This window comes from Epinephelus fuscoguttatus, linkage group LG15 (genome assembly GCF_011397635.1).
Source record: "Epinephelus fuscoguttatus linkage group LG15, E.fuscoguttatus.final_Chr_v1".
Taxonomy (NCBI): domain Eukaryota; kingdom Metazoa; phylum Chordata; class Actinopteri; order Perciformes; family Serranidae; genus Epinephelus; species Epinephelus fuscoguttatus.
Window position 1 is genome coordinate 24835134 of NC_064766.1, and position 287747 is coordinate 25122880.

Consider the following 287747-nt stretch of genomic DNA (forward strand, 5'->3'; position numbering starts at 1 on the left):
TGTTTATATTATATAAGCCTTTCTTCTTTAATGACTGGTTGTACGGTCCTGATGCCACTGAGACTCAAGGGGCAGCAAGGGGTGAGAGATCACTTCTTTTATTCTATTCTAACTTCATCTTGTTGGACAGAAGTGCAAAGCTCGACTAAGTTGAAAGATCCAAAAACATTCCCCGAGTCCTACCTACATTCAAGCCTAATACACTGAACAACAAGTCTTGTGTGTGACGGTTACTACAAGAAGTGAAAACACAATGAAAGGGAACTGAAGCTGGTCCCACAGTGCCACAGACTATATTTCATTGCATTGTTGTTTTGTCATTGAGTTTCATGTCAAACTAGCTGATAGTAGGTAGTAACCCTAATGCCCAAATCCCTAGCTACTGAATGGGTCTACTCGGCACATGAGCCCAGGGAACCAAAATCTCAAAGGCCCCTCTGGCCTTCAGCTGCAAAATGTCACTAAAATTAACACATACTGACCAAAAGAGACACAAAAAGACCACAAAATGATACAAAGAAGCTACACATAGATACAAAAAAAACTAGAAAATTGGGTAAAACAACCACAAGGAGACATAAAATGACTACAAAGTGACACAAAACAACCACATAAGACCCAAAATTATCTCAGAGACCCAAGATTACCTCAAAAAAAGACCCCAAACAACCACACTGAGACACAAAATAATTACAAAGTGACACAAAGCAACCAAAAAAGTCCCCAAATTACCTATAAGAAACCCAAGATTACCTCAAAAAGACACAACACAAATACAAAGAGACACAAAATGACTACAGAGTGGCACAAAACGACCTAAAAAGACACAAAATTACCTCAAAGAACCCCAAACGACTACAAAAAGACACAGAACAACCACAAGGATACACAAAATGATTACAAAGCGACACAAAATAACCAAAAAAGACACACAGTTACCTTTAAAAGACACAAAATTACCTCAAAAACACACAAAACAACACAGCAAACACAAAACAAACAAATAAGACCAAAAAATTACCTTACAGAGACCCAAACAACAACAAAAACACACAAAACAATTGCAAGGAGATATAAAATGACAACAAAGTGACACAAAACAACTAAAAAGGACAAAAAAATGACCTCAAAGAGACACAAAATGACTTCAGTAAGGAACATAATTACATGAAAGAGACCTACACAACTACAAAGAGACACAAAACAACCACAAGGAGACACAAAACGACCCAAAAAAAGCCACAGAGCACAGAGTCTGTATATTTTGCTCCTGTGTAGGAGAGGTGGTGGGGCCTATTTGCATATCTGTGCCCAGGGGCCCATTGTCTCATAATCTGCCCACGTATACATGCTGACACACTGATCTCAGAAACTGAGGCTCTATATGTACTGTTTGTTTTACAGCCAGCATTTATAGATAAGTGAAACCTGCATTGTTTTTCAGAGAACATTAGTTCACCTGAGTGTGTGTAGCCTGGACACACTGAGGCTGTTATCTGCTCAGACAGCCCCTCCACCATGCCTCCTTTCTGCGCTGTCACCAAGCAATGTCTTTGCATGCGGTTGCCATGGGCACCGCATCAAGGGCCAGATAAGAGGGGGACACACAATAACCTCCTGTTAGAAGCACTGCGGTGGGCTAGTGATCAAACGCTGCACTGTGTTCATCTCCTGCTTCACAATATGCTCGTAATTAGTGCTTCTGCTCCGCTGCTGGTTCCAAAGCAACTGGATGTTTGAAGGGCACTTGTGTGTCCATCAATCATCCTGGTCCCGTTCAGCCGCGCAGATGATCACAACACTTCTTTTAAATGGATGAAAAATGGTTGTAAAATATACTTCTGATCCTGTATTGGTAAATTACCGCAGTTCTATGTTCTCGTCAAGTAATTCCCCAAGTGCATTCACATGAGGGTACACAGTATGCTTCATATACTGCACTCAGTGATGGAGGCCAAGGCTGTACAGTGCATCACTGCTCTGTGGGGTTTTTATCAAAGGCCTATTGGTTATCAGCAGCACAGCCAAAAAATGGAAGCAACAGATCTTTGAGGATATTACAAAGTGTTTCAACCCCTTCAGAGGAATGTAAATTAACAAGAAAAGAAAAATCAGACAAATGGTGTGTTAAGTTCAACATCACAGATGGACCAAAAAACAGGTCTGTAAACAGTAAAAAGCAGCATGGAGGCCAGTGAATGGAGGTTATGTCTTTGTTTTAACTCTTACTTATTCAGTCTCTCTTTCAAACTTGGTGCTGACTACATTTTGTATGATGTTTGACTGCAGCTTGGACAGACATGAATGGTACTTTGTGGCGGCCTTTCATTGCATTGTGCCAGCAAAGGGGCTAAAATTAGCGCGTCCATCACAGTATTTCTATCACTGCTGATAGGAGCCGATTGGAGCTGGAGCCCATAAATACCTGTAAGTACAACGGAGTCATTTGACCTGAAAGTGAATGCCAACTGTAACCTTTGCCATTAAATACGAAAGCCAGATGTTAGCTGATGTTAGTGGAAAGGGACTACATATTCAACACATTCTCACTCTGGCCTCAAACCTCATCACATATCGTGTTTCCACATCCAGATACAACATGAAAGGTACCTTTGGTGCAGATATGACATTCTGGAGCAAGTTCTGCCTGTTACTTGTACTGTCTTCTTTCAAAATACACCTCAGTTTTCACAGGAAATTTAACATTTACATACAGTTTCTTTCAAAATAAACGCACTACATAGGTAAAACACTGCAAAGTGATGTTTTTTTTACTTCAACAACAAAAACACATGGCTAGGTTTTGTAAAAAAGAACAGGGTTTAGCTTTAGAATCTTACGGGACGAGAACAGTGGGTGAAAGTCAGTGTTTGTTGGACCCATCCACCACCACCCCCACTCCCACGTGCCCTACTTAGACTTTTGTCGCCTTTACTTTCGTTCGTGTCCTGCCTCGTTTCCCCCTGAAGCTGCTGAGCACCATTAAACTATAACGGCGACCAGCCGCGTATCTGACACCGTAAGTCACTGCCCAAACGCCAGATTTCGCTGATTTCAGAGTGAGACTGCTTTGACAAGTTTCTTTTGTTTTAATTGTGCATGTTTTGTTACCTTCTGACAGAGCCAGGCAAACTGTTTGCCCCTGTTTGCAGTCTTTACGTTAAAATATGCAAGCTGGCCTCTGAGGGTAGCTTCATATTTAAAGGTCTAGTGTGTAAGACTTAGTGGCATCTAATGGTGAGGTTGCAGATTGCAACCAAATGAAACTCCTGTGTGTCAAGCATGCTGGAGAACTGCAGTGGCTGACATAAATATGTGAATGGCCCTATCGAGAGCCAGTGTTTGGTTTGTCCATATGTTGCTACTGTAGAAACAACAGAGCGGACCCTGTAGAAGAAGACCCACTATAAAGAGCTCAGTGTAAGGAAACGAAACAATTCTTAGTTTCAGGTAATTACACCCATGAAATCATAATTATGAATATTATGTTCCATTGCTGCCCATATAGGCCTATTTCTCTAAATCCTACACACTGGACCTTTAACAGACAAACATGAGAGGGGTACCAGTCTTGATTATACATCTTGAATTGACCCTCGTGGCCGAAACGTTATAATCAAAATAAAAAAAATGCATATTGAGCCACAGTGTGCAACACTTGTTTTCTGTAATCAAGTCTACTCCCAGTGATCAGCACCTCATTATAATCCTGAGTGTGACTTACTTTTATATTTGAAAAAGTGGTACCAATCTTGTCATCTAACTCTCTACAAGAAAGTAAATAAGTGAATAATCCAAGCATGTTGAACTGTAAGTAGGCTGAATACATACATAAGGTATAAAGAAACATATTTTGTAAAGTCTTCAGTCTTCAGCAATACCTGAAGTAAATTCCCCCGAGAACATTCCCACTCAAAACGACTGCCTCTGACTGAAAGACACATGAGCTAAATGAGCTGTGGTGTGTTGTGTTGATAGATTTTCAGGAGAATTATAGCTGTTGTCTCTATTGATGACAGGGTGAGAGGAGGCTGAGTGGGATTGTCTCAGTGTGAGGTTGATTGGGTGCCAGGTCCAGACTTGTCTTGATGAGACAGGAACACAGTGGAGCCAGCGGGAGGAGTGCAGAGGGGAACAGGGTAATCCCTGTCCCTCACAGCAGGACATGACAGCAGCATTCTGTACTTTTACACACACAGAAAACACACACACACACACACACACACACACACACACACACACACACACACACACACAAATATATAGCACCACCACTTAATTTTGATTAGTTATTTAATACTGAACAGCTCTGATAAAGCTGTTGCATACAGTGGCGGTATGGTAAGTAGTTATGGAAACCCAAAATGTTCAGTATTAAATAAACACAAGAATAAATAATATGTGATGAAATGAATAATTATGTATATGTAAATACAAACAAAATAGCATTAATATTGAATTTTATTTTATTTTCATGCCTTTTATAGTAACAGGGATTATTGCAGGTGATTATTGCAGGTCTGCTCATTCAGGTCATAGCAATAATCAATTTAATCGGCCTTGCCTTCTTTGTCTTGACTGAAAAACACTTAAAAAATAAAATAAACAGCTAGAAAACAAAAATAATTAAAATAAATTAAAGCTTCATTATAATGGACTAGATGAATTAATGAATGATTGAATCAATTGTTAATTTTCGTGTCTGGCCGTTTCAACACGGCCCACCTCTTATAGGATTATCTGGACACATTTAAAGAAAATCATTATTCTAGTGCCATCGGGCTAGCAAATCCATTATTTGACCCTGTAATGCATTTTTATCCTATCCATGGCCCTTCAAGTGGACAAAAATGTCCACCTGTCATTTAGCCATTTGTTATTGTTGCTGGGATAAAAATGCATTACAGGGTCAAATAATGGATTTTCATGCTGAAAGTTGGGATTTTCAAATTTAACCCAAAATTACCCCCCTTGACAAAAATCACCCCCCTGTGACCTTTTGTTGGACACTTTCTAGAAAACTGGCATTTTTGTCCACTTGAAGGGTCATGGATAGGATAAAAATTGAGATTTGAGATTTGAGATTGAGATTTTGAAATTTCACCCAGAATGACACCCCCATGCAAAAAGTCACCCCCCTGTGACCTTTCATTTGTCTGTGACGGAGTTTTGAATTTTGGGAATGGACAAAAATGTCCAGGGGCAACACAAGGGTTAATACATCACCAATATATAATACAATATATATATATACTTTTAGATACATCCTTTACTGTTATTGTGTGTTACACAATGAAACTTTGTAACTTTGTCGCAAGCAGTTATGTATTTATGTACACATGCACACACTCACATAAGCTCATCACATCATTCTTACGACCACATACACATTCATATCTTTATTTTACTTCATATATATATATATATATATATGCCTTTAAAATTATTTCTATCTAAATAAATATATATAATTATAATAACATATATGAAAAATAATTTTGCACTTTTACTTGATTAAGATTTTGAATGCAGGACAATGTTGAGTCTGTGCCTTTAAGAATTCTCCCGCGCTGGTTTCCGAACCCGGAAAGCGACCGGAAAGGGCAGGAATATTTCGCGCCAAATTGAAACAACGGAGCAGTGAGTCTGAGCAGCAGCAGGAGACACGAGCTGAGACACAAACCAACAGGCTCTGCTTTTAACGTTTCACTCGGTATTTCTCTGTCAAGGTATGTAATGACTCAGCGTTAGACTCTGTGTTTATGTAAATAAAGTTAGCATTTAATAATATTTACGGGCTCAGCTGGGGCACGTGTTGGGCTTTAGCCTCATAAAGTCGAGTTGATAATTAATTGTCGTCGTGTCCAGTTTAGCTAACATGGAGGAGGCCAACAAGCTAATCGGCACCGGGAAGAAGCACCTGGTGATGGGGAAGGTGGTGGAGGCGGTGAGCGCCCTGCAGGAGGCCTGCGGCATGCTGTGAGTCAACTACCACACAATAGAGACCAATAAACACATATTATATTATTAAGTTAATAAGCCAGACAGCATCAGCGCGGCCACATGCTTAATTTTGAAGGTCTTGTTAAAGCTTTACAAACTTGAAAATGACCAGTGAAGGAAACATTAACGCAAGTATCACACACTGTGCAATATTTTCCAGTGTACGACTTTATCATGCACATAACTGCACATATTTCTTATGTTTACTTTATTCTATTGATGTGTTTATATTGTAGTTAAATTTCACACATACAGCCTCAGCATATTTTATTTTTAATATTTTAATATCTTAAGTACAAGTGTCAAACACTGTAGCACAATGCAAATTTTATTTTTTATTTTAATGCACATTTTCATTTCTATTATTTTATTGCTTTATATTTACATACTTATATTTCATTCTTTATTCTTTACATGGAGCGACTGTAACCAGTCAGTTTCCCCTTTTAGGGATCAATAAAGTATTTCTGATTCTGAATAATTTTGTTTTCATTTATCGCCATTTTTTCCTTTTTATTTCTTTGATTTAAAAAAAAAAAAAAAGAAGTAACAAAACTGATGACTTGTGTTAAAACCTGCAATAAAGATTTAATTAATAATTAATGAATTAAATTAAAATAAAGAAGAATAAGTGAAATAATCTGCTTGCTACCAAAAATACTGTATGAGGTATCAGGGCTGCAGCTAACAGTTATCTTCATTATTGATTAATCTGCCTATTTTCTCTATTAATCGTTTTGTCAATAAAAAATAAAAAAAAATTGTGTGTGTAACATCCCAGTACTCAAGGTGACATCTTGAGTACTCACTTTATCACTGCTAAAAAAAACCAACTGTTTTTCATGGTCATTTTAATGGCAGTTTAAGGTTTGTTATGCAAATAATAGTAACTGTGTGCAGCTGTCTTTTCCATACGTGCAAAAAACTGAGTGGTTTCCATTTGTGTTTGATTATAATTTGACTTTACAACTTAATTTTTCTGTCATTTTAGGGCTAAAAAGTACGGAGACACAGCAGACGAGTGTGGAGAGGCTTTCTTCTGGTGTGGCAAAGCGCTGCTGGATCTGGCACGGTAAACTCATAACTAAAACAGCAGGGATAGGTGAATGAAGCCGAAGGAAGCTTTGGGGCTTCATTTTATTTGTGCTGCTTCAAACGCAGCAAACACAGTGACATCTGGTGGTCTGAAACATGTATAGCAGCTCAGACTCAGAGCACCACAACACCTCTCTGATTTTAATAGTTTAATCTCGCTGTGTGCAATAAAAGTTCAACGAGCCTGTGTTTTATAATCAAATAATGCTTTTGATCATAAGTGCTGCATATAATGGAGATGTTACAGTAAAAATAATTAATGCATTATCCATATTGTGTCAACACAAAACCTTAAAGTTCCTGATTGGTGTAGTTTAGGCTCAGTGTCAGTGTGGGTTTATGTGTTTTAACCTCTTAATATATATATGGTTGCAGGATGGAGAACACAGTCCTGGGTAATGCTCTGGAAGGAGTACCAGAAGAGGAGGAAGAGGAAGAAGAAAAACCCAAAGATTCCAACGTTGACAGCACAGAAAACATAGATGGTGAGAGAATAATACAACATTGGAAAAAGTGACCTGTTTGGATGCATTTTGTAATGCCGCTCACCCTAACTGTCCTCTCTATCTTCAACAGAGAAGACCCGGGATGAGCTGAGGGTTCAGGTGTACGACGCCATGGCAGAGAAGAAAGGCGAAGACGCTGAGAAGGCCGAAGAGAAACAGAGCGATGATAAGGAGAAGAAGGGCGATGAAGAAAAGGCTGAGGCTGAGGATGAGCAACAGAAAGCAGCAGAGAAAGACGAGGAAAAGGACGACAAGGTCAACGGAAGCAAATCCGATGAAATTAAAGATGAGAAAGAAAATGGCGAGGAAGCCGAGAAAGAGTCAGGAGAAAAGGACGAGGAAGCGGAAGGTGACTTTTCCCTTTTTTCTCTCTCTGTTCTTTAACAACAGACCTTGATTGTAAATGGCTTTCTGATGGTTGTAATGATATGTTTCCAAACACATGTTATTTGTGCTTCAGATGGTGAGGAAGAGGAAGGGGAAGATGGTGATGATGCGGAGATGGAGTGTGATGCAGAGGAAAAAGGAGATGATGCTGCTGAGAAGGTACTCGACCAATCGGCTTAAGTACACATCAGAATAACTTGGCTGAAGGTGTGGTTTTTAAATCCTAAACCTGTGTTCCTGTGTGTTTCAGGACAGCGACGACGACGATGAGGAGGTGGGGAACCTGCAGCTGGCCTGGGAGATGCTGGAAGTCGCTAAAGTCATCTACAAAAGGTGATTGAAACACTGTCCGTGATTGTGAGGATGTGAATTTGATGGTCACTGAGCTCCAGCTTCATGTTAACTGATATTTATTTATTTATTTATTTATTTATTTATTTAAAAACAAGGAAAGAGCCTAAAGAGGATCAACTCATGGCTGCACAGGCTCACCTGAAACTGGGCGAAGTTTCTTCTGAATCAGGTAACAAGTCACTCAGTGAATCTTAGTTTTGCACACTTTATTTTTGTTGTAACTCGTAAATATGGAATACAGAAGCTGTCACAATAAAAATAAATGACTCAATAAGTAAGTAAACTTTATTTCTGTAACACTTTTTAGAGACATAAGTCACAAAGTGCTTTACAAGGTCATGATACAGCATACAAGAAGGAAATTATAGAGGATGAAGTGACCACCTGAGCTGCCTGTGTGGAAAGGCTAAACAAAAAGGAAAAAAATGAATGTGCCATTAAATTAATTTTTTAAAAAAAAAAAAAGATTAAAAAGCGTACTTAAAATTTTAAGTGTAAACAAATAAAGGGAAAATAAATAAATAGGGGAATTAATTCAGAGATGATGTATAAAGAGGCAAATTAAAACAATATTGATTTAATTTAGTTACATTTTAGCAATTATTCAGTGCCTTTTTAATATCATTATTTTTACATTTAATAAAATATTTATTTATTGAGTCATTTCCTTAATTTATTTTTAATGTCCGCAGCTTCCATCCTCCATAATGGTACAAAATTCCATGGGGTTGAGGGGCAGCTTGAGGTGTATTTAATTGATTTTTGAATGGCTCATATTAGGTGATGATTAATCATGACAGTTTTGATAATCATCAAAGTCATGTGTCAAAAAAAGGCAAACATTTGCTGGTTCCAGCTGTCACGTGAGGATTTGCAGCTATTCTGTGTAAAATAAGAATGTTTTATTAGTCCCACGGTGGGGACATTTGAAATTCAATAGCTGTTAGACACACAAAACGAGCAGTTTTTGTAGACGTCACCTGGTTTCTGAGAAGCTAACCGTTTTGTTTCATAGGCTAAACAATTAAAACGAATGAATTAATAATGAAAATAATTGGCAGTTTCAGCCCTGACCCCTTCAGTCTGTACTATAACTGATATTACAACACACGTGCCTCAAAGACTGAACCTGTTTTACTGCTTAAATTCACTTCCTTGTTGAGAAATGGGTCTTTAGTCGCTGACTTTCTCTTCCAGGAAATTACACCCAGGCGCTGGAGGATTTCCAGGAGTGTCTGAAGCTGCAGGTGAAGCACCTGGACTCAGACAGCCGCCTGCTTGCGGAGACTCACTACCAGCTGGGAGTGACCTACAGCTTAAACCTCCAGTACAGCGAGGCTGTCGAGGAGCTGAAGAGCTCCATCTCTGTCATAAAGAGCAGGCTGGGTACGCACAGGAAACATGGTCTCATGTTTTAAGTCATATTTCAGTCCCTTTAATCAGCCTTGTTTTCACTGTAGCAACAGGTGCCTGAGCCTTTGAAGCTTCGAGTATGATGCTAACATTCCCACTTTGCCTTGCAGACAAGCTGCAGGGGCTGCTCGACAAGGCCGAGGGCCCAGAGGCTCTACCGGACGAGAGGAAGGAGATGGAGGAGCTGAAGGCTCTGCTGCCAGAGATCCAGGAGAAGGTGGAGGACGCCACCGAGAGTCAGAAAATGATAAAAGCTGCTGCTGCTGAGGCTGCGAAGGCTCCACTGGTGAGTTGGGGATGGGGTCGTTTTTATTAAAATGTAAAGAGGCACAGAGGGCGTCTGCACTCTCTTAGGCTCTTAATAAAGAGTTTATTTCTCTCTGCAAGACTACGTTTCCATCTACCGATCTTCCTCAGGCCTGAGGAGCATTTTTTTTCCTCTTACACCTGACTATTTTTGTCCCTAGTTTTGTGATGTCACTAGGTTACCAACCAATAGTGAGGAGTAATGTGATTATATATTGGGGTTTTTCCACCAGTCATCCCTTTGTATATAGTAAATTCACGTAAGCAGTGTTGTACTGAATAGACTTTTGACCTCAGTTGAGACTTTCTGCAGGTGTAAATCAACAAGATGAACTGTATAGGAGCTTGAATCTAACTTAAGTTCATGTACCTGTCAGGATGGAGGCTCCACTTCCTCTGCGTTCCCCGGCACCACTGTGCAGAATGGAGACTCCTCATCCAGCTCAAAGGTGAGTCTCCTACTCTAATGACAGAAATGATTATTAAACAAAGTGGTGATGGGCATCAATAGGTTTGTTTGGCGTCTGCTTTCACAGCCTCACACTGAAAGACAAACAGTCTTAATAGCAGTGTTAAAATCTGCTGTAAGATCACAAGAGTGACACAACGGGACAGGTTTTAGCAGTCTGTTTGTGCAAAGCAAGCTGCTCTAACCAATTGGGATTAATAAAGTGATCTGAATCTGACTGAATCTTTAACTCTTGCCGAGCACTCATCTGTCATTGTTTGTCTCTGTACCCAGATTAACGGCACGTCAACCAACGGAGTCAGCTCGACCAACGGCCACGCCTCCAAAGCTCCAGTCTCTGACATCTCCCACCTGGTCAGGAAGAAGGTAAGAGAGCTTAGATATTTGGTTTCAGTTCAATCTGAAAATCTGTTGTTGCACATCTGTTGTCAATCTCATTTGAATGAACCTGTCTGTTTCAGAGGAAGCCAGAGGACAGTCCAGTGAAGGAGAGCGTGGTGAAGAAGGTGAAGCAGAACGATGGTCAGAGTAACGGCGTTCACGAAGCCAACGGAGACACGAACGGACACGCTAACAGTACGGAAGTCAAGAGGTGAGAGATGTCCACAGTACTGTTAATGAGCAACTATTGTGATCATCAAGTAATTGTTTTAGTAACTTTTGAACAATAATAAACTGAAAAGCTTTGGATTTTTTGACTTTTGGTAGGTTTGTTTTCTGCTGTCGAGTCTAACTCAAACTCCTTTTGTCTTCCAGTCAGTGAAGCTGGACTCCTGCTGCAAGTTTCCTTTCCAACTCTTGAAGAGATTCACCGACGTGCCGAGCTCTTACTGCCCCTACACTTGTTTGCCGACTGTAAATATGTGCATCGTTTTCTATGCCTGTTGTTTAGTGTTTGTTCACAAATGTAACCTATAAAGTTAAATAAAACAGTTGATAAAGTTGTTTCATCAAACTCTGGCTTTGAAGTTTTCCCAAATAAGATTCTCACAGTAGCTAAGGGGCCCAAAGTGTGCCAAGAAAATCTCCCCCACACCATCACACCACCAGCAGCAGCCTGAACCGCTGATACAAGGCAGGATGGATCCATGCTTTCATGTTGTTTACACCAAATTGTGACCCTACCATCTGAATGTGGCAGCAGAAATCCAGACTCATCAGACCAGGCAATGTTTTTCCAATCTTCTGTTGTCCAGTTTTGGTGAGGCTGTGTGAACTGTAGCCTCAGTTTCCTGTTGTTAGCTGACAGGAGTGGCACCTGGTGTGGTCTTCTGCTGCTGTAGCCCATCTGCTTCAAGGTTGGACGTGTTGTTGGTTCAGAGATGGTCTTCTGCAGACCTTGGTTGTAAGCAGTGGTTATTTGAGTTACTGTTGCCTTTCTATCATCTTGAACCAGTCTGGCCATTCTCCTCTGACCTCTGGCATCAACAAGGCATTTTCACCCAGAGAACTGCTGCTCACTGGATATTTCCTCTTTTTCAGACCATCCTCTGTAAACCCTAGAGATGGTTGTGTGTGAAAATCCCAGTAGACCAGACCAGCCTGTCTGGCACCAACAACTATGCCACGTTCAAAGTCACTTAAATCACCTTTCTTCCCCATTCTGATGCTCAGTTTGAACTTCAGAGATATGTTTTGCTGCTTCCCCCATCTATAGCAGTGCATTGCTTGGCTTCTGTGGTAGTACTCCTGGCTGCTTCTCCAAACTGGGGGAGTGCTGACTGACACCTACTCTATGTAATACATTGTCTGTGGATAAGCACCTCATACAACCCCTATGTAAAAAACACTGAACTAACCCTTTAAAACTACAGTCCCTTTTGGAGCAAGTCAAAATATAGGCACCAGTTACATTCAGCAATAATAAACTATCTTAGTGCAGCATTTGTTCTTGTCAGGTGAAAATTCACTACCTGTCAGAATCAAGAACTCGCTGCAGCGTGGGATCAACGTGGGATTTTAAAACGGGCCGACACAGTGAACTCCACATGGACTCAAACACCACAGTAGCCAGATTCATATTGAAACATATCAGCTTGTCAGGAACCAATTTTATTAATATCATTAATAATGTGTCATCAGCATCATCAATGAAATGAGTTAGTCTGTTTAAAGCAGAATCAAGTGTGCATTCATTGCCCTTCTTTTCTTGATGAACACGTCAGTTCCACAAAGCGAGGAAGAAAAAGGAAGAAGGGGAGGGGGGTAGGGGGATGGGGGGTTCAAAGAGGGCAGGGACTGCAGTGAAGGAGGAAACGCAGGGAAAACGACGTCTGGCGGAGCAGGAATCTCCCCCTTCACTGGGATATGATTGGTTTTTCCCTTGTGCAAGAATGACAACAAAAAAAATCAAAACGAAAGAAATTCAAAATGGTGCTCTAAAAACAAAGATGAGAGGAAGAGGGGGATTGCTTGCTGGGATGTTGTGTTGGCTGTTGTTGTGTTGTTGTTGTTGTTGTTGTTGGTGGTGGTTGTTTTTTTTGTTTTTTTTGTTCCGTAAAGCCACGTTAGGATTTGATGCAGTCGTCGTCGTCAGAGGTCTGGCTGCTGCTACTGGTTTCGGACTCGGAGCCCTCCTCGACATTCGCCTCCGCCACACTCCTCCAGGGGGTGAAGTGGAGGGTCACACCCCGCGCCCTCGGGAGAGCCCCATTCCTCTGCATGCCGTTCCTCTTCAGCTGGTCAAAGGACACGGACAATTAGTGTGTGAATAAAGCAGAGATTAAAGGGATAGTTCGGATTTTTTAAAGTGGGGTTGTGAGACACAAACATTTTGCTGCTGCCCCTGTTGATACCAGTGCGCTGCTTATCTTCCTGACTATATGACAGTTATTGGCTCCTCAATTTCAGCGGTGAGAGCAGCACATATGTCACCATGACCGCATGCCTCATACCAACACATACAAGTCAAGGAGAGAATGATAAGACAGACTTGATGAATTTTGCACCCTCAAATTAATTGTTTTCAATGTTGACTCATGGCAGGCGCACTCAAAACGCCAGAGCGCCCTCACAGCCCAAGATAAACCGAATTCAACTTTTGTAACGCAGCAGCACGCACCGTGTCATGAAAAAGGAACAACCAATCACAGCCAACAGATATCTTTCCCTTCTGTAAATATTCAGTCTGATAAATACAGAAAAGTATAAAAGATAAAATCATGTGTAGACCTTTTTTACTGCCTTTACTTTTAAGCTCATATCACAGTCATTATAAAGGCTACATACACATGCTGTATCTTATTTTTTAGGACAATCTGGGCTAACCAGATTTGCCACCATTACATGTCCTCCTATGTGCCTGTATTTTATATTAATTTCTATATCAATGAAAAAAACAAATCCGTGTGCCTAAATTCTTACATTTTTACATGTATCTCAGCACAGCAAGTTGGAAGTTGACATATTCTGCCATATATGAAGAGGGGAGACTCTCTGGAATCTGGCAATATAAGAACCATGATGGTGGGACATTCTGTCACTTCACAGCTGTCCAAAACATGTGGTTTGTGCCAGGTGGACATGATAGCCAGTATTTTTTCATTATTGCAAGGAATTCCATTGACTCATTCACAAGTCAAAAATGTGTTTTATCTGAAAGAAACATGCAATATTTACATCTGAGAGAAAAGAAAAATAGTAATATTATTCCTCTCTATATGAAGTGAAGATCTGTATAATCGTCAGGTTTTTATTTTGTAGACGCTTGATCTGTAGTTATAGCGTGATAGGATGACAGCACAATGATGTATTTGGTATCATTGGAAAGCTCCGGCCCTGCGCTTTCATGCGATATGCGTGGCATTTCTGTGTGACCCTGCATTCGCGAGTAATCCATCCAAGAGTAATGTGTGTGCAAAGCTGTATGAAAGCTTTGTTATACATAATACCGACAAGTGGTGGGTCTTGTCGGAAAGCTACGGTTCTGCTGTTTCACGTGATATGCGTGGCTTCTCGCTATGACGCACGGTTGCGGAGAAAATCAATAGAGAAGAACAGGTGTGAATTTGGACACACTTGGCATTGTTTGGGCCCATAGGCCCATCCCTCTCCCCTGGAAGAACCCTCATTCACCAAGCTGGACTCAGTGGTTGAGGGAAGTGATGCAACATCTCAAACTTGGGAAATGAAGATTCACATTAAATGGCTCTTCTGATAAATTTATGAGAATTTGAAGTCAATTTATGGAATATATAAAAGCTAGAATCTAAACTCCCACTTTATTGATAACTCTTTGTGAAGTAAGTCAGATTTACTTCTTATTTTACATCTTCTTGTAGCCGATCTTAATAGGAAAGGCCCTGATATTACAGTACACTAAAAAGTGTTTCTGAAAACACTGAAAAATAGGCAATGCAGTAACAGAATCTTGATTCATATTAGATCAGCGCTGCCTTGTTTGACAGTTTGACCGCAGTTCACAAGCAGTGATTGCATGATTGACAGCTCTGTTAGAGACTCTGCGGCCCTGACTGGTTGTTTTCGTTCTTGTGATGTAAGGCCATTAGAAATTCTTCAGGGCAATAGAGTAGGCAGGAGGGTTTTTTCAGATTATATCTCATTTAATGCTGTCAATATTATAAATAATATTATACAGTGACAGTTTCAGCAAATATGACAAGTTGTTTTTTTAATTAAAGTTACTAACTACAGCTTTAAGTACAGAAACAGACATAAGGCACTTCAGCTTTATTGCCTAAGTGTTCACCTGTTCAGTTTTAGTCTGAAACTCTCTCAGTTCATCCTCCGTCAGAGGCAGGAAGTTGTCATCATTTTCTGGATACTCCTGCCAGCCCATGGCCTTCAGCAACCTGGAAAAGTACAGCAATTTCCTGCTTAATTGATTGTTGTGAGAGAGAGAGTGTGTGTGTGTCTGTCAGTGTACAAGGCTGTTAGCAGCGTCCTACCTGTGCTCTGCCTCCAGGGAGCTGGACAGGTGTTCGGTGTCTGAATCACTGAGGGAGTAGGACAGACCGTTCTCGTGGCAGACTTCCTCGCTGTAGGCTTTGGGCTCTGGGGTGCTGCTTTCACCCTGAGAATATTCACACAGAAACACACTTGAAAAAACTCCTCCTACTGCCAACAGTCTGACACATAGTCAAAAGCAGAGCAAAGTAATAAAATAAAGCCAAAATGTCTGTGTATTTTTGGATTTTTAAAAATATATTTAGCTGTTTAATTTAGCACTTTATCGGAGTTTAATGTATGAACTGTCCTTTACATGCAGACAAAAAGTGTGGCCCTCTGTTTGGGACTGTGACATTATGGAAATCAAAAATTGGATTCCACTTGCAGAGAATTACCAGGTCACATTTTCTTAACTCTGTCATCACCTGTAACTACTGCGCTGTCCTGCGTGATGGTGTATGAAACTTAAACCAAACTGCTGCCTACCTCTCCCGACGTTCCCGGGCTGCTGCTTGTCGTCAGCTCTCCAGTGCCCTCGTCCTTCAGAGCTCGCAGGAACTCACTCTTGCGGTCCGGACCACGCCGCATCAGCTTCAGCCTCGACGGGGCAATGTCTATGGGAGGAGTCGTGCTGGAAGGGTGCTGCGGGTGTGACGGTGCCACAGGAGGGGAAAGAGGGAGCAGGAGAAGAAGAAAAGAAAAACAAGCACGTTAATGTAATTCTTTTTTTTTTTTTTTTTTAACTTAGACACTAGTTTATCAGCTATGACATCTATTTGAACAGTAAGATTTTCAGAGGAGGAAGTAGAGCCAAATCCCCCCCCCCCCCCCCCCTTTTTTTTTTTTTTAATATGCAGCTGCACAACAGTTACACATCCAAAACACCAGTATGCAGCGGGGTTTCTGTGAAGTGCCATAAGGTTTAGTTGATTTAAAACACACATTAAACATGGCTTAATAGCGACAGTTTCAAACACACACTTCACTATAACTCGCAGCATTCACACACAAAGCACTTGTCTTTATCTTGACACATTTTCCCCACAAATACAACATGCTAATGTTTTTAGCACAAGCCTATGGCATTTTACATTGTATAAATTAGCCTAGCAGCTGGCAGACTTTTCCTCTACTCATATGAAGCCATCCCACTGAGCAAGCAACGTCTGTGGACGTCCAAGTCTAGTTGATATCATGTCCACAGACGTGATATCAACTAGACTTGGACGTCCACAGACGTTGCTTGCTCAGTGGGCAGCAACAACAGCAACATTTAACAAAGGTAACGTTACAAAATTTTGGCTCCATTACAGCTCACAAAGTTCACTGACAAAACATCTGTCTTATACTAAACACATTTTCTAAACAAATATAACATGCTAACATTATTAGCGCAAGCCTATGGCATTTTACATTGTATAAATTAGCCTAGCGAATAGCGGGGATTTGCTCTACTCAAATGAAGCCAGGATAAATCACACACAAGACTTAAAATGCTATTTTTGTGGAGGCTTTATTGTCTTCACAATTTATTGTTTATCTGTGAAATTAAAGTAAATGAAGCTTTGTTTCCACTGAGGGAAATGGTTTCAGCTTACAAAAATAAACAGGAGGTCTGTATCGCTGCAAAGCGTAGTTGCATTTCTGGGGAGGTGCACGTCAAGCAACAGCTCTGAGCTGGAGAACTTGTGAGTGAGTGAGTGAGTGAGTGAGTGAGTGGGGTTGAGCTGTGTGGAGAGTGTGAGAGAGGAGAGATGCGCACTGGTATATGTGATGTAACACAACTTGACCCTATATTGATATAAACGGTTGCTTGAAAATATGTCGACATATCAGACATAGTCATGATATCGCCCAGCCCTATGCTGTAATAAGACATTTTGGACCAAACTGTAGTTGCAGACATGTTCAGTGTTGCTGTCTGTTCAGAGTTTATGACCACAGATAACATTTTACGACACTGGACAGAAGACAGCACTTTGACTGCTGCAAAGGAAAACTTCATGTGCACATATGAGAAAGCATCTCAGTCACAAACCACACTAACACATAATTACTATGGTTAGATAAAACCTGTCATTTACTCACACAGTCACGCATGCAGCCGTAAGAGCTACACTGGAGTTTTACGTGTCTGCTTGCTGTGCAGTTTTACATGTCAGCAGGGAGTCTGAGCACACTGCATCATGTTGGGGTTGGAAAATCCCTGAATGAGGTCATTTATCCGTCCTTTCCCTACTGTCTGTCCTCACCTCTTTCGGGGTGTTGTGCTGTGGTGCACTGACTGGGGTGCTGGGTTTGGCTGCAGAGACGGGGCTGGTGAAGACTGAATCTCGGCCTGGCATGTGGAGGCCAGACTTAGTGATCTCTCTACCACCGGATTTCCACTGGGTGCTCTGGAAGAGAGGACGAATCATGAGTCACAAACAGAGAAACGGTTTCCATCACAGTATAGCACCTACATAACTGGTACTGACATGAAGCATGCAAGACTCATCTATGTTAAAGGAAACCTTGGTAGTTTTTGTGTCTGATGGGAACGACATTTTTTGAAATTGGTCTAGTATCGAGCAGGAAGGCTGCAGCCGGCAGCTACGAAACAGTCTGGAATGTAATCTTTGGGGCATCTGGCACCGTCATGTAGGTCCACTGTTTGTTTTAGCCTCTGACAGGCTCTGATTGTTATCTTAAGTGTCTGAAATTATCACAGAAATGATCCCCACAGATAAATAAACTCATTCTCATTCTTAAGTCCTACAAGTTGAGTTGTTGCAGGAAGACAACAACAAAGAGACCTGATTAACAGAAAGGCAAGGTTTCTCACACATTCATTTATTTGTGGTGGCCAACCAAAATATCAGCATGTGCTGCCACATTTTGATTTACAATTTCTGGAGCTGGATCGTCATTCTGAGCGCTGCTGGAATACACATACAGTATGGTTATTTAAAGCCCTACACTCTCAGCGTGCATTGTGTACTCTGGGCACAGACGGAGCAGCAGAACGCAAGGTGAAGTAAAAGTAAAACTTAAACACTCATGAATTCATATAGAAATAGAGTGCTTTACTTCTTAGAACAACAGCACTTTCATTTTAGCACTAGCCATCGATTCTCCAATCTAATTTTGATGAAACCAGCTGCGTTCCTATGGAAACTGCTCACCCCGCAGTCCAGCACTACGGCAAAAAGTTTGCTCCTATAATCCATCAATCTGATCAGCTCTGATTGGCCCAATCATGAAGTGACTGAATGATGAATTCTCCAACCTGAGACTCTAACTCATCAAACTGCTGCTGAGGAAAAAAAAAACTTCACCAGAGTTGAAACTGTGTTGCCTTCACAAACGCAAAAAACCTTCAAATTCACAGAGGGGACACAGAATGATCACAGAGAGACACAATTACAAAAAACGTTATTCCCATTACATAGACACAAAAACCTGTGAAATATGGGTCCAGGCTGAGAAATACAGAAGGTTGACTTCGATAAAAAAATGCACAAAGCACAGCAAGACGTACTTTGGTGGGGGCCACGGCAGGCTTTGGGACCAGGTTCTTGTAGACGCTGGAGCCTGCGATGGGAGTTTTGCTGCCGTTGGTGGGCAAGGCGCCAGCAGTGGCAAACCCCGCAGAGAAGGCTGTGCTGGGGTCCTCCTTGGAAACCTTCTTGATAACCAGCATTTTGGACACCATCTGTTTGCCACTCGGGGGGTTTTCTGGAACATAGTCAGTGATGAAATGTTACAAAGCTGTAAATTTGAATTTCTACAGCCAGAATTCCACTGACTAAAGGCCTTTACACACCAAATACATATTTTTCATCCCAAATTGTTGAACGTTTAAGAATAAATATGACCTCAGGTTGCGTCAAACTCGTTTATACACTGACCCCGAAACTTCATTCATCATTTAAGTCGCAAACAAGTTCAATTTTCTGTATTATGTGAGAGCTTTTTGAAGTGGTGAAGAAAATGGGGCATAACCTGCAAGGCACATACATCTGCACCAAGAGAGGAACAGGGCAGAAGTGGACAGCAGGCCAGCAAGAAAAAGTCAATTCAAGTAAAGTTAATTCCATTTATATAGAGCCAAATCATAACAAGAGTGATCTCAGGACATTTTTCATACAGAGCACGTCTAGACCATTAAAAAAAGAAGTGGAAAAATATAAAAAGCAATGTCCATCCACCCATCCATTTTCACCCGCTTATCAAAGTTTGGGTCGTGGGGGCAGCAGGCCGAGCAAAGTACTTCCGACATCCCTCTTTCAAGCAACGCCTTCCAGCTCCTCCTGGGGGACCCCAAGGTGTTCCCAAGCCAGATGAGATATGTAATCCCTCCAGCAAGTTCAAGGTTTGCCCTGGGGCCTCCTACCAGTGGGACGTATTTAGAACACCTCCGGGGTTAGGTGCCCAGGAGGTGTTCTGATCAGATGCCCAAACCACCTCAACTGACCCCTTTTGACGCGAAGGAACAGCAGCTCTACTCTGAGCTCCCTCCGGATGTCCGAGCTCCTTACCCTATCTCTAAGGCTGAGTCCAGCCACCCCGACCCAAAAGCAATGTCCTTTTTGAAATCTTCTATGACAAAGAGAAGGTAACGTTCAGCAGAACAGCATTAATGACCCTTACAGCAGAGTGCAAATTATCAGCCACACAGTTTCGCTTTATAACTCAGGTAGTTGCAATACCAAATGCAAGACGCCAGCACAGAGTACTGACAACCAGGGAAGTAACTCTAGTGAAAAGAAGTGAGGTGGCAAATGTGTCTTAACATTTTGCCTCATGCTGTTAATTTTTACAACAAATAGAACAATAAAATGCAGGCGAAAATTACTGACTTGGTGTGCAACGGCCTTAAATCTCAACTAAAACAAAACAAAAATGTGACTTTAAAATCAACAACAATCTTCAGTAAGCAACAAACTGAATTTAAAAGTCTCGTCAAAACTAACACTGTTACAAAGTTGAGGATGAGAAACTATTAAACAGAGCCTAAACTTTTTAAACCATCTCTTGTATATTCAAGAATTTAAATCCAGTCCTGACTGGGAGCTCTTACCCCACACTCCAGCATGGGGAGCCACTGCTCGCATCTGAGTCCCAGGCTTTCCAGTTGTTTCAGGGTTGAGGGAAGGCTGAAGAGACAAAACACTTGCAATAAATACCTTGGCATTCAAATTTTGTATTTTCAGGTTGTGCTAACATCAAAGAATCTGAGTGTGTTGTTGCTGATGGGATGAAGTCTGATGTGTCAGTGACCGGAAAGTCTTGATGCATAAAACTCATGATAGATTTTGTATCAGGAGGTAAATATGGGGAGAAAATGTAAAATGAAAATGTGTGTCAATTGCTTTGCTTATCTTAGGTCAGGCGTGAACAACCACTGTTTCCCTAAAATCACAGCCTATATTCAGAGCTGACTGAACCCTCTTTATTAAACGATCCAAACCGCTTTGTCATTGAAGAACTATGTTGAGGTCAGCGGCGTGCTTTAGAAAAACCCAGTGAAGGTTATCTACTCACAAAGTCCTCTTCCACAAATTTCAGCTTGTCGTCCTTGCCGTCTTTGCGTTCCTCGTTGGGGAACTTGTCCTGGTACGAGGTGCCCTTGCGGGGATGAAAGTTGCCATTGCGCTGCCGGTGCCCCGCCTGCCTGTCCCTGTCGCCTCCTACCCGCTTGGGGTGGCGTCCCTGGTGGTGGTGGCCGTCCTGGGGACCCCGCGGCACTCCATGCCAGCTGGGTGTTTCCTTCCAACAGGAGCCCCCCGCCAGCCCACCGTGCCCTCCTTTGGCCACCCCAGAGTCCACAGAGTCATGCCTCAGAAGCAGAGAGGGCTGCTGCCATCCGTCACCTGGAGAGAGAACAAATGTAGAGGGTGTATAAGAACAATGTCATTATGCTTTAGTAAGTGCTGAATACCAGTGATGTGTGGCTTTGACAGAAAGACGATAAAGGTTTCTCTTCTGATATAACATCCAAACAACTTTAATCTTTGTCAGTGCTGAACGTTGATCACTAACTTGGACTATGAGCTGATGAAATCAAAGCAAATCAATAATTCTGTCATCAGTTAGTTACTAAATGCAATGCTCAACATTAGCAGCTGCCAGGTTGCAAGAGTTTTAAGAAATTGGCAACCACTTCTTGGCTTCAATGGCAACTACTTTTTGACATCTTAAAAAAATACAGATAGCACACTAAACGAGCAACCCCAAATACTTTCCAGCTCCTCCTGGGGGACTCCGAGGCGTTCCCAGGCCAGATGAGATATGTAATTCCTCCAGCATGGTCTGGGTCTGCCCCAGGGCCTCCTACCAGTGGGACGTGCCTGAAACACCTCTCACAGGAGGCATCCTGATCAGATGCCCAAACCACCTCAACTGACCCCTTTCGACAAGAAGGAGCAGCGGCTCTACTCTGAGCTCCCTCAGGATGTCCGAGCTCCTCACCCTATCTCTAAGGCTGAGCCCAGACACCCCACAGAGGAAACTCAATTCAGCCGCTTGTATCTGTGATCTCATTCTTTCGGTCACTACCCAGAGCTCATGACTCTGATGAATATGACCCTGTTTGTCACGCTTGACTAATTTTTTTTTTCTTGTCCATTTTATTGGCAGATAAGAAGATGATGTTGTTCCCAAGGACATCCCCTTATAAATGCACCTATCTAAAGACTTGCTCTGTGTATTTAATCATTGAAAATTAATGAGATTTAAAAGCTATCAAATACATCTTATTATCATTAAAAAAATGACAATTAAAATGATGAGTTATCATAGATTAGGGCAGCATTTTTATGGCTCTGTCCGTCAAAATTACTGTCTACAGGGTGCAGAGACAAATAATGAGTCAACAGATTGTCAACTTCCTGCAATAAAACACACCAGCAGTTACTGCTAGAAGATACTAGGATTGAGATCTTCACAGTAGTTACTGTCTCAGAAAATATCACGTTCTATGGTGTAATGGTACACAGTATTACACAGTCAGTTATCAGTCAAAATCACCCTTAAAGGAATGAAAGCAGAAGGGTTCTTTTGGTTAAACAAACACTTTGAGTGAAACGTGGCACCATTTTTTTTTAAAATCAAAGGACGTGTTAAAAGTCACACAGGAAGTCCAAGGGAAAAGGAGATGTGAGCACACAGATGAGGCTCTCTGTCCAGTTGCTTTTCTTTGTTTTCCCAATACTGATGGTATAATGACCGTCAATTTTCGTACCACAGTATACAGTTTCATAGCACACAGCTGCAACCCTAGAAGAGACCTTTCCAATTCAACATGTCTGACTGACACTGCACACCAAACGCAAGTAGAGACACATAAAGCTGCCTTTCTGCATGGCAATGGCAACGTGAGGTGAGGGACACAGTGAGACACCCCTGAGACTGTGGGACAAATCAGTGAAGAACCTGCCAAACAGGAAGTTTAACTAACTCAAGATTCCTCCTTGGACACGGGAGTGAATTTAGCCACTGCACCTGAACGCATCCTGGTGTTATAACTGTTTATCACCACAACAAAACCCTTCATGCAGAGCAACAACACTGCGGAAACTGAGACGCCACACAACTGAATGGAAACACGAGATTTCACCAAACACAGCAGCTCACTGGATCTCAGTTTCAGGAGGACATGAACAACAACAAACTGGCACCACATTTCTTAGCTCACACAATGGAGCATACACATCAGCAGAGCAACACTGTGTACGTGCAGTGTACAGACGCTGATTTGTACACCGGTGACGCCAAATAATCCAGAGAGAACGGACAGATGGTTGGAATAAGTGTGAGCACAGGAGGCGATACATGTCATGTAAACGGAAGCCTCAAAAGGAGACAGGGCTCCAACGCCACCTGTCTGCTGCTTGCAACTCTGCTGCAGCACCTCTGTCTTCGAAGCAGGTGGCCTCAATTATGTCCTTTTCCACTACAGGGACCCCAATTATATCCACTTTCAGCAGAGGTTTGCTGCTCGCCATCATCTTCAATTTCACACGATAAAAGTCCAGCATAAATATTTTAATAGAACGTCACATAACTCATTTTTTAGAGACATATCCAGCATTATCCTCATACTGAAAGCTTCATAAAAGGCTCCTTTTAGCAGATAAAAGCCATTTTATTATCTCCTAATTCTGCTTGTGTAATCACAACTAACTGTGACCAGCTCTGACAAAAAACTGAGTGTTCAACTCTGGCATTTGTCTTCATCATCAAACGCCTCAGGAGGTGGTTTAGATGCATTCTAGCCCAGGGGTGTCATTTTAGTTCACGGGCCACATACAGCCCGATCTGATCTCAAGTGGGCCGGACGAGTAAAACCATTGCATAATCACCTATAAATAACAACACCTCCAAACTTTTCCCTTTTCTTTTAGAGAAGATGAGTACAAGAAAACGTTCATCCATTTACAAAGCAGGAGATGAACAGGATGAAATGTATTTTGAGAAAAAGGAGTGCAATTTCAACAATATGTCTCAGTTTTTCCACATTCAGTCAGTCAACCACTCACTGTCATTACATGTGCATTTATCCATACATTTCCACTCTTGTATTATAATGCTGGCGTCACCACACCAAACTGAGGTGGAAGCTATTGAGGAAGCAGCTGAAGTCATCCCCTGTCTTACAAACCATTTACAGATCTTAAGTTTTGACAGTGCTTTAGTGACAGCGTTCCACCATTATTGTTTTAAAATACAAGTCAGATACAGACAGATTATATTTTGCACATTGTTCAATATCTTTAAAATATGACCACAATATGTATTCATTGTTTTTTGAGAGCTGTATCTTGGTCAGAGAGGAAGAGCCTATTAGGCAGGGTACTCGAAAAACTATCCAGATATACTCTGAGCGACATTAAGATTCAGGGAGCCTATTAAGCCACTCATCAAGCCGAAGGAAGGCTTGCTGTTGCTCTGAAAATAGGTCTGAGGTGCACAAAGTTTCACAAAAATAGAGCCTGGGTGAGCAGTTTTCCTGCAAGCAATGAGTCGATTAGCCTGTTTCCTGGCGGACGGGGCAGGTTATCTTCACTGGGAAAAACTGAGACAATCTGATGTTTGCTTTTTAATTGCTGTTAAGCCTAGTTCACATTACACAGTTTTCACCGCGATTTTGACGTGGCAGAGGATCTTGAGAGCCACCTTGGGTCGGAGGTGAGTCGGCAGATAGTCTGCCACAATGAGTCCTCATGTGTGAACAAGCCTACGAGCAAGCCCCCCCACCCCTCTGCGACTGGGACTGGATATCTGGCATGCTAGAAAACTGGAGAAGTCTGACACGACTGACACAGAACATCAGCCAATGAGAAGCAGGATACATCCAACGTCAGTACGCAGGAGGACGGAGGAAATGTGAGGAGAACAAGCTGCAGGGTTTTCACTTGCCAGATCATATTAGCCGCGACTTTGGGCTTGTTTTGAAAGTGGAGTTGCTTATTTGGGCTTGCTCTCTAAACATCACCTTCCTCTGTATATATCCATCTAGTAAGTTATTTAAACGCATGACAGTCGCTTCTTTTGGGCTTGTTTACATAGCCCTGGTTGCTTGTTTCTCTCCCAAGATCTGGCAAAACTGACAAGCCGGCAAGCGACAACAACAATGGCGGTGTCCACAGGATCACGGGGAGCGCGTTGTATTTGGACCCAGGCCCTGGAGGCAAATCTGATTCAACAATGGGAAGAATATCCATGCCTTTACTGTGTGTCGTCTCCAAGTTTGGTGACATGACCGCATTATCTGGGGCTCTGTCAGCAAGGGTTTGGTGGAGAAATCTTGTGGTGTGCACACACAGGTCGTAATGCAGTTGGTGAGACTCCCGATGACAGAGACACACGTCGCCAGGTATGAACACTCAAAAGATTACGGTAGTCTCCGCGACGCAAAATCAGGGTGAATGTGAACTAGCCTTTATTCGCATCTTGTCTAGTTAGGAAGAGGTGTTTGTCTTCACAAGTGCATTGATAATAGGTGTGTAAAGTCATTCGTTGGGAGCGGGAAAATGTCTGTCTAGCTCAATGGTACTCAGACGGTGTGCTGTGATGCTAATCCAGGTGTGCCGTGGGATTTTGTGATAACCACACAATATTAATACAATAGTCAACTGGGCCTACACAAAAAGTTATGCATTATTAACTGCCTGTATCAGTATGATGTGCGCACCTATTTCCTGATGAAGAGGCAAACTCTAGCTTTAATTAATTTAATTTAATTTAAAAAAACCTTCACGGGGAACCTATTTGTTGCTGTTTGTGCGTAGGAATTTTAAGTGTGTGAAACATCAAAAGCCCTGATTGGCAGCCGTGAGATGGACAATGGATCGCTTTATTGTACGTAGCAAATTACAACAAAGCACCAGTGAAGGCGACCTACCACTGAAAGCATGAGTAGCAGACAGTAGATAGTGTAACAGTATCTTATTTTTATTGTCTTATGTCGTGATAAGAGTGATAACACACACTGTAGAAGCTATTGTGCACAGATATAAATACAGGTGTGCCTTGAGATTTTGGCTTGACCATTGGCATGTCTCGGGCACAAAGAGATTGAAAACCTCTGCTCTGGCTGATAGTAGGGATGGGCATTTTTAGAACTTTCCATATTTGAGTACTCGCATCAAATTATCATCGAGGGACTCACCCCCCCAAAAATAAATATAAATATTTACAAACATCACTCTTATGTCATCATTCTGCCTGTAAGATCAAGTGGTCTGACTGAAAATGTGGATTGTTACCTGCAGCTGCACAGATATATCAGCTTTGCTAAATGGATCTGGACAGAAGTTACATTACTACATCCCACAAGATATTAAAGGTTGACCTGGAGGTGCATAAAGTTGCCAAGATGAACTGCAATCAATTTTTTGGTCTGGCCTTAAGAGTTAAATATGTGTACTTAGGTGTAAATTAAAGTGTCTTAAATCTCATCTGGATATTCTGGTTTGTGAATCAAAAGATAAACCTAAAGCCACGACACACCGGTTGTCCACCCCCACGGTGTTTCCAGTTGTTGTCTGATTAGACCTGAGGACTGTGTTGATATGTACTAACTTCACTTTACTGACATCTCCCTCATCTCTCTGTTGGTTTTGTTGCACATGACGGGTGGGACACCTTACACTGTTTTCATTCTTATTCGTCCATATAGTTTGGTGACATCGCACAACTCCCAACAAAGCTTTTAATATTTCTTTAGCGATGATTTCGTGACACTGCGCTGCACTAGAGTTAGAAGATTCAGCTACTAAAGTCATCATGGTTTTATCCTTTGTGCTCATACAGCTGCTGTCCTTTACACAGTTAAGCCCTGTAATAAGAGCGTCAGGGTGAACAATAAGAGGGCAGCTGTTCTGAGCGGTTACCTGCTGGAGCACGCAGCGAGCCGTTGTTAAAGAAGCCATCAGAGGAGTTGTGGCGGCGGCGGCTCACAGCAGTTCGGCCGTCTCTGTGGTGGTGGGGCTCACCTTGTTTCTCAAGGTTGGCAGCAGGGGACTGGAGGAGGACAGAAAGGGGACAAGGTCAGTCAAAGTGGGACTTATATTGAGATGGTGTGACGACACATAACAGATAACTACAGATGATTTTTCAGGACAATTTTTTTCTTTCCACTTTATCTTTGTCCTTGTGAGGAAACTGAAATTAGGAATCCTCTTCATAGTCCGAGTTCACCTCCGACTCCCTCAGAAAACTTAAATAACTCTGAGTGAAACTGTCAATGTAGGGATCTATTCTTAGGAGTAAGAATAGACATCACAGGAACTGAAAACAATCTTGGAATGCTTTATCATGAGAAATGTGCTGCTGAGGAAGCCAATAAGATCCTAAAGTCGCTGCACTGACACAGCTGTGTGTTTCATAACACAGACTGCAAACGCTCAGTTCCATCTGAATCACATCCTCGTCGTCAGCTGAGGTTCAAAGATCAAACAAGACTGTGTTCTTCAGCCTGGCCCAGTGAGCGTCATCCAAAGGAATTTTTATCACTTCTACAGACGACAGACAGCAGCATGATGTACAGAAAACCTACAGTGGGAGAATACACTGCAGCTCCAACACTGGCAAGCCTATCCAGACTAATCCCTGAAGGCAAATGACACTGAGGTGAAGTCATGTGTCAGCAGGAAAGTGATTGTGCACTTGTTTCTGTCTTGACTCTTGATTTCACAGACAGGCCACATAGCTGGACAACTTCCTGACTCACAGATTACACTGAGCTCTGGACAGGAGAGACACATTCGCAGTTTCAGACGGACAGTCAGACCGCTCAATACCTTTTTTTTTTAAAGACGGACACAAATCAATCCAATCATTCGTCTTCATGTCTTTCAAGAGGCAATTTTTTTCGGTTGTCTATTTATATTTTCATACAATATTCAATCCAAACTAAATGTGGCAGATACAGTTCGGTTCCAGACCCCGAAATTGCAACCACGTCCCAAAATATGCCCAGCAATTAAAATAACTCTGGTGCTGTTTCTGTGAATTGCTGGAGTCAATCCGAGACGTTGTGGGTGAGAATAAAGTTCGGACAGTCTGGGACAACTAAGACATACTGTCAACAGTCTAATCAGTGCTCATGGTATTTAGTTAAACGACCTTATGAGAAATAGAGCTTCCATTATTAGTCTATTAATTAGCAACTATTTTTATCATAAAATAATTGCTTGTCATGTTTGTAAAAGCAAAACAGCCAAACATTTTCTGGTTTCATGCTTCTTAAACATGAGGATTTGATGTCTTTCTTTGTCGTAAATGATAATAAACTCAACAGTTGTAGATTTTTTAAACAGTTGGTCAAATAAAACATAGCATTTGCAGACGTCAACTTGAACTACACAGGGTATGTTTCACTTTATTGACAAAACAATTCATCAAGGAAATAACGGGCAGACTGATCATTACTTGCAGCCATAGTGAGAAGCACTAACCAGAGGAAAAACTTGGCTCGCTAATTAATGTTATCCAGTCAGCTTTCCTTGTCTGTTAACAAACATCTGCTGAATGGATAACGCCAGAAAGACTGAGCAGTCAGTCTTCAATAAATCTTCTTTATAGGCTCAAACATTTCTCATAATTATGCACAGTCTCCCCCTTATTTCACTGGTTAGTGTCCATGTTATAATGCTTAACATACTTTGTGCTGTCTGCTTGTTATTTTCCTATATTAAGAAAACACCATAAATTATGTAAGATGTAATATCGATTGCAGAAACTTATTTAACTCGTTACAACTGTTAGACAGAGAACATAGCTTCAGTGTTAAGTTAATCTTGTTTTATTCCTTCTAAAATAAAGTATAAAGCAATAAACCCTCTTATCTTTTTGGTCTTGTCACTGTCTCACAGGAATTTCTCTGTCCATTTAAGAAGGTATTCTACAGTGTTAATGGCTGATCGCTTTGTGTTTATTTTTTATGTACATCTTTTGCACATTAGGCTACATTAATAAATGACTCTGGTGTGGTGAGTGTGGTTGTCGTAAGCTCAGCACTGCTGCCTGTCTCTCCTCCGAGCAGCGCAGTAAAACACCATGCACCACAGATGAAAGCAAAACGCAAGACACTCTAACACTGAGCTGAAATGAAACAAGTGCTCATAACTTATGAAAATTACATAAATAAACAGTCTAATAATGCGTCTTGGCAGCTGCAGTAGTGTGCAGTGAGGGGGAGAAACAGAGAGGTTGAGAGATAACTATGGCTTCACTTGTTGCGCTGCTCTGCATGAAAGCTTTGCCACTAAAATCACCTGTTTGACAGCTGACGTTAAACAAAGCAACGGTTAATGCTCTATGTAGCTCAATTTAGACTATTCCCATTAGTTAAAAAATATCTTGACTGGCCCCCGTACTAATCTTTGAGATCAGATTGGGAATCAAATCCTCTGCCACAAAAAATGGTTATAAACTGAATGAATAATGGAATAGTGACAAAAAAAATGCCACTCAGTCCAAGTATCATAATAATAAAAAGATAAATAACTGATAATGTTAATATAAAGGCCAAGCAGGTTGAGTGGGGACAGAGCCTTCTCAGTGGCGGCCCCAAAGCTGTGGAACAGCCTGCCTTTCCAGGTTAGAGCTGCACAGTCTGTTGAGCACTTTAAAACATTACTGAAAACCCATCTTTTCTCCTTTGCATTCAGTCCCAACTAGGCGAGAATCCTTGGCTTTTTCTCTTTTTACTCTTTTATTTCCTTTTTTATTCTAATTTTAGTTTTTTTAAATTGAGCTCTTACGATTTCCTTTGTTTACGATTTCCTTTGTTTTATTTATTATGATATTTGTGTATGATTATTTTATATTTCAATAACTGTACAGCACTTTGGTCACGTCAGCTTTTGGCAAGGCAGCGTTTATTTAACCCTTTGAAACCTGAGCAGATTGGCTTAATTTCTCTCAAAAACATGGTACGAAGGGCAGTGAGCAACGAAGGAAGAAATGACCCAAAACAAAAAAAATTTTTTTTAAAAATTATGAGAAATGAGTAAAAACAAATTAAAAACAATAAAATTAGTTGAGAAAGAAAGAAAGAAAGAAAGGTAAAAACAAAACAAGGCAATGACATGGAAAAAGTGCTTAAAATTTATTTTTAAAACATCTAAAAAATAAATAAAAATTATTGATGTCAGGGTGTCGGTGACTTAGTGGGTAGAGCAGGCGCCCCATATACAAGGCTGTTGCTGCAGCGGCCCAGGTTCGAGTCCAGCCTGTGGCCCTTTGCTGCATGTCATCCCCTTCTCTCTCTCTCCCCCTTTCAAACTTACCTGTCCTGTCCATTAAAGGCAAATGCCCAAAAAAAATATCTTTGAACAAAAAAAAAAAGTGATGTCGCTCCAGGTTTCAAAAGGGTTAAACATAGTCATATTAGAATAACCAAAACCACTAGTCACCCGTGATATAAAATTCATACAGATCTGTCTCCACTCTGAGCACCTAAAATCAGTCCTTCCAGGAATTCGATCTGTAATTTTTCCCTCTTAGAAACACCACTGTATATTGAGTGCTGCTGGGATGGGAAAAAAAAATAATAAAAAAAAATCACAAAACTCCTCCATAAAAAATCCTCTGCCAGAACACTGAGTTGTAATTTGATGTTATTAATATGTTTTCTTTTCTTCCATCAGTCAGTCTGTTTCATGAGCGTACACAATGTCTGGGTGACCCTCTGCTGAACCATGCACCGACTGCGCTGTCAGTGCCCAAGGGTGACTTGTCGCTGAGTACACGCAAACGCACACACTCAGGTGTACAGACACACATTTGCATCAGGTGCTGGAGAAGTGACACTGACAGTTATAATTTCAAGCTCTGTCTGTCTCAATCACCATTTTCTTCCTGTGATCAACTGGCACTCACTCAAATACATACAGCACACACATGCACACACATGCACACATACACATACACACCTTGGCAGGCTGGGGCGTGGAGAAGTTAAGCCAGGCAGGGACAAAGTCATGCTGCGCCATTTAGGTCCAGTGTTTCCGGTCAGTGGATCGAGGCATCAAACCTCATGGCCAGGATCTGACAGAAGAAACAGACAGCAGGAATGACATCTTTTCAAATTCAGCAGACACATAAATCAAATCCCCTCACACACCCATCCATCTTTGATTTCATGTCATTTCTCTCAGGTGTTTGCTCTACCAGCTATTTAGAAATTCACCGCATAAAGGTCTCCCTCAAGAGCCAAAAAGAGTCCTATTCTTAGCAGAAACAACAAAGCTCAACTTGCTGCAGCTGTGCCTGTGAAGCTGATAACTGGTTGACAGCCTGGATGGAAAATATCTTGTGCTGCATAATACAAGTATTATTTTTGCAATGTGTTAATGTGATAAATTTATAAATCTCTTCATGCTCAACTTTCTCATTTTAACTTTAAAACCATTATGTGTACAAGGTGGAAAATTAACACCTGCTCCCCACAAAGTGTTGACTTGTAGAGGACCACGCTACAGCAATTAATTTCACAGCTACTGAGTGCGTGCATGTTTGCAGCGGCCAAGTCGGCCAGGTGAAGCTTTATCATTACCCCAGAGTCTGTGGCTCTGAAGTCCTCTGCCTCCTCTCTCGGTCCGGCTGGGCTCGGTTCCTCAGGCCTGTTGGCACTGATCACAGAGTGTGTGCACTGACAGACGGGGAGTAGCGCGCCGACGACCTCCTCTCCACCTCCTCCAGGACAGCACAGCCCCTTTACGCAGAGGCAGATCCCTTCGTCCAGGGTGAAACACTTGGAGGTGGGTCAAAAGGTCGCAGGAATGATCTGGAATGGCGATCCAGAGAACTGGCTGAGCAGGAAGAAGATTTCAAAGCAGAAGCGCTATGACGGACTGAATCTCCTCTTTGAACCAGATTTCCAAACAGCTCCTGTGTAGGTCACGTCTCTGATGAATTCTGAGTGCTAACGTTTCCAATCCAGGTATTTTTTTTTCCAAGCAGAGTGAATCCTTCACCAATTCATTTGAGCCACCTGCTCTTATTATCAAGACTCAAAAGCTGATTGGACTTTGTGCTGAATGGCAAAAATGATTTGACAGGTGATGTGTCTGAGAGGAAGAGCCAGGTTGTCTTATTATTAATGTACGGAAGCAGTCTGTGAAGGTTGTCCGCCCTGTAACATGGACAGCAGTTTGTGCAGCAGTTCCACTTTGACACCAGATGAGGGGAGACAGACAGGCGATGTCCTGCCACACTGCGTGCCAGTATGTGTTTGCGGCGACTCACCTTTTACCGAATCATTTTAAGATCTACTGAAACGCATGCAGAAAAGAAAAGTTCAGAGACAGTCTTTTATTGGCAATGGAGGTCACTGCTCACCTCATTAAACTGATGAAAAAGACTGTCTGAGTTTGAAGAAAATAATGCTCAAAGGTTCAAAGTCACATGACAATGAAGGAAGTAAAACCCTATGTTACATCGCCGTCATTTTCAGTTTTGGTTAGTGAAATAGAGATGCTGCTGGATGATGCATTATAGTGCCGTTTTTATCTTTATACGTTTTAATATCACATTTGTAAGATGCCCATTTAATTATCTGCAGTTTCCTGATTGAAGCAGATAAAGGATAAAGCTCTGATTTCATAGATATGCAAGCTTAGACGCTAAACAAAAATCTTCCACCAAGTCAAAAGGGTCTTCGTGCCATATGATGCACAAGGGTCCATCAAAAACAATCACAATTGTCCCAAGAGGAAATCCGAAAGAGAGCTCAATCTACTTCTTTGTCTCAGCTGAAAAAAATAGCATGCGTCCAAAATTAGTCAAGCGGGTCTTTCCTTCCCTTCTTTAAGGAGTTTATTTTTTCTCACAGGTGAAGTTTCAGCGGTGCAGTGTTCTGTTTTCTTGCTGAGGGTTCGCTGGTATCTGCACAGGAACACACCGGACCTGCATCACACAAAAAAGAGCCTTGATTTAGGAAAAGCGTTGCAAATCTCCAGGTACAAAAATACATATTTACACTCAGTTGCCAGTTTATTCAGTACACCGAGCTGAACTTAAACAAATTAATACCCAAGTCATGGGGAAAAAAAAGGTTATGAAAATGATTACGTTCAGTTTTTGTTGACACTCAGTAAGTAAGTGTTTATTTGGCCATATGTGTATTTTGGAGGCTGCATTATGTTGTATTAAGTGTTTCTAATATTTAGATAACCCTAAAAATGGGATGGACAAGACTTAAATCAAAATTAGAGCCCCGACCTGACATGGGCCTGTCACAAATACATCAGTATCTGCATCAGTTTTTCAATATGCACCAATATGAAGATTTCTTAAAGGAACATTTAAAGCAGGAACTGATGCTCAGGGTGACTTAGACCACTGTTCACAACCTGGGGGGTCACTCAAGCTTAATGGGGAAGGGTTGTGAGGCCTTCTTGATTTTGAGGTGTGTCAGCAAAGTTTTTCAGACAATATACACTAAGCCTTTATTTCTGCATTTTACTCATTCTGTGCAGAACACTCAATCTAATTTTTATTTTTGAAGTTTAGATTATTATTCAAAATATGAGAGCACAGTGAAGACCTGAACACAAGCTATATTCACAGAGCCTTGGATCTCTGCTAAACAGTACACAGTTAAAACAGCAAAGGAGCTATTAGAACAATGGCCAAGGAAAGGGAGAGGCAACTGCTGTATTTCTCAAAAAAGGAGCTTTTTTGAAGGATGTATGACTGTCAAAATAAAAATAAAAAAATGGCATAATCCAGACACATGACTGTATAAAGATAAAAAGTTCTTAAAAATATTATGAAAACTCATCTCTGAAATATTCACAAGAAATAATCTGCTCAAAATTCATCCAAATAGCTCATTTTACACAAATGTACTCCAGTTATTGTGTTAAATATTTGAGTTAATCCTACAGGTTATCAGTTGTTCTGTACTGTTATTGTTATGCACTGAACATGATATTGAATATCCATAAAGTATGTCACTTAGTCAGGCTTGTCAGTTTACTCAAAGATAGAAAAGGAGTCGGGGACCCCTGATTTACACTTCTCGAAAAATGGTGTTATAGTTGTCTGAAATATCCTACCTGCAAAGCAAAGAGAGGTCATTTGTTCCTATCTAGAACTGGTTGACATTGTATAATGATGTTAAATGTTCTTTGATAAAGTTGTCATTAGGAAAGCAGCCTACTAGGTACCTTTGCTTTGTCATACTGGTGCAAAATTGGCACACAATCCGCATAGTGCAGTGCAAAAAGTCACATTGGTTATCATGAATTTACCCCCTCTAAAACTGGTATGAGTCTCAAAATCCCAAGTTGGTCAGGCACTAATCAAAATATTAGAAAACACTTCTAGTATAATTCCAACGTTGAATACTCAGAGGTAAGAAGGTAGTGCGCACACACAGCTCTGTAAGACAACGCGACAAAGTTGGCTCATCCCAATTTCACTTTATATTCTTGCCATGTCAAACAAATGTGCTCACATTTCGGCCTAATGGCCTTTATCAGAGCATCTGTGGGCATCCAGGGTTTGAACTGTATGAACTTTGGTTTAGCGGCACAAACAAACACTGGGAAGGCACATCCTCTCAAAGATCTAATCTCCAGTATAATACAACATAATGCAACAACACCAAAATAACCATTCAGTTAAACTGACACCTCTCTATAACAGATTTCTTGCAGGTCTGTTGTGTTTGATTTCATCAGCCTAGTAAACTGGTGATTAAGAATACAGAGAAATTCACCTTAAACTGACGTTTCCCTTCATCTCTCTCTACGTGTGTTGCAGCACATAACTGAGGGGGGTGTCAGACATTATGAAAGATGTTCTCCCTTCATTTAATATCATCATTAAACCTCAAAATAGCTTCAAATTCAAGAGACAACTCACGCCTCAAAAGAAGCTGCTTGTGACACTTCAAATACATTTTGAAAGGTATGAGAGAAAAATCATGACTCAGTGATCTCAGAGCCATTTCATGCTGAAAGCTGGCTCTTTTAAAAATTGTGTCGGCTTTGGTAAATGAAATATTTATAACTGTGTAAAAATAACTCGAACACTTTCCTCCTCGGTACTTCTCCCCCAGACTGCTGCGCATCTAAACAGGCCTGGTGGTGAGTGCACTGCTGGATGAAAGTGAGGTTTACAAACCCAGCAGCCATTCTTCAGTTAAGTCCCACACTTGATTCAACCATGCGATATAACAACACATCCTTAAACACCTGGGCAAAATGAAATCCCTGTATGCACCAACTCTGAGCTACCATGGACTCGTTAACGTATTCCCACTGAACTATTACGTAACAGCTCAACATCAATGAGTTTGCCACGGACACGGGCTACAATGTGCAGCACAGACATTTAACGTTGCTCCATTGTGAAACGATACTCAGATAAACAACGGCAACACCATCTTTATTTATGGGGAAGCACCCCGTTTAATAGTATCACACCGTGGAAAACCCACATGTCTACAAACGCTGCAGCAGACCAATTCAACATAGTAACGTTACATGCACGTTTCACCATGCTAACTAGCTGAGTAATGTTATGGATTAAAGTGCATCGGAATAAATTAAGACGCAACGCTGCCGCGGTATAGGCTCAATAGTTAATCGCTAACTAATAACGTTTTCAGATCTGCTCTAACTCTGCTACTAGCTAACTCTGCTTAGTTAACTAAGGTTAACGTTAGCATTTGTTAGCTACTAGCTGGCGTTACCTAGCCAGTTAAGTAACGTTAGCCAACGAATACTGCTAGGTAGTTGAAATGAATTAATGCAGTTAGGGGGCTTAGCAAAGTAAAAACGTATTCAATATGCTCACTGTGGCTTAAACTGTCTATTTAAACAGCTGTCACGTAGATACAATAGAGGTAAACAGACCTGGCTTCGCTGGAACAACACAGTTTCAAAATGGCTACCTTAGCAGCGGCAGCACACATTTATCAGCTTGCTAAGTGCTAGCGAGCTAACTTGCAGTGTTTCATGACGATACCGTGTACCTTCTGCTAAACAACACAGCCTCCGACACAGAATGATTCAAGTATATGCAAAAATCTGAATACATAAAGGAGACTGTACCTGTTTGCGACGATAAACTTCTTTAGAGATACGCTATTGATGTTTGTTTGGGTTTTCTTACCACTGGCGCTGCCACTGAGGGATTCGAACAGCCTCAATGATGCTACGTTCAAGATCTGCCGCGATTATAACTCAAAGGGGTCCCACAGTGTTTTTAAAGTCCACCGCCATTAAATGTCACCATGTATAAATACTTTAATATTCAAACAAAACAACGCGTCCATGCATGGAATTAAGACGTGATATATTTTTTAACATTTTCAAAATATCAGCAGATCACGTAGTTTATAGCACATATAGCGGGGTTTTGTCATCTTGAACATAACTTAATACCTCCCCCGCCACTCACAGCCAAACTAGTCGATACCAGAACCAGTCTCATCGTAAAGTTTGAGAATATTAGGAGACTTTTCCAAATTACTTACGGACTTTTTGTTATTTATGGTGGCTGCAAAAGGGGAGAGGCATGTTAAATTATTTTCTAAGCACAGGGGAAAGACTTGTGTTTTTTATTTTGGCTAAGGGAATGGATATAGAACTTTAAATGGCTGTAATTTGTATTGACTTAACTGCCATTTTCAAAGAAAAAAGATGTTTTGTTCTATATTATTGTTCGCTTTGGCATTTTTGTACTTTCCCATACTTAACAGATGTGAATGTCGTCATACTTAATAATAATTAAATAAAATAATAAAAAAAAGAAAAAAAGGAGAACACTGGGAGACAGGCATTTAATCGAGCACCGATAGAATGGCAGCCTTTAAACGACCTTTAGTTTAGCTACTTAACGCTAACTTTATCACTTCTAACTCCATGCTATTGTGCCTGCAGTAGCCGGGGCAATCTATTGGATGACAGGCAATTAAAGGGCAACATTTAGGTAACTGCAACGTCCCGGTTTTATGGGTTGTTACAGCAGGATAGCTCTGTATTGCATCAGGTGTAGATTATGTATGCTAGCTGGCTAGCTGCTAGCCTGAAGTGGTTATATCATGGATAAAACTCCAATGTTCTATGAGTGTGTTATCACTAATTAATTACGTGTCTTTTACAGATTGAAAATGATTACATTTGCATCTGGAAGACACATCATTTCTGGGGTAAGACAGAATTTGGCTGTTGATTTATACAGTTTGCTCTCTACATATACACAGAGGTATTATTGCAATATTATTATTTGAGTAAAAGTACAGATATCTTACCAGGAAATGACTTTGGTAGAAGTTAAAGTTCTCTTTTGGGATATTACTTGAGTAAAAGTCTTAAAGTATCTGATATTTACTGCACTTAATTGTCAAAAAATATTTGTATGATGTTAAACATACTTAAGTATTGAAAGTAAAAGTAAAGGAGTAACGGACTTTTGGTCATTTATAAGGGGGGAAGGGGGTGGTGCAAAAAGGAAAGGCGTGTTAAATAATTTTTTAAGCACTGGGAGGGATTTGTGTTTTTTTAATTTGGTTAAGGAGAGGGGCAAACAAATTTAAATAGTTGGATTTTATAGTTATTTTACTGCAGATTTTGCAAATTTTGTAAGAAAAAAATCACCAAAATTACATCATATATCATAGCTAGAAACTGTAAAAAGAGAAATTATCATTGGATTTTCAAATTCACAATGGGCTGTGGACACATCATGTCCAAGAATGCTTCTGTCAGAAAAAAAAACACAACCAAATCTGAGCTTAACATAGTGATGTTTCATTAAAATACCTTTTATTCTACGTCTCGTTTAAAATTTGGCCAAAAATAAAATGTTTGCGCTAACCAACCAGCATGCACGGCAAGAGTGAAAACCAAGGCTTTTTACAAGTCACTTTATTTCATTGATTTATTTATAAGGACAACGCACATTACAGACATACAAGCAACATGAAGCGGCAACACACAGCTTAGCATTACATGCAGACATGCAGAGCAGCAATAGAGAGAAAACAAATTAGCAGCAGGTTCCAGGATTTCGTCTTTAATTTTTAACGTTCAGACATCAAGGGGTAAGATTTAAAAATCTATTAACTAATTTATGGTGGGGGGAATGCTGCATTTTCCACCAGTCAGTTGCGAAGGCTCAAGGAAAACTATTTGTAGCTTCAGGGAGGGTCAAAATACATTAAAAAAATATTGAAGTCACACCCCAGCCACTCTCTCCGCTGATAAGTAAAGAACAGTCCCTAAATGCTGTTAAAAAAAAAAGAGAGTATGATGAAATTTATTTCTTTGTAACATGAACACCATCTTAAAAATGGAGTATATATTACATTTGATGAAAAACGGGGTCTACTCGTCTTAAAGGATTAAAAGAACAAAATCCAGTTTTCCCTCTCTCCTGTTCCTTCATTTGTCTGCCCTTCCCTTCCTCCATCCTTCTTTCCTTTCTTCCCTGTTTTGCAGTAAGTAACTAAGATGCTTAGGGGAAATGTAGTAGGGTAAAAGTGAAAGTTGAAAGAAATATAAAAGCTCAAGTAAAGTACAGATACTCTCAAAAAATAAATAAGCGTATCACACCACTGATTATATACACAAGTCTTGATCTTTATGCACTTCTATGATTATTATGTTCTCAGGTTCCAGTGTGGAGATGTCTTCAGCAGATACCCAGAGCACCAAACTACACAACAAAAGCTCAGCTGTTTCACTCTCACGCCTCCTCAGTGTTAAAGCCATCCAGACTCACTCCCACCAACAGGTTGCTGAGCATCAGGCCCGTGAGCTGGCCTGCTTCACGTCTCTGCCACAGGGATTCACAAGGCACCTCAGAGAGAGGCGACAGCAAGGAGGGTTTCAGTTTGAAGGCCCTCACCCAGGCTCCCAAACCAGCTCTCTACCTCGGCTTCTCTGGGCTCCTCCCGTTCCTGTCCGCCCCTCTGCTGATGGCTGCCACACAGTCCTTCTACCCTGAAGTGGCGTATGCTCAAGTGGTCTACGGAGCGTCTATAGTCTCCTTCCTCGGAGGTGCCCGCTGGGGGTTTGCCATCCCTGCTGGTAGTCCCGCTCAGCCTGACTGGATGAACTTGGGCAACAGTGTGATGCCTTCACTCATAGCCTGGCTGGCACTGCTCTGCAGGGACAACATTGCAGAGGGAGCTCTGGTAGTCATTATGGGACTAGGTCTCTCTCTGCACTACGACCTGACTCTGCTGCCCGGCTACCCGCCCTGGTTCAAAGCCATGAGAACTGTCCTCACTCTGGTCGCCACCTTCTCGCTGGTTGCTACCCTGGCAATTAAAAAATTCTGCACCGAGAAGAAGATCAAAGAGATTCAGAGCTGATTTATGAGGACAGTTTGTACTTTACTCCATGTGGACTCAATAAAAATGTAAAATTATGTGCAGATGTGCAGACAGTCTGTGTTTTATACTGTACACAAAGAATACTCAACTTGCTTTTCCTGGGGGCAACTTTTGCAAAATGACAGGGGGCTAATTAATAAATAAACAATGAAATTTATCATTAAATGCCTGTTTTCAATCTTTCAAAGTTTGCTGTCCTCACTCATCTCTTTCCAAAAGGTAAATCCAGTCACAGCAGCCCCGCAAAGGTTAGGTGTACACAGGGGTGTCTCTAGGATCCGAGAACATTGGGAGCCTGTCCCAGCTGACATTGGGTGAGAGGCAGGGTACACCCTGGACAGGTCACCAGACTATCACAGGGCTAACACATAGAGACAGACAACCATTCACAAACACATTCACACAAGTACCCAAGGTTCAAACCAGGAACCCTCTTGCCGTCAGGTGACAATGTTCAGAGTTACATACAGCACCATTAAGGCCAACTGTTCCCAAACATCCTCACCAATCTGTCTCCCTGCCTCTTTGATAATTTTTTTACATTCATCCTAAAGAGTCTCCAGTATATGATAAAGAGATATATTATCAGTTACGTAAAGATGTTATGTTTTCACACATCACAACCTCAAGGTCAGAATCTAGGGTTAGGGTTGTGCTTTTATCACCGTTCACTCTGTAGGCTTGAAGCATACTGGGTAGTCAACCCTTGGCTCTTGTCCCGTGATTATACACAAATGAAAACATGTTATATTTAATTTCTGCCAATAGGTGCCTTTAAATCCAACGCACTGAACCTTAAAAATATTATATTATAACAATCTTAAATGAAGAGACAGATAAGTCCATTTTAAACCCAGCACACACATAACTCCTTTATGAGTTTATTAAATCTGAAAAAGCAACCAGTAAAGACGTTATCACCGTTGTGTAATATTAATATTCTGCTGTTTGTAAAGGGTTAGCAGGAAGCACTGTTACTGTGCATTGGCTCCACTCAGCTGCAGATGTGACGAGCTCCAACATCAAAACAGCAAACATAAGACAACTTACTGTAAAGAAGGTAAAAACATTTCTATATTTGTGCATTGTCTTATAATAACTACACTGTGTCTCAACATCAGAGAGTTGAAATGTAAATGAAATGTAAGTTTTGGTAATGTCAGGCGCCACTGATGAGTGAAATGATAAAACACTTGGATTAGAGTGTGAGTCGTGACTAAGAGGCACTATTATATACAGTATCATATATACAAAAATAATCCAGTGAAAATTACTGAGCGATAACTGCACTGGTGTGACAACAGTGGTGCGTTGTTCAAGTTCATAATCATTTACAGGAATTATGGAACTCGGGTTCCATTATTAAATAGGCTCAAGTGGTTTGAAAAACCTTCCAAGTAGCAATGCACTCACCTCATACATTTTTTTAAAGGGACAGTTCACCCCAAAATCAAACATACATATTTCTTCCTCTTACCTAGTGCTATTTATCAGTCTAGATTGTTTTGGTGTGAGTTGCCGAATGTTGGCAATATCGACGATAGAGATGTCTGCCTTCTCTCTAATATAATGGAGTCACATGTCACTCAGCTTGTGGTGCTGATTACTCAAGATAATCCACAGACCTTGTTGTGAGCAGTTTCATGTAGGAACTACTTTCTTTCTACCAAACTACACTTGCCAGCCATATAACAAAGCAGAAGGAAGTGTGCATCTACTCACCTAGAACCACTGGTCTAGCTAACATTATAGCTCAACCAAGGAGGACGCCATTAATGTTTCCATCTCACACTGTCACGAGTGAGAGCCTTTCTTCCATGAGTAGATGCACGCTTCCTTCTGTGCAGTGATACAGTTGGTGGGTGTAGTTGGGTAGAAAGAAAACAGTTCCTACATGAAACTGCTCACACCTTATCACTGCGCAGAAGGAAGCGTGCATCTCCTCATGAACGAGATGGAACCAAGTCATTGTTTTGCAATTCACAAGTCTCAATTCTACGTACTCAAGTCCCAAGTCCAGGGTTCCCACAGTCATGGAAAACCAGGAAAAGTCATGGAATTTCACAATCACATTTCCAGGCCTAGAAAGGTCATGGAATTCATAAAAATCATTAAAAGTTTTGGGAAAGTCATGGAATTTTGTCATGGAAAGTCTTCCATGGATAACCTTCCATGTAATGTAACATAACAGCAAATTTATTTTCTGAAGCTGTCCACATACACGGCTCAAACATGCATCAGTGTGTCATGTTTTTTACCATCACTTATGTTTCGTTTTCTCCCTGCGTTCCATCTCTCCCTCCATGTTTGCCAGCTAGCTCAAATTATGTTTGAATATAGTTTCAATCTGATATGTTTGAAAAGTGCCAGGCAAGAAGGGCAAGAAAAAATAAAAGACATGGAAAAGTTTTCAAATTTTGTTCATAAAAATGTGTGGGAACCCTCTAAGTCCTAAACTTGGAGCTACAGGTCCTGAACAAGTCATATTACACTGTTCACCAAATGTAATGCCATTTTAACAACTGAGTAATAACACATTAAATTCTCAAAAATCATACATGCTTATGGGGCGCCCACTAGCCCACCTGGTAGAGCAGGTCTCCCATGTCAAAGGCTGTGTCCTTGCTGCAACAGCCGCAGACTCAATTCCAACGCACGGCCCCTTGCTGTGCGTCATACCCGCATTCTCTCCCCCTTTCAAACTGTATCTGTCCTATCAAATAAAGGCAAAACAGCCCCGAAAAATATCTTAAAAATGAGCTTATTTGTTGGAACAAGTTTGTTGGAAGTTGTTGCATCTCTGTCTGGAATTTTTAACCCTCACAGTTTGCTAACTGCAATTTGTTTTTGTTGACCAGCTGTAGTTTTCCCAACCAGCGAGTCTCTTCTAGTACCATTATATTGTAGAGAAGGCAGATGTCTCTTTGGCTGATATCTCCAACACACAGCAACTCACACCAAATTAATCTAGACTGATAAATAGCACCACAGTTAAAAGGAAAAATATGTATTTCTGATTTTGCGGTGAACTGTCCCTTTAACAAAAGAGAAAACAAACTTTAAAAAGTGCTTTCACATCTTGTCCAAGGACTGTTCGCACTGTGTTCCCTATAGGACTCTCACACTTGAAGAAAAAACCCTGGTCCATCCAAAATAGAACTCCTCAGCTGTGAAAAATATCCTCATCACAAGGATCGCTTTGTCTTGAAAAGTGTTTCCACGGATACTCTTGTAAAAGTATTTCATGATGATGAGTCGTGTAACAGTACAACCAGTTTTGGCAGTTTTCCAGTTTCAGTCTGTCATATGATCAAGGACTGTCAAATGTTCTGGACAAAAAAAAAAGAAAAACATGTCTTATCGATGTATAAATAACACATGATCGTGTGAAAGCCTACTTGAGACAGAAACACATTTCTGTGTTTCCTAAGGTGCAGCTTTTCTTCAGTTCATGTAGGTTTGGGATGATACGGACGTTCACAGTTTGGATGTCCCAGGTGATCAGAGCACAGCCAGTCCGCCGTCACAGCGGCTGGTGATCATGTTGCCCACTTCAGTCCAGGTGTCCAGGTGAGGGTCGTAGATCTCTACAGAGTCCACCGTCACCGGGGCAGAGAAGTCTCTGCTGGCGGCCCTGCCACCGACGGCATACAGCAGCCCGTTAACTGCTGAAACTGACACGCCTGCGCGAGCTGTCGACATCGAGGCCACCTCGATCCATTTCTCCTGTAGAAAGCAAGAACAGAGGTGAACAGAGCATTTGGACACACAGAAAAACTGACTGAAGACTAAACTGTTCCACTGTACCTCTTCTGGACAGTACTTCTCCACTGTCTCCAGTGCACCCAGCGCCTCATTCCAGCCACCCACTGCGTAAATGCAGTTATTGAGGCAGGCGACGCCCACATAGGCTCGACGTGTGACCATGACGGGCAGGGCGCTCCATCGGCGGGAGATGGGGTCGTACACCTCAGCTGAACGCAGCTCCATTCCTTCGTCACTGATTCCTCCGATTACATAGATAAATCCTAGCAGAGAAAACCAGGGTGGAGTTATCAAGGTAGGGAACACAGTTAGTACAGGCACTTAGTTTTTTAGACACCCCTACCCAAGGTAAGACAAAACATCATAATGACATGTCTTCATGAAATGGACAGTCATAACAGAAATATTTCATATAGCAGAATACAGCAAAGAGTCATGATAAAATATGCTATCAAAATATTGACTCACCCCACAGGCAAAAACGTTTTCACCTATTACTTGGATTTAGTTCAAACTTGCGCTAATTGTTTCTTGATATCTGCCCTACACCTCCAAGCAATATGAATATTAAAATGTGTATTTATTATAAAACTAGAGCCTCAGGAATTTTAAACACAAAGTTGTCATAGTCAGAAATTTCACTCACATCTTTAAAAGAGTTGACAAGAGAAATAATAAAACCAAAGAAGCTTCACGAGACATTGCAGAGAAGTACTAAATCAGAAGTCGTGGATGAGAAGGACTCCTGGACTGACAGGTCTGTTACTCAACATCAGTACATGATGCCCCTGTACTTCCCTGTCTGACTGCATTCTCAGCCTACGTTAGAAAATTGCCTGTTAATTAACTCAGCAGAACACAGTGAATTATGTGTTTAGTCATCAGGGCTGGGAATGTGTCACTGATTTACTGTACTTCTGTCATTTCATATCTAATATAAAAATGAATCCTGGAAGTTATTTGTTTTATTACTACTTTATGTTACTGAGGTCTGCTGATAAATTCGGCATTGTGTTTCACTCAGTAGAACTCTGATTTCAGAATTAGACATAAACACACACACATACTTGCTCCAAAAAGTCTGGTCACCATACTATGATGAAAAATTTAAATCCTTCTCTTAAGACATTAAACCTTTGTTGATGACCGAGTGCATGCAGTTATCCTGTTTTTTAATATAATGTTAGTTTTCAGAATGTAAAAAGTGAAGGGGTCCAAGTTATGCTCCTGGAGAAAACAGGATTTAGTCCAGTGCTTCTCTACCAAGTGTCAAAGTCATAACAGTGTGTTACAACACTTACAAGTTGCACTGCATTGTACACATATTTTTTCTCAAAAAAGAAGAGGAACCCACCTTGTAGCTCGCAGCAGCCAAAGTAGTAACGAGGAACTGCCATGCTGCCGATGACCTCCCACTTGTTCTCCTCTGGGTCGTATCGCTCCATGGTCTTCCCGATCTCAGAGCCAATCCAACCACCTACAGAAGCACAGCGCAATCATCAGTGTATGCTTTTAGTCTGATGTTTCCCGAGATGCTGCTTATTGACGGAGCTGCACTTAGTAAATATTAATATTCATTATCAGTTCACAAAATAATTTTGTTGGAGCTATGTAGCTTTTTGTTCTCCCATTTTCCACGTTGTTTTAATCCAATATTGATGAGATTCTATCACCCTATCCAGCTGTGTCATTGATTGTTATTTTCTGTTTCCTTCCTTTACAGTCTCCAAATATTACACGCCTACTTCTGAATACATTTCTGGTTATTTTCACAAGAAGAGCTTTACCTCATTTCAGCATTAGGTCTTCACAAAGTCATCATGTTTCATTTTTAGTAGTGTATGACAGATCATGTTTTCAATAACACTGCTTCTATGTTCATTCACTGTGCTTAAAGGAATACTTCATACGTCATACTGCCTGTACTCTGTGTTTTAGCCCATAAAGGTCTATGATCACGCCGGTGTAATCAGAACCAGTGATGCTTTCAAAGCACTGTAACAAACAAACTAGGTCACCTGTCGCACTACTGTCAACTTCACTCCAAAGCGCTGATTTGAAACTCTCTCCCAGTTTTTGTTTGACGTTGATAGACCATGTAAAACTGGAGATATCATAGTTTTAATTTGACAGTACAAAAATATTTATCCATGAGTAAAATGGGGATGTTAGTGGCGAGAGTGTTTTAGTAGGAAGAAGAAAGAGTGTTTCAAAGAGAAGAAGAAAACTGTGCCCCATTGTATATCGTTTGAAATATTTGTATATAGTTTGATTACATCTCAGTTTTACCTCTTACATTACATTTGCACTATTGGAACTCTGGGAAAACAAAGCACTGGTGTAGCTCTGTGTGTAATTTTGCGCACAGTTTGTATCGAAGAGTTGTATTAAGAGTTTTACTATATTTAATTTTTACATTTATATGTTCATATTTGCAACCTATGTTTACTTTTTCAAGTTCTAAAACAGTTCATTGAGCATGTTTGTGGATTTTATTGTAATAAATAGCATATTTTCTTAATTCGGATTTGATGATTTTGATGTATTTTTGGGCCCAATATGTTAATAAAGCAGGTTAAAGTGAAAAAATACTTGACAGATCATATAGGTGTTGTGCTGAAAAAAAGATACCAAACATGGGTATGGCAAACATTTTTTTATGTGGTATATAAAGGCAAAATCGTAAGTATTCAAAAACGGCCAAAATAGGCTCAGACCCAAAAGGGATAAATGAGGCTTGGATTATACTGCAAGAGTTGTGTGAGAGTTGTAAACGGTTGTTTGCATGTAGTTTTGTTGTTGTTAAACGCGGCCCCCTATGACTTCAATTAATCAAGAATTTTCTCCACTTTTGGATTCGTTGTTCATCATGGAGGCACGCCCGAAAAACAAGTTTTCTTACTGAAGTCAATGTGACACGGGGTGAGTAACTGACATACAAAAGATCATTTCAGGGGTGAAGTGTTCTTTTAAAGGAGCGCTCCAGAAAATTAGTGTTACACTTCCATGAAGTTGGAGGACTCTCAAAAGACAGATAGACAAGAAAACAATCTGTCAAAATTAAAGCAGCAAAGGCTGAGATATCCTGACTTATAGTTTATCATAGGGGATCCTACATTCCCCATAATGCAACACAATAGCATCTTTTATTAAACCTTCCCCAACTGGTTTATGTCACTGATATCATTTAACCTATTACATTACACATCTTCTTTCACAGACTGAGTAGCAATAAGGTATGATTATCAATGTGGTCGTCATGTGTGAAATCTGTAGACTGCCTCCTCAAAACTGAATCACCAGTCTGTGCTGTGTGTATTTAGGTTAAACATGCTGCTTATGTGGCATTTACCAAGTGCATACAGAGCTCCATGGCAGGGGCAGACGCCAACTCCACAGCGCGGAAAGTTCAGAGATGCCACAGCAGCCCACTGCTTGGTCACCGGGTCGTATCTCTCAGTGCAGTCAAAAATCATCGAGTCTTTCTCCCCTGGCGAAAAGAATCATTCCTTGTCAGACTGAGGATTGTTGACGTTCTTTTATTAAACACAAAACAGCCTCAGCTCTCTCACCTCCCACCACGTAGATCATGCCCTCTAGTACTGCGACCCCCAACCCACTGCGAGCCTGGTGCAGGGACGATACGGTGGTCCAGTACTGGTTAAAGGTGTCGAAGCGCTCAACACAACTCAACGCCCGGCTGTCACTCCAGCGGCCACCCTGCAGCCGAGTGTAGCCTCCTGCCAAAAGGGAACAAGAACACGTCCAAGATTAAGTATGATTTCTAACATTCTGTATTTGGAAACTCATTAGGTTACTTTAAGGTGGTATGAAACCAAACCTATGGCATAGAGGTATTTCCTGGCTTTTCGTCTGGGTCTCATCTTGGCTGGCTGTAGCTGACTGTACATCTTATTTTCTTTGGGAGACTTTGTGACTTCAGTGTATTCCTTCAGCAGAGTCTGCAGTGCCACCCGCAGGCTGAAGTCTGTAATACCTTATATAAATGTAAACATGGCAAACATTTCAAAATGTTTACAGTGTGTCACCTCGTCAATTTTACAGCAGTACTGTGAATATAACACAATAAATATATAAGGACAGTGCTAAATGTTACGTTTCCCTCACCCTCGATGTACTTGAACAGTCTCTGTGGGGACAGCAGAGGGAAGCGGACTGGTTCCAGCACCTCCACGACATGTTTTTTCCTCTTTGCCACATCTTGGAGAACCCAGTCCATGGCTGCAGTAAATACCTGGTACTCATCCTCGATTCTTAGCTCTTCACTTCTCAGCAGCCTCACAAGCTGATCCTTCCCTAGGCCTCTGAACTCATCTGTGACACACACCTAAAAGGAGTAAAGGCAATCTGTAAGCATAAAACTTGAAAATTCAGTCTGAGTTAAAGCACTTTTTGCAAAATACATGGTAAAACTACAATTCTGATAAAATGCAGATGGCATTTTACTGGGCTTGTTTTGAATAAAGAAAAAAAGGAACACTTTTTAATGTGCATCTAGCTTTATTTTAACAGGGAAACATTGGACAGAGTCTGACCGCAGCCCCAGAGTATTGGCAGAGAGATAAAATGACAGAGTGCCTCTTCTCATTTCATACCTCCAGAAAGTGAACGTGGATGTAGTTTTCAGTGAACTCCAGCATTTCCATACAAGCAATCTGCTCCAGGAACTGAAATATGCCCACACAGTTGGACGGGTCCATGTGGCCCTTGAGAAACTCTCCACAGACAGACACCACCTCGTTCAGCTGCAGCATGTCTGCTGCCACCATCAGCTCCTGGACGTTCTCCACTGTCACACTGATCACGCCTGATAGAAACGGGTACATATTTCCACTCAGAAAATGGCACCAAAATTATGCAGATCTTATGAAACACAACGATGAGAATATCAGGATAAATGCAGACCTGTGTATATGAAGTCCAGCAAAACCTCAAAGACTTCAGTCTCCACCCCGAGGATCTGCACCTCCTCTTTATCCGCCTCCCTCATCCCCCCAGAGAACAGAGCGGAGAAGTACGGGCTGCTAGCAGCAAGCACCAGTCGGTGGACCCTGAAGACCCGGCTGCCGACCTTCAGCCCCACGTCGCAGAAGTCGGTGCGGAGCCGCATCTTGTTCATCTGGGCCAGGATGAGCCTGGCGTAGCGGTCTGAGGCCAGCAGAGCCTGCTCGGATGCCTGGGTTGCCATGGCAGCTGCAGCATCACCACCACCACAACCAGTCGACACGGAGGTGGAGGACATAGCAGATGGGGCTGGGCTGTGTTAACATGGAGGCTGAACCCTCCTCTCTAGTGTGTCTCAGCATATAATAAACCTGAAAGACACAGCAGCTGATTGTATCAACACCTAAACACACACAGAGTCACTGAAATGCATTAAAGGGATAACTTGAGATATCTGAAGTGGTGTTGTATTGAGTACTTACACAGGCTGGAGTCTGACACAGAAGCTAAGCAATATACTGCTGTGGACAGGGGTCAGCAACAAAACATATTTTAGCCATCTGAAAAAAAATCAGTATCAGTTTAATTGTATGCTACATTGAGAGTATTTTCTGAAAGGCTTCAGTTCCTAACCTATGCTCTCGTAAGAGCCACCAGACTCCATTGAGAAAAACAGCAATTTTAGCATGCTGAACATGAGAGCTGCTAGTCTAGCCCTGATTCTGTCTGTTTGTTCATTTTGTTATTGTGTGACTTTAGTGAATCTGAACTAACCCTTTTAAACACCAGCATCACACAATAACACAAACAAAGTATATTTTCAAGACAATAGTTGAGCAGCAGCTCCTGTGTTTAGCGACGTTAAATCACTGTTTTTCTCAAAGGAGTCTGGCTTTGAAGAGACTGTCTAACAGCTTAATTTTCCCATTGGAAATCACTGTCTGGCATTACGGTAAAGCACTGACAATACTCTCAACATTGCATACAGTTAAACTGATGTTGTTGGTTTTTTTTAGATTGCTAAAATACATGTTGCTGACCCCTCCATGGCAGCACATTACTGAACTTCTGTGTCAGGACTTCAGCCTGCTTCTCCAAACTGGGGGCACGCTGTCTGACATCTACTGTATGTATTATACCATCTATGCATAAGTACTCCATACAAACCTCCTTCAAAATAACAGAACTATCCCTTTAATGTTGTGTAACAACACAAAACTGTGGCAATATCGGCAACAAAACACAATATATACGTATATAAATGGGCTTTCTGGACTGACTCATTGTAACCCACACTGGTGCAATCATAGTTAAGTTACTGTCAGCCACCATTTTTTTAGTAGCCATAAATAAGCTCCTACCACCGCCGTTAGCCAGACATGCTAGCCAATAGACATCACGCTAAGGGTGGATTCAACCATCATGTTCATCAGTACAATTCTCAACTGAAATGAGACAACTATACAGCTCAAATAATCCCTGCTTAAATTGTGTAACCCCACGGAGAGTTACAGACTCTTACGGCATAAAAATATATCTAAATTAATTTGGTTTAAGCCGCGACTTACCCATAAGTTTACTGATGAGGATGCAGGCAACTTCCCTCGCCCTGCAGACTGTCAACACAGCTTTCTGGATCGATTGCTCTGGTCTGGCAGTTGATGTTCAGTCGTCACTAATCGATCACCGAGAACGTAGCATTATTTGTATCGTTTATTTTTTTTTTTTTATCGTTGGTGACCCTCGTTTTCTGTTGTGCGAGACAGAGTTTTAAATTACACGAAGGTAAGTCTTATTAGTTAATGTTTATATATATATTTAAAATAATTTGTTTTTATTTTTGGTCAGTTTACCGACTTGTTTTTTGGCTAAGTTCGTCATAAAGGTTTGCTAGCACCCAACGCCAGATGGCAGTGTCGCCTTTCAACAAGCAGCCAAACAAATGTTAGCCCTTGACAACAAGCCACAGAAACCTTCCATGTAAATTATCATAGTATTCTTAGCATTTCAGCCCCCAGCATAATGGTAATTTTAGATGAAGCCATCCTCCACTGTGTTGGCTGTAACCTCTTCCACTTGGAGGCTTGACCAAGCCTACGAGCTAGCCTACTCTTAGCCAGTGGCAACGGGTAGTCCAGTTTGTTTTAATCAGTAGCTTGACATCAAATTGGTTTAAATATTATGTTGGAAACCTGTCATTACATACAGGACTGCAGCACTGCTTGGACCCATTAGACCTGTCTGGTGCACTGAGTTGAGGTGAAAACCGCCTGTGACAGTTACAGGAAAAAGTCCTGTAACTGTCACTTGACTTGTATTTCCTGCTATTTCAATGTGTCACCCAGAGTCTAACAGCCAGTGGTGTAGGTTACTGGAGAATATGTGGTGCCACTAACAGTTGGCTAATTAAAACTCAAAGGTAGATAGATGCGTGCCAATGGGAGCCCAATATCCTCTTAATATGACTCATTTAGGAGACCTTTCAAAGGGTTTTGTGTTCTCAGCAGTGTTTTCCCTCTGTCAGAATGCTCAATGTATGTTTCCCTGGGTATATATGCTGAAATCATCCACCTACGACAGCTTAAAACCTACTGATGTTACACTCCTGACAACCTACGCCCTCAAATTTGTGGGCAAGACAGTTTTCTTGATTTTAGACATTGATATCTTCACTGTGGCTGAACAAATTTTTGCCATTCAAACTGCATTTGTACCATCCATATCCCTTTACAGTACTTCATATCAAGAGACATGACAAGGCAAGGCAAATTTATTTATTTATGTAGCACATTTCATACCCAAAGGCAACCCCAAAGTGCTTTACAGACAGCGCAGGTAAAAGCACAAGAAACAAATGATGAAAACAAAACAATAAAAGCAAGCAATCACAATCATAGAATACAAAAAACAAACAGTAAAACAATAAAATAAAAGTATAAACAATCAATCGCACATAGAATGAAAAACTATAAAACAAAGATGTATTTAAAATAGAATTAATTAAAAACAGTGGTGATAAGATTTGTCTTTAGTTTGGATTTCAAAGTGCTCTGCATTTTTTCCAGTCTGGTAATTTGTTCCGCAATTCAACAGCATAGAAACTAAATGCAGCTTCACCATGTTTAGTTTTTATTCTGGGAGTAACCGGTAATCCAGACCCAGCCGACCTGAGAGGTCTGCAAGGTTCACACTGGGTCAGGAGATCTGAGATGTATCTTGGACCTAAACTGTTCACTGATTTATGGACAAGAGATAGAGCCCTGGTACGACCCCTGCGCCATCCTGGCCACCCTTTGCACTACACACGTAGCTGTGTTTCTTTCCTGCTATGCTATATGGTTAAATTTCCAGTGTGTCCTGTTTCCTGAAAGGACATTCACCATGACCATTGTCTCTGCTGAACAATTAGCTTATTGGATACAGCTTAAATGGACTCTTAGTAAGCCAATATAAGGCAAAGCTCGCCCTCTGAACTGAGTAGGCTTTGTAAAAAAACAAATGCACTCCCTCTTTGCAGCCAAATATCTTGTAAGGAATTTGAAAATCTAGTCTTGAAATGTTACTTGTCTGCCTTGACAGTCAGTTTGTAAACATGAAAGACATTGCAGGTTAGCCAAACAGGGTTGACAGTCCAAATGGTAACTATGTTCTGTCACATTTGGCATTTTTCACAGCTCACTTTCAGCATTAATCTTCCCATGAGCAAACTTGAACCTGCTCAACAGTGTTTTATCCTGTAATGTGATATCTTTTTAAAAATCACCCCATTTAAATCTGGCTCACTGGTAACACGTTAATCAGAGAACCCAAAAATATCAGCATTTGGAGAGAGAATGCATCTGTCATCCTCGAATAAGATTCATTGCTCTCGATGGTGTCACGAGCACTGTCACTGTCCACACAGGCCCGAGTTGTGTTGATCACATTACGTATTTTTAGCAGTCATGAAGTGATCGGTGCTGTTTTGCAATTCAAGAGCCTCATTTGGTGTTTCATTGAAGTTTGACAACAGCCTCCTTTCAATCAATGGAGGAGCGAGGGACATACGTGCTCTTTACACACAAATCCAGCATAATAATGTGTCTGTCAGAGGTTAAATAAGGGAGTGTTCTTTACTTATCAGAGGAGAGGGGTGGCTGGGGTGTGACTTTTTTAAAATTTCGACCCTCCCTGAAACCACCAATATTTTTCCACGAGCTTCCCTGAGTAACTGCCAAAAATGCATGACCCTGCCTCCACCATAAATTAGCTCTTAGATTTTTAAAACTTAGGCTTTGATGTTTTAAAGTTAAAGGATCAAGGCGAAATCCTGGAGTTTGAAATAGCCTTGTTTTTTCTGCTCATTGTGGATGCTGGTTAGTTCGTGTAAATGGTTTATTTTTGGCCAAATTTTCAATGAGAGGTTGAATAAAGTGATTTTGATAAAGTTTCGCTATGTTAAGCATGCTATTTTTTAATTTATTTTTTTTCTGATGTAAGCATTTGTCGCACATGATGTGTCCAAGGACTGTAAGAAATTTGAAAATCCAACAATAATTTCTACTTTTACAGTTTCTGCCTTTGATAAGTGGTGCTATTTTGGTGATTTATAAAGCCGCCATGTTTCCTTTTTAAATCTGTGGCAAAATAAATACAAAATATAACCATTCAAATTTCTATACCCCTCTCCTAAACCAAAATAAAAACATAGGTGCTCCAAAAAGTGCTTAAAGAATTATTTGACATGCCTGCCCTTTTTCGCACCACCTGAAAAATAGCTAACAGTCCCTAACTGAGACATTTGCTCTTGGTTGTTTGTAGCGTAGATTTCATTACTAGAGGCAGAAAACAGGCCTCAGCTAACTTCTGTAAAGTAATCTTAATGACTGTATTCCATTCATTGTCTCTAGTGTTTAGGCTTTATGCGCTCCGTTTGTAATACGAGCGTGTTTCTCTTTCTTTGCCTTTTGTTCTTTATGCTGCTGCCTGGGCAGGTGTCTCTTGTAAAACAGGTTTTAATAAGTAGGTGAGGTGCTAAAATGAATTTGAATGTAGTGACACAGACTTCTTTTGGTGAAAGTGGCTCTGTAAGTGTGAGCGTGCCTTTTTTGTATTGTTAGGCATGGCTCCAGTGTCTCATTTTTTTTTTCTCCTATAGGCAATGTTTTTGCTTGTCACTGGCATGATTATTTGCACTCTCTCGCCATTGTGGTGATGGGAAGCGGCGTGCTTCCCTTGCACCCAGAATCTCCCATGTAGTGGGAGAAAAAGTAAATAGTGTGAGGGTCATCCTATGGAAAGCGGTCACTGTAATTACCGTTCTGTTTTAAGTGCAGGGTATGTCTGAGTTTTTCGTCAGGGCTATGTCTTCTGGCTAGACGTTGCTTTCACCAGGAAAGAAAAACATGAATCTGACAGCTTGAGGGCTCTTATGGGAGTAGGTAGAGTTCAGCTTTTACTCAGTATTTATGATTGGCTTTAAATTGAACCAGATAATGCAAAGAAAGTAATTACAGCGCTCTGTGGTTGGAATTTTTATTATTATTTCCATAATATTACCCATAACTTAAACTGCAAAAATCCCTGTTTTATGATGAGAGTATTTTAGTTTTTGCTGTTATTAAATTTCCTTCTTATCTTGTCGACATGTTTGTTCTGATAATGCCAGTCAAGGTGTCTTTTCTCACCTGACAGGACTTGTGAACTGCATAACCCCTCTTTATCTTGGCTAAATTCGCCACCTACAATGTACATACAAGCTTTCAAACCAAGCTGGTTTCTGATGTGAACTCTAAAGCTTCTCAGTCATCTGCAGTCTGTCAGTCCTGTGCCACATTGGTTTGCTGGCCGTGTGCCCGCCGGTTCTTTTTTTAATCTATTTGAGAGCTGAACTCCCGCAATGAGATTGTCCTGAGAGCTTGAGGGACGTCGAGGTCCTTCATTTATTACAGCTGAAATCATTAGTGAGGATTTTTTTTTTTCCCCTTGAGAAACAGAAGTACAATGTAAAACATATGTCGTGCAAACTGTTGAGCATTTATCCAAAAGGAAAGTTTTTTATTTCAGAGTTGAGTCTACCTGTTTTGAGGAGGTGGGATCGTCTCCTGTCTCAGGTCTAAGCTGATGTCTGCAAATCTGATTTGGTTTTGGATCTGGATTGGCATTTCTCCTGAATGGTTTGTCAGCAAGCAGCATTGTGTTATGCCTTTATAAGAGTTGGCTCAGTGTCACCTCTCATCTCAGTGTGATCTGAGCCCCTTACTCCAATCTGTCCAATTTGTTTAGTAAATTGTTTAATGCAATTTCACTGTTTTTATCGAGTTAAAATACAATTGCAAGTGCATTTCAAACAATGATTGCACCTTATTCTAAACTGAGAACACAGATCAATAATTCAAGATAAATCGGGCAGGATTGGTCACCAGGAGGACATACAGGGATTAATACAGCGGCCATTTTATTACCATTAGATGCATTGTATTTTAGGAGCAATCCCTGACGATGGTGTCAAGACAGACTATTGAAAGTTGATCAATGGAAATAATAACTTTTTTTTATTATTTATTTATTTTTTGGAGAATCCTCTCTGTGGATTCACATGATGCCATGAACTGTATTTTTTATGTTTTTTCCACCTTTTTAAAAACCTCCAACAAAGAAGCTAAATGTACATAAGTATGGATAAACATTTTGTAAAAAAAAAAAAAAATTCCTGTGGCCTTAAGTAGTATCCTAAATATGTTGCTGAATATGTACAATATATGTACAATATTCACTGTAGCATTCAAGGTCTTGTGTAGTTCCTTACTGTACATTTGGGGCTCAGACATGTTGTTAATTGGGCTTTTATTATGAGGATACCCAGGATTTTAAAGAAAATAAGTGCCCTGAGAGAAATGAAAGCTCATGTGCAAACTTTCACAACATAACTTTCATTCTGAAACTTGTTAGATGTGCATCATTTACTATAATTCCTCCAGGCTTGGAAGGAATTTTAATTTTCTAGCTTTTCCATGACCTCAACGAGGGTGAGCAGCCTGTGAAGCTAAATTCTTACATAAACAGACACATTCACACACACAGAAACATACACAATATACAAACACGTTGTTTGGCTTTTTATTTGTGGTTGTATTAGAGGCTTCAAAGGAAATGTGGAGCTGGTATGTTTAATGGTTCAGCCCGTAGCCTACATGCTGCTTGGCAGGCAACAGGATCTCTTGCCTTCAGCCTATAAGCCAGCTATAATGTGAGCTAGTAAAAAAGAAAGGGAGGAGAAAAAATCCCTCTCTTATCGATTCTGCCTCCAACATAGCAACTGGCCGCTGATTGGCTGACGCGTGGCACGTTCCCGGCCTCCCATTGGCTGCTCGGGTAGCGTGAAAACGGTGTATTCGGACGGAGACAGAGGGGAGGAGAGACGCGATTGGCTGCGGCCAAACTGAAAGCGAAAACCTCTTTTTATGAGAGCCTGCGAGACAGTTGATGGTGTGTGTATTTTAGGCGTGACTCCAAAGGTAATTCGTCCTGGTGCCCCCCCAGCCGGGACTTATTTAACCCTTTCATGCATGAATTATGAATACCTCAGTCAAGACTTTGCTCCTAAGCGTTTATACTCCTCTTTAAGAATGAAAAACAGAAGTTAAAGTTCAGTTTTTAAAATGTATTTCTCAAGGAGTTTTTACCTGTCCTCTAAGATTCACAGCATGCATTGAATATTATGTTAAGCTATAAAAATGTACTTTTAATGCTGTTAAACTAGTGTGTTCACATATTTAACATATTCTTTACTGTCCAATGCAATGTAAAAGTGTTTGCTCCTGACTCCTCAGACTCTCTTCTCTTTATACCATTTTCCTTCTGTCCTCCCTTATTCCCTCCGACATTCAGTTCGTGGCTCTTGACCCCTCAGGGCCCTCCACACACCTCCCCCTGTTGAACTGCATATATTTTTCAACGAACATTTTCTGCAAAAATTCATTCATTTAAACTTTATTTAACCAGAGAAATCTCTTGAGATTAAAAATCTCTGTTTCAAGAGTGTCCTGGCCAAGACATAAGTTTAAGACAGACAACATAGAATGATAATACAAAATAAAGCTCAAAAACAGGCAATATAAAACACAAAATAAGATTACTACAAAGAAAAGCCAAAAAGTATGTTAATATATACCAGAAATGAACCGTAAAAAAGCAAAAAATAAAACAGCAACTACACATGATTACAAAGATTAGCTAAGTCACACAGTAAAATATTGTTTTTGTTACAAAAACTTCAAGTTATACTCTAATAAGAAAATTAAGTTAAAGCCCAAAGAGTTGCTGCAGATTAAGTATTTTTTAAGAACGACAAAGTTGCAGTAGTCATGTCAACTGTAGTTGAAATATAGCCAGTGATTATAGACTATATAAAGATGGACGATGTGTCTCCACTTACCCCTACTGTACAAAGTGAGGCTAAAATACCCCAGATGCGGCTGCTGCCATCTTGCTTTGGTGATGTCGTTTGGAGCCAGAGCCTGCGCAGTAGCGATCTGAATACTATTAAGTGTTCCGCCCATACACCCATCCGACCAATTGAGAGCAGCGTCACCGAGTTAGTTTGGCTCATGTCCCGTCCGCTAACGTGGAGAGGGCGGGCTTTATGACCTATACTGCAGCCAGCCACCAGGGGACAGTCGAGATGTTTCAGCTTCACTTTTGGGACCACTGCCATCTCGCTCTGGTGACGTTATTGGGAGGCCAGATTCTGCGCAGTAGTGATTTCTGCAGTATCAAGTTTCATCTGTCAAGCAGCACCACTGATTGGCTCACCTAATTGTCAATTATGTTGTAAAATCCCCATTTTGTAGCACTGAATAACTAATTAAAACCAAACTTATCAGAAAAACGAACACTTTAACAAACAGCAGCTTGATTAAAACTACTGTAAGTGACAGAAACCACATTTGGGAAAACTTTATTTGACATCGGCTTTGGGTTTTTAGTGTGGTCCATGTCCCATCCACTAACATCAAGGGGACAGGCTTTATGGCCTATACTGCAGCCAGCCACCAGGGGGCAATCAAGATGCTTCGGCTTCACTTTTGGGGAGCTGTCATGGCGTCCATCTTTACATGCAGTCCATGTTAGCTATCCATGATGAATAATTGAAATTTTAACAACTGTTTTACTGATTAGATGTGACTTGATGTTTCTGAATTTTATATACTTGCAAGGGTCTCCTGTTAGAGAAGGATTGGCAAAATATTCTTGAGCTGCACAACATTTCTTGCATTCCGTCGGCCATCTTAGTTTTGAAATATTTATGTTGCTGTTACAACACCTGGCCAGTGGGTGGCAGTATATGTCATGACGCACTAGCATCCACTGTAGTGGCTTATGTGCGATAATAGCATCAAAACCCACGCATATTCAAGAAAATAGGTTTTAAATGGCTTTCCACTGTAGTCACTACTATGCATGAAAGGGTTAAATTGAGAGCTATAAATCAGAATGACTGTGAATTTAAACGAGCGAGTTGTGTGACCGAGGTGTACCGACAAGGAAAGAGAAAAGGAGGAAAGCAGAGATGTACTGTGCATGTAAGACGTGGGGGCTGGGTTTTTACATAGATTAAACTCAGATTCAGGGAGCGAGGGAAAATAGGACCGGGCAGCGAAAGCTAAACTGCTGTGAAAGCAAATACCTCTGGGGTATGGCCAGGTGGGAGTGTGTTTCAGGTCAAAGGAAATGTAGCAGAGGCCTAACTTGACCTTTCCAGCCTTCATTTTTTTATACCATCCTGTACAGGAGTTAGAAAAATGCACTCTTTCCTGTCCCTCCTCTTTCCTTGTCTGTCCACCCCACACACTTTCTCTTCCCACTCTCTCCCTGTCTTTCGGACACTCACGCAGCCTGAGTGTGACTCAGCGCTGGTACAGTCTGTCCTATCCATTCATTTATCTATCCGTCTATCCATCTATCTCCCCTGCATCTGGTCCATGCTAGCAGAGCACGCATGCTTGCCTGTCCACCAGCTCTCTGTGCTGACACAGGTAAGAGGGAGTAATCCGTGGCCTGGAACTGAAGTTCACCCCCAGTACATCCCTGCCCTCTGCACCTCATTAATCCCTACCTAACACAGACCTTATGTGATGGTTGAAATAGGCCACCTGTTGCTCTGATCACGGAGGGCTGATGGTGGTGTCACCTGCGGTCATCATCATCACCATCCGTAGCTTTATCCTAAGATTCACACAAGTTTTTCTGTGTGGATGGTGTTAAAATTAATAAAAGGAAAACATCTGTAATATCAGATAATGGCGCTGACTGTGTAATTAAGTTCTGGAGACAAAACTCTCAAGCTGGCTGGGGCTAAATGTTTACAGTTGAACTACATTCCTTTCACAGGAGCCTCCGAAAAGTTGTGTTTAACAATACAGCATGTTCTCGGCGAGGTAGGTTTGATAGATTGTTTTCTAGTGACTCAACAGCGGCCAGGCTGAGTAGGGAAAGGGCCTGCACATATCCTGCTATTGTCTTATCGCTTCCTTTCTCTTCCATCTGTCCACAGTGTGTCCTCCAGCGCCCCCGCTGCCTCCTATCTCTGCTGACCCAAGGATAAGCTCATCGGACGACAATGGCACCACTAGAGACAGATGGTAAATTTAAGATAATTAGTTATCTCGCTTTAAAGAAGTGTTTCACTGCTGGAAAGATGGTCTTTTTAAAAAAAAAAAAAAAAAAAAACACTGGGCTGTCGATGCAGTAGAAAGATGCAGATACTTTTTGAAATTGGTGCTGCATGACCAAAACAACACAGAAGAGAAAGGCATTTGCTTTTGCTCAAGAGGTAGAAAATTACTAGAACACACGGCGCTGCACAGAACGAATAAACGCTCCAGCTGGTGGGTGACATAATGCAGGTTGCTCGTCTGAAAAAATATGGCAGCCGGCTGGTATCAGTCTCAAACTGCAGTTAAACTGTAAGCTAAAATATGTTTATGAAAACATTTTTGGTGAGAAATAGGCAATGCGGGGACTGAATCGTGGTTCATATTTGATCAATGCTGCCTGGTTTTACCCTTTCATATTTTTTTCTTTTATCCTCTGTTTTCCATAATATAGAAAGTAGTATGACACCCACTTCCTGATCACAAACATATTACAACGAAACAGTGAACTAAAATGTAGTGACTAAAATGCTGTAACAGAATTTTGGTGTTTATTTGATCAGCACTGCATATTTTACCGTTTTTAGAGTTTTGTCTGAGTTTGAGAGAGTTTCGGCTCTTGGTCTGCAGAGAAAGAGACAAGGGTGGCCCTGTCTTGATCCACACAGAGAGAGAAAGGGCTGGCTTTCTTTCATGATCTGCTTCTGTACACTTTGTGTCCGTGGCGGCGCTGAGCGTACAAAAATGTAGTTTGAGCAACACTCCAAATGAGCAGTGAGATCTTTGTGCTGGCAACATAGAGAGGAGTTTAACATAGTTAATTTACACATACTACCCACACTGGTATGTTACAAAGCAGATTGAAAAAAAGAAAAGTATCCCGTTAAGTCATTCTGTGCTTTGTATTTGATATTTTTTCTGCCCAAGTTCATGAAAAATTGTACTTTAAATGATACAAAAAGTGACACCGTGCATTGCTCGCACAGTATCAGCAGCAGACTGTAAAAAAAACAACAACGGCGGATTACGTAAGTTGACAAAACCCTCATCAGTTTATTGTCTTTCAGCAAGAAAAAGGTCAGGATCTCACATTGCTTAGCTTCACCCGAGGAGTTTCCTCAATCCCCCAGTGGAGTTATATTTTTATAAGAGGCTGAATCACCCTCCTTCCACAAACCAACCTCAGAAATACATTTTACAGTTTTCTCTGTACAGAGTATCTATTGTCCTCAAACTTGAAAAATGTGCCAAGTTCAACATGGATTCCTTTCCTCTTAAGCTATGTAGGCTGCATGTCATGAAAAACATTCATAGCTCGAGCAATGCCACAGTTCAAGTAATGGAGGCAGGATACTTCCGGACCTCTGGCAGTTCACACAAACATCGGAGGCCACATCATACCGACACCACCAAAGAGAGTGCATTTTTGTGGCAAATGTCAACCTCTCATAACAGCATTACCTTCACCGCCATCATCATCGTCATACATTGCAACAATAGAAATACTGTTGGATTGCACTTTCTTCAAGCTTTCATCTTGTGGCATGTTTATAGAAAAAATATATATAGAATACAAAAAGCTTATACTTCTTTGAGTAACAGAATATAACATACAGTACTTCAGATTATGTTTTGATCAGCACATCAGCAGGTGTACATGAATCGCCCTCCCCTTGCCCAAATGCAATTACCGGACTCAACAGGGATGTAGTTTTGCTCACTATTAAGTGCTTTGGTCAATGGGTATAACATTGAGTATGCTCTTACAATGGTATTCTACAGGATGTTAATGCTACATAATTATCCACTGTATATGAATGTCTGTTAAGAAAGGGGCAAATTGATGCACCACGACTTTTCACATATTCACACGTGGCATTTTCCCCAAAAAATGGTTTGGTCCACCAGACCAGTATGACGGAAACAGCCTGTTTACAGCACCATTTTCCCCCCTCGCAAATGCACTAAGTAGTAGCAACATATTTCTTTCATTCCTGAGCTTTGCAACGGGACATTTTGAGCTCAGAGAAAGATTTTTGTTACAGTGACATAAATAATAGTTTGTAGAGAAATTATTGTCAAGCAAAGAATTATTTAACTTGAGCAACAAAAAACATTTTCGTGCTTCATACACTTGTTACAATATTTCATATTATCCACATAAGGAGTTTTACTCATTTCGCCTCTCAATGCTTTTTGTGAGTGAGCACTAGCTCATTTTTTCTGTTACTCCCAGCATCTCCACTCTGCGCACTCTACTTGACAGAGTGCCACAATGCCAGCCAATCAGAGAGACTGGCTGTTGTGTCTCCAATCTGATTGTTAGTGGTATTAACGGTTACTAGGGGGGTAGGGAAGCACTCGAAGATAAGCAGTCCATCGCCTCCACATGAGTAGTTTATACAGTTTTGGTGAGATAGCTAGCTTTACTACCTTTATTTATACTTTATTAGCTTGCAGCCAAGCTATTTTAGTAGGTTGCTAGCTAGTGTCTGCCATATATGCAGTAGCTAAATAAAAACCAATGACCTTCTCATAGACCTAAGTTGTGATAGAAATGTCTGAGCGTCACAGGCCCGTGATATGACTGGTTTCGCTATCAGGATTTCATCCATTCGGTCTGGTAACATTTGGAAAGTAGAGGAGCTGCAAGATTAAGTCAATTTAATCCCATATAAATTAGAGGAAGGCTAAACTGGAAGTTAGCCGCTCGACCAGCGGACGCCTGTACTGCGTTTGCTCCATGAGCACAATGTTGTGGAATATCTGGTTAATTTTATACAGGGGAGGTCAAACTTTTTTGGCTTCTGGCACCACTTCAAACACTGTATCCAGGTCTAATTATACATCCATGGTTGGCTTCCTTGGTGATTGCCAGCTACACGCCTAAGGCATTATACATGTAGAGCCTGCAACTGTCTCTAATAGCTGATGTAATTTACTAATTACTATGAACAGCCTCGTGACATTGTTAGAAAATGAGATGTAGTATCCTCTGCCAAAGATTGATTTCAATTTACACATTGAGAGGGCAAATGTGAAATGTTAGTGAAAGAGGTTATCGTTGTGTGCTAATGTGGATATTAGCAAACAGGTAAATAAATTCACTGAGGACGCGTGACAAATAATTTCTCTACGAAATATAATTTATGTGTGTCCAAAAACCTATTTTCCCGTGCTAAAAATGTGCAATCACACGCTCAGGAATGCGGCACAAATATAACTCCATAGAAACCAAATATATTTCTAAAACTATTGGTCAAATTTTCAGAACGGAATACACTTTAACTAGGGACATCTCTAGGAACATCAACTCTGGTTGTATAAGTTGAAGTCAAACAAAGGTGCAGCACCTGATGATGTCAGTGAGCAATGTTCTGGTTGTCGACATCCCTACTAGAAAGGTGTCCATTAAACAAACGGCAATAAATGAAGTACAAAAAAAAAAAAAAAAAGCTTAAACAGTCTCTTTGAAAACAAAAAAAAAACCCAAAGCTGACATTCAAGTTCCAGTCCCACTTCAATCTGTGAAATCCCATTCACAAAAGCCGATGGAATCACTGTAGTGCAAAACTTTACACAATGCACCTCGATGCAGTCGTTCTCGCAGGATACAGTAAACATGTCCATTTGTCTCTTTCCATTGGATTACATTTCTGGAGCGGCCGGCGGGAGCCCCGCTGTATGTTTAGGAGTCTGTAAGAGTTTGTGTTCCTCTGCGTGTTGAGAAGGCGTGGCTGCGGCTTTGGCGTGTACTGGATGCGACAGCCGAACATCCAGGGCGTCATTGTGTTGCGCTAAGGAGTGCAGGCGATAGTGCAGGACAAGGTCTTTGAGCGAGCAGTGGGCGTCGTAGGGCTCAGCAAAGCCGTATCCGTGTGGTGTGCTGTAGATCATACAATGCTTCACTTCTTCATTCACACTGAAATAAATGAAGAAAAAAATCACATAAGTCAGTGTCACACAATTACACAATGCGGAATATCCATCTAAAAATTGATCCGACTGCTTTCTAAAATTTTATACTCACACAACAGAGCAGGCGTAGCATCCCTGTTTGCTGCTTTCGCGGATCAGGAACGTTCCGGGTGCTTTACCTTGAAGCATTTCTTCGGCCTGCGTTCGGCTCAGTTCACCAACAAACCAGTTTGTCTCATCCTGATGCGGCAGATTCTTCTCGTCTCCCTTCAACACATATGTGCTGAAAAAACAAGAGTCATATTTTAACACCTCCGTAACAATTCTCTCTTGTTAAAAAGTGCTGTCTTAAAAACTGTTTCCAGAAAGAATTTGTTGAAACTTACTCATCGAGGCTGTCACTCAGTATCCCCAGCCAGTCGTTTATGCGTTTTTGCCGTACGCCTTTGTGATTAAGCCAGCTGCAAGAAGAGGTGTAAAGAAAGGTTTCAATTTAAAATAGAAACTTCACAGAGCAGCTACCGAGATTTTTTCCACAGATGCCACAAACAATATTCTGACAATACACGTACTTGAGGTACAGGTCTCTGATGTTGCGTAGCTGGATGAGGTCAGGCCGCAAGCTGTTTATTTTCCTGTCCGTCTCTCTGTAGTCCTCTACCTGCGTCCTCAAGTCTTCTTCCAGATGGATTTTGCTGTCATAGATCTCCCCGAGACGACACTTCAGCTTCTCATAATTTATCAGAAAACTAACACGGGGAAGGAAAAGAATACAGTTTAATACACTGTTCTACATGCAACCGAATAGAACTACATTTTTTTTGGAACCATGATGCAATGAAGTACCTCTCCAGGTCTTTGTCGGCTCCGTCGGACTGATTGTTCATCTCAAACTCCTCCCCGTAGCGCTCCTGTTCACGACACTGCTCCTCGAAGATCAGCATTGTCTCGTTAAAGGCCTCAATTGCCGTTCTCTTCATCTGGATCTCCTGTGTCACAAAGAATACACCACTAAGAAAAGACTCAGGAGACCGACAACTGTAAATGCTACTGTTTAGAAATGTACTGGTCTTAGCGCAGACCTTAGAGAGCATCGGAATATTTCTACCTGTGATGTCTTTGTGAAGGCTTCATAAAGACGATCAAACTCCTTTGACTTCTCCTGATACTGACAGTGCACTTCCTTGAGCTTTCTTCCGGCCACATCGACGCTGTCCTCTTTCACCTGGAGTAAAAAAATACACTTAAATATGTACAGTTCATAATTTACCATATTTAGCAAAAAACTCTATCATCATTCTTGCAGTGTTAGACTTCTGACCAACTTTTATTTAATCCCAAAACATAAAATAAGGGCACACACTGACCTGCTGGAAGCGGGACACAGGATGTGTGAGCATTAGGTCCAGTGTGGCATTGTATTCCACCAACGGATGGTGCTGATAGTGCCAAATGAGCTCCACCACTGACGTGAACGTGAGGGGGTCCGAGAAGCCGTACTTCCCATCACGGTGGTAAATCTTGATCAGCTTGTTGTGCCCGTCTTTCCTGAGAAACAGTGAAGTGTAATGTAAATAAAATGTCGTTGATATGTGCAGTGCTGCTGTTCTGATTAGATTCTCCCTTTCTTCTTCTTACCTTAATGTCAGCGTAAAGTCTCCTTGCAGCTTTGTGGATGCGTCACGCACCAGAAAGGAGCCGTCAGGCGTGTCTCGGAGCTTCTCGTTGACCTCATCCCTGAGGGAAAACCAGTTAATAGTTACCAGATCTAACAAACCGATACCTTAATGTCAAACAATAAGACAGAGCGATGACATTTTAAAAGTAATTACCTGGTTATGTCTCCCCAATACCATTCAGCGTCCTGTAGCGTATATGTAGGTGGCGAAATGCAGTTGTTGTTCGTGGTGGAGGACACTGGCTTTGTTGACCTGGGAGGGAGAGCTACAAAAGAGGAAGACAGATAAGAAAATGAAATGCAAACGATCAGGATGACAGTTCTTAGAAAGAGATCTGTCGTGGATTGTAGACCATTGATTTGTTGTGAGATCGAGTGGAGCGCTGTAAATGCGACTCCTTCAATATTATGACTCTTGCAATCAAGGATGTGTGCGTGCAAATTTAGGAAATGCACTATTCTGCATGTATGCCAACCCCCCACCACACACACACACACACACACACACACACACACACACACACACTGTCTGTCACACCCTTGCTTGATGAAGCCTGTCAAGATCTGAGGACAAGCCCAGGCATGTTTCCAAGAGATATCACTCGCCAAATCATTACCAAGTGTGGTCAGCACTAAAAAAGGAAATGTGGCAGTTAGTCCTCATGTCTGAGCACTGCCAGTCAACAAATATGAAACATGTTTTCTTTTATTATTCCAGAAATTCTCGGGCCCTTCAGTTGCCTGCAACTCTTTGCAAACTAAGTCCAACTTCTGAAGTTTGCAGCAGCCTCTGGCACTGTCCCCGAAGTGCATAAAGAGGCAATAAATAAACCATAAATTGTATCTTGAGCCTCTTGGACCACCCCTCCCATTTTATAATGATTGCACCGCTTACAGATCCTCTTTAGTTTTCCGTCAACCTTAAAGGAATAAAATCTGGCTGCAGGACTAAGCGTTTTCCCTAAAAATGAAAAAAAGGAGGGCAAACCGCATCAAGAGGAGGTGAAGGGCGATATATTTCACTGCAGGACAAAAGTGCCTTTCATGAGGCAGTTAGGGAGAATACAAGAGCACCCTCAGAGAGGAGAAAATGTGGGTTTCTCCCACCATCCGCTCTCCTCTTTTTCTGACCTTAAAATAAACAAAAGGCAGGTGCAGCAGCACCGTGGCAAGGCACACACACACACACACACACACACACACACACACACACACACACACACAAAAACGCGAAGCTGCGGCTCCTGAACTCAGCAAAATTAAATCTGCACACCTTCCCCCCTTTCTGTCTCGTGCCAAGAAACTCTGCTGGCTTCCAAAACCTACACGCGCACACCAGTACAGACAAGAGGCAAGTAATTTAAGAGTGCAATAATAAAAAATAATATTAAATCAGTCACGCTAGCCTTGCTTTTACACTGTGTCCAATCCAGAAAACACATAAAAACCAAACACAGGAACTGTCACTAAAAACAGTGCAAACCTTGAAAGAACAATACATGGCATCTGTATTGTTCTGATGGTATGTCGCTTTAGGTTCGTATTGTATTGTAATTTATCAACTGTAATAATAATCTTAAAATATGGGGCAATTTAATTAGCTGCAGTCAAATTAAATTAACTAGGTGGTTATTATGTTGTAGAATTAGACATGATAGGAGCGCAATGCAAGCGTTACGCACTGTTACAACCATGTAATAACGCGCAGCTCAGATGACAAATGCAAATAAAAAATGAAGTGTTCGTGAGTTGCCGGAGTTAAGTCATGAGACGAGCTGTCTAGTCTGCTTGCCTCTAGCCTACTTTCAGAGCTAGCACACAAATTAAGCACGGCTGGCTGCAGAGGAGAACAAAGCGGTCGTTTCATGCGGCGCTCATTAACGCACCCTCGACTATATCCCCTTTAAAATGCACCCTTTACACTGTCATACGCCTTTGGTAAATCTTCTGGTTTATAAGGGGGATGCAAAAACCGCCGTGCATTTGCGATCCAAGTTTGTCATATGCGCTGGGACAAAAGAAAAGCCACTGCGCCTGGTCCACCGAAAGGTATTACGTAATTGGCAAGTGAATTGCGCTATGCATGCCTGGGCAATGCCACTGGGGGAGCGCAGCACCGAGGACCTTTCCATTATAACGTCTTTACTAACACCTGCACTGCATTTGTGGGATGACATCTTTATTACAGGCATCAAGCAAGGTGATGGCAGCAAAAGGAGAAAGCAGAATAAAAGGTTTTGTGACCCCCCGCAGATCAGACAATGGCTGCCTTTAACCCTAACTTACCTGGTGGTGCTTGATCCATCTCGATGTAGAATAAACCTTCAGGAGGATAAACCATTCCTGTTTCAAAAGAGTAGTCCAGGTTGGTGTCGTTGTTGTTGCGCGTTTTAATAGCTGAAAAAAAAAAAATGCACGTTTCTTTTGCGGCAAATAGACTTGTTCAGTGCAGTCGCCACGTCCTACATAGATGTGGACAAAAAGGCAACTCCTTCGATTGTGAGTCCAGAAAACGTCCCAAAGTCCAGCTGGATATTCTCAACATATCCTGTCTAACTGGGAGTTATTATCTCAGACACATCGATTGTCAGTCCTTGCTTTCTTTCTTGCTGTGCGGCGGAGCTCTACTTATTTCATCTCGGAAGTGGAGCGACTTTAAAGGGCTGTTCGTAACATCATCTTGGCGCGGCCCTACCCGCTGCTGCAGCTGGGGGTTTCTTTTTCCTGCACAATCCAACGCCACGTAAATCACACCCTGTCAAATGTATATATCGCAGTGAAATGACAGCAAACATGTATAAGTACAAACTACAAAAACAACATTTTTATTTTTTTGATTCCACTCACAGATACCAAGCGTCTGCCATATTGCAACCCCCCTAAAGAGTAATGGTACATTCCAGACCGTTTCATTCAACTCTCCTCAGCTGCACTGTAACAGCTGAAAAATGCCTTGCAGGGCATGAATGGAAAAGAAAAACCTAGTCTATTAGCTTGAATCATCTCATGAAAACACGATCTATCTTATGTTTGTTTTTAACACCCCAGAGTAATAGGAATTAAGGCATTTTCTGCCACCCCAGCCTTGTCCTAATTTACCCAGTGAGCAAATAGGTTGCAATAGAATGACATCATGCAATAGGTTATATGATAATTAACGTGTCTTCAGCTGTTTGGCATCCAGACTCAAACCTCTTTTGTCTGAGACAAAGTAGCCTGCCTATTTGGCACGTGTGCATTATATTCTTGTTGAGCTTGTCAAACACGTTCAGCGGCAACAAACAAAAAAAAAGAGTAACGTAATTATTGCTGCTCTGACATCGTCCTGTTCAAGACACAAAAGGTAATAGCAGGTGTGTTAAAGGAGAACTACACCCATCTTCAAAAGTCAGACAGGTTATTTCCATGGTCTAAGACAGTCCAAAAATATTAGTAAATATGGACAATTCTGACCTAAATCCAAAAACTAGGAAGCTCAAATTTATGATGTCATAGGGTGTAAAATCTGGAGCTGCTCCACTGACAGTGAATTGGGAAAGAGGTTATAGATGACACTCAGAGCACCCAGGGGATTGATCTGAGTATATGGGTACATTCATTTCAGGATCTATAAGACAACAATAGAATAAAGCTCATTTGGGTATAGAAAAAAGAAACACTCTGTGAGATCACAAAATTAGGCTTCACTGTCTGCGGAGCAGCTCCAGACTTTGTACATGATGTCATCACAAGTTTGAGACTTACCTTTCAGGTTTCTGACGTTGAGAGAGAATAGCTCATGTTCACAGTTATTGACTTAACTTTCCTAGGCCATCGAAACAACATATAGAAATCCTTAGATCCTGTCTGCAGGTATACAAATATTTTTGAAAATGGAGATGTTCCATATCCATATCCACCCTCCATTTTCAAAAATAATTCTGCCCATATGACCAAATGCTTGCTGGCGTTAGCTGTCTTTAGCAGTCTACCTCATTACAAAGGTAAAGTGTACAGGCTAATGTTATCTATTGGAGATCTCAGCATTATTGATACCCATAAAATTTAAGGGTGAAAGAGCCAAGTGAGGCGATGGACATGTGAGAGGTTTTCCTTCCAGTCCTCATCAACAACAATCCCATTCTTGAAAGCCTCCCATTATGTGTTGGTTCAACCAGGCCTGAATCTGGTGACACTGAGCTGGAGCGAAAACATTGGGTGCAACAGATGCCTCCATTTGTTCGTGAAGTTGTGCAGCAATACTAAGTTTAAGTGTAAAGTAGTAATTAGACCAAGCAGTCCTTACAAACCAGTCATCCGCCATTGCTCTTGTTTCTGGGGTATGCTCATTACACAAAGCAACAATGGGCATGTGCAAACTGATGAGATTACGTCATGGTTTCCCAAACGCTCCGCTTTACATGTCCAGACAGATACACAGTAACCGGAGTTTTGAAAAATTAAAGAAAATTTGAGCTAAAAAAAGTGACCGAAAACTTCTTTTGCATGTGGACAATAGGCCAAAACGTAGCCGAAAATATCCGTTCACAAAAATATTTGTATATGTCTTGCCAGGGCCTCGATTTAGGTGTTTTCCCCCTTTTAACACCTGTAGACATCAGTGACTTGAAAGTCAGCGTGAGGGTTGAAAGAATGTATTTTATCATGAGACATTCTGCTGTTTCTATCTTCATGTGCTAGAAAGTATCCAGATCACTATCTCCCTAATGCGTTCGTGTCGAATGAATACACGTATTGTTGTTCGTTCGTGACACAGAATGCTGTGCTATAAATTTAAACAACCGAGGCCTCTTCCACCAGCTGACGTTCGTGGCTGCAGGGAGAGTGAAACAAGGCCTGCATGGTCAGAGGTCTGTCTCTGTTGGTGTCCAGGCGTTTATGGCCGGTCCCCTTTTGACCCGAGGACACAGAGTCAGGGAGGTAATTGCCTCCAGCATTCCTTTTTCCCATCAGTAAGACGATTCTTTCCTGTGTCCAGTCAGTGCCCATGAAATGTCCTAAACTAACTGCCACGATGGAGGATATTATGACAAGAGAGCACACATACTTGCCATGGGCGGCTTAGGAGACAATGGGCCCCTGGGCACAGATACGCAAAGGGCCCGACCACCTCTCCTACACAGAAGCAGGACACAAATACTTTGTGGTGGTTTTGTGTCTCTTTGTGGTCATTTTTTGTCTTCTTGCGGTTGTGTTGTGATTCTTTGAGATAATTTTGAGTCATTTTTGGCCGTTTTGTGTCTCTTTGTAGTTGTTTCGGTCTCTTTGAGGTAATTTTCTGTCTCTCTGAGGTAATTTTGTGTCTTTTTTTTGGTCATTTTGTGTCGCTTTGCTGTCATTTTGTGTGTCCTCATGGTTGTTTTGTGTCTCTTTGAGGTCATTTTGTGTCCTCTTATGGTTGTTTTGTATGTCTTTATAGTCATTTTATGTCTCTTTGTGGTTGTTTCGCCCATTTATTTGTAGTTATTTTGTCTCTGTGTGGTCTTTTTGTGTCTCTTGGAGGTAATTTTGTGTCTTCTTGTGGGTTTTTTTGTGTCTTTTTGTAGTCGTTTAGGTGTCCTTGAGGTAATTTTCTGTCTGTCTGAGGTAATTTTCTGTCTTTTTTTGGTCATTTTTTGTTGCTTTGTGGTATCATAGTGTCTCCATGTGGTTGTTTTGCCCATTTTTTGTAGTTGTTTTGTCTCTTTGTAGCCATTTTGTGTCCCTTTGTGGTCATTTTGAGTCTCTTCCTAGTCTGTGCTTGTTGATTTAGGTAACATTTTGCAGGTGAAGACTATTGGCGGCCCTGGCACTTTGGGTCTGTGCAAGGTAGGCCTGTTCTGTAATCCATCCATGATGCATGCTGCACTCCCAGACATGCATGAAACTCGTGTGTGGGCAAGTATGTCAGACAAATACAGAGCTTATTAACATAAAAAAAAACATGCGTATCATTTGCATTCCATATGCAAATGCTGTTTAACTTGCCAAATGGTAGTTGTGGGATGTTGGCAGCTTTCTTTTAGACATTAGATCCACCGTTTGACATGTATGTAATTGCGTGGGTGTGTGTACACATTGGGCGAATGTGCTCACGTGTGTCTGTGTGTATCTGTGGGTGCAACGCATGGGTGTTTGCTTGTGTGCTTTCCATGCGCTCCTACTTTAAGAAGCCCTGAGGCCTGTCACGGCATGTCACTTGGCTGCTGCCCAGCCCCCCCCTCCTCGCCCTGGTGTCAGAAGAGCACAGACTTTGCCCCTTTAACTTCTGGGTCTGACCTCCGTGACACATTTCACTACCACCATCCTCTTAAAACACGACAGCATCGGGGCTCCAGAGACGTCAGTGGGGGGCAGTGAGGCACAGGCATGATGAGCTCCAGTCTCTGAGCCTTGTGTTTGCAATATGTTGCCTCTATGATTAGTACTAGAAAGTGAAATATTTGGGGTCTACTGTGTAATTTGTATCTTAGCCCCATTTGGGTTGTGTGCGTGTAGTGGCCGGGGTGAGTGAGGGCTGACTCGCAGGATAAACCTTTAGGCTTTACACCCCAGATCCAGGCAGTCCTGATGGGATCAGTGAAGGCTAATCGTAAGATTAACGGGATAGGCTGATACTGCAAGCCTGCCAGCTGCCTGCTAGCTGATGTGACTCATCTTGATATTCACTATACCGCAATATGCCACTGGACTGTGGGAGTGCTGGGAAACGCTGCATGAGTTTTAAATTAATAGACAGATGTTCCTCTGTGCTCAATGTAGATAAACAGTTCAACTCTAATTCTGTTAGATTTGCATTTTTGACACTGATCTGACAACTTAGAATGACTACAGAGGGACTATTGTAGGCAGCAAATATTAAGGAGAGTAGGTGTTAAAGATGTTATAGTTTGGTATTTTTTCTGGTCAGGAAAGCAGCGCCAGTAAGAGGCATTTTAAGAGTTCAGGAGAAAGGATTGTTTGTTGTGTCCTTGAGTTTATTAGGTCAAGTGTGGTGCAGCATGTTGTATGTAAACTGTGTGGTGAAATTATGGAGCTTTTATCCCCATATTTAAGAGTGTTAAATGCGTACGTGACAGGCCTCCCGCTGTCATTCACTCAGCCTCACTAAGTCACAACACCCAGAATCAGTGCAGTAATCTCCTGGCTTTTTAGACTAATGCTTGTTTAGACTCTGTCCACTAACTGTGTCAAGGAATATTAGTCTGTTTTCATATTTCCTGTGCAGCGCAATGTAGGACACATTTTATCAGGATTTGTTTTGTTTGTTGTCGGAAAAAGAAAAAGACTCACAGACACAACACGGAGAAACCATGTCAGGAATTAGTTCAGTTCACCAATGTCGGTATCTGTGTCATGGTCTCGCATTGTCGCCCTGGGTGAATTGCACATCTCTCAAATCTTCTGTACTGTAGTGTGCTGCTATTCACGGCCATTGAAGGGATGCATAATGGTCTTGGCAGGGCGTTCGACATTCACCATGGAGAGACTGTGGGGTTTCCCTGATCGGCCGCCAGAACCAGCACACAAAGCACGCAGTAGTCCTGCCAGAGGCAACTCAACTGTGGGCAGAGTGTAGGGCGGCTATGGTCTGGCCCCCAGGACCCTGCCATTGTGGAAATGTAAGTGGGGACAGTGTCTGAACGGCTTGAGTTGGAACAGAAAAACTTTGGATGACCAAAACTATGAGCTTCAAATAGCTGGGCCCTGGGAAACATAGCTTGTTCTTTTAAGGAGGTCAAAGAGAAGCCAAAAAGAGGAAAAAAAAACAGAAAACCAATGTTTGGTGGATGTCAAATTTGAGGCTACCGTTACTATAGACATCAGCAAAACTGACATACCATTTTTCCAAACGCTCCGGTGTCTGTCTGCCTCTCTGTCTGTCAAGTTCGGCCCTCTCCCTCTCTGTCTCTGTCCCCTGCATTAGCACCCAGTGGTCATACCCAACACTCATCATCTGTCACTCCATTCTGCCAGAGCCTAATCTTACTAACAGAGGTGACAACTGAGGTACTCGTGGCATGCCACCACACACAACGTTTACCAGCTGAGTGTCTGAGTTATGCCTAGGATGATGATCCTGTGGTATCAGCGGTCTCTCCGGAGGCCTTTCCCACCTCGCTGCTAAAGTGGCACACCAAATAAAGGCCTGACTGTGACCGTTAGTGGAATACATCCACACGATGCTGCCAGTTTTTCAGTCCTTACACCATTAGGTATAGGGGTGTTAATCACTAGTTTCATCAGGATACAAGATTATATCACTTCTTTGGACAACAATACATCATTTGCAGATATCACAAAGTCTGCCATGATATCATTTTGATTTGGTGAAATTCAGGGGCCTGTGATCGACATGAGCCAATATCACATGCCCATTTATCACAGTCAGTTAAGGAAGGTAAGGTAAGGTAAGGTAAACTTTATTGTCCCCTAAGAGAAATTCATCTTGGGCACAGTGCTACATTTCATTGCTTCACAGGACAAGATAAAAACATCATCACAGGGACACATCATCACAATGACAGTTCTATCACATAAAACAGACATGGATTACATTTGCACATGCACGTTGCTCGTTGCTCTATTGCACTAGTTTCTAACATTGTTCAACAGCTTAATGGAGGCTGGAACAAATGATAATTTGAGGTGGTTTGTTTTGCACTTTGGTATACGAAATCTTCTTCCTGATGGGAGAAGTTGGTATTCAGAGGACAGTGAGTGAGTAAAGTCTGAAGAGATTTTTGTTGCTTGTTTCATGACCGACTGATTATACAGATTCTCTATGGACTCATATTGTCTCATACCTATTATCTTCATTGCTGTTTTGTGCATATTGGCCAACCTGTTTTTCAGTTGCACTGATAGGTTGCCATACCAGGCTGTGATTCCATATCTGATGAGGCTCTCTAAAATAGCTCTGTAAAAAATCAGCATGATCTGCTTGCTAACCCCGTACAGCCTCAGTCGTCTCAAAAAATACAGTCTCTGCTGCAGTTTGTTGCACAAGTTGTCAATGTGTGCTTTCCAGCAAAGAAGGTTATCAATATGGATCCCTAAGTATCTGTATGTGGCCACTTGATTAATAGTCTGGTCTTTAATTACCACTGGCTTGTGTGTAGTCACTTGCCTCGGGTCAAGAACCATCTCTTGTGTCTTTGACACGTTTAAAACCAGATGGTTTTTGTCACACCACTTAATGAGGGTGTTGATCTCATCGTGATATGCAAAAGAGTCCATGTCCTTCTGCAAATTTAAAAATAAAATAAGGAAGAAGCTGGCACCCCCTGTCTTTTTTTTACTTTTGGCCATAAAAGATAAAAACAGCACCTAAATAAATGTTAATAATTGTAAGCGGTTAAGTGCAGTAAAGTTTGACTCCACTTACACACATAAAACGGCACATGGCATAACTTAACCTTCAGCGCTCTCTGCCACAAAGCCCTTTCTGGAAGAAATATTTTCACTTTAACCCAAACCATCATCTTGTTCCTGAAACTTCAGGACTATGTGGCTTAAAGCCCTGAAGGCAAACTTCTCCCAACAGCCACAAAACATGGATTAATAATAACAAGATCATTTAACAAAGTATAAATTCAGCTTAATAATAAGTGTCAAGATTCACAGACAAAACGTTTGTTTTTGCTAGTCACCCATTACTCGCTTAAGCATTCTTACATTGCGTAAATTTGCCTAGCAGCTAGCAGACTTTTCATCTGCTCATAGCATAACAAATTGTATATTATTTATACTTTTTGTACTCACTGTTGGTTTAAATCACTGCATCTCCTGATTTCAGCCTGCATGCACGTTAATTCAACCCAACATTGTTAAAACAAAGCAGCTAATGTTGCTGTTGAGAGAAGTTAGCAGAGTGAGATGTCTGTCCAGGCAGGTATGCCACGTTTACTGAGTATTTTATCTCCTAACTGCATTGTTAACATTTGGCATGTGCTTTGTCTGTTGGCCCATATTTTCTCTGAAATCCAAAATATTTCCATGCGAGAGAAAATAATAACGTTATCCTTATCGTCTTTCTCTTGGCTGCTTGCTGCCATCTTCCTGCTGCTGTTTGACAGTGACATAGAATTTCAAATAAAAGTGCATCCTAAAGATGATGACATGGATCAATGTTTTCACTTTGCATCAATGATACTGAATCGTTGATTGATAAAACAATACACAAATCAAGATAGACAGATTATTACAACCCTAATTAGGTATGGATCAAAATAGGTTATAGGATTATTCGTAGTCAAATAATCTGTTGGTCTCTTTTTGTTTGGTTCTGTTTTAAATGATAATATGTTACTTTTCTACTAGACCAATGTTATATATTTTGTTGAGTTGTGGACTTACATTATCCCAAACTTTTCCAACAATGTTGAAACCCAGAGAAATCAAGGACACAGTATGTGTTGTTTGGTCACGCCGGTGGCGTCATATCCCCTTTGCCCATGCATTAGGGTTGTCGTCTACCAGAAGCTGACATAAATTGACTTTTTTTTTTTTTTTAAAGATTTTTTTTTGGGCATTTTGCCTCTAATGGACAGGACAGGTAAGCGTGAAAGGTGGAGAGAGAGAAGGGGGGATGACATGAAGCAAGGGGCCACAGGCCAGACCCGGACCGCCGTGGCAACAGCCCTGCACATGGGGCGCCCGCTCCACCACCAAGCCACCGACGCCCCGATAAATTGACTTTTTATCCAGTTTTAACCCACATTTTTACAATACACTTTATAGATCTTCGTCTTTTTTAACTATAGGTTTTAACCGAATGAAGGACTTAAGTCTGGATCTTAAATTATCAGAGAAACAAGCTGAGCAAATGTTAGCGGCATCTCTGCTCCATTCCCTACAGTACTAAACAGCATTGACGAAACACTGATTTTTAAAGTGAAACTGCTTAATTCAGTGTTTCCATTGGTTTAAATAACCAAGTCTGTTTGTATTGGAGAGGAGACCTCTACGAATAATTCCTGAACAATGAACACTAAAGGAGTCCTAACCAGGAGAAACTGATTGCAATGATGGCATCGCTCTGTCTTTTGTGATTGTTTTTATTGAGATGCCCCTAGTGGCAGAAAATTACATGGTTTACGTTTAAATGTCACAAATAATGAAAAATGGCCGTCACAGTTTCCCAGATCCCAAAGTGGCACCTCACATTGCTTGTTTTGTCCAATCAAACCTAATAATATTCAAGTTGTAATGACAAAAACAATACTTGTGCTTGATAAGTGATAGATTATTCAAATGTGTCATTTCAGGACAAGTCAGAAATAAAACTGGTGTTAGCAGTCATTCTCAAAACAAAAAAAAGGATTATTTCTGATTTAGTCGGCCAACCTGCACACGTCTGCGATGCATCTTCAGCTGTGACTCATCTATGAGTCTTCTTTACAGAAAGGACGTCATGTGTGTCAGTAAGCACAGAATTCATGGCTTGCAGCTCAGTGAAGTTAAGCTAGTAACCTAACCCTCTCTCGCACACACACACAGTCACACAAATGCACACACACAATCCCAGGCTTTCATGCAAAGCAAAATTGAGAAGCCGAGGACTCTTTCAAGCTCCTCGGCAGTTACCCCTTTATATAAAAGGACACTACTCTCCTCGGCTACACAGCCATCACATCAGCACTATAACTCTATTAGGCACAGCTCCAGGACACACTAAGCAACCCATAGCCCACAATAGCATCATTGTCAGTGGGGATTGCAGCCATTGTCGTCCATGCTACAGGATTTATTCCCCTCCTCCCATATTGTGACCTTCACCTTTAACCCCTGCTGCCATCTCACATGCTCTGGGACTGAGAGCTTGTGAGGCTTTATGCCTTCCAGGTCTTAAATGCTCCTTTACAATGACCCAAGCCTACTAAGTGGCTTCTCTCCACAGCACCAGCGTTGGGATGATTCAGGTTAGTGTCAGCAAGGAGAGAGAGGCAGAGAGGGGGGAGGTGGGGAGAGGGTCGCGGTGCAGAGTTGTGGTTGGACTGATTGACCCTTAGAAAAGGTCAGTTGGAAGGCATGAGAGGAGAGGAGCTGCCTAAATGGCTCTTTTCTCTCCTTTTTCTCCCCCTGGCCAGGGCAGAGACTCTGTATGGTTATTTATGAGCGTGTGGGAGAGCGAGAGGGGCTGCAGTGAAACCCACCAGCCCTCTTTGTTGCGAGGGCTGGGCTGGGCTGAGGTGCCTGTCATTGGTTCGGTTCTGTCATATATACATGCACGTGCACGCTCACGCAAGCCCTCACACACCATTAAGAACCCCTCCCAGAGGCTGCAAGGACAGAGGAGAGGACTCTGTTGCGAGGCAGATTTGGAAAATGAGGTGTGCTTCACACAATAGCTGTCAGCAGTTTGATAGATGCCTCTCAGGCATCTAAACCCCATGAAACTTCCAGAAACTGGAGGCCGTTGACATTATTTGTAACTGAAGCTGGCAGATATGTTCGTATAATGACCATACTGACACATAAGTCAAGATGTCATCTAGGATTTTGGTGTTTTCTTGCTGTGTTGCAGTTAAATTACATAATCGTTTAATTTCATTTGACTGTTCTAATTGTGTGTCTTTGTGCGTCTCTTTGGCACTAAGGTGGGATATACCGGTACCCAAAACTATAATTTTTAACAAGAGGCAGGGGTGGCATAGTAGACTAATATGCACTTCTGCTCTTAGCGGGGATACAAGGCTACTTCTACAGTAATTTAGAAAAGACAATAGATCAGACTACTGCAGCAGAATGGCGCTGCAGGGATAGTTTTGGCTCCCTGTGAAGCTCATGGAGCAGCTGAGGAGCTCCATGGTTGACTCCCCAACATCTATGGCTAGGTTTTATGGGTAAAAATCGATACAGCATAGTATTGCGATATTTCATGTGGCAGTATTGTATGGATACACAGATGGCAAGTATTGATGTTTTTTTGTTATATAACTTATCCATTTGCATAAATAAATCAAACTTTTGGTGGCCTACTAAAACAATTGTTTTTTTTTCAGTTCACTCGATAGATTTTGCTGCAATAGAAATAACTGAAGTGAGAGACTTAAGCTTTAAAACTTTATTGTGTGAGTTAAATCATATGCTGACAAATTTTTCCTTAATTTAGGTCGAAAAAAGGTAATAAATCGCAATATATTGCAATATTTGTTATCACAATACTCAGCATATCACAAAATGTTTAAAATCGTAATAATATTGTATCGTAAGTAAATTACTCTGATAATATATTGTGGGGCCTCTGGTAATTCCCACTAGTGCCGACTTTGGGACAGTTCCATCTCCTGTCTGAAGTTGAATCTGGTGGCTCAGCGGAGCTCAGTTGCCAGCTTCCTCCCACAGTCCGAAGACATGCAGGTTATATTGATTAGTGACTCCAAATTGCCTGTAGGTGTGAATGTGAGTGTGAATGGTTGTCTGTCTCTATGTGTCAGCCCTGTGATAGTCTGGCGACCTGTCCAGGGTGTACCCTGCCTCTCGCCCAGTGTCAGCTGGGACAGGCTCCAGCACATCCATGACCCTGTACCAGGATAAGCTGCTGAATGAATGAAGGGATATAAAAGCATCAATACCTTTAATATTATTATGTTGTTGGTGCTGGAATAGGAAGTGAAAATATGGCTGTACTTGACAGTATTGTCCTGCTCTATTCATGTACAGGCCTAGTTGAATCACTTCTTACAGTAAATACTCGATGTGTGACATTGTCATGAGTCACATATTCCTCATAAGTTTGATATTCTCGAGAATAAATTAGCTGTGCCTTCCCAGAATTGCATAAAGTTACTGTTCACACCAGTGCAGCGCTCTGCCAGTGTAACACACACCACTTTTTTTTCCCTGACAAAGTTAAATTAAGCTTGAATTTCACGCTGAAGTCAAATGGTCATGATGTCATGGTTTGAGGACAGAATGACTCGGTTTGTCTGTTGACTGAGAAGGCCTATTCTTGCATGTTTGGGTGGGAGCGTAGCATATAATTGCAGAGCGGGATAGCATGAGGGGATGGGGGAGGGAGAGAGTTAGCACGCAACATGAGTTTTGGCCCACAGTCGCTGGTGTGGGTGCCAAACTTGTCCAGAGGGCTGCTGTGTATATCGAGGCTAGTTTCTGCTCTGCCTAGAGGCTTGCACTGTTCCAAGACACATCTTTCATTTGCACACGCTGAATAGCTTAGGGGAGCCCGAGGCAGTTTGGACTGGGGACGGATCTGGCTTTTTGGACTTTTTAGGGGATGTTGGGTGGCTGCCTGGCTGTGTGAGTGTGTGTGCACATAGGAGAGTCTTTTCTGGACGTGCAAAATTCTTCCGAGTGTCCCTTTTCAGTGAGAAACCATTGCATTGTTTCGTTGTCAAGTCAGTTGTTAGGGAGCAACCAAACCGCTGTACACGTGTTGCAGCCATTTGAGGATTACACTGATCCAAAAATCTGACAGTAAAAGAAGAGAATGGAAAGCTTTGTCGGCCTTTTCATATCCTCTCAGTGGGAGGTAGAAAGGCAAGACCTCCAGACCTGGGCTTGCAGTGGTGGGTGTTAATGTGGAAGGGGGGGGGGGGGGGTGAGCTCTCAACTGCCAACCAGATGGACAACCAAGCCCTGTGTATTTAGGGAGATCATATGGGATAACCTTGCAAAGACAGATTGACATTTTGCTGACAAAACAAACCACCCCTGTCCCGCACGCAAGTAGCCCCCTTCCCATTTCGCTCACACACACACATGCGTGCACGCTCATGTACGGGCATACAAATACTTTAAGTGGTATTTGCTTACATAGGTCTTAAGGAAGTTATTTCAGCATGTGTTAAGCACACGGTCAGGAGCCATAACAATAAGAGGATAGGACAAAAGAATCTAGGATTACACAACTCCTGCACAAACAATGGCAGCATCGGTGACCTGTGCAAATGAGACAACCTTGAGCCATGATGGGGGGGCAAGTAAACTCATTTTCTGCGTCATGCATCGGGATTTACCTTGGTGCTTTAGAGCCATAGATTGGGACGTGAGGTTAAGAACATCGTCATCTGTTTGACTTAGCTTTGTGTCCCCATTTTCTGTGGTAATAGCATTAGACTGCTTTTGAAAAGATCAGGTATTATACATCAGCTGCAAACTGAAGTGTTTCTGACTTTACAAATCTATTATGTTGAATTTATATCACTGTTGAGATGAATCGAACCATATCAGATTCCAGTGAGTGACCCTTTTTCCTCCTCCGGCCTAGTCAAAATATTTCACTCAGTTTACGAAAACGTGTCACGGGAACAAAACATTCTCTGACAATAAAGAACAGAGTAAATTTATCAGGAGTCACTTTGCTCCGTTGCCCAAAATGCTCTCTGCAGCAATCTGAATATATGATTTATGCCACATAAACTCCCTCCTGCACACACACACCACTAATTTACATTATTAATACAGCTCGTACCAATGCTTTGTGTTCCAAAATACTGATTACATTGTTGTCATAACATTTAACGCAAATTACTGTCATCTCTCCACTCCGCTTGCCTTCTCACCACACAGTCAATCTCCGTACGCGAGACGACCGTACTGTTTAAAACTGCTGACTGCACAGGCTGAAATTGTCATGGTGACCCAAGAAAATCATTCCAGAGGCGGCTTTGTTTTCTTCTTCTTCTTCTTCTTCTGCAGAATAAAAGTCAAATTTAAATTAGATTTATTGTCTTGACCGCAGTTAAGTATACTATTGCCAAAACAGGTCATTGTAGTTCTACAGTGTCATTAAAATGAGGCTTTATGGTTTATACATTACTACACTATACACACTGTACCACAATAATTACGTCACCACATTGAACCAAACTCACATGCTCTCAAATTTAAACATTTGTTGGACTTAAAACCTACACAAGTAATGTATAAAGTTAAAATCAACATGCCTCCAAACTGTATCCAGAAGTTGTTCCATGTTAAAGTGAGTCAGTATGAACTATAGGGAAGTTGTATGTTTACAAAAACAAAGATTAGGACAAATGCAAAACAAAGATATAATAGTGAAAGGATTTAATCTGTGGAATTGGTTTAAAAATAACTGAAAATGTGTAATAAACTTTATAGATTTTCAAAAATATATTTAAAAATAAGATGATTAACAAATATAAAACTGAGTTATGAACACAGGTGTGTGTATTTGAGTTACTGTTTGGGACTGTTTGGGTATTTTTTTTTACTTTTTCATTGTATAAAAATAAAGAAAACTTCAAAAGTTATAACTTATTATTACTATTTATTATTTTTTCATGTGTGCATTTGAGTTGTATTAGTTGGAAAGCGACCAAACTAAACTAAAATAAACTATAAAATCATAAAAAAGAAATAGAGTGATATATATCGTAGCATGAGGTGGAGTGGAAGAAGTACCCAGATTTTTTACTTGAGTAAATATAGTAGTGCAAAATATAGTGCAAAAATAGCTAATTTACTTTAGCATAAAAATATATGTTAAGTACCAAAATTACACTTAAAGTGCACATGATGCAGAACTGCCCTTTTAACACATTGTATATCACTAGATTATGATTATTGACATATTAATTCATTCATCACTTTAATGTTGCAGCTGATAGAGGTGGAGCTTATTTTAATTACTTTATATGCTGCTGGGTAGCTTGTAAATTCCCCTGGGGGATAAATAAAGTTTTATCTTAACCTAAAATAATGCATCGTAATTGATTAATAATCTGAATCTGTAAAGTACCTCTTGACTAAAATGATCAAATAAATGTCATGGAGTAAGAAGTGCAACATTAACCTCTGAGATGCAGTGTACTAGTGTAAAGTAGCGGAAAATAGAAATAACGAAGTAGAATACAAGTACCTCAAAATTGTACTCAAGTGCAGTACATGGTTAAATGTACTTGTCACCACTGGATGAGATATAGTTTAACATTTGGATGTAATTGTAATGGTGAGAACCATAGCAGAAATCAAAAGAGAAGTACTGTATCTTACTTTTATTGGAGTCTGGCACGATTTAATGAAGAAAGTAATTAGAGGAAGTCGGGTAAGAAGGTCCAATTTTCTCACCCGCTCTAACAGCCTGCTTTGTGTTTTTATGTCCCACCACAATGGTCTGTGGTGCATATGTGGGACACCAGAATGTTGTGGCGACATCTCTGTGTAGACTCAGTGACGTGAGCGCAACATGTTCCCCCTATAGAGTGGATGATGTAAATAGATCTAAAGCATAGTTATTAAAGGGGTGCTCTGATATAGTGTCACACACTCATAAAGTTGGGGGAGTTTCAACAAGAGACAGATTAAACAAAGAGTAAGAGTAAGGCACAGCAGTATGTCGCTCTTAGCTAAATGCTTACATCAGCATGATCACATGCTCACAGTCACTATGCTTAAATGCTGATGTGAAGTACATGTAGGAGCAGTGGAAAGCACTTATAGTGATCAGGGTTACAAAAGCTTGGGACAGAGTCATTCCTGTACAAATGCTATTTAATTTATTTGGTTATAGTAATGAAATATTTTACTCCAATGATATTTTATCTCACAGTAACCTGTTGGCTTCTACTGGCTACCTTAGGCTAGTGCCACATGCACATTGAAAACATAACTAGGAAAATAAAGTCATTTTCTCTCAATGAAAAACTTTAGCCCCTTTTACATGCCATTATTCCACCTCACCATTCTGTATGAAAGGTACAATCGTGAAATGAGGGGATACAGTTGTCTCATTTCTGAGCTGGAAACGAAGGTAGTAACAGCGCTGAAATGACCTCAGCAGAAACAGGACAGCCAGCAGGGAGGGATCATAGGTGGCACAAGTTATGTGATGTGTCATGTGTGCGACCCACCGTGGGAGATTTAAAAAGTAGCTGGTTGCAGTTAGCGGCTAACTCAAAGTAGAACAGCGGCCAAAAATATCATCATTCCGAATATGACAATATTCTGAATTTGGTACAGGTTGTTTAAACAGCAAATTCTATTCAGATATTCTGAATTAGGCCTTTGTCCGAATGTAGCAAAGACATAGGATATGCTGGTATTATTTGGGTTTCAATAGCATTATTTGGACATGTATACAGCACATTCAAAATATGCATCTCAATTGGGATTTTTACCTCAGTTTGTAACACATGGCCTCTTGTCTGTTTATGGTCAGCTCTCGCCAGCACTTTGGAAGGCTGGTGTAGAGACTACTTTTAAATGAAAGATTTGGAAATCAGCAGGTTATTAGATTTGTGCAAATATCGCAACAATGACTTTTTCAAGAAGGTGGTTCAGGTAAATACAAAAGGGGGGCTGTGTACTCATGGTCAAACAAGTCCGTTTAGGCAGGAAACCTTTTAAAAAATCCTACGCTGATGCAAAGAAGCAAAATAACTAGCGGCTCCAGCTGTACACTTTTCTATATTTTGAAGTGACAAACATAGTGCACATTAATTGGAGTTTGCATGGCTGCATGTAAACAGCTTAGTAGGAACATTCTTTCTCAGAATATGGGCCAAATATTGAGTATTTTGCGAATGTAAACGTAGTCACTGTAAGTTCTTTGCAGTTACTATCACCAGTGGTGGACATGGCAGATGGTAGAACAACCACAGTTACCGTGAAAACTACCCACAAAAAGAGAAAGAGAGCTGTTGCTAGGCTCCGTGAAAAACGGAAAGCGATCTGGTTGTCTTTGAAACAGCTGCACTAACAATATAATCACTTGAAAATGCTACAGGGGGAAAAGTTGTTTCCACTTTAATTTAAAAACATATGAGGAATTTGGAATGGCTAGAGCTCAGCATTTATGTCAGCACTCACAATATTAGACAAGCATGTTGATGTAAAAACATCTGTCAGTGCATCTGTTTATTAGCTTGAATGCGCCTTAGTCTTGTTGCCCTACTCTACCTGTAAAGCCCCCTGGAGTCAAGACAAAGATGAGCTTAGTAAATGGATTCAATCCTGTTTGGTCATCTAACGAGGATCGAGCATGCCGCTTGAAGGTCAAAGGCCTCTTAAGCTTGTGTGACCACCTTTCTTTGACAATTACGCCTGTCAGAGAGGGTTACCTTTTATCAACACAGGAAATGTCAGCAGGTAAACAGGTCACTAACAGCCAGTAACTGGGCTTTAACTGCAGAGATGTAGTAATAGTGTAATAGGATGTTCTGGGAGTCAGAGAGACGGGAGGATAAACAAACAGAGTGGCAGGCAGACAGGGAGGCAAACACACAGTTGTGACAAAGGAATCCTCAACATCACATGGTCATGGAGATAGTTTATGTCGCATGTCTGACCCTTCTCAGTTTGATTACACTCATCATGTTCAAATTTATGTTTGCCACAGAGATTCTTGCCTGTGCTATTTTGGTAAAAGGCCATTGCTTGGGCTTGTCTCCGACGATCCAGCTCCGTCTTGCACTCTCTCCATCTCTCTCTCTCACACACACACACACACACACACACGCACACACACACCTCTCTCTCCCTGTCTCTGTCTTTCCCTCCCTACCGCTCTAGCCACATTGCCACACTCAGTTTTCCATGGCCTCTCATTCCTCTGCAAACTAAGTACATGAACGACACAATCCGGAAATAGTGTTCCAGCCGGAGATGGTGGGAAGGAAAATCCCTTGACTGGTGCTGGCAGGAGGGAGGGAGAGAGAGGAAAAGAGCACTGCAGCCATTCACACTTCAGACAAAGTTTATTCCTTTCACAAGACTTTCTCTTGAACTCTGAGCTTCGACTGCTTGTGTAGTTTTATTGTTAAACTAAACTGTTTAGTAAGGAAAACTACATTTGGTTTTCCTCAGGCAGATACTGCTCATATGTGCTAACATAACATTGTTAAGAGTCCATGGCCTGATCCCATTTCTAATTTTTTCTCTAATCCTCAAGTGCCCCCTTGCCCCTCAGGACAGAGTTACAAGGGGCAGTGGTTAAAATCTCCCCTATGAAATGGGACAACTCTTCAAGACCCATATACGTTATGGATTCTGGCATTTACATAAGACAAGATGAGTGTTGCTGAACATTGCAAATATGCAGTCTTCTGTATTGGTAATTTTTCTTGCATGGGCTATAGGCATCTTTTTGCGGTTGTCAAGATGCTTCTGATTTTTCACACCTCATTAACATCAAAGAACTGGTTGCACTGAAGACTGACTTTTGAGTTGCTTCATGTTGCCTGCATCTCAGCCAAAAAGTTGCTCATGAACATACCGCAAAGGATACAGTTGACTAACACATACGCTCTGTTCCCGTGTGAGAGGAAATAACTGTAAACTGTTTCCAAAAAGGGAAGCTAGAGGACTGACAGGACGGATTCAAGATGCTAATTAGCCACTTAGCACAACACAACCTGATGTTTAAAGAACAAAGGATATTTACTGTGATCACAATCAGTAACACAAACAATTAAGAGTCGCTTTTAAAAAAGAACTCCGTGGCTAAAAACATAATCTGACCTAATATAAAAAGTTTGTGTCAATCTCACACTGTCAACGCTTGACTTTAGCTGTTTGTTTACTTTCCTCACTTCCGTTTCTCTCTTCATACACTTCTCGTCTCCTCGCTGGAGTTGAACTACTAACCAGAGTAATTTAATTCCCTGACGGGTTCTGCCATCTCCGACGCTGATTCAACATGCTGAATTAGCCAATAAAATCCCTAACAAGGGCCGACTAGTGACAGTTGTATGGGACACACCGCCAAAACTAGGGCCACAGACACTCACCTATGACCCGACATTGACCAATAGCCGACTGTCAACTTGGTGTGTGAGGGCCTTTAAGTTTCACACTATCAATCAATCAATCAATCAATCAATCAAACAAGTCCTTAAATGAAAAAAAGAAAACACTGCTTCATTACCAGGCCGCTGGAGGTGCTCTGTAGGCTGATGTTAGCAGGCTCTGCTCCTACCCTGCCAGTTGGCACTGATATTAGAGGAGTGGTATGAAATGCAGTAACTTTGCTGTTTGATTTTAATTAAATTCGTGGTATGTCATATGCCATCAAAGGGGGGAAAGTGACACAGAAATATGTCACAATGCCAGGCTGTCATGCACAACTCAGCAGTAACAATGTAGCATTAGCTACCTAGCTAGTTGCCCAAATTCTGTTGCTATTCTTGTTATAAGGAAAATGGCCATAATACTAGGGCTGTCCTGAATATCAGTTTTTTTGGACATTGAAGCCTCAGTGAGAGATGTTAACGATGAATCAAAGCATAATTGCACCTAAAATAATGTCACAATCAGCCACTTTGTTAGCACGCAGGTATGCCCATTAGCTATAATAGCTAGAAAAAAAGAATACTTTTTGTTGCTTGTGCAGCCATCTTACGGATGATTTGTCACAGCACTCAGTTTGGAGCATGCCTCCGCAAAACCTCCCTTTTGAGAGGCCATGTAGCCCTGACTCTTTCCCCTACCCCTCTATCCCAACAAGAATTGGGACACACTACCCCTAAGCGTTAACGTGCAAAAAAGGGGGGTAAAGCTAAGTGGCGTGCATAGGGACTGGGTTCATGTTGGTAGCTTCGCAGCATGGTAGTAGAGGTTAACTTATCTTTAGCCTAGAGGTCAAAGATCCGTATTAAAAAAGGGCAGATGTCTCTGAGGAGGCTGGTGTGGAGGAGGCGCTGCGTAAATGTTGTCAGGACTGGCCTGGAGTTTGGCAGAGGGAGGGGTGGGGAAGCAGGGTGAAGACAGGAGGTGTGCCAGCAGGTTAAAAGCAGGGTCAACTATATAACCAGAGTGTTATCTGGATTCCTCTCCACAGCTGCCAATCACAGTCATATCGCAGCGAGACCAGTGACCTGTTGCTTGCAGCTTTAAACGGTGCATTGGATGGCGGTTCAGTTGCTGCAGTCATACATGCTCAGGAAATGTTCCAACTCTCTTGAAAACCTTGTGCAATGGGCTCTTGGTCAGGGTGGTAAAACGTTCCTCCTGCATTTGTCGGAGGATGTGGTTAAATCTCAGCCGAGAGGCCTGGGGCTGCATTTGTGGGGCAACAGTGTAACTGGAGTTGTTTTAGATGAGTGTAATTTAGCTCCAGTAAGATTTTTTTTAAAAAAAAAGGTGAAAGTGCTTCTGTAGAACGTGCAAACAATGTCCTGTCACGGATCTTTAATTGTGTTTAACTTGGTGCCTGTTAAACGGCCAACAAATGCCTCGCTGACATTTTATAAGGGGAGGATAGCCTGCGTGAGTACATCTCACTATAACAGTCAGTAACATGAGATGGGGAACCACACAACCGCTAAATCAGTAAAATGGGAGCCCAGAGTCACTGTAATTTGGGAGAGCGCTGGTTAACCACTCCTCATAATGGATGGTGTTTCTGTTTAGCCTAAGGCGTTGGAGCTGAGGTCATATGCAAACAAGGCAGATCCAAGGCCTTGGCTTTTACACGGTGCAAAATGTTCAGCGCCATGTATTTGATCAGGTTGATGTTATCGTAAAGACATGGAATTTGCATGCTTATCTTCCACATATTAAACAAAGACCTCATAAAATGTGTTATCAACTGGCTACCTGAGGCTCCATAATTAAAGTCTATTAAAAAAAGTCATAAATGTTTGCACTGCACCCTTAATTTACTTCATGTGAGAGCGACTGCCTTATTATTTATTTTTTGTGAAAAGGTGTAATATATATTCTAATGACTGTTTCCCTCAGGGTATCTTATTTGCCAGCCAATTTGCAACAAGCCAGGTGCATATTTGTGAGGAATATTTGTAGTGAAAATATATCAACATGACAAAAGATTCACACACTGTAGGTCTCTTAAGTGCAATTTATTAGCACATTGTTTATTGCCGCCTTTTTAGTCCAACACCTGCCTTTAACGGTTTTTGGATGTGTGTGACTACTATGTTATTTGGTGAAAATATATCCAAGTTTGCCCACAGTTTCTGCCATAAACTCAAATTTATTTTTAGTAACTGCTCAATAGACTCCAATAGACCAGTTCTCCAGTAAAGGTTTTGTTTATTGCCTGTTAAGGGATGCACAACATATCATTAATGTGTCCTCCTATATCTAATTATATACTACAATAACTATAAAAGAAATGAACCACTATATGTAAGATGGATGACATATAACTCATATACATTAAGATTTTTATTAATAGTTCCCCTGTTGCCCCTAACTGACTTATATCCCAATCACATTCCTGCATGAAGTTCACCTTAATACAGTCATAGTTACATGCGTCAGTATGTCCACACAAAGATCATTACAGTTAACAAAAACTAAACTAAAACTAAGTGCGAAAAATGTTCTTTAGTTGAACTGAAATTTAAAAAAATAAATAAAACAATATTGCAAACTTACAAAACTGACTAAAAAAATAATATACAGGAAATGTCTTTAGTTTTTTTTTGTAAGTTTGGTCAAATTTGTCAACAGAACATGCATGAGAAGGCATTGGTGCATATGTTTATTGACACTGGGGGTGTCTGCATAACTGTGAATCAAATGCCTTCACTAAGTGTTTGTATTGTAATACCCATTCTGAACCTCTTAAATCTTGGCCCTGATAAATACCTGCAACCCAATCGTCAAGTAAATGTTGGCATTGTACGTTTCTGAAACCATGGATACATCACATTTGTACATTATTATGTAGTGGATTAGTTGAAACCTTTACATTTCTCTATGTATTTACAACGGTGTGGTTAAGTTAAGGCACAAAAAACACTTAGTTGTGGAAAGGAAATGATCATGTTTTGGCTTAAAATACCTGGTTTTGGTGGCAAGATCCCTGCTGGAAACACAGCAATGTCTCTGTAAGACACAACTGCTTATGGTTGCACAATCTTGGCAGAAAAAACAGTGATGTTTCGTGGCACCATCCGAGCAGAAACAGAGTGATGTCTCAGTGAAAATCAACCGTGTTTAGTGGCACAATCCTGGCTGGAAATGCAGCTATGTTTTGGTAAAAAAACAACCGCTTTTCATGGCACAGTCCTGGCTGGAAACACTTGGTAAAAAAACAACCACTTTTTGCGGCACAATCATGGCAGTAAGTGCAGCTAGGTTTTGGTAAAAAACAATCACTTTTTGCGGCACAACCCTGGCAGAAAACAGAGCAATATCTCATTAAATATGAACTGCTTTTTGTGGCACAATCCTGGCTGGAAATACAGTGATCTCTTGTGCGTCTCGAAATGTGGTCTGCAGCTTGGCTGGTGTCTCGCCTTGGTGGCATGCCATCCACCATGCCCTCCACCTCCCAATGACAGTGTCAGCTTGTATACTACATCACTTTAGAAACGCTGATATGATATGTATGAAAAGCACAAACATAACTTATTTGTGGCTTGCAGCAACACACAATGACGACATTTTCGTATGCCGACAGGCTGCAAAATACTCCCATATTATAATAAAAGAACTAAAACTAATACAGAAACAAACAACTAAACTAAATCTAAATATCTAAATCTAAATCTGCTACACACATATTCTTGATCACACATTACTATAGCAATGAATCAATGCAAATCATCAATCAGTAGCTATTCAAAACAAATAATTGTTAATGTCATTATCAAGCATAAATGTTAAACACTAGCTGATTTCACTTTCACAAATGTGAAGATTTCCTGCTTTGTTCTATTTCATGTTCTTCTAAATTTAATGTCATCGTGTTTTGAACTGTAGGTCTGACAAAACCAGCACGATGAAGACGTCAATTTGGGCTCTGGGGAGCTGTGATGTCATTTTAAACTATCATAATGAAAACAGTCGTTCATTCAGACATTTGTAAACGTCGTGGTCATTTCAGCTTGACGACAGGCCTGTCTCTATTGTTCCCATATTTTATTTTTCTGTGAATGTCCCTTTAAAGGATTACATCATCCTCTTTGCTCCTTTTTTTCCCTCACCACATTTCTCAGTGTTCGGCCTTTTCTGCCCAGAGACAATTGGTTAATTCACCGGTGTATAACACTGCCACCTCCTGATCCACAGTACCATCACCGACTGTGAAGCCGACACACCTTTCAGTGGCATGTTTAGTTTGTCATGATATTTGACATCATGCATCACATCTCTCTGCTCAGATCTGAGTGCTCAGACACAAACTGCATTACCGTATTGACTGTAGTTTTGTCATTATCATGTCACGTTCAGTGAGATTTTCATTAATGGTAGGACAATGTACAACAGATTTAAGTGCTTGTATGTTCATCATTAATCCACTGTGAGCTGACTGGGTAGTTTCAGTCTGTGCTGTGTGCTGATAGTGCTGTTGTGCCATCTAGTGGCAAAAAGCAAGAAAGAAAATCTCTCTGTTGCTCCATTCATCCATGAATACACTGACATTCTCAGAGGAAAACATCAGCTTCTTGTTGCATAATGACTCCTGGTGTATTTTGATTTGGGATTATTTTTATGAAGGCAACATCTGGTGTCTCAGTCGTTCTTTGTGTCGCTGACAGGCTCAGCAGACACCCACGAGTCTGTGACTTTAAGAGACGGTCATAACACCACTGTACTCCACGAGCACTTAATGTGTCTTTGTTATCTGCTCCATAAAAAACAGGTGCTGGAGGGGAAGATTTTTCAGCACAGAGAGGTTTTGTTTGGCAAAACTAATTTATTTCATAAGGATAACTGAGTTTATCTGTGGCTGTTTTCCTGATTTTTGTTGTTGTTACATTATTACTTGAACTGGAAATACCCTCGCATTTGGCATCAGTCCATTGAACTTGATTAGATCATTATAAAGAGAAGCCCAGTGTGTTTATATTCACTTTTTCTTGCATAAGAGGAAAATGAAACAAGTGAGAGATACATGATAGAGAGCAGACTTGGATCATAATAGGTTTTACACTGACTTATATTCCAATAAACTTCAATCTATGATTTCTGTCACAACACAATATTATTTGAAACTAGGGCTGGCATGATATATGAATTTTGCTGTTTCTTGCACATTTAATGTCCTTCGATTTTCAGTTTTTCTAATTCAGGATATTATTTGTCATTTGAAATACCTCCACACTGAATGATAAAATTCAAACAGGGTCTCTTACTACTCAGCGTAAAGTGGAAGTGAAAGGATTTCTTTGTAGAGCCGATTAGATTTCTGCTTGCATTCTCCTTTTCAACATGGCCTTGTTACCTCCACAATGTATTCACAAAGCAGCTGCTAATATCATTGGATCCTCGTCTGTTAGGGAAGCACACTGACTACAACATATCCTTCAGCCGATCCTCCTGCTGGGAGATACACAGAGAGTTCAGGAAGGCTTCAGCTGTCTGCAGTAACAGGACGTGCTTATAGCTTTGAATCTGGCTCTCAGCTCACACATCCAACAGTTGCAAAATATCTCTTTCACTCCAGCACCTGAAACTGTCATGTCAGGTGAAAGTGTGTAAAAATGTAAAAGAATTTAATCGCTCACCTTAAAAATTTTGCTTTGTCTTTTGTCGTGATAATGTAGAAAGATCCAAGTCCAGTGTCATACTTATAAGTGCTTAAAAAATCAGTATATATTCTAAAAACGTAATAATATATCGGTGTAGTTTACCTGAACCTGATTCTCTTTGTAGAAAGTTTTTGCAGGTGTGTTGTGAGTTTCTGTTGGAATATTTGATCATGAGTGTCCAGTCTTCTTCCACTTCCTTTCTCCTGGTGCTTACTGACAACCTGAAACCTTATAGAAATCTACTGTAACTCAATATCTGCCACAGCAAGCAAAAAGTCTTTAGAAAGAAACAATCTTACAAAACATGTACTTTATTGTAAGCTGAGTTCAGGGCATTTTGCTGCCTAGTAATACAGACAGAAAATCAAAGAAACTTAAAGGCTAACTTTGAGATTTTCAAATCTGGGCTCTATTTTGTTGTGGGTTTTTTTTGTGTAAGTGATTAATGTGTACAACAATTTTTGAAACAGGCCCAGTACTGAGCGAGACGGCTGCAGCTGGCAGCAGCAAAACAGGCTGCAATGTAACCACTTGGGGCATCTGTACACCGACCGTTTACGTCCACAAAAGTGCTTGCTTTTGTAAGATCCTTTTTGTTTCACCTGAAACACCCATTAAATCGCCATCACCAAACCCACCAGACTCCATTTAAATAAACAGTAATTTTAGCATGTATAGAGGCAGCATGTTTTCACATCTGGCTAGGTGAATTAAGTCTTTATTTCAACCAAACCAGAGTTGGTGATTGTTGGAACAGTGGAAATAAAAACCAAAAACATTTTTTGTTCAATTTATTTTGTTTCTGTTGACTTTGAATGAAGTGTGTTATATGATTGTAAAATCATTGTTTTTTGGAATGGAATTTAGTGGAATTGGTGATAGTGATTTCAGGGTTGTTTCTAGTTAAACAAAAAGAATCTTACCCTTTAAAAAATGTTTATTCTGTAGGGATCCTTTCCATAAATTTGTCAGACACCTGTCAATGGCAAAGCAACCACTTTAAGTGGACGTACCTGCCCCGAGTGGTTACATTACAGCCTGTTTCACCACTTCTGTCTCTAGCAATCTCACTTAATACTGGACCAATCCCAAAAACTGTTGTTCCCATTAGTCACTTTGACACAAAACATGGAAAATAGGGTCCAGGAGCCACAACTTCCCCAAAAGCTAGGTGATGACATCAAGTTTTTCCTGTAAAATTTAAAAAAAAAAAAAAAAACCTCTTTAATTGTACTTTAAATGCTTTAAAATCAGCAACTTAATTTCCAGGCAGCACAGCCAGATGTGTTAAATACTTAACAACTAAGAGGTCTTTATACCTCTAAATGGAACAGCCTGTTCATTTCTAATCTGTCAGAGACAGATTAAAGTAATTGATTACATTAAAATAAATCCTACTGGATAAACCAAGTGGCTTTATTCACATAGAAAAATAACTGTATCTGCATTAGTTGCATCAGGGTGATATGCTGCTCTGTACCACTTTTAAATGTATTTATATTTCTCTTTACAAAAACAAAGAGTTGTTTTATGCAAGTGGATTCAGAGTTTGTGAGTAATTAACTCTCATTTGTCAAGGCTGACTGAGCCTCCTGGCCTGTGGTGGAAAAGCGGCGGCAAGGTTACATCAGCTCACTACGTCCGACAGCAGCGACATACAGTGATGCTATCACCCTGTCAGCCCCCGAGGAGTCATGTTGCTTTGCCACACTCACAATAGACAACAATAATCACACATGGAGGACCCAAACAGTCTCTGCTGCAAATATGGAGACAGACATTATGTGTGAGATACACTGTGTGTGCATTTGTGGTTTAGGGGACGGTTCACACCAAGGTCAAATATACATATTTCTCCTCTTACCTGTAGTGCTGTTTATCAGTCTAGATTGTTTAGGCAAAAGCACTAGCGATAGAATTGAGTTTTTAGCCTAACATGGTTGTGATGATGATGATGATGATGATGATGATGATGATGATAACTGAGCTGACTGCAAGAAAAATAGAGCTCACGTCAGCTTCATTCAGTAGGTGGCGGTATTGGGCCACATGGAGTGAGAGGATTAACAGTACATTGTAATCCTGTTACTGTTTCCTGCAGGTGGGCCTCTTTGGAAGCTATCCTATCATGCATTGCTTTTATGATTGTACAGACTGTAATCTATATAAGTACATCACAGCTTGGTTTATATGTGGAAGAGCAGAATGTAGCTTGACCCACCTGGAAACTGTCTCTAGTCACAAGTCAGAGCTTTGATGGACTTATTTTGCTTCCCTGAAAGGAGCAGTGTGTAGGATTTAGTGGGCTCTGTTGGCATATAATATTCATAACTATGCTCTCATTAGTTTTAATCACCTAAAACTAAGAGTTGGGTGTTTGTTCGATTAGAATGAGCCGTTCATATCTACATAGGGAACAGGTCCTCCTCCATAGAGTCCACCTTGTTACCTGAGGGTCACCGTAGTCTCAAACACATGGACAGGGAAGAGTGAAAGGAGGGATATTCAGTTTGTTGCAATCTACAATCTCACCATTAGATGGCCAGCACAGTCACCAGAATAAGTTTTGCAAACCCTGGGTATGTTACATATGTAGGTTTCATGTATATGAACTGTATATGTATCTGAGTGTCTTATCAGGAGATGGAGGTGATGGTAGATGACTGGACACTTGGGCGAGGTGAACATTTCTGGCTGTGTATTTTTTTTGACTAAACCAGGTAATTATTTATTTTTTTAGATTTTTTTTGGTCATTTTTGCCTTTAATCGATAGGAAGGCTGAGTGTGAAAGGGGGTGAGAGAGGGGGGATGACATGCAGCAAAAGGCCACAGGCTGGAGTTGTACCCGGGCCGCCGCGGTAACAGCCTTGTACATGGGGCGCCTGCTCTATCAACTAAGTCACTGACGCCCCTAAACCAGGTATTTTTTTTAACAAAAATGTTCGGGACATTTCCAGCTGTGTTTGTAGCACCAAAACCGGGTATTTTTTAACAACATGTTGGGACATTTCCAGCTGTGTTTGTAGCACCAAAACCGGGTATTTTTTAACAACGTGTTGGGACATTTCCAGCTGTGTTTGTAGCACCAAAACCGGGTATTTTTTAACAACGTGTTGGGACATTTCCAGCTGTGTTTGTAGCACCAAAACCGGGTATTTTTTAACAACGTGTTGGGACATTTCCAGCTGTGTTTGTAGCACCAAAACTGAGTATTTTTTAACAACATGTTGGGACATTTCCAGCTGTGTTTGTAGTATGGAAACCAGGTATTTTTTAACAACACATTTCAAGCCGTGTTTGTGGTGACAAAATTTTTTGACAAGACCTTTGTCTGTAGCAACAAAACCAGGTATCTTTTAACAGCATTTCAGGACAATTCCAGATGGTTTGCAGCAACAAAACCAGGTTGTCTTTAACAACACATTTCCAGTCATGTCAGTGGCTATGAAACCACATATTATTTACCGACACGTCAGACCATTTTTAGCTGTGTTTGTATTGAACAAACCAGGTATTTTTTAAGATAAGATAATCCTTCATTAGTCCCACAGTGGAAAAAGTTGCATTGTTAAAGCTTCAAATGGGATAGTGCAGAGCAAGAAGCATCAATAAAAATAACACAAAGCAACAGGATAAGTAAGCAACACATTTAACAACACATTTCCAGCTGTATTTGTTAGTTCATTATTTGTGACAAATCAGGTAATTTTTGATGACATGTTGGGACATTTTCAGACGTGTAGAGTCTTTCATTACCTGCACCTTACCTTTATTACCTGGGTTTTCCTGTTCTAGTGCACCACCCCCTGTGCAAACAACAAAACTGTATCTATTTACATGTAGTCACCATGAGTTAAACATGAATTAACACAAATACAAAGAATGTTATTGTGGCTCCAATAAGTTGCGTTTGTGGCGAGCAATCCGGGCGTTTTAAGACAATAACATTATCCTTTCCTAACCATAATGAAGTGGTTTTTATGCTCAAACCTGACCACCTATGAACCACAGCCTTGTTGAAACATAAAATTGAACACTAAGATATAAAGAAATGTAAAGTTTACACATATGCGCTACATATGAAATGTAGAAATTCAAAATAAATGTACAATGCCAACATTTATTCTGGTTGAGATGCCACTAAATCCTACACTTTGCTCCTCTAAAGTGCTTTTCATTGTTTTATCCTCTCTTTATTTGTGATATATTGGCAGTTTTCATTTCCTGTGTATCTGACAGTGCCTCAGCAAATACTAACAGTAATTTGTCACTCGGCTTACAGCTCTCTGTCCATGTGTTTTGCTCTCCGCAGCTCTCCTTCGCTAATCCCAGTTTGTCGTGACCTCTGACCCCTTCGATGGCATCTTACGTAAGGAGCTGGTTAAGGAAAGCACACGGGAGCAGCGTGTGTTGTGTTGTGCCAGGTTAGGTAAGCTCATTAACAGTTACTCCAGGATGCCTGACAACAGCTAGAAATACACGGCAGTAGTGGGAATAGTAAACCAAAGAAGTGATGACACGAGATGAAGGTGTCGGGCTCTGTTTCCTGTTCCCTAAATACTTTCAGAGTTTGGGACATATTTAACTTGGCTGTCTCAAGGGCACTGAAACGTACACTCGCTATACATTAAACAAACAGGATAAAGTAGCCTGCAGGGTTTGTGTGTCTGCATCTGATTACACTCAGACATTTCACCCACCTCACTGACATACAATCATCTCTTAACATGGGAGAACAGAGACAGCAGAGGGAGAGTGTACGGCCAAATTTGCGTCAGTGTTTTTTCTACTGTTCGTATTTTAAAATTACATGACCTCCATTGCAGAAACCGCTCTACCCCCAACAGACGCACACATACACACACACCACAACACTATCCTCTAACTGCCTTCCCCCATCTGTCCTTTCTCTATCAGTGAGGGTGAGTCACTCTGCTCAAATAGTCCAATACGCAGCCATTAAAGCCGCTGAATAATCATACCACTGCTTTCACCAAAGCATCTCAGTTTTTCTACTAACATAAGACCGTATTAGTATTTAGATTAGTTTGTCCTCTGCCACTTTCTCTTTCTTCCAGGCTAAAGTGTGAAGCCCCTCCTCCCACTGAGCATGTGTCATGATTACAGCTGACAGTGTGTACTCTGCGGTGGTAGACACACTGTCATCCTCCAATGTGACACATTTTTAACAATAGAAACAATCTTGCAGCTGTGTGCAGTGGATATATATTCCTCTTTTGTTTGCAGAGTGCTACATAAAGTCGTTTTGTCCGACTCTTGAAAAAAGAAAAATCCCATCTGTCTTCAGTTTTTCCACAGAGCAAAATCTATCCTCCTTAAATTGGACAAATGATCACTCTCTTGGCATCCTCTTGTTCTTACATCTAACTGGAGCCTTGACGGTGCAGATCACATCACTCTGATTCATCAGCTGAAGCACAAGTGTCTCTCTTTGGACTGGTTTTCCCTCGCATTTATCCAATGCAAACTTTGCAGTTCTACTGGGAATTCTTGCTCATCCTCAGCTTCCATCTCCTGCAGGCAACCCCGAGGCTTGACTGTTGGTCCAATCCTCTCCTCCAGTGATTTGCCCCATTTGGCCAAATCATTCAAAAATACGTCTCTTACCATTAGTATGTTGTTGATATTTAATTTAATCTCTTTTTAAAGCCCCTGAAAACTTGGTTTCAAATCTCAAGTATTTCTCTCTAACATGAAATATTCATGCCCACAAAAACAACAGTTAAAAATCAACCCTGGTTATTATTTATTAAGAGTCAAAATCCAAACTAAACTGCTTCTTCAAGATGGTTTGGGTGTGGTTTGATCCAATATGCAACACCACAACTGTAATCACATTTTGATTTAATTGTTTCTAAATCGTGACATACAACCTGAATGCTCACACTATCCGTATACAATAGCTAATAAAGTGGCCCACTGGCCCTGGAGACTGGTCTGGCGTTAACAATTGTCAATAAAGATTTGTTTGAAAGCTTTGAGGCACTATCAGAATCGACCAACGTGTTTTTTTCTTAGTTTGCACAGTGAATATTATATCACATACATTGAAAAGTATTGTATTTCATGTCTCCATGTGGGCCATCAAGATAAGAGTATGCATGCATAATATGATGTTAATTCCACTACAAGAGACTTGATGATCCTAAAATTAGGTAGCGAAAAGAGTGGATATATTGGTATTGGTATCTGTATTGGCCAAATAAGTTTTTACACACTGGCATATTGGATATTGGCAAAAAAATCCAATATCATGCATCCCTATCTGTAACATTACACCAGTACCATTCACAGTGATGCTAACAAGGCAGAAACACGCTGCCTTGATCATCTGTGCCATTCTGTGAGCTGAAACTTCTTCTGAAACGAATTCTGTTGCCACAGCTTGACCAGTCTGGCCTGGTCATATTTTCTGTCCACATGGCACTTTAAGATTTCTGTTTGCCACTTTGCTCAGGCACAGTGAGAAAAAAAAAAAGGCCCTGACTTCGAGAAATCGAGTTGTGGCTTTGCTTCAACTGTGCGAGAGCCTGACGACAGCCGACCAAAATTTCTGACATTTAAGAAATTTAAGAAAGAACAGTTGATCTGGTCATGATTGGTCCTCCCTCCCTCAGTACACTGCACAGCCAACGCTGACCGACAAAACTGAAATTCAGTCTGACTCTGAAATGAGTCATGCAGCTCAAAAATTGAGTTAGAAATAGGCTCAAATTGTACAGTGTATGCCCAGTCTAAATAGAACACCACAGAGGAATTTCTTATGTGAAATAACCAAAACTGCTCCAACTCTGGCAGATACTACCGTGTTCATGTAGGAACTCGTTACTTACCGCAACAAGCTGACTGAGGGAATATGTTTTCAAGGCCTTTCAAGTCCAATAATGCAAAAAGTCGATCAGATTTCACTAACTTCCTTGAAAACATCAAATATTGGAAGGAGATACTCCTTTCTCCTGATCGTCATTTATTCTACTGAGCATTCATTCATAAGATGCTATTTCCACTATTGCATTAACCCAGTCTTTCAATTCTTGGGCCTTTGTTGTCTTCCAGTGTCTGTCTTCAATGATAACAGAAAATGCATACTTGGATACGTTTGTTATTTGCAACTGATCCCCCAGCAAACACAAATTTGGACTTAGGCTGAATTTATACTTCTGTGTTGAATCGATGCCGCACCTATGAGGTAGGCTCTGTGTCGATGTAGAGCCTACACTGTAGCCTGACGTGCACCTCCCCAGAAACGTAACTACATGTTGTGGCGACGCAGATCTCCTGTCTGTTTTTGTAAGCTGACACCATTTACCTCAGTGGAAACGAAGCTTTTATTTGTTTTAATCTCACAGATAAGAAACAATAAATTGTGAAGACAATAAAGTCTCCACAAAAATAGCATTTTAAGTCTTGTGTGATTTATCTTTCAGGGTTTTTTCCTGGCTTTATATGAGCAGAGGAAATCTCTGCTAGTCGCTAGGCTAATTTATACAATGTAAAATGCCATAGGCTTGTGCTAATAACGTTAGCATCTTATATTTGTTTGGAAAATGTGTTTAGTATAAGACAGTTGTTTTGTCGATGAACCTTGTGAGTTGTAATGGAGCTGAATTTTTTAACGTTACCTTTGTTAAATGTTGCTGTTGTCCCTGGCTTCATATGAGTAGAGGAAAAGTTTGCAAGCTGTTAGGCTAATTTATACAATGTAAAATGCCATAGGCTTTTGCTAAAAATGTTAGCATGTTGTATTTGTGGGGAAAATGTGTCCAGATAAAGACAAGTGCTTTATCTGTGAATGCTGGAAGTTATAGTGAAGCTGATTTGTGTACTTGTGTTTGAAACTGTCTCTATCAACCAGTGTTTAATGTGTGTTTTAGCATTTTTTAACTCAGAGTAAGTTGTACATATCTATGCTGTCCTATTTAAACAAGTCAGTTACTTTCTATTTTGACATCAGTCAGACTCCTTTTTTTAACCTTCACAGCAGTACAGACACAGACACAACAGCAAAACCTCTTAACAAGATAAAAACAAAATAAACAGTATTAGTACTGTATTAGTATTTCACTCCCCCTTTAGAATATTTGTACAAAAAGCACTGCATTGTCTCCAGCATACAGTGCACACTGCTGAACTCTTTTCTCTCAGAAACCTGAGGCTCCTTTTTATCAGAGCTTTTATCTGCCACACACTCAAGGACAAAATCATGTGGTTCAGTAACTGTCCAAAAAAATGATGGAATCATCTTTCCTCTTATATTTGATTTTTTCCCCCAGCCTATTCATGATTTCAACAAAGGTTCTGAGGAAACTTAAGGCTTTTTTTAACAGAGCCTGACCTCTTATTTTTATCCTGTGTTCGTCTGCATGTCTTTGGGTGAGTGATGCATTTGTCCCACTTTTTGGATTTCTGCCTTTATCTTTGCTCCTCGCTGTCCTGTAAAGCTCAAGTGCCCAAAAAATATAAATAGAAATTGAATCACATTTCAATGATAAAAAAAAAAATCTGCTAACAGTATATTTTTTAAAGCACATTAAAGTCAACATTTCATTTTGATTTAAATTAGCTTTTATAAGTAGTAGATTATATTTTGTGAGACCTTGTATAATATGTATGCAGATGGCTGTAGAGTGTCTGCTCGAGGCAAGCCGAGAGGTGCTAAGGCATCAGGGGACAGCAGCCATGTGACCATGGTTGCAGGGATTGGTTTAGTGCAGATGTGACATCAGCGAGCCTCCCACTCCCTCCCTCCTCCCCTCTATCTCCCAGTCTTTCTCTGCCTCTCTCTGCCTCTCCCTCTCTCTTCACTGCTCTGCTTTTTTTTCTCCTTTGCCTTTCCTCAGCATCCCCCCTCTCAGAGATGGTGTGTGTCGGTGCTGCTCGGGCGGCCGGGGCCTAACGTGCACACAGACAGGACCCCCACCATCCCCCCGATTTGCTGCATATTCCTCGGGTGTCTCTCCTCACTGTGTCCTCCACCACTGCTGCTTCCTCGGAGCTCTACCCCCACCCCACCTCCCTGTAAGGGTGTCTGGGAGTTGGGCCCTTGGGGGTGGAGGGAATCAACATCGTGCTTCGCTGGGGAGCTGTGCAGAATTAGCTATGCCCTGCCCTGGCATCCTTTGACCGGCTGGATTTCTCTATTTCTGTCTGCCTGCGCTCCGGAGGGCAACATAGGATGAAAATCTGCAAACATGATGCAAGGTAAATGATCTGTGCACTCCTTTATTTCCCATGTTCCCCCCCTGCGTCCTCCTCCTGCCCTCTTGTGTCCTGCTGGGCCATTAAAGGCTAGTGAATCCAGTGATGTGATCTGTCGTAACGTGAGGAGCTGAAATGAGCTGCATGCATGACCAGTGTGACAGTGTCGCTGTGAGTGTGTGACGTTGTTTGTGACAGATTGAGAGACAATGTGAGATGAAAGCGAAGGTGTGTGTGAGGTGTAGATTTGTAAAGGAGGAGCAGTGTGGTTCCGCACCTGCTTCTGTGTGTTCACACGTGTGTCTACATGTCACTGTTTGCATGTGCACATTATAGGTCTGTCTTTAGTTGCACACTCAGTCTGTGTCATAGAAATACAGATTTCGGGGAGTCCAGGAAGCTGCACTCATTCATACCCCTGCTGATTATATTATATCACGCCAACAGGACAGGTGATGCTCAAACCAACCATTATCTGGTGACTGTGTTGCATTCAGTGAATTAAAACATGCTGTACCAAAGTTAACAGTGGTGGAATGAACTAAAGTACATCGTAAACTATGATGGAGGAGCTGAATCATACATCTAACCCTCCGTGACAGATGCTGGGCCTTTACCATCCATTAATGCCAACGTGGTAATGGAAGTTGGCTATTATTAGCAAAAGGCCTGCAGTCAGCCTACCATGGTATTGTACTCTGTTCATTAGCTACACAACAACACAGATGTGGTGTCACATGCTTATCATAACCCTCGTTAGCCACACGTGCATTGCAGATTGCACAATAGAGAGTGTCAGGTGCAGTGAGTGACAGTCAGTAGATGTTATTTTGACTCAGAACATGGCTGCAGTACATGTGCTGCAATGACAACCTTTTTGCTGATGCAGAATGCCCATGACATGGCTCATGATGTTAGACTACCCAGACAATCTCTCTCAGTTTGAAATGAGCATCTAGCCTTTGATCAAATTTGTGTGAATGACCCCTTTTTGAACTACCAGTAAAAGTTTGAGATCTGTCAACTGTGGCTTGACATCGTCTCCAAGGTCCATTACGGTGTTTTCGCCTGTTTCAACTACAAATCATGCAGCCAACACATCAGAAGAAAATGTTGGTATTGTACGTTCTTGCAAACCACGGATACCTTACATTGGTATTTTTATATCAGCATTTCTCAGGTGATGTAACGATAGTCTGATTACGTGTATACGAGCTGACTTTGATGGCTGCCAAGCTGCAGACCACTGTTGGAGATCGATGAACAACAAAACAGGTTGGCGGCATTTCTAGCAGCAACTGTGCCAACAAGTCAGGTGCGTTAAAGGAGCAGTGTGTAACATTTAGGGCAGTGGTTCTCAACTGGTCCGGCCACGGGGTCCAGATTTCTCCTTAGTCATTAGTTCGAGATCCCACAGTTTAATACAATTAGCGTCATACTTGCTGTCTCTGTCAAGTAGCTGTCAGTTAGTCACTAATGCTACAGCCGGAAATGGCACTTCAAAATAAAAGCTCTGTGCTGGAAATTTACTGTGCTACTTAAACCAGTTGGGAACCACTGATTTGGGGGATTTAGTGGCATCTAACAGTGAGACTGACTGCCGACTGCAACCAGCTGAAGCTTCTCCCAGTTAGAATTCCTCCAGTGTTCATTGTTTAGGAGTTTAACGAGAGCCGAATTATCTGCAGAGGTCTCTTCCTCTCCAAAACAAATGGACCTGGTGATTAAAACCAGTAAAACACTGAAAAAAGCAGTTTAACATTTCAAATCTGTGTTTTTCCAATGCTGTTCGACATGTTGCAGATAAGCCACTAATTATGTGCTCACATTTATTGTCTAATAAATTAAGATCCTGACATTTTGGTGTTTTTTTTTACTGGGAGCCGAATTCTCTGCAGAAGTTTCTTTATCTCGAAAACAATCAGATCTGGTGGTTTAAACCGGTAAAAACACTGAATAAAGCAGTTTCACAATTAAAAATCAGTGTTTATTCGATGCTCTCACAACAGAGGGGCTGCTAACTAAGATGCTAACACAAAAATGCAAATGACCCATCTAGACAGACGGTGTGTCTCAAATCACATACTTCTGTTAGTACACTTCTATGTAGTACACTACGTGCACTATGTACTCATTGGTGTAGTGCGCAAATTTCGACAGGGTAGTGTTGTCTCAAACCAAACACGGCCGTTGTACACTCACAATAAATGACGACCGCAAATTAGCTAGTTAGCAAACTAGCATTAGCATTCGTGTTATCGTTCATGGTACCAAATCATTACAGACTGCTAGATTAACCTAACAAACATACTGCTGGCTTATACCCGACAACAGTATAGTGGTGCTTAGTGCAAAAAACACGTGAATTTGTACAATGCAGCGACGTTCACGGTCGCATGGTTCTCGGCCGCTATTTCCAATTTGAAAAGTGGCCCCTCCCCTTCTGCTATGTAGCCAAGATGGCGATCATTGGTGGTGAGAAGTGTCCATAGTTCCATACTCAACTTTCTAACCATTTTGAGTGCACCATCTGGGTACTCATAGTGCACTGCATTTTTCCATACTTCTCAGTGTGAACGCTCTTATGAACTCAAAATAGTAAGTGTAAGTACAGAAGTACGCGATTTGAGACACAGCATAAGTGTTTGGTTTGTCTGTTGTGGGCTACTGTAGAAACATGGCGGACTCCATGGACAAGGACCCACTCCTTCTAAGGTAACGAGAACACAACTATTCTTACTTTAAGGTGATCGCTCACTGAAGATCATATACTTATTATATTCCATTTCTGCCAATATATCCCCCTAAATCCTTCACGCTGGACCTTTAAGCCAAAACATAAACTTTTTCCTAACTTTGACCAAGCGGCATTTGTGCCTAACATAACCAGACATTAACCACAGTGTTGCTGAAATGTAAAGAAACATTTTCAACATTTCTGCTACATAATAATGTAGCAATGTTACATATCTGTGGTTTACCGAAACATACATTGCCAACATTTATTCTGGCAATTGGGTTGAAATCATACATAGTTTACACTAATTTACCAGATTTCCATCTTTCCAGGCCGCCTTGAGATGCAGTTAATGCCAGGACTGTACGAAAATTAACTTGCCACAAATTGAAACCTCCTTGTGAAAGGCAATCAGTTGCTGAGAACACTTAAATAGACAAAAAGATGCACAACGCATCATCCAACTATATTGTAAAGCCAATCAGAAGGTGGGCTTTGATGCTAGACATCATAGAAAAGGGTGTATTATAGAATAATATGAATTACAAGTATGAATTAGTTTAATGTGCCATTTGATTGTTTGCCAGCTACCAAAGACACAAGGTTTCCTCGACAATTTCAAATCATCAAATTAAAACACAGATAGTCACACTTCCTGGTGTACCTTTAAACATGAAATGTACAAAGAAGTGGTTGCTTTTTGATTTTATCTATCTTCTTTGATTCAAACCACCTCTCTATTAGGAAGCATGGTGTTATTACCGTTGGTGTGGCAGAGGTAGGTGTGTAAAGACTTTTCACACCTATGCAAAACTGACAACCAGCATGGATAATAACTGACAGCTTGTCTGTTTTAGAAATTTACAACAGTACCTGAGGGCTTTGTTCAGATATTTGTTGGAAACTCTCTCAACGGAGGTTTAAGAGTAAGCAGCTGGAAAGAGTGGCCTTGATGAGCTTTTCAGAAGATCAAACCAAGAGGACAAACAGTCAGAAACCAAAAAACTTTGACCAAAAAAAGGTCAAGGTCAACTTGCAACATTTCCTCTGGAGCTTTTAATCACATTTTGTAGCCAGATGCAGCTGAAAGCCCTGAAAGTAATCTCACAGAAGCTACCAGATATCCTTTGGAGCTTTCTGATCATGATTGCCACAAAATGCAGCTGAAAAATTTCTAGTGAGTGGACCTTGAGTTAAAGGATAAGTATGGTATTTCTCCACCTGGACTACATTTTCTCATGTTTTTGTGTCAAAGTGACTAACAGTTTTTTAAATTGGTCCAGTACTGAACGAGAGGGCTGCAGGCAGCAGCTTTGAAACAGGCTGCAATGGCAATTATGCACCATCAATTTACGTCCACTAAAAGTGTTTGTCTTTGGCTCTGATAACCTCAGATTATTATTCTAAGTGTCTGACAACATTATAGAAAGGATCCCTACAGACATAGACCTTTTTCTTAGAGAGCAGGATTGTTATAGTTTAACCAGAAACAGCCCTGAAATCGCCATCGCCAAACCCACCAGACTCCAGAGCTGAGTTATACCAAAGACGGTGGATAAACCAAAACGGTCCACTGCGAGTCAGTTTCCTGTATCAGTGTCACGTGGGGTTCGCGACCACCACGCCCCTTTAGGAGACTAACAGCAGGTCCTGAGTCCATTGACTTAAGTGGGAGAAATGAACTTGATTACAGATTATGGCCGATTCTTTCGCCACATAGTCACGGAAGAAAATTTACTTTGTTCAAGACCTGTCTCTGTCTCAACAACACACTCTAGCGAGATCTGGCAACAGATATCTCCTCTCTGGTGCTGAAATCAGTGCAGTTTCACCAAAGATACTGGATTAAAGAAATATTTTTTCCAGCGAATATCTTAGTTACAACATGATTGAGCTAGCAAAGCAGTTTTGTGTTGCTATGTGTGGTATTTATTCAGTTTTGGGAAATCACGATGTCTAGAAAGCATCAGTGGCTGCAGCTGACAGGGACAGCTAACAGCAGCAGCGAAGCTAACATCAGGACGTCATTTGTTAAAAGCCTCCCGTTGTCAGATACGACTTGAAACTACTCCAGTTAGCTCAATAATGTTGTAACTAAAACATCCGCTGGAAAAAATATTTTTTTTCACAGGCCATTTATTAATTTATCTTACAGCCAGTAAGGGTACACACATGTTGACAGAAGCGAGGTTGGGGATACTCGTCTTTGATTGGCGGTTCTCCATCGTCTTTGATTGGGGTATGGGGACAACGCCTACTTAGGAGACCGGAAATGTATACCATTTCCTACAATGGAAGTATATTGTAGGTGGGCCATCTTGTAGTAATCCAGTATCTTTGGTTAAACGGAGAGGTCTCCTCATCTGCAAAACAAACGGACCAGGTGATTTAAACTGATAGAAACACTGAATAAAGCAGTTTCATGATAATAAAAAAAAAGAAGTGTTTTTCCAACACTGCTTGTCGTGAAAGGGCTGCCAACTATGGTGGCCAAAGCGAAAATGCGAATGGCCCTATCTAGAGTCAGTGTTTGGTTTGTCCGGTCTGGGCTGCTGTACAAACATGGCGATGCAATATGGCAGACTTAGTGGATGTGGATCTGCTCCCTATGTAGGTATAAATGGCTCAATCTAAGGTGCTTTCAGACCTAGAGTTGTCTTGCTTTGGTCCAAATCAGGGACTAATTTTGTTACAAAGTTGTATAATTACCTAGAGTTGGTTCGTGTTCTCACGGCAGCATTTACAGGCGGACCAGATCAAAGACTTGTGTGAGAAAGCTGCTCTTGATTGGTCAGAATTTCCGTGCGGGAAAAATCCCGGAAGTAAACAAAACATTGAAGAAGAGTACACTTGCAAGATAAATTTGACACTTTCTAATGTCACAATGGAGGGACAGACCATACAGTTTGAAAACGATGTGCGGCTGCAACTAGAAAACAATGTTTTGATGTAGTGACGTTCGCGAACGAGCCGAATCTTTGAACCGGCTCTTTAGAGTGAACAAGCCAGTTCCTAATTTATTTGTTTTTTGCTTTAATTTACTCTGTATCCATTAATTTCAAATTATTTGATCTGGAACAAGTTGAGAGAGACTAGTTTGTGAGGGAGAAAGACAGTGCAGCCACTCACTCGTTCACGTCAAAGAGCCGATTCAAAGACTCGGCTCTTTCGCGAAAGTCACATCACTAGTCCAGCGTGACAGTTAAAAGACAAACATTAAACGGGTAGTACCAAACTTTTTATCTGTGGAGTCTATTCTGGGTCCAAGTTACAATATCCAAATCACGTGATGCGATAAATCAGTAATGCGATTTGTCGTTGAACCCACTAACACCCCCCCCCCGCCCCACACACACAGCGAAAAAAAAACATCAAACAAAAAAAAACAAACGATCAAGCGAACTGCATCGTTGAACCGGCTCTTCAAAGTGAACGAGAGCCAAATAACCGGCTCTCACAAGTGAACGAGAAATCCCATCACTATTTTGATGCATTGGATGTGCTGAATGTGCATATTAAGGCAGTACAGGAGGAGGTGCACATTAATAATCCTCCAGGACTGTAACATGCTCATGTTTAACCAAAACAATGTGTCATGTGACTGCAGTTGGTTCAGATCGAGTTCGGAACACGTTCTCACCACAAATGAACCGCACCACAGTTCGTTTGTCCACCTCTTCAAGAAGGTGTCGGTCCAGTTGTTTTGGTGCACACCTGAGTGTGATCACTATGTTCACACCTGCCCAAGCCAACCGCTCTTAGGGGGCAATTGAACTTGAGTTTGATTGAAGCACCTGAACAGAACAATTCTTATTTTCAGGTCATTATACACTAAAGAAAACATACTCATTATATTATGTTCCCTTTCTGTCAATATGTCCCCCTAAATCCTGCACACTGAACCTTTAATTACACTGTCTAATGAGTGTTGCCGGGCTCTCCTCAGGCAAACTTTGTAAATGGGTTACAAAAGCAGACCGGTCTGCTCGTGCTCAGAATGTACCATATTGTTCAGCATGTTTGTCACATATTAATGTCGGGATTGATCTTCTATTTTTACTCTTTATCATACAAGACACGTGCAGGTTCGGAGTGGACAGGAGGCCCGCTGTTCAGAGCTGTCTGCACTGATAAAGAGCCATGATGCAGGAATAATCTGTGCTATTGAGCAGCCTGGCTAGCTACTAATACATCACTGGCCCTGACATGTCCTTCAGTACCCGGGAGAGCTTCATCCCAAGTTAATGGTACTGAGCACCAGTCTGGTGCAGCGCCTTTTACATTTATACTATTCATTAGCCTTATTATTTCAGTGTGAGTGTAAGTGATGATTCACCAAATCAGTGACTCAGAATTTATCTTGATTTTCAAGTCAGTCTGATTAACTTCTCCTCTCAGCAGACTTTAACACACAATAATCACTACAGGACTCAATATTATATAAAAAAGTTAAATACAAAATGTCTGTTTAGTGTTCCTGTTTTAAAATACGACCTACAAATAACAAAAGAAGACGATAAACACACTGAGCTGCCTGTGAGCAGCACAAAATGTTCATCCACCCAACTGTCCATCACATGTGTCCCTGTTGCTCTTGAATGGATGCAAGAATCAGCTGTGTTCTCTTGTTTTCTAAAACACTGTTACGCAAACCAGTCACATGCTTCCTCCAGGAGAAACATGTCCACACCATAGATAATACATACAAAAGAGAAAAGTACACTCAAGTGATTTCTTTTGCCAGCAGGGGATGCAGCTGCTGGTAACTTTCTTGCAGCAAGTGTTTCTCGTACAAATCTAGTAAACAGTTTTTATCTGACCAAAAGTGCTATACAAGTACATGTTGAATACAGTCAAATTGCATTTACATCTTTAACCTGAAGTGAGCAGGAGGATTGTCAAGGTTAATTAACTCATTGAGGTGCATTAAGTGTCAAAAAAGTTTGCTGACAACAAATCAGTTTGCCTCAGCTTGTCCTTGTCTCTGTTGTTATTAGTGCATGCACAGAGCAGGACAGATTAACACAGAGTAGCCTTGAGGCTCAATTTGACAGAGAAGTCTGCAAATGGAGTCATAGAAGTGGCATGACAAAATAATAAATCTGTAAAAGAATAAGAACATAAATGTGGAAAATATAAAGAAAAAACAGACAATACATTTTTTAAAATTGGAAATATGCAGAAAAATGAAATATAAAAGAATAATTGTTTTAATTTATTTGTTGATTTATTTCTACATATCTTTATTATATATTTTTAGAAATATATTATAATATTTTTGCATTTGATTTTTATGTATGTATATATTTATATTTACTTTATATGGTTTTTTATAATTTCATTTATTATTTAATTATTATTTAATTTTTCTACAAATTTATTCCTTTTCTTATGGCACTCCTATGACTCCTTTCATTTCTGTGTCTGTTTTTATCATCAAAATCAAACGCTTATTTTCTGTTTTCAGTGTGGCTCTGTGGATGGAAATGTCTGTCCATCTGTGATCAGTTGGTCTGTCGGTCCACCCAACACTTGCCATGATCACATTAATGCCATTGTCTTGAGATGAATCCCTCTGAATTTGGTCGTCCTTTGACTTTTCGTCTTGCACCACAAACTGGTTAAAGTTTTTATCCAGTGAAATATCTCTTACCTCAGCTGTGCACAGTGTCCAGTGCTAACTAGCAAATGTTAGCATGCTAACACGCTAAACATATACCACAACAATACATGGTAAAGATCAGTGTGTCAGTATGCTAGCATGCTAAACTCACAAAAGGTCTGCTGTTAGTTGCTTAGTGATTTTAACAACAGTCACTGTGTCACAACTTGGTTTCATCTGCATCCATATAAGTACATTTTCCAACCCTTTATCTATCATCTCTGCTGCTCTGAGCTCATCACAACCCCTCAACTCATCTGTGGACTCTCCTCTTTTGTGGAGCCATGACGGTTAGTGGGGATAGAAAATCTCCAGGCACCTCACGTTTCAATCCGACTCTGATTCAGAGGGCTATGGTGCAACTATAAAACGTTTGATGCCTTTTGATGCAACGAAAGTTTTGGATTGTATACATGATTTCTTTTTTCTCAATGTGACTACTTGCTACTTTAAAACCAGAGGGTATGTGTCACCCCTAACGGTAAGCCCCCAAAGGTCCAGGGCTTATGGGAAATATGTTTCTAGTTTTGCTTCTTTTTGTACATTGTAGTTTATTCAGTGTTTATTGATTCATCTCACATACTGTTAGTCAGTGACACACACATAATAACACAGATGAAATGTTGCACTACAGCTCCAAGCAGTGAATTATATCCTTTTCTTTCTGTGTTCCCAGTCGTCCTGGTTCTAGCTGCATGGTGCCAACCGTCAGTGCTGCAGGGGTCTTGGCACCCGGTTTGGCTGACGGTTGCTGCCGTAGTACATCTCCCCCCTCGCTCCCTCGAATCTCACTAATGAAGTGGACACATTGATCAACCTCGTCTTTTCCTCCCATTTTATAAAGTCAGGGAGGGGACACTTTAGGGGATTGCGTCTGCGCTGCTTCATTTTCTGTGGAAGCTTTCTCTAGACGGCAGGATGTTTGTGTACCGGATCGATACATTCCTTTATATCAGTTTATTGGGGTGACTCTATTTCCTGTGCGTCCACTACGACAGGTTCATCCTCGAGTTACTGTACATCAGCCTGTTACTGCTCTGTGTTTTTCCTTTTAAGTGTATTTTAATGGCAGGACTGTTAAGTTTACATTAGGCTCTAAAGCGTTAAATTAATTCTTCATGATGTCGCTCTCCCTCTCTCTCTCTGTCTGCACCAGGACTGAAAAACCGAACCAGGAAAGCCTTGGGCTTACGAAAGAGAGACAAGGACACAGATGCAGCGTGAGTTTACTCACACTCGTCACGCGATGAACATGCTGAGTTTTGAATGAATATCAAACCTATTTAGTCTTATGGCAACGAACATGTACTTTGCTTGAGTGTTTCAGTTTTATGCTGCTTTATACTCCACCACATTTCCAATATTATATTGTACTTAAGCTGCCCAACATTTGTATAGCAGCTGTGGTCACAAGTTACTTTGCATATAAAGATTTTACATACAAAACATATTACCATCTCATTAAATATGATCCAAATTCATAGATTAAACTGATGCATCCTTTTAATGCATCAATAAAATTAATCAGATAATATGAAATGTACAATATAACAACAAACAAAACTGACCCAATGCAGCAAAAAATAGTCTTATGGTACAGACTGAACATTGTCTCTAGCATCGAGGACAAAAAAACTGTCAAATATGAATGTTTGGTTGGATAAGTAATGTTTTTTTTAACTTATTCTATGATGAGATGGTTCCTGATTTAATGAAGGATTTTGCTAATTTTAGACTACTTTAATTAGGCAATGTTCTTGCACTGCTGTTCATGTTTTGATATTTGTTAAATGACAGAAAACATGTTTATATTTGTTTATAAGTAAGACTTGAAACTGCAAATATTGTATTGGCACCAGTGTTATGATATAAATTTTTCCTCTTCCTTGTTTCTTTTAACAGGAGTTCACCTGACAAAGACGGAACTGGAAGCGGAAAGAAAGGAAATGTACGTACATTTTACTTATTTATTATTTCATTGTTTAAACACAAGCTGATCAACAAATACAAAACAGAAACCTGAACACTAGTGTACAGGAATATTTGGGCAGAGGCCTATATAATGTATATATACTTAGTTTCTGACAGACAGTTTCTTATTGCTCTGTGTAATTTAAAGGGAGCTGACAAAAATTATGAATGTTTAAAGGGTAGGTGTAATAAGCTAAGGCTTCAGCTGACACCTTGTTGGTCCTGTTTTGTCATCTTTTTTGTTTATCTTTTTTTATGATAAAAAAAACATTAAATTAATGTTTATTTATTGTCTATCTGCCAGTGGATTTTAGTTTTATAGGTTGGAAAATTACCAACTTAACTAAACTAAACTAAACTAATCTAATCTAAACAAAGCTAAATCAGACTAAACTAAACTATACTATACTAAACTAAACTCCATTTAACCAAACTAAACTAAACTAAACTAAACAGAACTCCGTCTGCATAGCCAGTCTCAAGGATCATGTGCTCAACTGAACTGAACTGAACTTCTGTGATTATATTAAGATTTTATTAAACTAAACTAAACTTGCTCTTTAAGTTTTCTCTCTGTTCTCTCTCTTCTTCTCAGAATTTGTAAAGAAATAGGCTGTTTACAAAGGAAATCATCCAAATCCATAAATGATAAAGTGATGATTGATAATTTGGACATTGTTACCCCCTCTGATTCACAGTGTGTCTGAACACACTACATCAGAACTCCTGTTTATCACAAGTTGGATCCTATTTTTTGTAGTTTTGGCCATGTTTTGTATTTCATTGTGATAACTGTGTACTCACCATGGTAACTGCTGAGATCTGGAGACGTCACGACATCAAAGGCTGACAAAGCAGACAATCTGACAGGTTGTAAACAAGCCAACAGTTTGTCTAAACCACTTTATTTGGAGATTAAAAACAAAAGTAAACCTATCTGAAATGTCTGTATAATCCCTCACTACACAGGAAAACTGTGTGCACACAACTGCATCAACTCGGTCAAAGTTAAACAAGCCGGTCAGTCTGTAACTCACAATGGATGTTTACAATTGACAGTTTGGGTGCAAGTTTTACTGTTTGTCTTTGTTTTTCTTCCAAATAAGTTAGCATAACATGAATTTTTAAACCAAACCGTTTCTTCATCTGGCTGCTCATATTTCTTGACCGGTCATACTTTTGTTTTTTTAGCAATTTAGCCAAAATTTACTTAGTTTCTACAACGCTAACTTACTGACAGGAATAATCACCATAACTACAAAATTAACCTCCCCACTGTTTCCAAGTGGTATTATTGTTGTTGCCACTGTTGTTGCAAAGACAGCTGTATTGCTTCCTGTTTTCCTCAGAGCCTAGTATTGGGGCTCTTTTGCTTTTGAGTTTCCACAGTCACTTTGGTTGCTCTGCTCTGCTCTTTGGCCGGCATTCTTCTCCTCTACTACCTGTGTGTTACTGTTTTCAAAATCCCCTTTGCTGTGAAAAACAAGGCAGGGTCTTTATTTAGCATCCTTGTGCCTCTCAGTGCTGACCTGGTGTAACTGGTACTTTCTTACTGATCTCAGCAGGGAGAAAAGGCCGTTATCTGGGTGGTTGGCAAGTTTGCCCGGTTAGCACGAGCTAACACAGCAGCAGCGCTAACACACAACACTGAGCTGTTAGACAATTCCAATGATAACCGTGTGATGCTCACACGTGGCCTCTGTCATTCTGTGCGCCCCCCTCAACGCTATTCTGCAAGAAGGTCACCATCACTGCATCCTGGGCTTAGCTTTGCCTTGGACAATTGTGATTGGTTTAAAGAAATACAAACAGTCCAGAGCGTTTTTTTCACTCTATAGCAGAATGATAATGTGCTCTCCCAGATCTTTCTCAAAGTAGAAAAAAAAGTCTATTTCCACTTTATCATTTGCACTGACTTACTTCTTCTCTTTTCATTATTCTTTTTTTTCTCATTGTTGTTGCTAGAAAAAGGCCAATGGAGCACCGAATGGTTTTTATGGGGAGATTGACTGGGACAGATATGTAAGTACGCGCAGCCTCCAACTTGTTTTACTTGCTACTCCCTCGTTTTGATGATTTTGACTTTGCAGCTTCCCTACTTGTACTGCGCTGTGGCACAATCAGTGTCACGTTATCTGCTGGGTTTAAAATTACTGAGTAAACGGGGTGAACAGACTGATAGCTGCATATTCTGTGAGTCAGCAGCAGCTTCAGCCAGGAAGCTGACCGTCTCAGGCAAGACATCTGTGAAATCTGATCCGCATTTATATGCAGAGCTTTTCACAAGAAAGAGTTCAGTGGTGCCTCTGTTACAGTGTGTGACGGGCTGGAAAACACTGTCACCTTTCTCCTCTCTCTTCTCCAGGCCTCTCCTGACGTGGACGAGGAGGGCTTCAGCCTGCGGCCCGGTGACGAGGGTGATGATATCCTTTCAGTTGAGACAGGAAGCAGTCCTGGGACTCTTCTCCTACACAACTATTGACCTGTTTGGCTGAGTGACTCATTGGATGAGTGCTTCACCGCATTAAATAGGCCAAATCAATAGTCCCTCCCTCTCTTGCCACATCACATGTGTATGTCCCTGCAGCTGTAAAAAAACAAAACAAAACAAAAAAACCCCAGAGGGGAGCAGGAGGGCTGCCGGACAGACGCATTACATTCAGATTGGCTTTTCACTTGTCATTGAGCCAGAGTTCTCATTAACAACTGACCTCCAGTTCACTGGTATTTTAAGTTTTTGCTCCCGCAGGTGTCAGCAGCTGTAAGTTTAAAATGGATGCATAGAGAGCTGGTACTATGGAGACTTCCCCTGAGCAGGATGATTCGGCGGAGACAGAGCAGGAGTGTCACTTACAGGAGGTGTAATAAAGTTAAATGGGACACAGCAGATAGAGACACAGAGCGGACATCTCACTCCTCTTTTGAGACACATTAATTTTAAAAGGAATATGTTATCTTTAAAGTGGACGTATTATGCTCATTTTCAGGTTTATACTTCTATTTCGGATCTATCAGAACATGTCTACATGCACACCTGTATTCACCCTCTATCTGTAACACTCAGTTTTAGCGCCTGTCTATTTAAACTGCCACACAAAAAAGCCCAGTCTGCTCTGATTGGTTAGTGGTACTTTCTACCATAAAAAACACCACTAATAAAAGCAGGAATATATTCAAAAATAGGGAGAAATTAACAACATCAGCAACCAAAAAACGTACTCTTCCCTGACGTTAGCATGTAGCTACATGTACGTTAGCAGTGTACTTGCAGCTGGGGAATGACACTAGTGGAGAATAGCGGCACTTTCTACCTTGAAAAAACACAAACGAAATCCTCTCAACACAACCAGGCATGTTCTAGCCGGAATATGATGCAAAATCGATCAGACATTGACAACATCGGCAATCAAGTTTACAATCAATTTCAATTTCAATCAATTTTATTTATAAAGACCAATATCACAAATCACAATTTGCCTCACAGGGCTTTACAGCATACGACATCCCTCTGTCCTTATGACCCTCACAGCGGATAAGGAAAAACTCCCCAAAAAACCCCCTTTAACGGGGAAAAAAAACGGTAGAAACCTCAGGAAGAGCAACTGAGGAGGGATCCCTCTTCCAGGACGGACAGACGTGCAATAGATGTCGTACAGAACAGATCAGCATAATAAATTAACAGTAATCCGTATGACACAATAGTGACACAATACAAGTTTCTCTGACGTTAGCATGCAGCGTCATGTGGGGACTGCCCATTGTTCGGATGGCTCCAAATTCACCCTGTTAGTTGGATAAATGTCCCCTTGGATTGAAAGCTAATTTCTCTCACCGCCTGTTATCACACTTATTGTTCTGAAGTTTGTTTTCTCTGAAAATACACACTCCCTGCAGTTAGACAGCCCGATCACCAGAAAAAATGTTGGCATTGTACATTTTTGTTGACCATGGATATGACACATTTGAACATTACTTTGTAGCGGATACACTGAAACTTTACATTTCCCAACGATGCTGTAGTGAATGTGTTGAGGGTCAGGAAAAGATCAAATTCTGACTTATTACACTCACATTTGGTGGCACAGCAGCTGCTGGAAATGCAGGGACAGGTTGGTAAAAAAACATCTGGGTTTGGTGGCTCAAATGCTGCTGGGAAACTGAAACTAACCACAGGAAGTGTTTTTTTCTGGAGAAACGTGACTTTGGAGCGATGGGCAGCTGCTCTTGGGATAACAGGGGTGTTGGAGAAATGGGTTTTTGGTCCAGTGGGACATTTTTTGGATTAATGTTGCTTAAGAATTTTGGTCTGTTGGAACAATGGCATGATATTCGTCATTTAGCAGTGTGGTCTATGCAAAGTAAGAAGATGACCGTATGAAGAAATCCGGCATGCTAAGATGTCATATTGTTGCCAGAGTAGAAAAAAATATTGGAAACAGACTACTCAGAGCATTAGGAAATACTGTAAATAAGCAAGCGGTATGATAACCATCACGGTATACCTTAAAACTGGTATACCCCTGCAACCGTTAAATATAGGACACAAAACAGGGAAAGGCATAATAGGTCCCCTGATGTAGCCTCTGTCATTTACAGTATGTATTGTACTTAATTCTACTTTGTCCTTGACACATGTTCACCAGCATCCAAAGGAAAGCACTTTTTCTCCTCCAGTGACTCCGAGGACGACGAGGACAGCAAGAAGAAGTTCAAAATTAAGATCAAGCCGCTTGTGGCGGACAGTGCCAAGTGTGTCCCTCCATCTATGGACGAGCTAAAAGCCTCAGTGGGAGGCCTGGCGCTCTCTCCATCTCTGGTGAGCGCTGCTGATCAGCACTCTCGTTCTGCTACACACCACTGATGGGCTCAAATCACACACACACACACACACACACACACACACACACACACACACATTCACACACTGTAGTTTACATATTGTAAGAGTTGTTGAATTCTTCCTTACGCCCTCTCTGTGTTTGTCTTTTCCTCTCACTTATCTGCTGTCAACTCATAGAGGAGAAGTCCGGTAAGCCTGTCATTCATTCTCACACCTGTGTCACCACCGACAGGGATCGCACGGCATGAAATCACTTGGAAATGCTTGAGAAAGTTTTCCTCCCTGTGATAGACAGTTCACTTATAAACAGCCTTTATGGCTTCACCCTTTTTTCTCTGCATGCAGTTTCTGTCTCACCCTCAGCGTCAGTGTCCTCTCTGGGCCCTGAAAGACCTCACTTGTTTTTGTTGACTTTTTTTCTGTTTAGCTACAGCTTTACTTGAACATGTCTGGCAAAGCATCTGTGTTAGATAATGCACAGTAAACATAACACACACACAAAGCTCCAGACCTATTGATCTGGTCTCAGTGGAGCTTACATGCCCAGCGATCTGCTACATTAAACAGTGTGCGTTGTTGTCGTAGGTGATGCTGGTGTTGTACTCACAGTCTGAGGGGTGTTATGGCTCGTGTTGCATTATTAAGGCTTTGCGGTGCAAGTAAAGAGGTGCGATGTGTGCAGTTTTAGTTGGTGTCCATTTGACTGATTTGTCACTCACTCTCTGACCCAGGTCTGTTCTCTCTTCCTTTTTGCTGGTCTCAGAGACGCAGCCCGGTGAGTTTCTTACACCATCTGCTGGCTGTTTCAAAGCTGACAGCCTGAAACACAATTTCTAATCCCTGCTGTCTGACCTGTTAAATAAAGGAGTTGATAGTGAAAGGATACACAGCAACATACGAATAATCCATCTAAGTCAAGTAGTAATTTAGTTTTAATTCTAAAAATCTTCCTTAAACAAGTGAAAAATATGATACGATAGATGTGCAAAGTGTTCGTCTAGAAAAACATCTTAAAGTTGAATGGAATAATGAAATGATTTAATAAGGATAGGTGTTTGTGGTATACACTTTCACAGTACACTGTCTGACTATATTCTCATTTTATCATTTGTTTGGATTCTGTCTTTCACAGGGGCAGATAAAAAGGAATTTGTCTTGTAAGTACACCTTTTGCTAACAAGTGTTGCTAACAAAATAAATGCTAACACGCTTACGACAATGCAAACATGCTGATGGTTAGCAGGTAAAATGTGTGTCATGAACACTACTTTAGTTTAGCGTGTTAGTATGCTAATGTTTGTTAATTAGGACTGAACACAAAGTACAGCCGAGGCTGAAGGTAATGTCAGTTTTGCACTTGTTGCTCATAAACCAAAGTCTTGTACAAAGTGAAATTTTGACCTGATGATGGCTTTTGATGAAAAGTAAAAGATCATCGAGGTGATTGAAATTCACCTTGAGGGAGCAATGAATGTCTGTATCACCTTTTGTGGCAATCCTTCCAATAGTTGTTGGGATATATAGTGCTGCAGTGAAGTTAGCATCGCCCTAAGCTCTGTCGCAAACAAAAGTTTATGAAACTTCACAAATGCCACTTTTATGTTTTTTGTAGCTTAAATGTAATCGCCAGAAGTAAAAAGCTAATGTTATAAACCAACTGTACCACAGTCACATGACGTGGCTATAAAGCCGAGCACAGCATGGCGACACTTGTAGTCTCTTTTAGCCACTTGTTAGTGTAAGATGAGATTCTTTTTCGTGAGGATGTATCAAGTAGATTGATAGCATCTACATAATTTAATGTTAACTACATTCATATATTGTTGACATATTTTATTTTGCTCTTTACATTAAATTTGGACCTATTCAATATTGTGCACCTTATGTGTAGGTAATGAGAGTTATGATTAAGTTTAGCAGAGTTATATATGTATATATATATATATATATATATATACATTCTTTTTCGGACATTAAAGTGGATCAAGTTACACAGAGAAGCTGTCCCCATGCTCTTCCTTTTTTTAAGACACATAAAAGCTTCAAAATTCACAGTGGGGTATTTAATGTTGTATTTTATGTCGTAGAATAAAACACAAAAGTCTCTTCAGCCTGTGTTAACCACAGACCTTATTTCAGGCATCTAACCAAAAACCCATTCAAAAAGCCCACTTACTTTGAGACAAAGGAACTGGGGATGAAGAAATGCTATCTCATTTCCAGGTTTTAGGACTCATTCCTGGGGCACTCTATTTTAGTCTGGACCAAAGTGGTGGACCAATCATCAGACCAACATTCCCATCCCTAGAGCCAGGCCACTAGATTGGCTAAAATAAGCTTTCTGTGATAGTATAAATAAAAACTTGTGCAACAGAGCAACATTTGAGTTTTTGTTATGTCTCTCACAGGTGAAGAGATCGCCAGACCCAGACGCTCCACCCCCACACCAAGTCCTGCCCCTGAGACGCCAAGGTCTGTCACTCTTTTATCAATGTTGACCACTAACTGAACTGAACACCCCTCTTTTTGAGTCTGCTTGTTATTGGTACTACTACAGATGTGCCTCAAATTACATAGGAGCGGGAATTTAAAGGAATACTTCACCCCTAAGATGCTGATTTGTATATCAGTTAATCTCTGTGTGTTGGATTCGTGAAGAAGACTTTTTCTTGCATGCCTTCAAGGAGAACAAAGAATCCAAAAACAGAGCAAAGTCTTGAAACTGGAGTAAAAGGGGGTTGCATTAAACAACAGCAAACCTATATCAAAACATCTGTTTACAAACTCTCACTCAACTCGTGCAGTATAATCCAAGTCTTATTTATCAAGTTGTGGTCAAGCAGTGCACCTGAACCAATGAGGAGTAATAACAACAATGATCTATAGACGAATAGACGCAGCTATCTAGATTGTTCTAAATTGACAAGTCTTCTCGATATCAGCATTGCCATAGTAGTTTGTTTTTACTTCACTCTTCTCCACAGTTAAAAGCCCTTAAACGGCAATCTTAAAATGATGGAAACAAGGTGTAACGAGCTGACAGTTCTGTCTGATATCATGCAAATGGACAAGCAGACTTCAAATGCACTTGCTCGTCCACGAGCACTACTCTGTTTATGTAAAGGTGTTTTCAACAGTATGTCTTTTTTGCAAAAATGCAGGTGTTTGGCAATTCTAGGTGGGTGTTGGCCTCCGCCAGGGTCGTCCCTTGTCACTGATCCAGTTTGTGATATTCATGCACAGAATCTCAAGGCGCAGCCGGGGGGAGGAAGGGGTCCACTTTGGGGACCTCAGAATTGCATCTCTGCTTTTTGCAGATGATGTCGTTCTGTTAGCTTCATTATACCATGACCTCCAGCAGGCACTGGGGCGGTTTGCAGCCGAGTGTGAAGCGGTCAGAATGAGATTCAGCACCTCCAAGTCTGAGACCATGGTTCTCTGCTAGAAACCAGTGGATTGCCCCCTCCGATTGGGAAAGAGTTACTGCCTCAAGTGAGGGAGTTCAAATATCTCGGGGTCTTGTTCACGAGTGAGGGTAGAATGGAGCGTGAGATGGATCGGTGGTTTGCTGCAGCTTCTGCAGTGATGCAGGTGCAGTGCCGGTCTGTTGTGGTGCAGAGGGAGCTGAGCCAGAAGGCAAAGTTTTTCGATGTAGTGGTCCATCTACGTCCCAACCCTCACCTATGGTCGTGAGCTCTGGGTAGTGACCAAAACAATGAGATTGCGGACACAAGTGGTCAAAATGTTTTTCCTCTGTGGGGTGGCTGGGCTCAGCCTTAGAGAAAGGGTAAGGAGCTTGGATACCTGGAGGGAGCTCGGAGTAGAGCAGCTGCTCCTTTGCATCGAAAGGGGTCAGTTGAGGTGGTTTGTGCATCTGATCAGGATGCCTCCTGGACGCCTCCCACTGGAGGTGTTTTGGGCACGTCCCACTGGTAGGAGGCCCCGGGGCAGACCCAGGACACACTGGAGGGATTACATATCTCGTCTGGGCTGGGAACGCCTTGGGGCCCTCGGGAGGAGCTGGAAATCTGGGGAGAGGGATGTCTGGCAATATGGCCCCTGATAATCAGATTAAAATGGATGGATGGATGGATGGATGTGTTTGGGAACTACTGAGCATACAACTAGATAAATGAGGCTTGGATTACACTGCACAAGTTTTGTGAGAGTTTGTAAACAGATGTTTCAATATAGTTTTGCTGTTGTTAAAAGTGGTGCCCCTTTACTTCAATTCATCAAGAATTTTCTCAGTTGCTGGATTCTCTTACCTTCGTGGAGGCATGTGAAAAAAAAAAGTTTTCTTGATAAATTTAATGTAACACATGGTGAGTAACTGATACACAAATGATTATTTTGTGGGTGAAGTATTTCTTTAAAAAAGTAGAAAATTGTTTTTGATGAATGTTATGTTTCCTCTTGCAGTGACAAGCTGTCGCAGAACGTTCCTGCCTTTTTTGGGCTGCCTTCAGAGACCAAATATGCCAGATATGATGGTTTGTCCCCTATTATGAAATCATCACATGAACTGATACAAAACATGTCATACAGCAGGTTTACAGAGGTGACTTTTCTTTGTTATTATCCATTCATAGTGGTCCCTTCAGATGTATGGGGAGATTCCAGACCACCTTCAGAATCACAGCTGAGCAGAAGTTTCCCAACAGGAGGTGAGCTGACAGGAATTAACCTTAAAAACATTAGCATATATCTGAAATGCTGAACTCTATAGTGTTGAACTGTCCTCCTTGTTGCAGCTCCTCCTCCCCTTCCTCCAAAAAACATTCCATCAAGAAGTCATTACGGCTATTCTTCAGAATCTGCTGGTAAATTTAACTTTAAAAACAGCATTTTATATCAATTATACGGTTAAACCCAACAAGAGCTGTGATCTAAATGCTTCCCCAAACTCTTTGCAGCTGAGTTACCCAATGGAAGAGCAGCTCGCAGCTCTGCTCCCATCTACCTGAACGTCCTGTCCCCCGCCGCTTACCGAGGCTCCACAGCCCCTGACCTGGACGACGTGTTTGGCCCTGCGGACGGCAGTGGGGAAACAGTGTCCCCCAGATGGGTTACGTTCACCAATGACAGACCCCCACCGCCTGATGAACCTGCACCCCCTCCGCCACCGGATTCTCCTCCTCCAGACACGCCCTCGTCCACCCCCTCCACCCCCTGCCTCTCTCCAGGACCGCCACCAAACGAGCCCCCGCCTTCACCTCCACCATTTTCTCCCGGGTCTCCTCCTCCTTTCACGCCACCAGAATCACCCCCCTCCATCGTGCTCGGACCTCCTCCTCCAGATGAACCGGCCCCTCCCCTGCCTCCCAACTTCTCCCCCTCTAACACGCCTCCTATATGCTTCGACGACGAGGCAATCGATGAGGAGGTGCTTCAGTTTGCAGAGTACTCATCGTCTCCTGCCCCCATCAGCCCCATTCCCCCTCTGCCAGCAGAGCGGAGGTCTCCTCGGGCAGGAGTCATATCTCCCCTGGTCCTTGGGAGTGTCGGGGGAAAGAGGACTCCAGAGGGGATGCACCTGAGAGATGATATCCCAGACTTTGTGGGTTCACCCAGAGAGCTGACGCCGAGCTTCAGGGGCACGCCACCTCCTCTCCCTCCAACCACCTACAGGTCTATTATGTCTTCCCCGGGGCCCTACTCAGGCAGCAGTGAGTACACTCGTCTCTTTCTAAATGTTTACAGTGGTTAATGACTTTTTGTTGAATCTCACCCACCTTGGTTATAATTGTCAAGCCTGTCAAGCTTTTGCTCCCGGCAGTGGATGTCATCAGTGAGAGATATCCAAACAAAATAAGAGCAAATTGCCGGAATAATAGGTCTGAAATATCAGAGAGAAGTAGACAGGCTTAGCAGATTTTGTGGCATCCCAGAACCAGACAGACAGCTGCTCTGCTTTTTTGTTTTTGCTCCTAAAAAGAGTAAGAAGCAAGAGGTGAGTTTTTAATTTAATTGTAGAACTGAATTATGTCAAAGTATCGCAAATAGTTCTTCGATTTTTTTCTTTAATTTTGGTCACAAGTCACTGTCAAACCCACATTTCGAATAAGAGCACACAGGACTCGCTCTGTGAAAGTGTCATGAGTGGAAATGTTGGAGCTGGTGTTGAGTGATAATCTCTCTCACTGTGATCTGAAGGCAGTGCTAACCACAGACACTGGTATGTGCCACAGGCCCCTCGTCCCCAGCTCGTCCCGCCACGCCTCAGTCTCGAGGCAGTCCGGTCCCTCCTCCTCCTCCTCCTCGACCCTCATCGCGACCAAAGCTGCCCCCAGGGAAACCAATCACAGACCTGGTACATGTTCTTTTATTTCTTTGACGCTGATTGCCCTTCTCTCCACTAATGGCTTTTTATTGTGACATTGAAATGACATAAATGAAAACTGATTATGAAAGGATAAGTTTGGTGTTTTTGGATGTTCACCCTTTTCCTTTTCTTTGTGTGTGTCTAACTGACTTATGGGAACAACAGTTTTTGAAGCTGGTCCAGTATTCAATGAGAGCACTGCAGCCAGCTGTGACGAAAAGGCAATTGTGCACTGTCAATGTATGTCAATTAAAAGTGTTTGTTTTTGTCACTAACAGGCTCAGATTGTTATTCTAAGTATTTGACAACATTATGGAAAGGATCCCTACAGAGATAGACCTTCTTATTAAAGAGTAAGATCACTTTTGTCCAACCAAAAACAGCCAGGAAATTGTTATTGCCGAACACACCAGACTCCATTTAAATAAACTGTAATTTTAACATTGTAAAACATGCTTCATTCAAAGTCAGCGGAAACAAAATAAACTCACAAAGCCATCTAGATTTGTCTTTAAACTGTTCCAAAAATAGCCAAGTATAGTTTGGTTGGAATGAAGCCTTAATTTACCCAGTTAGATGTGGAAATGTACTGGCTGTATACATGCTAAAATTACTGTTTATTTGTATGGAGTCTGGTGGGTGTGGCAATGGTGATTTCATGGCTGTTTCTGGGGACAAAAAAGGATCTTATGCTTTAACAAAAAGGTCTATCTCTGTAGTGATCTTTTGCGTAATGTTGCCAGACACTTGTAATTACAATATGAGCCTTTCATTGGCAAAAACAAGCACTTAGAGTCGCCATACATCGATGGTGCACAATTGCCCAGAGTGGTTACATTGCAGCCTATTTCGCTGCTGCCAGCTTTAGCACTCTCACTCCATATTGGACAAGTTTCAAAAATTGTTGTTCCCATTAGTCACTTGGACAAAAAAGGGAAAATATGGTTTAGGTTAAAAGTACTGGAGTTACCCTTTAATTTGATTGTTTCTTCTGTGTGCTATCTCCAGTCTCGGCCCTTCAGTCCGCCAGTTTCTGGCAGCCCCCCGCCTTTTGCCCCTCTTGCCCGTGCAGAGAGCTCTTCCTCCATCTCCTCCATCACCTTACAGAGTGCAGCGTCCACTCCAACCTTAGGAAAGGAGCTCAGCATGTCCGCCTCAGGTACACTACCAGCAAGTCATCTTTTGTCTTTGGCCTCACATCTCATTCTGTGTCCATGTTGTCTGTCTGTCATCATCGTGCCCTTGCCTCACGGTCTTGTCCCTCTCCATGATTCTCTTCTCCTCATGTCTCTGCTCACTCAGAGGCCACACAGCCTCTGGTATGGTTTGACCACGGCAGGTTTTATTTAGCTTTTGAAGGTGAGTCGAGCCAGTACGCTGCTGTAGTCCCACCAGTGCATGGGCTGAAAGCGCCTGCCCTCCTTTTACCTGCAGTCCTTTCAACGTTCATGTTCACTGAGCCAGAATATTGCTGCCCATCCCATCCCATGTCCTGCTCATTCACCCACAGTCTGGTGTCTAGATCGATGTTTGAGTTTCAACTTTTTTGCTTTTTTGGTTTATACTCCCCACTTTATCTTTTGCGCAAAACCAATGACTATATATAAAGATGGATGATGCATCTCCACTTCCTCCCACTGTGCAAAAATGAGGCCAAAATATCCCAAATGCTACAGCTGCCATCTTGCACTGGTGATGTCATTTGGAGCCAGAGTCTATGCAGTAGCGATCTGCGTGGTATCAAGTGCTGTCAAACATGACCGCAAACCCCATTTTTGTAGTATCGAGTAACTTATCAGAAAAATTGAACTGTAATTTGAGTTTTAGTTTGGCCCATGTTTCATATGCTAACATGACGGGGGCGGGATTTATGACCTGCACTGCAGCCAGCCACCAAGGGGTGATCAAGATGTTTTGGAATCACTTTTAGGGAGCTGTCATGTCGTCCATCTTTATTATACAATCTATGTGTGTAGCCCATAGCTGCACATTTGAGCATATAGGGAAGGAGCCGAGAGAAAAGACATAGTCAGAGTGTATTTTAGGTGCATTTTGTGTGTGTGTGTGTGTGTGTGTGTGTGTGTGTGTGTGTGTGTGTGTGTGTGTGTGTTTTCAACAGGATGCTCCAGAGGACCCAGTCCGCTCACCATGGGACCCCAGGACACTCTGCCAGTGGCAGCTGCCTTCACAGAAACCATCAATGCCTACTTCAAAGGCGCAGACCCCAGCAAGTAGGCCCACACAGAACACAGAGACAGTTTTTAATGTTATAAGTATCAAGATATAGAGTCTAAGACCAAAACCCTGTGACTAGCATTGCCTGGGGATCCCTAGTAATTTGTAACAATTATGGAGGTCGTCTGTGATCCTAATCCCGTGCAAATCTGCCATGTCCGCAAATTATCTGCCATATTTCGCCAAACACAGAGGTCATTTGATAACATTAGTCTTATGCAAACTGGCATTTCCTGCTTTGGTCTTTTTTTTGTTTTCTCTGCGCCTTTTTTCTGCCTCTTTCTCGGTCCAGAATTATGGAATCTGCTTTGGCAATTATGAATGAAAGTATTGACACCATTTTGGGCGCAGAAGGCTCATGTCGCTACACAGCATGGAGTCCCATTTGCAGAAAGAGCAAGCTCAAATCCATCAGAGGAGCAAAATCTTGAAAGATGATGAAATGGATGACATGAGACAATGTGGCGTGTTCTGTTCTGTTTGTTTAACTCACATTTAAAAACGAAAATTTTAAAAAAGGAGGTCAACACGGGACATTGCCACCAGAGTCCTGCACGAATCTGATTTTTAAGACCCACTCCTGATCCAGTACCATGACGTGCAATACCGTACAAGCGCCCGAACATATGACTTATTGGTTCCACAACCTGATGCGACCCGTCAACACAAGATCTGCTGCAGGCCCCCGTAACCGCAAATCCTAAAATAACCATGCGCTGCTCAAATAATTCAATTAGGCAGCGCGTTCTAAAGTGATCATTTTGGGACATTTCATACATGTGAAACTATAATAATATATTTTTAGAATAGGGTAATTCAGACAATACAATTTCAATGAATATTTTTGCTTATACTCATGACACTGAGCCAAACATCTCCACGGTTAACATGCGTGTAAGGAACACATCTGGTTGAAAGGGCTCTCAGATTCCAGGTAGCGCAGAGGATGGAGCCGTTACACAAAGTCAGCAGTAACAGAGGATAAAAATGTAAAAAAAACCCAAAAAAAAACAGTAATTATATTTATCATCCAACACTGATCTGACCTGCAGAACCGAAGCTGGAAATAAAATTAAGACAAAATACCACTCGCAAATCACCTTCTTTGCAGGTCACCCGCCTGATGTGAAACTCTGATCACAGCTAATGGTGCTGTGTAGTGTTTCTGTGTTGTGCAGAGTGGAGTTTCATATGACTGTGTGCATCATATCCAGAGGAAAAAGTCAGTACATTTGAGTACGTATCCCTTGCGAATGCGCTGCACGAAACAAAGATGGTGGGGGGTAATTTCTGAATCACATGAGGTCCCCTGGTAATACTTGTCCCGTGTGAATAGGGCTTAATAAAGTGAATACATTCCTGGCAGCTACAAACTGACTTTGCATTTCAGTTCTGACACTAAAGGGATTCTGGGAGTGTGCCTTTGTTCTGAGATCTGTCTCTCCACTCCCTCTGTCCCAGATGTGTGGTGAAGATCACAGGGGAGATGGTGCTGTCCTTCCCTGCGGGCATCACTAGGCATTTTGCCAGCCACCCGACTCAACCCGTCCTCACCTTTTGCATCAGCAACTATAGCCGGCTGGAGCAGGTCCTCCCCAATCCACAGCTGCTGTGCTGGTAGGAATAACATTACAGACACACACACACACAAAATACATACATGATATCCAAGTATCTAATTATGGTAATCACATGGCTGATGGAGTAACACGCTCCTCTCACCCCTCAGTGATTCCACAACAGACAGTAGCTTAGACACCAGGGAGTTCTGGGTGAATATGCCAAACCTGATGAGCCATCTGAAAAAAGTGGCTGAACAGAAGCCTCAGGCGACGTACTACAACGTGGACATGATCAAATATCAGGTATCAGATATTCATTTGTCTGTGTATGTAGTGGATCTGACTATCTGTCCCTCCATATTTCTCACTGTCTTGTGTTTCCGTGTTTCCCAGGTGTCAGCAGAGGGGATCCAGTCCACTCCTCTGAACCTGGCGGTGAGCTGGCGAGGCGATGCCAACAACACAGACCTTAGAATAGACTACAAATACAACATGGAGGCCATGGCCGCTCCCATGCCATTACACAACATCCAGTTCCTGGTTCCTGTGGATGGAGGCATGGCCAAACTCCAGGCCATGATCCCCCCCGCCACCTGGTAAGGACTCTTTGCCTTCAGTAGCTTTTGTTAGAGCAGCCAACGCCAATGTATCACCATTAATTGGCGCTGGTTACTTGTGTTATTGTGGCGTATTTATTATGATTATGAATACAGTCCATCTGATGCCTGTTTTGTTTCTGTTTTTCATTGTTTCATCACTAGTACAAATACAGCTGTAGCCAGTACCTCACTATCACTATCCTCATTCATATTTTAAGAAGCTACAAATTAAATTCAGCCACAAAACAAGAGCACTCAGAGAGCGAGAACCTCCGCCAAGCAGCTCGGATTTCCCGCCATTTTATTATTTTATCCACTTCACTTCAACCAATCACCACCAAAATTTTATCATCTGTACCTTGTCCCATTATCAACCTTCCCTGAAAATTTCATCAAAATCTGTTCAGACCAATGCCGGCAAAAACATAACCTCCTTGGTGGAGGTAATAAACCGGAAAAGCTGCAGAGTGGAGGTACAGAGAGTTGTTGCTTAGAGATGATACACCATCTCATCTAGTTGCATTGGTGTGAACCAGCAGGTTTTTAGAACGTTGCAGAATGACAAGTGGTTGCAAGTTTCAACTCGTCTCGACGCGAATGTTTGGTCTGAACTGGACTTTACAGTCACTCCCTGGCTGCAAGTACACTGCTACATGTAGCTGCATGCTAACATCAGGGAAACATGTCATCTTGGTTGCCCATGTCGTTAATTTCTCTCTGAATTCGGATCATATTCCTGCTGGAACATATCCAGTTGTAAAAATTTTGCTTTAGAAACTTTAATTGGTGGTTTTTCATGGTAAAAAAGTGTCACTATTAATCAGTACAGACATACTCTGGCTGCAAAGATGGTGCAGAGACGCGGAGATTAGGGAGACCTGGAAAGGTACTAAAGAGACAGCTGCTAAAGCAGAGTGTGTTAGACAGAGGGTGAATACAGGTGTTCCAGCATGGACAGTATGAGGAAAATAAAGTGGTTTATTTTTCTTACTATTAAAGCATGTAAACATGTTCTAGTAGAAACCAAGAATTCAAGTATGAGTCTGAATATGAACCTAATATGTCCCAAGTGTCCTAAGTTTTGTATCCACTGTGGCTTAATGCATATCAAACTGCAACATGTCCTCTGTAATGTCGAATTATTTTCTCCTAAAGGAATCAAGAGCAGCAGACAATACAGTGGAAAATCCCTAGTCTCTCTCATAGATCTGAAAATGGAGGTAAGTGTTCATATTTGTATTTATTCATGTTCTTACATAATATTCTTGCTAAGCAATCAGTCTCATTAAAGTTTTTTTGGTATCGGCAGTCTTTACTGCAACAGAAACACAAAAAAAGCCTGTCAAAGCTGTCATACTGTATCTGTGTCCTAAAGGAGTCGGGGCTCTTCTGGGCCGGTTCCAGATGACAGAAGGTCCCTGTAAACCCTCACAGCTGGCGGTCCAATTCAGCAGTGAGGGATGCACTCTGTCAGGCTGTGACATCCAGTTGGTTGGGACTGGTTACCGGCTATCGCTGATCAAGAAGAGATTTGCTGCAGGTTAGTTTGAGTATCAGACATGTGTGATAGGGTCCCACTGCAGAACTCCAGGCTCGGGCCCACCTCTAGCGCTGGGACCTATCCCCATCGTTACACCCCATAGTGGATAATTATAATGTTAGTAAATAAGTGTGTTATATGTTTAGGTGCCACTGTATTACAGGCTACAGAGTGTAAAGGGTTCATTTAGATGCCACATAACCTTTGCCACACGACCTCCACCAGTAACACCAAGGTAAAACAATACAATGTTCATATTTCAATATAACTGTAACTTACAAAGTTAGGTAACGTTAGTAGTAGCAAACAACTTACGTTATTAATCCACTGAGTTTGCTAATGTAAGTTAACATTACTGTATATATTATAATAGCTAGCTAACGTCAGCCAACATTAGCAAACTCAAGTTATTTGCTGCTTAACATTACGTTATCTAACTTGATTATTAAGGTAGTATTGCTGACATTGGTGTTATTGGTGGAGGTTGTGTGGCTTATTCATACTAATGAACGCATGCTATCATATCCCAATGATCATTCCTGGCGTACACAGTTTACTTCCTCCTCCGAGCTCAGGACCAGAAAGTGTCCGACGGGGGAGATAGGCCCGAGCCTGGAACTCTGCAGCTGGACCCTTCTCAAAATGTGTGTGACCTCTTTGGTGTAGTCACTCCTCCAGGCTGAACGTCTCCGCTTCTCTGACATGTTTCGTTTTGCTCCGCAGGGAAATATTTGGCGGATAATTAGTGGGACCTGTTTGTGAACGGAACCAAAAGAATCAATGGCTTTTGACTGTGAAGACTATGGATCCATCCCATGTTTAGTGCATTCGAAACCTTATCTTTAGCAGATTAATTAACAGAACACAAACACACAGAGGTGATATTTGATTTCATGACATCACATTCAGTAGACTGACTGCTGCTGAGTTTATGCAAGTAAATACGAGTCATTAGTTCTGTGCACTTGAAACACTTACGGGCTTACATGGAGTAAAACATAGGGAAACCCTGATTCTTTGTTCTCGTTAACATAATTGTGGATTCATACAGTGATCCAGCCTTATTCATTGCAGTTTCTTTGTCTAACTGGTTGTCTTTGCAAATGCACTGTAAAAGATAATGTGAATAGATTATATAATATTAAAACAATCTTAAACAAGGTGGAAAAGACTGGAAAATGTAAAAAATAGGTGTAGTTTAGAGTTGCTTTGCAGTTGTACTCCAATAAGTTTTAGGTTACATGGTAATATCTGATTTACACTGCCACCTCAAATCAGATTTTTTTCCCACCACGTGTGACCAATCTTTATCGTTGTCTAGGCAGAATTTATGTTTCTGTGTAGACAGCCTTTAAAAATGTCACAGCCCGTTCTGTCAGTCTTGTGATTCAAAGTGACTGGTCAGTTCACAGTTCAGAGTGACCTGCAGCGCTGGACTAACATCAGCACTCTTATTCTGAAGGTGCTTTTTATATGGAATTATATTTGTGCCTCAGTCTGGATCGTGTGATGGGGAATATTGAGCACAGTGAAGCTTTGCGTGCAAGCGCATTAATTATATTTAGCAGAAAAATTATCATCATGCAAAGAATACATTAATTTAAAGGAGCGGTGTGTGACATTTAGAGCAGTAATGTAACAGCAAACCATTATTTGTGATGTAAAGATAGACTGAAGTAATGGCATCTCGAGCAGAGAGTGAAGTCACACATCCTCTGTGTGTGTTGTAATCTGAGCTTCTCTGTTTTTTGTTGTGGTAGACGATCCGACTGTGTGTGCGTGCATGTGAGTGTATCCTGGCTAGCTTATCGCCGCCACTCTGCGCTGTGCTCTTACAGTGGTTACCACTGATATCGGTGCATCGTTGTCACAGAAGTGTAGCACCCACCATCCAGTCCTTCCCCCATGTTAACACCGTCAGCTCTCTCCCAGGGTTCGTACAAGGTGTGTGAGGTGCTTTAAGTACTTGAATTTGGCACTCAGAAATTTAAGTACTGGAAAACCTTGAAAATCAGACATTTTTTAAACTTGATCCTAGAAAAAAAGGAATTATTGAGAGGAGTACAGAATGATGAATTATTCTATGAGCGATCAGAAAATTGTTTAAATGTATAAAGCAAATAACGGCTGTGCTTGCAATTATTGTAGAATGAAATATGAGCGGTATGAGCTCAATTCAACCTCAAAAATAAAAATGATTGCTTGAAAAGATACTTATAAGTCCTTGAATTTGACTTGTCTCTGTCTGTACAATCCCTGCTGTCAGCATTGTTGCTGTTAGCACTGTTTTTTGGGTTAGCACCATTAGCTGCTAGCTGCTTGCTCAGCCACGTGAGAGCCATGTGCAGACAATCCTGTCCCAGACTCTGAATCATAGATATGCTCTATATGTCACATGTCGCTCCTTTTTAAGATGAAAAAATTATTTTATGCTCCATACAAAGTGTCTGTAATTATTACACATAATTACTAAAATGTGAAAGAGGTTGCTTGTACTGACAAAAGTTTAGCTCACTGTTTTTGTTTTGTAGCCACAAACTTTAGTGTTCCTGTTGACTCTCACTGCTCTCTTATGTGATGATGAAATTGTTTTATTTTTGTCCAAAAAGCTCAGATAAACAGACTGTACACAAACTACCCAGAATCAAACAGCAGACATCAAAGTTAGCAGCCAGCTGGTGAACATTTTGGAATATTTAGCTGCTAAAAGGCAGATTTTCTCTCAGGATTTGGTGTAGACTGAAAACAGCTTGATATGTTTATAGGCCACTGTTTGCTAACAAGTTCACCTCATCAACTCACACAGAAAGGGTTTTACAGGGTGCAAAAGTCGAGGCGGGCCCGCTGCCTTTTTTTTTTTTTTTTTTTGTAATCAAATGCCGCTAGTGAAAAAAAATGCTTGCTGCACTTTTTTATTGTTGGAAGGCAACCGCCCCATCACATCCTTATGCGAACCTTCCCATGCAATCAATCTACCCTTTATTTATTTTTTATTTCACATTAATTAGTTGCTAGTTCTTAAAATGTTGAGGCAGAGGGTCCTCGCTGTAGCTCTGGTTGAGGGTGAGTTGCTGTCAGCAAATAGTTTTTTGGTCACAGGGAAACGGAGATCTGTTTTGGTACATGAGACCCTAAAAAAGAGGGTGGATCATGGGGAGTACCACCAGTCGGTCTAGGAGCTTCGCCTCCATGATGGCTGTTTCCAGGCAGATTTTAGGATGACTCAGGGGCAGTTTGACAACCTGCTGTCTGTCATCGGGCTGTATAGCTCTGTGTATCCAGCAAACGTTACCACCAGTTTCTCCTTCATTGTTTACCAACTGTAAACTTGTTGTCGTGACAACCACAGAAGGCCCGCCTCTCAGATCATCCGATTGGACAATGGGGAAAAAGCATAGATGACCTGGGGCGCTTTTCTGCTTTGAGTTGAAGTTTTTTCAGTTCAAGTCAAGTTCAACACAAAAACAGTGAGCAAAAAGTTTCATTCTCATTAAAAACAATTACAAAAAGTTGCCTCCAGCTGCTAAAACACTTTCTGTGTGATCGGGGCCTTAAAAGGTGATAAAATGTCAGTGTTCACAGCTGTTTTCCGCTGCTCACAGGGGGACAAAAATTACATTAGCGATTTCAATGCCTTAACTGTGTAGCTAGCTGACAATTGTCGAGTTAGTCAACTAACTAGGGCTATATACTGAATAGTTCGGAGGTTCAAAGCTTCGAAACATTTGTAAATTGTATTGTTTTGTTGTTTACATGTCTATTCATTTTGTCTGAGTCCGATATTTCTGCACAGTTGCACCCTTGCTATTGTACTATATTGTAGAGTTAGATTGCCGTGGTGGCTGCAAAGGTAATAAATGATGATAAATTCTCTACAAAATATCGTTAATCTGTCTGCAAAAAAAGTCTTACTTTGTCCCATCCCACGATCAGGATTGGAGCACACATATGTAATACTATATTTTTACACACGCAGCCTTTACCACTACTTCAATGGCATTTTGCCGTTAACGGGTCATGTGAACAGGAAGTTGAAACTGACAGTAAATCAAGAACAAAAGCATTTCAGTACCACTACGGGCACGTGCAACGCTGAGATACAGCAACTTTCCCACATCATTGGACCTAAGTGGTTTTTGTGGTGGTGTGTGGACAGTCAAATTTTGTGACTATAGGGCGATACTTGTGTGAATAAAAGACGCTGCTACTTTCACAGGAAGAGTTTGGTTGTTTTATTCTGTTAATGTCACAGGAGTTATGTTTGAAAGGGCCTTGACATGTGAGATGCATAGAGAGCCAGAAGTGAGTGCCATATGGGGGTGAGAGGGAGCTTTAAGTTTCAGGAGACATGTAGAGGAGACCTGGGCAGACAATTGTAGGAGTTGCCTTTGATGCTGCTTAAAGGGGTAGTATGGATTTTTTGAAGTTGGATTGTATGAGGTGCTTATCCATAGCCAGTGTATTACCAACAGCAGATGTCAGTCAGCACGTTTCCAGTTTGGAGAAGTGGCAGGAGTGCTGACATGGACACTAAGCAATGTGCTGCTGTGTTCAAGGGCTGCAGCAAAACTTATTTTAGCTGCCTAGACAAGGTCCCACCTAAAAAACTCTATAACAGATTAACTGTACGCCAAATTGAGTGTGTTTCTCTGCGTTACGTTCAGAGAAGCCTATTCTGACAGGGAAGCAGTCGATGGCTTTTATTTCCCATCTATGCTCTCACCAATGCCACCAAAGTCTATTAAGAAAAACAGTAATTTTAGTTCACTGATCACACAAGCTGGTGATCTACTGCTGCCTCTGTCAGTTGGTTTGATCGTGTCATTGTGTGACTTTGGTGAATTCAAACTAACCCTGTTAAACACCAAAGTCATGCATTAATACAAAGAAAACAACTGATCAAGGCATCAGTATATCAGCAGCTCCTGTGTTCAGTGATGTTAAATTACTGTTTTTCTTAATGGGGCCTGGCTTTAAAGAAATTGATTTAACGGCTTCATTTTCCTGTTGGTAATCAGGGAACCCAAGCAAATGAAGTGAAAATATTCTAAATATAGGCCTAGCATACGCTTAAGTTATTATTATTATTATTATTATTTTGCCTCTACACTGGCGATAGCCATGGATGGAGGCATTATTTATTAGTTTTATTATTAGTTTTTCAGGTTGTCTGCCATCCATCCCATTCTCGTGATATCTCAAGAAACTCTCAAGGAAATGTTTTCAAATTTGGCACAAACATCCACTTGGACTCAACGATGAACTGATTAGGTTTTGGTGTTCTAAGGTCAAAGACACAATGACCTTGCATCCGTCCCATTCTTGTGAACACCATATCTCAAGAACACCTTGAAGATTTTTTTTTTCCAAATTTGGCACAAACATTCACTCAGACGCAAGAATGAACTAGATTAGAAATTAGAATTTCGTAGTTGAAGGTCAAAGGTCAAGGTCACTGTGACATCATCTGTCTCATTCTTGTGAATTGAATACAATATCTCAAGAAGGCCTTGACGTCATTTCTTCAAATTTGGCACAAACATCTACTTGGACTCAAGAGTAAAGTTGATTAGGTTTTGTTGTTCAAAGGTCAAGGTCACCGGGACCTCACAAAACATGCTTTTAGCCATAACTCATGAATTCATACACTAATTGTGACAAAATACACACAAATGTCTAATAGGATAAAATGAAATGATATATCCAAGAAGTCAAAGGTCAGTGTCACTGTGACATCATAATGTTCTGCAAAACACTTTTATAGCCACTACTCAACACCATTATCTCAGGAACAGAAGGGGAGACATAAATCCTGGCCCTAATCTTAGGTGTCCATCCTGAAACTGTGCTCATCTTCAGGTCCCGTTGGGGGGGAGATGTGTGTGAACCATCCATGTTTTAGAATATGTAGCTTCTTTGCGTCCATATTTGAAGCACCGTCAACTGTCATGGCTACATATGAGTCTGGGCAGACGTGGATGTAAACTGTAACTGCAACTTGACTGATGCGCAAAGGCATTTAACCACAACGCGGTAATTCTAGTCTAATAGTTGGCTAAAATATGTTTTGTTGCTGCCCTCATCCACAGCAGTACATTGCCTTACTTCCATGGCGGCACTTTTGCCTGCTTCTCACAACTGGTGATGTGCTGACTGACATTTACTGTACGTAATACACTGACAATAGATAAGTACCTCGCTCAACCCCACTTCAAAGAACCCAAACTATCCCTTTAAAAACTTGGCCAAGTCCTTTGACCATGATCTTTGATAGAGGTCTTGACGAGGATTTTTGAGGACATAACAGAGTGACGAAGATAAAAGTCTATGAGGAAGACAGCTCTATTCCTGTCCCTGTTTAATTTCCTCCCTTTTCCACCATGTTGAATAAATGTTTTATCATTTTCTAATAGCAATATTTAAGTGTAAAAAGTGTACATAAAAAGCTATGTTTCAAATATTTCTCCGGGCATATGGATGTGTCTGTGATTGTCTCTTGGTTTATTGATGTCAGCACTCATGATGAATTAGGTTCTGTGTATCAACACCACCACTCTCCATCTATTGTTTTACATGTGGGTTTCTTGTACCAAAAAAAAGAAGTGTTACTGTTGATGAATAACTCCAAACGGTGCCGCATGAAATCTGCATTTGTCCATTCCAGTCTTATCAATGCAATACCAGTTTATCCATTTCAATACGGTCATGATACGTGTGTTATTGTATACTCGTACTATGAGAGGAGACTTTTTTGCCTTCACTTGAACCTCCACTCTCTGTTTCGCTGTTGTTGCACCTCCAGAAACTCATCGTCAATAAATTTGGCATGTATCCATTGATATTCCCATTTCATGCATCTGATATAGGTGTTTGACATTCTCCTGTGTTTGACACGCACACAAAACACACCTTAAATTTCATGAATTAAACAAATTCATTGCCTCATGTCACATGAACATCACATTTTATAGAATGTTTTAATGTGTTGACTCACAGTTTGGGCCTGGGTGTAATATTTCATTTAGTCCTTTGAAGAAGAACAAAAAAAAAACATATGGTTCTTTCAGTTGATTAAGAACAACAGTTCTCAGTGTTTCTGTTCATTATGCTTATGTTTTTTCTTTGCCTTATTTTCGAGCGTGTCCTCCAACATGAGAGGGTTTCTGTAAGTTTATTTTTTCTACAACTCTTTTGGCTGTATTTCTTTCACTGCATTAGGACACAGAATATGCAAACATGTCATGTAAATTTCCCATCCAAAGATTTTGAAAGTAAATATATGAAAAAATCAATATAATGTAATACCTGTTTTACTTGGTAATAAAGAAGAAGAAATATGAGCTGTTTATCTCCCTCTGATTTGTTTCCGAAGTTCCAAAAAGTCTTATCAGTGTTGCACGGGCCATCGTAAAGTAGATGGTGTGGAGAAATAATGTGATTAGGCTAGTTGAGAAAACAATGTTTCAATGTTTTGGCTAAGCTGAGGTTCAAAGTTCATCCTTGACCTTGGAAACAGGTAAGCCAATATGACAGGAAGTGCCCACAAAAGAAAAGGAAATGTGAACATCTACAAATCTATGACAACCAGGCAGACTGCCGGCTGATGAATATCATGTGGTATGATCAAAAGCTCCAAAACGGCCACCAAATAGATCATTTGGGGAGGTTGTTTCTCAACTGCTTTTTTAAGGTCAAGAATAATCTGAATAATCTAGTAGCTTCTTTCAACCACATTATACTGTCCTCATTAGCAATTAAAGTTATGAATAATGTATCAGTGAAATGAGATGTAGTAACTGTAGAAATGTCATTACAAACAAACCTGAGCAGCAGGAATGTTGCATTCAAGTGGTGCTGGAATTATCTGAAAAATGTTCCTGACTTGGAAAATTAATTTGAACACCCGCTCACGTCGCATATGGGAGAACTTTTCCTCATAGGCTTTTTTCATAACCGAGATCCCTTTCTGGTAGAAAGCCCTTGAGGAAATTTCTCCCAACTGTGCTCAAGAAAACACCTCTGGATTAAGCCGAAATTTTGGCACAACTTGACATGGTATATGCCGAGTTGGCCCCTGGGCACAGATATGAAAAGGCCCCTCCATCTCTTCCACACAGGAGCAAGACACAGACTTTGTGGTGGGTTTGCATCGTTTTTTGTTGTCTTGCATCTCTTTGTAGGCTAGTTGTTCTGCATCTTTAGTGGTTTGTTTTTTTGTGGTCATTTTGTGTGTGGTTATTTTCTGTCACCTTGCAGTTGTCTTGTGTCTATTTGAGGACATTTTTGTTTGTCTTTGTGGTTGTTTTTCCCCTTTTTGTAGATATCTTGTGTCTCTTTGCAGAACCTTTGCATCACTTTGTGGTATTTTTGTGTCTTTTTGGTCATTTTGAGTCTCTTGTGTTTATGTGGGTAACATCTTGGGGGTGAAGGCCAGGGGGGCCTGGGCCTGTGCCCATCCATTCAGTAATCCATCAATGGTTGATGTTACAAAACTTTTGATTATTCATATATATATATTTGCTCACATACAATTTCTAAAAGTTATTTATTAGGACTGATTTTCAGTTGGATGTCCAAAGACATTTTGGCAAGAACCTGATTTGTTAATAATATTAAAAATAATAATAATAATAATAATAAAAAAATCTTCAAGAATGAGCAGTATAAAATTAAATTGCTCATTGTTTTAGCTAAATTTTATACTCATAAAATATAATACCTAAAGAAATTAACCTTGTTTCCTGCCCTCGAAAACTCTGATCTAGATACATATAAAGTTAATAATAAAATATGTGTGAAATATATATAAATATATCTAATAAAATCTAACCAAAACTAATAATTTCTGCAATTCTTACAACTATATAACTAAGTTGGTAAACCTCTGTATGTGTTTATGTGTGTGTTCATACTTCTGTCGCTCTTATTTATGTTTGTCTGTCTGGTTTTGTATGATGACATTACTATTAATGAAGTTTGTACTTGTCTCATTATTTTAAATTTTAAATTTTTGGTCATTACTTACCACTTCATATATAAACTGAATGTACTGACCACTGACTGCACTGTGTAAAGTTAAAAAAAAATACATTAACAAGACACGTAAAGCAATATTTTAGTGGGTTTTTTTTTTTGTTGTTGTTGTTGTTTTTAAAGGACTGGTGCAGAAACAGCTATCAGTGTGCTGTTTAAACCCTCTGAGCAATAAAATACATCTTTGTAGCGTTCATGTTGTTTCCACATTTAAAAGCTCATAAACAACGGGACCATCCGAGGAGCACCTGAATGCAGCACTTATACGCGGGAGCCCCGCCCACTGACTGATGGTTCACGGTTGCCATGACAACACCAAGCACTACAGAGCTAACTACTTTGTTCAGCTCGGCTCAAGAGGTCTTGAAATCGGTAAAAACGTGTTAAATTTCCCACGGTAATATTTCTGTATACCTCCTTTCATACAATACAATCTATAACACTATACTGTTTGTTAAAATTAGTTAAAATAATAACGGGTTTACTCACGAGCCAACTCCAAACAGCTAAATATGTTAACTTAGCTAATGCTACTCAGAAGCTAAATATGTTAACCTAGCTGACGTTACTCAGAAAAGCTAGCATAGCAATGTTTGAATAGTTTTGACGTTATCCTCCATATTTATGTATTTCATTTCAAAGTGAGTTTACTATCAATAATTTGTGATGTGTTATCACAAGTATTTGGAGTTAGTTGCTCCTGTGTATGATAAACTGTTATTTATTAATTGAGCTAATGGCAGCATATTTGTGTTTATATGAAGACCAGCTAAAGGAAGGGGAAGCTGTCATGTCTGACCTGCTTAAAGAGAAATCCCTCAGAAGAGAGAAGAGGACAGGTAAGGTGTCCTCAGAGGGGAGCCATGGAGTCAGAGGCAAAGAAACAACAGGCAGGACTAAGGAGTGAGTAAACTGTACACATTATACATTCACCTTTTGTTTTCTGCTATCTTTGTCAGACATGTATCAACAACTGTAACATAGTGGCAGAGAAGGATTTTCAGAAAGTCCTCCCAGCACAGTGTGCTTGGGTGAGACTTTCCTCTCAGCTCATTTTCAATTAAATGGAGGTGTGTATGAACCATGGCTCTTCTTGTGATCATGTCTTTCAGCTCTATAAGCACTGTCTCGTACATCGATGAACTAGCACACCATGATGACAACACTCGGATGGCTGTAACAATGGAGAACACCTACCAGATGGGTGAGATAATTGTCACCTGTATGGCAGATGTGCCGCACCATAGCATCATCACCAACTAGAAAAATACAACAGTGATTTGAATTTGATTCTCTAAGAGATTTAGTTTGTCAAAATATTTGGGCAGAAATTCAGTTTTATTTATGTGCTGTGATTACTTGAGCTGCACTACAACCTTACAAATGCTGGCTAGGGATGGGTACCGAGACCCAGTATTAAACAGCCCTGTGCAAAAATAAAAACCTAGATAAAAACCGCTCGCAGAGCTAACAGCAAACTATTAAACTAAAATGAAAGCTGTCTGTATGTAGGCTAACTCTTAAAATGTACCTGAGGCAGCCGACCTGCAGACAGTGAGTCTCCTCAGTAAAGGGGGGATAGACAGCAGGATGAAAGACTGATACTGATGTCTGTGTTCTTCATGCTTAACTAACATTACTTTTTTCCACTCAGTATTGTGATGTCAGGAGGAATATAGGAGGAGGAGTTTATATTGTGATTTTGTTGTTGTAAATGTGACTGTAGCTGCCATAGACTGTGTATAAAACTGTCGTGTGTATCTTCCTAAACACATGCAGTGATATACATTGCTACTTTTGCTACATTCATTTGCATTTGTTTAAAATTTGTCATTATCAAAAGCTAAAAAAAGTTTTAAGTAGGTGCTCGCTGCTGAAAATGTTTGGCCCATCAACATTTTCTGGTTTTAAAATCCAGCCCAATTGAAGCTGTAGTTGAATAGCCCTGATTTATGGTATTGTTGTCTTTGTCTTTTGGACCACAGGACCATACAAACGCATCCCTGTCCCTGCAGTCACTGACATACTGAAGGATGTACTCACCAGTTACCTCCAAGAGGAGAAATATGAAGTAGAATGGTCCCAAAAAATGACAAAAACAATATGTGAGGTAATTAAAACTGAAAAGCTCACTCATGCAGCACCTTCTGAATACCTTGAATTCTCTTCTGTCAGTTTCATTCTTTGAAATTGTCCCTCCCAGGTGATAAGAGCTCGCGTGAAGGACCTCATGATCCCCCGATATAAGATTGTCGTCCTGGTCCACATTGGCCAGCTCGCCGGGCAGAGCATGCAGATCAGCAGCCGCTGTCTGTGGGACGCATCGAATGACACGTTTGCCTCCTACTCCTTCAAGAACAGCTCTCTGTTTGGTGTGGCAACAGTCTACGCTGTTTACTTAGAGTGAATCGTGAGGACATTGAACAGACTCTGATGAGAACACTTAAGTTATATAATTCTTACAGTCATGTATGAAATGACAAAACAAGAATTTGTAGGCAAAATTCTGGGTGTTTATTAGTTTTGGTAGCACAGAAAATGAAATCACATCTTGACAGTGAAGATTTTATTTTACACTAATGAATGACAGATTGATGATGATGACCCCCCTGGGGATGTTCCCCTTTAGCAGAGCATGGAGAGGTCACTCCTTCGACAGCCTATTTGACAGCACACTGATATTAGTGCCTGGTTTTGGTCCCGCTGATGATGGTCCATCGCTTGCACGTCTGTCATCTTACGTTTTGGCTCCATGTTACCTGCCGAGAGATATCAGCCTGTCAGTGATTTTTTTTAAGGTCGTGAAATGAACCCTAAAGCTACTGAAGTGACTGTGTACTCACTGTCTTGTAGAGTTTCCTCTTCTCCCATCAGTCGTCTCCACCTGGATCCTCCACAGGTGTACACCACCGCCCGTACAAACGCTCGGCCACACAGCTTCAGTGTGTTATCCTGCGTCTGCACCTGTGCTACACACAGCATGCACAGCAGCGTCGCGAGCAGTAGTTGGGGTCTCATGTTGTTCATTCTCAGAGACGATCTGTCCTCATCAGCCCTTTTATGTACAGGCCCCAGTGATGTCACACACCTTCCCAAATCTCCCACCTGTGTAAATAGTCTGTTTATCTCCAGTAACCATCATGAGCTTTTAACAGCGGATGTCAGTCCGGTCATACGGGATGTGTGTGGGAATCTAGGCCACCATGATGATCATTGATTGACTACATTTTCGTAAATGTTAAAGAGAAAGAATTGCTCTTTTATGTCCGAACTGCAGGGTTTTTATTGCCAGGGATTTAGCAAAGTGTTGCCTAATGGGTCGCTGGCGATGTCCACCTTAGGACAAACTAAGGTGATGGCTCTCTACATAGCAACATAGTGGAGTGTGTGCGCCGCTATCACAAACATAAATCAGTGATTCCGAGAAGAGACAGTCGCAATAACCGGTACGCTTGTTGTGAAATTGAACTGTGTCATGGAAGTTGATCTGGGAATAGTTATTACCAGCCTATTTTTAGAATTCAATGGTGACTGTGAGCAAAACCAAAATCTAAAATATAGCTTGTATTATAAATGTATCTTGATTTAACTTTATTAGTGCAGCTGCTTTTATGAAGTGCAGGAAATCCACAGGTGTAATTAATAACATTAATTATACAAATGTCCAGTTCACAAGTTTCATAATTTGTCACATGATGTTAAAAGTTCATGCTAATTACTGTTTGAATGTGGAAATAGAGCAGCAGCACATTACATCCTGAACATGTGAAGTTCTGGTATATACAACAGAGCTTTTGCATAGTTTTGCCATAGTGAAAACCAAGTATGAAGTCTTCTTGAAATTCTATGTTGTTATGGTCTTGACGTCTTTGATTAGATTTGGTTAGATTAGGGCTTGGGGTTTTTTTTCTTTTCTTTTTTTTTTTAGAAAATGTACCATGGATCAAAATGCAACACAGTTTTAATGTTTTTGATAGAAATATTAAATCATGACTAAAAGAGAAACAACATTGTTCTCACACTTATTTCCACAGTAGACACACCTGTATTTTGTATTTTGTATTTTGTGGGAATGTATTTCTGTATCTGGAATTATGTATGCATTTTGTATGCACAGCATTTTTGTCTGTACACTTGTGGATGTATTTTTGTTTCCTTTATGAATTTTTAAATAATAAAATTGTATTATTTTCCCCCCACAAATATAACACCATTTTTGTATTGTTAATGTTACTTAGGCAAAAGTAAAAATCAGGAACATATATTTAAAGTTATAAAGTAGTAAAAGTACGCGATTTAGAAATGTCTTTTAAAAAAAGAAGAAAACAAACATTTTTAAACATATTTTATAATTTTTTTTCTCGTGCTTTTTATGCAAAAATCTTCATTTGTAAAGTAACTAGTGATTAAAGCTTTCATACAACTTCAGTAAAGTAAAACAATAGAAGATTTCCCTCTGGAATGTAGTGGAGGAGAAGTATAGATAATTAATCTTGAGGGAAATTAAGGCACCCATGGCATCTTACACAATGAATACAAAAACACTGATACACACAGGGATAGAGAATAATAAAATAGCATTAAAAGGACAGACCAGGGTCGAACAGAAAAGCAACAGTAAGAAAGGACCAGAGAGAAATGAACAGGAGGAAAAAGTGGCAAAGATCCCTAAATTAGATTCTTTTGGCTCTTTTATGAACAGTTGGCAGTGGTGTGCATGTGCTACCTTAGTAACCTTGTATCTACCTTACGCCACTAGGACAGACTCAAGTACAGTGCAAATACCTCAAATTCGTACATAAGGACTTAAGTAAATGTACTTGGTTACATTCCACCACTGCATGTATATTTTTTCTTACTGGCCTATTTATACTTTATTAATTCCGAGGAAAATTAAGGCACCCAGTAACTTATTTCACAATGCATTTTTTTTTATTCAACACTTCGTCTATTTTCTGGGGCGCTGAAAAGGGGGGAAAAAGGAGAAGGATTCTAGGGGCCCATGATTAAGAGGGGCCCAGAGAGGCCCCTAATAAAATTATAATACTGACAAAAAATAATATGACACTAAGTTATTAACTAACTTATAATCACAAATATATTTTAATTACAATGTACTGGTAACAATAACTTTATTTGTTTTAGTCACTTTATTCATCTTTATGCAGCAATTTTATTTTATTTTTTCTCTTTTATCTTTATTTAATGTCTTTTTTTTTGTCTTGTGCTGCTGTGACATTTGAATTTCCCCTCTGGGGAATCTTATCTTATCATACATGAACACAGATACACATATGGGGATAGAGAATATAAGTGTAAGAATAAAGACATAAGAATAAAAAACACACAGCAGTGAAATGATAGTCTGGTCCAGGACTATTACAAATAGCTGTGACAACAGTAGATATGCTTATAATGCAAACTTAGGTGGACAGCAGTGCAGGTATTGCAATGTAAGGTGATTAAATTAAAGTAAGAGCAGTGCAGGAGTAATTAGTACTTTGCTATGGATAGTATAAATGCAGCTGAAGATAAATAGTTATCTTCAACTGCATTTATACTATCAGATGCCAATGGAAATGGAGATATTTATTTTTTATTTATTCATGTTGTTTGTTGTAAAAACTGTGTTAAATGAGGTATAAACAATACTGGGAATATGTAGGCTGTGTAATTTTGTACATACATGTGTGTGTTTGCCATGTGTTGTTGTGAATACAACATTACATAATGTATATGTCACTGCAACATCCACGCTCTGCTCCTGATACTGCAGGTGGGCGGGGCTCTACATCCGGGAACCTCCGCTAACCCCTGACGTGACCCTGCAGGATTGCAAACATGGCGGAGGTAAGAAAGTGAAATAAATATTCGGAAAAAAATAAATTCATACTGAAGGATAGTTACCTCAGTCGAGTGCGTGCGTCGTTCGCGGGTTGTAGCTTTAATACACGAAATTAAGAATCGGCTGTTTGCGTCGCTGGATAGTCGCCATTACTCGACACAGACATGTTTAGTAAACTTCGGGTTTAGCTAACGTTAGCTGCGCTAGCCCCGACGGAAGGTAGCTGCTGCGTTAGCGATGTTACTTCGCGGTTTTGTTTAAGAACACTCAACTATCGAGTTTAGCGTTTTTAATTAGATTTGTAGCGTTTGTTTCGTGGTTAGAGGTGTTTTACGTGTTGTTTTCGGTTACAACACGCAGGTAGTTGGTATCAAACGTAACTTAGACGTGTTAGCTAAATATATAAATGAGATTTAGCTTTGAATTTGTGTGTAAGTTAGCCGTTTGAGTAAATTAACCCAGCAGGCGCTCGCGCGTTGTAGCTAACTGCGGTTGACTGCAGGCGGCGAACAGCAGCGTAGTTCACGGTATTGTGTTCATACTGCTTCATAAATGTTCCCACAGGAAGTGCTGACACTCTTCTTTGTTTCTTTTCTCATTGAACTGCAGTCAGCCTTCAGGGCACAGGGTCGAGCGCGCTTTTTCCTCAACTCTCCTTTATGTCCCCCCTGTCAGAGTAACTCATATGTAAAGTTACACTCAACATGGAGTCGTTACTGATTGTACACATGATGAGATATTTTCATCTGAAGCTGTTCTTTAACTTTATTTTATGTTTTTCGCTTTACAGCCCTCCCTCGGGAATTCGAGCCCAGGTACATAAAGTTGGAGCCTTTCTCTTGTTGTTTGGGTGCATGGAAAATCTATTGTATTGTCTAGCAATCAATAATACCCGCTCAGTTTGATAGGAAAGGAATAATTGTGGTCACCAAAATATACAAATTGATTTATAGTTTGAGACAGTGGTTTTCAAACTTTAGAGGGCAAGCCAAAAATTCAAGGCACACCTATATGTATATCTCTGCTCAAAAGACTCTATAACATGTGTTATCACTCTTATTGCAACATAAATGTTTGTTTTATTTACTTACATCAAATAACAATTGACAACCAACAATTACCCATAAAATATTTATTAACAAAGTGATTCAAAAACGTATTTTAAATGGTTTAAAATGACATCAAAGCACCAATAACACATCCATTTAAACAGGAAATAATGTAAGATAATGTGATGTGTCACACACCTATAATTCCCTTGCAAGAAGGACAACATGTAGGTCACTGTAAAGGTTTTTTAAATTGAATTAAATGACATGTTTTTGGTAGAGTTTGCCTCTTTGTTAAGAAATGGGTGCACACAACGTACTGATACAGCAAGTTAAAAATTAATTTAGGCCCAGTCGGATATTGCAATAATAATGTGTGGTTATCACTAAATCCCCACCATTTGAGAAACACTGGTCTAAGACTTCATCACCTTTATATCAAAACTGATTGTTATTGTTAGGATGTATTAACAACAAAAACAATAGATATTAATATCGTTAATTATTGGTTATTTGTGTGTTTTCTGATATGTTTGCATGAGTGCTGTTTGTAAACAATGGCAAAACAGTTTTATTTTAGTGAGACAAAATGCTTTCTTTGCAGCTACAAGCCTATAGGAATATATCTGTAATTTATTAATTCTGGTAAGGGTCGGATGGTGTAATTATTTATATATATTGTGTGATGATATAAATTTGTCTATCATTAGGGATTGTTAAGTAATGTTTATACCCTGCAATCAGTCCCTTTACTGTCTTTGGCTGTATCAAGCTGTTGTGGGAAATTCTGTCAATTAATGTACATGATTACTTAATAGGGATGCACAGTAATATCGGCATGTCATTGGTATCAGCTGATAATGGCTTTAAAATGAAATATCGAATTGCCAGCATGCTAATAATATCAGTTCATCATTGGTATTGGCCAATATTGGCTTTAAAATGAGCTATCAGAATCAACCAATGTGCTTTTTGAATGAATATTTTATTTAAATATATATTAAAAAGTATTATATTTTATGTCTCCATCTGCTGGTGGGCAATCACGATAAGAGTATGCATGCATAATATGATAATTCAACTGCAGAAGAGACCTGATGATCACTAAAATATGGTGGGGGGGAAAGTGGATTTATCTATCTGTATCAGTTGTTGGTCAAATGAGTTGTTAAATATTAGCATATTAGATATCAGCAAAAAAAATCCAATATCGTGCGTCCCTATTACATAATGGTAATGTTAGATTTAAAGTAATTTTGCATCAGTGTAGTAAAGTACTTTAATTATTGGTAACAAGCTCCCTAGACTGACCAAAATAGACATTCCAATGTGAGTATTTCATCTGTAAGATCTCAAAGGAGTACTTCACCCACAAAATGACCATTTGTGAATCAGTTATTCATGCTGTGTCACTTTGAGTTCATGAAGAAAACTTCTCCTTGCATGCCTCCACGGTGAACAAAGAATCCAAAACCTGAGACAGGTCTAACTTTTAGTCCGGTGCAGGAAAAGCTGAAGCAAGGCAGTGCAACATGATTTGGAAGAACTGAGCACAAGACTGGATATATGTAAAGGGTCGTTTTGTGGGTGAAGTATTCCCTTTAATTTCAAATCAGTTCTGTGAAGTGTTAGACTATTGAAGAAAGTACGTAAATGAAGTTTAATTGAACTTTGACAAAATTCACATTATCGTTACATATATTGCAGATATGAAATAACATATTGAAGAAAGATGATTTGATCCAAATCGCCCACGTGTTCATTATTTCCAGATGTAAATGTTTGACTCAGACATACATTCAAACAGTATTACTTTAAATCTTGTGGTCACTTTTCCAGGAGGTTCAGCAGGTTCCGATGACCATGATTTCGACCCGTCAGCAGACATGCTTGTCCATGACTTTGATGATGAACGCACCCTGGAGGAAGAAGAAATGTTGGAGGCATCAGACGAGACCAATGCCAACGAGATTGAAGATCTTGCACGGGTGAGTTTCAATCTTATCAGTCTTATCAATCAATTTTGGGACCAACTGCAGGTTCCAAACCTGAGTTTTGAATTTACATTCACATCAAAATGATTTCTTTGGGCATCAAATTGTCAGGTGTACGTTTAGAAACATTTTACACTTTAGAAAACACATCATTTTTTCCTTCAACAGGAGGGGGAGATGCCCATTCATGAGCTGCTGAGTCTGTACGGTTATGGGGGCGGTTCACCAGCAGATGAGGATGAAGAGGAGGAGGAAGAACCTGAGGAAGAGGAAGATGATGAGGAAGAGGATGAGGAAGAGGACTTAGACAATGACGAAAGCAGTAGAAGCACTGGCGAGTTAAAAAGAAATGAGGTATGTTGTCAATTCTCTTGACATTGATATGGTTTCCATTAACTTACAATATATTTTCTTGTATTGACTGTTCTGTGTAATTTTAGCATTTTTTTTATTGACTTTGTGTGTGTGTTTGTTTGTGTGTCTTCAGGGTGAGGGTGTTAAGGTCTCATCAGGACAGGGGGATGAAGCCCAGGTGCCCTCTGAGGTCCGCACACGCTCAGTCAGGTCCCTTGGTACAGCAGAACTCATTCGCCCCCAGAAACTCAAGTACTTCGAAAGTATGTGCCAACTAACCTCATTTTCTGTCTTTTCTTTCCTCTGGTTGCAATTAAATGCAGATTTTTTTTCTGTGAGTTTCGACCCGTTAAATGGATATCACATTGTGCCTCAGGTAATAATGATGCAGAGGAGGAGTCAGATGAAGATGAGGACTACGTTCCATCTGAAGACTGGAAAAAGGTGTGTAAGAACATTATTCATCAGAGCTTCAGACGCTTGTACTGTCAGATTACAGCTTGATTTATATTGAATGCTGATAAATGTATGGCTTCAAAAAATACACTGAGCTCGCTGCAGCAACATGAAAGCCCCGTTTTCACCAAACACTTTCAGTATGGTACCTTTGGACGCAAAAGTAACCCTTCAGACATGGTACCTAGACCCTAGGTTTTTTCAGTGTTTCCTCACAAACAATACCCTTAAATTTAAGTTATTATTCTCTCAGTCCACAGCTGCTGCAAGAGGCAGCAAAACATCCTTTCATTTTATAGTTACAGTTAACTAATATATGTTAAACTCTGCATGGTATGAACAGTAGTTACATGAGCCTCAAAACCAGCCACAACTCAGCCCTGAGCAGAGTGACTGTTGACCCAATCAACAGACTGCAGTGTTCACAGCTCCACCTTTTAGTACCAGATCTGTGTGCTAGGTACCCCAACAGAGGAGTTATTAAAAAAAAAAGGAGACGGCAAGGAACGGTTTCATTGGTACCATCCACAACTTTTCACAGTGGAAACGGAAAAAATGTGTATCAGACTGAACTGAACTAGATTGCTTGGTGGAAATGGGGCTTAAACTGAACTTCTCCAACAGAGTAGACTTTTCTGAAAGGAGCAATCAGAAATATTCACAATGGGAGAAATTTCCCAAAACCAAATGTGTGCTGAAAATTTGTGCAGAAATTTCTTCTTGTTTTCATGGTGCAAAGAATCACAGTCAAAGTTGCAAGCAAGTTTCATATTTGTAATAAATAATGAAGAAATTGTCTGCCTACACTCAGTCTAAACTGTGTGTTTATTCCCTACAGGAAATCATGGTCGGTTCCATGTATCAGGCAGAAACTCCTGTTGGCCTGTGTAAATATAAAGACAATGAAAAAGGTAAGCTGGCTGTTTGTTGTCTTGCTGTCTTCAGCTATGTATTTAAGCTGTAACACTGTGTGTTCTTTCTGGATCCAAAAGATCTAAAGATGGTGCTGTGGTAGACAAAAGGCTAACATGGCATCGTCTGTTTTCTTTGAATTTGTCCCGTAGTTTATGAAAATGATGACCAGTTGTTGTGGAACCCTGAGTGTCTTCCTGAAGGCAAAGTGGTGGAGTTCTTGACTGAAGCATCGAGGCGGACAGGAGAGGAGAAAGGAGTGGATGCAATCCCAGAGGGGTCCCATATCAAAGATAATGAACAGGTGACAGCAACATATCTGAAGCTTGTGCTGAAGGATCAAGTTGGCCAAAGTCTATATTTTTCTTACTGACTCCTTTTACATGCACGCTAATATTTCACTATTGTTTTGAATATGACAATAATCTGAATTTGATACAGGTCACGTAAATGGCATGTACAGTTTTGATATTCCAAATTGAGCCTCTTTTTGAAAGTATTATTTCCCACTTAATATTGCTTTGGTTTTAGAAGGATTTTGTGGACATGTACAGCCCAGTTCAGACCAAAGATTCGTGATGAGACGAAACAGTTTCAGAACATTGCAGAGAAAAGTTGCAGCAGTGTGAAGTGGCTGTCTGAGCTCAAATGAAGCTGGTTGATGATGTCACCTGCAACTCTGCTGGTCAAGTCGCTGGCGGCTGGTATTAGAACGTTGCACGTCATCTGTTTTAACAGCCAATCAGCTTGTAGTGAAGTCTGCTGGTGTTTGTGTGCTGCGGCAGGTGCTCTGTCCTCGCTGAGCCCTCTGTTTGCGTCCTCATAGTGTGCCAGTGTTGGACGATGGGTCCCTACTAGTTGCTGTATGTGCTTATGCCCCCTCACACACACACGCATTCTCTTTGACCAAATAATTGGCGCTGCTTACTTATATTATTGTGGCATATTGATTATGAATATAGTCCATCTGTGATGTTCCTTTTGTTTATTTTTCTCCGTTTCATCACTACTACAAATGCAGCTGTAGCCAGTATCTCACTATCACTATCCTCATTCATATTTTAAGATGCTACAAATTATATTCAGCCTCTAAACAAGCCTGAATTAAGAACAGAAGTACAGAGAGTTGTTGCATAGAGATGATACACTGTCTCATCTAGTTGCATTGGTGTGAACCAGCAGGTTTTTAGAACATTGTAGAACAGTGCATTGCAAGTGGTTGCATATTTCAACTCATCACGAATCTTTGGTCTAAACTGGGCTTATGTGGCACTTTCGGAATATGCATCTCATTCTGGGGGTTTTGCCACAGTGTGCAACACATGAGGCCCGTTTCCACTGAAGAAGTTCTTGGTACTATTTGGGGGGCAGGAACTACTACAGGAACGTCCTCTCGCTCGGCCCTCTCAACCGCCGTGTCTCCACTGAGAGAGCGGAGTAGGAGGAAGGTTCCTGTAAAGTTACCGGGCTCTGTATGTGACGTAATCATTGCGTGACCATTTTGACCGGGGCGACGTAGGGACGCCGTTAGCCGTTAGCGGTGTCTGTAATAACTCTGGTCACGGTCCGTGAAAAAAATATTTTTTTCCAGCGGATGTCTTAGTTACAACATGATTGAGCTAACTGGAGTAGTTTCATGTCGTATCCGACAACGGGAGGCTTTTAACAGATGACGTCCTGATGTTAGCTTTGCTGCTGCTGTTAGCTGTTCCTGTCAACTGCAGCCACTGATGCTTTCTAGACATTGTGATTTCCCAAAACTGAATAAATACCACACATAGCAACACAAAACTGCTTTGCTAGCTCAGTCATGTTGTAACTAAGATATCCGCTGGAAAAGATATTTTTTTCACGGACCGTTTATTGAGTTATTACAGACACCGCTAACAGCTAATGGTTAGCCCAACTAATCTACGATAACCATGTTATTAAATACAAAACGTCAAATCCCGCCTTGAGTATATCCAATCAGCACCAAGTAAATCCCAGGCTCCAGCCAGGAGTTTCTTGGGGCCGTTCTGAGTACCTACTCCGAGGCAGGGACTTGTTTAGCCCCTGTAAAAGTTCCGGAACTCTGTCCTTCGGGGGTGGTTCCTGCAGTGGAGACATGCACCAATGGCCCCGGCCCCGTAAAATTACCCCGAAGTTCCTGAGGTGGAAACGGGCCTATGGACTTTTATCATGGCTGGTTTAGAGATGCATACTCAAAAGAAACCCACATTTCTGGTCGAAAGGAGAGCACACCTATTTTGAGCTACTTTTAAAGATTTGCATTTTAAATAAGAAAGAATTGGCTTGGGGCTGAGTGCTACAGACAAGGTGGGAAAGTCAGAAAGTGTTAAGAGACATGTTGTTGATCTTTTCATGGGTTTTTTGTCAATAAAAATGTCACCTTTAAATTTAAATGCTTTAAATCAAATGACTTGTGATTAACTTTATTACATGTTAAGAGCTTTTCACATGGGTAACAAACTTGTTTGATCATTTGTTTCTCTGCAGGCATTGTATGAACTAGTGAAATGTGACTTTGACACAGAGGAAGCTTTAAGAAGACTAAGGTTTAATGTAAAAGCAGCCAGAGGTGAGTAGATGAAAAAGCCTCAATGTCTTTCATACACTGACCTTCAGTTTTCTCTGATGCAACATGTTCTGTGAATGATGGTGTTCTGTGTTTGAATCATGTTAAAGCTGGGGTAGGCAGAAATCTGGAAAGGCAAAAAAATGTATAAATACACACAGAATCCAGCCAGCTTAAACCCCCCATCACAGTGTCAAGAGGGGGCCGGTGGCCAGTGGCAGTGCAGGGGCTGACCTGTGTAACGGCAGCAGAAAGTTAGCTGTTCTGGCCGGGAGTCGAGGCTGTTTGGTCCCACTAGCTAGGATTTGTGCTGGCTAGAATCAAGCTGCGTTCACACCAAAAGCGAATTCGCAAATTCGCGCGTCAAGATTACATACAAAGTCAATGCAAAGACGTGATTAGACGCGAATGGACGCGTCTAGTGCGATGCGATGGACGCGATAGAGGTGTCCAGCGTGGCGTGATAGACGCGAAATTCGCGTCCAACGCCTCATCGCTCAAGTTGAAAATATTGAACTTTTGAGGCGAATTCGCGTGACGCTGTGCTGCGAAAGCCAATCAGCGTTGAGATTCTCCCGGCGTCACTGGCATGTGTCAACAACAATAAACTGCTACTCACCGGAGACAGATGGACAGACGCTCCGCAGCTGAAATGGAGCGGCTGTAGTTGGTGTCCTGCCCGGAGATCCTGGCACCAACCCTCACCAACAGGTCCTCAAACTGGGCCCCAGTCAGCCTGAAGTACCGCTGAAAGCGGCTATCATCCAGATGGAGTTCCTGGGTGGTGAAACTCGCCGAGCTGGATGCGCTTCTGCAGGATAGGGTGAACCCAAAAACGATGGCGTTTGGCCCTCCGACGCATTTGGGACTTCCAGAGCAGGTAAACAACAAAGCAGCAATGGTGGTTATCTCAGCCATGGTCGTCAGTGACGTCTTGACGCCCTGACGTCCAGTTGTTGATGCCGAGATGGAGGAGAAACTTATCATTGTGGTGTGCGGCTACCCGGAGCTATATGATACTACCTGTCTACTCTGCAGAGACTGCAACAAAAAGGAGCAGGCTTGGGTGAAAGTCGCCGAGGAGACTGGTCTACTTGGTAAGTTCTGTAAATATGTGTCTTTTATTAGTTTGCAGAATGGTTGTCCTATGAACGTTAACACTAGCTTAGCTCCGGTTAGCACAACCGGCTTCCCTGCTACTCGCGCGAATGACACGATAACGCGAATTAACAAAATGGTCCAGCGTCCAAACCCGCGTGTTACGGCCGGCGAGTCACGCGCGTGTAATTCGCTTCACTCGTGCCCGGTGTGAACGTAGCTTCAGGCTGCTGCGGCCGCTGACTAGGGGTCTTTCTCCAGAGCTGCTACCCAAAGATTATTACTGGATTTTTGCCCAGTGATGCCAAAATTAAACTGCCTACCCCAGCTTTTAGAAGACCTTACAGATACAACATTAACACTTCTTCTCTCTGTAACAGAGGAGCTTTCTGTCTGGACTGAGGAGGAATGTAGAAATTTTGAACAAGGACTAAAAGCTTATGGCAAAGACTTTCATTTAATACAGGCCAACAAGGTAAGAGAAGAAGTAAGAGAAAACAAATCATTTCAACCATTTTGAAAATCATGACATTCATTTAAAATGTATGTTAATGTTTTACTGTGTGATGTGCAGGGTTGGCATTAACCTTGTTGCATTTTAACACATCAGATTTCTCAGTTTTTAAAGTGTCTGTTCATCGTATAAATTTTTTTAGAGTCTCAAGCAATAAATAGATTTGTGTATTATTTGACATTGTACTGAATCTATCTCTTCAGACGATGGTAATAATGGTTATTTCATGTCTGCTGAATTAAATCTTTCAGGTGAGAACTAGGTCTGTAGGAGAATGTGTGGCCTTTTATTACATGTGGAAGAAGTCTGAGCGTTATGATTTCTTTGCACAGCAAACCAGACTTGGGAAAAGGAAATACAACCTTCACCCTGGTGTCACGTAAGTTTAAAAGATAAATACGTAACAGTTGTGTGTAAATCATTCATGGAAGAAACTGTATTCCTGTTTCAGGTTGATGTGTTGGGTCATGTTGGTTGTTTCTAATATTCCAACAGAGCGTTTTAGATCCAAAACAACAATCATCACATTCAGTAATGTAAACAGATTCTTAATTTGTTTGGTGTGACAATAAGTCAGCTGCTGGCGGGTTGTGTTTTTTGCAGGCAAACACTACACATTAAGCCTTGCTCAAACACCAGGGTTTCCACAGTCATGAAAAACCTGGAAAAGTCATGGAACTCTACAATCTTGTTTTCCAGGCCTGGAAAAGTTATGACATTTTGTTGTGTGTAATGAAAGTGTTGCAATAATCTTCTATAGATAACCTTCCACATAATGTAACATAGCAGTGAATTTAATTATTGCAGCTGTTGACGTAAATTACTGCAGCTTTAATACGCGTTGATGTGTGAACATTTTGTTTACCATTACCTACGTTTCTCTGTTTGTTCCTCCTGTTCTGTCTCTCTCTGTCCATGTATGCCAACAAGCTGGACTTAAGTTTTAACAGAGGTTGAATCTGATATGTTTGAACTATGCCAGGCGAGTGGGGCAAGAAAAATAATGTTGTGATAGTGTGATTTCATGTTTCCATGCCTATGCCCCGCTACTACGTCTAAATTGTGCCGCATTTTTGAGATAGAGCAATTGACATGGGCATCCTTGAGTGTTCAGTTGTCTCTCTGAGCGCCAGTGGCACCTTGGTTTTGTTTCAGCTGCTCTGAAAGTAGAGCATGATAGTTTTGAAACTAAGGAGCTTTGTTTTTCAATCAAATTAACCAACCTTACAACTGAACTGTCGACTGTCATTCCAGGAGCTCTACTGCTTCACACCCGCAGACATGAGACAAGAAAAGTTGTCTTTTTGTGTTGTGTTTTTATTCTGTTGAAATACTCCAGAAAGCCAATAGAATGTTTTTCTCTTGTTCATGAGGAAACACAAGGAGTCTAATATGTTGTACAAAGCCTGAGCACTAGGAAGGCAATATTTAAAAATTAGTTTATCATCAAAAAGTAGACTGTATTCATTTTGTCTCTTGCTATAATTTCTGGGCATATAATAAGAGTCACGCTCTGCCACGGTCGAACATAACAGACCTTGTGTTATTTCAGCCAAAGGAATGTAGCAGTCGTGAAGCAAGGATTAAATAAAAGATAAAGTTCTCAACACTAGGACTAACCTAGTCTGTCTGGCCATGTGAATTAATTAATGGCTTAACTGAGGATTTTGCTGTATGAATCACCTCATGGATTTAGTGACACAACTTGTGAAACCACCTCAACGACCACAGCAGCACAAGGTTGCACAGCAGACTGTTGGGACTGACTTTATGTATTGCAACATGCTTCTTTGAAACAGTGTTAGACCCTAACAAGGATCCGCCTGCAACTGACAGTCCAGACCACATGCACTTGGCTAGTTTTTAAACCATATCAAGAGTGGAGGTTGTTTGTAAAGGCTTGTGTGTTACTGTGTGTCATCAGAGACTACATGGACAGATTACTGGATGAGACGGAGAGCGCAACGTCCAGCAGGGCGGCGTCGCCTCCTCCCACCACGTCCAGCAGCAGCGCCAGCCACTCAGAGAGGGAAGACAGCAGCAGTCAGAACGGTGAGCTTATGGATACAAGTGCACACACACCAACGGTTAATTAAACAGTTTTTAATTTTAAAATCTAAACCAAGTCTATAAGGGATAGTTTGGGTCCTTTTAAGTGGGTTTGTGTGAGGAACTTAGTCACAGTCAGTGTATTACCTACAGTAGATCCAGTACACTCCCAGTTTGGGAATCAATTTATGTTCTTTTGCCCAGGTTTTAAGATATCTGTGCTGGGTTTCTGCCTCCACCCCATTACAGTTAAAATGACTGGAATTTAATTTGTGGTGCTCCTAGCATTGACAAATTACATTTGAACATTTGTTTCAGTCGAAATCCCGTGTTGTCAACTGCTTTAACTGGGAATATTTCTTAGGTATAAGCACATCTGTCCTGGTATCTCAAAATCCAAAGACTCTGCATGGCCAGATACTACAACAGTTTTTGTAATTTGGGTGATCCAGCTTTTGAATGATCAATTTTCTCTTTTCTTTGTCAGGTATTGCAAGCCACAATTCCACCCACCCAGTGGATGGCGCTCAGTTACCCCACATAAATCCAGTCAAACCTGAGTCAGTTCAGTCCAACGGTCCCTCCCATCCGTCAGTGGAAGCTCCGCCTCCTCCCATTTCAGACAACAACTCCAACGGCTGCAGCCAACCCAGTGCGCCCAGCCATGACCAAAACGGTTCTCTGGAGCCTTCGCTGGACCACAGAGACACAGCAACAGCAGCGGCACATGAAAGGCCAGCCAAGAGATGCAGGACGGAGGCAGAGCCACTGGGCCAAAGTGAGGTGGAACCATCCAGAACGCAGGAGAACTGAAGGATACAGAGTTCAGTGATGTAGACTTTCAATAGACACTGAATTAGGGGGGGAAATTGTCCCCACTGCTCCATCTCTGGGCAGAGCTGAGGGGTTAAGAGCTTGAGGAAAGAGCCCCTCATGGCCCGTGAGCGCAGTATCTCTTGAGAGCAAAGACTCCTTGATAAGGTCACTGAAAGTCACACCTTGAAGAACACAGCCAACCAAACTGCAGCTGGTCCTCCAGGAGAGGCAGTGGCCGCTCCGTCTCCCCCGTCCCTCCAACCCATCCATGTACTGACCACCTGCAGAGCTCATCCCAAAGCACCACAGCTCCATCTTCTCCTACAAAACTTCTTCTACCCATCGTCTTTATTCCCTTTTTGGAGACTGACTGACAAAATTTTTGCCAAGAATTTCATTTTTTTTCTATTTGTACTAAAAGAAATCACCTGTGATATTTTTTTACACAAGAGATATTTATATTTTTTAACAAAAGAAAACTATGATAGTTGACTGCTGTTCAAGCAATTTGAACATTTGGTAAAACGAGGAACGCGTTTTAAACGATGATGTGCTTAAGTTGTCAAAAAGAGGCAAAGTAGGCAAACAAAAGATGAGTAATGCTGCGCTCACTTGGAGTCAGGCAGGATGGTAGACGGCAAATTGGATATTGTTTTTGTGGATGAGGGCAGGATGGGAAAATGAGGTGGGTCCAGCAAAGAATGCCTGTAAGGAGAGACTTAACTCATTGCTGTCTTTTGCCGTAACATAGCTCCTTCACACACAGAGAAAATCTGAAGAATCACTGGACATTACAAGGAAAATAACATAATGAACACAAAATAATTTAATTTAAAGGTTCTGTATGTAACTTTAAGAAAATCCTTTTATTAGTGAGACCTCTCTGATGCTGTTGCTTGCGCTCCGGTGCTCATACTCTGCAGCCACGAGCAAGCACCTGGGCATCGGCCAAAGTAAGACATCGATTATGGTGATAGAAGGCACGAAAAATCACACTAAGAATAATGTTACTATGCAATAAAGTATATTTTATTTGGACCATTTGCTCCATGATACCAAATATTTTACGGTTTGCAAATCACATTAGTATAGCAAAGTTACAGCTAACATTAGCTCAGGTTAGAGTTAGCTTGTTGGCCACAACTGCATTGCTCTTGGCTAGCAGAAAGCACTTTGTATCATTACGTCTTTTACTGTTGGCTAAATCAACACCAATATGCCTAAGTTAGTAGCATGTATCACGTTAGCTGGGGAAGTAATTTGGCAAACTATCCACTTAACAAATCCACTCAGATAGTATTTTGCTAACGATAACATTTAAGTTAAGCTAACGTTAACCAGCTAAGCTACTCTGCTGTCAATTAAACGGGAAGTGAGTCAGGTTATCAACCAGATCAGCCATGGCGTCTGGATTAAATAAATATTGCTTATTACACAAGACTTGATGGCAGCTCAGACGTTAGCAACTGTAGCAACTTGAATTCAGCCAGCACAAACCCCGGTCCTGGGGTTCACAGTGGGCAGGTGGCCAGCAGCAGCAACAAACTGTGCTTATCTGGCAAGGACCCGGGACTGGACCCCTGGCACTCAGGCACTCTGTCTTGCTCGGGCTGTATTCAAGAAGCTAAGTGAAGGTCTGTCTCCTCTGGGCCGCTGCTAAATGTATGTGACGAAAACAGCATGTGTGGACTCGTTGGTGGACTCCATTTCTTAGTTTACCTTAGCTAGTGTCACACACTGTTAGCGCTATAGCAGACCTGAAGTGAGACAAGGCACTTGGGAATGCACGTAACGCCTCAACCTTTGGATTTCTGGGGCAAATTTCAGCCTGAGTCCTTGATGTAGAAGTCAGTCCACAGGCTGCTCGAGGCAACCAAGAAAAGTCACGCTACAAACTGTTCACCCATCGGCAATAAAAAATTATTTATACTACTAAAAAGTTGCATACAGAACCATTTTCTTCCATTCTTTATAAACAATATAGTGTCACCATCGCAACATATCATCATGCATGTTTTGTTTTACTGCCACTTTCCCGTGCCATCCAGAAGGTGTTGGTCTGCCCTGTACCGTCGGCCTGATCCCATGTGATGGCAGCATACAGCTGGTGCTGTCGCTCTGTAGTTGCACTTTGATTGTATGTTCCTCATCTTCACTGATAAGGAGCGGTGTCGAAACCCAGCAGAAATACATTTTTCACTCCTCTTCTGAACCCGGCCTCTATCATGGCTGTTTGTTGAATCCTGATAAATAAACCAATGGGTTCGTCCCCCCGCGGGTTTGTTTGTGTAAAGCAGCTGACATCAGTGATGTCCTGTATTATAACTCATCATGTAGAAGATCGCTGTATTTTTGGATTTTCATAGTCAGTGCTTTGCTCGACGCTTTGTTTTTACTAGACAGAATGTCCGTGATTTTTAATGTAAAGTTTGTATAGATTTCTTACCTTGAGCAGTTGGTACATTTTTTTATAACTGTCTGTTCATCTCTGTACGTTCTGGTCTTCCTCGTAGGCTGTTGCTTTTTGTTGAGGAAATCTTTGGCCTGTGTTGCTCTGAGGTGGATGTAATGAAAACAGTAGCCATTCCTTTTTCCCTCTCTGTTTGGCAGCACTTCCCATTCCTGTGTGACCTTGCACAATCTGAAATGTTTGTTGCATCTTTTGTGCATAGAAAAAGCCCCACATTGTGGTTGAGTGTGCTGCTTGCCTTTGTTTTGAAACCTCTGCTTACTCACAGTGCTCAGTTTGAACCGATATTTCCTGTCATTCCTCGGTCAGTGGCTTGAGAGTCCAGAGCAGTGGATTTCCAGCATTGATACAGCCCCAGGTCGACACGAGGGTGTGACCTGGAAGACCTTAATTTGTTTTGGTACAGTAGCTGTTCAGCTTGATGCTTACGCGTTTTACTTTGTACTCCAGCTTTGAACTTACATTCACAAATTAAGATAAGTTTGTCTCAGATAATGTTGATCCATGTAGTCCTTTCTTTCCCTTTGTTGACAATGATGTCTTTTTTTTTTCTTTTTTTTTTCTCTGTAAATGACGACATGAATAAAAACGAAGTGTATTCCAAGACTGGCTATGGATGGAATAACATTGGCTATATTTAATAAATGTATTAATAAGTCTGGGTTGTTGTGAGTTTTCAAACATAAGCTCGAGCTTCACAGCTTGATCCAAAGATGATTTAATTTGTTTTTCTGTCTGTAATAAATATAATTTATCATTATTAACACTCTTAATACTGTTCGAGGCAACCCCCTCCTAATGTGACTACACTGTAAGAAATAAACTGAATTCAAAAAAAAAAAGTGAAGTGAAGTTCAACTGACACTTATATCGGGGTTAAAGGGACAGTTCTCACTAAAATCAGAAACCCATATTTTTCCTTTTACCTGTAGTGCTGTTTACCAGTCTACATTGTTTAAGTGTGAGTTGCTGAGTGTTGGAGATATCAGCTATAGAGGTGTCTGCCTTCTCTCCAATACAATGGAAATTGATGGCACTCAGCTTGTGGTGCTCAAAGTGCCAAAAAATACATTTGAAAAACTCAACATCAATGTCTCTTTCCAGAAATCATGACCTGGTTACTCACGATAATCCACAGACCTTGTTGTGAGAAGTTTCATGTAGGAACTATTTTCTTTCTATTGAACTGCACCTACCAACCGTATCATTGTGCAGAAGGAAGAGTGCATCTACTGCTAAATTTCCTAGCAGCAATGAGCAAGCTAAAATTATAGCTCAGCCAAGGACACCATTAATGTTTACATCTTGCGCTGTCATGAGTACAAACCTCTCGCCTACGAGTAGATTTAATCTGTAGGCTGAAGCCTTAGCTTGTTTCACCTAACTTTTGCAATAATTTTGTACTGTCCTCTTTAGATTTAATGGCAACAGTATGAGATTTTAACGACATGATATCCGTCTCAGAAAATATCGCGGTTTCACAGAATTAGGATATTACAGAATTAATATTATCAGTCAGAATGACCCTTTAAGGAATGAAAACAGAAGGGTTCTTGTTGACTAAACAAAAGTTTTATTACTGTAATTAACACTTGAGACCATTAATAAAAATAAAAAGTCTCTCCTTTGAATATCACTAAAATAAAGGGGAGATTCAATGTCCAGTTGCTTTTTTTCCCCAGTATTGTAAATTAGCAAATGTACACAGTATGATAACTGTAAACTTTTATATCACGGTATACCTTGAAACCCTAGTCCCACACAAAAAAACTCATACACACTCTGGTGATCATAACCCTGTTTGATATTTGTTAGTCATTGTATTTAATTTATCAAGTGTTTTACACATTTCCAATTCCTTTTCAAAACCATAAGTTTGGAAAATAAAAAATTCTAGCTCGGCTGAATTTGGGAATTAATGTTTGTGTTCGGAAAGGATCAATTTAAAGGTCTCGTGTGTAGGATTTAGTGGCCTCTAGTGGTGAGGTTGCAGATTGCAACCAAGTGAAACCTCACTATGCTGAAAACTACGGTGTCTGACACGAATCAGGAATGGGCCAATCTAGGTGCCAGTATTTGGTTTGTCCATTCTGGGCTACTGTAGAACAACCAACGACTCATTCTAAGCGCACAAAAACACAATGATTCTCATTTTCAGGTGAATATGAACTAATACAAACATAATTCTGAATATTTAATTCCATTTTCTGCCAATATATCCACCTAAATCCTACAAACTGGACCTTTAAATCACCAGTGTGGAGAAAAGGGAATGATTAGAGTGACCAATAACTACACTGAACAAAAATATAAACGCAACACTTTTGTTTTTGCTCCCATTTTTCATGAGCTGAACTCAAAGATCTAAAACATTTTCAAAATACACAAAAGACCATTTCTCACAAATATTGTTCACAAATCTGTCTAAAATCTGTGCTAGTGAGCACTTCTCCTTTGCCCAGATAATCCATCCCACCTCACAGGTGTGGTATATCAAGATGCTGATTAGACAGCATGATTATTCCACAGGTGTGCCTTAGGCTGGCCACAATAAAAGGCCACTCTGAAATGTTCAGTTTTATCACACAGCACAATGCCACAGATGTCGCAAGTTTTGAGGGAGCATGCAATTGGCATGCTGACTGCAGGAATGTCCACCAGAGCTGTTGCCCGTGAATTGAATGTTCATTTCTCTACCATAAGCCGTCTCCAAAGGCGTTTCAGACAATTTGGCAGTGCATCCAACTGGCCTCACAACCGCAGACCACGTGTAACCACACCAGCCCAGGACCTCCACATCCAGCATGTTCACCTCCAAGATCGTCTGAGACCAGCCACCCGGACAGCTGCTGCAACAATCGGTTTGCATAACCAAAGAATTTCTGCACAAACTGTCAGAAACCGTCTCAGGGAAGCTCATCTGCATGCTCATCGTCCTCATCGGGGTCTCGACCTGACTGCAGTTCGCCGTCGTAACTGACTTGAGTGGGCAAATGCTCACATTCGATGGCGTCTGGCACGTTGGAGAGGTGTTCTCTTCACGGATGAATCCCGGTTTTCACTCTTCAGGGCAGGTGGCAGACAGCGTGTGGCGTCGTGTGGGTGAGTGGTTTGCTGATGTCAACATTGTGGATCGAGTGGCCCATGGTGGCGGTGAGGTTATGGTATGGGCAGGTGTATGTTATGGACAACGAACACAGGTGCATTTTATTGATGGCATTTTGAATGCACAGAGATACCGTGACGAGATCCTGAGGCCCACTGTTGTGCCATTCATCCACGACCATCACCTCATGTTGCAGCATGATAATGCACGGCCCCATGTTGCAAGGATCTGTACACAATTCCTTGAAGCTGAAAACATCCCAGTTCTTGCATGGCCAGCATACTCACTGAACATGTCACCCATTGAGCATGTTTGGGATGCTCTGGATCGGCGTATACGACAGCGTGTTCCAGTTCCAGCAACTTGGCACAGCCATTGAAGAGGAGTGGACCAACATTCCACAGGCCACAATCAACAACCTGATCAACTTGATGCGAAGGTGATGTGTTGCACTGCGTGAGGCAAATGGTGGTCACACCAGATACTGACTGGTTTTCTGACCCCCCAGAACCCCCCAATAAAGCAAAACTGCACATTTCAGAGTGGCCTTTTATTGTGGCCAGCCTAAGGCACACCTGTGCAATATTCATGCTATTTAATCAGTATCTTGATATGCCACACCTGTGAGGTGGGATGGATTATCTCGGCAAAGGAGAAGTGCTCACTAACACAGATTTAGACAGATTTGTGAACAATATTTGTGAGAAGTGATCTTTTGTGTGAATAGAAAATGTTTTGGATCTTTGAGTTCAGCTCAGGGCGGCACGGTGGTGTGGTGGTTAGCACTCTTGCCTCACAGCAAGAGGGTTGCTGGTTCGATCCTGGGCGTGGGAGCCCTTCTGTGCGGAGTTTGCATGTTCTCCCCGTGTCAGCGTGGGTTCTCTCCGGGCACTCCGGCTTCCTCCCACAGTCCAAAGACATGCAGATTGGGGACTAGGTTAATTGGTAAATTGTCCATAGGTGTGAATGTGAGCGTGAATGGTTGTTTGTCTCTATGTGTCAGCCCTGCGATAGTCTGGCGACCTGTCCAGAGTGTACCCTGCCTCTCGCCCGATGTCAGCTGGGATAGGCTCCAGCCCCCCCGCGACCCTCAAGAGGATGAAACGGTTAGAAGATGAATGAATGAATGAATGAATGAGTTCAGCTCATGAAAAATGGGAGCAAAAACAAGTGTTGCGTTTATATTTTTGTTCAGTGTACATACAGCACGTCATAATTGCATAAAAAAAGACTGATGAAAATGAAGATATATCCTTTAATTTTATTGATTTGTCAGATATACAAATGCTCATGAGTTTGTCTTTGATCAGTGAAATATAATTATAAAAATAAGGCACTTGATCTTATTTAAAAATATAAAATTTGATAAAAGTGGTGTAGTTAATTTGATAAAAATGGCTTTTCACAATTAAGTAAAAAATGTGCTGACATCATACAAAAACATACACAGTAAAAAACAAAACAGACGTCTCCACATACATCACACAGACAACATGATGTGTTCTGGACGTACGTCGTTCTTCAGTGTTGGCTCAGGCCTCCTCACGCCTTCTCTGTCAAATGAAATTGAAAACTTTAGAGAAACCAGCAGCATGTTCAGTTTGTGCATACGCTACAGCTTTTAATTTTAGGGAGGTTTTTATTCCCGTTATTTGACCCGTTCTTACTTGTATGCTCCTGTGTGAAGGTGATGTAGGAGTACACCAGGCTGCCTGCAATGCTGTGGGTAACAAAGACGATATAATATGTCCACAGACACAAAACAGCCGCTCCACAACAGCATAATTTAAACCATGTGTGTCTTACCTGATGTTTAGACCTATAAAGTTAGTCCATGTAAAAATGTAGTCTCCTCCAAACACCATTCCAACGTAGGTCACCAGGATATTCTGTACGAGTCATAAACAGACAGCGTCACCGCACACGTCTGCGTTCATGAATCTCATCAGTCAACAAAGCAGGAGCAGCGTGACATCACGTACCTTGATACAGCCAACGATGGAGGTGGTGAGCGCTGAGTTGTACTGCGTGCTCAGCATGATGGAGTACATTAAGATGAAGCTGTGCAACACATCGAAGAGGAATCAGAGACAAGCAGCCATGTGGGATATTATCTATGAACATATGATGGATGTAGAGTTTACCCCATGACACAGGAGAGAACAAACTGCACGACAAACAGCTGATTAGACCATCCATTAAACTCCAGCCCCTGTACTCAAACACACACACACACACACACACACACACACACACACACACACACACAGGAGGTTCCCAACTCAGGTTAATGGACGCTACATTATAAACACATTAAAGGGTAACTTTGTTTTTTTCAATCTGGACCCAATTTTCCTGTGTTTTTGTGTCTAAGTGAGTAATGGGATAGACAATTCTTTAAACTGCTCCTGGACGTGTAAAAAATAGAGTCTGCTTCTCTCTGGAATCACTGCTTCATTTTCCCAAAAATGTGCTCATATGTCTTCAGGGAGTGCAGTTAGACACAAAAACATGGAAAAATGGGGTCCAGGTTGAAAAGTTACCCTTTAATATAAATATATAAAATAAACATAAATATATTTGTGTTGAAGTATTCCTCACCACTTGCAGGTCCCCTGAATAGTACGCGTACGCCACAGTGGGGAAAATCATGATTAAAGCATTGTAGTAGAGGAGCCCATATTTGCCCAGCTCCTGTGAAAACAGTGTACAGTACAATCCTTTCAGAAACAATGCAGCAAAGCAGCATCACATACAGGAGGTCATATGATCGGCAGCTCACCCTGGACTCAAGTTTCTGCTTCACATACGCCCCGCTGGCTGCCGTCAGGACATTATTCAGCATTATGAATACGTACCCTACAAGGTCGAACGCTAAGTCATCGCTACAGAACACAAAACACGTCAAAGAATGAGACACGTGAGCAGGATAATGTCAGTGTGCATGTGTGTGACCATCTCACCTGGCGGCAATAAAAGCACCGAAGATCATAGTGAACACTGTGATCTTAACCGACGCAGAGAAAGTCTTCCTGCGAGGAGAGGAAACAGGTCGCGGGTATTAAAAATCAGTCACCTGCAGGTGCAGGAACAGTCTCGGTGCATTGTGCTTACTTCAGCAGGAGTCCCTCAAACACCATGGTGAGGAGAATACTGAACCTCCTCAGCACTGTGAACATGGGTAAACTAGAGGAAAGAAAAACATGATATATTTAGCTGTTTCATTTTAAGACAACTCAATGTAATGTTAATGAACAGAAGCTCTAACTTGAGTCGCTGCGTCCCAAACAGCCCTGATATCTGGTTCCCGACGTACAGCAGAGGCAGCGGAAACATCTGGAAAGATACAAACAAAAGCTGTAGTTTTGATTTTCTTATTGTCGTGTGTTTCAGAGAGAACTACCTCACAGTCTCACCTTGTGTGGTATACTCAGATCCACATCTGGAAACGAGATGACACCCAGCGCCTTCCCGGTCCTTAGAACTATGATCGTAGCCAACATCTGCAGAGTCATTGAGGCGAGGAGACAAAGTGTATGAGGGTCTGTTTAGGTCAACAGGAAGTTATCTGTGACCCAACTGGAGACGGACTTACCTGGCCGATTCCTACACATGTTGACGATGGAAATCTGTAGACAATGATATGAATGAGGAAAATGACTCGGTCATGTGAATATCCAAGTTCTCACACTCTGGTCACAGACTCAGTAATGTTAGTTGCACAGTAATATCTAATGTTAACAAAAGTTTGCGAACAAATAAGCTTCTATTAGCTGCTTGTCATACCAATAAAACTGCAAGAATGAATCCATTAGTTTATTAGTTTGCCTTCATTTCAATCAAGATTAATAAAGTATTCACAGAAAATGAAGTAATAAAGTATCTATATCTAGTTGAAAACTATCAAATAATAGCTTAAATAAATGAATAATAAATTATGTAATGCATAAATAAATCAATCACAAATTAAATGAGACATTAAATATATAAATGTAAGATGTATTTGTGTGTTTATATATTTATTTACACAGTTGTTATTGCTAATTTTGCTTAGGTAAAAGGCCTGAGTTCGTCTTCCACCACGGGTCTGGGTGCTTCTACGGAGGATGAAAAAGGACTTAAGTATCAATAAACAATTAAATGTATGAATAAATACAGGTCTAAATAAATATATATGGAAATAAATAAATAAATTTGTAAATACATACAGGAAAATATGAATACATTTGGAAACATATAAATAAATATGTTTATTAATAAAAAAAATAGATAATGTATAAATAAATCTTGAAATAAATAGAAAACTATTAAATTAATTTGCTAACCAATTTGACAATCGACTTATCAGTTTGAGTAATAAATAAAAAAAAGAAAAGAAAACGAGTCAAAATTCTGATTCTGGCTTAAATGTGAATATTTTCTGGTTTCTTCACTCTCTGACAGAACAATAAAAAAAATCTTTGGGTTGTGGCATTTGACATTTGAGGACGTCACTTTTAGGACGTAAGGATGTTTGGAAACAATGGTTTTCTGGAGGAAAACTACATAGTTTAGTTGGTGGCTTGTCAGATCCTGTAGGTGATCAGGTGTGTTTGGGCTCATGTGGCTTCAGTGTTTTAAAATGTCTAAACTGTCTGCTCTAAACAAACTGAGGAAGACAACTTAAAGGATGAAGAGAGTCTAACCCTGCTGACAGTTTATCTCCTCCATACTTCATGTCCCTTCTGCTGTCACTGCTCTCATACAGGAGAGTGAAGCTTCCTCCTGACTGCTGCTCGAACTTTGCACCTTTACCTGTAGCTGCTGAGGACGCTTTTGTTGACGACAACGATGAGGAATGAGCTGACTCCGTAAAACGCCGCAGCCAACAGTTTCACGTACACCGCGGAGCTGTCACCGGATGTGGCTGGGTTGGGTGTGGGAGACGCTCCTGCAGGTGACAACTTTCCGTCGCCGAGCTCAGGCCGACGCTTGTGGAGCTCTGCCATCGTTTACATACGGAGTGTTGGTGGAGTTCAAACGGAAGCCCACAAGTCTCACTGCGCATGCGCACAACAGTCTGCGATGACGGAAGCGGAAAGAAGTGAAACATCTTGATCCAAATACAAACTTTGAACATTAAGCAGTATTTAACCTTTTTACAGTCTATGAATTTAATCTACAAAATTCTACATTAAATCTACAATTACAAGCTTAAATTAATGAATAAATAATCCTACTGTATAGGTCGATACTTGAAAATATATAATAAAATGCTTCAACAAAAGTATAAATGAATAATTATGTAATTTAATGCCTAATTTTCAACATAAATAAATATATAAAAAATTAAATAAGACATTAAATATATAAGTGCAAAATGTATTTACATATTTATTTACACAACTGTGTATTTATTCATTAGTAAATTTATAGATTAATTTATTTAAGCATATATTTATATACATACGACTTATCAATTATATACTTATATATGTATTTATATATTGTGTCTATGTATATTGGTCTGAGCACTACACTGGAGGATGAAAAATGCTTTCAGTGTCAATAAACGAATAAATGTATGAATAAATACAGGACTGCATCAGTAAATATGAAAATAAATAAAATAAATACAGGAAAATATAAATAAATATGGAAGTTAAAAATCAAATGACTGAATGTGTAAATAAATATAGACAAATAAATAAAGAATTTATTAAAGAAATAAATGGATACATAAATGTTGAAATTAATACGGAAATAAATGGAAAAGTAGATAAATAAATAGATGTTGATGATTTAACAGGACATAAAAAAGTAAATATCCTCAAAACCATCTCTACACTACATTTATCAGTTTCTGTTTTTCTGTGTCTGTATATTAACGCTGTCCTAACCTCTTCAATAATTCATTTATTCATGGTTTCATTTCTTTATTTTCATATTTATGATAGCTTATATATAACAGCTTCATCCCTCAGGCCGTAACACTATTAAGCTCTAATCTCATCACTATAGTCTTTGTCACTTTATATTTCATGTCACTTTACCTTTGTTCAAACCAAACTGTTTGGACCCGTGATTGAACATATTCATGTACAGTCTTGCCAGGCATACATCACTTTTACATTTTGTGTATTCATACAACTGTTTTAGGCCTATATCCCTCACTTCATATTTTATTAATGTTATTTTTTTTTTACATGCACTACTTCATGTCCTTATAGTCAATCTCTCTTTTCGTTTATAACAACAATACTATTACTACGACTACTACTTCTAATAATGATAATAATAATAATTATATAGATACACTTATTTGCATTGTTGTCTAATCCAAATTTATCAATGGCAACGACTGCTTTTGTAATTTGTGCTCATTTGACAAATAAATTCATAATAATAAATAAGTCATTAATATCCTTGAACCTTGATTTTTTTAGCACATTTTTATTCGTGTATTTATGTATTTATATATGCATTTATTACTAATTTTTTTTAATCGTGTATACATGCATTTAGATACTCATCTGTGTATTTATTGCTAAATGTATTTATACACGTATTTATATATTTATTTATCCATACATGTACTTTTATACATATTTATATATTATTTCTAAATGTATTTATTTTTTACAGATATATTTATATATGTATTTATTGCTAAATTTATTTATATACTTGTTTATGTATTTATTTATCCATACATGTACTTTTATACATATTTATGTGTTAATTACTAAATGTATTTATTTATTTATTTACACATTATATTTATATATGTATTTATTACTAAATGTATTTATTTATACATGTATTTATATACAAATTTATGTAATAATTACTGAATTTATTTATTAATACTTATGTCATTTTCTGTCCTCCACATTCTTCTTCCACCACTAACTTATTTCACACAGTTATTTCCTACCGACACTTTCAATCGTTGCGCTCTTTCACCATTTTGGCCCTCCTCGCCGTCCGTAGGGGAAGCTGATTGGCCAGCTGTTTGTTGACATCCAATCACACCACGCAGCGGCTCGTGCACATAGGCTGACGTTGTACAGAGGAGTCGGACGATGGGCTGCACCGGCCAGAGAGCTCATATCAGTTGTGTAAAACTGTATCTTGGTCCCGTTGTCAGCTCCAGAAGCTCCGAGTTCCGGTCAGACATGAAGAGAGTTGTTCTTGTTACCGGCGCCAACAGGTGGGTCCATTAAAACTGCGTCACTGTCACGAGGATTAGACACTCGTTTGTCATGTTACAAACCTGTCACGAGCTTGTAAACACTAAAAATGTGTATTAATTTGGCTGCAGAGACATTGTAGCGTCACTGAGGGACAGCATCTCTCCTGCTGAGAGATCAACTGCTTCAAATCTGTGATAATCTGACTGTAAAGCTTCCAGTCTGTAATAATGCCTCATGTATGTGCATCAGACACATGCAAATAATACATAGGCTATATAAACAATACGATTAAGACATCACAGAAAAGCCAAAAGCAACATGTACAGCAAAATATATTAGTCAGTCAGTATTTTAGGTTCTTATTATCCACGTGCATTGTGAAATTAACTTTGTTAGACTGCAAACAAATGTTTCTAATCTGCCTTTATTATTTCTTCTCCAATTTTACTAATAGATAAATAGTTCTCTGTATGAACTAGCTGCACTAAATCAGTGTGATCACACAGTTTCTGAGGGGAGTTTGTGTTTGTCTGCCATCTGTCCCTCTCTGCAGTGGCATTGGCCTGGCACTGTGTGAGAGGCTGCTGACTGAGGACAGCCAGCTTCGCCTGTGTCTGGCCTGCAGGAACATGCAGAGGGCTGAGGCTGCCCGCTCTGCCCTCCTGACCTCTCACACCGACGCCCAGGTGGACTTACTGCACCTTGATGTGGGCTCTGTGCGGTCAGTGCTCACAGCTGCTCAGGAGATCAAGGACAGGTACTGAGGATATGGTGACATCATGATGCTGTTGATATACCTGTTCTCACATGATCTATGAATATAAAATTGAGATTGATCAATGCACGTCTGTGTTTTTCCACAGGTACAACAGAATCGACTTTCTGTATCTAAATGCAGGAATCATGCCCAATCCACAGGTGGATGTCAAAGCTTTTTTCAAGGGTCTGTTCTCCAGGTAAAAATCCTAAAGCCAGTTCCTCACTTGCTTTGCTTTGTGTCTTTACCAGCTGTGAGAGTGGAACGTGTGTTTTCATCTTGTAAGTCTGTGTGTGTGTCATCATGACAAAATGTGGTCCTGGAGACACCTGTTGTAGCAGGAACCACCACGGAAGCCATTTGGGTAATTTGCCAGGTGTATATAAGTCTGTCTGTGGACAGATTTGGTCAGCGTGATAGCGTCACAACTGCGCAAGACGCTATCCTGAAACTTTACAGGTGTAGAAGGGCTGTTCAACTATGGCAAATATAATCAAGATTATTTTGGTCAACAATGAGATCATGTTTTATAACAGGATTAGTCACTAGCTTTGGAAACATTACGTGTTTATTGAACTTTAAAAGATAAACTCTTTAACTGGGGGCTTTCTTGTATTTAAAACATAATTAAACTGTCTCATTGGTCTCAATTCTTATTGTTAAAGCGATTAAATACTGATGTGTTGAAAAATAAGACAAAGTCATAAGACTCTGACCTGTTGATCATTCCTGAACAGCAGCTTGCAGTTGTTTGTACAGTGCAGGCATAATGAATTGACTAAAATGCACAAGTGAAGGCACATTGTAGCATGGCTCAAGCACCACATGCTTTAATTTGGTATTCTCTAAGTATACAGGAGCAGTGTTTACAGAACTAGTTATTATTTTGGTACAGTTTGAATCTGCAGCAAGGATGCCTGAACACTCTGGGGAGGAGGACTCGCCTTCCAGTCTGTTTTTGTCTCGTTCCACCACCTGACACCTTCAGGTGATGCCACTGTAAATGAAATGTTCGCAGCCATCCTGAGAACTCCACCTTGTATCGTAATAAGAGGTCAGCAGGCTGCACCTACAGCGGTGACAGGAGGTTATCAGAGGGTCTGAAAAGTCACTAAAAAAGTTCACAATGAAGGCTGAGTTGGTGCAAGCAAGGGCACCAGAAGTAGTAGGGTAGGAAGTAGGGAAAGGTCCGTTGGCCCCCCATTTATGCCCCTGCCCCACTTTTGTTTTAAGCGTCTTTAGTGGTGTAGTGGGAGTTGATGAGGTGGGTGTACTACTAGACAGATGGGTAGCTTTCTGAGAATGAAGTGGGTTTACTCTCCTATGTATTCTAGTGGCTTTTTCGGCTGATAGGTGGGTAAACTGTATACCTGCGTATACCCTCCACAACACCACTGAGCTTCTTGATGGCAGCCTGTCTATTGTCCGTGCTGTTATGTAATCTTGTACCCTGTCACTGCAGGAATGTCATCAACATGTTTGCGACAGCAGAGGGTCTCTTGACTCAACAGGACCGCCTCAACTCAGACGGTCTGCAGGAAGTTTTTGCCACCAACCTCTTCGGCCATTTCCTCCTGGTACACCACACAATGCACACATACATGTAGTCCTCAGTATATAGTATGATAATGCAGCTGGATTTATGGCATATAGATTCTTTAAAACTCAAGCTATTAGGATTGATAATATGGGTAAAATCTGCTATCACTGTGTCCATGATGTTTTGTTGTGAAAGAAAGAAATATTGTGGCACAGTATATGTCATGAAAAAACAGTTGAGGAACCTGTTCTGTTTTTGACTATGGCAGTGAGTTGATTACCCAACAAATGACACTGATACAGAAGTCATGTCGCTGATGTCTCTAGTCTCTGTGGTCCAGATCAGGGAGCTGGAGCCTCTGCTGTGTTCGGCAGACCACACTTCCAGGATAGTGTGGACCTCCTCGAGTAACGCCCGCCGCTCCGCCTTCAGCATCGAGGACATGCAGCACAGAAATGGGACGGAGCCCTACAGCTCCTCCAAATACGCATCAGACATGCTGAGCATGGCACTCAACAGACACAAGAACAGCCAGGTTTGCAAGCAGTGTCCTGTCCTCTGATTGTGTGGAGGGTTTGTCATATGAAGGGTGTTGCTCCAAATCAGTTCCTGGGGAGTGGAAGTATGAAAAACTGTTGTGTGTATAAAATGTGGAGCGTCCTCTACAACTGTGACTTAATGCTTAGTATCTATCGGGGTTTGGCCGGTGTAAAGATTTTCAAACCGGTTTGATATTAAGCCAAAGACTGGACCAGGCCATTATGCCGAATTTCACCACTAGGTGTCGCCCTTGACTCAGAAGCTGCTCCTGAGTTAAACATAATGACAATGTGTCCTAACAGCAAATGACGGAAACATGGAACCTTTCTGTCTGCACCGAATCCATTAAATGTGCACTCTTATTCCATGTAAACAAACTTCAGATCAGATGTGTAGGTAGCCTACTTGCTGTCCTTCTACATTTGTACTCTTGAAACAGAAATCTTTTTTTTATTGTGATATTCACTGGAAATGACTTAAAGTATAGCCAACAGCAAGTAGGTTGTTATTGATGGTCATTTATGAGAGACGTTCAGCTCTCTGGCGATCTACCTCCAGCTGTCTTCCACCTTATTTAGGTTTTTGTAGAGAAATAGGAAGTTATCATGTAGATAATTTCTCATTTTAACTTCATGAATCAGCTGTTCCACCTCTTGCGGTGCTTTCAAAGTGAGCATCAGGTATATAGAAACATATACTCAGGGACGAAAGGCTCGTGCTTGTGACAGCGTACATTAAAGACAAGACAAGAAACTGCTCACAACAAGGTCTGTGGATTATCTTCAGTAACTGGGTCATGATTCCTGGAAAGAGACATTGCTGTTTTTTTGGCACTTTGAGCACCACAAGCTGAGTGCCATCTAGTTCCATTATATTGGAGAGAAGGCAGACATCTCTATGGCTGATATCTCCAACACTCTGCAACTCACACCAAAACAATCTAGATTGATAAATAGCACTACAGGTGAGAGCAGTAATATGTATGTTTGATTTTGGGAGTGAACTGTCCCTTTAATCATTAATTTGTTATGTGGAATTAATGTTTTCTTCTCTTTGTGACAGGGGCTGTTCTCCTCTGTAATATGTCCTGGACTGGTGATGACTAATCTGACCTATGGTATCCTCCCCTCCTTCTTCTGGACCCTCATCATGCCCATCATGTGGCTGGTGAGTGATGATATTTTTTTCTGCTAATCTCTGTTAAACATGATTGCAGTTACGTACGAACTGTCTCATGGTATCATGATATCTTAACTTTTTGTGTTGAACAGATAAGGATCTTCACCAACACGTTCACACTCACGCCGTACAACGGAGCAGAGGCGCTGGTATGCTGTCCACCTGTCCTGTTGCTGTCCATATGAACATACGTCATATTACATATTGTCAGTGAACATACTATAAACCTAAAGTCCTTCTCTGGCTTTTCACAGCACTGGTTGTTTCTTCAAAAGCCTGAGTCTCTGGATCTGAGAGCAAAATATCACAGTTTAACATCAGGACTTGGAACAAATTACACTCAGCCTCGACAGGTGAGTAACCAGAGACCACGGCTTTCACAGACATTATACTGCTCAAGCCTGCTGTGTGTGAACCTCTGATAGCCTGAATCTTAGCATTGCACTTGTTAAAATATTCATGAGAGAGACTGGGATCAGTTCAGATGCTTTTTATAGAATACCAAGCAGGAAACCTCAAAAAGTTTTAAAGGGGCTCTATGAGAAATTCAGAGCGTATGAGCTGTCTGGACACGATTTTTAAAATAGTGGTGGCTGAGCCGGCAGCTAGGGTTGCCACGTGTGATTTGTGAAACACCAGGACATTTGACGTGCGACGCAGGACGTTAGATCATATTTGCAAATATAATATGTTAATAGTTGTAGGACTCCCTGTTGTCCCCCTTGCCTCTCTTTGTCCTGACATGCAGCCAATCTAATAACACACCATTTATAGATACAAGCTTCATGAACTACACCTGACCATTTACTGAAGTAATAAGAAAAGTTAGTAGTGTAAGAGTAACATGAGTATGCTGGGTTTATACCTTGTCCATGATAGAAAAAACAGGAGTGCATAATCTCCATTCAGTCTTTAATGGGTTAAAGGGACTGGTTGCTATGGACACAGATGTACAGACTGAGTACATCAGTGGCTGGAAAATAATTTATCACTGATAATGAAGCTGAAAAACGTACAGAAACCACACGTACTGTTTTGTCAAGTCGTTTCAGAGTGATTCAGGATTTTGATACATGTGGTGATTTGTCAAAACTGACGTTCGACATCGTAATCATCCCAACAGCATCACAAAATGCGAGAGTACCCGAACAGCGACATCCAATCAGGGGCTTTTAAAACAAAATAGTCTCTGCACTCCCATGTGTCAGTTATAAAGTAGTCTCACCACCAGACAATCAGAGATCTCCGCCTTCTGATAGTCTGGGGACACTCCTTTCTAAAGTGTGTTTAACACACCGGCGAAAACGGCCGGCAACAAAGCAACGCCTCATGCATTTTTGAAAAGGACACGCCTTCTCAGAAATGTGCGCTCCCCCTTTTCTCGTCCACAAGGAAACAAGCACACAGAGAGCTTGAAAATGGATGCCGAGAGATTTAACTCCGTTTTATCAAACGTGTGCTCATCCGTGAAGAAAATATTTTTCCAGCGGATGTCTTAGTTACAACATTATTGAGCTAACTGGAGTAGTTTCATGTCGTATCCGACAACAGGAGGCTTTTAACAGATGACGTCCTGATGTTAGCTTTGCTGCTGCTGTTAGCTGTCCCTGTCAGCTGCAGCCACTGATGCTTTCTAGACATCGTGATTTCCTAAAACTGAATAAATACCACACATAGCAACACAAAACTGCTTTGCTAACTCAATCATGTTGTAACTAAGATATCCGCTGGAAAAGATATTTTTTTCATGGACCGTTTAATGAGTTATTACCTATTACAGACACTGCTAATGGCTAACAGAGCTAACAGCTAACGGTTAGCCCAGCTAAACGTGCACACAGAAATAGTAATGTTTGTTCAATCATTGTGTTTATAGACTTTACAAACATCGGATTAGTCTAAACGGTGATACAGTGATGTGAAAAATGTGATATATAGGCTATATATATATAGCTAAAAGCTCTGCTGGTTTTCTACCCGGAAGTATTTGTAAACAACAAGGCGATTGCCTCTATAGTCCAGCCAGACGGATGAGTCATGGCCTTGTAAAAGATTATGTTTGTTTCTTTTAGTTGGCGAGAATGGTCGCCACAAACGCAACAAACAACCACTAACTTTGACGGCGTTTTCTGCGAGCACAGCTGAGCCATTTCGTATACCGCTACACGTTTCTAGTGGGACTATGTTTACAAGCTCAAGAGTTCAGCGAGCCACCAAAGGACCGCCCTGCAGATTTACTATTGGTTCTGCAACATAGGGAGTTTTTTTAAACTCTGAAATTGTATCCGCCCATCTAAACACAAAATCAGGGAGAAAGTCATCAGTCTTTAGTTGAGCAAAGCGTCTAAAGACTGACTTGTGAGTCCAGTTATAAAGTGTAAAACTCTGACGGTACAGCAGGGAATACCATAGCCACAAAATAATGTGAGATGACTGGATAGCCTCCCTAAGATAGTGACAGCCCGTGCAGCAGTTGCTAGGGACAAGGCAAACTTTCGTATGTCACAAAGGCATTGGGCTGATCATTGCTGGGTTCTACTCTTTTTTTACCTGTCTACAGACATGGGATTGGATGTCTGAAAGTAAAGAGGAAAAAACAGAATGTTAGTAGAAGAATCTGGTTTAATCTGGAACTCTGACATGCTAAATGAGAAGTACATTTTCACAAAAAACTTAGACAATTTGTGTTCCAGGAAAGACTAGTCATTTTCCGGGTCAGTCGCCCAAAAAAGAGAACAATCGTGGAGCACCAGAATGTGTGATAACCCTACTGGCAGCTAGCAGCTAACGGTACTAACTCCATAAACAGCTAAACAACAGCAACAGTGCCCATTGTCTAACTAGTTAATTTTTCAGAATAAAAACAAAGACATGAAATATAAGAGGCTTTTCCTTTTAGTCCGGCGCTCCATTGACTCAATGAGCTTTAGTGCCGCTTTTCAAAGTGCTATCCATTTAGAGGTGTTGAAAATTTAATGTTTTGTGATGTAAGTCTCGCCTTTTATTTTATTTTCTGTCGGCTTTGCTGACAGGCAGTCGGCTAGCTACATTAACAAGCTGAAACATAGTGCCCACTGCCCACCCTCTACTCTCCACTGGTTAGCTAACATTAGCCTTGGCTGCTCTGTACTGCACACCACCAGGAGCAGGTGGGAGCTAGCTAGCGGAAACGCTTATTTGGCAGTTACTGCTGCTGTAGAGACATGGTGGCCACCCTCCAGTCCCCCCAGGTAGTGAGTAAGCAGCTTCATTTTGAGCAGCAAAACCTGTTTGGCATTGTTAACTATGTTAGCAACACCAGCTGCGCTGACACTGCTAACGGTGCTAACAGAGCTAACAACATAGCTAACAATGCTAGAGGGGGTTTGTGGCTCAAAATTCACAGTGACACTGTTTGGTTAGGACAGCGTTACTAGCAGGAATTGCTGAATGAGCAACGTTGCTAGCTAGCTCTCACCAAAAGTGGATGGTGTGCAGTGCAGTAAAATTAAGAGAAGCAAAATTACCCTATCTATCTAGCTAATTATCCATTGGCATAGTGCTAACAGAGCTAATGGTGTTATGAGGGGGGAACTGGGGGGTGTGCAACACTTCCACAACAATGCCTTCTTGACATCAGCGACTTCCTTCTCTGCTCAGGACGCAAGTACTCCACGATATCTTTACGTAGCAGATAGAAGTTTGCTGCTGTACTGACGCTCTGAATGTCCCATACAGAACCTTTAAACCGGAAAATGTGATTGTTGTCTGCTTTATTTACATGTAATAAATTGAGATGATCTGTGTTGTTGTTTCAGATGGACATCGATGAAGGAATGTCTGAAGTCTTCTATTCAAAACTTCTTGAACTTGAAAAGGCAGTCAGGAGGAAACTGAGTGAGGAAAATGCTAAAAAGGAAGCTCATAAAAAGTACCTCAACGACATAGAGTAGAAGTCTGTCTTTTGTAAGGGACGCTTTTGCTCTTGAGAAATGGACCATGTGCAGTTTGTGATGATGAGCAATAAAAGTGCTCTTATCTTTTTCATTTATGCCAAATGTACCATTACACCATGTGTCTTTATTGTCTTTTCTACATAAGCACTCTGACTTAATGTACTTTGTAGTATCTTAATATTATAGATATATATTTTATCTCTTGAAGGGTGGATCATTCACAAACCTGCCCTAAAATGTAGTAAGACAAAAACACTGCGTTTTTATACTGAGTCCCAGTGAGATCACTAACCAGCAGGAGTCTCATCCTTTGCTGCTTCCTTGCAATGTAGATGCCACCGCCTGCTGCATCTTCACCTGATATCTGTATCAGATTTCCTCTACAACAGGCTTCTTACCTCACAAACTTTAATTAGCTGTTCGTGTATAGTCTTGTTTCCTGAAGCCATTGAACGCCACCCGCTGTCTTTTACCACAAAGCATAAATTATGATGCACAGTTAGCTGAAAGAATTGGTGTGTTAACTGCAGAGGTCTGTAACAGATCAAACAAGTGTATGAATAAATCAGATGTTTGACAAAACACAATATAATACAGCTCATCCTTTTTACAACCTCTTATTTACTGATATCCTCTCACTGAAATTTTACATGTAACTGCTTTGGGGTAGCAAAAAGCATCGCTAACTTTTGGTGTCCGGCTTTAGGTGTTGCCACACTGATATGCAAGCAGTGCCAGGGAGTAACTAGTTGCATTTAATTAAATTACAAAATAAATATAATTGTAATCGGTTACAGTTTCTGAGAAAAAATATGTGATTAAATTACAGTTACTAATTAAAATGTTGGTGATTACAAAGGGTTACATCCAAATATATTCTTTTCTGTAAGACATTTATATATAGAGTATATCATTAATTCTGTTGCTTTGCATCTTTCCACCATGTAGGAATGTCTTCCTTTCACATCCTATGTCCAGAAATGTTCTTTGACCAGTTTAAAACATTTGTTAGGAAAGTAATCAATGCAATAAGTTACTTTGATGAAGTTATTAAAAATTTCTTTCTTTCTATCCTTTTATGAAACCCTGATTTCCCTTTCTTGGGGAAAGACTTTAGAAGCAGTCACTCACTCTACTCTAAAGGTCCCACTCTGGCAAAAAAAGATCCAACTGGATTAATAAAGTTCAGTCTTATCCTATAAAGAAAAGGGAAAGAAGAGAAGATGCACTTTAAAATATGCATCATAAGCCTCTTTAAAGCCATTTCAGAAAAAAACAGCAAAACAACTGAACCTTAATCAGGGAAATCTTCCAGGCTTTTAGTCAATGCTTTCATTCTAGCATTTAATCTTGAGCACAGCAGCGTTCTCGTATGAGTTATGATCACAAACATCCACGTGTGCCTCAGGCCCGAATATTTCTTTAAATCAGTTTCATCCATGACTCTTAAGAAAAGCCTCAAGTTACATGAAAATGTGCCTGAATTTATTTTCAGCCAGTGTGACAGCTTTGCCTGTACAGAGGCCAGACTTGTCAGATATGTTACCAGCAGCTGTTCCCCAGCGTGCCCCCGCTGGCCCTCAACACAGCATTTGCTGCTTTTTATAAACTGACAAATCCCACTTAATCTCATGATATGTGTGTCTGTAGCATCAGCGTAGTCGCAGCTGCACACACAAAGTACTACTGAGTTTTTATTAGCGATGACTGTGTAGTATCCACGTAGAGCTTTTCATATTGGTGTATGAGTTTAGAAATGTGTCAACTTGGAATATTTTTTTTAAATACACCCAAGCATATTATTCTCACATTAGGGACTGTTCTTTACTTATCAGAGAAGGAGTGGTGGACTTTTTAAAAATTGTTTTTATTTTTTTTATTTGGACCCATCCCAAAGCTACAGATATTTTCCTTGAACCTCCCTAAGTGACTGGCCAAAAATGCATGACCCTCCTTCCATCATAAATTATTTATTAGATTTTTTAAACTTTGATGATTTAAAGTTAAAAATTGAAGATGAAATCCTGGAACTGAAAATAGCCTCAGTTTTTTACTGTCATCGTTTATTTTTGGACTAATTTTAAATTAGAAATAGAATAAAATGATGTTATATTTTAATAAAATATAAAATCTGATTTTTTTTGTTTTTTTTTTCCTGACAAAAGTGTTCCTAACACAAGATGTGTCCAACAACTGTCAGAAATGTGAAAACCCAATAAAAACATCTGAAACATCAATTTTTAAAGAAACTTGTCTTCCAAAAATAATTTTAAAAAAATACATGCAAAATTTCTATGGCCCTCTCCTAAGCAAAACTAAAACATTGGCCCCTCCCCGGTGCTTAAAAAAATATATTTTATTTGCTCCATTTTTGCACCACCTCCTCTCCCCTCATAAATACCGAACAGTCCCTTATTATGTCTCGTTCCGCACATCTTCATGTCCTCTTTCCACAGCAGAAGCTGGTGTATGTGACACTATTGAAGGCTCTCCTTTCATGTGACTTCCTCACGGAAATTAAAGCCCGGATTATTCAGGGAGGACGTGAGAGCACATCGTTACATAATGTAAATAAAAACATTGCAGCCACCGTGCGCTCAGATTGGTGCGCGCCGCGCGATGTCCCGGATGCTGCTCGCACCGGAAGAGAAGGGGCAGCTCTCCCAGCCATCTTGTGGCAGCATCCAGCGAATTGTTCGCATCAAGCCTCGTAGAATCGGAGGTGAATCCCGCTGAAGGGGCGCCATCATGCCCGGACAACTGCAAGAAGGCTTCGGCTGCGTCGTAACCAACCGGTTCGACCAGTTATTGGACGACGAGTCCGACCCGTTTGAGATCCTGAAAGCTGCCGAAAACAAGAAGAAGGAGGGGGCCGCCGCTGGCTCCACCAAGACCGCGGCTCAAGCCGCCAAGCAGCCGAAGAAGGAGTCACAGAAGGACAGAAAGAACCCGCTGCTGGATAAGAAGGAAGAGTCCCAGGCTCCGGTCCCACTGAAGAAAGAAGGTACAAACATCACCTCCTCTCTCGGTTATGTGCTGTGAATGTTTATTTCCATCTTTATCCTACCAACTGTCATGTGCATCTCCTGTTAGCTGCGTTAGCTGATGCTGCTCTGAAACACAGCGTGAGGTCAACCGGACACACTGAGGTTAGCTGCACACCAAGAGGTGTACCTATGAAGCAGCTCAGGTGAGCCCACCTGCGAGGGGCTGAGCAGAGCAGCGAGCCTGTGTCGCAGATGGTTTCCAGCAGGCAGCATCCTGTAGGAAGGTGTAGCGTAGGGTTACTGTCTGCTGCTGCTGCTGCTGCTGCTGGAGGAGGAGGAGGATGCAACATGCACTGGCTACGCAGCTCCGTTATGCGCAAAATTCACCTGCGTGCTGTGGGAAACTAGACACACGGCTCTTTGTTTGGATTGGTGAGCTTATGTTTTAAAGCTTTTAGATTTTAAAAATTGAGTTCACCAGCAGCTGCAGCTAGTTAATGGTGAAAGGGGCCCAGTGTTAGCCAGTATTGTTACCAGTGAGCAGTGAAACTAAGTGCAGGGTGCTGCTGTTAAAGCTGCTGACAGGAGCTTTGCATCACAGTCTGCACTTTACTCCACATCATCAACATCAACATGCACTAATAATCACACTAAGGAGGTGTTACACAAACGGATATGAGGTTTGACTCCATGTGTGTGCTCCTCTCCTTGTCAGGTATTAGGCGAGTGGGCCGACGACCAGACCAGCAGGGCCAGCCTGGTTCCCAGCATCAGGGTGGGCAGGGCGAAGGGCGACTTGGAGACAAGAGGCCTGACCGGAGACCTCCCCGCGAGCGCCGCTTCGAGAAGCCGGCCGAAGACAAGCCCGAGGGAGGTGGAGAGTTCTCCACAGACAAGTGGGTAGCTGTGGTAACTGACGAAGAGCATATTTAAACATGCTGATAAGCTCAAGGCTGTCTGGTGCCATCACAGGATGGTAGTGGGGGTGTATGCATGGAAGATTAGGATTTGATGTTATAGTAGCTCACTTATCTCAGTATCACTACACAGCCTTGTGTAAATGTGTTTGTGAAACTTTGTACTGTCACTGACATTAGGAACGGATATGCATGTGTGTCACATGAGCTTGTAAAGATAAGATAAGTGCTGATCACGCCTCGGCTGAGAGATTTTGGGCTGGTGCAGCTGTTGTTTTTTTTGTTGTCGTTTGTTTTGTTTTTGTTATTTATCCCCCCTTTGTGCCAGAGAAACAAAGAAATCTTAGTGATAGAAAATAATTTAAATAATTCAGTCTTTCATTACACTCTCTTTGAATGGGCACAAATTCAAACATGCACATTTGTGAAACAACTTTAAATATGACCTTTAACACGAAAAACGTATTTTAATTTATTACATTTGAACACATCGTGCTATCATTGTAATTTATCTTCCTCTGCGACTCATTTTTACTGAATAGAGCTTGAACGCATCATGTTTAAACTCAGTAAAGCCTCCGTTAGCTGTTACTTCCGGCCACTGGATGCTAGCGGCTAACGTTAACTAGCTCCTGCCGACTTATTTTTTTATTTTTTATTTAATTATTATTTATAATTTTCAACTCTTGGCCTTAGTTGGGCTTTTATAGTTTTTTATAGACATAGAATGTTATTAGAAATATACAGTTTAAAACATCATAAAACCCCTGTACACTATAAACACAATACACATCCCACTTTACACGTACCACAATACATGTACTATATTACAGATACCACAATACACTTAAACACTTACACTAATACCCCTTAAAAGTTTGAGTGCACATAGCTGAACGGAATTGATGTTTACAATGAAGTGTTATTGTCTGTGGGACGATGTTAGTCTCCCTTGCTTTTAGCATGCAAAATTGACATGACACAACAGGAAAACATCGGCCACTGCCATCGGTGAATGCCATCTTATTTGCCAATAGGTGATGGCAGTCAACAGGGTGTGAATATCATCCGATACCCAACTGATAAGGTCATCCTAACACTTTTTTTAAATAATAATTTGGTGTGTGTTTCTGTCCGTCAGGCCTTCTGGAGACAGGCCCCCGAGAGGGCGTGGTGGCGGCCGGGGTGGGCGTGGTGGAAGAGGACGGGGCATGGGCAGAGGAGAAGGCTTTGACTCCCGTGGGAAACGAGACTTTGACAGACACAGCGGCAGTGACAAATCGTGAGTCAGACCTCGACTGAGACCTCAGCAGACCAGCGAATGTATAAATAGAAATGAGCACTCACCAAAGCATCCCATTGTTGAATCTTTATTTATTATCAAGAGGCACCTTCTCGAGCTCTTTAACTGCCAAAGGATGCCAGAACCAGGCATTAGTGTTTGTGTTTGTTTGTAGCCAAAGCCAGACTGACCTAAAAAAAAAATCAATCAGCAGTTATACTGTATAGAGTTATACTTGACACTGAATAACAGTCTGACCCAATGACATCTGTAGAAAGTGTTTCTTAATGACATCTCAGTTAAGCTGCTTTTGACCCGAGGTCATGGGTTGTTGTTGGGTGTAGAATTACTGTTCATTGTGGGCTGTAAGTATTTTTAGGTTGCGCACGTAAGTGTGTTTATGTGTGTGTGTTTTCCTTTCTCTTTGCTCCAGCAATCAGAAAACTGAGGAGAAGCGCAGTGGCAGCGGCTCGCACAACTGGGGCACCGTGAAGGATGAAGTGAGGTGAGTGTTCAAGAGCAGACACATGGCCTGTTTATCTGAGCATTACTGTCTGCAGAATAATGATGCACATCTGATGTCTGTACAGACTTTGTGTACTGCGTGTGGTCTTTGTGATGTGGCTCTATTTTTGTGTTAAGATAAAGAAGTGCTCTAGTTTGAATGGAACATTTTACACAATAGTGTCCAATAGGCCTGTCTCAATGATTATATAATCAACTTATTGTACGCTATACAGACATGACCTTGATCATATTGCTGACCTCGATATTGCCCATTGTGTTTGCTTCACTCACAAGTCAGAAAAATGATGGTAATCTATTGACTGGCTGGTCGATTTTGGAATCCACCAGCCACAGTAGCAGGTGGACAAAAATGTTAATTTCCAACCCGGGAACATTTTCGCCAACATGTTACCAGAATGAAAAGCAGAGTTTTCCCAACCATTTAAGACTCCACCCCTGCCTACTTGCGTGAGCCTGAAGAAAAATCTAACAACACATCAAAGATGACACAGTGTAGCTTACCGGTAGCCTGCAGCTGCGCTTTTAGGGCACATTCACACCAGGATAGTCCGGGGGACTCGGGTTAATTAGGCGGGGAATGCCAAAAAAAGCTTACACCTTCATTTGGTTTGGTTCACTTTCACATTGCACTTTTTAAAGTGGACCAAACAGCCTGGACAACATCACACAATTACAACAGCGGCTCATTTGGGAGTGATACTGCCTGAAACGACCACTGACCAAGAAGAAGAAAAGCATGAGGAAGAAGAAAACCCAGCTCATCGATTGGCCAGAGTCTAAAACGGAAATCCATCCCCTTCTTTGGTTTGCTGGATAGTCCGTTTGCATTTCCCACTGTAAGCGAACCGCACCAGGGTTCACTTGCAAGTGAACCAGGACCCCCAGTTTTCAAGCGGACCAGGGTTCGTTTAAAGCGGACCAAATAGCGCAAGTGTGAATGCGTCCTTGGAGTGAAATAGGCACGTTTCTGATAGTCGTTGGCTTGCCAACCTCTGGCCACAAGCCATGAAGTCCGTTGTTTGTAGTTCCAATAACTTCATCCTCCACTCCGGCAAAACGTCAGTCTCCCAGGCCTTCTTCGAGCATCACTAAGCTTGTCTTTGAGTTGCAAGAGGCATCACTTGGTTTTGTTTTTGTTTGCCAACTTTTGTATTAAAGGTCCAGTGTGTAGGATTTAGTGCCATCTAGTGGTGAGGCTGCAGAACTGAAACGTATCCCTTGTGCCAAGCGTGTAGGAGAACTACAGTGGCTGATACAAAAACACAAAGGGCTCTATCTAGAGCCGGTGTTTGTTTTGTTCATTCTGGGCTACTGTAGAACAACATAGTAGTGGAACCGCTCTGTATGTCGATATGAAGGGCTCATTCTCAGGTAGCAAAAGCACAATGGTTCTTATTTTAAAGTGATTATAAACTAATGAAAACAAAGCTATGAATATTACTTTTAAAGTTCATTGCTCTTTGAAAGGACGTACTTACATTATTATGCTGTTATATTTTTATTATATTGGTGGCACAAAATGGCCTCAAAATGACAATAATACTCTTTATTGCAATAATTCTGGGACAAAATAACATCCAACAGAAGTATTATTGGATATTGTTATCCAGGCCTAGTGTCAGGATCATACCGTGCTTTAAAGGTTATGGAACACACACCAAGAGAACAAGATGTGTTCACTCTGAAATGTTTACATCAGTTTTGTAATAACATTAGATAAAATGAATGCAGCACAGTGTAGAGCGTGCTGGTGTACGTGCATTTGTGAACTATCTTGGAAAGGCGGCATTAAGAGATAGTGTTTCAGCTGCAGGGAATGTATCAGTATTGACAAGGTGGCTGTGTGTCTTTGTTCCCAGTGAGGCTGAACAGACTGCTGCTCCAGAGACAACCCCAGAGGGAGAGGAAAATGCACCCGCCGGCTCTGAGAACAAGTGAGTATCCATTTCCTGTCAGGTTTCAGGTGGATGTTCAGTTTGTGGATCTCATCTGCTTAACAACTCCAGAAAAGGTTGCTTTAAACTACAGAGTAAAATGTCATCACACTGGTGTTTACCTATTATGCACTGTCAATTTATGTCCAGTTTAAGTGTTTGTTTTTGCCACTGATAGGCTCAGATTATTATTAAGTGTCTGACAACCTTATGGAAAGGATCCCTGCAGAGATAGACCTTTTTGTTAACGAGTAAGATCCTTTTTGTTTAACCAGAAACAGCTACAAAGTCGCCATCTTCTAACCCACCAGAATCCAGAATCCAATCCAGTAATTTAAGCATGCATAAAGCCAGAATATTTTCCACATCTAACTGGGCGAATTAAGGGTTTATTTCAACCAACTAGAGGTGACAATTATTGGAACAGTGAGAAGACAATGCAAGACAGTTTTTGTGAATTTTACTTTGGTTCTGTTGACTTTAGATGAAGTGTATTTTACAGTGATAAAATTGCCATTTATTTAAATGGAGTCTGGTGGTTTTGACAACAGCGATTTTGGGGCTGTTTGAGGTTAAATAAAAAGGATCCTATTCTTTAAAAAAAAAAGGTCTATCTCCGTCGGGATCCTTTCCACAATGTTGTCAGACACTTACAATAACAATCTGAGCCTGTCAGTGACAAAACCAAAGCACTTTTTGCGGACGTGACGTTGCATAATTGAATGCAGGAATTACATTGCAGCCTGTTTCGCCACTGCTGGCTGCAGCGCTCTCATGGAATACTAGACTAACTTTTGAAAATTGTTCGGATTGGTCACTTGGACTCAAAAACACAGGGAAACCTGGACCCTGCAGGTTGGAAAATAGCAACGTTACCCTTTTGACTTTAGAGTGTAGTTTAATAACTTACAGAAGAGAACGGCAAACATTTAACTGTTTAAACATGGCTGGGTTCAGAATATATATTGTGAGTGATAAAAGAATATATTAAATAATTCCTCATCTTTAGAGAATAACGTAAGTTCACTTCCAGCACTTTAACCTAAAGAACTGCCAGGCTGTGTAAAACAATGCTGGTGTTCATTAAGATGAGACAGCAGGTTACTGCGGGCAGAATAGCCGGAGCGCCGCATCCCTGCAAGTTTGTGTTCTGCCTGCTCAACAGGTGTTTGATAAATTGATCATACTGTCCCCGTGTTGACTCCAGTGAAAAATACCTTAAAGTGTGTTTCATTGCCTCCTCTGTGGGCTAAATCTGAAGTTACGCTGCTGTCCATTCTGTGTGTGTGGAGCATAATGTTGCCCTCCTGCAAACAGGCAGTGACAGAGCAGAGAGGAGAAGAGAGGCAGCAGACTATTGTCCTGTTTGTTTCTGCTGCGTTTTAGGCTGTTGGATCGGTCCATATCGAGTGAAAGTAGCCAAAGCTTATCATCATCAACATAAATTTGATCGTGTTCCCAGCTGATATTGTTTTATCGGCCAGCGCTAACAAACACTATCTCTGCATGTGCGTTTTCATCACAAAGCTTTAGCACAAATGGGATCAACATTGTCTGTGACCTTTTGGCCTCAGGATTAGAGAGCACGTATAGAGCTAAGAGGATTGGCAGTTGGAGATTCCAGGTCCTACATTGTTGTTGTTGTGTGCTGGCTTTCCAGGGAGAACGAGGTCGAAGAAGTTAAAAACGAAGGCCCCAAAGAGATGACCCTGGACGAGTGGAAGGCCATGCAGGACAAGGAGCGCACCAAGGTGGAGTTCAACATCCGCAAGCCCAATGAAGGAGCAGACAGCCAGTGGAAGAAAGGCTACGTGCTGCACAAGTCCAAGAGTGAAGATGTGAGTGTGGTGATTTATGATAGGAAAAGGAATAGAAACCTTTAAACTCCTGCAGCTGTTTACACCTGCTCTGTGCAGACCCAGGTTTCAGCTTCATCACACATAGATCAGCTGTTGGGGTCTTTTTCCCCGTGGTGTGGGAACCTACCCTTAGACCTGGATTTTAACCAGGCAAAAATAATATAATGTGGCTTTTAAACAATTCATTTCATTCTTGTTAACTATTTTTCTCGTGCTAGGGATGTACTGATGGTGAAATTCTGTGCCAGTACCGATACTTAATGTTTAAAATAATAATTTAGCTTAATGCAGATATTTTGTTGGTGGTGTTTATTTTGTTTTTGTTGTTATTTATTCCCCTTATTGTGTGAGGGAAACAGAAAAATCTCCATTTTAAAAGAATAACTTTTTAATTAACACAAATTCAAACAACCTTTTATCATAATATTCTTTAACATGAAAAACATTTGAAGAAATAACTGCACCAAAGTCTTTTTTAATGATATATAATTTATCATAATTCCCTCTGTAACATCTATTTTAAATTGCTGTGAAAAAAATTAACACATTTCTCCTTCAAACGGCTTCAACTTCTGTGTAGCACGTACAAACTTAGTTTCAGATGCATATCCTCCTGTGTGTCGCCAGCTCATCTGACACGGTGTTGATGAAAAACCCTCTGTTGTGTTTGAATTTCAGAGGCCTGTTGGTGCTTTGATCGACGCCGCAGAGACGGAAGCAGAGCCAGCCACTCTGTACAACAAGGTGCCCGCAGCTTTCACACTGATCTCTCATCCACACAGGAAATGAAAACTTTCACTGGTAACAGTCTGTATTAAACCACCTGTTAGGAAATGGTGAGTGGTTTAATTCCACTACCTCCTCCCTGCCATAGGCCATTTTTGTCCTTTTTTATGGGGGGCAGTCAGTCAGTATACCCACGAAAGCCATATGTCCTCTGAATGCTTGAAGTCTCTAGTTCGTAGCTGTAAAGTTTCATGAAGCTGTGATTATCTCAGAGGTCGTAATAGGTCATTTTATACAGTGAGGTCAGGTTTCAAAAACATGGTCTCACTTCAGTGAAATGACTACTGTTGAGTCTAACGTCATCGTACAAATAAGGGTGCTTTCACACCTGCCCTGTTTGGTTTGGTTCAGTCAAACTCATGTTCATTTGCCCCCTAAGTGCTGTTCATTTAGGCAGCAATAACACTAAGGTGCACACCAAAACAACTGGACTGAGACCTTCTTGAAGAGGTGGTCTCAGCTGGTTACAACGCACTCTGGTGCGGTTCGTTTGTGGTGAAATTGTGTTCCAACCCTGATCTGAACCAACTGCAGTCACATGAGACATTGTTTGGGTTAAACATGAGCATGTTACAGTCCTGGAGGATTATTAATGTGCACCTCCTCCTGTACTGCCTTGATATGCACATTCAGCACATCTTGCAGGTGTACTCTTCTTCAACGTTTTGTTTACTTCCTGGATTTTTCCTGCATGGAAATTCTGACCAATCAAGAGCAGCTTTCTCACACAAGGCATTTGATCTGGTCCACTTGTAAATGCTGCCGTGAGAACATGAACCAACTCTAGGGAATTATACAACTTTGTATCAATATTAGTCCCTGATTCAGACCAAAGCAACTCTAGGTCTGAAAGCACCCTAACATTGGGCTCATTTAATCCACAAGAGTCTCACCTTTCCAGTCACACCTGATTTATGCTATTCAGTAACTGTTTATGGAGTCGTGGCTATCCATAGAACCCATTTTCATTCAGATATTTTGAGGTGAGAGGTCAAGGGACCCTTTTGAAAATGGCCATGCCAGTTTTTCCCCTGCCACAATTTAGCCTGATTTCTGAGCGTTATTTAACCTCCGACTCAAGAAGCTGGCATGACATGGACAATTGGTTCTCTAGTTTGCTATGATACCAGTATCTTACTCTAGTTTTAAAGCTCAACCCACCACAGCCTCTGAAAGAGCGTAGGGTCAGCTTAGGACGCTGGCTTCCTTGTGAAGTGGAAGAAGTTAAAGACAAACCTCTCAGTACAGAGCGCAGTTAATGTCTAACAAACTGTCACCTGTTTTTAGCAGCCTGGCGCCCCTGATGAGTCCAGCGACCACCACTTCCGCAAACCAGCCAATGACATCACATCTCAGCTGGAGATCAACTTTGGCGACCTGGGCCGCCCTGGCCGCGGGCGTGGGGGAGCTCGTGGAGGCAGGGGAGGCCGCGGCGGTGGTGGGGGAGGCAGCAGGACGGCACGCGGGGGAGGACGGTCCGAAAAGGTAACAATGAAAGCTGTTGTAGTTGCTACCAACAAAGGTTTAGTGTCCCTCACAGAGGATTTAGCTCAGTGACTGTGAACAGGCTGTAAAACCACTGACTTGGAAAACCTGCTGTGGAACCACTACGGCCCTGAAATAACAGAGCAGTGACAGCATGCCCCGTGATGCGAGACTCACATAGTGACCTCATGTCAGTGCTCAGGTGGATTTGTGGAGTGATAGTGTGTCATTATAGTTTAACGTAAGTCACAAATAATAGTATTTAACTGCTGGTTATTGAAAACTTGTTTTAAATATTCTTTATTCTACAGCTGCAACTAACAATTACATTCATTATCAATCAATATGACAGTTATTTACTCAGTGTGTGGTTTCTAAAATGTTGGAAAATAATGATCCTCAGAGTTTTCTAAAGCCTAACCTGGTATATTAAATATTCTTGCTCTCCTTTCATCTAAAAATGCCCTAATTAGTATTAAAATGTCTAAAATCAGTCTTTCAAGTCTAAAAAATACTAAAATGTGGGAAGTAGGATTTTATGAATTATTTTTTTTTCTGACTTTGCATTGCAAAATTTGAAATAATTGGTAGCTTTAAAAAGATATCTCCAAAAAGTCATGTTTTTAGTGACAATAAATGTATGGTTAAATATTTAATATTTTAGTTCATGTTTTTTTCCTTTTCTCTTTAATTTTTTCTTAAAACTGGTCTTAAATTTTATTCTGAGTGGCAATAAAAAAGTCCAAATCCAAAGAAACTTAACTTACAATCATAGAAAACTAAGAAAAAGAGCAAAAATCAAAATTATTTTTTGCCTAAAAAATTACTTAAACAACTACCAAAATTGTTGCAGACAAATTTCTGGTCATTTAATTAATCAATTTACAGTTTCAGCTCTACTTAAATCCGATATTTACGGATTTGACTAATATTTTTATCAGTTTTGGGAGATCTTGTACTGCTCCTTTTCTGTTTTGACAGTAATAAATTAAAAATGAGTTTTGTAGGAAAGCATGTTTAAGTTCCAAAGAGAAAGTAATCAGTCAGTATTACAATGATACAAGTAAGTAAGGTATTAAAAGCAAAAAATGTGTGATGTGATTCATTATAATCTCCGCCAGCCGTGTGTGTATATCTGTCTGCAGCTTATCTCACTAACTACTGGGCCAATCAGCCTAATATTTTTTGTGCACATTTATGACTGTATGCTTAATGACCTCACTGGTTGCAGTGATTCACAGTTATTGAAAAACCCGCTTAATTGACTGTTTTAAACGGTCATTGACTGCTGATTTCTTGCTCATCTCAACCGGCCAGTTGGGCCTGTAAGTGATCGACAAAATCACAGAAAAAAGCATGAATCACCAACTAGCAGTGATGAGTACACAGCTTTCCCACTTGTGAAAAGACCATCTTTCCAACAGTGTATTTTGCATTACAGTGAAGTGATGTAATCTGTAAACTATACCAGACTGTCCTAAGCTGTTCTATTATTTGCTTTCACCCACTTAGTCATGATACACACTGGACACACAGCCTTCCCTGTACTCTGTGTTCCACACCCACACGCCTCCAGACACACCTGGTGGAGATCTGCTCTCTCCTAAGTAGGGATGCACTGATCTTTAAAATAACAATTGGGCTGATAGCCGATACCTGGGTTTTTATGTTGTTGTTTATTTTGTTTTTATTGTTATTTATTAAACCTTTAGTGCCAGAGAAACAAAAAAATCTAAACTATAATAAATTATTGAACTGTTTTACAGTAATTAAACCCTTCATTAGTGGCACGGTGGTGCAGTTAGCTTTGTCACCTCACAGCAAGAGGGTTTCAGGTTCGAACCCCGGGGTGGGGGATCCCCTCTGTGCAAAGTCTGCATGCTCTCCCCATGTCAGCGCGAGTTTTCTCCAGGTCCCTCCCACAGTCCAAAGACACGCGCATTAATTGGTGTCTCTAAATTGGCTGTAGGTCAACAAAGCAGTGTTTAGTCCGTAAATCGTCTCTAGGGGGCGCCCAGTAGCTCACTTGGTAGAGCAGGTATCCCATGTACAAAGGCCCTGTTCTTGAGGGGTCCCCTTCAGGCCGCCCTGAACATTTGCACCTCCATCCTGGCTACCCATGTGCAGCCAATAAATCTGTGCATCGCTACTTATGAGTGTAGTTTTCTAGTGCGAAAATATTGATCATAGCTCCCTTAACCTTGACCTGTTTGTTGTGTGTCTGTCCCCTCAGGCTAGTGGTGTGTCAGTCCCCAACGTGGATGATCCTGAGGCCTTCCCAGCTCTGGCCTAAAGGCTCCTTTTCCACCACCAGCCCACCCATCAGCCCTTCCGGGGCCCCTCCTCTACGAGGCTTGCATGCTTACCACATCTTCAAGTATATAAGAAAACAGAGAAAAAAAAAAAAGATTTTAAATGACAAAAGAAAGACTGTCATCCCATACCACTCACACCACCAGAGGACTAAAATTTTACCTGTTTTAAAGGAGAACAAAAGACAAAAAAAAAAAAAGGCGGGAAAAGGACCTCTTGTTACACTGAAGTTTTGTATTTAGGAACATGAAAGCAGGGATGTTTTCATACTTTTTTTTTCTTCTTTTTTCAGAGATTATGCATACTTCATTGATATTTTTTTGTGCTGCTTGAAATTATGCATTTCTGCGGTTAGGTTGAAGTGTGTGTATCTCTTCCCCCCCCCCGAAGCTTTTGTGCTTTCCTCCTCCCCCTCATGACTTCAGCTCAGTATTATGGGGTCATCTTAGAAAAGACTTTGTACTGGAGTTTTCCTCCCAGTAATACACACTGATGTGGTAGCACTACACTACATAGGATACTCGTACTAGATATCTGAAGTATGGCTTAACATGCATTTAAAGTGTAATTACTCTGCTCCTGACTACCCATCCTCTTTTTGCAAGGCACAAATTCCGGATGGGTGATCAGGCAAAGTGACTTCCTACTAAAGCTCGGTATTTTTCTGCTTGTCGTGCAGTGAAAGTAAAATGCCTCTTTTCCTTTTTCTTTTCTTTTCTTTTTTTTTTTTTTTTTTTTTTTTAAATAGCTTGCCTTTTTTTGGTGGACCAGTGGTTAGTGATGCTTTGTATCCCCTGATCCAGATGTGCTACCTGTGTTTTCAGGGTGTCCCAGGGCCCAATGTGTATATCTTTAGGCTGGTCCTCGTAGGTCATACAGACTGTGCTACTCGTTTCTTCAGGACCACTAAGCAAATATTGTATTTTTTTGCTAAGGATACTTGTGTGCGAGTGTGAGTGTGAGTGTGAGCGTGTACGAGTGCACAACAAAGTGTGAGACTGAATGTGTGAATCTGACAGCTAGTTACTTAGAATTTAAGTATTCCTCTGCTCTGAACTTGGCACTCTCAAAAGTTCTCACCTGAAGTAGTTGATACTGTCTTTTGAGATGTGATTGTTGAAATCTAGGTGAGGACGGTAGGTAGACCGTGGACATATCTTGCTCTTAGAGAATCTCCAATGTCTTTCAGATCTCAAAGCACTTGGTTTTATCAGCACCAGTCCTCTTTGACGATTGTTCCCCCCTTCCTCTTCTGTAAACCATATTTGCTGGGTTTTTTTTTTTTTTTAATTTTTATTTTGTCAGTGCAGCAGCACCAATGCATAATTTGTCTGAAAGAAATGTCGGCTGTCATCGTGGAACAATCACGAGCTACAGAATGTAATGTAAGCTAATGGTGCTTTCAGCCACCTGTGTCAGCGTTCCCAGCGAGCGTTTTCTTTTAATGAAGCGGGTATATTTCAGTTCGGGGGTGGGGCGGGGGGGTGGGTGCGGGGGCGTTTTGAACATTTACGATGGAGTGAATTTAAAGCTTTACATGCTGTGTTCTGCAAAGACTTGCTGGCGATGCACTGATACAGACGGCTGGAGCGGTTTTCTTGTAGGACTGTTTGAGCCACATGACGGTGAAAGTTTCTCTGCAAACATCCCTGTTCTAATAAATTGCTTTAGAGGTGTTACATGTACTCTGCCAATGGCTGTTGGGTTGTTTTAAAATCAGAACTGTGATTTTAAAGGTGTAAACAAATGTGCTTTTGACTCTTCATTGCTCGAAGGATATTGACGTTATGATGATGTGCTTTTCCACAGTCATCCGATAGACATTTTAGAGCGATCCAGGCAATCCAGAAGGTTTCGATTTACACCTAGTTGCCAGTTTAGGTACATCTAATGCCTACTGTACACTCAGACGTTGAAGAGACCTAAAAGACTGAAGACACCTTCTCACAGCTATCGACTGAGTTTTTAGTCTCACACTGTTAGATTTTGCAGGGTCACTAGTGGCACAACCAGATTCCTTTTGAGATCATTTCCCATCCTGCTCTTGGAACGCCAAACGCCCTTGAGAAATGTGACTAACTGTTCCTAACATGTCTGCAAAAACAAACTCTAGGAACAGGAGATAAAGACGTGTCGACAGTATTCCTGTTAATTCAGCATCATTGTAACCTATAAAGATAAACTGTGCATACAAACTACAAACGTTAGATTTTGTCTCCTCATCTTGCTGCCAGCCTCTGTTGGTTAGCTGTGCTACTTTTGTGCGAGGAGACCGTGGGAATGAGAGGTGAACTGTTTCAACAATTAAGATTTCTCCCTAAAATAAGTGCTGGTTGGTGAAACAGTTACACCAGATTAAACACAGACTTGTTCACTCCCCAGCTCCACCAGTTTCTCCTCCATTTCCACAGTCTAAGGCAGAGGTTGGCAACTTTTACTTTCATTTGTGGCCAAAATCTTGAGCCGTGACATATTTGAGTCTCATAATAAAGGTAATACAGCCTTTAAAGTTGAATTTAGCCTATCAACATTACTAATAGATCTAAATGAGCATTCATTAATATGTTAAGAACACGGTGGCTATTGTGCAGTGGGCTATTTTTGACTTTGCAGCGTTGCCAATATTGGCAAACAAATTTGTCCACGCACTATTAAATTCTCTATTTTCCCCTGACGCTTTCCCTTTTTGGATTCGGCATCCACAGCTAGCCCAGTTAGAGAGACTCAAGACTACTGTAGCCATCGCTGGTGATTTTTTTTTTTAGTGGAAAAGGCGCCAGGCCACAGACGTATGACACATTTTAATTGATGAAATGTTAAAACATTTTATCATTTGGTGTGTTTGCTACCTAATTTTACAGTTGAAGAATGCAAGAATCACTTTAGGCCTTCAACAATAAATGAAAATTGAAATATCATTTACATAATTTTCTGTCAAAGCCACAGGGAGCCACTAGAGAGAGAAGAGACTAAAGAGGTGCATGCGGCTCAGGAGCTGCAGGTTGCCTCCTGGTCTGAGAGAACCAAGACTTGTTCACCTTCTTGCACCTCCCTTCACCTTCTTCTACCACCTCCCTTACTGTCTTTCCGGTTTGCGACTTCCTGTTTGGTGCTGGCCTGTTTACATCATTGAACTTCAGTCTTTACATGAGCCAAGACTAAAAACTTTCAATAATATTAAACATGTTGGATTTTGTGGAAACATCAAGACAAGAAAAAGACTTGGACTGAGATTATGACCATCGTACACCACACGATCAAGATCACATATCACACTAACTTAGTCCAACGCTGGAAATCTGTCTGTGATGGTAAAATTAATCGAAGAGTTTTTTAAGATTTATGAAGTTGAGTAGAGTAATAATAGTTTGAGGTACCTTTCAAAGGTGCAGTCTGTGATTCTGACTCAACACACTTCTCAAATTCTGCCAATATCTACAGTCTTCCTGCTGTCTGCCATAACTCGGCAAGGGGCTTAGACCAAGTCCACACAACACAATTTTAGCTACTCCCCCTCTTCCATGTCCTCGCCCACGAGGAACAGAGCTACACCATGATAGTAATCTAACGTAAGTAACATCAGAGACACTACCGGAGCTTCTGAAGGAGCACTGATGGGAGAGGTGTATTTATTTGGGTGTTCAAATATCAACTCTTTCACCAGACTCACAGGCGACACTGAGAAGGAGAGGTATAAAAATATACTTCAAGTACCAAGAGTAAAAATACTCAGTATGCAGAGTCCCATTTCAAAGCGCATTATGATTGGACTATAACTGATGCATCAGTGTGTGCATCATTTTAATGTTGCAGCTGGTAAAGTAGAGCTTATTTTAAGTACTTTATTTACTGCTGTGTAAATTATCCTGTGATATAATCTAGAAGAAGAAGAAAAATGGATATACCTCAAAACTGTACTTAAGTACAATACTTTAAAAAATGATTTAGTTACTTTCCACCACTGCTAATAAGTCCAGTCTGTGAAAAAATAATAAGGAAAGTGAAAAAACATAGCAAATGTTCACTTTTCTTTATTTACAGGGATCTTTGGTTGGTTTGTTCTCATGCTGCTATTCAGCAATATACATATAATTAATTTATTCCTGCAAACAGTCATTAAACATGTCAGTGAACTGCTGCGGAGTAAAAACATCTGTCTCATCTGGACAATTACAATGTCATTGATTCACCTTAAAAATAAAAAGCAAAACTATAAACATTTAATTTAGCAGCCAGCGGGAATTCTGGGTTCAAGCTCTTTCTCGGCACCAAAAAAAAAAAAAAAAAACCCAAGGTATTTTTTTAAAGGGCACATTGAGCCTGATATTTGTGCCAAATGTCAAGTTAAGTGTGAAGCCTTTCCAAAATTGCATTTTTGGACGTTAATTACAACGCCATCATGTGGCCTATTAGGGTACTTTCAAAACTAGATTTGTCTTGCTTTGGTCTGAATCAGGGACTTATTTTTTCTTCCAAAGTTGTATAATTGCCTAGAGTTGGTTTGTGTTCTCACGGCAGCATTTACAGGCGGACCAGATCAAATGCCTTGAGTGAGAAAGCTGCTCTTGATTGGTCAGAATTTCCGTGCGGGAAAAATCCAGGAAGTAAACAAAACGTTGAAGAAGAGTACACTTACAAGATAAATGTGACACTTTCTAATGTCGCAATGGAGGGACAACTACGCAGGTTGATTTTAGCGCTGCTCATCGTGGACTATATTGCTGTCATTGTTCATTTTAGTCAAACCATACAGTTTGAAAACGAGGCACGGCTCCAACTAGAAAACAATGTTTTGATGCATTGGATGTGCTGAATGTGCATATTAAGGCAGTACAGGAGGAGGTGCACATTAATAATCCTCCAGGACTGTAACATGCTCATGTTTAACCCAAACAATGTGTCATGTAACTGCAGTTGGTTCAGATCAGGGTCGGAACATGTTCAACACAAACAAACCGCACCACAGTTCATTTGTAACTGGACTGAGACCACCTCTTCAAGAAGGTCTTGGTCTGGTTGTTTTGGTGCACACCTGAGTGTGATTGCTGTGTTAATACCTGCCCAAACGAACCGCACTTAGGGGGCAAACGAACTCAAGATTGGCTGAACCGAACTAAACAGGGCAGGTGTGAAAGCACCCTTAGAGTCATATTTCTTGGGAAGCATTCGTGCATCATTTCCAGTTACTGGACCAGGTTTCATGTTTCTAGCTCATTTCATCTCACGGCAACAGAGGATAAATAATAAATAATAAACCAACACAAACTGGGCTCTGCCTCTGTGGGGCTTGAACCCTGATGAAAGGTCACACAACTGCTCTGACATCCTCTAATATGTGCAACAGAGTTAAATGTATGTATGGAAGAAATATTCACAATTGTCTTTATAAACCTAGGATTACCATAGAGTGCTCTATAAATAGACATAGCGTAGGAAATAAAAAGAAATTAATAAATACACAGAGGAGTGAGTACACCATGTGACTAGTGCTAACGTGTATGGTATCTACAGTATAAGGCTCTGTTCAAGTCTCCTCATATCTTATTATGTACAGCACCATTGCGGCGAGCCAGCTTAAGACAAATGGGAAACATTAGATGGTTTGTTTCTGACTCCGAATTAAATCCAAATAAATCCAGACTGAAGGGAACAAATGTGGCAGTGCATGGCGGAGAGAAATCGTCTGTTCCATCTGCTACGCCAGGCTCTCCATCAGCTGAGTGTGAATCTCCTGAAAGCTCGGCCTCTGCTTGGCGTTTCTTCTCCAGCAGCTCAGCATGAGATCGTTGTAGACTCTGTCGGGACAACAGGGAGGCTTCGGCAGGTACACCTGGGAGCACGAGACCAAATATTAATGTGGGATAAATGATGAAAAGGGCTCTGTAAATCTGCAAGACATTTACAGCAGATTTTGCCAGATATGGGTCTGGTGTGTGATGCTCACCTGCTTGCCCTGGTCCCTGAAGAACTCGCCTGTGTTTTCAATGACCTGCTCGTCAGAGAGCAGAGAGTAGGGCTGCTTCTTGCACAGAGTCAGAATCTCCCACAGAGTCACACCGAAGGCCCACACGTCACTGGCCATGGTGAATTTCCCCTGAGAGCACAGACACCTTTAAATACAATCTAGCACAGACAAAGAGGTATGTGGGATTTAGTGACATCTAGTGGTGAGGATTGCAGATTGCAACCAGCTGAAACTTCTCCCGAGTGTCAAGTGTGAACTCCCTGTTTGGATTTTGTCAGTGTTCATTGTTCAGGAGTTTTTTAATGGGAGCTAAAATATCTGCAGAGATCCCTTCCTCTCCAAAACATACGGATGTGAAGATTTAAACCACTAAAAACACTGAATAAAGCAGTTTCATATTACAAATCAGATCCTGGGGCCGGTTGCACAAAACACCTAAAGTTAAGATCTTCCTTAAGTCTTCTACTTAAGGTTTCCTTGAAATGTTCATGAAAGTATTTCTGTTTTTCATCCTGTCTTGGTGTTATACTCAAGGAATCCCTACACTGTTGCACAAAAGACCTTAGCAACCAAAGGAGGGTAAAAACAAACTTAAGGTACCTCTGACTCTTTGTTAAGTGCAATATGACCGAGTTTAAACTAACACACCCTGAGAAAATGTTTTCTGCGACTAGGAGAACTTAATGGATATGCTTTTGATTTTACACTTTAGATTTGACTTAATTTTCGTTGTTTCCTCCTACAATCATTTTCTGTTTTCTGGTATTTGGGGATCAAATTTAATGTGTGGTTTGTGCTTTCTATGATTGTACTCCTCTGAGCCTCTCGTCCATGAGTAGATGCACACTTCCTTCTGTGCACTGATACAGTTGGCGAATGTAATTTGCTCACAACAAGGTCTGTGGATTATCTTGAGTAACCAGGTCATGATTTCTGGAAAGAGACATTGGTGCTGAGTTTTTCAAATGTATTTTCTTTTGGCGCTTTGAGCACCACAAGCCGAGTGCCATGTAGTTCCATTATATTGGAGAGGAGGCAGACATCTCTACGGATATCTCTATATACAAATGTTTTCTAACACAGCTAGAATAATGGGGGCACTTATGTATTCTTCTGGGTCTCCCCAGCTTCACACAGCACTCACTAGTAAGATGCTCTCCCAGGACATCCAGCGAATGGGCAGGACGGCCCGGCCCTGGATCCTGTAGTAGTCCCCTCTGTACAGGTTCCGGCTCATGCCGAAATCGGCTATCTTGATGGTGTAGTTCTTACCCACCAGGCAGTTGCGGGTCGCCAGATCGCGGTGGACGAAATTGAGAGAGGACAAGTACTTCATACCAGAGGCGATCTGCACAGCCATGCCAATCAGCTGACTGTAGCTAAAGAGCCGAGGAGACCACAAAGAGAGAATGCATAAGTATAGTATGTATTAATCCAAGATAATCAACGCAATCTAACGTCAGCATATGAGCCCACCTGACCATACTCTTCTCTTCTTTTTCCTCCTGTTCTGTCTTGTCCTCATCAACGGCCTCTTTTAGTCTGAGATTGCACAGGAACTGATTCAGGTCTCCGTTTTCCATGTACTCAGTGATCATGCACAGGGGGTCTGTGTCCACACACACTGCCAGCAGACGGACAATGTTGGGGTCCCTCAGGCGAGACATGATTCGGATCTCCTTCAGGAAGTCGTTCCTGCAGCACGGCGGGGATAAATATTGTAATTTACTGCTTGACTGACGACTGAATTGTCTTACAGAGCCAGACCTGTCTCCACAGTGCTGTGTCAGTGCTAAAGAAAGGTCTGGAAGCACACATTATAACTCTGCTGCGTAAAAAATGCCCTGGTTTGTTTGTATTTTTGTAAACCAATCACAATCGCCCTGATACCACTAAGCCTACTGTACACCTTTGTCACTTTTTGATAAACAAAGAAACTTTCCGCCTGCCGTTACCTTGCATTCTTGTTGGCGTCTTCCCGCAGTGTTTTCACAGCGACCAGCAGAGGTGACTCATTGTTTCCCTCTATAGACAAATCCTCGTCCAAAAAGTCCTGCATGCCCTCTGCCTCACACAAGTGCACCTGTTTTAAAAAAGCACTTGTCAGTCCATCATCCACTTGGCACCACTTGAAACCATCTGTTTAACTCTGTTTAATACCACTAAGTGTTGCCTATTTGTCAGCATGTGCCGTATCGTCATTGCTTTTCACACTCGTGCTTTTACCACACAGCAATAACTATCATTCAGGCTTGAATATGAGAGGCATAAGAGCCCGATGGATCTAATATATTGAAAGTACCGAATCAATGCCAGCAAACATTAGAGCCACAAAAGAGAACATACTTCTCCAAACTGGCCCTCTCCCAGCTTCTCCTTGAAGGTGAGCTTGTGTCTTGGGAACTCTCTCATGGATGAATCGGTGCCAGCGAACAGATTCATGTTGACAGCTGTGATGGAGTTGCTGCTGCTGTCTGAGGACTCCTGCAGGCTGATGATGTCTGCCTCAGCGTAGTGGGGGGCCCCGTCTGAGCTGCTGGTTCCCAGGGCTCTACAGGAGGTGCTTGGTCCTGATGTGGTGCACACACACACAAACACACACAATACAGAAGCTACAGCTACAGCTACAGCTACAGCCGACCCACACAGTATTTATTGCATCATGTTTTTGCAAACTTACCGAGGTGTTCTGTGGACTGAGCGAACTCGGGTAGTTTCCTGATAAGGCGTGAGGGCTCCTGGTAGTCGGAGCAGAGGGGGAAGATTCTCTCATAGGTGGAGTTGGAGGTGGAGACGCTCTCGCTGGACAGAGAGGAGTGGTGGGAGGAGAAGGCCTGGGTCTGGACCGCAAGGCGAGCTGTGAGTTCATCGTCCAGCAGGCGGCGAGATGCCTGAAGAAGTTTGTGAGATCACATGACACAGAATGATAAAATCAAACAATTCACTGTGCACAATGTACTACAGGTTTTTTTTTTCCTGTGGAAGTCCATGTCAGTCTTTCTGTTGAAAAAAAAAAAAATCCAGTCAGTCATTATGGGACATTTTCTAAAAAATAATGACCTAGTATCTCAAAATAATAAGTTAATATGATTAATTCTGAGAAGGTTTTACATTATTCTAAGATACTAACTCATTATTTTTTTTTAAAAAAAGTTTCTCATTATTTTAAGAAACTTTCTCATCATTTTGAGATACGAACTCATTATTTTGAGAAAGTTTCTCATTGTTTTAAGAAAGTTTCAAATTATTTTAAGAAAATTTCTCATTGTTTTAAGAAAGTTTCTCATTGTTTTTAGAAAGTTTCAAATTATTTTAAGAAAGTTTCTCATTGTTTTAAGAAAGTTTCAAATTATTTTAAGAAAGTTTCTCATTGTTTTAAGAAAGTTTCTCATTATTTTAAGAAAGTTTCTCATTGTTTTTAGAAAGTTTCTCATTATTTTTAGAAAGTTTCTCATTGTTTTTAGAAAGTTTCAAATTATTTTAAGAAAGTTTCTCATTGTTTTTAGAAAGTTTCTCATTATTTTAAGAAAGTTTCTCATTGTTTTTAGAAAGTTTCAAATTATTTTAAGAAAGTTTCTCATTGTTTTAAGAAAGTTTCTCATTATTTTAAGAAAGTTTCTCATTGTTTTTAGAAAGTTTCAAATTATTTTAAGAAAGTTTCTCATTGTTTTTAGAAAGTTTCAAATTATTTTAAGAAAGTTTCTCATTGTTTTAAGAAAGTTTCTCATTGTTTTAAGAAAGCTTCTCATTATTTTAAGAAAGTTTCTCATTGTTTTTAGAAAGTTTCTCATTGTTTTTAGAAAGTTTCAAATTATTTTAAGAAAGTTTCTCATTGTTTTTAGAAAGTTTCTCATTATTTTAAGAAAGTTTCTCATTGTTTTTAGAAAGTTTCTCATTATTTTAAGAAAGTTTCTCATTATTTTAAGAGTTTCGAATTATTTTGAGAAAGTTTCTCATTTCTTTTAAGAAAGTTTCTCATTATTTTAAGAAAGTTTCTCATTGTTTTTAGAAAGTTTCGAATTATTTTAAGAAAGTTTCTCATTGTTTTTAGAAAGTTTCTCATTATTTTAAGAGTTTCGAATTATTTTGAGAAAGTTTCTCATTTCTTTTAAGAAAGTTTCTCAATATTTTAAGAAAGTTTCTCATTATTTTAAGAAAGTTTCTCAATATTTTAAGAAAGTTTCTCATTATTTTAAGAAAGTTTCTCATTGTTTTTAGAAAGTTTCTCATTATTTTAAGAGTTTCGAATTATTTTGAGAAAGTTTCTCATTATTTTAAGAAAGTTTCTCATTGTTTTTAGAAAGTTTCTCATTATTTTAAGAGTTTTGAATTATTTTGAGAAAGTTTCTCATTTCTTTTAAGAAAGGTTAAAATTATTTTGAGAAAGTTTCTCATTGTTTTTAGAAAGTTTCTCATTGTTTTAAGAAAGTTTCTTTTTAAGATATTTTTTAGGGCTTTTTAGCCTTTAATGTATAGGACAGACAAGCGTGAAGGGAGAGAGAGAGAGAGAGAGAGAGAGGGTGTGATATGCAGCAAAGGGCCACAGGCTGGAGTCGAACCCGGGTCGCTGCAGCAACAGCCTTGTACATGGGGCACCTGCTCTACCACTAAGCCACCAACGCCCCTTTAAAAAAATTTCTTATTAGTTTGAGAACGTTTTTCATTATTCATAAAAATTTCTCATGAATTTAGAGAGATTCTCACTGTTTTGAGAAATTTTCTCATTTTAGAAGGATTTTAAGAAAGCTTCTCTTTTAAAAAAAAAAAGTACTATCTCATTACTTCGGGAAAGATTCTCAGTCTTAAGAAAGTTTCTCATTATTTTGAGACACTTATTATATTGAGATACTAAATCTTTTTTCTTTTCGAGAGAGTGCTCCAAATTATTTGAAATACTAAATCATTATCTAGAAATATACACAATTTTTTTTATATAGTTTCTAATTATTTTGAGATATTAAGTCATTTTGATAAAGTCTAATTACAATGAATTACAGGATCTTATTTTTAATCACACTGGCATAAACGGGCTTCTGTATATTGTTGAATCCAAAAGTTTTCATGTTGTTTCAAGTTATTTTTTTCTCCAAATTGACTTCTGAAACTTTTCTAATACCACTATACAATAGATTGCTGATGGCATGGCCTGCCTGAAATGAATTGCTGTGAGACTGCAGTTGGTCTTATAAAATCAATAGATATAAAACAGTAATTTATTTTTAAGTCCTCTCTGATGATATTTCTCCTTGCCAAGACAAAACCTAGATTACTTAATGATTTGTTTTGCCTTATGTATGTTCTCTATATTGTATGTGCAAGAAAAATGTGTATTTAAAAACATAAAAATGTTTCAAACTGTGTATCCCATGCAGTACGTCCTGTCTTGGCTCCTTGTAATTTTCTATTGTGTAGACGACCTCTTCTTTTCCTTTGTATACTGATGATGCACATGTGGGTATGATTTGCACACTACGAACGAACCACTGATGATCAGACAAGAATATGCTCTTACAAAACAAACACACTCTCCTCTCACCTTTTCAAGCATCTTTTGCCAGACCTGCCTCCACAGGATGATGACGATGATAGCCAATAGGATGGCAATGATAGCCACCAAGCAGCCAATCAGGATCCTGGTGTTGCTGTCGTCCACTTTATGAGTGGGATCATCTGCTAACAAACCAGATGACAGTTGTGAGTCGAGGTGGATTTGATTTAATCATCACAGCTCAAGTTCCTATCAAAGTACATCCCATACTAATTAGAATCTCATTGCAGAATCCCCCTCATGAATCATCACAGCTACAGTTAGAAGTGACATTTATTTCAATGAGTTATTCCTGATGCTATCAGCAGGGGGCACTGTTTAACCAGAAAAAAATTTAGGTACCTTGAAACTGTGCAATTACCTGCACCTTTACACTGAAATAAATCCCTATATATCACAGTGAGATGTAAAACACCAACCCAAGCTTGGCTAAGACAAAGCATAAATGAACGGTCTTCTTAATTTAAATAGTTTTCTGATTATATTTGTGGTTGACGGAAGATTATACTCAACCTATATTTTGTTTACCACATCACTTCCCAGCAGCCATATATCAAACCAGCCTGCGCTCTCATTTTTCTCTCCTGCATGACTGTCACTTCAATAAAATCCCAACCAGTACTTAAAGAAAATAGAGACCATAAAAGGTTTGACTACTGACCCGGCAGCGCGTTTGTGGGGTGTCCGTGTTTGCGAGGCGACAGAGATGTGTTGTACACTGCTGAGCCTGTGAGATAAAGAAGAAGACATGGACAAAGCCGAAGGATGTAAGGTCAGGCAGGAGGTAGTTGCTGGCAGTTAAAGTAATACTTCACCCACAAATGATCATTTGTAGATCAGTTACACACCTCATGTTACCTTGAATTCATGAAGGAAACCTTGTTTTGCTTGCCTGCCTCCACAGTGAATGGAGAATCCAAAAAATGGAAAAAAAATATTGATAAATTGGAGTAAAAGGAGGCTGCATTTAACAACAGCAAAACTATGCCAAGTTCACAAACTCTTACACAGCTTGTGTAGTATAAACACAAAGATTATTTTTTGGGTTTTTACGCCTTTAATTGACAGGACAGTGTAGTGTGAAAGGGGGAGAGAGAGAGGGAATGACATGCAGCAAAGGGCTGCAGGCTGGAGTCAAGCCCGCAGCTGCTGCAGCAAGGACAGTGCCTTTGTACGTGGGCCGCCTGCTCTATCCACTAAGCTACTGACAACCCCAAGACACTTCCACACTTAAATGTTCTCACACATGGATGAGTCATGCACCTGGGCAAGTGTTTAAATGCACACAGGTGCCCAGGCGCATTACTTCAATGTATCCTCATGCAACAGCTCGATATTTAATGAATAAGTGCAGCCCACAAATGGCGTCATCATAAAGTTACATGAGTAAGGTGTGGTAAAGAAACATGGTTAGGTTTCAACATGTCTCATACTCAACGTAAAGTTACGTAGGTTAGGTTAAAGCAAGTGAAGATGCGTACTGTAAAACTTCAATTAAACGCCCAGTCTTTTTTACTAGGCAGCTGTGGCTACACTTTTTGACAAATAAAGGCCTGTCTCAATTAGATGCCTGGTCTGGTTGCCAAGCTGCTCATTTTTATTTTTACTGGGCGTGGCGTTCTGGTTCCCTCCTCCTGCCAATCCTCCTGAGTGCCGGCAGCTGCTGAACCTGCACACCTGAACCTCATCTACAATCAAGCCACTGCAGTCTAAACCCCGGCACAGACATCCAGACTCTGCCAGATCGTTCAGTCTCCTCTGCGGTACAGACATCAAGGCCAGCTTCTAGTTTTCTGACACTTTGTCTTTTTGTGCCTTTGGACGTCAGTTCACACTTTGGTCTGTGTCTCAGGTTCACCACGCCAGCCTCAACCATAACCCACCATGTCCAGCCTCATTCTTGTCTTCTGCCTCTGGATTTGCTCTGCTCTGCTTTGCCATTCCCTGCCCACCTCAGCCATCATTTCATTCGAGCCTTCAACTTCTTCAAACTACAATAAACTGCCTCTCCTGCAGTTCCCTGGTTGTGTTTGGATTTGGGTCCTAAGTTGAACTGCCACAACAGATACATGGTGACGACCTCCCTTTAAATAACTCAAAACTGGCTCTTTTACGTGGATTTTTGCACTTAATACTTCTTCCGTCTTCACAACTATTAGGGCAATTGCTGTAGTTTTGCTATTGTTAAACGTGGCCTCCATGACTTAAATTCATCAGGAGTCTTTTTGGATGTTTTTGGATAATTCGTTCATCGTGAAGGTATGCCAGAAAAACAAAGTTTTCTTTAAGATTTCAACGTAACACAGGGTGAGTAACTGACATACAAATGATTTAGTGGGTGAAGTATTCTTTTCAAGAGTCAACATTCAAAGAGCACGGGATACATACTCGAATCCATTTTTCTAAGGAGGCGCTTGCTGGCTAAGATCCCATCTTACCTGACTGGAAGGCCACCTCACTGAACAGCATCCAAAGGTCACTGAAGTGGAAACGGCATTTGATGGCGCTGGCTGTGCGGTCCCCGAGGGGCACGGTGATGAAACGGGCACTTTGGCTCAAGCGGTCGACAGTAGGCCTGAAGGTCACTGGGTCGGCCTCCCAGTCTGATCCTGACCGGAAGTAACAGGTGGCCTGTCTGAACATCCTCACCCCTCGGCTGAACATGTTATTACAGTGAACCTGCGGAGGTGGAGGTGGGGTGTGTAACTAAGTCGTGTCTCGGAGTATAAATACTCCATAATCCTGTTAATGTTTAGAAGGAATTTGCATTTCTTCTCTATCTGTGATCATGATGAGGTGGAAGGATGAAGCAGGAGCAGGTGTAGTGATGACTAATCTGTCTTGTAGTGCTGTAGCTGCAAAACATCATCTCTGATCTCTGGCCACAGCACGTACCCATGACAAATAGGATAATTATACAGAGAATGTAATATTCACACTGCGAGGCTATTTTGGACCAATTTATACATTTTATGTCTCAATAAAATCTGCAGCAGCTCTAGAAGATGGGCGCTTGCCCAGCATGATGCAGTTCGGCGTACTGTCGGCTCAGCAATTTAAAAAATATTCCACTTTTTCACCATTAAGCTGTCGAGTAAAGTTCTCCCCCCCGCTGCTGCTGCTGCACCTACTCCTCCTCACCTTCATGGAAGTAAAGTTTCGGACGTGGTCGAACTCAAAGATCATCTCCACGTAACCTTTGGGGAGGCTCTTGTTGTTCCAGCCCACGTAGTCGTACCCTGGCCATATGCCGTATATGTGGCTGTGGAGGAAGTCGTCCAGACCCCAGGTGCCATCTGTCAGCTGGCCGAGGCCCTTTGTCAGTCTAGAGGAGGAAAGGATGAAATGAAGATAGAAAGCACAGCAATTTATCGTAGAGTGCGGAGATTTTTTAAAGTATGACTGCCATTTCAACTAAAAAAAAAAATCACATCTTAAATCAGAAAATTGCGAGGTAAGCAAAAATGATAATAATGAGCCCTAATTGAGGCAATAAAATCCAGACCTTTCAGCCGACGCTCCATCATACACAGAGTCATTAAAGTAGACATCCAGGCCCCTGTAGATCATTTGGTGCCCATCTGGAATGCTATAAGACACCAGGCCATCTACAGAGAGCAGGTCAAAGGTCAGAGATGGTGACTGATTTACTCCCTGCATGCTCAGAGGACTATTATAAAGTCATAATGGATCTGAGGAGTTACAAAGAAAGACTGCAGACTTTGGTAATTATTAAAGTCCCCCCTCCAGACATATTTTAAAGCAGGAGTACTTGAGGTTTTGATGACTGTGTGAGGAGCTAGCATTTGATTGAGAAGTGTAGTTGCGGGTTGTCTGCTGAAATTGCTCATTTTAGCTAACAGCATTGGCAGCGATTACAGAATGTAATTCCAGCGACACCTGTAAGGTGCCACTAGTTGCCCTGCAGTCGGGTGGTTTTAGGAAATGTCGGACACTTTTTGGCAGATTACCAAAACAAAAATCCACCTAAAATTCTGAAGACTACTGTAAGAGATTCATTTAGAAATTGCTGTGTCTCAACTTTGGACCTGCACTGGGGCCCGTTGTAACTACCATACGCTACCGTAGGCGAATGTTTGTCAGCTAGGAAAGCTACCATGTCTTTTGCCCTGTTAGCCAACATTGTTGTTTGTTTTGTCAGCTGACAATTACATGGTTGCAGATTACACTCCATTAAAACAGCTCTCCTGGCCCTCGCCATTACATGTTAAGTGGTGCTCTGGTGCACTGTGGCTCTTCCATTGGTGTGTGAGTGTGTTAAAAACCGAGTAGCAGGTGGCACCTTGTATGGTAGCCTTCACCACCAGCATGTGAATGGGTGAATGTGACAGGGAGTGTAAAAAGCGCGTGGTCAGGTGACTAGAAAGGCTCTGGGCCCTAGCCTCGCGTCACCAGGCTCTTCAAGCGAAGAGCCTGGTGTCTAGTCACACTTTTGTCTGGATTCTGGTTCCGGTCTAGGGAGCGGATGCGGTATTCACCAAATTCACCAAACTAAAGGTGTTCACCATAGTAAAACTAGCGGCGTGGGGCTTTTCTTGTAAATAATATTCTTTAAATTAAAAGTTTCACCGTATTTTTATTAGCTTGGTGCTTTTATTTTTACGGAAAGGCACATCCATCGAATTCCGGATCCTGTCTCACTCGCCCTGGTTCCGTTTCCTTACCAAAACGGCCACTAACGGCCCGAGGCTACTGGGCCTCCACACCTCACGGGCCCCAGCGCAACTGCACTGCCTGTACTGTCTATATTTACGCTTCTGATCACCTACATGGACAGTGCGCACCCTTTTCCTAATACAAAGGCAAACTCTACCTAAAAAATGTAATTTTGTATAATTTAACATGGGGAACCTATGTTTTGTGTTTGCGCAAGGGATTTATAAGTATGTGACACATCACATTATCTTATGAATGGATGTTTTATTGGTGTTTTGGTGTAATTTTAAAAAGTTTAAAATGAATTCTTAAATAATTTTGTCGACAAATATTTCCTATCAAATGTTGCGCAGACTCTGCCCACTCGGTGCAGTACAGGTGTACGCCAGCGCAGTAATGGACCTACTCTCAGCCGTTGAAGCGAACCGTTGAAGTATCATTATGGTAGCTAGCGTTAGCAGTAGAGGAAACATCAGGGAGATTCAGCCGTTCATATTTCAGTCTCAGTCAGACCTATACTGAGAGGAGGAGTCTGCTGTGTACCAAAAATCGGCGGCTAGAAGACATATTTAAATGGTAAGTGTAGTTAGCATCTTTTCTTTGGTTATGTTGTTATTTAGCTTGTTAGCTTGTAGGCTAACTGCCAGTGGCTGAAACATTCTTAGCAGTTGAGAAACGTATAATGATACCTGCTTCGATGAGGTTTTTAGTAGATAGTGGAAGAAAGCTCCAGGGTCAGGGTTATATCCAAAAACTGCACTTTACCATGTTTGCTGTCAAAACTTTCACTATGCTAATGCTAACTCTGCTCTCTCTACTGACCCGTCTGCCCTGCTCGCACTGGACAGCCTTGAGACCTCTCCCCATTAAATTTGAGACTTTTACACTGCAACAGTAATTTCGTGTTAAATACTTTTAATTTTCTTGTTTATGCTCAGGAAGGAATATAGAATAATTTGCCCTAGGGCTGGGCGATATAGACAGAAACTCATATCTCGGTATTTACGTTACAAGCTGACCGGGATACACAATATATATCCCGGTATTTTCAACAGAACAGGCTGCATGTTTTCAGTTGCAAGTCAAAGCCACATTTGAGATGTTACACACACTTATTTAAGAATAGACTGTGATTTTTCCCTGTTTGAAAATATGCAGCTGCACAACATGTAAATGAAAAATGATATAAAATACATAGCAGGGCTGTATGTTAATGTTTTTGCACACAGCACTGGAGCTACAGAGGTTTAAAGGTTTGCAGCACAGGACACAAAACTATAAGATAAGTATAAGGTATCAAATCTATTGTAGTTGGGAACAATTAATGGTTCCACGACTTAAATCTTTTATTTATTTAGGCTATTGATATTTATGCACATAGCACCAACAGAGAGGCCGAGGGAGGGAAGGAGGGAGAGACACTTTGTCCTCGTTATATACGTGTTCTATATGAAACGTCTGTATTGTTGCTGCATTTTCTAAGCACAACTACCAAGAAGAACAGCAACGCGCTATGATCCACCTCACACACAAACTAGCAGCGCATCGCTCTACTGCATGTGTGCTGCTGTAATTTAATTTCATCTCACAGACTGATTTACCGTAGCACATGCAACATACAGACACTGTAGGAATAATTAACAGATTAAACTGAGTAGTAGCCCTGTGTCTCTCTGAGTGTTGCTTGAGAACTTGTGAGTAAGTGACTAGGGGGGACAGTTTGGGAGAGGAGAGATGCATGCTGGTACGTGTTATGTAAAGCAACTTGGCCTTATATTGATAAACAGTGTAGTCTAAATTTGAAAATATCTTGTAAATAGTCATTATATTGCCCAGCCCTAATTTGCCCCTTTGACATAAATTGTGTGAATCTCTGACATAGACTAATAGTCATAAGTTTTCATCCATTCATTTCAACGCTTTGTACTTGACAGTAAAAAAAATGACATGGTGATTTTTACAAAATGCATGCCCCTTTTCTTGAAAACTTTCCATAAGACATAGGAATTCTTCTGTACAGGACATCTAAAAATTGCTCAGGTATTTCTGTCCCTCAGTACTTTCCATTCTTTCGGTCTCTCACTCACATGGGAGGACAAGGTGTGAGCGGTTCTTCTCTGTGTCACGTGCATGCCAGGAAACGACATTTGGTGTAGCTGTATTGCTGTCCAGGTGGACAGGTGGCAACAGACTTTCAGAGTTGTTGGGTTTATACATGCTGTGCAGTGCCAGAAACAGGTTGTAATAACAAAAAGGAAGGAAAGGGGTTTTTTCATAAATCTGGAGAAATACGGGAGAATGATGATCCTGGGTGGAAACCTTGAGACTGCAATGAAAAATGTGAGTCTACTGGAAATGTATGTAATCTATCCTGTCAAGCTTATGTTTTAATCTCAGATTCTACGGGTGTGCACAGATTTCGCCCCCTTTAGTAGGGGAATGTTAAAACATCTCTTTAGTGACAAACTTTGCAGAGATAGAAGAAAAACACATTTTAAGTGGAGGGGGGGCTTTAATAAAATAGATAAACTAGATGTTGCCAGTGCGACTAGATGAAAATGTTTCACTCTGTATAAAAAAAAATAAAAGCTATGACTAACCCAGCCATTCACAGCCGTAGAGCTCCACTCTCATGCACACGATCATGGAGTGGTCGGTCACAGGCATAAAGCGGACGAATCGAGCGATGATGGGAGGCTCCAGATCCTTCAGCACCACATCATACGCATTCCTGTTGCCCTCAATGACCTGGCAGAGTAGATGCAGTTGACACGAATACGACTGATTGAGTGAAACGTGTCAGCAGCAGCAGCATATATGTGAGTGTCAAATCAAACATATGCCAGCGCTGCCGCTAGTTCTGCTACCCCTTAATTTCTAATGAACTCTGTTGCTTCCGCTCTGCTGCAAAGAAGATATTAAGTTTTGGTCCCCTATCTTGTCATCTCTCACCAGTGGTGGAGTCAGTATGGTATGCAGAGCAGATCCTTTACTTATGTAGTAGCAGCACTGTATTGTAAAGATATAGTAAGTGTATCAAAAAGGCATTAATAGCAAAGTGTACTTAAATATACTCATATTTCAGAAAAAAATATGAGTGTTATTCTAGTCTATGAAGTGTTAGGAATTTATGTCATAATGATTATTTAAGCTGGCATAACTTAAAAATAGGCCTACTTTCATCTGGGTTTTTGTTCCCTTGTCTATTTAAATTCACAGATTCAAAGTAGCTTCCTGTTTGAAAACTGTAGCACTGTGATGTACAAAGTCAACTCTCCAAGAGTCTCTAAGGCCCTGCTGTCGTGGCAGTTTCTGCTCCAGCCCTACACCTGCACCTGACGTAATTAAGATGTCCTGATAAAGTGAAATTGAATTATACATGCGCGTCTGGAATGAGAAACAAAGAGAGGTAGTAATATCTGCTCACCGGCCTTCCCTTCCTATCATGCCAGCCCACCCAGTTGCTGCCGTCGCGGCTGTACTTGATCCTGTATCGCTGGGCAAACTCATTACCCATGCCGTCGGCGTGGCGACCTTGGGTGCCCACCAGCGTGATGAAGTGCAGTGAACGCAGGTCCACCTGGAGATACTCTTTGAGGCCATCCGGCTCTGACATGATGTCAGGACACCAGGCCCCGTCACCGTCTCCGTTGTCTAAGTCAAGTCTGAAGAGGGGGAGGAAATAAGAGAGGAGGCAGTGAAAGAAAAGAGGGGCAAAGAGTTCAAGTAGAGAGGAGAGCAGCAATTAAGAGGTGGAACAAAATGTTGCAAGGCATGAATAGAGGAGGAAGAGGTGGTGAAGAAAAGACAATTAAAAAGTGAGTTAATATATTTGCTGTGCATGGTTCATATTTGCATGAGAACATCTTTGACTACTCTATACTGCCACGGGACATGTTGTACCAAGGCACTATAATTATAAAACAACTAGTATGCAACTTTCACATATGCAGAGTCTCAAACTGGATTCGTGACCTTGGAAACAGCAGTTGTCCAAACAATCTGACGTCACAGTCTAGTAGTTTTGAATAAACAGAAGAAGAATTTTGCATAATTAGCGATGGGGTACCAGTGAAGGAAAAGTTTCACTTAAAAAGAAACAGAAGTTTACAGATTATCGCCAAAGAAGAGGACTGTAATATGTTGCTTAAATTAGAACTAAAGATAAGGAAACACCCTGCATGCTGTCTCATGACATGTTAAAGTAGAAACAAACAACTTTCCGCCCCTAGCGTCCGGAGTGGTAGTATTGTCGGCGCCACTGGCTGGATTACTTTCTGTTTTACTCCGAGCCAAGCAGCTACCACAGCTTTCACAGATAAGGCCTTTAGACACTGAGCCCGAAACTGTCATCTGTCATTAAAATTTTCTTAACAGGTTTGATTTTCTGTGTTTTTCGCATCCGTGGATGATGATGAAGAGGAGGGAGGACAGCTCCACCTCTTCATGCAGCTGCGGTGCCAAATGAAAGACAGTACTCAGTGTGCAAAGGCCTTCACTTGTTCACAGTTCCGCAACTGGGGATATTAGCCGCAAAAAAGTACATTGATAATCTTGCTAACTGGGGATAGTTACTGACAGCTACTGGGAAAAACAAAAGTGACATTCACTTCCTGTTTTAGGCCTTGTCTACACCTATACAAATATTTTTGTAAACAGATATTTCCCTCTACATTTTCATCTCTTGTACAGAAAAAGAGTTTTAGGCCACAACTAAAACTTTTTAAAACACCTTTTTAGGTGCAGATCTTTTAAAACTCTGGTTGCTGTGTATCTGTGTGGATTTGTAAAACAGAGCATTTTGGGAAGTGCTAACATCCTCCCCTCAATTTGCACATGCTCATTGTTTCTTTTTTTGTGATGAGTTTGGGCCTGAAATAGTAACATCAATGGCAGACTAACTTACTGCTTAATATCTGTATACAACTAAACAGGGCCTTAGTTGCACAATGGTTGACGCACTTTATTTGAGCTGTAATTTGAGCCTTTATTTTCCCAGGAGATCGTAACCGACCACAACCAGAATTGCGTAGTGAGTGAGGTTTATAGGGAGCCAGTCTAAATGCAGATGGTGCCATTACTCTATAGCCATCACATTGTGCAAGTAACATAACTTCATAAAACAAAAAAACTTGTCTATTTCCACTCTAAATTGAGAAATAAGACAAAAAAAGTGTCATCAAACGTGCCTGCCAAATCTTGCAGCAGTTGACTCAGACCACTGACTGGAGGCGGAGATGTCCTCATCCTGAATCTGCCCGCCGGTCATACCGAGAGGATATCGACACATTTCTGTAAACACACAAAGCATCACTGACACACATGCTGCTCACATCATGAATATGTTTGTGTGTATGAGACCTGTGTGCTTTCACATGATCCTTTTTGTGTATATATATGCAGGATGTGAGGAGCATAGAGTGGTCAGCTCTCATCCCTTCCCCCCCACCTCAATTCCCTTCCTGCAGCCCTGCAAGGCCTCTAAAGCCAAACAGAGGCATCACTGTGTAGGTGCCAGTCTAAGCAAAATGAGACGGGAGTGGCCTCTGAGCTGCCTGCTCTTCATTTTTCATAATCTATCCCAGAGCCACGTGAGGGACATTTTTGAGTTTTAATGCACTGGCATCTGCTGGGAATTAAGTCTTATGTAATAAAAATAAGTTTGGCAGCAACAGATGCTACATTATAGTGTGAATATGATCCAGTGACCGTAGTGTGCATCTGCTCCCACCAGAGCGCCTCTGTTTATTCTTACCAGCTCTACCTGGTAATTAAGGGACGCCTGTGTTTTAGTCACCTTCCCACACCGAACGCCTGACATGTACTTTGGGTGAGCAGCAGGACAAATAAGCCTTTTACTGTGAAAATATTCCAAGTGGGAAAGTCAAACGGGTGCGCGTGTGTGTGTGTGTGTGTGTGTGTGTGTGTGTGTGTATGTGTGTGTGAGAGAGAGCGTGTGTAGGTGTGTGTGTTACCTACAACTACACCTACAAATTTTCTAACTTTTTTTTCCACAAATGCCCCCTGCTTGTGAAAGGTCTGCCTGTTCTGAGGATATTTGCTGTCTGACCATTAGGTAAACCACATACGCACACTCTCACACACATACACACACACACACACACACACATTACATTCTTGCATTCTAAGCCCACCCACCTAAAATTGCTTTCCCTCTACATCTTGTCAACATGCCTATCCCTCAGGAATATGAGGAGGTTATTTTGAGCTTACATATCCACACTGACTGGCTCATACTTCAATCACACATTAAAAACTAAACATACATTCATTTTAACTCATCATTTCGTTGATTGTCAGATTGGCACGTGCATTTAGATTCAACACGTTGAGGTGTGATCCCTGAAATAACCAGCGCGTCCCACAAAAGTGTCTTTGAGCAAGACGTTTAATCTGAAAAAGCTCTACTGTGCATATTTGTTAGGTTACAGTACTTTTTTAAAGCAACTTTTTCATATTTTCACTATAATCTTTCTGTTATATATTTATGTTCTTGAGTATTGCAGTTCTTTGCCTTTATTTTTTTACCTTTTAAAGCAACAGTATGTAAGATTTAGGAAGATTTAGTGGCATCTAGTGGTGATGTTTGTACATTGCAACCAGCTGAAACTTCTCCTGTTTAGAATTCCCTCTGTTTTCCTTGTTCAGGAGGTTTTCACAGGGAGCCGAATTATCCCCACAGATCTTTTTCTCTCCAGAACAAACAGACCAGGTGATTAAAACCAATGACTAAAGCAGTTTCACGTTAAAAATTTTGCAGACAGGCCTTCCGTTTGTGCTCAGTTCATATTGACTTGGGTTGGGGACCAGAGGGTCACTGGTTTAAGTCCCTGTCCGCACCAAATATGGTGTGTGGACTGGCAGCTGGAAAGGTGCCACTTGGCCTCCTGGGCGCTGCCAAGTTGCCCTTGAGCAAGGCACTGAACCCCGAACTGCTCAGGGCACCTGTCCAAGGTAGCCCTCTTGTTCTGACATCTCGCCATTTAATGCATGTATAGGTCCTGTTTGTGCATGCGTGTGTATGACAACAGAGTGAAAACATTAAATTTCTCTGAGGGGATTAATAACGTATATCTTTAAAACTAGAATAAACACTGAATAAAATAGTTTCACGTTAAAAAAACAGTGTTTTTCTGACACTGCTTGTCGCAGAGGGGCTGCTAACTATGATTGTCAATGCAAAAACACAAATGACCCTATCTAGAGTGTTTGGTTTGTCCGTTCTGGCCTACTGTAGAAACATGGTGGTGCAACATGGTGATCTCCATAGACGAGGACCTGCATCCTATATAGATACAAATGACTCATTCTAAGGTAACGAAAACACAATGACTCTTATTTTCAGGTGATTATTCACCAAAGAAATTATTGTATTATATTCTATTTCTGCCAGTATATCACCTAAATCATACACACTGGACCTTCAATAAGTTTATTATATGTTTAATGTATGCACCAAAAACCAAAGCAATTTCCTTGTGAGTGAAAACCTTCTGATATTTTGTCCCTACCCGCTCTTAGAAATGCGGATGTTTGATACAAACATCTACTGTACAGTACCTGGGTTGACTTGAGCTCGTACAGTGGCAGCAGCCAGCAGGATAAAGACAGCATGGTGTGAGATCTGTTGAACCTTCATGACCTTCATCTCTTCTCAAGGAACTGCACGCCTGAGACGTTGTAGATGAGTGGATAAGATTAATAGCACAACTTAAGCCATAAACATCAAGGTAATTCAATGTCAGATATGTATTTGGATTTAGGAGTCTTAAGGAGTTTTACTGCCACATACACAAACAATATGAGTACTGTAATGCAGGGTGGCATACTCTTAAAGCTCTGCTGAAACACGAGTATGCAGGAAATAATAAGAATGTGATTATCACAGGGAAATAAGAGTTAGGAAGAATGTAAGATAAAACATTTAACATATGTTTTACAGTTTCAGTAACATTTTAGGATGTTACAAATAGTGCTATAGAGTTGAACAGCCCTGAACCCGCTGCAGGGGCAAATGCACACAGTCCTCCTTGTGAGTCTTTCACCACAGTAGCTGCATTTTATTTACCTTGTAAAAGCCCTGTGAAGGTCTTGGTGACTTATGCCTCTAACACGCTCTACTACAACTCAGACCACTGTTCACAACAAATTTATTATATTTAACTAAACTTAAAACTAAAGCTAGGAGTAAAAAAAGTTTCAAGTTACCTGAAATAGAAATAAAAACTAAACTTTAAAAAAAAGAAAACTGACTGAATATTGTGCACTTACAAAAATAACTAAAATTAAGTAAAAGTGCACAGAAAATGTTTTTAGTTTTTAATGTTTTTAAATGTTTGGTGAAAGATAAAAAGCATAAAGAGGCAATGCTGCGTATTGGGACTGGGATGTCGACATGACTGTGAGTCAGTCGTCTTCACAAAGTGTTGTGTTTGTGTTGTAATACCTATTCTAAACTTCTTAAATCTTACCCATGACAAATACCACCATATTATAATAATAAAAAAAGCTTCAACTAATACTGAAATTAGTAAAAACTAAACTAAAACAAAACATTTTCGAATAATAAAAACTGAAACAAGAAAACCCACTTTGGAAACGAAACTGAATTAAATAAAAACTAAAGAAAAATACAAAACTCTGGTTCACAAACTGCACTTGCAGTCCCTCACGTGGTGGCTTCACCACAGATCTGGGGGGACAATGTCGTTCTGTGTCAGTGTCATGTTTATAGAATGTTCCTGTTGTGCATTTTAAGTGAAAATCCATGTCTGTAATGTATTTTTCAGTAGAGTTTCCACTTCTGGAGAGCTGACTTGATGATCGTTGACTAACTTTCTAGTGGAAATACTTTTTTCCCCTGTATATTTTTGAGGCACTGATTAAAAATGACAAATAAAATGCAAATAAAGCACAACTACTGTCGCTTCCTTCACCTTAATGTTTACAGATAGATGTTTTTCTCGTACTCGCCTATTTTAAACCTGTGTCATGTCACTCTTTATACTAAACTGACACAAACTTTCTTCAAAGTCAACATGCACACTGGGGTTAATAACCACAAATTAGAAAAATATGGATTTGACTTACTTCTGCAAGTTCTTCTCGTTATTAGGAAACCATCTGTCTGTGGGAATATTCCACATCTACTGTGAGCTGATGCATTCAACACTGCAAGTCGGTGACCTCCTCTTCCTCCAAAGGACTTTCTGGGAATGGAAGAGAGAGAAAGAGAGTGAGAGGAAACGGAGGCTGATGTAAGACTCCTTCTGGCTGGAGGAAAGAAACAGAGAAAATAACACGCTTCTGGATTTTGAGGTGAGGCCAAAATCCCAGAATTCCACCTGATCCACAAATGGTTTCAATTATGGCCCACAGAGGCAGCTGAGAGCGGCAGTATCTGGCAGCTTCCACACAGAGCTACCGACAAAAACAGAACCGGAGTTCATTTTCCTGCAGAGGAGAACCTGCTAATTAGTGAAGCAGACATGATGTTTTAGAAAAAGAAATATCGCTGCATACAAACAAGATGAGTCACTGCTGGAATTAAAAGTGAAATGGACACAGTAGCTATAGCAGAAAGGAGCCAGAGGCTTGCTTTGATTATCATACCTCAATCTGTGAATCAGAATGGTATGGTAGTAGGGAAAAGCTCAAAATATGTATCGTAAATTATGCGCCAGATGTCTCTTTTCTCTTCCTGTACAAAACTTCCAGTGCAAACAGTATTGTGTAACTGTTGTACAAGCACTTAGAGATCATGTTAATGTTTTCAGTACTACTGGCAAACTAGTAAACTGGCAAGATTTTAACAGCATTAAATCCTGTGATCGCTTCATCATACCATGACCTCCAGCATGCACTGGGGCGGTTTCACAGCCGAGTGTGAAGTGGTCGGGATGAGAGTCAGCACGTCCAAATCTGAAGCCGTGGTTCTCTGCCGGAAAATGGCAGGCTGCCCCCTCTGGGTTGGGAGTTAGTTACTGCTTCAAGTGAGGGAGTTCAAGTATCTCAGGGTCTTGTTCACGATTGAGGGTAGAATGGAGCGTGAGATGGATCTGCGGTTTGGTGCGGCTTCTGGAGTGATGCGGGCGCCCTACCGGAAGATGCTTTCTGAGCCAGAAGGCGAAGCTTTCGATTTACTGGTCCATCTACGTCCCAACCCTCGCCTATGGTCATGAGCTCTGTGTAGTGATCGCAAGAAAGAGATTACAAGCTGCTGAAATGAGTTTCCTCCGTGGGATGGCTGGGCTCAGCCTTAGAGATAGGGTGGAGTGGAGTGGCTGGTCCTTTGCATCAGAAGGGGTCAGTTGAGGTTGTTCGGGCGTCTGATCAGGATGCGTCCTGGGTGCCTCCTGCTGGAGATGTTCCAGGCACGTCCCAGTGGTAGGAGGCCCCGGGGCAGAACACACTGGAGGGATTACATATCTCATCTGACCTGGGAACGCCTAGGGGTCTCCTAAGAGGACCTGGAAAGCATCCCTGGGGATTGGGAGGTCTGGGTTGCTTTGCTTGGCCTGCTGCCCCTGAGACCCGGCTTCAGATAAGCGGATGAAAATGGATGGATGGAAACCCTGAAGAAGTTTTATTTTCTGCTCACAAACTGCTGCTATAGCAACTCAGGTAACCATAAAAACACTCCTTCAGGATGTTGTGTTTGAAAACATAGGGTGATGTCATGTCTTTTTATAGACTGTATAAAAGAAATTTAATACAGTCAGTGGGCGACGCAGGATGTAATGCACCAGAAACAGAAAAAAAGAGGAGTTAAGATTGTCATTGCTACGGTATATTCAAAGCTACACATTCCCTCTTTCATTTTCTTCAAACCCCACTACTTTGAAGGGTTTTCAGGACATCTGATGACTGCTCATCATCATAAAGATGATAATGTAGGCAATCCAGAGTTATTACGGTTGTGGATTATTATCTGTATTTTTTTAATTCAACTTAGTTCTTCCAGAGCAGTGTTGGGCAAGTTACTGGTGGTGGTGACGTCACTACTTTCTGACTTAAATATCTTTTCAGTGGCGAAGTTGATCAATTGACAAAGTAGCGGAGTAGTGTCTGCAAAAGTTACAAGTTCTTTCTCCCAGGAAAAGCTCTGAGGTGCAGCAGACCTTTTCCTGCGATGGTCTGGATAAATGTAAGGATAATAAAACTGAGGACAAGTAATGTGACTGACACCTACATGCCTCGGACGCATTTCAGCATGACATCACATACCCGCCCTCTCTGCCTCTGATTGGCTACATTGCACTTCATGATGCGTCTCTCTCGTGACTCATAGACTGTATATATTTAGTGGATTTCCAGTGGTTACTAGAGAAATAGACACAGCATGGGCTGAGAACAGAGCTGAGAGACAGAGAAGGAAGAGAGGAGAGAGACAGTGACCTACTGACGTCATGTGTTATTTGCAGGACATGTTCATGTTCTCATGTCCCAAAAAAAGAAAAGTTTTAATTTAGGTCTGTTATTTTTATCGTTTATATTACTGTCTTTTATTTATTATGGTTTTATTGATTGAAAAATGTGTTTAAGAATTCTGTTTTTGAATTACTGACTGAGCCAGTCAGCCGACTGCAAGAGGCCGAGACAGAGAAATGCACGAAGTAGGACAGTGGGTGTGAAGCATCCATGTTTTCACAGACATAGATGAGAACAGTGAGGGAAGCTTAACTGGTGCACAGAGGCATACAGCGGCAGGGTGGTAATTCTAGTTTGAGACATGTAAAGGCCTCAAAATGTACGTGTTGGGTATTTGCTGATGGATAGTATGTCATAGAATAAAACATGAAAGTCTCTTAGGCTTGTGTTAACCATAGACCTTATAAAATCCATTGTAAAATTGCTGAAACATTTCACGTAACACCACAAACCTCGTGGTGGTGCTAGAGGAAAAAAACAAAAAAGGAAATCACCAAAATCTTTGTCTAGGAATTACCAATGTCTGTCTGTCTGTCTTTAGCCTATATTTTTAAGTTTTATTAAATAAATAAAAAGTTTGACCAACTGGTGAAGCTAGATGAAAAGCCAGGGGATGATCAAAGTCTTTAGGACTCATCCTCCGAGCATTATGAATGTTGGTGCAACGTTCAATGACAGCCCATCCAATAATAGTTGAGATATTTCAGTCTGGACTCAAGTGGTGGACCGACACTGTCATCCCACGTTCTAGTCTTTCTAAAAAGACACTTTACACTGCACGTAGTCTTTTGAATTTATTTTACCTGCAGAATACAGGAGGGGGTGAGCAGGACGACACCACAGGCCACTTTTTCATTTTAATCAAGCAAACAGAAGTAGAGGCCGCGTCCTGGAGGCCGCCCACTATCTGTGTCAGCAGCAGCTGCACTAGTGGAGCTGCAGAGTGTCGTGGCTGGATGTGGGTGGGTAATGGCTGATATTCTTCATATTTTCCAGCTTATCTGCTGCGTTACATCAAGCTGCTGCCGTCCGCACACACACTGAGCTTAATGGGAGATGACCCTGTTTAACGACCACAGCTGGCGTATCTCTAACAATAATAGAGAGCCATCATCCTCACAAAAGACCTTCTGCATGCTCACATCTCATTTTCTCAACCAGTTATAAATACTAATGAGAAAAACATTTTGAAAAGGTCAGCCCAGGAGCCGGTGCTGCTCATCATTATGTTAGAGACATATTTTCTGCACCCATGGATGCATTTCAGCAATTAGTAACTCACACCAAATGCACTGAACATACCATGACACCAGACGGCATTTGAGAAAGGGCATGTAATTCCACAAGGAGAAACATCGATGTAAGTGCACTTTAATTTTTAGTACACTTCATGTGAACAGACACAACCTTGGAGAGAAATGACAAGAGATCGACGGAGAAATACAGCAGACAGATTGTGAGTGCAGGGGAGCGGGGAAGAGGTGACAGGCTTCAGGGAAAAGAGGGGAGGAAGGTGAGGGAGGGAGAGGAAGAGGGAGCGAGGAGGGCCAGGAAGAGATTAATCGATTTTGGAAGGAGCTCAAAGACATGTCCCCAATTCGGTGATTCAGAGATCTGGCTCTCAGTCAGCGAGGTGGAGCTGGTGCGACAGCTGGCCAGAAGACTATGAAGGAGCCCGGAAGTCTCACACGCCTCCATCTTTCTCTGAATTGGTGCTCCAGGACATTCCAAGCAATTCCTCCGAAGGGTGGAGCAACAGTGACCCAGCAGTTTATGGCTGCCGCAGTACGGCATTAACAAATAGTACTTACAGCATGTGGTGGCTACATTTTTAAGCAGCAGCAGCAGCAGCAGCACCTGCACACAGTGAGATGTTTCCCTCTGAGACACAGCATCACCAAAGTGTTCTTCAATAATACAAAACAGGATAAAGAATACTATGAGCTGAAATCATGCCATGTGTTTTGTGCAGTGCATATTAAACTATATACAGTGTACTTTAAAGAGGCAAAAATCAGACTATGAGAGATACATGCTCATTTTTAAACCCATGTGTAATTACAGATTATGTGTTTTAGCAAGCACAGTAAGATTTGAATTTTCACACTCTAAAAAATGTGTTAGCATATCCAGACAGACTTGGCAATGTGGGTTTTTTCCACAAAGCGTCATTACAAAACAGAAAAAATGACCACACAGACACAACCACAGTGTAACAAACCCAGCGAGTCAGGGAACCAAACGCATGTAAGGTACAATAATCATCAAAGTGACACACACACAATGTGTAACAAACATACTAAGAGACAGCAGAGATTTTCAGAGAGACAGAGACAGAAACACCAAAGTGTTTATACCATCTGACAATCCAAGATTTGAAGGCTGTACTGTGCCAAATTCCTATCTAGAAATAAGCCTGGTCTTTTTTTTTTTTTTTTCCTTAGTTTTGGAGCTTCAGTGGAGTGAACTTAAAGCAATGCTTCACCCCCCAACTCATCATTTGCACATCAATTACTCGGCTCGTGTTATTTTGAATTCTAGAAGAAAACTTTGTTTTTCGTGCATGCCTCCATGATGAATGAAGAATCCAAAAATAGAGAAATTTCATGATTAATTGAAGTCATAGGGGTCCATGTTCAACAACAGCAAAACTATATCAAAACTTACATTTACAAACTCTAACACAGCTCGTTCAGTATAATCCACGTCTCATTTATCCAGTCGTATGCTCAGCACTACTCAAACAGACGGCCCTTATTTATTATGCTTTCCTCAAAGCCAGACTCCATTGACAAAAACAGTAATTTTACCTCACTGAACACAGGAGCTGCAGGTCGATAATTTAGTTAGTTTGTGTTATTATGTGATAGTGGTGAATTAAACAAATCTTTTGAAATATTAAAGTCACACAATAACACAAACTAACTAACTTGTCAAGGCAGAGGTAGACCAGCAGCTCCAGTGTTCTGCAAAGTAAAATTACTGTTTTTGTCAGTGAAGTCTGGCTTATAAGAGAGCATACAGTAGATAAGTGCCACTTATAATCTAGTTCCCTGTTGGAAAGGACTGTCTGTATGAGAAGTACTGAGCATACGACTGGTTAAACGAGACGTGGATAATACTGCACGAGTTGTGTGGTAGTCTGTAAACAGGTGTTTTGATATAGTTTTTCTGTTGTTAAATGTGGACCCCTATGACTTAAATTCATTAAGAATTTTATCGGTTTTTGGATTCTTTGTTCACTGTGGAGGCATGCAAGAAAAACAAAGTTTTCTTTACAGATTCAACCTAACACAAGGTGAGAAACTGATGAACAAATGGTCATTTGGTGGGTGAAGTATTCCTTTAAATATCAAGATCAAATTATATAGTTCAATTATACTTTATGCATCTTCGCTTCTAATATTGAATCTCCCACTGCTCATACAAGTGGGACATTTTCTCAGTGCACAGGAAATAGCAAATAAAGCAGAAAAGTGATACTCATTGTTGATGATGCAGTTTACCAATATCACAATACATGATTTCTGTCTAATGAAGTTCTTCAGATTCTAAACTTCAGCTGTTTCCCATTACGGTGGTGCATAAGTGACATGTTGCCTTGTGCAGCTTTAAGAGCACCACTACACAGCCATCTCATCCCCTAAGCAGTCTGACAGACTTTCTGCATTCAGGACATTTATGAGTCGAGCGGCACCGTCAGCCCCCACTCCCTCGCCCTGCCCCCAGCTGTCCCGGTCATCGCTCTCATCCGTGTTCGATTCATACTCCGACCCGATCCCTGACTCCCTAAACCGCAGCAGCTCCAGGGCTCCCAGGACCTGCTCCCCAAGCAGCGAGCTTTCATCGGGGGCTCCATCGCTGGGAGTCTCCCCGGTGTCCTGGCCATGCTCCTGGCTGTCCGGCCCGCGGGAGGAGAAGCGGAAACACTCGAGGCGAACCGCACTGCCGCTGAGCCCCAGAGGGCTGGTGTCGGTGCCCATGGTGCCTGGAGAGCAGGGCCCGGGGAGGGTGGAGACCCAGGGATTGTCACTAATCTGGACCTGGGATTGAGCTGCAAAAGCGCCTGTAGATGAAGAAGTGCTGGGGGGCTTAGCGCGGAAAGTGATCTCCAGAAGACTGTCCTGTGAGCCCACTAAGGACAGACAAAAGAAAGAAGATAAAACAAAACACAGAGATCATTGGTAGTTATCACATGTAAACAGAGATGCAAGACACGAGAGGAGAGGTTTGAGCACAACCGACGTGATTATACAGAGAAAGAGATGTGCTGAAAGGATTTGATAATTCATGACTATATGGCAGGACTGCCACTAGCTAAATGCAGGGAGGGGAGTGCAAAGAGCAGTACTGAATCCTCTGAGAGGGCTGCCATCGGATAATTAATTGCGTGCCAGAAGTGGATAAGAAAGGAAGCCATAGCGGCAGGAAGGAGGCAAGAGAAAAAGTAATGAGGGGAAAAGAAAGGAGGGCAGAAAAGGATGATTTTGTGACAGAAATTAGTTGAGAAAAAACATGGAATTAAAGGAAGATTTGAGGCATCCAAACAAAATAAAATATTTACAGTAAATGAAAAAGAAAGCAGACAGAAAAACAGCAGATTTTCCACTCACTAGATGTTAACTGGCCGGCAGCTTTGAGCTCCAGTTCCTGGATCTGTTTAACCAGCAGGGAAATGTGTTGCAGCAGGTCGGTGTTCTGCTGCAGCAGCCTCTGCACTCTGGCCTGGGCTTCAGTCCGTGCACACACCTCCACCGACAGCTGCTCCTGCAGTACATGGACCTGGACAGGCCAATAGATACACATAATTAAGAACACACACGATTCTGTCATTAAGAGGCAACCTGCTAATTAAACTCCGCAGTGGCTCCTAAGTTTAGAGTTTGCTCAGTTGAAAGTTTCACCCCATAGACAGTCATGGTTTTGGTTTCTCCAGAGGCCATATGGGAAGAGACTGGCCGAAACCAACACATCAGCATTTTGAATCAACTTCTGCTAATGAGATTGGCCAAAGTCCTTGCAACCACGGCTCAGGCATCTTTAATTTGATGCGAAACTTTTCAAAAGTTAATATGAAATTTTAGAGGAATGAAAGAATTTAATAACACAAAAAGCGTCACCACATCCTGTTCAACACTCCACTGATTAAAAATGGAAATAGTGCATCACTCTGTTATGTGCTTTGAAAGTTTTGTTCCATCACAAAGTTTTTCAGTAATCTTAATTAGGGGATTTTGATGTGTATCTTAATAACCACTTGAAGTTATAATTGTTTCTTTGGTTGTCAAGGGCTCATCAAACAAACAGACTCTCAGAATTTGGTTCATTTTGGATTTAATCTTCTCTGTGAGTAAAATGTTTTTAGCCAAACTAACAGCATGCCTCCAGGGATGGCAGTGACGGTTGGTCGTTGGTTGGCCCACAACTATGAAAAACCTCAGCATCTCTTGGATGGATTTACCATTAAGTTTTGTACAGAGATTTAGAGCAACCAAAAGATAAATACCTCTGACGCTGGTGATCCCCTGACCTTTCCTCTACCACTACGAGCACACCTGATGGGGATGTTATCAGCCTACTGTGGTTATAGGCCTCATAAGCCCCATTTCCACCAAGCAGTCTGCTGTGTTTCAGTTCAGTTCAGGATGCATTTTTTCTTTTTCCACTGTGAAAAGTTGTGGATGGTACCAATTGAACTGTTCTGTACTGTTCCCATTTTTGGTCCCCCCTCTGTTGGGGTACCTAGCACACAGATCTGGTACTAAAAGGTGGAGCTGTGAACACTGCAGTCTGTTGATTGGTCAATAGCAGACGGTCACTCTGCTCAGGGCTGAGTTGTGGATGGTTTTGAGGCCAATCCTCACTTGTAGGAAAAAAAAAAAAGCTTCACAGAGTGTTGCTCCTGTGGGCTATGGCAAAACTAAACCCCTGAGCTTGCCTGAGAAGGACTAAATGCACAAACCCACAATTTAAAATATCCCATCCTTCTGTGGACGATAAATGAGGTGCAGACTTCAATCTGTGTCACCAGTAATGAGGAAATATGGTGAGTGCTGGATGGAGCGCTCACATTTAGGAGTACTGTTTGCAGTGGAAACACTAAAAGAACCAAGGGTCTGGGTGCTATGTCTGAAGGGTTACTTTTGGTTCCAAAGGTACTGTACCAAAAGTGCTGGGTGGAAACAGGGTTATAGATAAGGGTCAGTACGGGCTACATCTAGTGGTATGATAAGAAAGCCATTATCAGCCCATTCTGTGGCCTTCACCAGCTTTTAAGGTTTCACTTTCCTTAGGTTTAAGTGCTAAGACAACATGGTTAGCTTTAGAAAAAGGTGATGTTTGGGTGTAAATATTGGTTCAATGTGGGACTCAAACCCCAGTTTCATGGTTAAAAGCTCTTTCTGGGAGAAAGTTTAACTTATGGCTTCCCCAACCTAATAGTAGGTGTGATAATGGCCATTTAATGATCTAATAACAGCCAAATCGGCTGACAAGCAGGTAACATTTGAGGTTCTTTGTGAAATGTTTCAACAACTATTGGATGGATTACCATTAAATTTGGTACACACGTGTATGTCCTCTTTACGATGAACTAAAATGACAGTGAATGTGCATGACTCTTTGCTGCTGACAGCAGAGCTTAATGGCTCAACTTTTTCACCATGGCAACCACAGAAACTGCATCTACGTAAATGATACTAGAGGGACTGATTTTATTGGTTTCTGCCATCCCTGAATTTTACCTCTCACCAGCGGAGAACAGACAGATCAATGAAGAGAAAACAGCCTGTGACGAACATCAGCTCTAAAGTTTGGTAATTAGGTCTGGGACAATAAACAGCATTGCCAGGTGGCGGCTGCTCGCTGTCTGAAAGCACCTTTAGTCTTGTTGATCTAAATGAGGTGCACTTTATGTTCTGTGCAGATATGTTTGTGGTCTATTCAGAATGGGATGAGAGAGGAGGCCGACACCATTATCTGTATCTGTATCTTTTCAACAAACGAAATTATCTGTATCCATACTTGGAAGAGACCGGGCATGTGGATGGACTTAATGAGAAGAAGACATTTGAAATCTGATATGGCTTAATCAGAAGTTGCTATAATTATTATTTATTAGAAAACTATTAACAAAACAGCATCAGAGTTGAGCTTGAGGATTTTCCTTTGTCACAAGCATGGATATTGTCACATTTTACGCCGATGATACCCATAAAAAGTACTTGTTTCATCCCAGTTTTTGGTTCAACCCACTAATTTAGATGTGTGACTTGTGTTGTAGTCCTCAAGTTTCATCAGGAACAAGAGAAAAGAAAAATATATATGTGTGGTTTTACAGGAAACAAGAACTGCCATCAGTACCTGCTCTGAAGCTGCCAGTGCCTGTTGTTCCTGCTGCTGCAGTTGTTTCTGGAGGAGCTGGACCTGGTGCTCTGCAGAGCAGGGAGCCTCTTCTGCTGACTGACCCAAGACGGAGGCTCCACGGATGGGGGAGCCCAGCAGGAGAGATGGGTCGTCAGACACCTAGGACAGAGATGACGGTAAAATGAGCTCAGCTACTTCTAACGGCATCAGAACGTTAAAGTGACTGTGCTGTTTTTCGTTCCTTGAAATGTCTGTTTCAAACATATAGAAACATGACGCACCACCCACAGAAATTCACGTGATTGCGACATCAATTCTGAAAGGTGCAGGGGAACACCTTAACAAACCTTCAAAAAAGTGAAAGTTACTTTTTCCCATTATTATGTAGTCGATTCATTCAGACTTTATGTTTCAACAGAGCTGTGGTTAGTGTGTGGTTATGTTTAAGCACAAAACCACTTGGTTATGGTTAGGAAAATAAATGTCTCTGTAAAAAACATCGCTTCCCATGCAGATGACAGATCGTTGCAAAATACCCACGTTTGGAGACTTAAAAGCTGCAGGAAACACAGCAAAAACTCACTAAAACACAAATGGTTTTGTTGTTTGTTGGCCAGGAAGAGTCTGCAACTAGGCAGCCAACCATAGGCGAGTTGGCTCATACACTACGTCACTTTAGAGTATGAAATGTGCAACTGGAACGTACTGGTGGTTTGCAAAAATATACATTTTTTCCTGGCGACCAGGCTGAAGAATCTTAAATATTACCACTTTAAATAGAGTTACAAAATACAATATAACACAGCAGGAGCACACATGGCTATGCGGAGTAGATGGAGGAGAAAAAAAAGAAGAGAAAAGTATAGGGTAGGAGAGCCAACAGTCCTAAATAATGGTGTAACAGTGGAAAGTAAAACACCATGCAAAGCTTGTGTGTAGTAACACATCTAAAGAAGTGGTTGAAAAGCTGCCAGTCTGAGCTCCTGAGGGAGCGGAAAGACAGCGGAGATAGGCTGCACCAGCAGCAGCAAGACTGTCTCCTTTCATTCTGGAAACATCCACAGATGGACCACCACTACAGATTAGTAACATTATTTAATTTATATAGAAATGTTGTGATGAAGCCTTCAGACCTGCCTATAATCCTCCATCCAGTGCTGCTTCAGTTTGTGATTTGATTTCTAACAGTTTCCAAAAATAACTGAGCAGTACAAACATTGCGTTTCTTTGTGCTGCTGCTGGACAGGGTGATGTGCATAAAGCTTTGAAGTAGGCAGAGGGAGAGATCTACCCTGTCAAATTGTATAGATAAATAAAAAAAATAAATAAGACAGAGTTATATTTCACACCAAAGGAAGATCAATAAAGACGCTGTGGTTACTCTATTGAGGCTGCTGTTGATGGGAGATTGTGTACTGCTGCCTGTGTCCGTTATAGATTCACACTTAAATAACAGGTGAGCTGCGAGGTGAGTGTAGAAAGAAAAGTTTGGTTACTCTTACGTCTGTATGAAAGTTGTTTTTTTATGTACTTCTGTATATATAAATTAATATATATGTAGCTATAGGTACATTTCTTTTTACTTTATACAGGCCTGCTGCTGGGCACCTTGTGGATTAAATAAAAAAAGACAAGTTCATGTCTTTATTTAAGCCAAATGTCTCAACTGTTAAGAGTATGAATGCAGTATGCCATTCTGCAGAGCGGTGAGTTGACTATATCATCATCTCTTGGAGAGGGCATGTTTTTTCTCTGCAATTTGTTACACATGATGGATCTTATCTTTAAAATTCAAAATTCATACATGTTATTCCTATGGTCTAAGACAGTCCCAAAATATATTAAATTGTCTCCCAAATCAAAAATTAGGAGTGCTTAGCTCAAATTTATGATGTCATAGGATATTAAAGTCTGGAGCTGCTCCATAGACACTGAATTGGGAAAGGTGTTGTAGATCAGTGGTTCCCACACTGGTGGGTTGTGGTCCAAAGGTGGGTCGCAGGTGAATTTTGAATGGACCTTAAGTGACTCACAAGTGTGTCAAGTTTGTAAAAACCACACTTTGCTTTTAAGAACCATGAATAACTGTGCATAAGTACATCCAGCAAGCAGCAGCAGCGACCCACGATTCAACACTGGCACACGTGAGGACAGAAACTTAGGGCTTGGTGGGGACGGAGCATCTGCTGCAGCAAGCGGACACAGTGTCTGTGGTAATTTTGACTTGAGCAGCGGACTTCACACAGGTGACCAGCCTTACGTTCTAAAACCAGCCGGCAGCGATTTGACCAGCTGAGTTGCAGGTGACTCCATCAGTCGTCTGGAGTCGAGCTCAGATGGCCACTTCACACCGCTGTAACTTTTGTGTGCAGGTTTCATCTCATCATGAATCATTGGTCTGAACTGGGTTTGAGAGCACCCAGGGGAATGTTCTGAGTATATGGGTTCATTGTCTGTTTCATCACTGAGAACACTTTGGTAGAATGAAGCTCATTTAAGGAAAACTTATAGACTCACTTCGTGGTTTCTGGCTTTGTGAGAGAGTTAATTAAACTTTCTTGGCCATGGAAATAACATATTGGAATTTTTAATTTGGGTGGTGTTTCCCTTTAAGAGATATCTGTGTTTCGTGACTGTGGTGCACTGGGAGTGTGGCACTGACTGTGGCACTTCCCAGTTGTGAATTATCCAATAGATTTAAAATCCTGTTCAACCAATTATCCAATGAGAGCTGCTCACCTGTGTTGGTTGACTATATAAGAGAGTGGCTGTTTGACTCTCTGTGAACTCTGATGAAGACACAAAGTGGTGTTGAAATGTTTTCATGTTTAATGGCTGTAAATTGATCAGTTTACTCCAGTTTTCTCCTCCCTGTAAAGCTTTACCTTCAGTTAGGTGTGTGAGGCCTTTCTGCATTTTTTGACTGTCAATATCTGTCACACTGACAGATAAACATGTCTGAAAACTCTGAGGAGTGCGGTGTGGCAGACTGGGACTGGTTATACTGGGACAATGAGGCTGAGAGGACTGGATATATGACGCCTTGAGAATGAAGGATCAGAGAAGCTGAACATGGAGCATTGTGGAGGACTTCAGAGCTCAATACTCACTCTCAGACAGGTGAGTACAACATACTTGCTGTGATGGTTTCAACTCTCTCCAGAGGAGAACATCAGCGTTGCCAAGTAACGTAGTGATGTGTGTGTTCTGTGAAAACTGTGCAGTCTTTGTTGTAATATGTGTGTTTGTGCCTACAGCTGCTGTGGAGTTTATACCCGTATGTATCTCTGTGTTGTCTGATATGGAGGATGAAAAATGACTTAAATATCAATAAATAAATGCATAAATAAATACAGGCATGTATGTAAAAAAAATGGAATTAAATAAATCAATATAAAAATAAATACAGGAATAAATAAATGAATGAATAAATGAATGAATGAATAAATAAAATATGGAAATAAAATACATTTATTAAATAAAAAAATAAAAGTGAAATAAATAAATACAGGAATAAATGAAAATATGAAAATAAATATCTAAATTTATAAATAAATCAAAATATGGAAAAAATATAAATACATAAATAAATTATTAATAATAGGAATAAAGGAAAATGAAAATAAATAAAGGAAAAAAATACTGAAATAAATACATTTGTAAATACAAAAATAAATCATAAATAACTCCAGGAATAAAGAAAGAATGTGAAAATAAACAATTACATGCTAAAATTAATACAGAAATAAATGCCTACATAAATTAATAAATACTGAATAAATATCTTAAATTTATTTCTTTTAATTGTACAACTACATTTATGTATTTTTGTGTTTATATTTTATTGAGGCCTAACCTCTGCATTTATTATTTATTCCTGCATTTTTACTCATATATTTATCAATTTGTAAATACTTAAGTCATTTTTCCTCCTGCATAATCTGCCTGTGACATTTCTGCTGAAATCAAATCACTACATTTACTGAAGTTTCATCCTTTGAATCTTTTTCTGCTGCCATTGTACAAGCAAGTTGTGATGGCTAATGTGTTAGCAAACCGTTGCCTTGTTTTGTAGCATTTACTTGGAGTCCTGTTTGGTGTGATCTGATGAATGCAAGTCCGAGATTCACTCTGTATCTAATATCTATAATATTTGGCCCACTACTTTTTTTACTGCTGTGTTTGGCAAATTATTTTTACAATTTCATACATTTATTTCATTTGAAAGTAATGTGACTTTACAATATTACTGTCCGTGTTGAGGAATGCATTACTGATTACACTACTTTTGCGTTACTTTAATCAAATAAACTTCAGAAGTGTGACTACAGGCATTATAAAATGGAGGAGGGTCACGTTGTTTCATAGCGGGTAATCAAAGCACTGAAGCTCAAGTTTATCATAGTTCAATTTAAATCTGGCATTTTTCATATTAATCCAATGTATTACTATTGTTATTATTATTATTATTATTATTATTATTATTAGATTAAAAAAGACGATAGCTGATGTATTGTGAGATAACATTTCAGCCAATGCGTTCCATCTCTTCTGTTTACTTGCCACTCAAATGTGATTGGTTGATACGACTCAGACGACAGACAGAAACTAGGACACTTCAATTACCAAAATCTTGTCCTGTTGCCTCCAAGTTCTGCGTACATATCATGATTTGATCAATTCATTAATATAAAGATGTTGATTATAGCAGCTTTAAGTTGTCATTGTTGAGAGTTACATTTAATTAGATGCACTTTGAAGATCCACAACGCACGCATGACAAAGATAACATATTTTACTGTAACCATGTAAAAATAATCTCTGGTCTAAAACACAGAGTAGCGTCATTTAATCTAATTGTGACAATGTTGTTTTAATGGCGATTGAATCAGCTGAATCTATAAATAGATCTACAGATTGACTGGACGGGCTGCTGTCCATACAGGAATAATGACTCACACAATCATGTTAGAGTGCTGCTGTGGGAAGAGCAGCCATGAAGGACACGACTTACCTCTGTTACATCAGAGACGAGAGATCAATATGGTGGATTCTCCTGTCATTAATACGTGATTGTGACGAACACCTGACCCTCAGGTTACAGACAGGAGAGGAGAAACTGCATGTGACATGTGGACATGTGAAATGCTGCTGTGTTGTTTGACTGTGGCAGAATTGTGCTACATAATTAAATAATAAATGAAAATGTTATTGCTCTCAGGTAACCATGGAATTGGATGTAATATTCATTCAATTCAAACTAATTAACTCCTCCTAGAGTTGACAGCGCCACAGAGACTTGGCTGAAAAATAAGCTAACAAATATCAGAGAGCTGTTTGTTTGACATCTCAGGATTAGCCGAGTGATGCTAGAAAACTTCGCTCTGTTTTCATTAATAAACCATTTGATCACATCAATATTGAAGAGCCGCGTGGAGCATTGCTTCACAAACGAGCCTTAAAGACGCCGCCGCTCACTGTGCATCAGCTCAGATGTTCCTCCTGAAGGAATCAATCACCAGGGATAAGAGACTGATCTGATAAAATGTTTGTGTCATGTCTGGGTTTGAAGGCAGGACTTTCATAAAGCAGTTCAGTGGCAAGACTGGAGCTGGTAAGTTCCAGGAATATTTAAAGTGGATCAACATGAAATAATGGGAATAAAACAGAAATATAAGGGTCATTTGCTCAGGCTGTATTTATCAGATCTGTGCAGGTAGAAACAAACCTTTTACTATTTCATGAGCAGACATGATACATTAATTTGTCAAATACATACGATGTGAAATGTCCCATGTGGTGAGTTAGCTGAGTAACCAAGCGAGGAAGTTAACTAATGGAAGAAGGTGCTTTAAAAATTCAAGCTGACAGCGCGGGCTGTGTGAAACGTAGGGTTTAAAGTAAACACTATGTCATATAGACACTTAAATCTGCCTGTATACATATCGTTATACATATCCTTTATGTTAATATTGTGTAACATAACAGCATAGTTTCCTATCCTGCACTTATTGTGCAATAATGTTTATATATTTCTACATTTTTTTACAGTAAAAATACTACACATCATGTGTGTATTGCACCTATCCTGTGCACCTGTCAATCATGGACATACAATACTTGCATAAGTAAAGGGTGTATATGGATTTTATATTATTTTATTTGTATTTTTGTTATAATTTTTATCCTTATTTATGACATTCTTTGTCTTCTTTCTTGCTTCTGAGTCTTGAGCTGCTGTAACGTGTGAATTTCCGCGGTGTGGGATTAATAGTCTTATCTTAACCTAAAAGGAATGTTTTTCAATAAAGACGGAATGGAAATAGGTAATTAAAACTCATCAATTAGCATGCTGAATTAAGCTACATCCCATATATATACACATCATTTTTATTTTATTCAATTAACTCGTACTTTATACTGTCTGTCTACACCAGGGCTGTCAAACTCAGTTTAGTTCATGGGCCACATACAGTCCAATTTGACTGCAGGTGAGCAGTAAAACTATTGCAAAATATCCTAGAAATAACAGTTTTTTCCCTTTTTTTTTGTTTAAATAATTACATTTCAAAAACGCTAATCCATTTACAAAACAGATGACAATAAAATAAATGCAATCTCAACAATACTTCTCAGTTTTCCTCACATTTAGTCCACTTCTCACAGTCATTACATGTGCATTTTTCTGTACATTTCCACTCCTGTGTAGTAATCCTGACGTCACCACACCAAACTCAAGTGAAAGAAAAGAACTGTATTCTGGTCAAAAGCCTCTGAGGGTCGGTTCTGGCCCCCGGGCTGTATGTTTGACACCCCTGGTCTACACTGTAGGGTTGCAACGCTATGAGATTTTCATGGTACAATAAAAATATCGCGGTATCACAGTATTTCAGAATTTATATTATTATTATTAGTCAGAATGACCCTTAAAAGAATGAAAACAGAGGGGTTATTGTTGATAAACAAACGTTTCATTACTATAACTGATAACCATTTTGTCAGTGTAAGTATGTGTAAAAAGTCTCCCCTTTACATATAACTAAAATAAAGGGGAGATTCCTCGTCCAGTTGCATTTTTTTTTTTTTTCAATTTCGGAGATAAGCAAATGTACACAGTATGATAACCATCAACTTTTACATCACAGTATACCTTAAAACTGGTATATCACTGAAACCCTACTACACTGTATTCTTGCATTTTTTTTTACATACTATTAATACTGTTCATACTGCTCATGTGGTTTATATCTTGGGTATTCATGTCCGCCCCTTTCTGCCATTTATTCAATTCAATATCCTATCTATTACTGTTACTCTGTACATTACTCTTCATTTTATTGCTTCTAGTTTAAATACTTAACATTTTGTTGTGTCAGTACCTGTACTCTGAGCAACCTAAAGCATTTTGTCCTTTGGCTCAGACAGTGCAGCAGTGTTAGCAGCAGCAGTGTGTGCTGCACATGTGATGGGAGAATCACTGTGCATGACGAGGGTTGTAATTTTAATGGATTCTTTGTTAATGGGATGCTGGCAAATTATCTGTATGAGTGATGGAAGAGTGCACTGGTGGCAGTATTACCAATTGCTAGCAGTATTGTCTTTTTAATGTGTATTTTTTACCATAAAATAAGTTCATTATTAAAAGGTACAGTTTCTTTTAATTGAAATTATGTGAAAATTTAGGACTTAAGGACAGGGCTCGAAATATGTTTTTCCATATATATGCAGCTTTTTCTAACTTCTACATACAATTACATGCACCAAAACTTTTCTTCACACCAGCATTTGGTGTATTTGTCCTTCTTCTTGTGCACTTCTGGCAATTGAAGTGGCAGGATCCAGTCAAAAGAAATTCAACATTGACTGCTGCGACATTTTCTTTTTTGTGACAGTTCAAATATGAGAAAAAAAAGTCCCTGGCCGTTATGTAATTTGAGTTTCCCTTCAATTTTCTTAAAACCTGTGCAGTAAAATAACTTCAAACATTTCATGGTCACATTGTCAGGGTCAACCTGAAAAGGGTGAGATTGAACATTTCAGCAAACATCTGATGGAAAAGATTTTTTCATTTGATTTATCAGTGTTTAAAGATGAGGACGTTTTCAATGTTATAAAAATAATTGGAGCTGACTTCCCTGTACAGTGATGTGCACTGAAAATATTTCAGATTACATGTGGTCATAGTCAGGGATATTTCGGGCAGAAATTAATTTCACAGCAAACCTATTAAATTGAAAAAAAAAGTAATAATATTAGGACTTCTCTGGTGATGTCACATATCCAACAGGACTCATTTAATGTATGATGTGAGATAAATTCACGGCTGCGCTTTAAAATTCATGCAGTAGCTTGATTGCAGTGTTTACGATGCTGCTTTGTCTTGTCTGTCTGTGTCCTGTTTTCGCACCACTAGAGTTATTAATATATATTTTTTTGCTGCTTGAAAAAATGGACATGTGGCGTGAGAGCATGTGAAAGAGTCATGTGCTTGAGTTTTGCAATCAGTGCCTGAGAGTTGGCAGCCCTGCTCAACATACTGTCTGTAAAAAGTGTGCATGTAGAGCTGAGAGTTACATGTACAGCTGAAACTTTATGCGCATGGTATTTCGAGCCCTGACTCGGCATTAGAGCTGAAACAAATAGCTGAATAATTAATTAGTTGGTGAGCAGAACTGTAATTGATTAATCGTTTAAAGGAAGACTCCAATCATTTAGTATTTTGCATGGGGGACCACCTTTCTGCAGAAGAGACAATATCCTGACTTTTAGTCCTTATCGTGTGGGTCAAACTCCAAAAATACTGCATCTGGCACTTCCCATAATGCAACCTGATAACATCTTTCATTAGACCGTCCCTGCCTGGTAAACTCCACATCCTCCGTTTGTAAAACAATGTGTACTCTCCAAGCCTGAGCAGCGATAACCCTGATGACACCATGATGACATTATTTGGGTTATTTGATTAAATTTGGGAGCGCTCCTTCCACATACACAGATGACATTATACAACTGTGTGAGTAGTGCGCCTCATGATGAGTAAAAAAACATTTGATGTCATTATTTAAACTTCATTTTTTTAAACAAAGATGTTAACAATTCACAGGTTGTTTCCTCCTTAAAATGGATATTGAGGGGAAAAAAATCGAGAAAAAAGTCATATTATTGCGAGAAAAAAGTGAATATAGACTCATACTATTTCAAGCAAAAAAAACCTTAAAAATAATATGTCAACTAAGTCTAAAAATAATAAGCCAACATAATAAATAAACCTCCGATTTCGCCAGGTTGGAGATGACCCCTGGTCTCGAGGGAGAAAGTCCTGTGATTTAACCACTCATCCACGGTGACTCCTTTCTATGCGGACTTTGTCACTCTTTGTAGTATATACCAGGGGTCTGCAACCTTTACTATTAAATGAGCCGTTTTTGACCAAAAAATAAGAATTAAAAAAAATCTGTGTGGAGCCGCAAAACATATTTTAGGCCTTTTAACAAAGGTAAAACATCCTATTAAGCCTAAATTAGCCTTTACTAACAGTCTAAATGAGCATTCATTTCTGTTTACCACAAGGTGACTTATGATTTTGTGGAACTTTAACTTTGCTGAGCTATACTAAATGCTCCACTAAATTCTCTATTTTATTCCGAGACTTATACTTTTTTGGATTTGGCATCCATAGCTAACCAGCTAGGAACACTCTAGACTCGCCACGGCCATTGAGGTTTAGCAAAATTTTTTGAAGGAGAAGGTGAGAGGCAGTAGATGTATCTCTCACATTTTAGCATTTTAGTTGCTTAAAATTAGTATTGAGGCCTCACATTTTTACAATTGGAGAATGTAAAAAACTTCTTTAGGCCTACAACACTGAAATGTCAAAAAAATTTAAATGTTAAAAAAATAGCTATTATTTATTTCCATGTAAAAGCCACAGGGATTTTTTTTTTATTTTTCTTGTAAATTTGAGAAATGAGTTTATTCACATAATATGACTTTTTTTCCTGAAATAGTGCTTTATTCTCATGAAACTGTGACTTTATACATGTAATATTATTTTTTTTCTCAGTATTACAACTTTATCCTCGTAATATTATGACTTTACTCTTGAAATCTCAATTTCTTTTTCCTCATTGTGGACCTATTTCTCTATTGTTCTTCTCAAATTTGAATATTTGCTGTTATTTAGTCTTCTGTGAAAGTAAATTAAAGATTTTTGGCTTTTGGGCTGTTGGCTGCACAAAACAAGTGATTTGAAAAGTTGTTTTTTTTTTTTTAGTGTTTGGGGTATAGTGCCCCCTCACTATACCCCAAACACTAAAAAAAACCCCTCTTGATACTGTCGAGACCATATGATTCATTTATTAATTGACAACATAAATGTCAGATTAACTGGTAAGAAAGATGTTAGTTGCAGCTTTGTACTTTAGCTGCTGTGTGACACAGAGAGGAGCCATAAGCATCCATAAATTGCACTTTGCAGGGTTGGCTTCGCCTCTGCGGGGTTTACAAAACCTCTGGTGTTCCTAATGGAGTGAGAAAATAGTGTGGCTTTTATGGGTGATGTTGAAACTATCAAGGACTCCTGTACCTTCTCGGTTTTACCAGGGTCCTCGTCCTTTTTGCTTTTCTCCAGGTCAGAAGAAGAGACGCACTCAATGCTCTCCTCAGTAGTGGCTTCAAGGTCGGTCTCCTCTGACAATGCAAACCTCTTCTTTGCTGCAGAGAGACCAGACACATGAAAGGAGGAACGTTCATGCAGTTTGTACTTTGAGCTTTATAATCCGCAACATATCTAGAGGCAGTGACAGTGGCAGCAGCCAGAGAGATGGAAGAAGCCCACACACAAGCAAGGTCTTTGATCAATGGCTGGCCTGGCTCATCAAAACACATCTGCAGCTGCAGCAGGGCAAGCCGCTGAGAAAAAATTATCGGCAGTGGTGGATAATGACATCTTTACTCTGGGTTTTTGTTTGTGAGAGAGGAAGAGGAGGCCTGGGGAGTTTGTGTGCAAGACGAAGGAGAACGGGAAGGAGAGAGACGGGAGGGAGAAGAGGGCAGGATTTGTGGAAGCAATTTTGTGTATGTGTGTGTGAGTCACCTGGCACTGCCTCTGATTCTTCCGCCTTCCCTTCCTCATCCTCCTGGTCATCGCTTTTCTGCTGCAGGGTCAGCTGGTGACACACATCGAATGCCTGACCCACCGTCCGCACAATCCTCATGGCTTGAGACTGTGGGAGGACACAAAGGAAAAGTGTGTTTGTGTGTGTGTGTGTGTGTGTGTGTTGAGAGCAGGGGCTGGGGGAGCAGCAGCAGGAGCTCAGCGAGGGAGGATGCAAAAACGAAGGGAAACAGTAGGGGAGAAAATGAGGTGCCAGAAGAGTTGCACAGGAAGAACGGTGGATAGATGAGTGAGTGTGTGTGTGAAGAGAAAGAAGATGAGAAATAGTATCAGGGCAAACACACGGGGGCAGAACGGGAGGTGAAAAATGAAGGCAGAGGGAAACAGGAGGCGAGATAGAGACCAAATTAAAGTCAGAAGATATTACGAGCGCGGAGCATCACCTGCTCGTCCTTGTCTATCTGCTCTGCATACATTCTGCTGTCACGGTGATGGATTGGTCTATTTCAGAGGCGAGTAACTTTGAATGCGGAGGGAGTGAAGATAAAGTTTGTTGTTATTGCAGGAGGCTCAGCAGGTGTGTCAGCATCATCAGGTCATCTATCAGGAACAGTTCACTTGCAATAAATCAAAAATGAGCAAACTTTTCCTTTTAAATTACACAAAACCCACCTTTTCCCAAAATGTATTGATTTTTGATCAATGTATTTTATAGTTTGCCTTTCTAGTATGGCTTTATTTAACTTATTAAGTTGATGGTTGAATAATTGTTTAAAGGGACAGTTCATCCCCAAATCAAACATTTTCCCTCTTACCTGTAGTGCTATTTATGAATCTAGAGTTTTATTGTCAGTTGCAGAGTGTTGGAGATATCGACCAGGGTTCATTTTCGAAAACCCACATCTGCCCATATCTGTAAAGCTCAGTACCAGAACCGAATCGTTACCCGCCATCATGTCTGCCTGTTAATAAAGTCCTGCGACCTGACCCGCACTGGTGATTACACACACACAGGTTACAGTCACTCACATTAATCTGGGTTCTCTGTTCTTTAATTACGAATCCAGCAGAGGAGACGTCTCTTTCACTGGCTGCGCTCAATGCTGGGATGTTGAAAACATTAACTTTAGCTCGATAGAGGCTGCCACCTCATTCTCGGGCTGCAAAATTTCATCACTGGAGTCCTCCACTTTGGTGACGAATGTGATGACGGGGTCAAAGGTTCGACTTGTATTATTGACTTTCAATGAAAGGTTTTGTGTCTTGGTAATAGTGATTTAGATGTAAAAAATTACATGTATACTGCACTTCTTTTTATTCGTTTTATTCTTAAAAATAAAAATATATTTTTGTTCTCACCTGCAGCCCAGCCACCCGTACTTGTGAATTTATATGTAAATATATTTTGACCTGTTACACAGCTTTTGCGGGCACCCGACCCAGTGCAGAACTCTCATATCGACCATAGATAGACTAGATAGCACACCCAAAAAAAATACATTTGAAAAACTCAACAGCAGTGTCTCCTTCCAGAAATCATGACCCAGTTACTCAAGGTAATCCACAGACCTTGTTGTGAGCAGTTTATGTAGGAACTATTTTCTTTTAACTACATCCACCAACCAAACATTAATGGCGTCCTCCTGGGCTGAGCTGTAATGTTAGCTAGCTCAGTGGTGCTAGGTGAGCTAGCAGTAGATGCACGCCTCCTTCTGTGTGGTGATACAGTTGGTGGGTGTAGTTCGGTAGAAGAAAATAGTTCCTACATGAAACTGCTCACTGAAAATGTGTGCTGATTGGCTGATTTTTTTTTTTTTCTTTTTAACCTAATATTTATTTAAAATGTAAATCCAACATATAATACACATATGATATATTGATTGATTGATGGAACAGCTCCTTAACTAATTCATTCGTGTTAGCACTGGACAGCTGCTCAGTCTCCTTTTCGCCATACAGGCAGGGACAAAAGGATAGGAAGCAGCCAGACTCCATGCTAGAGCAGGGAGCTTCTCTGGTGGGGAGTCAACGATACACTTAGCTGGTGTGCCCCAGGCATTTGAAGCTAACTAGTGCTTTTTGGGGACCCGTCGGCTTAGTTGGGATGGGGCTCTGTGTTTTATGTGATGATCTCTGAGGTTTTCAAATGTAGTTTTTTGGCGTTTTGAGCACCACAAGCCGAGTGTCATCTAGTTCCATTATACCGGAGAGAAGACAGATGGCTGGTATCTCCAATCTATATTAATTAACAGCACTACAGATAAGAGGGAAAATATGTATTTTTGATTTTGGGGTGAACTGTCCCTTTTAAATCATTTCTCAACAACTGTGAATGTTTGCTGCTTCGCTTTGTCTTATGTTATAGTCAACTAATTATCTTTGTGCCGCTGGTCAGACAAAATAAATGATTTGAATCTGTGGGCACTGTGACTATTGATCAGTGATGAAAATAATGTCCAGTTGCAGCCCTAATGTGTTTTTCCTATTATCTAAAAAGGCTTTTAAAAGTTATACAAATCAGGTTATCAATATTGTTATTACAAAAAGTAAATATTCATTTTAATACCGGTTTAAACAAGGTCATCAGTGTTTCTTAAGCTGAGCACACAGGCAGGGAGATTCAATATGGCCTTAGAGACACCGGCACTTCTCTGATTTCAAGGTTTCTTCTCTCCCCTAAAGCCCTCATATGCAGTCTAGTGGCGGCTTCCTAAATCCACTGGAATTAAGCTTTATCCACCGTGTCCTTCCTCAATCTCGCTAAAGGTGTGTTTTTGTATTTTTTTTTTTTTTTTTATATTGAATGGTGGAAGCAAGAGTTAAAATAAATGTGTTGTCACCTGCCTCTGGAGGATCATCCTGCCCCATTTAGTCAACATGTCAAGGTAACTCAAGCCTGAAAGCATTTCAATAAAGCAATAATATTTCAATAATTTCAATAATAATAGCCCCAAAAATAAGACAGGAATAAAGTCCTGAAATTGATTATTGTGCTCCATCAATAGAGAAAAAATCATTTTGGTTTTAAAATTGTCAGGTTAAACTACCAACCCTCCCAAGGCCAAACACAAAAGGCTGCATTGATGCACTGAGCTGACATCTAAGCCCTGCTGGGCTGCAACATGCCGTGATGAAAATAAATCAAATCTCTCCTTATCAGCTGGTCCATCTCCTCCTACTCAGCACACATGCTTGGTCTGCAGCACCCAGATAAGGCTCGGTGGCCCCGGGGAGGGAGTCAGGCACCACTTTCCGTGTCCCTGACAATGTTGTGGGTGTTAGTTCGGCAGTGGTGAAAATGTCTTGAAGCCCAGAGTGAAAAAGCCCCTCTTCTTTTCTCTTCACACCAGGATGATTAGTATTCAGCTTCACTAAGTCACTGTCAGTCTGGTATCCATGGTGAAGGGATGGGAGTCAACCTCACTGATGCTCTGTCTTTGTCATGGAGGAAAAAAATGCCTCTGCTTGATATGCAGATATGTGGAGATGCATTTTAGCACAACATACGATGGATCTGACTCAGATTAATTGTCCATATGTGACATCCGACGGGACAATACATCATTGAGACAACAGGCATAATATCATCATTAGAAGCTATGTGCAGAGCAAAACAAAACAATTGACTGGGTCATAGTTGTTTACAGTTGAAGTTGGAGATGTTCTGCAGATGTTGTTTAAGTCAACAAAATCCACAATAATACTAAAACCAACGATGTGTTTGTCCGTCTCTTAATACTCTTTCTGCATCCTCTTTGGTTGCACTCACCACCAAACACAGTCATCGCCAATGAAGTTTGACATTTTGAGAAGCATGCTTATGATTTATTCTTGAGAGTTAAATTGGAAGATTGATCGTGTCCCATGGTCATGAAATCCCTGGAAAAGTTATGAAATTAGAGACCTGGAAATGGTCTGGAATCAAGAGAATGTTTTGGAAAAGTTTTGAAGATACACTTTATGGATATTGTTTTGTAGGGGTGTGCCATATCATCACATTCACAATAGTACTGGTATAGTTTTTAATATGACATGAAAAATTCTTGTTGTGATACTCGCATTATTTCGACTTGTTGACATGTTGACATCATACTGTTACCCACGGCAACAACAAGCATGGCCGAAAGCAAAATTATTACAGACCCCGCGGTGGATCCAAAAAGAGGAGCAGCTTCAGTAGTGTGGAATAAACTGTGGCGTCCTGAATATTTTATGAACAGCCCTGAACTTCTCAGACTCTTTTAGTGACTTGCCGCTCAGAGGGAACTCATTCAGCGGCTCCTCTGGCAGCAACACAGCATCTCTCCCTCTCCTCTCTTGCTGTGCACGGTGTCGTTAAGTCATTTTGTCATAAACCTTTGGTAATGTAAACCTACGTGACGCTCACAGCTCGACAAAAACAGAACTCCACATATGTGAATGTGTGATAGTTGTGGTATCATAACAGCCTGTCACAGGTTACAACGTGATGATTAGAGGAGAAATGGCAGAGCATAAAGGTCCAGGTGGAAAAAACAACAACTCAGTCATTTAGGATTTTACTATAAGAAGGAAATCACCTGTTGATTTATATATATAGATCCCAGGGGACATTTCTGTATTTGAGAGCTGTTAACATGTAATTTGTGGTAGATTTTATTCAGTTGTACTATTGATATTGTATATAGAGTGGTTAGCTTAGCTTAGCACAAAGAATGCAAACAGTGGAAAACAGCTAGCCTGTCCAAAAGGTGACAAAATCGTGTTGCAAGCACATCTAAAGCTTAATTATAATTTAAAGCCCCCACCCCTGACATGTTTTAAAGTATGTTTATTCTGTGTTGCCAGATCAAGCAAGAGTGTGTTGCTGGGTTTTAAAAAAAGTACATTTTCTCCTTATTTGTGTCTCTGAAAAATGCCATTTTAGTTTCAGAATGTTAAGAACATATGGGGCTCCTGAAAACTGGGTCCACTGTTTACTTCAGTGACTACGTGCCAAAGAATTGGTCGTACTCTGTGCTCACGTTCACTTTTCCCAGTGGAATGAATAGACTCGGGACCATAGCAAATTTGCTTAAGGGGCAGGGCAGTGGCTAAAACCACTGTGACACAGATACAGGAAATGAATCTAAAGTGAGCCCTCTGGGTTTATTAATGGTCTCTCATCTAGCTTGACCGGTGTTGAATCTCAGATTTTAGAGAAGAGTTCAGGCGCTCAGGCGCCGCCCCCCTCAGTAGAGGAATGTTAAAACACCTCTCTAATGACAAACTTTGACACAAGTCAGTTAAGCCAAGGTCAGTCAAGGTCAGACATTTTACAGGACAACAGAAAAACATTTTTGTAAATATAATTTCCTAAAAAAAGCTGGGCACTGTAGTTTTTAGAAAACATTACTTGGAGAGTAGGCGACTATTTTCAGTCAAAGATTCGGTGGTGTAGTGAGTTCTGAGGTGATGTTAAGATGTACGTGGGATTGTCTCAAAATAAACTACAGTGCCCATGTTTATCGTAATGACAGAGCATGTCACTCAGTGCAGCAGTGTGACTCATTGATGAGTTTTTAATAGTGTGTGGATAATAATGGAGGTCTAGATGAAGAGGAATAAGATGCATCAGGCTTCAGCTACACAGACAAATCCGTATTCATCAGCTCATTATTTCTTTTGGACTTTAAATTGGGTTTGTTGACAATATTAAAAAATGTAATATCACCAGACTTATCTATTAAAAGAATACTTTACTCACAAAATGATTGTTTGTACATCAATTACTCACCCTGTGTTATGTTGAATTCATAAGTAAGCTTCCAGTGAATGAAGAATCCAAAAATGGAAATCATGGGCGACTGCAGCAAAACTATATCAAAGCAACTCTCACACAACTTGGGCAGTATAATCCAAGTCTCATTTATCCAGTCGTATGTTTAGTACTTTACAAACACATGCGCTGTTGCTATTAAAAACTGACTGAAAGTGAAACTTATCTATGCTCTCTGACTCCATGGACAAAACCAGTAATTTCACATTACTGAACACGGGAGCCGCTGGTTTACCACTGCCTTAATCTGTTAGTTAGTTAATTTGTGTTAATCTGTGACTTTGGTGTTTTAAAGGGTTAAATCAGATTTAGGATGGCCACACAATACGACACACACTAACCACAGATCGAGGCAGCGGTGGTCCAGCAGTGAAATAACTGGTTTTGTCCATGGAGTCTGGCTTTGAAGAGAGCATAGTGTAGATAAGTTTCTGTTGTGTTTCCACCAAATGCAATTAGAATTTTCGCGTTGTGTTACTACAAGTTTGAACGCCAGAATATTTTATGTTGACTCGCATCATACGCGCATGAAATCCCTGAATCGATGAACTTCTGCCGGTACATCCTTGGCGTCATATGTCCCTAGAGAATCTCAATGCTGATCGGCTATTGCACATTGGTTGCCCACGTTCAGATTTTTTAACTCCTGTGAAGAAGTGTGTGACGCGGAATCGTGCTACTTGCTTAATTTGTGCTGCTTAATTTGCATATTTTGCATCATTTGCGTTGTGTCCATTGCCCCGCCCAGCGGGAATTTATTCTAATCGCGTCTTTACGTTGACTTTACGCGTAATTCACTCGCGGTAGTTGTTTCATTTGTGCCCCATGTGAACACTACATTAAAGTTTACTTCCCTGAAGAAAAGGGCTGTCTGTTTGGGAAGTACTGAGTATGCGACTGAATAAATGAGACTTGGATTATATGACTTCCGTTCATCAAGAATTTTCTTTGTTTTTGGATTCTTCGTTTGCTGTGGAAGCATGCGAGGAAAAAAAAGTTTTCCTCACAATTTCAACAACAGGGTGAGTAATAGATAGACAAATGATCATTTTGTGTGGGATGTATTCCTCAAAATATTTTCAGTTAATCAGGACGTGAACCTACTTTCCTCTTCGACTTGAACACGTTGCAGCGGAAAATGTTGCTCTGTCCATCTCTCGCTATGTAACTGAAGATCTTCAAGTCTTGGGCATCATGTGAGACGTAGAAGATCCTGTCAAAAGGAAGATGATGCATATTATTTCATTGGGTTGGTTACAAGCTGCTTGGTTTGGTGTCCTTCTTTTTGATTTTAAAACCTACCTGTAAATGGGATCCTGTGTCACCAGGATCGTGTTCTCATCCCATGACCACCCTTTTCTCTGTAACAACACAAACCATATTAGGTTGACATTGACAAATTGTTACTGAGGAGACAATAAGATTTAATTCAAATGGTGTCACATTTTAAAGGACTGACCTTCCTCTTCTTGCGCAGAATGACTTTGACAGAATCCGTGGACACGACAATGTTGACCTTCTTCTTCTTAATATTTTTCAGCTTGAATTCATACTGTGAAGGAAAAATTAAATTAACATTCAAGGTTGGCAAAAAAGTAATCCAAAAGTTAATTCAAACCAAACTGATTATTATGCTACAAGTTGTGACCAGCATTTAAAATCACACGGGCCCGCTGAGATGGAGCTCTTTACATAAGATAAATGATATATTGGAATAGTGGGAAGAGATCATGCAGACAGAAAGATATTTTTGCCAGTCTTTTCTTCTGGAAAATGTGAGATTGAGTAAACACTGTCAGTTTCTGTTTCTGGGAGCTGTTTAAGCTTTCAAAGGCAGACTTCCCAGAGGGAGGCAGACATGTGTGGGACACTTTCATCCCTCTCCGTGATTAATGCTCGAGCCTGCACCCTCTGCCTCCACTGCAGGCTCACACTCCAAATATCAGGGCCCAGAGATCTAAGAACAACCAGGATTTATATGAAATAACGTGCCTTGCTTTGAAAACACAACGTCCACCATCAGATGATTAATTGATCAGATGGAGTTCTGTGGAATCGTCTCTGTGAACGGGCCGTCGCTCCCTCTGCGCTGACAGGCTTAGCAGATATTCTCTGTCATCTTTTCTTTGGTTTGTGTAAAAATAACAACCCAGCGGCGTTTTTTATTTTCGGCAGGATTGGAACTGTCCTCTCACTCTTGTATTGACACTTCAGAATAAAAATAATGTCACAAGATGTAAAGAAAAGGTATCATTGTTACCAACATGAAAAGTTATATCCGGTGAATTTTAGCCCTGATGAATCTGGAGCTGTTTGTCCCGTGTTACATCCAGCAGAAAAACACCTCATTAGAGGACTGAACGGGCCCGTATTCCTTCTCATATGCTCTTATCTCATTGCTCTTATCTGTTTTATAATTTGTCATTTGGACTGGGGGAACTTTTTCATAGCTCTGAGTAGGGCTGCCCCCTAATAGTCGACCAAATGTTAGGCGACCAGAAAGGTCATTAGTCAACAAAATGTCACTGGTCGCTTAGTTGCAGAAAAAAACACCCTACGAAACTCTATTAGGAGCTGCACCTTGTCAAAATAAATCAAACCCTATATGACTGGACTATGTGGGAATTTAATTTGAAAGGACAGACACAGGAAGTGGCCACGCTCAGCAGTCAGACAGGAGTCACGTTACAAACCAATCACAGCTGACAGATATCTTTCCCTTCTTGTCTAAATATTCAGTCTGATAGATAAGGAAAAGTTGATCATGTTAGTACAGGGCTACCTAGAGCTTTACATCTGTCCCACAGACAATAGGCCTACACACTTATAAACGGCGCCTGGAAGAAGATCAGCTCTGCACTAAGGATTTCAGGTAAATAGGCTATACGATGCTTGTTAAGGTTGCTTAGTGATGACAATTGGTCGACTAGGACAATTCTCAAATAGGGGCAGCCCTAGTTCTGAGAACCCCCGTTGTTGTTGTGTCTGCACTGCAAGATCCAGGAATGATCTTAGTTTTTAGAACGCAATTTTGACGGACTTTTTAAGCTCCTGTTTCAGAGTAGGTACTCCCCTAGCATAAGAGGGACCATGAGTGAAGTAAGTGTACGATGAGTGGTCGAACACAGCCAATGCAGCACTGGCAACCACCACTTTTAAATAACCTGTTAGCTGTGTGAACAACAAAAAATGGACTGACAATGAAGTCCAGGCTTTACTGAGCATATATGGAAATCAAACACAATTGCGACTCGTCAAAGCCAAAGTGATGCTGTTCTGGCCATCCATCTCTGACATAGCATCGGCATATTTTCACCTTGATGACTGCCATCAGCCTATAGACAAACACGATGATGTTCATTGGTGGCAGTTGCCGATAGGGCTGTCAAAAGCACCATGAAATTGAGTTAGAATATTTTCGAATTAATTTAGTAGAGTTTGTATAATATTTGAATTTTTTATTATTATTATTATTATTTTATTTATTTATTTATTTTACAAAAAAAAAAAAAAGCTGCTTATTGCTGGCACAATATGAACCTGACGCTCTGATGATAACACCCGTTCTGACCGCAATGTTTGAATACTTCAGTGCGTAGTTTTCCACCACAAGAGCGGATCCTGGTCGGCTCATAGTGGTGTCTCATTCTGGTAATGTTTCATCTCTTCTTCAAAAAGGGTAGGGAGGGAGGCAGCAGGTGCAACACTCTTCCCTGTATGTCTCTCGAACAGGTCATACATCGTGGACAGCGCAGTGGGTGGTGTTGGCGCCGTTGGCGCCTTTCCCTCTGTCACTGCGTCCCTCTCTGGCCCGGCTTGTGCGCGAGCCATTTCTGCTCGAACGGGATTCGCCGTGATATGCAACATTATTAATAGTATTTAGGGCTGCCACTATTATTATTTTTATTTATTATTATTTATGATTATTTTCATTGTCGACTAATCTGTTGATTATTTCTTCGATTAGTCGACTAATCATTTCATTGAAAAATGTGTTAAAATGTTGAAAAATGTTGGTCTGTCTCGCCCAAACCCCAAAATTACGTCATCTAATGTCTTGTTTCATGTTTTAGTTCACTGTCACGGGAGAGTTGTAAAGCTGCCAATATCTGAATGTAAAAAGCTGCAGTAAGAGTATTTTGGGGTACTTTTTTAGTACTTTTCTATGAAAAATGACTCAAACCGATTAGTCGACTACTAAAATAGTCACCGATTATTTTAATAGTCTATTAGTCATTGATTAGTTGACTAATCGTGGCAGCCTTAATAGTATTAATTAATTATTAGTGATATTCGAATTATCAAAAAAATATATATATTCAGTTGCCGATATTTATCTGTTATGTCGCATTATTTTTGCGCTGGCCAAATGCTGTGTTGGTTATTTGGGGTCAGACTCAGGAGTAACCAATGTTGTATACCAGTCTGTTGAGTTGGTCAGGCCCAGAGAATGGGCAGAGAATCAGAGCTTTACTAACAATCCCTTAAATGCACCTCTAGGAGATGAGCGAGGAGGATTCTAAGGAGCTCTGAGCAAGGATACACAGGTGTATTTTATGTGTCTTTTTCTCGCATCTCTCTCTCAAACCCTGACTAAGACCCAAGGAAGAGACACAACTGAGGGAAGCGAGGAGACACGTTAGCATTGTGAAAAATACCCATGGTTATGGGTGCCAATCAAGCCCAGAAGCACCCCACAGAAAAGGTAGAGCGCCCATGTGCGCCAGTGTACAGTTGGGGCAAATTGAAATCAGTGTCAGAATAACCACCAATGTGTAGGCTTTGTTCTGCTTTGTCCCGCCCTTTGATGGCCGTCTATTCGTTGTCAGGGTACCGGCACTTGGAGCCAAAAAGAAAGAAGAAAGTCTCACATTTCAGCAATAATTTATGACACATCATCTATTAAATAAGCCTTGTTGAAGAGGTGTCCAAAGAAGTCCTAATATGATAAAAAACTGTTTCCATAATGGGATTGCTGAGAGGCAGTTGATTTCTGCTCAAAGTCGTCCTCTGACCATACACAATTTAAAGTAGCTTTACTGCAGCTCAAATGATATTGTATTTTTGAACTCTTATAAATTAAATAAATAAATCTGTCCTTCAGATGTTTACTGAAATGTTCAAGATAATCCTGTTCAGGAAGGTCTGAAGTTATTTGACTGCACAGTTTTAGAGAGAATTAAAGATAAACATTAAATATAAACTGGGACAAGAGGACCATCCACCTCCATGCACACTGCTGTCAGAGGGCGATGAAGTGGAACACACAAAGTTTTCATGCTACATTTTCATGCTCATCAGCCGCCGCCCCCGGGCACAATTTAATGCTCTACAGGTAGTGTCAACTCACCTCTTGTCTTATCTCTAAGCCACTGCAAGTGCTTTAAGGACAACGTGGCTTTTGAATATTCAGGGTCCATCTCTTCAGAAGTAGAGACTCTTAATTATTGCGCCATTACAGCGCTCTCAAAGAGCTCCGACTCTTTTACAGACTGCTTTTATGCTATCAACTTTAATCTTTCGCCCCCACGTTTAATACCACGTTGTTTATTGTGTTTGCATTCACATACTTATTTGTCTCTTTATGCATTTTCTTTTCTTCTGTTTTTATTTCATCTCCTTTCGTTTATTATTTTTGCTTTGAAGCCTTGCAGAGGAGCATTCTGCAAACCGTGCTTTTAGATAAGAGCAATGTAGCATAAAAGAAATTTAATTTAAAAATGGGTTGTTTAAGGACAGATGAAAAAGGTACAGTACACAGATTTGGCCAGCGAGGTCTTGAACAGCCTTTGAGTTACCTTGTACTACCTTGTGCACTGTGCAGATAGTTTTTCTTTTCAATTGAGCTGCTAAATCAAAAGCTCTTTTTAAAATGCCTTATGAGAGAAACTGTAAGAATCTGAGAATCAGAAATCCTTGAGATTCCTGAATGATGTGTCAGCGAGGACACTCAAACATGCAGCATCACTAAATCTTCAGCATTAGAACCAAATGATCATGATACTGCTCTCACTGTACATGAGGGATCAGGATTAAGTGCTTGCTGGGTGTAACCGTGGCCGAGCTCCGAGTGACTCAATAACTTGGTTGTGAGATTAGATTCAACATCTGACAAGCGGCTAAATCCTCTCCTCCCTGTGCTCCTCTCTAACACTGCAGCGATGTGTAATGACAGGGCATCACTGCGTTTCCAGCGGGCCTGTGTGGTATAAAGGGGGGCTGTTGGTTTTCCCAATGGTATCGCATATAAACCTGCGTGCCATGTCTCTCCCCAGCCATAAAACCAGAGCTGCCCTGTGAGTCCTGCTTTGATTTAAACCGCTCCTGACAGCCCACTGAATCTGCCGAGTGTGTAGTTTTACGCAGACCAGTGATTTATGTGTAAAGAGGATGTTGAGGGGAGTGAGGATCCTTCTGAGCACCGTGCACAAGGTAAAACACAAGACAGAGAGTTAACGTGCATGCACCCGCATCAGTCACTGGGTCATTGTTAATGGAGACTGCTGCTGTCACAGAGGTCTTTCTCGCACAGGGAAGTCACAGATTTAAGTTTCTTACTCTGATTCTCCTCATTGCCGCGACTATCTCCATTCGGCTGCCGGGGCGACCCACCTCCAAACTGCCGATGTACTGCAAAATGTAAGAGAAAGGTTTAAAGAGAGGCAGCTTGGGGGAATGAATGCTGCTGATTACTCAGGGAGTGCTGGGCTGGCAGATTGTTGAGTGCCATTGTAGTTCTGACAGCTTTTTAAATACATTTCTGGAACTATTCCTGCTCTTTGAGGACATCACTAAATGCTAGAGCTGTAATGATGAGTGGGTCCACAGAAATTGAATTAATTTTTTTGATCAGATAAAGGAACAGTGTGTAAGATGTAGAGGGACTTGGTGGCAACCAGCAGTGAGGATTGCAGATTGCAACCAGCTGAAACTTCTCCTGGTTAGAATTCCTTCAGTGTTCATTGTTCAGAAGGAGCCAAATTATCTATATATTATCTCTTCCTCTCCAAAACACACGGGCCGAGTGATTTAAGTCGGTAAAAACACTGAATAAAGCAGCTTCACATTGCAAATTAGTGTTTCTCCGATACTGTTTGGCACGTCAGAGATGGGCAGCTCGCCCACCACATGCTAATGTGTGCTCACCTTTTCTCTCTGATGATTTAAGATCCAGACATTCAGGAGGTTTTTTCTGGGGACTAAATTATCTGCAGAGGTCTCCTCCTCTCCAGAACAAATGGACCAGGTGATTTAAACTGGTAGAAACACTAAATAAAGCTGTTTCATGTTAAAAATCACAGCAGAGGGGCTTCTAACGATGGTGCCTGATACAAATGTCTCTATCAAGACCCAGTGTTTGGTTTGTCCATTCTGGGCTACTGTAGAAACATGGCAGTGCAACATAGCGTTTTCCACAAATGACAACCTGCTCCATATGTAGATATAAACGACAATATAAACATTTATTATGCATATACCATTTCTGCCAATATATCCCCCTAAATCCAACACACTGGACCTTTTTAAGGCAATTTTCCATTAAAAGTATAACATATTTGATGTTTCCAGCCTCTAAAATTTGAGAATTTGTTGTTTTTTCTGTCTAACATGATAGTAGGGGACACCAGGGACGGGTATAACACGGGATAGTTGTAACACTTTAAGTTTCTAACCAGAAACAAGCTATGAATCACTTGATGTACTCTGCAATGCTCAGTTTAGTCCTTATTTTTCATGTTCTTCATGTGATTAATTAGCACCCTTTAGCAGACTGAGCCAAAAGTAATTTTGTGATAAGACAGTAAGTTGTTCACTTCATTTGTTGTTCCTGTTTAAAGAAGAGATTACAGGACAGAGAAGCAAGAAAACACACACACACACACACACACACACACACACAAAATGCCTAACCCTAACCCTTACCCCAAGGACTCATTTATACTCAATGTTACATACTCTACTCAGTTTTAGTCTTTTATTTTATTGTCTTCATTAAAGATTACTGTGTTTGTTATCCTACTCTATATAAAGCGTCTTTGAGGACTTCCAAAAGCGCTTTATAAGTGTGATGTACCATACGTATAATGAGATAAATGGAGCTTTTTGTCGAGTACGTGTTAATTTTGCCCATAGTTGTACACGTTTTCTGAAAGCTACACAGCAGTGTAGTGTTGTTCAAGGGAGACATGACCATGGGACTCAAAGAAGGCTTTTCAAAAATGGCGAAAATAAACAAATCTGTAATATAGTTTAAAGAATTTTCCATCCACATGTCGCAATGTTTTTAACAGCTGTACAGACCCCCGCCGTCTACCACGCTGTCTCCGTTAAAAGTCACATTATTACGACTTTCTACACCTTCACCTTGTTTAGTGTTGTCAGAAACTTTTGACACTGCCCTCTAGTGCCCTCTATTAGCCGTAGCTATGCCAACATAAAGGACTCATCGAAGTATGAGGGCAGTGACGTTTACAGCATTTGAAATGAATGGACCTATTTTCATATGTAAAGAGAGTTTGAATGAGCTATAACCCTAATCTAAACCTAATTCCTAAATGTCTTAACCCTCAAACAGGCCTTTGAACATGTAAGGACCGGCCAAAATGTCCCCACTCTGTTGCTCAAATACGTATTCTGGCCCTGACTATGTGGCAGTAACTAACATACTTTGCTCACACAGAGACACATTCACACACACGTTAAAACAGTTAAATTTTAAGTGTTGAATAAGAAGCTTTCAATATGTAAAGTTTTTGTCAAAATCCTTATTTCATGATCCGTGACTATGGGGAGAATTTTAAAGCCCAGTCCAGACCAAAGGTTCACGACGAGACGAATTGAAACAGGCAACTACTTGCAAAAACCTGCTGGTTCACACCAATGCAACTAGATGAAATGGTGTATCATCTCTATGCAACAATTCTCTGTGCTTCTGTTCTGATTTCCAGCTTTTCAGGTTTATTTTGTGGCTGAAGATAATGTGTAGCTTCTTAAAATATGAATGAGGATAGTGATAGTGAGATACTGGCCACAGCTGCATTTGTAGTAGTGATGAAACGGCAAAAAACAAACAAAACGAGCATCAGATGGACTGTATTCATGACACCACAATAATATAAGTAAGGTGTGCCAATTAGTCAGTGAGATTGTGTATGTGTGTGAGGGGGCATAAGAACATATAGCGAGCAGCAGCAGCAGCGACCCACCAAACAATACCAGCACACAGTGAGGACAGAAACAGAGGGCTCGGCAGGGATGGAGCACCTGCTGCAGCAAGCAAACAAGCCCTCTGTGGTGATTTTGACTTGACCAGTGGACTTCACTACAAGCTGACTGGCTGTAGAAACAGATGACGTGATTTATGTTCTAAAACCAGCTGCCAGTGATTTGACCAGCGGAGTTACAGGTGCCAACATCAGCCAGCTTGATTCGAGCTCAGCGAGCAGTTTGCACTGCTGCAACTTTTCTCTGCTGTACGTTCTAAAATGGTTTCGTCTCGTTGCGAATCATTGGTCTGAATTAGGCTCATAACATTTCACTCCTTGTGTTTGAGACTATTATTGTTACAGAGATAACTCTACCATTTAATAGCAGACACATGTAAATAGCTTGCATCACATTTTGAATGTACTGGCTTAAAAGCTCTTGAAGATACAGATGTCAAAAATGTTACAACCGTCCCCGGTCTCCCCTGAATGACACATTTAGGGGTTTTGGACTGTTGGTCTGACACAACAAGACGTTTGATGCCATCACCTTGAGGTACTGCAAATGGTGATGGTCATGTCTCTCAATTTTCTGATGTTTTATTCATGATTAATTAGGAAAATGATCAATCAGTGATGAAAATAATTGTTAGTTTTAGCTCTGTTAGACTCAGACTCATTATACCGGGTGCCAGAATCCAAAGGCAAAGTATCTTAGGATTGTTCTGCACTTATCATAAATTATAATGCAAATAAATGATGTCAGCATTCATCAAGTTATCAGTTAAAGCGACACTTCTTCATGCAAGTAAGGTCAGAAATCACAAACATTTCAAAGTCATGCAAAGTGAACAAATATCTAAAGTATTCGAGGGGTCATTAAACATCACATAAAGCAGTGGATGAGAATCTGTACAGTGGTGATTGTTGTTACAGTAGCAGTGACATCTCAGTGTTACAGTGAAGATCCAGTGCTCTCATCGCTGCCACCCACAAAGTATCTGTTGCAGAGGCTCCTTACCTTTGCCTCGAAGCAGACCCCATGCTTAAACACCTCGTCGTTGTGCATGGGGATCCTCAAATCGTGCGCGTCATCCACTAAATTGTACTTGGTTACCCCTGGCATCGCTTGAACGATTGCTGCCTCGCTCCCGACTCCCGTTTTACGACAGCGCTAGAGTACCTGCAGATATGCGCATCTCCTCCGGCGCTGCTCCCCCCGTCTCAGTGTCTCCGTCTCCGTCCGCGCTCTATCTCTCCCTCCGTCACTCCGGAGGTCATCCGGGTTGAGGCGCCCCGGTCCGACGGATTGGTCGGCTGATTGATTCAATTAATCGCACTAATCTGTGGTCGGTGTGTACACTTACTGACCCCCACACTCCGGTCTGAGACACGACGGAGAAGCAGTGAGCAGTACGCACCGCCACCGCCGCTGCCGGGGTCCCGATGACGCACGGATCTCAACACATGATTGTTTTTTCCTCGAAGCACCGCGGCACCAAACTGAGCTCTAATTCATCACAGTGAGCGATCAATATTCAGGAACAGTGGGCGCTTGTTTGGCACTAAACAGGGTGTAAAATCTCACAGATGAAGATGCTTGGAAAGACTCAGTCAGCAGCTACAGCCGGTGTTTGGTTGTGTGACATCTAGTGGCATCACAGGGAACAAACAATTCCCCAAATCCCCGACTCCTGGTCGATTCCTGGAGCCCCCAGGGGTCCCTGAAGCGCGCCTGGTTCCCTCCAGCAGTATGAGAATTAATGTGACCATTAATTTAAGAGGAACAGCAAAAATAGACACCACAAGTGATGTTTCTTAGACAAATCAATAAATGACAGAATGCTCCTGCAATTACCTGACAGTGATTTTCTCCACCATACAAAGGCACTCTGAGGTGTTCATGGAGTCTTCTCTAACTGCTGACACACTGACAGCTTTGACCTTTATTATTCTTCTAGGTCTGCTCCTGTGGATGCATTATAAGGGGTGAAATTATCCAGGAGCAGAGCTGGAATAGTGCAGCAACTTCTGTCAGGTCAAATGATATGAAACTACCCCTGAGGTAATTTTACAATATAGATGAAGATAAGATATAATTTGCTGACTGGGCATAGATTTGGGGGGGGGGTGATTCTAACCTCTTGATTTTTAGTGTATTTTCACTGACTCTGCACTTTTAGAGGCAGATACAGGATTTTACTATATTTTGTGCTCAGATGAAAATTCACCCACCCTTCTCTATTGGGTTTCTTTACCGCTGTGTTTTTAAATGCATGTGTTTTTAACATGACATCAGATTTTAATTTTGGGCTGGTCACACCGTGGCATGGGGAACAAGCTCTAAATGAGGCGGCAGTAGCTCAGTCCATAGGGACCTGTGTTGGGATCTGGAGGGTCGCTGGCTCAAGTCCCCGTTTGGACCAATTATGAGGGGTGGACTAGCTGTTGGAGAGGTGCCAGTTCATCTCTTGGGCACTGCCGAAATCTCAACTGCTCAGGTTGCCTCACTCTGACATCTCTCCATGTCTCCATGCAGCTATAGGCCTTATGATTAGGCTTATAGCTGCTTTCAAATGTGATCGATTAGACCTTGTAAAAGCCAAAGGTGTCGATTCACCCTGTGTTTGGTGGTGTGAATAAATACATTGATTGTACTGCAACTGGAACCTGCAGTTTATTGTCTGAACTCGACGCAACCAAGGAAGCTGTGGCATCAACAGCGCAAAGCCCATCAGCCAGGTCAGGCCATAATATATGTGTCAAAAGTCAGTGTGTGAGAACAGTGTGATTATATGAACAGGGTTGCTCGTAGTGATGAACCTGCAGAGGCCTGATTCTACAGCTTCCCTCAGCTCCTCATTACGGAGCTGTATGGTGAGTTTCAGCTCGTTGTTTAGCTGTCGGGTCACATAAAGGTCGGGTGTGTAGGATTTAGGGGGGATGTATTGGGAGAAATGGAATATAATATGATCAGTCTGATTTCTTTGTGATTTCTGGTGTATAATCACCTTAAAAGAATAAGAATCCTTGTGTTTTTGTTACCTTAGAATAAGCTGTTTATATCTACATACAAAGCAGGTCCTTGTTGAAAGAGATCACCATTTTGCATCGCCTAGAACAGACACCAAACCAAACACTGGCTCTAGATAGGGCCATTGGTGTTTTAATGACTGACACCATAGTTTTGAAAACACAGCTTTTTTTTTTTTTAAAACATGATCTGCTTTAGGCCCCTGTCACACAGAAAGTGTTTTAGCAGCTGGAGGCGGCTTTTTGTAATTGTTTTTGAGGAGAATGAAGCTTCTTGCTCGCTGTTTTTGCGTTGCGACGCACCTCAAGTTTCTGCACTCTAGGTGCCGGACGTTTTTGCTGGAGTACTCTGAACTCGTCATGTTGAAAAAACTTCAACTCAGAGCGGAAAAGTGCCCCACGTAAATGCTGTTTTCCCCCATTGTCCAATCAGATGATTTGAGAGGCGGGCCTTCTGTGATGGTCACGACCACCAGTTTACAGTTAGTAAACAGTGGAGGAGAAACTGGTGGTGCTCAGTCGCTCAGCACATCCAACGGTCTCCCAGTAGTTTGTATTCACTTTTGTTATGCTAGGCCTGACGATAGACAGCAGGTTGTCAAACTGCCCCTGAGTCATCCTAAAATCTGCCTGGAAACAGCCATCATGGAGGTGAAGCTCCTGGACTGACTGGTGGTACTCCCCATGATCCACCCTCTTTTTTAGGGTCTCATGTACCCACACAGATCTCTGTTTCACTGTGACCAACAAACTATTTACTGACAGCCTCTCACCCTCAACCAGAGCTACAACAAGTACCCTCTGCCTCAACATTTTTGGAACGAGATACTAATTACTGTGAACCTGCAATATGCTTTCTGTCTAAGATCAAGGCCTTATTCAGTGCTTTTGCTGGTTTTAATCACCTGGTCTATTTGTTTTGGAGAGGAAGAGAACTGTGGATAATTCAGCCCATGTGAAAAACCTCCTGAACCATTAACACTGAAGGAATACTAACTGGGAAAACTTTCAGTTTGCAATCCTCACTGCTAGATGCCTCTAAATCTCCCTAAAACACTGGTCGCCTCTCTCTTCTGTCATAGCGTCATAGGCAGCTGTTTTCAGTGCCAAAGCCCAAAACTCAATGTAGTCCATGCCAAACAGCAGACTGACACAGTTCGCGGCGAGTGGGTAAACACAGTGGAGGATTTAGCAACTGAAGAGACAGATATTTCCCTCAGGACTTTCCTCTGCCCCCAAGTGGCCAAAAAAGAAAAGAGAAAAATCAGTTATTGCAGGTTAAAACGTGGAGTCTGCGATTCTGTAAGTAAGATTGTTGATATTTGAAGTCAGCACCCAAACAAATACACCCCTCCAGTCAGAGCTTTTACCATCACACTCGCTCCCACTGTCTTTCTCTTTATACATCCATGGCCTTTCCCCTGCCCTGTGCACGACTACGGCATGATAGTGTTGTTTGGCTTGGCCCGAGCCGCTTTGTTTGTTTCCCATTAACAGAGCCAGGGCTGTGTATGAATACAGAACGGATCGCTAGCAGACTGTGAAGAGATACTTGCTTAGTTTGAGAAAAAGTGTATTCGATTACAATTGCTGACTGAACTTTTGAATCGATGTGGTGAACTTGTTTGCAAACAGTTACACATCCACAGATATGGAGCAACACTGGCACTCACTTGATGTTGTGTTTGTTTCCACCTGATAGATGAAAATCCAATAGTCACTCTCCTTGCAGCTCAGTTTGAGTCTCAAATCCAGAGGGGAAACAATAGCTCTTAGCTGTTAAATTCTCCACTGTAGTGTTGTCAAAAATATCACTTTATCAATACATATTGATTCTGTATATGTGAAATTGTTTCAATACTCATTTCCCACAATATGGATACACCAGTACCAGCTGTGCTCTCTTGCTGTCTGTTATTGCTTGTGTTTTTTTACAGTCAATAGTTGTTCTCTGCGACTAACCAAGAAAAGAAAAGTTGTCATCATGTTATAGATGTGTTATATTTATATTAATTACGACTTTAAATGTGATGCCCCTAGTGTCAGTTTTGTCTCCCATGATATTGAAAATGATATCAAATATTGATAGTTTTCAACGTATTGCATTGAAGTTAGTTCGTTGAAGTTAGCTAAAAAGACGATGTGTTGTATTTTATTGCTCAGTGTTGAAAGAACACACTGATAATGAAGAGCAAAGTATACAGATCAGGAGAACCATCCCAGGTAGCCAAAATGACCTTGCCCTGCATTGGCCCAAACTCCGCATGCCCGATGAAATCAGCTGGGTTGCATCCGGTCGCTTGACTCAGCTGGGGCTCAGTATAAATGACGCCCCAGAATCTGGCCAAATCAAATGGCCCGATTATGGCTGCTGACACTACCATCACTTGGCAGAAATGACCTGGCCCAGCATCAGCCCAAACTTGGCATCCAGTCGCTTGACTCGGCTGAGACTCAGTATGAATGATGCCCCAGAATTGGGCCAAATCAGCTTGCCGACACTGCCATTACTGGGATATAAATGATTGGCAACTAATTTTTTTTAAGGTTATTCGACAGCACGTGAATGCTGCTCAAGCTGCAGAGGTAACTGGGACGTCTGCTACTTCTTTCTTCCTCAAAGAAAAACAGATAATGATCATTACCTGGCCTACCTACATACAAATGGGATGCTTATGCATGATGACTAGCACCACCAGTTGATGAATGTGCATGTACTGTAACGCATATCATGAAGAAACTGACACCATATTTTGCATCATCTAAACTCAAAAGGTGTGATATATTTATATGAATTAACTTGAAGGAACTGATACTGTGATAAGAATCCATCCACCCATCACTGCTGTTGAGCCCCTCAGCTGGGGGTTGGGTGCTATACGTTCACATTTACTTACTTGATTCAGTGTTGGCATGGAAATCTTGATTGTAGCAGTCTCACTAAGTCTAAGTATTTTCTTTCTGTCATAAGCGCATAGCTGTATGCACATTTCATTTTTCCTTTCCTACATTTTCCCAGAGTATTAATTTAAAAAATCAGTTTTGTTTTCCTTCAGATCTGAAGTATAACCTTTGTTTTCATCTCACCTGTCAGTATAACACATTTTGTTGTCTCTGATCACACGTCAGTCATGCCGTCTCTCCAGCAGGTGGCAACAGAACTCTTTGCATTTCACAGACAGTAACCAAGCAGAAGACACAAAGTCAAGCATCCACTTTTATACATTCAGCATGCTCCTTTTTATTCTCCCTGTTCTTCTTTATCATTTTGTGCAGCTTGTCTTCTCATTGACCTGTGTCAGGAAGCACTCAGTGTGATTGTTGCTCCCTCAGTGTAAAGCACAGAAAGACTCCATTAAGCCTCAAATGAACAGAGTGCTCCATCACATCAGAAAATCACCCCCATAACTTTTTATCTTTCGGGATATGAGTGTCCAGCTGCTGTTGTCTCGGAACAAAGTGTCCTCTGAATTCATACTTGAACAGAACAGAAATACTGTGCTTGGTGCTTGAGATCTTATTCTGTAAATCGTTTCATTTGACATCTTGCTCAGGGCACTCAGTTCCCGCAGCCTGTATGACGTGCCATCTTGGCCCAGCAGCTACAGTGGCTGGTGACACAACTTTCACGTGTTGCAAGTTAATTGAATTCATGTGTGTTGCAGGGCTGCTGAAGACAAGAGTCAAAGCTTCTTCTGTCCAAGTCTTCTTATGAGATGAGAAGGAGCGGATGCACATGCGTCACATGTAGCAATTATTTTAACACACAGCATCAGGTAAATGACTCATCTGCAGTTAAGTTGGTGCACAATGAGGGTCAAGTGTGGCTCCAGGGCATCTACTTATCTCCATCTCAGCTTCCCACTCCTCACGTGTGGAGAGAGCTGTGTGTGCTTTTAATCTTTGACACTGTGCATCTGTACAGTAGCTGCACACAATGGGTTTGCATCATAGACTGCATTTAAAGATGGGCAACGTATCTCTACTTCCAGCCTAGTCTCACTCCCGTGGGAGAAAATGTGCTGCTTGAGCACCTTTTATTGTCTCGATGAGACACACTGTGCTTTCAGCCAACTACAATGTAAACCCCTTGTATCATTATTAGATGTGCAGAGCAATGAACGTAGATTTAAAAGTGTGAAACTCTTCTTTTGGCGGTGGGAGTAGAGTAGAGGTGGATGGATCCAACAAACAGGACTTTGACCCAGGAGACTGGTGTTTGTGTCTCTTGTCAAACTTAAAACCAACAATGATTTAATTTGTTGCTTCAGTCGTTACACACCTGATCCAGTTGTCAGCCACCATCTTTTCCTAACCCTAACTAGGTGGTTTTGTTGCCTAAACCTAATGGCCGACCCTTTTTAGTCAAGAGAGTTGACTCACGTAATGTGCCGCCAACCCCTTCTATATCAAGATCCACTGACCCAACCACACTGTGTCAAGATACAACACAAAAGGATGCCCAAGTTTCAACATTATGATGAGTAGGGATGAGCTTATGACTGAGAAAATGATATAACTCTAGCAGGCTGCCACCCGAGATGGCGCCGGAAATGACTGATCTTTACTGCCACTGTAATTGTTTAGAAACCACTGCCAATGTGCATGTTTTATTTCACACTAAAGGCTGACGCTGTGTTCTGTTACATGTCACACCTCTTTTGCTTCCCTGACGTTGGCATGCTAACTAAAATCAAACACTTGGATGGCATGATGCTGCGGTCGTGTGTTTCTGAGTAAAAAGAAGCAAAGGAGGTGTCATGAAAGGACTTGGTAGTGGCCCTGTAGCGCAGTCTCTTTGTAGAAAGGGCCACAGTATGCTCAAAATGACAATGCTAACAAGCTGATGTTTAGCAAGTGTAACATGTACCCTGTTCACTTTTAGATTAGTGTGCTAGCATCTAATATTTGCATTTCAGCACCACACAAAATACAGCAGAGGCTGAAGGTCGTTAGCTTTGCAGGGTTAGAAAGTAAACCTGATTTTACCTGATGATGGTGCTCGATTTAAAAAGACAGGATCACCAAAGTCACTGATGAGCATGAATGGTTTTACCAAATTTCATGGCAGTCCATTCAGTAGCTGAACAAATTGCATGCTGGCGCTAGAAAAAATGTAAGGGGATCACCTAAGCCTGTATGCTTCATCCTCTGGGGAGCAGAGTTGTTGAGACAGTTTCAGTCTGGACGAACTGACTGACACTGCCAATCACAGAAAGACAAAAGAAAAAAAAAAAAGTTGTGTTTTTGTCAGGCTCCTAAATCAGTGTTGCCTTGCTGATAATTTTTTCCCTTTGTGTTGTATCAGAGAACCAGACATGGATTCTGTATCTGTACAGTCTGACACTTCATAGCAAACAGGAGTCAGCTGTTGTTTTGATATCTTCAAACTGAAACGTGACCGAGCGCAGACTGGCACGGGATCAGCTGCTTTTAGGCATTAATTGCTCTTCATAGGTCAATAAACAAACGGCCTGCTGTGTTTGCCAGAGCGGCCGAGTACAAAGCTGACCTTCTACAAACCCAATTACTTTGTCACGGTGAAAGCCACACAGCTATCGCCGCGCACACTCCCCAGTATTCCTCACTCAGTCACGTGGATGCGGTACAGCTACCTCACACGATTCTCTGTGTTTCCTGTGCTTCACATCAACTTTGTGCACTGACATTTTCAGAGGCAGGTGCTTAAGCAAAAAAAAAAAAAAAAAAGGGAGGGCAAATAAAGTTGCATACAGTAAGACCTTTTGCTTACATACATATTTATTTTAATACCCATTGAGTAATGTAGACAAGGATGTCATTTTGAGCCTCAAACACTTCATTTCCTGCAATCTGGTGACTTTATTCTGCATCAGTTCACGGTGAAAATGTATTTATTTAAAGGTTCAAATTCAGGTGGCAGGTGACGACTCAAAATAAAAATATAGTAGAATGGAATGTAGTCACACTCTCAGGCATGCTGCACTGCTTTCAAATATTCATTCTCCTGGAGATTAACTTCTCTCATTTCACATTGTCTGCTGATTGAACACACGTGTTTTACTGTGTATGAATGAGGCACGGTGTTCTGCGGTGAAGTTTAAATGGCTCTAGATATACAGAGTATAGGCTGCTCTGACACACCAACACACAAAGGATGATTTCTGTCTCAAAATTCTTCAATTAAATATGAAGTTAACAGAGTGCTGAAGAGAAAAGAGTCTTTCGGGAGTGTAGTGTGATATATTTACATCAAATTCAGCGTCCTGCAAATATGGTTCTTTTCTTCAGGCTGTACATGCACAGCTTATTTTATATTTTCTCTTCTTGTTCCCTTCCCATCAGAGCTTTTTAATTCAGCTTGTGATCTAGCTAAATGCTTTATTTCCTATTGGTTCAGAAATAAAATTAAATTCACGTTTTTTAAAATTCAATCCACCGCCTAACAATTTTTAAACAATAAAATTTGTGTATACGAGAAAAGTGCTGTGATTTCATTAAATAGTAGGGGTGAGGGGAAAATGGATATTTTGGGGTCAATACTGTATCGTCACACAGTGCTAAGTATTGTTTTTTGAATTATATAAATGATTAATATTACAAATTTCGGTTGCCTGCTAAAATAATACAACCTTTTTCAGTCCACTAGATACATTTTGCTGCTGCCAAAAATGGCTGAAGTCAGATGAACAGACTGACATGTTAATCTTAGATTTTTTATTGGATTATTTTGGACAGAATTTGCAGTCAAAAAAAGTAATAAATTGCAATATACGTCAATACTCAGCGTATTGCAACTTATTTTAAAATCGCAATAATATTGTGACTTAAGTATCATGATAAGATCATATCACTATGTAATAGTGGTGATTCCCACCACTATTACATAGTCATTTACTAATACTTGAAATTATCCTCGAAATAAATAAATAATCTTAAATATTCTTAAAGAATCCCAGAGACATGGCGCTTGCAGCGGCTGCAGATTCGCGCTCCTCCTCTCCTTCTCTGTGCTTTTGGCACAAGGCATGTTCAGCACCAAACTACATTTCAGATTTATTTGAGTTAATTTTCGGAGCCGGAGCATTGGAGGTCTAAACATTATTTTGAATGGAGTTTTGTTTTTTAAATACACGTGAAAGTGGGGGAGCAATTTGGCGTCTGTCTCCGCCCGCACCTGGCAGTTGGTAAATCGGAATCAGCGATATTGTTGGAGCGAGACGGTGTAATTTTATGCCCGACTAGCTTACTTGTTGTTAAGCTTAATGGTAGGTTATTGCCTCAATTAGGCTGGCTGTATGGGATGTTTTTATAGTTTTATCTCACAACAGTCACAAACAATACTGAGGCTGAGGGCAAACCCTATCGTTACCAGGCTGCCCATGAAGGCAGGTCACTCAATCTAAGTGGGTTAACTGTGCTGACTGTGACAGTTGATGAGGAGGGGCTCTTAAAACTCAAATGCAGTTGTCAGACATTACAACAGACTTTAAATGGAGAATTGATGCCATGGGCCAAATTTAAAAACACAAATATTAAATTAGAAAAAGGAATATTAAAGAAATGTCTCACAAAAAGGGCACTTATCTAGGCAGAGGGCAAAAGGGCAGGTGCTTGAGCACCACCTGGGATCTATCTGTGCACCTGTGTGCTTCACATAGAGAGATGGACTGAAGGATTGTATGAGGCACTTAACCTCAAACTGCCAGCTGTCTATGAAAAGCTGCAGCTATTATTGTAGTGGAAAACTGCTGGTGGGGTCAGGGATCATGAAAACTACTTTGTCATGTATACAAACATCTTCTTTGGCTCATCACTGCTCTTTCCAGAATTCTTCATGATGAACTTTGACTTAAAAGAAATTCTGCAAAGTCACTGTAGTATGCATTTGCCGGGGTGGGACAGAAATCAGCTCATGGATATATGCACAACACAACTGATGGTCCCAACCCCATTGATAAAGCAAGAAATTCCGCTAATTAACCCTGATAAGGCACACCTGTGAAGTGGAAACCATTTCAGGTGACTACCTCTTGAAGCTCATGGAGAGAATGCCAAGAGTGTGCAAAGCAGTAATCAGAGCAAAGGGTGGCTATTTTGAAGAAACTAGAATATAAAACATGTTTTCAGTTATTTCACCTTTTTTTGTTAAGTACATAACTCCACATGTGTTCATTCATAGTTTTGATGCCTTCAGTGAGAATCTACAATGTAAATAGTCATGAAAATAAAGAAAACGCATTGAATGAGAAGGTGTGTCCAAACTTTTGGCCTGTACTGTATATATATATATATATATATATAAAATCAGATATATGAGTGTCTGGGCAGTCTGGTGATGGTGAGTAGGCGGGAGGTAACAAGTGAGATATTTTCCATCCTTAACTGACAACTGTTGCCTCTGTCTGCTGGTAATGACATCTCGAAAGCACTTTTTACACAGATTACGCTATAGAACACTAGAGGCACTAAAAAGTCCCTTCTTTATGCACCATTTGCAGTTTTACACACAACTTAGTGACTATAGTGTCATTCCACTCCAATGTTAGGGATGTCCCGATCCAGCTTTTTCACTTCCGATCCGATACCGATATTACAGCCTTGAGTTTTGGCTGATACCGATAGCGATCCGATCCAAGCGCGTATTATACATATTCACTTATTTTGTTGTCAGTCATGTTAGAATAGGTTTGATCAAGTGATATTACTCTAACAAGAACAACTACTTAATCAGGTTAGTTAGAATGATCCACAACAGTTGGTATGAGAAACTGACCCGTTTATTGTTAACAGGGTTAAATAAACAAACTTTAAACTTGAACATTAACATTAAATAAAAAATATACCTGGTTTGCTTTCGCTGCTTTGGCCCCTTAATAAATAGAAAATGAATCAACACAAGAAATCTTTAAAATGTCTAACATTGAAATTAAAATAGCAGCAAGACTCCACACACTTGTGCTTTGGCCCCCTAATAAATAAAAAATAGATTAACACCACAAGACATTGTTGACATTTAACAAACAATGCAGCCTTTCCTTTTCAGTTATTTTAGTAGTGTCAGTGCCAGCCTGGTGCACAGGCACACAATACTGTACAACTGTTTAAACAAGCAATAGTCCATCCATGGCTCCAGTTTCACTAATTGTGCCCAAAACAATGCCATCAGTGCTCTTTACTTAAACAGTAAGAGTGTAAACCAAATAAAAATATCACTCTCAAAAAACCAGAGCAGAAAGCAAATAGTCAGTTAACTAAATTGACCGCTACTCTTCCTACTCTCCGTGTGTGTCTGCCATCTGCGTGCTGGCCTGGTGGATTGATAGTAAGTGCTGGAGCGGATCACTGGAATGGGCTGCTTGAATCTCGGAGTGCTGGGCTGGCCGGAAAACCTGCATCGGACTCTATGAAAAACTGGATCAGAGTTCTTGGATCGGCATTTTTCCATGCAGTCCAATCCGATGCCGATGCACGTTTTTTTGCTAATATCGGCGGCCAATACCGATCTGAATTTCGGATCGTGACATCCCTATCCAATGTGCACTGTGGCTTTGCGGAATCAAGAGGTGTGACAGGCATGACATGTAACACAACATCGTCAGCCTCTAGTGTGACGAAACATACACGTTGGCAGCATTTTCTGAACAACAACAATGGCATTAACGTGTCAATAACAATAATTTACCATCTGTGTTATATGGCGGCTGATCTTGTCCTTGTTTTCCCAGTTTGCGGACATTTACGGCTGCTGTTCTTCTTCATTGAGTAAGCTGCTAACTACTAACAGCTACTTTTTAAATTTACCCCGGTGGGTCGCACGCATAACACATCAAAACATCACACCTGTACCACCCATGATCCTGTCTTGCAGGCTGTCCTGTTGATCGAGACACTGTTTTGGCGGTGTTACTATGATTGTACCTCATAGAACGGCATGCAGCATAATGGCGTGATATTCCTGCCTTGAACAGGCAGTGTGAAAGGGGCTTAAGGCTTTCCTAAACTTGGTGACAGACAGGTTCTGTTTGAAATAACATACTTACATACTAGAATACCAAGTATGATGTAAATTTAGTTTCAGTGCGTTCCAAATGCATAGTATGTGGATTTTGTTGGTCTATAGTAGAGCAGCAAGAATCTCTGACTATGTGATGTGAGGTTATGACTCAACTGCCGCAAAATCCACTGGCCATTTTTAGACTGTCCAATGGTAGACTGTAAGGGAGACAGTTCTGGTGCAAACCAGCAGCAGGACGCATACAAATTTTAAAGACCATTGAGCTCAGGGGTGTCGGTGGCTTAGTGGTAGAGCAGGCGCCCCATGTACAAGGCTGTTGCTGCAGCAGCCCGGGTTTGAATCCAGCCTGTGGCCCTTTCACGCTTACCTGTCCTGTCCATTAAAGGCAAAATGGTGCAAAAAATATCTTTAAAAAAAAAAAAAAAAAAAAAAGAAAGCCTGTGAGCTCAGATGTGGTATAATTGACTATAGAAAAAATATTATATAACACTAAAATACTTAATAGTGTTAATTTGACTACTGGATACTACTGGAAGACATTAAACTGAGTGAAATATTTTTGATTGATTGATTGACTTCTTTACTGATAATGAACACGTATCCATACATACACAGGCCCACCATTATCAAAAGGATCAAAACACAAAGCTGGAAGCTTATTTCCATTGTGGTCCTTAGGGTGATTGAGTGTTGAGTGTACTGATGGATAAAATGTTTGGATGCGTGAGAGTGAGTAAAGGTAAGGGTGAATTTCAGCGTTGCACCTGTCGACACTGTGGAACACGAGGAAATAGATCATGTGAATTTTAATTCTGATTATCTGTTCACAAACCTGACTCGTTCTTGCTGTGTCTTACCTCCAGGTCGTCTAAAATGCAGCTGCAAGACTTTTAACTAAGGGCACATTCACACCAGGATAGTTTGGGGGGGATTCTGTTCGATTGGGCGGGGAATGCCGAAAAATTAATTTGATTCGGTTCACTTTCACACTGCACTTTTTAAAGCGGACCAAACCATCTGGACAATATCACGCAGTTACAGCTGCTCGTTTGGGGGCGGTATTGTCCGAAATGACCACTGACCAGGAAGAAAAAAAAGCAAAAGGAAGAAGAAAACCCGGCTCATCGATTGGCCAGGACCGAAAACGGAAACATTTTCCAACTTTTTCTTTTTTTACCTCTGCTTCTCCCGGTTTGCACTGTTTTTTTTCTACCCAAAATGCACTGCACTCAACGTCACTTCCTGTCTTTGGTTGCTGGATAGTCTGTTTGCATTTCCCACTGTAAGCAAACCACACCAGGGTTCACTTGCAAGTGAACCGAGACCCCCAGTTTTCAAGCGGACCAGGGTTTGCTCGTTTGGTCCGCACCAGAGTTCAAATGAGTGTTCACACCACTCCAAACGAACTGAACTATCCGTGGAAGCGGACCAGGGTTCGTTTAAAGCGGACCAAATAGCACCAGTGTGAATGTGTCTTGAGACACAATGTGACATTTCCCCACTGTTGGACACTCTTCGCTGGTTACCCACTGACTGAAGAATTGATTTTAAAATTCTCTCTTAATCACCTATAAAGCACTACAGGCTGGCTGTGCTTTACATTCCTGAGTTACTGTGTCCCTTGGCAGCGGTGAGATCACTGACACCCAAGGCCTCCTGGCTGTCCCAAAATCTAAGCTAAAAACTAAGAGCTTTTGCAGTTGTAGCTCACACTCTTTGGATCAGTCTCCTCTATAAAAAAAGTCATGAGTCAGTGATAATTTTGAAAAGCTGTTAAAAAACTAATTTGCTTCATAAGCACTTTGTTCTTATAATGGGCATTTGCCTTCTGTCCCTTTTTATATTGTTATTCATTGTACGGATTCAGTTTTGGTTTCTTGGCTTTATTGTTATTTTACATTTTTATAGCCTGAGTAGCATGCTGGAAAGTGCGTCTGGATACAGTAGGACATCCTGGTATTGTTGCCATACTGCATTTGATATAATTTCTATCGGGACATACTAAATCTCTGTATTTTCAGGCTGACTGGCGATACACAATACATATCTTGGTATTGTATGAGAGACTTGTTCAGCTGTCAAAGCTACATTTGAGATGTCACACACACTTTTATAAAAACAGACTGTGATCAAAATATACAGCTGCACAACATGTAAATGAAAAATTATATAAAATAAATAGCAGGGCTCTACATTGACTTTTTGCACACAGCACTGGAGCTACAGAGGTTTAAAGGTTTGCAGCTCAGGACACAAAAATACAACATGAGTATAAAAGTATCAAGTAGGTTTGAAACAAAAAAAAAAAATCTTTGCTGGGGGGAGTTAAAAAATTGTTTTTCCATCTGTTGGACTTTCAAATAAATCTAGTGCTGGAAAATGATTTAAATATTTTTATTTATTTAGGCTATTAATCTGATTTATGCACAAACCATCAACAGAGAGGCCGAGGGAGGGAACAAGTGAGAGACACTTTGTCCTCGTTATACACATCTTTTATATGAAACGCCTGTGTTGTCACTGCGTTTTTTTAAAATACATCCTTCACCTTCATCCAGGCGCTGTCTCCATGTCACACAATAGACCAAAACTACCAACAGCGACACGCTATGATCCACCTCACACACAAGCTAGCAAACAAACACTCACCTAATGCAATGAAGCAGCTCTGTCTCCCACACAAGCAGCACAGTGCTGTACTGCATGTTTCATTCATCTCACAGACTGATTTAGCATAGCACGTTCAACACGTAGACTGATGTCACAATGTAGACTAATTAACAGACGGATTAAATAGAGGAGCAGCTTTGTGTCTCTCTTAGCGTTACTGGAGGCCTTGTGAGTGAGTCAGTGGGGCGGAGCTGTGTGGAGGGTGTGAGAGAGGAGAGGTGCACATTGGTATGTGATATGTAACGCAACTTGATCCTACATCAATATAAACGGTGTTGTTTAGATCTATATCTTGCTTGCAAATATATCAATACATCGTACATGGGCGTTATATCGCCCTATGTTAATATGGGCGTTGGAACATACCAGTAGCATTTTCTTGCTGTGTTCAGTTACTTGCTGGTGTCGACTTTTGTATGGATCAAACAAATAAGATAAAATGTGGTAATTAGTGAACTTCAGGAGGTGCTGGTAGGTTGATTTTGCTACCATTGGACAGATACAGGCGAGCTGTTTCCCCTTAACTGTCTCTTGGCTGTAGCTTCATATTTACTGTACAGACATAAGAGTGGTATTTTTCTTCTCCTCAAGCTCTTGGCAACAAAGAGAATAAGCACATCTTCCTAAATACCAAACTTTGTCTTTAATGAACATGTTGGCTTCAGTTTAACTGCGCATATTTTCTCTGTGTCTGTTCTGAACTCTTTGACCTTTAAGTTCCCACTTAAGAAATCTGTTTGGGATCTTAATGCTATTAGCTGTATCACTAAATTAGCTTTAGATAAACGGGCAGTTGTCGAACATAATGTGATATGACTGTAAAGCTTTTAAATCCAGTTCCATCAGAGGAATGCATTCTACTAGAACAAGTAAAAAAAAAAACGTACAAACAAATCAGACAAAGTCATGATTGGAAGTGCTTTTGTGCATTAAACTGTCATATCATCGTAAGATTTACTCGCCTCGCAGCATGCATGTTAATGTGGGAAAGAGGTCAGTCCAAAAATTTGTGGTCTCGTGTTTTCGAATGTGTTGTTAGCAGGGACACAGACGATTGGCTAATTTTCCTGCTGGGGAGGTGGAGCTTTGACGGAGTCATGGGGAAGTTTACTGTAATCTCCAGCAGCAGAATATTCTCAAACAAATTAGACAGATGGAACATCTGATCGGGTCACGGTGAATACCGCAGAGGGAGTCTGTCATGGGACATGCTCTCATAAAGACACACTTAGACTTAATTGAGTACACTATCTATGTGTTTGTTTCCTTTGGCCTCAAACTGCCTTTGTAACATTAAAAGGAACAGTTCACCCCTAAATCAAAGATACATATTTTTCCTCTTGCCTGTAGTGCTATTTATCAGTCTAGATTGTAAAGGTGTGAGTTGCCGAGTGTTGGAGATATCAGCCTTCTCTCCAGTATAATGGAACTAGATTGGCACTCAGCCTGTGGTGCTCAAAGTGCCAGAAAAATCCATTTGAAAAACTCAGTGTGAAGGAATTCGTCGTGTTACAACCTTTAGCCTTGTTCAGTAAAAGAAGTGGATGATAGTTATGCTCAAGGTAACAGTCAGGTCAGCAGAAGGCCTCAAGGTCAGGCTGCTTGACCTTTGTTGTGAACTCACTCCATCTGTCGTCTCCCAGTTGTGGTGTAGGGAGCACAGCTGCCCAGATAAGGGTGCCTAGCCTGCTCTGTTGCCATAGCTCCCAAGGATAAGTGGAAGGGAGATTGCCCTGTGCTCCAGACTCAACAGACGAGAGTCTCTTTTTAGGTATGTGATTCAGAGCGAGCCAGGTGAGCTTGCTTGTTGTTTGAAGTGAGTAACCAAGAGAAACTTTACAAAGCCATAGATTGGGACAGAATAACATTATTTGAGAATGTGGAGTAACTCGCAAGGGAATACTGTTAGGGTTAAATGCAAGAAGTGGGCAAGGACACCCTCAGGATCTCTGGACGACACACACAGTGTTACACTCTGTATGCTGAGCCGTTTGTAGTCACCTTCACAGATAAATGAAGCACCCTTTATCAATGTATAGGGGATAAACACAGCCGCAAGCTTTGGGACAGACTTCCCTTTCTGTGTCAGAAAGAGGATCTGTCGTAACTTCTCGTAACCATGGACAAAAAATAAAGTGTAATCAGATTTTATGTTCTTCATATATATTTGTAGCTCTGATATTTAATCTCTAGGTGCTGCTATTTTTTACCTTTAATTTTTGTATATTATGTGTTTACCAGTAAAATAGATAATTACCTTAAGAAATAACATCCATGATGCTCGTGGCTCATTAAAAACTACAGCGTGATGATTGGAGGAGAAATGGCAGAGCATAAAGGGTCCAGGTGGAAAAAAACAATAACTCACTCGTTTAGTATTTTACTGAAAGAAGGAAATCACCTGTTGATTTATGTATATAGATCCCAGGGGACATTTTTTGTATTTGGGAGCTGTTTAAATGTGTAATTTGTGGTAGATTTTTAGTTACTGTTATTGCTGTTGTTGTTGTTGCAAATCTGTGTTCATAAATTAATGATAAAATATTTGTCTCACTAATTTGGCATATTGTCAAGAATATCGCTATCGCAAAAATACCCTGAAATATCGTGATATCATCACTTCTGAGTTTTGAAAGAATTTAGAGGAAAAGGCAATAGGCCGTGTGACGGACATTTAAGTGTTGAAATGTAAAAGCATTGTTTTATTCTGTGTATAGGCTACACATTTTTTTTAATTTTCTTTTTATTTAGTCTTAAACAGCTTAAACATACTCAGGGCTTATAGCTCTGTCTTTCCAGGCCCCTCCGTAGGACACTATTACATCAGAAAATAACACGTGTTTTTTATATGTACAGAAGCCAAAATGGACAGATAAAGTAAATATAAATATAGGTATCAACCTTAAAAAAAAAAAAAAACCTAAAACAAAAAAGGAAATTCAACTCCACATATGAACCAAAACGTTGGGGTGTCTTCACTATACAGACAAGAATGAAAAAAAATCAATTAAAATAAAATAACTCAGAATCACATAAATTCACCTTAAACAAAAGAAGAACGAACAGTTTTAATGTACACCATCCAATATTCCCATCTTTTCAAAAAACTTGAGTAAGTTCCTTTCCATCCTAAAGATGTCATATATATAATGTCAATCCAGTCATCCACTGTTGGTATTGCTGGCTTTTACTCAAGTGTCTCTCATGAGAGGCAACAGTAGGGTACACATTTTTATAATGTTTTTGTAATATATCTGAAGAGGGGGGAAAGCATCGCATATGGCTCCAGAGCCACAGGTTGCGAACCCCTGGTCTATCTATTCCACCCTACACTGGGTGTAAGAGAGGGAAACACAATGAAAAGGCTTCAACATACAGACAAGCACATCACACTCCCACATTCATACGTTTGGGCAATTTAGATCATCTGTTAGATCTGATTTGCACATCTTTGTGCATGTAGGATGAAACCAGAGGGCGCCAGTACAGGAACTACATTACCTCAGGCACTTCCTGGAAATAACTAATAGCAAACATATGTGTCTTTACCTCACAGAGGTGAGTCACCATTATTTTCTGTACATTGCTCGACTCCATGCTGTTTTCATACGGCATCGTGTAATGAAACTAATGCAGGCCACATGTTTGGTTCTCATCTCTCACACCAGTGTTGTAATATCGCCTTTAATCAGACTTTAATCAGTGTTTACTATGCTTTTTTCAACAACTGGACACAAAGGAGTTTATTTATGGTAGCAGCCTATTTTTTTTTACCTTGCAATCCAAATTAAGTGCATCTCTTGTAGTGTAATTGAGTACTTCAGAGTGGGACCACTCAGCTGTGTTGGCTTTGTTCCCTTGGTAACCCAGTAACCATGACTGCAGCTCTTTGTTTTTACACCGCTCTCCAGTAGTTGAAGCACTGTTGGCGACGCTATTAATCACCACTCACACCGCAAATATGTATTTAAATGAGGACACTGACTCACTTCTGGCCAGTGGAGTAGGTGCCTAGATCCAACGTTTAACAGAGCTCCACCTCGTCTGTGGCACGTTATGTTTCCACCCTCCTGACATTCAAAGCTGTCCACTTAAACTGATCCGTGCTTTAGAAAACACTCACGTAAAAAACACAAGGGGTTTAGCCTCTCCCATGCCAGCTCATCCGGGTGTGGGACCTGTCTGTGTTTACAGTTTGGACTGTAAAACCTAATCATCCTGAATGTTTACAAAAGGTGTATGCAGATAAACGTGATCGTCTTGATCTTCATGCGTAGTGTAAACACATCATGGTTATTTCTGGCCGGCCAACATGGGTTAACTACTCGAAAAGGGAGATTATACCTCTGTCTTCAAAAAACATCACAGTAAAACCCATCTGTTGCAGAAATTGGACAGGCAATTTGTTTATAATTATGCTATTGTAAGTGATAAGACCTCATTTAAGAGCAGAGCTGTGTTTTGCTTCTCCTTTATTGTATTTATTCAGATATTATGTATATTTTTAGATTTTCTTTTGGTATTTTTTAGGCGGGCATTTTGACCTTATTTTATTGAAGAAATGACAGGAAATAAAAGGAGAAAGAAAGAGAAGATTTATGATATGTAATAGAGGTCATTTCAGGATTATGGAAGGTAAAGAAAAGTTTTATATTTTCAGGTTTGGGTTTTGTAAAGATTAAAGGAGTTGTATTTATATTCAGAGGATATCTATGAGCCTGCTTACACCTGATATTGACTTTTGTCTTGAGTGATCTGATCACAAGTGGACAGCATTTCATACAAGTGTGAACGACCACCAAGATGCATTGTGGTCCGATCGCTCAGTCACTTAATTTCTAATTGTTTGCTGAAGTGGTCTGGGATGTCTTTGTCACATATCTTTTGTAGTGTAAACACTTAGATGTCCTGATGTGTCCTCAACAAGGACTAAGTCATCAGCGCAGGATGTGGTGGTTGTTTTGGTAGCAGTGCACTTACCATAGATTTTAATGATAGAGATACTAGGTACCAGATGCCAAAAAGTTTTATAGTGTCTAGGTTTAATTCCGTAATTCTGCTGACAGCGATATCTCCAGCTGTACTGACACAACCACTTACGTGTCAAGCGAGCATGCTAGCAAGCAACCAGTAAGAGTGTGGATGACTTAGACCTCCCAGCATAAGTGACGTGCACAGTAACAAGTGGTTAGCGGGAGACGCATGATAGAAACAGGTGTGAATGGCACTCTGTCTCGGCTGTTCAGATCACAGGGACACATGTTAATTCCAGGTATGAACAGGCTCTATGTTTCAGAGTCTGAGTCGAGATTGTCTGCACATGGCTCTCAACATGGTGGTGGCTGAAACAGCAGATAGCAGCTGACAGTACTAACAACATTGCTGACAAAGCTAATGGTGTCAACGTTTGGGGGGACTGGAGGGAGGGCCCTACACTCCCGCAACCAGACTCCAACAAAAAATGCCGGCCTTTCACGTCAGCATGATACACGGTTGGTCGTTATTATAGTTTAACGGGACCCAGTGGTGTCATGGGGAAATGCAGCAGGACAACACCAAAAGCTAAGGCAGTGAGAGTCCAAGTAGGGTGAGTGGGAGCAGTGGTGGATGGGTCCAACAACCACTGACTTACACCTGGGAGGCCAAACCTTGTTCTTACTTCCAAACCCAAACTGTACATTTCCTGTGAAAAAAGAAGCGTATTTTGAAAACAGACAATTCATGTAACAGGCAGAACTTGACACGGCGTCCCAGAATGTCAACATGCAGCACACCCAGGGTACCTTTCATGTCATATGTCGATGTGGAAACTCCATGATCAAATATTGATATGTGATTAGGTCAGAGTGAGAGTGTGTTGATGGAGCAGTCAACATTATCATAGGTATCCACCTTATAAGCGCAGTGCAGAGTGGCGGCGATTAGCTAGACTCTGGGATACAGATACAGGGACTCACATGCACTAACAAGCAGGAGCTTGCCAGAAAGTCTTAAAGAGTCCGACTTCATTCTCTAGTCAGGAGGCCATTACTCCACTATGACACATAGTTGTTTGCTGCATAGTTGTTTGCTGCTCTAATAAGGTTCTCAATATCTAATACAGAAGGATATAAGGCATCCTTAAACCATAACAGAACTGTAGTATGTGAGAATTTTAAAGAACCATTTCCATAGACAGGTTTGTTTCTTTAATAATCAGGAGTTTCCACGATAAAACTAAATTCTCAGTGTTACTTTAAATGGTTGTCAAACTCTCCAGTGGCTCCTCAGTTTGGTTTGGCAGATGGTTTCTTTTTCTTTTTCCAGAGAAAACCCCAAATGTTTAAAAATAGGCCAGTTAAGCTGAGCTACAGTCATGTAGATTTCAGGAATCTTCATTTACCTTTTTAAATGCTGTTTTATTTCTCTTTTGGTAAGTCTTTATTAAAATGATGAAAGAGATTTACTGTAAGTCAACAGTGGAAACACTGAAGACAATCATTGTCCTCAAAGTTTGAGTAATGGGGTGCGTAAGTGGACACGTATAGTTCACTCAGGTCCCTCACTCTGTTATCCACACATTCATTTTATCAGTTTAGCATGATGCAGATAGTATCTTCCCAAAAATGCCTTTGTTCATATCATAATAATGTCTGCAGTCTAACAATGGCAGCAGTTTCGCCAATTTTGCCACTTTGTTTTCCTCATTCTGCCTGTGCTGAAACACCTGTATTCACCCTCTGTTTGAAACGCTCTGTTTTAGCGCCTGTCTCTTAAGGCCCCATCTTGAAAAAGCCTGGTCGTCTCTGATTGGTCAGTGTTTCTGGATCTCGATGGTGATACTTCCCAAACCCGTTTCACCTAGTCACGTCTCTGCACTCTCATTGTAGCCTGGGAATGACTGTAAAGGAGTATAGTGCCACTTTCTACCCTGAAAAAATCACCAGCAGAAACTTCTACACCAAAATATTCACAACATTCACATTCGACAGGAATATGATCCGATAGTGGGGAACTGTTGACAAAATCGCCAACCACGATTATGTTTCCCCCATATTAGCATGTTGCTACATGTAGCAGTGTACTTGCAGCCTGGGAATGACTGTATATAACAGCAGTTTCTATTGTAACAACAAGATTAGGAGTGCTACATCTGATCAGGTGCCAAGTAGTCATTAAAACACCCAAGAAACAGACAACATAATTATTCAGAACTGTTTGTGAGTCTATTAGTGCGTGACTCTAAGTTTGTGACCTTGGTGGGAATGGTCTTTAATAATTTTCTTGGCTCTGCAGTGGAAGAAAACTTTGGCAAACCTTTAAAATGAACATCTGACACCGTGGCGTTATACAGGCTATGTGACGGAAAATAAGAGAAAGCATACAAGGTCCCCACAACATTGAAGTACTTGTACTTTACGTCATTATTTGCATTTTATGCCACTTTACATCCCTTGCAGATTATTAGTACAAAATATAAATCAATAAAGAAATTATAAAACTTTATCATAGATTTATCTATACTCAACAGAAATATAAAGCATTTGACATTGGCTTAAAACAGATTGCACCTCCCAACCCTCACCTGTGGTCATGAGCTCAGGGTAGTGACCGAAAGAATGTGCCAAACCATCGTGGTGAAGAGGGAGCTGAGCCAGAAGGCAAAGCTTTCGATTTGCTGGTCCATCTGCGTCCCAACCCTCACCTGTGGTCATGAGCTCTGGGTAGTGACCGAAAGAATGAGATCGTGGATACAGGTGGCCCAAATGAGTTTCCTCCGTGGAGTGGCTGGGTTCAGCCTTAGAGATAGGGTAAGAAGCTTGGACATCAGGAGGGAACTCGGAGTAGAGCTGCTCCTTCGCGTTGAAATTGGTCAGTTGAGGTGGTTCAGGCATCTGATCAGGATGCCTCCTGGGCGCCTCCTGTTAGAGGTGTTCCGGGCCTGTCCCACTGATAGGAGGCCTCGGGGCAGACCCAGAACACACTGGAGGGATTACATATCTCATCTGGCCTGGGAACACCATGGGGTAACAGAGTATTTCTACACTGTGGTATTGCTACTTTTACCAAAGTAAAAGATGAGAGTACTTCCTCAGCTGCTGATTGCATGTGTCATGGGATTTCTTCAGGGTAAGCTGATGGACATTTAATATTTAGATGATGCTCTTTTCAAATATTTGATAAACAGATTTAATAGAAATATCTCATAATGTCTCATAGCTGAAAAAAAGTAATGAAAACCAGCAATGGAGCGCAGGAAATGAGCTAAAAGTCCAGTCACGCTCTGACCGGCATCAAATTCAATATGATTCACCTATAATTTATTCATTTCAAAGTCCTTTTGTCCACCCATCTGTATGCAGTTACACACATCACACAGAAATGCACAGCTGGCATTGCAATACGCTCATTTTCTTCCCTGTATTTGATCAGAATAGAAACCTCTTAGAAGTTCAATCTTTTGAATTTAGTGTTTTTTTGTTGATGTTGTTGCCGCGGTGAACTTATTTTCCTCCAGGCGTGAAAAAATCCCAATCTTTTCTCTCTCTCTCTCTCTGTTGCCCTGTGGTTATTCGTGTTTCTTTATTCATCGCAAAAGTTCATAAAGTTCCAGACTACACCCTCGTGCTAACACAATATCCAGTAAGATAAGAACAAGAAGTCCAAACAAGTTCTGGCCACCCACATGCTGCCACGCCTGATCATGTCTTTACACGCTTCTTTTTATTTTCCAAAGTATATTCTGATGTTTAATGCTTAAATTAGACATGAATCATGAACATCTGCCCAAACAAACTGCAGCAGTCAACAATTTACCTATAACATCAGCAGGTACGGTAGAGAGTGAGTGATGATCAGAAGTCGAGTCCATCTGTTCCCTAAGGTGGAGATACTCTCAATGACTGCATGTCCAGTCGAGGCCTCATCACACATCACTGCTGGGTGAAAAAAATGACAAAGAGAAGGAGGGATAGAGGGGGAATACGGCCTCTGTCATTTTCTGTGAATGTGAGAGCGGTGTTAATGACTTCGCCCTCTCCTCTTGAGGAGCTGAGTGCTTGTACAGGAGTCGGCGGTTGCAGGGGGAGAGCGTAGGAGGGTGAAGAATGGTGATGATGGATGGCAGGAGAATGGAGGCAAGGGGCTGATTTACAGAGAGGAGGGAAAGACTGCTGTGACTCAAAGGCTGTGTGCTGCAGCTCAGGTAGTAAACAAACCTGCCTGTGGAGGTGGTCAGTAGGTGGCTGCTGTCTCCATGGCAACCGGCCATCACACTCGGATGCTTCCCGGCAAAATAATCTTGTTTTTTTCTGTTGGACACACACAAACAGAATATGTTTCACAGCCTATAATTCTGCCTTATTACAGGAATAGTTTGAAATTTGGGGAAATGCACTTATTTGCTGTCTTGCTGAGAGTTAGATGAGATGATTGATACTATTTTCATGTTTGTGGGTAAATATGTAGATACAGTCAGCTGCAGTAATCAGTTGGTTAGCTTAATGCAAAGACTGTAAACAGCAAGCCTTAAAGGGTGACTTTAATATTTTTCAACATTGACCTGTTTCTCATGTTTTTGTGTCTAAGTGACTAATGGGAACAACAATTTTTGAAACTGGACCAGTACTGAGAGACACCGCTGCAGCCAGCAGCTGCAAAACAGGCTGTGATGTAATCACTCGGGGCAACTGAGCACCATCACTGTACGTCCACTAAAAGTGCTTGTGTCTTACAACATTATAGAAAGGATTCTTGAAGAGGTCGACCTTTGTGTTAGAGTAATATCTTTTTATGTTTAATCAGAAAAGCCCCAAGATTGTTCTCTCCAAACCCACCTGACTCCATTTAAACAAACAGTAATTTTATCATTGTAAAACACACTTCATTCAGAGTCAACAGAGACAAATAAACACCCACAAAAACCATCTTGGTTCGTCTTTGTACAGTTCCAACAATCACCAACTCTGGTTTGGTTTAAATAAACCCTTAACTAGTCGCTAACACACACAAACACGAGGAAATGTTGTGAATGTTCTAATCCCAACTTGTCAAATATCGCTGCTGTATTAGTGCTGTTCACATCTACATATTGCACGCTAGGTATCCTCCTGTGTTTGTTGCTGACATTCTGGGACAGCGTGTCAATTTACACCTCTCTATATACTTCTATTTTCATAGGAAATATACAGGTTCTGCTCGTTACTGTACATGCATACAGTATTTTTCAAAATAAACTTACAATGCTGGTAAATCACCTCATATTTATGTTTATTTCATTGTGCAACAAAAGCACATGGTTAGGTTTAGAAAAAAACAACATGGTTTGGCTATTCGTGGGAAACAAACACCAGGCTCCCAGGTGAAAGTCCAGGGTTTGTTGGTTGGTTTGTTTCTTATTTGTTATTTGTTAGTATGTCCATACTGTCAATATGTGTATGCATTAATTGGTGAATAACGGGATATGTAAACAACAAACAAAAAAAACATGCATATCATACTAGACAGGTGAGTGGCAGCATGTTATACCACCACCTAAGGTTCTGTTTGGCCATGTCACAAACCGTCATATCATACTGCTGCGAAAGGTGGCTTTTGGCACCAGTATCTGATGCCGAAATCACTGACCAAGCGGCAGTATTTTACGAATTCGGAATAAGAACAGGCTGGAAAATAAAGTCCAGGTTAAAAAATACCAAAGTTACCCTTTAAACAGCTTGTTCTCATCACCAGGGCATCAAATACCCTTGTAACACCCCTCGGCCTGTGACATTGACGCCATAGGCACCCTTTAGAGTCTTTATACTGTAAGATGCACTAGGCCTTTAACTAACTCCAGTGTAAACCTACAGTATCTGTAGCTGTACTTGATAGTGAGAGCAACTGACGTAGTTTAAAGAGCGTAAAACTCCATGTACGGGCAGGAAGGAGAGGAAGAGGTGGATGGGTCAAATAACACTGGAATTTCATCCAAGAGGTCGCAGTTTAAGTTAACAGCATAATTTAAGAATGGTTGACAAATGTACTGTTTAAACCTAAATCATGATCTTTTCTCCAAACCTAAACATGAAGATTTGTTTCCTAAATTTCACCTCAACTGTTTCACAACATGAACGATGTGGTACAAAGTGTTTCAGCCGTGCGTCACATAGATACACTAAATGGCGCCCTGTGTGTTGCTGTAAGACACCGAGGAATATGTGCACTGATGTATGACAGCTTTACTTCTTTGTTAAGGGCATAATAAGTTTGCTAGTCATAAAATAGCATTATGTGCTTTCACGACCAAGTATGGTCGGTATAATTTCACTAGGATTAAGTAGCAAACCTCTCACTAGCAATGTGTGTTAAATTAATTTCTGATAATCTAAACGACTATTAACTCATTATTATTCATAAATTTCTCAGAAAGCAATTATCCCCGCATTTTTCTGGCGATATAGAAATGTGACTTTGTCCTGGGGAACAGCTGTTTTTACCGCAAGGCTGTGTAGTGGTGTTCATGTCATAACAAAACTGTTTCCAGTCAACTTCTTTGCTCGATTTTTACAATATTAATACTATTAATTTATCGGCTATCGTCCTGCTTCAAACTATAATTATTATATTGGCCTTTAAAAATCCAATCCTCGGTCGACCTGTATTTGAAAGAGGTATGCTAGCGTTTCCCCGTTTCCAGTCTTTGTGCTAAGCTAAGCTAACTGCTGACCGCATGAAAGTGGTGTCAGTCTTCTCATCTAACTCTGGTCAAGAAAGTGGAGATATATATATATATATATATATATATATATATATATATATATATATATATATATATATATATATTTACCCAAAATTCCAAACTACTCGAAACTATTCTATAATTTATACTTTTTTTCATTAGTTTGTTAGTACCGTAGTTGTTGTCTTTCATATTTACATGTTGTCTATCTGTAAATGTAACTGCTGATTATTAAAGAAGTTGTCTGTTATCTAAAATCCAATAGCTACTATAATCCTGTATAAGTGAGCACCAGCCAGCGTGACCCACCCTTTACTGCTCTACGGGTCATAAACTGAAACTTCTTCAGTAGTTAAAAGAACAAGAGCCAACACACATTCACACTCTCACCTCATATCTTCCATTCTCTCTGACTCTAAAGGAGTCATCCAGTCACCCACGTGTGAAGTGGAACCACCGAGGCCACAGATTAGTGAGCTGCTATAATAGCAGACATGAGCAAATCTTCTTCCTTCCTCCTACATTTCTTCTGACCTCACTAACCACATTCACATTCTGCGTATGTGAATTTTCCATTGTACAAAACAGTGATCTTTTGTCTGTGGAAATTGGTCATCTTTTATTTATACATTGCTTTTATTTTTTACATACAGTACGTCAGATAAAAACACACACATGAAATACAGATCAGTCTTCACCACATCATAAAAATACTTTAAATAAATAAGAAATAAATAATCATTAATGCTGGGTCTCTCCCAGTGGTAGATTTGTTGTGTGAAAGCATTTCTGCCTGCGTTTTATAATTTATGCCACTGTGGCTGCTGTTCATACAGCCCTGTATGTACAGTACTGGTGTCTCTTCTCAGAGGCAGACATCACCCGCAGCTCAGTCTGTGTCTTCTCACAGCTTTGCATGTCCTTCAGCTTCCAGCTCTGACACCGATCTGTACTCAACCTTCGGTCCCCAAAATAACTCCACAAGCTGGCGCGAGACTCCTTGGACTGAGGTATTTTGTTCCGTGTGAACCTTTCCAGTCTCCGCTGTGCGTCAGTAAGCTTATGTCTCTTTACGTCTGCTGCTCGCAGACTTTTTTTTTTTTTCTTTTTTCTTTTTCAAAGTAAAGTTTCTTAGCCTGTCTTGGCCTTTCTGCTGAGCTCCAGGTATGTGGAGGACTTGAGGAAGCGAGGGTAGCAGTCTTTCTCCATCAGGGTGTAGATTTTGGCTTGGGCCAGACTGAAACAGGAGTTGTTGAGATGCTCCATGTTCTCCTTTGTGATGGCTTTGGTCACATGGTCAAGATTTACCTGGTGGGGAGAAGAGGAGGTAGGCAGGTGATTATCAGCACAAAATAACATGAGCAAAGACAGTGACAGAGCTTCTTAAATTGTCTGTAGGGCTGGGTATCACTTTTAAGCAGGGGTATAGCACAAAAATCTGGACCCTGTATGTAGGCATTCTCTATGGGCCCCTCAACATATCTACGGCTATTCATTCTATGGCCCTGTATTCTCAGTCCCCTGTTTTCCCCCAGTTCTACTCCCCTGCCTTTAAGTTACCAACCAAAATAACACAATACCAGGTAGTCAAAACTTCTCCAGTAAAACATTACACATTAACATTATCTGTATTCGATCTTTTTTGTACCCAAGATAAAAAATGACTATTTGTAAGTTTTTTCTTGCAGTAAATCACCAGACGTATTTGTCAGTTTAATGCAATATATGTTTGGCCCACTACCGCAACAACTACAACCAATACAGTCTGTTGAGTGCGGTGTATTTGGCAGATCTGTGAGTCGGATTATTAGTAATTTAATTGTTAGTCCTATTTATGTATTCATTTATTTCACTCTATGTTTGGGCTCTAACTTGTACTTGTATATTATTTTTAGAAATGTTACTGTCATTATTACTACCTTTGTTGCTTTTATTTTGTTCAAATCCCTGACAAAACCCCCTTTTTGGAATAAATAGTATTCTCTATACATTAAAGTAATTGGCAGGTCAGCATGCCGAGAAGCAGGACTGTAACTATGGTTTGAGAAGGGGGGATACAATAAAACGGATGGTCTGAGGGGTTGTTCTCCATTAAAAGAATTGAGATATGAAACCTGTTTCCTGGCTACCAGAATAGTACTAAATATGATAAATATGCTGCTACTCTGTGGATTTTTTTGGAATTATATCTGAGCAAAATCAGCAGCTTAATTCACGTTTTCATCCAGAATCGTACGACTGGCCAATCAGTGTATTAAGCATGAATTCTATGGAAAGTAATGTAAAAATAATACAGTTTTGTAACTGGGGGAACACAAACATGTCCCCATTATCCCCAGTGGGAATTAAACTTCAGCCGAGATACCACCAAAACATTCAAAAGTAGTTGGGTGTTGAACGATGTAGAAAAAAAAGGGTGTCAAATCAAGCACTAGTATGCTGTTGGTACTGGTATTGTAATTTTGTTTACTAGATACTCAGCCCTAATTGTCTGTTTAGGTCATTTTATATTTACCTCTCGTGGTGCATCAGAGCCGATGAACTCGTCGTAAATTTTCTTGGCTTTGGCGGCCTGCTTTGACGGTTTCGTCTCCCGGTAGTCCTCGCAAGCCAGGTAGAAGGCAATGTTTTCCTCGCTGAACTCGGACACCAGGAATGCTCTGAACAGGCACAGTCCATCTGGAAACAGGAGAGGGAAGACAGAGGTTAACATCTGGTACTTGGCTCAAAACACGTGAAATGACTGAAACATTTGTGATGTGGAGGATTGTACTTACTTTGACTGGACAACAGTTTCTCAAACGACTCTTTCCATTTCAGAGGCTCCTCGATATTAAACCTGCAGATAGAGAAAATAAGACACAATTAGGAAAAGCTGGAAAAATGACAGAAGTCAAGTTTTTACAGACATGCTTAGAGAGAGAATTTAATGTACCTCAGTTTGTCATGTTTCTTTGACTGGCTTGTTATGCTGTGATCTGACTTTTGAAGTAAACTTCCGAACAAAGCCTTCAGCTCCTTTGCCCTGCGGAGATAAAGACAGAGAAGTCGTTAGAAAAAGACTGAGTATTTAAATCCACCTGTCATATCCTGGAAGTACAGGAATAACTCATTTTCCTCCAAAATAAAAAGTAAACTCACCTCTCCAGGCAAGTGATAGGCAGTGATTCGAGTGCTCTGCACATGTTGAGATCTTTTCCTGCTGGCCGGTTGGTATTTCCAAAGGTTTTGACAGTTGCTTGTAAAGTATGTAGTGTCTGAAAGAGCTGTCTTTCTCTGCTGTCTGTGAGTGAGTTCTCAGCTGGTCTGCCGTCTGTGTGGAGAGAGTGACTTTTTATAGGGTAGTCCACTCTGTGACATCACGCCTCTCAGCCAATCAGAGAAGACATGTGTGAGGATGAGGAGACTCCTCAACACTGATTTTCCTCCAGACTACTTCCTCACTTACTGACAACGTGTGCGTTCGTTACAGCGGCTGCATTACTTCACAACTATTAAATGTCTTTGTGCTCAGTCAGGGTGCGTGTATGTGTGTGTGGTCATGGGAAGTGTCTCTGTGTGCTCCTATATTATAATAGCTGTGAGGAGAATGAGATGTTCCAACAGGAGCAGAAAAATCCCCTAAAGTGAGGACGTTTTGAAAGTCCCTGCCTGTAACAGAAAAAAGTTTAGTCTCATGACTCAGGTCAACAAGCTGTCATATCAGAATGACTTCACAGTTAGACTGATGGTAATTTCCCAAATGACCCAAAGGAGGGATTTGGCAGACCTTAATCAGGTCCAATAATAAAGCAAAAATAGCAATAACACGTTGTAAAAATATTGTTACTCTTAAACACGCCTGTCGCTGTTACTGAGCCTGTAAAAACAGCCTTGTCTTCAGCTTTGTGTAATTTATTTTTCACCTCATCCAGTGGGTTTTTCCATATTTTCTGTCGTTTATATATAGTACTACAGTGTTGAATGATATTTACCAATGTCTTCGCATTCCAACTCGTCAAGTATCGCAGCTTTATCAGTGCTGTTTCCATCTACATATTAAGTGCGAGGTATCCTACTGTGTCCGTTGTTGGCAATTTATGCCTGTACATGCACTGTGTCTTTTCTAAATATACATTTATTTCCTTGTGCAACCAGAAGACATGGTTAGGTTTACTAAAAAAAACATCATGGTTTGGCTCAACATTCATACACGAAGCAAACATCAGATTCTTGGGTGAAAGTCCAGTGTTGTTAGACCCATTACCAGCCCTCCCACCTACCCTATAGGGACTCTCCAGCTCCTTATAGTATGTTAGTACTGGCAGTGTTTCAAACTGACACTGTACTGAGGCCTATAGCGCCACAATAGGTGGCGAGCATATTTGCAAACAGTAACTGGCACTCCTGCGTGGTATACTTTTAAAAAATGCAAGAGTGCCAAGATTGGGTATACATGGTTTTCACTGGACAATGACGCTGTCTTAACTAAAAGTACACAAGTATTATCAGCAAAATATACTTAAAGTATATTTGAAAATTATATGGAAGAGCTCTTATATTGTTATAATAGTTTATAATTAATATTGATTTATTAACATGTAAGCAACATTTTAATATCGTAAGTGCTGAAGGTATTTCTTTCTAACTAGTAGTAAGTACTTTCTGTACTTCTGCATCATTACCTCACATTTTATAATCTGAGCATATATTTAATGTGCAAATTCTTAATCTGCAAAGCAGCTATTGACAACAGCTGTCAAATAAACATAACAGAGTAGAATTTAAACCACCACATTTACCACTAAAATTTTAGTCAAGTGGAATAGACAGTAACAGAAAATGTATTCAAATCATATGAGGTCACCAAACTTGGCAAAGCCATAGGAATGATGACTATGTGAACCCTCCCAATAAACAGGTCCAACTACACTAATAGACGATCAGGTGCCAATTGAGCACCTGCTGTTCCTGAAAAGGAGTCTTATTAGGCAAGATAAGACTATGTGGGTGTGCCATGGGTGTGTCAGGCCTTTAATTACAGTACATGAGGGAATGTTACCCTCCAACAGCAGCATTTTTTAACTTCAGGCAACTAAAATCCCTTTAATGTTGGGGAAATATCGTTTTCATGGTTAAAAAAGAAACCAGCTCTGGGTGGTGGCAGGAGAGAGAAAACACTTGCATGTCAGAATCACAATCAGGTTTGTTGCCAACTAGGTTTGCACATTCAAGGAATTTGCCCTGAGGGCTGTACCAGGGAGCAAGATTAGTGGGTTAGGGAGGTATGTTGAGTCTAAAGCCAGGGTTTTCTGTCCTATGAAGGTGGCTCTCTTTTAATATGGCTAGATCGCCATTATGCTCAGTGGTGTAATATAATGAAGTAATATTTTGTTACAGTACTTAAGTATTTTTTTGGGAGTACCCGTATTTAACCTGAGTTTTTATATTTCCATCAACTTTAACTTTTACTCAAATACATATCTATGTCCATTCATCCATTCATTTTCAACTGATTGTCCGAAGCCAGGTCGCGGGGGCAGCAGGCCAAGCAAAGCACCACAGACGCCCCTCTCCCCAGCGACGCCTTCCAGCTCCTCCTGGGGGACCCTGAGGCATTCCCAGGCCAGACAAGTTATGTAATCCTTCCAGCGTGTTCTCGTTTGCCCTGGGGCCTTCTACCAGTTGTTTGTGCCCAGAACACCTCTAACGGGAGGTACCCAGGAGGCATCCTGATCAGATGCCTGAACCACCTCAACTGACCCCTTTGCGACGCGAAGGAGCAGTGGCCTTATTCTAAGGTCCCTCCAGATGTCCGAGCTCCTAACCCTACCTCTAAGGCTTTCTGAGGAAACTCATTTTAGTTGTTTAGTTTTACTCCATTGTCTATGTACATCTATGTCCTGTGTCCTTTTCGTTACCTCATTAGTACAAAATAAAATCAGGAGGTTTGGCGAATTACTGGTCCTAGCTCATAAGTTAGATCATAAGCTAATCACATAACAGCAAGTGAAAACAGTTGCTCTCAAAGCTACAGTGAAGTTTTAATATCCAGTCAAGACCAGGTTGCATGTCAGATTAGATGCTACATGCTAGCAACTACGTTCCACTTGACAATGAGGCTTACTAAATGATGGAAGCAGAAAATGGCATCCCACAGCAGAGAGGGCGAGTAAAGTCCGCAGTGTATCAGCCCTGGAGGTTGAAGGTTTTCTTTGAATCCTTTGATGTTATCCAGTGTCAAGTCTCTGATCATGTGAGGAGACAATATGTACAAGATAGCATATCACTATCAGGCCCATCATATTAACATGCACCAGGGCCGTTCCTACTACCTTACGCCGCTCTAACTTCGGCGGCCATATAACAGAGACGGTAAATGATTGTTATTGATGTCTGTTGTTTATAAAGCACTGCTGACACGTATGTTATATGTCCTACTAGAGGCCAGCGCTGTTGTGTGAAATATCACAACTATCATGTTTCTTTTGATTCTGCAATGCTGGCAGGCTGTCTAAAATTACACACAGCAGCATGATGCCACTGTTGTTTGGTTGTGTGTAAAAATGCAAAGAAGGCATGAAGCAGGGACTTTGCAGTGGATCTATAGCGCAGTCTCTGTGTAAAAAGGCCTTCTGACATCTCATCACCCTGGAAAGCATGTTCTCACTCCGCTGTTGTTGAAATATAGCGCTTGGGCAGTGACTTGCAGCATCAGAAACCAATGAAAAAAGGCGCCCTTTAACATTGGCATGATACGCGGGTGGTTGCTGTTATAGTTTAACAGTGCTCGGCGGCGTCAGGGGAAAACGCAGTGTGACAAGAACGAAAGTTACAACAGCGAAAGTCCGAGTGTTGTGGGCAGGAGTGGTGGTGGATGGGTCCAACAACCACTGACTTTCATCCTAGAGAATGGGGTTTGCGTCCCATAAGATTCTTAAGCCAAACCTTGTTCTTTTTTCCGAAACCCAACCATGAGCTTTTGTTGCCTAAACCCAACCATGTGTATTTGTTGTTGAAGGAAAATAACATCAATTTGCGGTGTTGTACCGACAAAGTGCTTTTATTTTGAAAGAGACTGTATGTAAAAGTTAAATTTCCTGAAAACTGAAGTGTATCTTTAAAGAAGAGAACTTGACACGCTGTCCCAGGGTACCTTGCATGTTGTATGTGGACATAGAAAGTCCGTGACTAAGTGTCAATATGTGATGAGGTCAAGTGAGAATGTGCTGCCCTGGAAGGAGTTCTACGAAACTGCAGTTTTCAGTGACCTAAAACACAGTTTGTGTGGAGATGAAAGGCAAAAACTCACAGGAACAGCTACATTTTCAAAAATCCATGTACTACTTGTGGACTTGTGAACATCTTAATACATTATAACTAAAGATGTTGTTTTCTGAACTTTAATCGCTGCTTATTTGGTTGTGACAACTTAGTGTTGTACAGAAAGAAGATTTTTAAAGGGTCTTCACTTGAGTTTACAAAGTGCATTACAAGACAAAACAGTAGAAAATTAGGACGCCATGAAAAAAAAAACTGCAAGCAGCATTAAAAATGAGGAAAAAAAAGCTAAGTAGAAAATGATTACAGTAATACAAAATACAAATAAACATAAACTATTCATTAGATTTCCCCAAACAGCTCACACAATTTAATAACTTTTATTGCTAAACAATTGTTCTGGGGGCCCGAAAGCCCCATATTAATTCTTTATTTAACTCATTATCTTCAATATTTTCCTCAATGGAGGAGAATAAAGGAATGAAGGTCCTCACAGGAACAGTAACAAAAAGTGTTTATATTGTATGTGTCATAGAAGAGCTTACATTCCTGCCTGTCTGGTGCTTTTAAGGTGTGACCAGGCGAAGGTACAGTAATTGTGCCTATATATAGCCCCCAGGGGCAGGAAACTATTGTTTATTGCATAAGAGAGCCTAAATTTAGCCTGAACAGAGAGCCACCTAACAGTAAACTCTGCTGATGGGGTTATTTAGAGTGAGTTCACAGGAAAAAGTTCAGGAAAAGGAAAAGATATCTGGACTGAGAGCGTCTGAGCCAGCTTCCGCTGCCGGCAGCCCCGAACAATACTTCCTGCTAACTGGCTGCTTTATGCTTTGGGTGTCAATGCCAGGTCACCTCAGCCTGAAATAATGAGTTGCTCCCCTGATTCTTCTACAGTCACAGCCTTATCAGGCAGAAAAGAAGACGGAAATTGCTCAAAAATGGGGCTTCCAGCAGAGTGAATTCTGAGAGGAAGGAGAGTCAGTAATGCATCATTTTTGTATTATAGGGAGGTGTTGCTAACTTGAAGTGGAACTGTAAAAAAAGGATGAAAACTCTCTTCTCGCTATAAGGTGTGTTGATTTTAAGGTCCAGTGTGAAGGATATTCGGGGGTACATTGGAATAAGAAGTGGGTTTAAGCACCTGAGAATGGGAATCGTTGTGTTTTTGTTGCCTTAGAATGAACGATTTGTATCTACACATGGAGCAGGTCCTCCTTTATGGAGATTGCCATGTTACACTGCCATGTTTCTATAGTTGGCCAGAGCGGGAATCCAAACACTGGCTCTAGATAGGGACATTCATGTTTTCACGTCAGCCATCGCAGTTCACAGCCCCTCCACGAGAAGAGCATCTGAAAACAGTGATTTTTTTTTTTTTTTTTAACATGAAACAGCTTTATTCTGTGTTTTTATCAGTTTAAATCACCATGTTTGTTTGTTTTGAAGAGAAAGAGATTTCTGGCTCCTCTGTAAAAACCTCCTCAACATCTGGATCTTAAGTTAATAGAGAAAATAGGTCAGCACACACCTTCTCAGATGTGCCAAACAGCATTGAAGAAACACTGATTTGTCCTGTGAAACTGCTTTAGTCAATGTTTTTACTCATTTAAATCAGCAGGTCTGTTTCTTTTGGAGAGGAAAAACCTCCCGAACATCTAAAATAAGGTGAGCACACATTAAGTTATCAGACAGAATAGATAAGCACACATTGTATTAAAAAAAAGATTTTTTTGGACAAAGACTCGTATTAAACAAATGTATTCAAATGTCCCAATTTTTTTTTTTTTTTATAAAATGTCAGAAAAATAGGAAAAAATGTCTGAAAAGATGTTGATTAAATGTCAGAAAAATAGGATTAAAATGTCTGGAAAAACATTGATAAAATATCAAAAAAAAAAAAAAAAACAACCAATGTTGGGAAAAAATGTTTAAAAGAATGTCCAAACAAATTATTAAAATGTCAAAAAAAATAATTAAATGTTCAGAGAATATTAATAAAGTGTCCAAAAACATTTTAAATTAAAATTATTGAAATTTCCTAAAAACATTAATTAAATACCCCAAATAACGTTGATAAAATGTCCAAAAAATATTATTAAAACGTCTGAAAAAATGTTGATTAAATGTCTAAAAAATAGTGTCAAAATATGCTAAAAACGTTTAGGAAATGCTTGCAAAGTATTCATAGACTGTCGGAAAATTTTAATGAAATGTCTGAATTTTTTTTTTTTATTAACTGTCCAACTTTGCTTTGGTTTTGTCTAAGCTTTAATGACCAAAATTGACATTTCAACCATAGACTGTATCTAAAAATGGACGTAACTACTGTGACATCACTTACTGGTTTTTGGACTGCCTCAAGTTCGGCATTACAACCGTGGCCATCTTGTTAATGGGAGCCAGAGGTATTATATAAAAATTCACCCCCCGTATATTTTTCATGAATGTTGGAATTAGCTAAAGGGACCAAAATCGGGGTTTTTTTGTGCCAGGCTGTAAACTATTTTTTTTTTTTTGTTTGGTTTTTTTTGTTTTTTTAAAAAAGGGGGTCCATGAGAATTTAGTCACTTTTGAAGCCGCCCTCAAGTGGCCATTAGAGGAACTGCAGTTTTTGGTACTTCTGCATTGGCTTCATTTTCAGTCCAGGATGTTGCTGCTTGATCTCAGCCAGTGGGAAACACTTAGGGTGCAGCTGGAGGATGAATTTTATTGTAATGTTATTGACAGTGAGTTTATTTTGAAAGGGACAATTATGTAATTGAAACTTTTTTTGTAAACATTATTTATCATCTTTTATTTTGTTTTTGTATATGCTCATTTTATGTTAGTTCACAGCCATTAAACATCATATTGTATAAGTATTTAACATAAAAAAAGAAGTGAACCAGCTAAGCATTGAATGTAATTTTTTTCTCCAATGAGTCTTATAAAAGGTCTTCTAGAAAATATTAGAAAATTTAATTAAAAGACAACGCTCAGCTTCTGTAGGCTTTGTTTGATGCATAATATCAAGAGTCTCAGCACCATAAGTAGGATGAAGTTCAGATCCTGAAGAGCAGAGGGTTTATTTTCACTCTTGGGTCAATGTTTGTCAGAACGTCGTGGCTCGAACATGT

The 287747-nt window shown here is 40.8% G+C and overlaps 14 protein-coding genes across 26 annotated transcripts; 7 read left to right on the forward strand and 7 right to left on the reverse strand.

Moving 5' to 3' along the window:
• The first annotated feature begins 5585 nt into the window (after positions 1-5585).
• Positions 5586-11488, forward strand: LOC125902070 (histone-binding protein N1/N2-like). 2 transcript variants are annotated; one of them, XM_049598178.1, is made up of 14 exons: positions 5586-5729; positions 5869-5979; positions 6995-7075; positions 7474-7583; positions 7675-7953; positions 8065-8150; positions 8242-8324; positions 8441-8514; positions 9543-9731; positions 9869-10044; positions 10442-10513; positions 10807-10899; positions 10995-11125; positions 11290-11488. In XM_049598178.1, the coding sequence occupies exons 2-14, from the start codon at positions 5879-5881 to the stop codon at positions 11294-11296; spliced, it is 1482 nt and encodes a 493-aa protein (XP_049454135.1). In that variant the 5' UTR covers positions 5586-5729; positions 5869-5878; the 3' UTR covers positions 11297-11488. The 2 variants fall into 2 exon arrangements, with proteins under 2 accessions (XP_049454135.1, XP_049454136.1); XM_049598179.1 differs by having other exon boundaries at positions 5874-5979.
• Positions 11489-12948: 1460 nt separating this feature from the next.
• gpbp1l1 (GC-rich promoter binding protein 1-like 1) lies at positions 12949-36193 on the reverse strand. 3 transcript variants are annotated; one of them, XM_049598175.1, is made up of 12 exons: positions 36061-36193; positions 31490-32841; positions 30867-30981; positions 26820-26949; positions 20968-21296; positions 20504-20579; positions 18962-19158; positions 17694-17837; positions 15928-16083; positions 15441-15565; positions 15242-15344; positions 12949-13211 (listed from the first exon to the last, which is right to left on the reverse strand). In XM_049598175.1, exons 3-12 carry the CDS (start codon positions 30924-30926, stop codon positions 13041-13043), a joined length of 1491 nt encoding a protein of 496 aa, XP_049454132.1. In that variant the 5' UTR covers positions 30927-30981; positions 31490-32841; positions 36061-36193; the 3' UTR covers positions 12949-13040. The 3 variants fall into 3 exon arrangements, with proteins under 3 accessions (XP_049454132.1, XP_049454131.1, XP_049454134.1); XM_049598174.1 differs by having other exon boundaries at positions 36000-36145; XM_049598177.1 differs by lacking the exon at positions 36061-36193 and adding an exon at positions 35802-35850.
• Positions 36194-36721: 528 nt separating this feature from the next.
• On the forward strand, positions 36722-39446 carry LOC125902075 (transmembrane protein 69-like). Its single transcript, XM_049598186.1, has 3 exons — positions 36722-36879; positions 37054-37099; positions 38564-39446. The coding sequence occupies exons 2-3, from the start codon at positions 37061-37063 to the stop codon at positions 39266-39268; spliced, it is 744 nt and encodes a 247-aa protein (XP_049454143.1). The 5' UTR covers positions 36722-36879; positions 37054-37060; the 3' UTR covers positions 39269-39446.
• A 688-nt stretch (positions 39447-40134) lies between these two features.
• Positions 40135-49732, reverse strand: LOC125902064 (intracisternal A particle-promoted polypeptide). 3 transcript variants are annotated; one of them, XR_007451056.1, is made up of 11 exons: positions 49588-49732; positions 47981-48390; positions 47671-47882; positions 47183-47402; positions 46896-47051; positions 46627-46794; positions 46407-46544; positions 44409-44531; positions 43097-43317; positions 41251-43015; positions 40135-41121 (listed from the first exon to the last, which is right to left on the reverse strand). XR_007451056.1 is itself a non-coding variant. In XM_049598164.1 (10 exons), the coding sequence occupies exons 2-10, from the start codon at positions 48315-48317 to the stop codon at positions 42791-42793; spliced, it is 1800 nt and encodes a 599-aa protein (XP_049454121.1). In that variant the 5' UTR covers positions 48318-48390; positions 49588-49732; the 3' UTR covers positions 40135-42790. The 3 variants fall into 3 exon arrangements, 2 of the variants coding, with proteins under 2 accessions (XP_049454121.1, XP_049454122.1); XM_049598164.1 differs by having other exon boundaries at positions 40135-43015; XM_049598165.1 differs by lacking the exon at positions 49588-49732 and adding an exon at positions 48502-48639 and having other exon boundaries at positions 40135-43015.
• A 5684-nt stretch (positions 49733-55416) lies between these two features.
• sgip1b (SH3GL interacting endocytic adaptor 1b) lies at positions 55417-134694 on the forward strand. Its single transcript, XM_049598194.1, has 26 exons — positions 55417-55515; positions 58554-58641; positions 94977-95093; positions 99526-99886; positions 109439-109502; positions 110185-110230; positions 112219-112275; positions 112619-112676; positions 114894-115069; positions 115271-115282; positions 115857-115868; positions 116226-116250; positions 117502-117565; positions 119516-119586; positions 119686-119760; positions 119848-119916; positions 120010-120762; positions 121285-121406; positions 122427-122577; positions 123538-123649; positions 125115-125270; positions 125383-125518; positions 125609-125811; positions 126970-127034; positions 127190-127354; positions 128078-134694. The coding sequence occupies exons 4-26, from the start codon at positions 99877-99879 to the stop codon at positions 128098-128100; spliced, it is 2625 nt and encodes an 874-aa protein (XP_049454151.1). The 5' UTR covers positions 55417-55515; positions 58554-58641; positions 94977-95093; positions 99526-99876; the 3' UTR covers positions 128101-134694.
• On the reverse strand, positions 59683-66899 carry LOC125902071 (phosphatidylinositol 3-kinase regulatory subunit gamma-like). 2 transcript variants are annotated; one of them, XM_049598181.1, is made up of 10 exons: positions 66536-66899; positions 64404-64515; positions 64210-64308; positions 63939-64119; positions 63680-63796; positions 63418-63557; positions 63144-63320; positions 62958-63032; positions 62684-62854; positions 59683-62575 (listed from the first exon to the last, which is right to left on the reverse strand). In XM_049598181.1, exons 1-10 carry the CDS (start codon positions 66588-66590, stop codon positions 62302-62304), a joined length of 1401 nt encoding a protein of 466 aa, XP_049454138.1. In that variant the 5' UTR covers positions 66591-66899; the 3' UTR covers positions 59683-62301. The 2 variants fall into 2 exon arrangements, with proteins under 2 accessions (XP_049454138.1, XP_049454137.1); XM_049598180.1 differs by having other exon boundaries at positions 63418-63560; positions 66536-66898.
• Positions 134695-136690: 1996 nt separating the features above from the next.
• On the forward strand, positions 136691-138993 carry dynlt5 (dynein light chain Tctex-type family member 5). 4 transcript variants are annotated; one of them, XM_049598071.1, is made up of 5 exons: positions 136691-136784; positions 137152-137290; positions 137500-137591; positions 138373-138497; positions 138591-138993. In XM_049598071.1, the coding sequence occupies exons 2-5, from the start codon at positions 137178-137180 to the stop codon at positions 138792-138794; spliced, it is 534 nt and encodes a 177-aa protein (XP_049454028.1). In that variant the 5' UTR covers positions 136691-136784; positions 137152-137177; the 3' UTR covers positions 138795-138993. The 4 variants fall into 4 exon arrangements, with proteins under 4 accessions (XP_049454028.1, XP_049454027.1, XP_049454029.1 ...); XM_049598070.1 differs by having other exon boundaries at positions 136701-136784; positions 137157-137290; XM_049598072.1 differs by having other exon boundaries at positions 136701-136759.
• A 3153-nt stretch (positions 138994-142146) lies between these two features.
• On the forward strand, positions 142147-157183 carry mier1b (mesoderm induction early response 1b, transcriptional regulator). 3 transcript variants are annotated; one of them, XM_049598276.1, is made up of 13 exons: positions 142147-142237; positions 143023-143047; positions 145121-145269; positions 145444-145629; positions 145763-145892; positions 146006-146073; positions 146924-146996; positions 147150-147301; positions 149497-149578; positions 151054-151160; positions 151439-151566; positions 153112-153239; positions 153724-157183. In XM_049598276.1, the coding sequence occupies exons 1-13, from the start codon at positions 142229-142231 to the stop codon at positions 154047-154049; spliced, it is 1563 nt and encodes a 520-aa protein (XP_049454233.1). In that variant the 5' UTR covers positions 142147-142228; the 3' UTR covers positions 154050-157183. The 3 variants fall into 3 exon arrangements, with proteins under 3 accessions (XP_049454233.1, XP_049454234.1, XP_049454235.1); XM_049598277.1 differs by having other exon boundaries at positions 151054-151148; XM_049598278.1 differs by having other exon boundaries at positions 151054-151148; positions 151520-151566.
• A 3686-nt stretch (positions 157184-160869) lies between these two features.
• Positions 160870-164666, reverse strand: LOC125902138 (UDP-N-acetylglucosamine/UDP-glucose/GDP-mannose transporter-like). Its single transcript, XM_049598288.1, has 13 exons — positions 164423-164666; positions 163224-163257; positions 163045-163131; positions 162897-162964; positions 162743-162814; positions 162592-162660; positions 162411-162513; positions 162230-162322; positions 161773-161840; positions 161611-161689; positions 161435-161517; positions 161296-161348; positions 160870-161181 (listed from the first exon to the last, which is right to left on the reverse strand). The coding sequence occupies exons 1-13, from the start codon at positions 164614-164616 to the stop codon at positions 161171-161173; spliced, it is 1014 nt and encodes a 337-aa protein (XP_049454245.1). The 5' UTR covers positions 164617-164666; the 3' UTR covers positions 160870-161170.
• A 1985-nt stretch (positions 164667-166651) lies between these two features.
• Positions 166652-174866, forward strand: LOC125902137 (3-keto-steroid reductase/17-beta-hydroxysteroid dehydrogenase 7-like). The gene is made up of 9 exons (XM_049598287.1): positions 166652-166820; positions 167357-167560; positions 167667-167759; positions 169023-169137; positions 169441-169635; positions 170703-170807; positions 170912-170968; positions 171074-171172; positions 174617-174866. Exons 1-9 carry the CDS (start codon positions 166693-166695, stop codon positions 174749-174751), a joined length of 1131 nt encoding a protein of 376 aa, XP_049454244.1. The 5' UTR covers positions 166652-166692; the 3' UTR covers positions 174752-174866.
• Positions 174867-177335: 2469 nt separating this feature from the next.
• Positions 177336-190592, forward strand: serbp1b (SERPINE1 mRNA binding protein 1b). Of its 2 annotated transcripts, none has more exons than XM_049598285.1 (9): positions 177336-177758; positions 178457-178637; positions 179800-179940; positions 180374-180445; positions 182328-182402; positions 184063-184240; positions 184940-185005; positions 186335-186532; positions 188766-190592. In XM_049598285.1, the coding sequence occupies exons 1-9, from the start codon at positions 177503-177505 to the stop codon at positions 188823-188825; spliced, it is 1227 nt and encodes a 408-aa protein (XP_049454242.1). In that variant the 5' UTR covers positions 177336-177502; the 3' UTR covers positions 188826-190592. The 2 variants fall into 2 exon arrangements, with proteins under 2 accessions (XP_049454242.1, XP_049454243.1); XM_049598286.1 differs by having other exon boundaries at positions 177343-177758; positions 186338-186532.
• A 2164-nt stretch (positions 190593-192756) lies between these two features.
• Positions 192757-212709, reverse strand: LOC125902143 (discoidin domain-containing receptor 2-like). Its single transcript, XM_049598297.1, has 16 exons — positions 212617-212709; positions 210225-210327; positions 208463-208700; positions 207636-207783; positions 203864-203966; positions 203500-203683; positions 202797-203037; positions 201020-201085; positions 200347-200483; positions 197491-197701; positions 197157-197380; positions 196766-196893; positions 196287-196505; positions 195955-196189; positions 194790-194939; positions 192757-194675 (listed from the first exon to the last, which is right to left on the reverse strand). Exons 1-16 carry the CDS (start codon positions 212702-212704, stop codon positions 194541-194543), a joined length of 2610 nt encoding a protein of 869 aa, XP_049454254.1. The 5' UTR covers positions 212705-212709; the 3' UTR covers positions 192757-194540.
• A 6954-nt stretch (positions 212710-219663) lies between these two features.
• On the reverse strand, positions 219664-251595 carry LOC125902134 (carboxyl-terminal PDZ ligand of neuronal nitric oxide synthase protein-like). Its single transcript, XM_049598279.1, has 10 exons — positions 250992-251595; positions 247323-247394; positions 242224-242316; positions 242067-242125; positions 241869-241977; positions 234947-235076; positions 234437-234564; positions 223849-224010; positions 221100-221268; positions 219664-220621 (listed from the first exon to the last, which is right to left on the reverse strand). The coding sequence occupies exons 1-10, from the start codon at positions 251094-251096 to the stop codon at positions 220110-220112; spliced, it is 1539 nt and encodes a 512-aa protein (XP_049454236.1). The 5' UTR covers positions 251097-251595; the 3' UTR covers positions 219664-220109.
• A 26380-nt stretch (positions 251596-277975) lies between these two features.
• On the reverse strand, positions 277976-280661 carry rgs5b (regulator of G protein signaling 5b). The gene is made up of 5 exons (XM_049598296.1): positions 280510-280661; positions 280304-280393; positions 280146-280207; positions 279884-280047; positions 277976-278676 (listed from the first exon to the last, which is right to left on the reverse strand). Exons 1-5 carry the CDS (start codon positions 280551-280553, stop codon positions 278500-278502), a joined length of 537 nt encoding a protein of 178 aa, XP_049454253.1. The 5' UTR covers positions 280554-280661; the 3' UTR covers positions 277976-278499.
• Between the last annotated feature and the right edge of the window lie 7086 nt (positions 280662-287747).

Coding starts and splice junctions, on each gene's coding strand:
- dynlt5 (XM_049598071.1), top strand. CDS start 137,178: ATGTCTGACCTGCTTAAAGAGAAATCCCTCAGAAGAGAGAAGAGGACA. Junction 137,592..138,372: donor GGAGAACACCTACCAGATGG/GTGAGATAATTG, acceptor TTTGGACCACAG/GACCATACAAACGCATCCCT. Junction 138,498..138,590: donor TGACAAAAACAATATGTGAG/GTAATTAAAACT, acceptor TGTCCCTCCCAG/GTGATAAGAGCTCGCGTGAA.
- LOC125902134 (XM_049598279.1), bottom strand. CDS start 251,096: ATGCCAGGGGTAACCAAGTACAATTTAGTGGATGACGCGCACGATTTG. Junction 241,978..242,066: donor ACACAGGATCCCATTTACAG/GTAGGTTTTAAA, acceptor TCCTTTTGACAG/GATCTTCTACGTCTCACATG. Junction 234,565..234,946: donor AGAATCAGAGGCAGTGCCAG/GTGACTCACACA, acceptor GTCTCTCTGCAG/CAAAGAAGAGGTTTGCATTG.
- serbp1b (XM_049598285.1), top strand. CDS start 177,503: ATGCCCGGACAACTGCAAGAAGGCTTCGGCTGCGTCGTAACCAACCGG. Junction 180,446..182,327: donor ACCGTGAAGGATGAAGTGAG/GTGAGTGTTCAA, acceptor CTTTGTTCCCAG/TGAGGCTGAACAGACTGCTG. Junction 185,006..186,334: donor CAGCCACTCTGTACAACAAG/GTGCCCGCAGCT, acceptor ACCTGTTTTTAG/CAGCCTGGCGCCCCTGATGA.
- LOC125902075 (XM_049598186.1), top strand. CDS start 37,061: ATGATTACATTTGCATCTGGAAGACACATCATTTCTGGG. Junction 37,100..38,563: donor GAAGACACATCATTTCTGGG/GTAAGACAGAAT, acceptor TTATGTTCTCAG/GTTCCAGTGTGGAGATGTCT.
- gpbp1l1 (XM_049598175.1), bottom strand. CDS start 30,926: ATGGCGCAGCATGACTTTGTCCCTGCCTGGCTTAACTTCTCCACGCCC. Junction 26,950..30,866: donor CCACGCCCCAGCCTGCCAAG/GTGTGTATGTGT, acceptor GTCCTCCTCCAG/TCCCCTGCTGCCAACCTTGA. Junction 21,297..26,819: donor CTCGCTGCGTGCTCCAGCAG/GTAACCGCTCAG, acceptor TTCTCTCTCCAG/GTGACGGATGGCAGCAGCCC.
- LOC125902138 (XM_049598288.1), bottom strand. CDS start 164,616: ATGGCAGAGCTCCACAAGCGTCGGCCTGAGCTCGGCGACGGAAAGTTG. Junction 162,323..162,410: donor AGCAGAAACTTGAGTCCAGG/GTGAGCTGCCGA, acceptor CTGTTTTCACAG/GAGCTGGGCAAATATGGGCT. Junction 161,841..162,229: donor ATTCAGGGGACCTGCAAGTG/GTGAGGAATACT, acceptor GTTTGAGTACAG/GGGCTGGAGTTTAATGGATG.
- LOC125902143 (XM_049598297.1), bottom strand. CDS start 212,704: ATGAAGGTCATGAAGGTTCAACAGATCTCACACCATGCTGTCTTTATC. Junction 201,086..202,796: donor TGAGGTGGCCTTCCAGTCAG/GTAAGATGGGAT, acceptor TTTATCTCACAG/GCTCAGCAGTGTACAACACA. Junction 194,940..195,954: donor CCTGGGAGAGCATCTTACTA/GTGAGTGCTGTG, acceptor CTGTGCTCTCAG/GGGAAATTCACCATGGCCAG.
- LOC125902137 (XM_049598287.1), top strand. CDS start 166,693: ATGGGCTGCACCGGCCAGAGAGCTCATATCAGTTGTGTAAAACTGTAT. Junction 167,561..167,666: donor GCTCAGGAGATCAAGGACAG/GTACTGAGGATA, acceptor GTTTTTCCACAG/GTACAACAGAATCGACTTTC. Junction 170,969..171,073: donor ACAACGGAGCAGAGGCGCTG/GTATGCTGTCCA, acceptor GGCTTTTCACAG/CACTGGTTGTTTCTTCAAAA.
- mier1b (XM_049598276.1), top strand. Junction 146,074..146,923: donor CATCTGAAGACTGGAAAAAG/GTGTGTAAGAAC, acceptor TATTCCCTACAG/GAAATCATGGTCGGTTCCAT. Junction 153,240..153,723: donor AGACAGCAGCAGTCAGAACG/GTGAGCTTATGG, acceptor TTTCTTTGTCAG/GTATTGCAAGCCACAATTCC.
- LOC125902071 (XM_049598180.1), bottom strand. CDS start 66,590: ATGGTTTATCCTCCTGAAGGTTTATTCTACATCGAGATGGATCAAGCA. Junction 64,516..66,535: donor GATGGATCAAGCACCACCAG/GTAAGTTAGGGT, acceptor CCTCTTTTGTAG/CTCTCCCTCCCAGGTCAACA. Junction 63,321..63,417: donor GCCGACAAAGACCTGGAGAG/GTACTTCATTGC, acceptor TCCCCGTGTTAG/TTTTCTGATAAATTATGAGA.
- rgs5b (XM_049598296.1), bottom strand. CDS start 280,553: ATGTGCAGAGCACTCGAATCACTGCCTATCACTTGCCTGGAGAG. Junction 280,394..280,509: donor CCTATCACTTGCCTGGAGAG/GTGAGTTTACTT, acceptor TTATCTCCGCAG/GGCAAAGGAGCTGAAGGCTT. Junction 280,208..280,303: donor AAGAAACATGACAAACTGAG/GTACATTAAATT, acceptor CTCTATCTGCAG/GTTTAATATCGAGGAGCCTC.
- LOC125902070 (XM_049598178.1), top strand. CDS start 5,879: ATGGAGGAGGCCAACAAGCTAATCGGCACCGGGAAGAAGCACCTGGTG. Junction 7,076..7,473: donor GCGCTGCTGGATCTGGCACG/GTAAACTCATAA, acceptor ATATGGTTGCAG/GATGGAGAACACAGTCCTGG. Junction 8,151..8,241: donor GAGATGATGCTGCTGAGAAG/GTACTCGACCAA, acceptor TGTGTGTTTCAG/GACAGCGACGACGACGATGA.
- sgip1b (XM_049598194.1), top strand. Junction 112,276..112,618: donor AGATTGACTGGGACAGATAT/GTAAGTACGCGC, acceptor TCTCTTCTCCAG/GCCTCTCCTGACGTGGACGA. Junction 125,271..125,382: donor AATCCACAGCTGCTGTGCTG/GTAGGAATAACA, acceptor CTCACCCCTCAG/TGATTCCACAACAGACAGTA.
- LOC125902064 (XM_049598164.1), bottom strand. CDS start 48,317: ATGTCCTCCACCTCCGTGTCGACTGGTTGTGGTGGTGGTGATGCTGCA. Junction 47,883..47,980: donor GCTGGACTTCATATACACAG/GTCTGCATTTAT, acceptor CGTTTCTATCAG/GCGTGATCAGTGTGACAGTG. Junction 44,532..46,406: donor TGGAGCTCTGTATGCACTTG/GTAAATGCCACA, acceptor GTGCTTCTGTAG/GTGGTTGGATTGGCTCTGAG.